General features: G+C 43.6%; 3 protein-coding genes, 1 long non-coding RNA gene and 1 other non-coding gene across 20 annotated transcripts; 3 read left to right on the top strand and 2 right to left on the bottom strand.

The window, feature by feature from the left end:
* Positions 1-10,489: 10,489 nt before the first annotated feature.
* Positions 10,490-19,810, top strand: LOC120020933 (calcium channel flower homolog). Its single transcript, XM_038964577.1, has 5 exons — positions 10,490-11,097; positions 14,705-14,777; positions 14,886-15,011; positions 15,368-15,475; positions 17,927-19,810. Exons 1-5 carry the CDS (start codon positions 10,992-10,994, stop codon positions 18,012-18,014), a joined length of 501 nt encoding a protein of 166 aa, XP_038820505.1. The 5' UTR covers positions 10,490-10,991; the 3' UTR covers positions 18,015-19,810.
* A 64-nt stretch (positions 19,811-19,874) lies between these two features.
* Positions 19,875-23,281, bottom strand: LOC120020932 (RNA exonuclease 4-like). Its single transcript, XM_038964576.1, has 9 exons — positions 23,202-23,281; positions 22,540-22,772; positions 22,015-22,379; positions 21,608-21,760; positions 21,164-21,357; positions 20,895-20,983; positions 20,723-20,797; positions 20,545-20,619; positions 19,875-20,448 (listed from the first exon to the last, which is right to left on the bottom strand). The coding sequence occupies exons 2-9, from the start codon at positions 22,753-22,755 to the stop codon at positions 20,305-20,307; spliced, it is 1,311 nt and encodes a 436-aa protein (XP_038820504.1). The 5' UTR covers positions 22,756-22,772; positions 23,202-23,281; the 3' UTR covers positions 19,875-20,304.
* Positions 23,282-28,935: 5,654 nt separating this feature from the next.
* On the top strand, positions 28,936-123,695 carry LOC120020955 (formin-binding protein 1-like). Of its 15 annotated transcripts, XM_038964610.1 has the most exons (18): positions 62,777-63,233; positions 69,680-69,795; positions 76,905-76,961; positions 77,112-77,259; positions 94,147-94,209; positions 96,201-96,305; positions 101,729-101,857; positions 103,023-103,169; positions 104,775-104,978; positions 107,546-107,734; positions 115,592-115,606; positions 115,907-115,942; positions 119,884-119,993; positions 120,375-120,507; positions 120,845-120,975; positions 121,088-121,242; positions 121,469-121,627; positions 123,573-123,695. In XM_038964610.1, the coding sequence occupies exons 1-18, from the start codon at positions 63,204-63,206 to the stop codon at positions 123,578-123,580; spliced, it is 1,935 nt and encodes a 644-aa protein (XP_038820538.1). In that variant the 5' UTR covers positions 62,777-63,203; the 3' UTR covers positions 123,581-123,695. The 15 variants fall into 15 exon arrangements, with proteins under 15 accessions (XP_038820537.1, XP_038820538.1, XP_038820545.1 ...); XM_038964609.1 differs by lacking the exons at positions 62,777-63,233; positions 123,573-123,695 and adding an exon at positions 28,936-29,193 and having other exon boundaries at positions 121,469-122,539; XM_038964617.1 differs by lacking the exon at positions 123,573-123,695 and having other exon boundaries at positions 107,639-107,734; positions 121,469-122,539.
* A 3,265-nt stretch (positions 123,696-126,960) lies between these two features.
* Positions 126,961-129,229, bottom strand: LOC120021284. 2 transcript variants are annotated; one of them, XR_005472491.1, is made up of 3 exons: positions 128,896-129,229; positions 128,146-128,362; positions 126,961-127,422 (listed from the first exon to the last, which is right to left on the bottom strand). It is a non-coding gene; the product is annotated as an uncharacterized LOC120021284 (long non-coding RNA). The 2 variants fall into 2 exon arrangements; XR_005472490.1 differs by having other exon boundaries at positions 128,146-129,229.
* Positions 129,230-132,169: 2,940 nt separating this feature from the next.
* On the top strand, positions 132,170-132,297 carry LOC120021945. Its single transcript, XR_005472578.1, has one exon. It is a non-coding gene; the product is annotated as a U6atac minor spliceosomal RNA (small nuclear RNA).
* Positions 132,298-228,448: the final 96,151 nt, after the last annotated feature.

Genomic DNA, 228,448 nt, shown 5'->3' with positions numbered 1-228,448 from the left:
TTCTTTTGGAATGTAGTGAAGTATATGTAAAAGTTGTCAAAAATATAAATAGTGAAGTACAGATAGCCCCAGAAAACTACTTAAGTAGTACTTTAAAGTATTTTTACTTAAGTACTTTACACCACTGATTACATGATTGTATCTTGAATGCACCCACCCATTTAATATTGGCGCTGTAGAGGGCAACATCTGCAGGACCAGCAAAGATTGTTATAACTAAACCAAGATAAACCACAGCGTGTCGTTTCGGATGGGAACAAATTAGTCTTAGTGGGCAGAACAAGCACGAGCTAGTGAGATCATATTGGGATCCTATGCGTTCCAGCATATTTCAGTTAGGGAACGCCTACTCTGCCAAGTGTGCATGTGCAATACCGCAATTCGCGTTTGCACTCCTAAACGCTTCTTTTTTTTTTACTTTGGCAAAGGGTAAAGTCTACAAAACTTAGTCCACTCTGTTCGAAACATAATTGTAGTTTTAGGAACAGAAAACTTTATTGAGATGTTTCATCGATGAGAAAATTAGCAGAATGTCGGACAAAATCCATATCGGTCCATCTTCTCCCACTGCTGGCCACTGGGGTTTCTCTAACTACCCGCCAAGCGGATGCTTCTCATTTATACATCCGGTGAAATATCTGTCTCATTGTTCTATCTGTGGTACAAGCCTCTGCTGAGTCCAAAACAACCTGATGTTCCGGTTTTCAGGGGAAATGGGATGCCTGTGACGCACTATCGTCACTAGTTACCACAGCCACGAAGTCGTAAACACTGCCTATTAATACAATGTATTTAGTTAAAATGTGATTTTAAGCTAACATTAACCCTAAGCTTAACCACACTGCTAACCTTATACCTAACCCTAAGCTTAAGCTATGACCAAAATGCAAAATGTTTGTTTTCATTAGTTTTTACAATATAGCCAATTTTGACTTTGTGGCTGTGCTATCTAGTTGAAACTGAGATATAATAATAACAACGCTGTGACACAACTAACAAGGCGACAGTCCATCTTACCTCCTCCTCCGAATGTACTATATTGGTTGAACAATGCAGGAAGGAGAGCGTCCCCCTAAAGTGTTTTATCTTCTCATCAAAACCAGTATCAAAGACAGTACAGTATGGTTCTAGAAATTATGCGCCAGTATATAGGTAGTATAGACAAGATGCCGCCGACAGACATGGCAGCTCTGTTTCTAGCAACATTGCAGTATTTTGCTTTTTTGTGTGTTATTTCTTACATTATCAGCCCAGAACATATTTTGTGTTATTACATACAGCCGGAAATAACTTTTGGATATCAGCAACGGTAACTCACCAGTGTTACGACCAGGAATACGACTTTCCCGAATTGGATCCTTTGTTCATACCCCCCAGGACAATTGAGGCTGCTCCAAGACGCCGCCGGCGGAGAAGAGGTATTCGGAGTGGACTTCTAGTACAACTCAGGAGGCGTGCACAACATCCCATGCTTCCGAGTATATTACTTGCTAATGTTCAGTCTCTGGATAATAAAGTAGACGAGCTCAGGGCGAGGATCTCCTTCCAGAGAGACATCAGGGACTGTAACATACTCTATTTTACGGAATCATGGCTCTCTCCGGATATACTGTCCCCGTCCATACAGCCATCTGGGTTCTCAGTACATCGCTCAGAAAGGAATAAAGAACTCTTTGGGAAGAAGAAAGGCGGGGGTGTATGTTTCATGATTAACTATTCATTGTGTGATTGTGATTATGTACAGAAACTCAAGTCCTTTTGTTCATCCGACCTAGAATACCTCACAATCAAAAGCTGACCGTATTACCTCCCAAGATATTTATCTTCGGTTTTAGTCACAGCCGTGTATATTCCCCCTTAAGCTGATACCACAACTACATTGGATTTGTGCAAACTGGTAACCACATATTCTGAGGCCGTATTTATTGTAGCTGGGTATATTAACAAAGCAAATTTGAGAAAAACGCTACCGAAGTTCTACCAAGGAGGTCCTGGATTAGAGAGGTCCTGGATTAGTAGAGGTCCTGGATTAGCCCCAGTGATGTACTGGGCCGTACGCACTACCCTCTGTAGTGCCTTGCGGTCGAAGGCCGAGCAATTGCCGTACCAGGCAGTGATGTAACCAGTCAGGATGCTCTCGATGTTGCAGCTGTAGAACCTTTTGAGGATCTCAGGACCCATGCCAAATCTTTTTAGTTTCCTGAAGGGGAATAAGCTTTGTCGTTCCCTCTTCACAACCGTCTTGGTGTGTTTGGACCATTCTAGTTTGTTGGTGATGTGGACACCAAGGAACTTGAAGCTCTCAACCTGCTCCACTACGGCCCCGTCAATGAGAATGGGGGCGTGCTCGGTCCTCCTTTTCCTGTAGTCCACAATCATCTCCTTAGTCTTGGTTATGTTGAGGGATATGTTGTTATTCTGGGACCACCCGGCCAGGTCTCTGACCTCCTCCCTATAGGCTGTCTCGTCGTTGTCGGTGATCAGGCCTACCACTGTTGTGTCATCTGCAAACTTAATGATGGTGTTGGAGTTGTGCCTGGCCATGCAGTCGTGGGTGAACAGGGAGTACAGGAGGGGACTGAGCACGCACCCCTGGGGGGCTCCAGTGTTGAGGATCAGTATGGCAGATGTGTTGCTACCTACCCTCACCACCTGTGGGCGGCCCGTCAGGAAGTGCAGGATCCAGTTGCAGAGGGAGGTGTTTAGTCCCAGGATCCTTAGCTTAGTGATGTGCTTTGAGGGTATTATTGTGTTGAACGCTGAGCTGTAGTCAATGAATAGCATTCTCACATACAGTGGGGAGAACAAGTATTTGATACACTGCCGATTTTGCAGGTTTTCCTACTTACAAAGCATGTAGAGGTCTGTAATTTTTATCATAGGTACACTTCAACTGTGAGAGACGGAGTCTAAATCAAATTATGTCAATTAGCCTATCAGAATCTTATAAAGCCATGACATAATTTTCTGGAATTTTCCAAGCTGTTTAAAGGCACAGTCAACTTAGTGTATGTAAACTTCTGACCCACTGGAATTGTGATACAGTGAATTATAAGTGAAATAATCTGTCTGTAAACATTTGTTGGAAAAATTACTTGTGTCATGCACAAAGTAGATGTCCTAACCTACTTGCCAAAACGATAGTTTGTTTACAAGAAATTTGTGGAGTGGTTGAAAAACGAGTTTTAATGACTCCAACCTAAGTGCATTTAAACGTCAGACTTCAACTGTATATATATACAGTGGGAAGAACAAGTATTTGATAAACTGCCGATTTTGCAGGTATTCCTACTTACAAAGCATGTAGAGGTCTGTAATTGTTATCATAGGTACACTTCAACTGTGAGAGACGGAATCTAAAACAAAAATCCAGAAAATCACATTGTATGATTTTTAAGTAATTAATTTGCATTTTATTGCATGACATAAGTATTTGATACATCAGAAAAGCAGAACTTAATATTTGGTACAGAAGCCTTCGTTTTCAATTACAGAGATCATACGTTTCCTGTAGTTCTTGACCAGGTTTGCACACACTGCAGCAGGGATTTTGGCCCACTCCTCCATACAGACCTTCTCCAGATCCTTCAGGTTTCGGGGCTGTCGCTGGGCAATATGGTCTTTCAGCTCCCTCCAAAGATTTTCTGTTGGGTTCAGGTCTGGAGACTGGGTAGGCCACTCCAGGACCTTGAGATGCTTCTTACGGAGCCACTCCTTAGTTTCCCTGGCTGTGTGTTTCGGATCGTTGTCATGCTGGAAGACCCAGCCACGACCCATCTTCAATGCTCTTACTGAGGGAAGGAGGTTGTTGGCCAAGATCTCGCGATACATGGCCCCATCCATCCTCCCCTCAATACGGTGCAGTCGTCCTGTCCCCTTTGCAGAAAAGCATCCCCAAAGAATGATGTTTCCACCTCCATGCTTCACTGTTGGGATGGTGTTCTTGGGGTTGTACTCATCCTTCTTCTTCCTCCAAACACGGCGAGTGGAGTTTAGACCAAAAAGCTCTATTTTTGTCTCATCAGACCACATGACCTTCTCCCATTCCTCCTCTGGATCATCCAGATGGTCATTGGCAAACTTCAGACGGGCCTGGACATGCGCTGGCTTGAGCAGGGGGACCTTGCGTGCGCTGCAGGATTTTAATCCATGACGGCATAGTGTGTTACTAATGGTTTTCTTTGAGACTGTGGTCCCAGCTCTCTTCAGGTCATTGACCAGGTCCTGCCGTGTAGTTCTGGGCTGATCCCTCAGCTTCCTCATGATCATTGATGCCCCACGAGGTGAGATCTTGCATGTAGCCCCAGACCGAGGGTGATTGACCGTCATCTTGAACTTCTTCCATTTTCTAATAATTGCGCCAACAGTTGTTGCCTTCTCACCAAGCTGCTTGCCTATTGTCCTATAGCCCATCCCAGCCTTGTGCAGGTCTACATTTTTATCCCTGATGTCCTTACACAGCTCTCTGGTCTTGGCCATTGTGGAGTGTGTGGACAGGTGTCTTTTATACAGGTAACGAGTTCAAACAGGTGCAGTTAATACAGGTAATGAGTGGAGAACAGGAGGGCTTCTTAAAGAAAAACTAACAGGTCTGTGAGAGCCGGAATTCTTACTGGTTGGTAGGTGATCAAATACTTATGTCATGCAATAAAATGCAAATTAATTACTTAAAAATCATACAATGTGATTTTCTGGATTTTTGTTTCAGATTCTGTCTCTCACAGTTGAAGTGTACCTATGATAAAAATTACAGACCTCAACATGCTTTGTAAGTAGGAAAACCTGCAAAATCGGCAGTGTATCAAATACTTGTTCTCCCCACTGTACACATAGACTTGAAATGGAACACTGGTCACTTTAATGTTTACATACTGCCTTACTCATTTCATATGTATTTACTGTATTCTAGTCAATGCCACTCCGACATTGCTCATCCAAATATTTATATATTTCTTAATTCCATTCTTTTACTTTAGATTTGTGTGTATTGTTGTGAATTGTTAGATATTACTGCACTATTGGAGCTAGGAACACAAGCATTTCGCTACACCCGCAATAACATCTGCTAAATATGTATATGTGACCAATAAAATTTGATTTGATTTTGATCTAATATCAGGCGTTTATTTTACCCCTGCGACGTGCTGGCAGGCTACGTTAGGTTACTGCAGTACCACAGATAGGAACACACCCACATGTAAACAAATGGTGACGTACAATATTTTAATCAGTCCAGGGAGGTTCATAGTGGACAGAAGTGAGGGAGAGGCTGAAAGCTGTGGCTAGCGATCAATCGTTGATAAACAAACAATCAAACTTTACTCGGTGTGGGAGCGGGTCGGCACGGCTGTGCTGTGACTGGGTCAGAGATGGTAGGAGATAGTGATGGAGAAGAAAGTGAAGCAAGTATGGAGCATAGTTGTACAAATAAAGGGGGGAGTAAGAAAGAGAAAAAGAAAGCGGGAGAGAAAGGGAGTAGAGGTTTGATGGGGAGCGAGAGGTCTATGGAGGCAGAGAGGAGGCAGAAGAGGAAGTTTGAGGAGAGAAACGTAGTTTCCAACAGTTCAGAGGTAGAGAGTGCCGAGGAAGGGCGAGATAAGTCGCGAGGGGAGCATGGAGGTGAGGAGGAGCATAAAGTGATTCTGAAGTTTAGGGAGGAAAGGGAGAGTTGGGGCAATGAGTCCGATAAGGTTGACGGCTGTGATAAAATAGTTGATTGGGGAAGTTATCAATGCTCAAGTGTTAAGAGATGGGAGCTTGTTGGTGTTCTGTAAGGACATGGCGCAGAGAGAAAAAGCTCTCAGAGTGAAGCAAATAGGGAAGTATAAGGTGGTGTCGAGCAGCTGGACTGATCAAGCAGTGGATTAAAGGGATGATAACAGGAGTGAGTGTTAGCACTAAAGAAGTGAGTGAATGTTCAAAGATTGCAAGCAACAAGGGGTGGAGTTAGGGTAGATCAACATCAACTGTTCAGAGGAGACTGCGTGAATCAGGCCTTCATGGTCGAATTGCTGCAAAGAACCCACTACTAAAGGACAAAAATAATAAGAAGATACTTGCTTGGGCCAAGAAACACGAGCAATGGACATTAGACCAGTGGAAATCTGTCCTTTGGTCTGATGAGTCCAAATTAGAGATTTTGGTTCCAACCACCGTGTCTTTGTGAGACGCAGAGTAGCTGAAATGATGATCTTTGCATGTGTGGTTCCCACCGGGAAGCATGGAGGAGGTGTGATGGTGTGGGGGTGCTTTGCTGGTAACACTGTCTGTGATTTATTTAGAATTCAAGGCACACTTAACCAGCATGGCCACCACAGCATTCTGCAGCGAGACGCCATCACATCTGGTTTGCACTTAGTGGGACTATCATTTGTTTTTCAACAGGACAATGACCCAACACACCTCCAGGCTGTGTAAGGGATATTTGACCAAGAAGCAGAGCGATGTAGTGCTGCATCAGATAACCTGGCCTCCACAATCACCTGACTGACCTCAACCCAAGACTGTTGGAAAAGCATTCCTCATGAATCTAGTTGAGAGAATGTCAAGTGTGTGCAAAGCTGTCATCAAGGCAAAGGGTGGCTACTTTGAAGAATCTAACATATAAAATAGATTTTCATTTGTTTAACACTTTTTTGGTTACTACATGATTCCATATGTGTTATTCCATAGTTTTGATGTCTTCACTATTGTTCTACAATGTAGAAAATAGTAAAAAATAAAGAAAAGCCCTTGAATGAGTAGGTGTGTCCAAACTTTTGACTGGTACTGTATGAGTTACTATGTGAGGGCTTATGTACCGAACGCTTTAAGATTTTATAACTCCCAGAGGTTTGGGCATGTGGCAACAGCCTTTAAAGAGAAAAAGAGGTGTGCCGTGTATGGAGGGGAGCATGAGTATGGGAAGTGTGGGGATCGTATACAACCAAAGTGCTGCAGCTGTGAGGGTGCTCATAGTGTGGCATATAGTGGGTGTGAGGCTATGAAGCAGGCAGTGGAGGTGCAACAAGTGAGATTGGAGAGAATGGTGTTATATGCTGAGGCAGTGAGGGTGGTCCATGTCCAGGGAGATACAGGTTCAAGGGAGAGATGGTTAGGAGCATCTAGACTGGGGATTACGGGGCAGGTAGGCGGTGATATGGTATACATAGATAATAGAAAGCTGGTGACGTTCATAGCAGGAGCTATCAATAGCACTGCTAAAGTAGAGTCTGAAACAGAGAGGATTCAGCTAATAGTGAAAGCTGCTGGGAGACATCTGAGTATGACAGGGTGACATGGGAAGAGGTTTGAGATCACCTCAATCAGCCAAGGGTGGAGTCATGTATTACTGGATCTTAGTTATGGTGGTAGTACTACAATGGAATGGTCGAAGCCTGTTGGCTTATTGGCAGGAGTTCAAGCAGTTCATTGTAGATATGCCAGCTAAGCCTGATGTGATTTGTGTACAGTCTCAAACCGACTGTGGAGTTTATCAGTGAGGGACATGTAGTGGTTCGTAGGGACAGAGATGTAGGGGGGGATGTGCCACCTTCATAATGCAAGATAATCCTTATAGGATGCTAGGCAAAGGTATTGGACGGGAATATGTAGTGGTGGAGGTGTGGTTGAGAGGAGGGGTGCTACGCAGGTGGGTGTTTGGAAGGGCAAAGTGGGATACATTTCAGGAGCTGGGGGAGCAGGTGATGGCTCGGGTGGATATGAGAGGGGATGTGGATAGTATGAATAACAGGGTGAGAACAGCGTTTGTGGGGGCAGCTACTGAGGCTATACCTAACAGTTCAGGGAGGAGGAGGAGGAAAGCAGTCCAATGGTGGACGGAGGAGTGAGGGGAAATGGTGAGGAGTAGGAACAGGGCATTTAGAGTCCTGAAAAGGATGCATGACTTCCAACATCTGATTCAGTATATGCAGGCCCTGGTGAGGAGAACTATCTGTCAGGCAAAGAGGTCATGTTGGCATCGGTTCTGTGACACCATTGGAAGGGCGACACCTGTGGGAGAAGTGTGGGGGATGATTAAGAGGATGAGTGGGGTCAGAGGGGAGTGGGATTATCCAGTGTTGACGAGTGGGAAGGATGTGGCAGTAACAGATGAGGAGAAGGCAGAGATGATGGCCAAAACGTTTGTCGAAGTGCATAGCTCTGCAAATTTGTCAGAGGAGGGGCAGAGGGGGAGAGATAGAACGAGAGAGGAACATCCTGGAGTGCTGGATAAGAGGAAGGATGTAAATTATGTGTTGAATGCACCATTTACCATGGCAGAGGTAAAAAGGGAAATAGGTAAGGCTGGGTTAACCTCACCTGGGAAAGATGAGGTATGCTATGTTATGTTGGCCCATTTTAGTGATGAGGCACTGGATAAGGTTTTGGTGTTGTACAACACAGTGTGGGAGGAGGGGAAACTACCAGGCAGTTGGAAGGAAGCAGTAGTGGTACCAATCCGGAAGCCAGGGAAAGACCCAACGAGGCCAACAAGCTATCGGCCAATAGCTTTAACATCATATGCATGTAAGATTATGGAACGTATGATTACGGAGAGGCTAACTTACTTCCTGGAGAGTAGGGGGCTAGTATCGCCACATCAGACTGGGTTCAGGAAGGGAAGGGGAACTATGGACCCAGTGCTCTGCTTAGGAGCAGAGGTCAAGAAAGGTGAACAAAGTGAACAAGGAGACTGTTGTAGCTGTCTTTTTTGATGTGGATAAGGCGTATGATATGATGTGGAAGGAGGGGTTGTTAATCAAGCTTGATATTATGGGGATAGGAGGAAGAATGTACAACTGGACAAAGGATTTCCTGTTTGAAAGGTCTATCCAGGTGAGGGTGGGAAAGTCACTATCAAGCAGCTACCTGGTGGATAATGGTACACCATAGCGTGATTAGTCCTCTATTGTTCTCAATCATGATCAATGATGTTTACTCAGTTACAGACAGATATTGGGAGGTCGTTATGGTCGTTCCATGAGGCCCCAGATGATGGGGCCTCATGGAAGAGGGGAATAAATGTGCCATACATAATCAGGAAGGTAGAGGAAGCAATTGAGGAGGTAGAGCGGTGGGCATTAATGTGGGGATTCAGGTTCTCTGTAGAGAAAACTCAGTGGTGCTAAATGTGATGCGCTCTCTGACGGGGAAGGAGTGGGGGGCTGGGCGTTCCTCATTGAGGACCATGTATGTTGCATTGATCCGATCTCTAATAGACTATGGCAGTATAGCGTATGGTTCGGCAGCCCGGACCTCATTGGAAAGGCTAAATGTCATACAGGGGCAAGCACTCAGAATATGTAGTGGGGCATTTCGGACCTCCCCAGTGGCTGCACTACAGGTGGAGATGGGGAATATGCCATTGCAGATTAGGATACAGTAGCTGGCAATGAATTATTGGGTCAACCTACAGGGACATGGGGTGTCTAATCGTGCGAAAGGTATTTTACAGGAATGCTGGGAACATGAGCGAAGACAGAACACAAGCTTTGACTGGGTGGGTAATACCCAGGCGAAGGAGATGGGACTGTATTGAAGGGAGTTTAGTCCAACGGTAGCTATTCCTGTAAATCCACCATGACTACTCCAGCCTCCAGTAGTTCATCTAGAAGCGTTGGAGAGACTACAGAAAGATAGGGAGGGTGTTGATCCATCTGATTTGTTTAAGAGACGTCTGGATACTGTGTATCAGGATTTTATGGCCATTTACACAGATGGTTCAAAAGATCCAATGACAGGACGTTCTGGGTCAGCATTTGTATTGCAGGAATGTGGGTGGCAGCCAGGAAATGTGTTACAGATCATCTGACTGTATATACGGCGGAGCTGATGGCCATACTGTTGGCCTTGCAGTGGGTGGAGGAAGTCAAGCCAGACAGAGTAGTTATTTGCTCTGATCCATGTGCAATGTTAATGAGTCTCCAGTCCTTTAGGTCACGTAGCAGACAAGACCTGCTTTATGAGGTGCTACAAACCCATGGCAGGATTAAACTGATAAGATTTACTTGGGTCCCAGCCCATGTGGGGGTGGAGGGGAACGAGGCAGTTGATGTACTGGCTAAACAAGCACTTAGTAGTGGGGATGTTGATGTTGTAGTTTCAATGAGCATGGCAGAGACAAAAATCCTGATATGGACAGTGATGGTGCAGAGATGGCAGGAGCAGTGGAATAGAGATACTAAGGGCAGGCAAGGCTATTTTTAGGGACAGAAGAGACAAGGCAATTTTTACAAGATTAAGGGTGGAACACAGCAAGTTCAATAAATTCTTAAATGTGAAAGAGAGAGGCTGGAATCTAGTATGAGGGAGAATGGGATACAGGAAATTCGTTTAAAGAGTATATTAAGTAGAACGTCATTAGATATAGTTTCAAATATTTTGATATCTATTTTAAGGACAACCGGGCTGGCAGGTAGGATTTTGTTACTCCCCGTTTCTGGCCCACACTCCAGTACGTGGCGTGGCGGTACTGCACCATAACGTTGGATGCCAACCGCCGATAAACCCCACCGAAGAAGACAGGACAAGAAACAGCGGACAGAGCAGGTCGTAATAATCGTAATTTTTGAATGGTGTAAATTAATAATGGTAGCTGTCTAATTTGAAAGAAAAATTGATAACTGGCAAGTTTGTTGGATAGGAAAGTTGGTAGACATTGGCAGTGACACAAGCTAACAGGATTTGGCGACTGGCAGTGACACAAGCTAACAGGCTTTGGCGACAGAGGCAACTGTTAGCGTCTAAGCTAACCAGTCTGCTAGCTATGAGCTATCTTGAAGACAAAACCATTCTTAGTTGATAACCACATAGATTGTTATCTAGCTAGCCAGAGTAGAGACACGGTCAAAGCTATCGTTAACACGAAATATATGTTTTTGTCAACTGTTAGCAAGATCATTGACGTTGGCCAGGTAACGTTAGCTTTCGTTGTCCTAGTGAGTCCCAGCCAATGGCCATTGTTAAATTGACTAAGGCAAGTCACTGAATAATTAATTTATTGGGGCAAAATGAACTCCGACGAGGTAGCAGCTCCAAAACCTGTCACCGATGATGATGGCATGTCATGGTGGTATCGATGGCTCTGCAAAATCGCTGGGGTCCTGGGCGGAGTATGTAAGTAAAAGCTAACCATCCATTTTCTTATCTACTGTGGTTGCACCTGCTTACTGTATACACGACCGTCCGATTCTAATCGGTCCTGGCGCACCCCGCTTCCACGTCTACAGTCTCTAAATGTTCATAATGGGGTCTATGCCTTTCATGACAGTGACAGATCATGAAGCATGGTAAACGTTTTTCTCATGACCTATTCCTGGCATACTAGCCTATTCACAAAGAAGCATTTAGATAGTTTATTTATTTAACATGGACAAAAATCGAATAAAATAAAGTTGTATTTGTCACATGCGTAGACCTTACCATGAAATGCATACTTACAAGTCCTTAACCAACAATGCAGTTCAATAAGTAGTCATTTACTAAATAAGCAAAAGAAAAAAAGTAACACAATAAAATAACAATAATGATGCTATATACAGGGGGTACTGGTACCGAGTCAATGTGGGGGGGTACAGGTTAGTCGAAGTAATTTGTACGGTAGGGGTAAAGTGACTGCATAGATAATAAACAGCGAGTAGCAGAAGTGTAAAAACAAGGGGGGGGGTGTCAATGTAAATAGTCCGGGTGGCCATTTGATTAATTGTTTGGCAGTCTTATGGCTTGGGGGTAGAAGCCTTTTGGACCTAGACTTGGCGCTCCAGTACCGCTTGCCATGCGGTTATAGAGAGAACAATTTATATATAGGTCCTGAACGGCAGGAAGTTTGGCCCTATTGATGTACTGGGCTCTATGCACCAACCTCTGTAGTGCCTTAAGGTCGGATGCCAAGCAGTTGCCATACCAGGCAGTGATACGAGTATTGCTGATACACACACAGAATTGTGAGTATTGGGCTGTTGGAGAATGAGGCTATATTCTCTTTAGGAAGCTCTGTTGATGTGCTTTCTTTGAAATATTACAGTGTTTAGTCAAGGCCTTCAGTCTCCTCACTGAGCCCCTCTGTCTGCCCAGACAAAGCACTGGAACACCACTCTACCCCCACATCTCTCTGTACAGCGCTAAACCCATTGGTCACATGTTCCGCGGCAGGTAGCCTAGCGGTTAAGAGCGTTGAGCCAGTAACCGGCAAGGTGGAAAAAATATGCCGTTCTGCCCAAGGCAGCTAACCCCCGACAACTGCTCCTCGGGGGCTGATGATGTCGATTAAGGCAGCCCCCTGCACCTCTCTGATTCAGAGGGGTCGGGTTAAATGCATTCAGTTGTGCAACTGACTAGGTATCCCCTTTTCCCTTGTCCCCTCACTGCACCAGGAGGCTGGGAATGGGCACAATCATAGGCTGTCTGCTTGCCTGACTGGCACACATCATCTAAGTCATATCTATTCAGTGATAGCTTCTATTTTATAATGTTTGCTAGCGTATATCTTCCCTCAGGGACTCCGTGTGAGACCAGGGGGAGAAGACTGCCCTTCTTATTAAAGCCACGGAAGTTCAAGGCTGACTGCAGGCATTGTTAGCAGAAACAGGATCCCCCATTTTATAGTGAATGGAAAAATAGCAATCTTCGTGCTCAGGTTTCGTGTAAATAAATAGAAAATTCAATCAAGGTACCAATAATTGCTTCACTTCCTGGACTAGCTCAAACTGCACATGTTATGTCTCCATGAGACGCCATCATAACCGACTTCATTTGGCTTCAATGCGCCATTGAGTTTTCACATAGGAATGTATGGTGACACATGATCAAAGGCTTTGTGCATCCATATATACAGTCATTGTGTGAGACAGACAGAGTTGATGTTTGTACTTACGTTGCACTTCCCTAGCATTAGGCCTATTGCAGCCCTGCCCTCCCTTCCCACCTATCCCTTTCCTGCCTTGCTGTGGCTGTGATACCGGAGTATTGGCCGCTGTATCACATTCCCATGCAGGACCGTTGCATAGTCAATGGGCTCTGTATTATTCAGCATGCTGTAGAATCAGAGTGCAGGATAGGTCTTATATGCTTCCTCTGATGTTAGCTGCTGGAGAGTTACTGCATGTATGTGTGTCTTGTGTGTGGGTGTCTGTGGTTGTATGGCATGAGTGTGCTAGCTAGCCGAATGGTCTTGTCTGGTACTGTGGGATTTTGAAAAAAAAATCAGTGACATAACTTTTAATTTGATCACACTAGTATAAGATCTCCATCTAGAGCCTCCGGAGTGGCGCAGCGGTCTAAGGCACTGCATCGCAGTGCTTAAGGCGTTCACTACAGACCCGGGTTTGTTCCCGGGCTGTGTCACAGCTGGCCGCAACCTGGAGACCCATGAGGCGGCGCACAATTGGCCAAGCGTCATGAGGGTTTGGTCGGGATGTCCTTGTCTCATCGCGCTCTAGCGGCTCCTTGTGGCGGGCCGGTCGCATGCACATTGGTGCGGCTGGCTTCCGGGTTAAGCGAGCAGTGTGTCAAAAAGCAGTGCGGCTTAGCAGGGTCGTGTTTCGGAGGACGCATGGCTCTCGATCTTCGTCTCTCCCGAGTCCGTACGGGAGTTGCAGAATGGGACAGGACTGTAACTACCAATTGGATTTCACAAAATTGGGGAGAAAAAGGGAGTCAATTATTTTTTTTATTCCATCAATCAGTCACTAGTAGCGTAAGGTTTCTCTCCTGATAGAAATCCTGAGCCGTGTTTTCAAGATTTTTTTTATGCTGCAGTATGTAACTTTTTGGGTGACCTGACCAAATTCACATAGAAATAGGAGTTATAGATATGCCATTCTCATTGAAAGCATGAATAAGAAGTGGTAGATCTGTTTTAAGTGTGCTATTTCTATGCTTCATGTCTTTTATTTTCGGTTTTGTACCCCAGTTTCAAACAGCTGAAAATACAATATTGTCGGTTATGGAATATATTTCGCAGCGGTTTAGATGGTACAATGATTCTCTACACTTTACTTGCTTGTTTTGTCACAAACTGAAATTAGGCAAACTATTAGAATTTTAGCAACCAGGAAATGGCTTGAGCTATTTCTGCACACTGCATCTTTCAATGGTTTCAAACCCCACAAGTTAATAATTTTGCCAAAATCAAAGTTGGGTACAAAAGACAAGATGAGCTACTGTAGTGGGCTGTGTGAATTAATTTACTTAAGTCTGTACCAGCTTGTGTGTGTACACAGTACAATGGATATAATACGAGTAAGTAGCCCATCTGTTCATTGTCTGAGTCCCTAATCATGCTCACAGTGTGGCCACTGGACTGGTAGCACCCAGCAGAGCCAACCAGGCAGTGCATAGCAGGGGCCTTGTAGGATCTTAGCAGGGGGCCTGTAAACTCTGATTAATACCATCATCTGCCTCCTATTTGTCTCAAATATAGCTCTCTGAGAAGAGCTGAGCCTCTTGTGTTGGTTTCCCTGGTATCAAAACCACGTTTGTTTAAATGACAAATTCAGGCCCTTGTGGTTTCTAGTTAAGCTTTATTTGATTTGAGTTTGTATGAATAAGGTTTCCAGTCAGAGTAATACCACTCTTTCTCATCTCTCTAACTTGGAACAAAGCCTCCTTTTATTATAGTCTGTTGGTATTCATGGTATCCCTATTTGTGCCTGTATGTACTTGATCTGGTTGCATAATGAGAAATGTAACATTGCATGTAATATCATTTTCTCTCCCACTGAAGCATGTGCCATCTCAGGAGTGTGGATGTGTGTCACTGTCAACCCCTTAAACATCGCAGCTGGAGTATGGATGGTGTAAGTTTCAGTTTTCCACAATATGATCCTTATATGCCTACATACAGTAGTGTGTGTGTAAAAAAATATTCACCCAGCGCTGTGTTAACGTCCTCCTCCTGTTTCAAGGTTGAATGCCTTTGTGTTGTTCCTGTGTGAAGTCCCATTCTGCTGCCAGTTCATTGAGTTTGCGAATGCAGTGGCGGCTAGAGCTGACAAATTCAAGCCATGGCAGAAAGCCTTCTTCTACTGTGGGTAAGAACTGGACTGAGACCTGCTGGCTTCACAGGTCTCACCTGTCCATTTGTCTAGGCCCAGAATTTAAATGAACCTTTAACCAGTTGATAAACCCACTACAGGTTTAATGTGATCCAGTGTTTTCCAGACTCCTTCCTCGGGACCCTTAAGGGGTGCACGTCAGATGTGTAGTGCTAGGGCAAGAACCAAAAGGTGCACCCCTTGGGGTCCCGAGGACCGAGTTTGGGAAACGCTGATGCAATCAATCAATCCCCGTTTCTCTTATTTTTTAGGATGGCACTTTTTCCTATATCACAGTTGGAAAAACACACTTCATTTTCTCTGTAATCAATCCCTGTTTCTCTTATTTCCAGGATGGCACTGTTTCCCATATTCCTGAGCTTCTCCATCACCACGTTGTTTGGGAATGCCATTGCCTTCGCTACAGGTGTCCTCTATGGTCTCGCCTCCCTGGGCAAAAAGTACGACTTTCCTATTTATACTTTTAGTGATACGATTTTGGTTTGAATGTACTGTGTGTGTACATAGTGTATGTATTTTAGATTTCATTTGTTTCTTTCTCGCACTTTCTCCCCTTTCAGTTCAAATTTCTTAAATCAACTTTTAGATTTTCAGGTGTTATTAATCAGTAACAAGATTCCTTAAATGTAAAATAATGTAACGTCTTGTAACAGGAGAACTGCTTTGTTCATACTCCTTATAACCTTGAGTGACAAAAAAGTAACCCTGTGAATTTCTCATTCAACATCTCCCTGTTCTCTTTGGAAAATCTGACCATAATTCCATCCTCCTGATTCCTGCTTACAAGCAAAAACTAAAGCAGGAAGTACCAGTGACTCGCTCAATAAGGAAGTGGTCAGATGACGCTGTTTTGCTAGCACAGACTGGAATATGTTTTGGAATTCATCCAATGGCATTGAGGAGTACACCACCTCACTGGCTTTATCAATAAGTGCATCGACGACTTCGTCCCCATAGTGACCGTACATACATATCCCAACCAGAAGCCATGGATTACAGGCAACATCCACACTGAGCTAAAGGCTAGAGCTGCCACTTTCAAGGAGCGGGACACTAATCCGTACGCTTATAAGAAATCCCGCTATGCCCTCAGACGAACCATCAGTCAAAGCGTCAATACAGGATTAAAATTAAGTCCTACTACACCGGCTCTGATGCTCGTTGGATGTGGCAGGGCTTGCAAAATATTACAGACTACAAAGGGAAATCAAGCTGCCCAGTGAGCCTACCAGACGGGCTAAATGCCTTTTATTCTCACTTCGAGGCAAGCAACACTGAAGCATGCATGAGAGCACCAGCTGTTCCGGATGACTGTGTGATCACGCTCTCCGTAGCCAATGTGAGAAAGACCTTTAAACAGGTCAACATTCACAAGGCCAGATGGATTACCAGGACGTAACCTGCCTAAATGACTACCGCCGCGTAGCACTCATGTCAGTAGCCATGAAGTGCTTTGTGAGCCATGACCAGCCTTTCATCAACACCGTCATCCCGGAAAGCCTAGACCCACTCCAATTCGCATACCGACCCAACAGATCCACAGATGACGCAATCAAACTCTACACTGTCCTTTCCCACCTGGACAAAAGGAACACCTATGTGAGAATGCTGTTCATTGACTACAGCTCAGCGTTCAACACCATAGTGCCCTCAAAGCTCATTGCTAAGCTAAGAATCTTGGGACTAAACACCTCCCTCTTCAACTGGATCCTGGACTTCCTGACGGGCCGCACCCCAGGTGTTACGGGTAGGCAACAACACATCTGCCATGCTGATCCTCAACACAGGGCCCCCTCAGGGGTGGGTGCTTAGTCCCCTCCTGTACTCCCTGTTCACCCACAATTGTGTGGCCAAGCACGACTCCAACACCACCATTAGGTTTGCTGATGACACAACGGGGGTAGGCCTGATGACCGACAACGATGAAGACCGCCTATAGGGAGGAGGTCAGAGACCTGGAAGTGGTGCCAGGACATCAACCTCTCCCTCAACGTGAGCAAGACACAGGAGATGATTGTGGACTACAGGAAAAGGAGGGCCGAACACGCCCCCATTCACATCGACAGAGCGGGTCGAGAGTTAAGTTTCACATCACCAACAAACTATCATGGTCCAAACACACCAAGAAAGATGTGAAGAGGACACGACAATGCCGTTTCCCCCTCAAGAAGCTGAAGATTTTACATGGGTCCCCAGATCCTCAAAAAGTTATACAGCTGCACCATTGAGAGCATCCTGACCGGTTGCATCGCCTGGTATGGCAACTGCTCGGCATCCGACCGGAAGGCGCTACAGAAGGTAGTGTGTACAGCCCAGTACATCACTGGGGCCAAACTTCCTGCCATCCAGGACCTATATACTAGGTGGTGTCAGAGGAACGCCTCAAAAAAATCGGCAAAGACTCCAAACACCGAAGTCATAGACTGTTCTCTCTGCTACCGCACGGTAAGCGGTACCGGAGCGCCAAGTGTAGATCCAAAAGGCTCCTTAACAGCTTCTACCCCCAAGCCATAAGACTGCTGAACAATTAATCAAATGGCCACCCGGACTATTTACATTGACACCCCCCCCCCTCTTTGTTTTTACACTGCTGTTACTCGCTGTTTTATCTATGCATAGTCACTTCTACCTACATGTACAAATTACCTCGACTAACCTGTACCCCAGCACATTGATTCAGTACCAGTACCCCCTGTATATAGCCTCATTGTTATTTTAAATGTTTAACTTTAAGTTTATTTAGTAAATATTTTCTTAACTGCATTGTTGGTTAAGGGCTTGTAAGTAAGCATTTCATGGTAAGGTCTACACCTGTTGTATTCAGCGCATGTGACAAATAAGATTAGACTTATCATGCTTTCTTCCCTGCTTCTCTCTCCTCCCTCTTTCAGGGGCGATGCGGTGAGTTACGCCAGGCTGAATCACGAGAAACAGGGGGATGAGGAGAAGATGACCGGGACGACTGACGGGTCAATATAGTGAGATGGCTATCCCATCATCCCTTTATCTGTTCCCACAGAGGAGGAACACTATCCTTAACCAAGGGACAATGATGTCATCTCTGCTCCTCTCCTTTCCGCCCTCTCAGTTACTGAGTTTATTTATTTACCTAAATGGCTGCATCTTTGATGTCTTACTTGGTGTAATTTTTCCATATATATTTAATGTTGTTTGGTCCTTAGTGTGAATTTTGTTTTCCATGACATTTATTGTAAAGGTTCAGCTGCTGTGCTGTTTTTGTTTTCCTGGTTACTGGGGTTACCCTTTTTTGGCAAGTAGGAAAAGTTATGTACCCTCTTAGCCAATCCGCCTTTCAAGAAACCTGGGCGATAGTGAATGTGAAAAGCTTTGTTTTTGTGAAGTCATTTCCCCAAATCATGTTACTCTCATTGTGCCGCCGGAAATTAATCCATTGAGAGTTGTCCCAAACGTATATTCGTTCCATCCAGTAAACCCAAAGATGACAAGTCCTCTTTTTGTTTTATATCCGTTACTTGCGATATACAATGGATGCTTAGGTTTAATGTACCTAAAGAGGACCTCGGACACGGAACTATGATGTAACCGTGAATCCTAACAGCTTTCAGTGCATGTTCTAAGAAGAGCTACTTTCTCAGCGTTCTTAAAAATGTGCTTCTAATCAAACAGCTGCATGTTGCGTGTGTCTTGAGAAAATCAGATTTAAGAATGGGAGTTGAATAGCTATGCTGCTTTAGCACCTCTTAACCTTTCAAATGCTTTTGGCATTCTCCTCTAGAACCTGATTGATCTATGCCACCTCAGAATGTTTGCGACCCTACATACAGTAGTGTCATCTGCCCCATGGAAGCATGCTTTAAAGGACTGATGAGGGAATGTGTCTTGATTCAGGGACTATTTAGTGTGTAACACACAGAGCCATGATTTGCCTTTGTCCCTCAGTCAGGTGAAATATACAAAGTTATGTCCAACCTTTGATCACAGGTACTAATGTGTTGTTCAGCAACATGCTACTGTTGGGATTATTTCTCACGTTAGCTCTGGATTGGAAATAATTTAGTTACTCGTTGAAATGGTCACCCACAACCACTTCTCAGGTAGGCCTATTTTGTTTCCTAGATACAGTATACCGGATAACTAGCTAACATGCTATTGCAGGTCACTTTAACCAATGCAAAAGGTACTATCCACATGAACCAGCTTTTGTAAAAAAAAAAAAAAGAATGAAACACTGCAGGAACACCAGCGATAATCTATCACTAAGGCATATGATATAAAATGCTATTTAGGCTCAAGTTAATTAATGTGCAAGATAAGCATGTTAGCAGCTGTCTAATGTAGCTTCACTGTTATCTTCCCTGACACGGAAAGCAACTGGGGAAGAGCTAGAAATTGGGTTGACTGCATGTTTCATGCATTAAACCAGAGGTCTCTATTGCCCATATACAGGAGGGACACTAATCCTTAGTTTATCATCATCTCTAGGCACAGAAGTCCTTCATGGCTACACTATACAGCACAGCTACACAATAGTGTTATGGAACAATGGGCTCAAAGGGAAGCGGTAATCTTAAACGTTAACAGGTTGCCCGTGCAGTAGAAATGATAACTGACCTGTAGTTTGCTGTAAGGAGTGTGTGCATATGCTTCTGTGTATTGTTGGATTTGGTTTGTTGCTTATTTATGTCATGATGAACTGGAACTTCAAAAGGAGGCCACAAACTCAGTTGCTTATTATATGGTATTGTTCTCTCCCCATCTGACAAAAAAATTAAAATATTCTGCCTTTTAAACAATGCCCGTCTTTTCCCAGTTATTACATGATCCACGCACATAAGTGTAAAAACATTACATACTGCATGTGATTAAAGATATGAAACTTTTAATTCATGTTAAAGCCCTCAAATGCAACATCTTCTCTAAACCTAACTTGTGGATGTTAGAAGCTAAGAGATTACATTTTAAAACCCGATCTGAACAAAAAGAACACTGAAGAGGATGTACCAGACAATGAATGAAAGATCACTAAGATATGAGTGATTTGGGCTGAGTGGGATTTGAATAAAGTCAATATTCATTTGAACAAACTTTTGTGAAATCCTTATGGGTCACAGAACGAGATTCCTAAAAGGACTTCACTAAGGCCTCTATATGTGCGAGTCCACTCCACTTCCCAAAGACACACTTGTTATTAATTCACTCAAGCCACCTGTTCTGTGCCACCTAGTCAATGGTTAGTCCACAGTCCCATTACAGACTGATGCAGGTAAGACTTCAGAACCAGTCAGGTTCATTTGAGTTTTGCTGATTTGGGCTTCCTTGGTACTTTGGTCTTCTTGGTTAAGTCTGGGTTGTTATGACTAGCCTTGATCTCTGCTTCCCAATTCTTCTTCGCCATCGTGTACAACCTCATAGTCGCCTGGGCGTCTTGGACCTGCAAAACATTCTCAGACATTGGCTATGGCTCAGAGGACTACTGTATATTTGTGATCTAGAAAATAAAAGAAATATTGATAAAAAGCTGATTTACGGATGAATGTTCTCCCTGCTGTACGTTGACGTTAAGTATTTCTCTACACAGGAGTTTCAGAGAGGGCCGACCACTCTGAAAAGAAAATAACACGGTTCACATCTTCCTCTTATAGTGTTATTATAACCCCTCCTGTCACACAATACCCCCCCCCCCCCCAAAAAAAAACAGTCTTTACCTTCACAATTTTCTTGAAAGGTTTATACTTCTGTGTGTCTCGGATTCTCTTTTTTGGGTGATCCAAGAGCAAAATCTGAAAGATTTCAGCATGGAAAGTTGATGTAAATGTTGACAATGATCTCAAGTCAAGTCAGGTTTTAGTTAGTGTAGGTTATATCATAGAAGTGTACCTTAAGGTCATTGTGAATGGCGTGTCCCACTAGCGTTCTCCCCTGGAGGATCCCAGCCACCTCTTTCTGTACAGTCTTCACATTCTCACCTGCAGCATATAACAGCATTGATGACACAAAAGTCACATTTGAAAACAATGCGCAGAAAATCTAGTACAAAAATAAGACAACTGTTTTGGGGTTTAGTGAGCTTGTTGCCGTTTCCAACGCCATCATAAGAACATTAATATAGTGTTAAAAGAGGTCTGAGTTTGGCTCATGCTGGGCACCGTTTTTGATGTTCTCCGGCCGGATGCCGCTGACAGCTGTCCTGTAGTCTGTCACCTTCTCGGTGGGCTTGACGTGTTTGTCGTAGATGCACTTCCCAAACTGGTTGACAAGGGAGACCCGGGCTACAATGCTGTCCTCTCCATCTGGCCCCACACCCACCATCTCACAGTCCATAGCTACCGCCTTGGTTAGGCTGACAGGTGCCATGATGAACAGGGAGAGAAAAAGCCTTGGTCACACCAGAGAAATCATTTCATTCAAGTGACTGAAGACAGCCAACAACGTTCTGCTCTGTACTTATGGTGAAGTAAGCTCAGGGCCCGTATCCACAAAGTGTCTCAGAGTTGGACTGCTAATCTAGGATCCAACTCAGCTGCTGCTGTCATAGAGCACATGCAGATATACACCTTACTATTAGGAGCTGCTGGTGTCCTCTAACTTACCCCTCAAACCCCCTGTCCTTGACCAGCGCATTCTCTGTGGCCTGGGCATCTGTCTTCTGAGTGCCTTGCATCTTCCTCATGATATCTGCTGCCTCTGTCCCCACTGTGGCCTCAATGTCGTCAGGGTCCACGTCATCAAACCACATGTCCGATCTAGTAGAGGACAGATTATATGTATTAACCCCCACACACATTAACCAACACTGAGGTGCCAGTGGAAATAATGTGACAATTTGACCTTAGGTTTTGATGCAAGTTTGACAACTGACTATAGAAGTGACTGGACACAAACCGTGCACATGCTTTTCACAACAGTGAGAGGTTGTTGAAGTCAAAATCTCAATAGTTATACACACACGTCAGATATTTTGCTCACGAGCGATGTTGATAAAACTGGACGAACTTACTCAGTGGGTTTCTTTTCCTCCACTTCCTCCATTTTCATCTTCTTCTTCATCTGTGTGTTACCCTCCACCTGGGAATTGTTCTGTTTCTTCTTCTTGGCTTTGGGTTGTTCTGTCCCCGATGTTCCTGAACCTTTCCCATTCACCTGGGATTTATTGGGAACGGCACTGACCTTCCCTACTTTCCTACTCTTCACCTGCATGGGCTTGGCATCATTCACTGTCTTTGATAAGTTTTTAGCAGGCTTCTTATCCACCACCACCTCGTCCTTCTTTGAAATGTCTTTAGTGGGTTTCTTAGGGACTTCCTTCTTTGAGTTCCGCTGAACTGGTTTATTTTTTACTGGCAGGGGATTGGATTTGAACACCTGCAAGTAGAGAGTGAGCGATCTTTAATAGCATCATAACATCCAATTTTAGACAGTAATTACATTGCACCAATGCCTTCAGGTCTGTATCATCTATCCAAAATCTTTATCACAACATTTCTGACTTAGCTACTACTTAGCTACATAACCAAGTCCTTACCTCTAGTAACGTTTTCCAGTTGGCTGAAAACTGTTCGGCATTTTTCGGAGGAAGCAACACGTTGGTTTTACGTTGATCTTTTGCCACTGGTTGTTTCTTGGTGTGTTCAAAAAACTTTTTCTTTACAGGTTTCTTTTTCTTTTGGTCCTGACTGGATTCTGGCGTTTTAGAAGAAGCAGCAGAGTCCGTTTTCTCTGGCTTGACATTAGACATCATATCTCGAGGACTATGAGCTTTGATTTAGAAAATATGGCTGTCAATTCTCCTCTTCGGGAATTTGAGTGGAAGGCAAGTGCAAGCTAACGTTAACTAACTCTCGCTGCTAAAGACAAGTTGCAGTGTAATGGCAGCCTGCACTTTCATTATAACGTTAGGACTTCACGTCTCATTTTAAAAAGTAAACATTGCTAAGCGACTAGCCTTTGATTTAATATGTGACAGCCGACTATACTTCAAACGTCCTGTTGCTCAGTAAATTGGCTTCTTGGATGAAGTTAGCTTGCTAGCTAGTTTTGCTAACATGTGATCAGGAGATCAAGCATTAGTTAGTAAACTAGCTAGCCAATTACATTTGCTAAAGTAATGATAATGAAACAACTAATCCGTAATCACGGTTTGAACCGCAATAGTTCACCTCTACAAATACCTAAATGAATACTTACAAACTCGCCATACTCGTTATGCTTTACAAACAGATATCTACACGTTTTTCCGTACGTCGTGCTGAAATGTGTAAATCTGCAATGTGTCACAAATGTGAATGTCCGAAAGGAAACGAGGGTTGGTCTTGGTTCCTAGAAACAACTTCTTCTTCTTTCGTTTCTTCTATGCTATCATGGCGGTCCGCAAACAATCGCATGCCGCCACCTACTGTGCTTGAATGTACGACCAATCACGATCTGCTCAATTCAGCACTACCATGAAAAAATTAAATCTAAACCAAATAAATCCCTGACTTTTACCACACCCTCCCCAAACCCATTAAACGTTATCTATATCATGCTGAAACACTCCACCCTTACGATTGTTCTGCATGTAAACAACCATTTCAATCTGTTACCCCCAATATCTCTTTTGCTGTCTCCGCAATAACATTCAACCTGGCATTTCTGCTTTCCACATCCCGAGTCGTATTGACAACCTTACCAATAAAATCTATGAAGACAATTTTGTTCATTATCAAAGTGTCCTTTGACACCACACATTCATGAGCACAAGATTTCTGAACAGGCCTCAAAACCATGCCAGGATCATCAGAAGCACCAGCCCCGACAGTAGGTCCACTTACTACAGGTACATCCATGTAAGCTCCATCAGTCCGCACTGTAGTTCTACCAAACTGTTTGACGGCCTCTGCATACGATACATCATGACTGATCCTATATCTCTGAGCCTCTCTAGCCTCTCTGTACCTGGTATCCACCAAATGCTGCACCGTGTTCCCCCCCACAACTACAGCACTTAACCTTCACATTGCTTCGCCGTAATCATGTGCCCCTCCACACTTGGCACATCTTTTCTTTCCTTTACACTGAGCAGCGACATGTCACATTCTTTGTCATTTAAAACACTGCAGTGCATATGGGACAAGTTCTCTAACATTGAAACTAAGGAATCCTACCTGTACTTTTCCCGGGCAAGACTTTCTCAAACCTCAGCATCACTGATAAGCTTTCACTTCTTTGACCCTCTTTCCTACTGATCAACCTTTTGGCCTCAATCTCTCTGCCTCCCTTCACATTTTCTTTAATATCATCTGTGGACATAGATATTGGGACCCCAGTGATGACTCTCCCCTCAATCTAGCATAAGCACCAGGGACATGGCTTCTCTTGCAGAGCCAGGCTACCACACAATATGAACAATCTACCATTTCCAATGAACCAAGCTAATTTCACTTAACCTACCTCTTTCTGTACGGTATTAGTTAGTTGGATAGGGTGTAAGTGAGGCCCTGTGGTCTCATCAAACACTATCACCCCTTTCCACTCCAACACGTAAGTACTTTTGCTTCCTACCTTGGCCCTCTTCATGCTTTCTTTACTAGATGCTCCACTGCTTTCTGTATCATGATCTCTCTTTTTCCTATCTTTCCACTACCGACCATTCCGGTCCTTGTCCCTCATCCTCCTGCTCCATATCATCACAACTGACACCCATATTGTTTGAGTTCCAGCACAGCTGTTGCTTCACCAACTTTTTCTCAATTTCCTCCATTTCATCCGCACTACTCACCACCATTTCCCATTCCCCGAACTATGGATCAAATCTACACCGTGCTTAGACAATGCATACAGCAAGTCCGCTTCTTCAGTGGGGTTTATCGGTGATTGGAATCCAACGTTATGGTGCATTACCGCCACATACTGTACTGGAGTGTGGGCCAGAGACAGGGAGAAACGAAATCATACCTGCCAGCCCCGTTTCTCTTAAAAAAATATAACAAACTATTTGAGACTATATCTAAAGAAGTTCTACTCAATATATTCTTGAAACTAATTTCCCGTATCCCCTTCTCCCACATACTAGATCTCAGCCTCTCTCTTTCCCTCTGATACTGCCCACACTGTAGCAATACATGCTCCACGGTCTCTGTTAATCACACTTTCCCGTTGGATGCTTTCCTATCATATTTAAGGTCTTATTCAACTGGCTGTGTCCCAGCCTTAATCTTATATAAATAGCCTCCTCTCTTCTGTCTCTTCCTGCCATCCTCCCCTCCCCGACTTTCCTCTGTACTTGAAAAAAATGCCTGCCCTCCACTGCTCCTGACATCTTGGACTAATCACTGTCCATATCAGGATTTGTGTCTCTTCCTTGCTCATTGAAACTACAACTTCAACATCCCCACTACTAAGTGCTTGTTTAGCCAGTACATCAACTGCCTCGTTCCCCTCCACCCCATACGGGCTGGGACCCAGGAAAATCTTATCTACTCTATATACTAATTTGTCTAATCCTGCAATGGGTTTGTAGCACCTCATAAAGCAGGTCTTGTCTGCTACGTGACCTAAAAGACTGGAGACTCATCAACACTGCACATGAATCAGAGCAAATAACTACTCTGTGTGGCTTGACTTCCTCCACCCACTGCAAGGCCAACAGTATGGCCATCCGCTCCGCCGCATATACAGCCAGACGATCTGTAAAAGGTTTCCTGACTTCCACCCCACATTCCTGCACTACAAATGCTGACCCAGTACGTCCTGTCATTGGATCTTTTGAACCATCTGTGTAAATGGCCACAAAATCCTAATACACAGTATCCAGACATCTCTTAAACAAATCAGATGAATCAACACCCTCCCTATCTTTCTGTAGTCTCTCCAACATTTCTAGATCAACTACTGGAGGCTGGAGTAGCCATGGTGGATTTACAGGAATAGCTACCGTTGGACTAAACTCCCTTCAATACAGTCCCATCTCCTTCGCCTGGGTATTACCCACCCAGTCAAAGCTTGTGTTCTGTCTTCGCTCATGTTTCCAGCATGCCTGTAAAATCCATTTTTCAGGATGAGACACCCCATGTCCCTGTAGGTTGACCCAAAAATTAATTGCCAGCTGCTGTCTCCTAATCTGCAATGGCATATCCCCCGTCTCCACCTGTGGTGCAGCCACTGGGGAGGTCCGAAATGCCCCACTACATATTCTGAGTCCTTGCCCCTGTATGACATTTAGCCTTTCCAATGAGGTCTGGGCTGCCGAACCATACGCTATACTGCCATAGTCTATTAGAGATCAGATCAATGCAACATACATGGTCCTCAATGAGGAACGCCCAGCCCCCCACTCCTTCCCGTCAGACAGCGCATCACATTTAGCACCTTTTACACTTTCCCACCCTTCTCTCAATGTGTTCTGCCCAGGTCAGTCTACTGTAAAAGTATACCAAGGAACCCGAAGGCCCCCACCCTCTCCAAGTTTCTCTCATATAACATCAAGCATACCTCATCTCCCACCTTCCTCCTGGTAAAGAACACTGAGTTTTCTCTACAGAGAACCTGAATCCCCACATTAATGTCCACCGCTCTACCTCATCAATTGCTTCCTGTACCTTCCTGACTATGTCAGCTCACAGATCACTGCACCTGTACATAGCCCATCTGTAAACAGCCCATCTATCTACCTACCTCATCCCCATACTGTATTTATTTATTTATCTTGCTCCTTTGCACACCAGTATCTCTACTTGCACATTCATCTTCTGCACATCTACCATTCCAGTGTTTTAATTGCTATATTGTAACTACTTCGCCACCATGGCCTATTTATTGCCTTAACTCCCTTATCTTACCTCATTTGCACTCACTGTATATATACTTTTTGTCTTCTTTTTGTTCTACTGTATCATTGACTATGTTTTGTTTATTCCATGTGTAACTCTGTGTTGTTGTATGTGTCGAATTGCTATGCTTTATCTTGGCCAGGTCGCAGTTGCAAATGAGAACTTGTTCTCAACTAGCCTACCTGGTTAAATAAAGGTGAAATAAAAAAATTAAAAAAGTGTATGGCACATTTCTTCCCCTCTTCCATGAGGCCCCATCATCTGCAAATAACGACCTCCCAACATCTGGCTGTACCTGAGAGTAAACATCATTGATCATGATTGAGAACAACAGAGGACTAATCACGCTCCCCTGTGGTGTACCAATCCACCAGGTAGATGCCTGATAGAGACTTCCACACCATCACCTGGATAGACCTTCCAAACAGTAAATCCTTTATCCAGTTGTACGGTCTTCCTCCTATCCCCATAATATCAAACTTGATTAACAACCCCTCCTTCCACATCATATCATACGCCTTCTCCACATCAAAAAACGCAGCTACAACAGTCTCCTTGTTCACCTGAGCCTTCCTGACCTCTGCTTCTAAGCAGAGCACTGGGTCCATATTTCCCCTTCCCTTCCTGAACCCACCCTGATGTGGCCATACTAGCCCCCTGCTCTCCAGGAAGTAAGTTAGCCTCTCCATAATCATACATTCCATAGTGCTACATACATGTGATGTTAAAGCTATTGGCCAATAGCTTGTTGGCCTCGTTGGGTCCTTCCCTGGCTTCCGGATTGGTACCACTACTGCTTCCTTCCAACTGCCTGGTAGTTTCCCCTCCTCCCACACTGTGTTGTACAACACTAAAACCTTATCCAGTGCCTCATCGCTAAGATTGGCCAACATAACATAGCATACCTCATCTTGCCCAGGTGAAGTTAACCCGCCTTACCTATTGCCCTTTTCACCTCTGCCATGGTAAATGGTGCATTCAACGCATCATTTACATCCTCCCTCCTATCCAGCACTCCAGGACGCTCTTCTCTCGTTCTCTCTCCCTCTCTGCCCCTCCTCTGACACATTTGCAGAGCTATGCCTTGGACAAACGCTTTGTTTGTCCAAGGCTATGCCTTCTCCTCATCTGTCACTGCCACATCCTTCCCACTCGTCAACACAGGCTAATCCCACTCCCTTCTAACCCCACTCATCCTCTTAATCATCCCCCACACTTCTCCCACAGGTGTCGCCCTTCCAATGGTGTCACAGAACCGACGCCAACATGACCTCTTTGCCTGACAGATAGCTCTCCTCACCAGGGCCTGCTTACACTGAACCAGATGTTGAAAGTCATGCATCTTTTTCAGTACTCTAAATGCCCTGTTCCTACTCCTCACTATTGCCCCACACCCCTCTGTACCAGCATGGGACTGCTTTCTTCCTTGTCATTAGCATAATGTTTTTTTTATACGACTAAATTACAAGGTAGCATACTCTGCTGACACTGACACACAGATCAATAAAACGACTTTTGTGTTGTGTGATCCATATAGTAATGCAACACACCCTCCTCCATGCCCCAAATCCCCTCAACCTGCCTCTCTGAACAGATAACTTCTGATCCCCAGCAATAACCACGATAACCACTGCCAATAGGCGATTGCATAGAAAGATTTTTCACAGAAATACTTTAACACCAGAGAGCAGTGTTGTCTTAATGATTAATCACATTCGTCCTGTTTCAGAACAATACACCCGAATCACACTTCAACATACAAGACAATACATGTAGGTCTACATTTGAAGTATTCTTTATGCATCATAACCTTTATAACTTCGATAATGGCCATGATATTATATGGCCCATTAATAATATGATGATTTGTTATTAGCGTTACTCCATATGAGTATCATGGTTAATTCATTCAAAACACGGACGGTTTAGGAGCAAATCGGTGGCAGTCACCGCAGTGTAAAATACATATCACAATGTGATTATCAATTGTCACACGAAACAACCATCTGTGGCTCCAACGTCACCCCCCACTACGTAAACTCTCGTGCGTTTTCTGAGTGCACGCGCCTCCGCCGCTGTCATTGCGGTGCCCGCCCTCAGCACGGAACAGCAGCACCACATACTCCGTTTGAAGATTATGCTGCGGCTTCTGGCCATTTTGTAGAAGACAGAATGAGGAGGTGAAAAAAAAAAACGCACCAGGAGGGAAGGACAAATTTGGAGGGCGCTCACGAAGAGACAGTCAGTCTGAAAGGAAGATTTAAAAAAAATACCCGCCTCAGTGGTTTACCATCGATACACCCCGTCTGAATCGTGGATTATTACGAGGAAATCGCATTGGAACCATGAGCTGGGGGTCAGAGCTATGGGTAAGTACCAGCGCTTTATTTATTAGCCCAGATAACGGTCTATCAGTGGCTATCAATAGTTGGAAATATCCCGAAGACTCAACAGCTTGCAAACCAAGCCTGAATGTTTATTAGCTACATTGCAATAACTGCTATAAAAGCCATAACATCTTTCCCAGTAGTCAATCAGTTCATTCCAACGAAGGCGAATTCAAATTGATCATGTTCCCTGCCTTGACTGACATGTAGCCTAGGCTATTGTATTGATGTGGTCAATATGTCCAGTTCTAACTGGGGCAGTTCGGTTTTCCAGACCGCTGTGCATGTGGCTGTTGTAGATTGTACATCACAATGATGATATTCACTGAGCTATTTTACAATGCATTCAATTCAATACAATTCAACGTAACACTAACATGCGTATCTGAAACACACCCCTTTCTTCGGGTTTCCAGGCAGTGCTTGTGCTTCAGCTATTTCACTACTATTCCATCCCTGACCATATGAATTGGTCTCCCTTGTTATGAGAAAGCTGAACACATTGTAATAGCCTACACATTGACACTGACTACACATTATTTTATGTAAATTAACGCTTGGTGGTAGTGTGGTACCTGTAAACTCTGAAAATACCTAATATACTCAAATGCCTACATTGTATGAATATTTAACAAGAAAGAGCAGCAGGTATATGATGGATTCTTATCAGTGCTTATGGGTTTTGTTTTAGATTTAAGCGGCCTACACATTTCCTGTAGATGGTTTGTCTTGGCAACAGAGGAGAGTGTGAGTTGACAGTTGGAAGTTGAACAGGATATACCAGGGCTGCGGTTTCTCAGAACCTACTCCGACACAACTCACTCACTGTGCTGTATGACAGTCACTTCTCCTCCCATGTCTCACACATACTCGCACATAGAACCAACAATCAAGCGAGCACCATAATCAAAACTGGTTGTGCAATGCTGGATCGTCAAAACTCACTTGATTTAGCGGAAACCAAGCCGTGTGATGGCTGTCCGTCCAACTTTATATTAAATAAAGTGGAGGAGGAAGAGCGTTGAGGAAGTAAAATAGAAGTAGGGGGAAGAGCTGAATACCACTGCAAATCCCACAGCTATGATGCCACATTTCATCCACCCACTCATGTGCCCTGATACCAAAATGTGAAGAAAAACGTAAGCTAGTTAGTTGACCTACAACAGACACCGATCCCTGTATAATAGCCTCAATTAAAGGCTCTCATTTATTTTCAGCTTGTCTGCTTTTGGTGCCCAAAAGCAAGCAACTTAATTCTACATTCGAAGAGGGGCTTCAGATGTGATGGATTCCAAGATACAGGCCTACAACAGACCACACACACGAACCCCAAATCCCACGTAACGTGTCATAAACTCCGGCATGAGAATAAAGAAGATTACAGGACTGCCACAGCTATTTTTACGGAGCCCTAATAAGCAGCCTGTGGAATTCCTCTTGTTTGCCTTTTGTTTCAGAAGATGTTGTTGTGCTGTAAAATGAGCCACTGGTTCCAATTTTACCGGTGAAGTTACAGTGTGGGATGCCATTAGAACCTGCTTGATTGCCTGTTGCGTACTTCACATCGGAAACAGGCTTCAATCTCAGTGCTAGGCACACGGAAGTGGGACATCTTGTGGGTGTGCTTGTGCTAAATTCCCTGCCTCCTACAGATGAAGTCAGTTTTTAGCAGATTGACAAACAGCAGGGTCTGGAGATGGTTAAACCTGGTACGTGTTTCTCCTCATGAGAGAGACAGAGGTAGAGAGAGAGAGGTGGGGAGAAGAAGAGGGCAACAAAGGGGTCATTTCTCCTGAATTCTTCTCCACTCATTTCCCTGGTCCAAGTTTAGCTTCTGAGGCCTCGTATTTGTGCCATGACATCAGCCCTATTTTTCTTACTACAGTTTAGTCATTTAGCGGACAGACACTCTTATCCAGAGCAATTTACAGGAGAAATTAGGGTTAAGTAACTTGCTCAAGGGCACATCAACAGATTTCTCACCTAGTCGGCTCGGGGATTCGAACCAGCGACCTTCCGTTACAGGCCCAACGCTCTTAACCGCTAGCTTATTGCCTAACCAAGATGCAGTGCTCTGCTGGCCAGATAATGGTGATAGAGCATTGCCCCAGGGTGTTCCAAAACGCTTTCCTGTCTGCTTTCTTTCAGAAAAGCATACAGTGCTAGTGTTCACAGCGGAGACGGAGCGTTTGCAAATAATGTATTGCAACTAGATGCTCAGTGCTTTAATAGGGGCTGAATAAGAACCAGACACTCGTTGTTTTCTTTTTACAACCAAACAGACCTCTACAGGTGTGAGCTGGGGATGTACTGTAGCCTAGTAGTTGTAAAGCTGCTAGTGTGTTCGGTGTCCCTTGCTGTCATGCAAAACCCAATTTAAGATTGGGGCAGGCACTGTCTTCGCCCTTTGTCCTGTGGTGACATCTATGTGCTGTCATTTGTAGAACAAGTGAAGAGTTTATTTCCAAAACGCTATATCCACCCATTTTTCACCGTTTTTTTTCTTCTGAAATGATTGCTTATGGGTACCCTCATGTGTGTTTAAAATATTAGTGTTCTATGAATTTTCATTCATAGATTTTAGATACAAAACACTATGTCAATTGTTTAGCTGGAATGGAATGTTCATATCCTGTATATTTGATTGTGATATGTGGTTGTCTCACCTAGCTATTTTAAGATGAATTCACTTACTGTAAGTCGCTCTGGATAAGAGCGTCTGCTAAATGACTCAAATGTAAAATGTAAATAAATGTTTTACGTACATATCTCATATTACAGTAGTGAATAAAAACAATTTTTTCAAAATATTGATGTCACAAATGTATTATTTGTACATTTCGTTATAAAATGTTTTGTCATTTGTTACATTTGATTGTATAAAACCTAGCAGTACTACTTATTACATTTGATTGTATAAAACCTAGCAGTACTACTTATATCTCTGAGAGTGAGGCGGATATATAGCATTTTGCAAAAGAACGTTATTATTTGTCTCTCTGAAATTAAACCATCAAGTGATAGATTTTAAACATTGAACAACCCCTTGCCATGATTAGATAGTGGGAAAAATACACCAATCTATTTCATAATTTCTTTAAAACAATAAAAGTTAATTTATCAACATTTCTGAAAAGGATTATTAGCGTTTTGGAATGAAACTCTTCAAGTGCATCTTAACTTACTTTTGTAGGCCTATGTGTAGAACCAAGATGACACGAGCGGACTACCTTGAGTGGCAGATAAATGTTTCCAGTGTTACGTTATTTATTCCTATGTTATTACACCGATTGCTTTCTTCAAGGCCAGTTTTATAATTTTAAATTATATGTGACAGAAAGGGAAGGAGTGGTGTATTGCCACATGGGTCTTATCAAGCTCAGCTCATGGTGTTTTCGGCCTGAGCACACACCGAGTGAGGAAGTGATATTTCAGGAAGTGAAGTCAGTGTCACTGTTAAGCTGTGTTTCTCAACCACTCGAGAAGAACATCACTGGAGAGAGTTATAGACCTATTGGACAGACTTCTTGTGATGTGACGCTCTCAGATCTTTCTGCTGGTCTTGAAAAGAAAAGGCGGCGAAAGACCAGAATAAGCCTCTTTGCAGGCTAAATAATGTGGTTAGGTTACCCATCATTAGAGAGAGAATGTTCCATTTAGGTAGTAATGGTACAGCGCTGTTTTGGTTAGTTGCTCTTTCCTGTTTCATTTGAAATCGTTCTTAGTTACTATCTGTTTCCAACTCTGGCTTCATTGTAACAAAGCAGCAGCTCCCCAATGCTTTTTGGAGTCGTCGTGAGAGTGAATTTGACACACAACTGTGGTCAACAAGAGTTGCTGTAGGCCTATGTGGTCATTCAACTTATTTATGTTTCTCATTAAACAGATACCTTTGGTGAGGTACTTGTGTGTGTGTGTGTGTGTGGTGTGTCTGTTGGTCTGCGTGTGCGAGTCATTACGAGTGAATAATACCAGTAATAGGCTACCGATGGGCTGACATAACAGGTTTAGAGTTATTGCATTCCATATGACTAGAATCACAGTGGTAGATTATAGCCTTCCTCCACGTAATGATACTGGGGATGAATCTTGTCATGTCTTAATGAAAAGGAATAGATTCATGGCTAGTATGGCTCGGCCCATCGCCTCATTCCTTCAGCTAGTAGTGATGTCGTCCATAGGCTGCTCCTACACTGCACACAGCCTGACACTGAGGTAAAGGGAGTCTCAGTTAGACAGTTTATTGGAAAATCCATTCGGGTTCTCTCTCTCCTCTTGCATGAGGTTGACTTCAGAAATAATCTGATTTCTATTGACCTGCAAAACGGCATTTTCCACTTGACACAGAGAGCCGAAAGATTTGAACAGTGTAGACCGAACTCAGAAGTGACCCGGTAAATCTGACTCACATTCTATTGGTTCTTAGTTCTTTTGGACAAATCCTTTCTCTTGGCCTTGCAGCTCCGAATTCAGCGTTCTTATATAGTAGGCCGAGCTGTTGTTCCTCATTGTTATACTTGATGATGCAAAATGACATTCAAATAAATAGGCAGATTACTCCTACCTGTTCACTAGGTTTGTTTTGTTTTGAATACCTTTTCTCGGAGCTAGTACTGAATATAGGCCCACTGGTGCCATATTTAATATGTCATGTGTAGGCCTAATCTCTGTGGATCATTCTCTGGTCCAGAGGGCATGTAGTCTCTCCTGAGGTGGCTGTGTCCCTCTTGTACCAGCAGGAGGTATGAACACTGGATCTCTCTCTGTCTCTCTGTCTCTCTGTCTCTCTGTCTCTCTGTCTCTCTGTCTCTCTGTCTCTCTGTCTCTCTGTCTCTCTGTCTCTCTCTCTCTCTCTCTCTCTCTCTCTCTCTCTCTCTCTCTCTCTGTCTCTGTCTCTCTCTCTCTGTCTCTCTCTCTCTGTCTCTCTCTCTCTGTGTGTGTGTGTGCTGCCACAGATCTCTGAGACTACTCTGGGACACCCCGGTGGTGTAGGCAAAATTTTCCCTGGCTTAATTTCATCAGCCTCAGATAGGCCAATTGTTCTTCTTTTTCTGCGTAAGTAAAGGGTTGAGTAAGGAGACCAGTATCTTGTGTATGCACAGCTTTAGTCTCAGCCAGCACCCCCTCTCTCTTCCTTCTCTGAAGCTCTGCTGCGCACAAACGCTGCTATTGAAGGAGAAAGTCAAGGGTGGTGAACCGTGATTGGTTCGCAGTGGTACCGGGCCAGGAAAACATTTTGTAACTACAGAAGCACTGAACTCTACGCTGTAACACATTGCTGTAAAGTTACAGCAAATCTGTCACAGTTAGCGACTGTAATTCTATATTACAGTACAGTACTGTAAAAAGCAATGCATTATGGGGGCTCATTGGCGTTCAGTTACACTGCTGTAGAATTACAATGAAACCTTGATAGAGGCTATATTTGTTCCACCCTTACAGTACCATACTGTTTTTAAATTGTATTTTAGGAATCTATAAACCTTTTCCTGTAAATCTACAGTATTTTACTGGCTATTGTGCTGCCAGTAATTTACTGTAATTCAGTACCACCCCCACAGAATACAGTACCATACTGTAATTTTGGAGCACTTGGTAATGTTGTGGCTCATCAACACATTTTGAGGCGTGCCTTATAAGAGGCTATACTTGTTGCACCCGTTAGTGAGAGTGCTGTACCAATTGAAGTGATATGTGGTCGTAGTTATACCTCATTAATATTAGGACCCAAACAACATCTCATGACCATCTCTCCACATTTCTAAATGTAGGTGTGTAAGATCTTCACCGAATTAATTCTGCTTCGGCTTTGGGAGTGCTTCCTTTGTTTAGACTATATTTAATTATGTGTTACAGCATACCAGTTAATAGTTGGTGTTTCATATCACTTGCACTTGTAGAGGCCTTAACAAAGGCTTCTAAATTGGCAGTGAGTGCAGGGCAAAACAGATCAAAAGGACATGGCTAAACACTCAACCATTAAAGGTTTGATACTTGCTGCCACTCTGATCTATTCACTATATGCATTTCTTTATTTTTACTATTTTCTACATTGTAGAATAATAGCAAAGACCTGTTGAAGTGTTGTGACAATGTAGGGGTGGTATACAGAAGATAGCCCTATTTGGTAAAAGACCAAGTCCATATTATGTCAAGAACAGGTCAAATAAGTAAAGAGAAACGACAGTCCATCATTACTTTAAGACATAAAGGTCAGTCAATCTGGAAAATTTCAATAACTTCAAGTGCAGTCGCAAAAACCATCAATCGCTATGATGAAACTAGCCATAACATTTATCTAAAACAGGCTACAGGCTACATGTGCACCACCAAGTCAGAACAGTAGGCTAAGTTATGAGGGGGAAAGGGACCAAATTATTAGGGTGAGGCACATGGGCTACTAACAGCTTAGTACACAACATACACTTAGTATTACTTTCTTAGCTACAGTATACATATCTCCCTGGCATGTTACATCATTTATACAGCAGCATACAAGACATTTTTGGACTCATCGTTATGCTGTGCTCACTTGAACAGGAAGGTGGCGCGGCGGTCCTTCTTGTGGGCAAATTTTGTCATAAAACGTTGTCATCAAAGTCTGGCATTCTCTGGATTTATGGTGCTTTCAAGACAACTGGGAACAAGGTCGAATCATAACGTCAGTGATCTTCAGGTCGGAGCTCTGCCCCATCTGCCCTGAGCGACGGGTCGCCAGTCAGCATGGCAACATTCCATGACAGAGGAAAGCCTAATCATTTACGTTCCTATAATCCTAATAAGCTCTTAATTCAGTTACGCTAGAGGGATCATAGCAAGTAGACCATACACATACTACATAGTACACTGCTCAAATCCCGGCTCTGAAAGGGGAGAATGTTTTCGTGGTTATTACTTTAACAAGTTCAACACTCCTTTTAGTTTTTCACTTCTCATAGGAATTTGGCCAGGGTTAGCATGAGAAGGAGACAGACAAACACACACACAGACATACAGTACCAGTCAAAAGTTTTGACACACTTACTCATTCCAGGGTTTGCTTTGTTTTAACTATTTTCTACATTGTCGAATGACAGTGAACGACATCAAAATGACGAAATAACACATATGGAATCACGTAGTAACCAAAAAAAGTGTTGAAAAACTCAAAATATATTTGAGATTTGAGATTCTTCAAAGTAGCCACCCTTTGCCTTGGTGACAGCTTTGAGTAGGTGTGTCCAAACTTTTGACTGACACTGTAGGTACTCTCACTTATACTCACACATTCCCATACACACATTGAGGCAGCTCTCACTCTCTCATTGACCGGCCGATGGAATCAGGGAGGGCGACACTGCTCAAAGAGCAGCAACTGAAAGTGAGTTTTTTTTGGCTGAACCACAACTCCACAACAAGAAATTGAACACATTTCTGTGCCAGTCTTGGCCCTTAATAGCGGCATGTTTAGCTGACAGGTTCGATGGGGACTGCAGCAGCGGGGGAGCAGAGGGAGGAATGTTAGCCTGGGTCTAGTGGTTTAATTGTAGCCACATGCCTGTCTGTTGGCCTGACACCCGTTCGTTTAATAGAGAAGGGGAAAGTGGTTTGTCGGGGGACTTCGAGGAGGCCCTTTGAAAGTTCCTCAAGTTGCTTTTCTCTCACACTGTTTTAGTGGAGTGTAGTGGAGGGTTCCAGACTGCAGCCACAGGGCAAGGCTGGAGTCCCGGACTCACTGAGATGAATCTAAACCTCACGGGCTTTGTTTGTTTGACTGGCGCTCATGCGTCGATAGTTGTAATAGATACAGACAATGCCCGAGCTCTTGTCGGGTAAGTACTGAGTACAGTACTGAGCTGTGAATGGCCCAGGGTTTTAACGTTTGAGATGGGGCTTTCCTCTCTAGTTTCCTGAGTTCCTTCTCCTGCGCTGTTCCGATCCACACCCCTGGTCTGGCCCTGGATTCCCGCAGGGTCCCCGTCCCTTGCCATGTACCCCATGCTGTTCACTGGACATTCAGGGCACTTCCAGGGCTGAAACTCAAGCCTGCTTGTTTCCTCTCAGTGAGAGAGTCTTCATGGAAAAATCCACCCCCTTTCCTTTAATTTACAGTGTTGAATAACACCAATATTTGAGCAAAATATTTTTTGGTGAACAAATGTTTAATTTTGGCATTATAATAATGTTGGTAGCAACATGTAAACTCATTGTGGCTCAAGTTCACTACAAAATCCACAATGCAATGCTCTCTCTGTGGGCTGGATAGCTAGCTAGCTAGCAAACGTAGCTACACTACATGACCAAAAGTATGTGCTCGTCGAAAATCTCATTCCAAAATATTGGCCATTAATATGGACTTGGTCCCGCCTTTGCTGCTATAACAGCCTCCACTCTTCTGGGAAGGATTTCCACTAGATGTTGGAACATTGCTGCGGGGACTTCCTTCTATTCAGCCACAAGAGCATTAGTGAGGCCAGTCAAGTTCTTCCACAGTTACAGTTGACCGGGGCAGCTCTAGCAGGGCAGAAATTTGCCAAACTGACTTGTTGGAAAGGTGGCATCCTATGACGGTGCCACGTTGAAAGTCACTGAGTTCTTCAGTAAGGCCATTCTACTGCTGATGTTTCTATGGAGATTGGATGGCTGTGTGCACGCGATTGGTCGACAGTCTGCTGGGAGGGGGGAGGTGGGGTGTGATACGTTCCTTCATTCATTGGATTCCTATCTCCTTTCTATAATATCTCTGGCAACTGCACCATGATATACACCCTGGGCTAAAGAGGCAGACAAATAGGAGAAATGTGCTATAGCCTCCGTTAAATGAAACATGATCAATGGCTCATTCGAGAGCAATATTAACATTCATAATGGGTGAACCTTTAATGAAGTGGGAGGTCAGGGGGCTGGGACCCTAGTGGGGGAGATAGGCCCAACGTCCCTTTTCCCTGTTGGGACAGAGGGGGTTCCATACTCCCTCCTCCTCCTCCTCTTCCTCCCTCTTTTCACAACTCCTTCACCCACCTGCCGAGTGGCAGTGCTATTAATGTCTCCCCCTCCCCCTCCTCCCTAACTCCTTCTCTGACCCTCAAGGAGGCCTGAATAGGTTCACCGCCTGAATAGGTTCACCTCTAATTCTTCCACATGACTCCAAGGATGGAAGGAGGGACAAAGGAGAAAGAGCTCAGGAGCATTGAAAGAGATAAGGATAACCAATTTTCTCCACAGGGGAGGAGGAGAGAAGGAGAAGAGTGAAGGGTTAAGGGGAGAAGGAAAGAGCGAAGGCATTAAAGGGAGTGCCGTGTTTTAAGGAAATAAGGGACAGCGTGAGAAAGACAGGGAGAGAATGTGAGAGAGATGTAGGGATATGCAGATTTTTCCCCAGGCATGATAGCAGTAGCCTAATGATTTGCATGATATTATGTGTTGCTTTTCATATTACTTCTGCCTTTCTGTCATTGTGTGGTTTCACGGGAAATGTCCACCTCAGTTTCTCAGTCTCTTTCCCTAAAGGGAACTGCTCTCCTGAAACCGGTAGCCAACTCAACGACAGGCTACACTAAAAGTAAACTTTTATTTAACTAGGCAAGTCAGTTAAGAACAAATTGTTATTTACCAGCCAAACCCGGACGACGCTGGGCCAAATGTGCGCTGCCCTATGGGACTCCCAATCACGGCCAGTTGTGATACAGCCTGGATTCGAACCATAGTGTCTGTAGTGATGCTTCTAGCACTGAGATGCAGTGCCTGAGACCGCTGCGCCACTCGGGAGCTCCACAGGGGGGGGGGGGGGGGGGGGGGGGAGGAGGAGGAGGAGGAGGAGGAGGAGGAGGAGGAGGAGGAGGAGGAGGAGGAGGAGGAGGAGGAGGAGGAGGAGGAGGAGGAGGAGGAGGAGGAGGGTGAAGCGTTAAGGGGGAGAAGGAAACTTCTCAACCACATTTTCAATGACAAATAGGTTCTGTTTAATCTGGTTTAGTCTACCACACACACTGAGCTTGTTAAGGACAGGTGTCGGAGTGTCTGGTCTCCCCCCACTCTCCCCTACTACTGTTGGGGACATGTTTTTGTGTGGCCCCATCCCTGTGTTCCTATGGGAAGGACTCAGGTCTTCCTTCTCACTGTGCTGTAGGACCTGTAATCGGCAGGAGACGTCTCTGTCTTTGTAACCCTCTCATCAACACCGTGAGAGAACACGAGTGCAGCCTAATCACAGTAGCCCTGGCCACCTGTGTGAATCACCTGTGTGAATCAGTGTGTCACCTGAACCTGGTCTCCCCCCCACCCCTAATGCTGTCTGCTTATTTGTTTCCCAGTAAACAATAATGGGGAACAAATGACTGTCATTTGTCATGTCCTGTGTCGGCTCCCTGCATTCCTTGCTGTGACAGAAAAGACAAAACGCAATCATCTCTCTCTTCCTTAACTTGTCACACACATCTCAAGGCTCATGAGACAACAACTCAATGATACTGCTCAACAAGGAATCACCAGATTGTAAATGAGCTACTGTAAGTAGCCCAATCAAAACCTTAGATCCAGTCCAGTTAAGTTTTTGGCGAATGGTCTCCTTTAAATGCTTATCTTACGGTACTTTCAGTTGGGGATGAAAAGGAAACACGTCTTGATTAATGCATTAGATCTTGATATTTTCACTCGCAATTCATAGTTGGGGTGAGTTGAAAATATGTGTAGGCCGGACTACTTGCTTATTAATAGCTTGCACATCTCTCGAGTCAAGTGGGTGTGTTCTACAGTCAGTGTTTTGTCTGTGACTATTTGAAGCTACAGGCTCGTGTTGGAGGAAATAACCGATAGTTAAAATTGACTTGAAACATTCACCACAGGTTTCAACAGTATTAAATCGGCGATGTAGGCCTACACACGATGAGCCTGGATCACAAGCGTAGAGAGAGAAGTCAGAACAAGTGAGTGCCTCCAGTGTTTCTCTGAAGCAGAAGTTGACCCTGGGCCCCCCTCATGCAGATTATTGGCTCTTGCACCACACGTGTTGCTTAGCAACCTAAAACATGAACTGAATAAATATTTATCTGGTTTGAGATTGACTCTTGAGATGCAGGCAAGAAGAAAACACAAACAAACCACGATGTTGTTGACTTCACCGTTGATAGAAAGTTGAGACGAGCAGATGTTTGGGAACAATATAAAATATAAATCTAGCCATTTCTTCTTGCAAACTGTGTATGTTTGCTTGTCATATGAGAACAGGATTTCCTCCAATGTTCCAACTCATCTCTGCGTCAGACCACAGAATGTCCTCTCTCTCTCTCTCTCTCTCTCTCTCTCTCTCTCTCTCTCTCTCTCTCTCTCTCTCTCTCTCTCTCTCTCTCTCTCTCTCTCTCTCTCTCTCTCTCTCGGGTGGGGCGATGTGGAGGAACTAGCCCCAGCCCTATCCCCATGGGTAACGGTTTGTGACACGTGCCAGACGGGTCCCCTCTGTTCTCTCTGTCCCCTGTCTGACAATGATGATGTCACAGTGTGTGCCCCACTTGCCAGCTCCCGGGTTAAGCTCATCCATTTAGTGATGATGACCCAGGATATCTATGTTTCCCCCAGGCCTAATGTGTGGTCTGTGGTGGAGTCTATCTGCTGCTCTGGATCAAGATATCTGACATGATAGATCTATGCTCATGTTGGAAACATTCGATTGCTCTTGCCTTGAGTGATGAGGCAAAACAGGCCTTGACTTTTCACTCGAGATCTCATATCCAAAATGAACTTAACCTACACTGTATCTAGGCTATAATGATGCGTGGTTGTTTATAAAGAGCATGGGTTGCCAGGATTGATCTGTATCAAGTGCAGCCGTCATGGTTGATCACTCCCGGCTCGTCATTGATCCGGCTCTCTCTCAGGGCAAAGGCAAATGACTGGCTGATGATTGCGTCAGTCCGTTCTAGTGTGTCAGTGCATCCAACAAGGACGATCGCCGCAAGGTCGACCTATTCTTTCTCGTGCTGTCAGCTGTCGTGATGGAGGACTTCTTCTTTGGACGACAGAGAGACCGCATCACTGTCCTCTCGCTAATGTAGTCAAATGGTCATGTAAGTACCATACGTTTCAGTAATGTTTGCTTTTCGCCTGTCCAAATACTGAAAGGATGACGTGCCACTTCCATTTTTCGCTTCGCCTGGCTAACATGAAGAAGAAGACCGCCTCCCAGGTCCAGTAGGCCTAGTTCCATGTTTCGTCCTCGTAAAACTTTGCATTATTTCCTCTTTACTCTTAAACTCAGGTTTCACTACTGTTCTCCCTGTGACCTCAACGAGAGCCCCCAGTAGGGAGCTTTGGAATGTACTGACCGGCCAATGTCAACATTACGTCTGGTGAATTTAACATCTTTTCCTCCGTAAATTGAAAAGAGGCTGGTATAGAAGAAAGTGGTGGCTGTTGTAGCTCTGCTGATATAAACAGACTGCCAGTGCTGATCACAATCTTCTCATTAGAAACACCTTTTTGAGAGAAATCTTGGAAGAGGACTTACGAACGAGCTCATTCTAGTGTAACACATATGACATGAACAGTGTGCCTCTCGGCCTGTCTGTGTTCTTATATCTCCGCCATCAGGTATTTAAATCGTTCCTGGTTGTCAATCACCGTGGGACAGCAGTTCATTATGCCAGGTGTTGTGTGCATTTGTTTTCTTTTCAAAGGGAACAGGTCCATTGAATGGTCCCCTGGGTAGAAGTAACTGTTGTTCCTTTGGAGAGGAAACAGACCTTTGAAACAGGAAGTTGTTGCGATGCCCTGATAGTTCTCCCATCGTTTTGCACAGAGTTCTGCATTGAGTCCTACCTTGCAGTGTAGACTATGTGTCTATGAATGTATTGTGAAGGATGTTAGGAAAATGACAGAGAGAGAGAATCAAACTGGCCACAGTATGATATGACAAATCAGTCCACCACGTTGTCCTCCCTATCCAGTGATAAAGAATGCAGGGAAATGGTCCGAAATCTATTGACACACCTCCAGAAACAAATTTGTCTCGGGGATCAGATAGAGAGGCTATGCTACAAGTCACTCTCAATAGATGTGCTTGTAAAGGGCTCTACGGCTGGCAAGCATGTCCAGTGTTCCACTGATTTCACAGTAGAGATTTATTTCCCCCTTTTATTTTTTGTCGTTTCAGTTCCAACATACGGTTAGTTACTGCACTGATTGTTGTTGGAAAATATGACCCGTAACCTAAAGCAGCAAATACATACAAGAAAGTTTAAATAGAAAAATAGAATTCAAAACAACAACAACAATAAAACGTACGATTTTTTTGAGATAATATGCAGACCAGATGTGCTTACAGAATATGAAAGAGCGAGGGCTCTGTGCTTTGGAAGGCAGGTGCATTTAATGGCCGTTTGATGTCAAGTGATTCCGAGATTCAAGTGATTGGCCCAGGCCTATCTCTTGTCAGTTAAATGAATATGTATCTCACTGGCTGCCTAAGTAGCTGAGTAAGAATGAACTATAGCCTACATTGCTTCCCCCACACACACACTCTCTCTGTGTGTGTGGCTCAGGGGGTTCACTAACAGCTAGTCAGGGATTATTTTTTGTGAGGTGAGTCTGAATGTTGATGAGGACATTCTAAAGCTTGTCTCCTCAAATCTGTAAATCCATCACATGAACTTTCAATTGTTGAATCGAAACTAATAGCCAGATGTCTGTCCATGTTAGATTGTACAGCAGTGTAGAACCCACCCCATCGCCCCAAAGTGCAGTCTCTGTAACCCTATGTGGCCCGACGCGTTCATGTCTCATGTTCTCACCACTGCAGAAGATCTTTGCTCCTCCGTCCATAGCAGACTAATTAACCAATATGTCCCTGACAACATCCATTCCCCCAGAAGGACCATCTACAAGGGCATGCCATTTCATCCCCATCCACAGGCACATTCTCAGTCTGGGTGATAGATCTGTGAAGTGTCATACCTTCTATTTTCGGTTTGAAATGAGAGGAAGGTGCATAAGTAGTCTGACGTGTCTCTCTCTCTTACGTAAGACCTGGTTCTCATTTCCACAATGGCCTACTTTGATACATACTCATGCATGCAGCTGGTCTCCAACGAGCCCCAAGGAGGTACAGTAAAGTTTGACCACACAAACATATTGCAATCTTATCCCTCACTCCACATACCTACCATGTCTCAAACCATATATGGATAGACACGGTGTACTGCCAGAGCATCCAAAGGAACTTGCCAGTGACAGCCAGGAGCCAAAGCAGTAGACGCAACCAAAACAGCATTCCTTTATTTGGTGGTTTAGGAAACATCTCTAATCACAACTGACTAAATGACTAATAAACAGAAATGTCTCCAGCCCAGACTGCATGAAACCCTCTCTGATGGTTGGAGAGTGAGAAAGGGTCAGTTCACAAAAGGCTTGAGGGTTGTTTCCTACTTCACATGGTTGTCCTGGTCTAAATCCGATGACAGGCCTATTTACTGCAAGCAGAAAGAAAGCAGCTGTGGAAGTATCTGAGCATTAAGATGTGTCCTATGAACATTAGAAACGCAGAGATGGAGAAGCCTAATTCACGTTGTCGCGGTCACTGCACAGAGTAGGTCTACGCTGCCCCATCTCGACACTTTGACCTTTACGGCCACATGTTTGCCCGTGCCATTTCAGTCTGTGTTTAGGTCTGTACAGACCATGAGGTCACGGCCTTTCCCGGGCCTCTACGTGATGTAGAGCGAGGTACTATGTCATTAGTCAAAGATGTATGTACGGTGTTGGAGTGTTGACTAAAGGAAAACACGGGAACAGACACCGTACACTGTCGTGTTTACCTGGAGAGTGCGTGCCTGCTTAAAAGACATGCGGTGCAGGCTATCTGAGCCCCCCAAAATAGAGCGTTGGGTGTATAGTGGCTGGCAGGAGGTTGTGTTGAGGTGGATTCCTACTAGGGGGTGATTTGATCCTCCCCCTTGTGGTGTGAAATGACCCTGGTGGTCTTCCTGGACTGTGATATGAAGCAGTGGTAACTAAGATTGGGAGGGCCATGGTAAGACGAGAAGCCCTTCGACTAGAGTTACTCCACCCTCCTTCCTTTAGCCTTCAATGAAAGGCTATGGGCTATTTATGAACAGGGGTCTTTGGTGAGTCGTTCCGTGTCATTTCAGCAAGCCATGACACCCACCATCTCAGATTGTTCTGAAATTGTTTCTGTAGTTAGAAACAGGTACGATTGGCATTCCTGAACAATTGTTTTGTTTCAAATGTAATTGTATCTCAGATAAATGAATTGATTGCAGACAAATTGGTCATTTTAATTTGTAGAATTCAGATCAAATTCAATAAATATGGTTTCCAACATCCGATTTGGACCAAACGTCTTCCTACCAATGAGAAAGACATGAGGAGTCTTTCTTTTTTAAGCCACCCACGGAACCCACGCCCATGCCAATCCCACCCGAACAACCAGTATACAGTATCATCAGTTCTCTATGTTTGACAAGAAGTAGGAAGCTGCAGCCTGAAGTATTGCTTACACAGCCCATACTATGTAATGTATTCCCTGTGAATCTAGTGATGTTTTTTTCTCCCTGTTCAGAGCAATTAGTTATTAAAGCTGGTTGCATTATTTACCGTAAAGTAGTGTGAAAGTAACAGGTGTTGACCAATAGATACCAACACACTCGTTTATTCATTTTGCTGGTCTCTTGTGTTTGTTAAATAGATCACAACATTTCCTTTGCCACTTTGGGTAGAAACCAATAGATTTGGCTCATGATGACAATAAATTGTGTGGTCATACTCACAATTCTAGTCAGTCCTCCATGAAAGCAAATGTTTTGTTTCATGTTTTTCTGTAATACTAATATTTGGAAAAAGTCACAGGATGGTTTTTCAATACCGTCAATACCGTATAAACACATTTTTTAAATTTTCTTTATACATTTGAATATTTGTAGCTACTTTTTAAGTAAATACCTGCAGTCACCTTGTGCAGTACGTTAGGAGGTGAAGAACATTGCGTTCTTCATTTCATCTGTCACGTTATTATGTAGCTTATGGTAGTCCCCAGTCACGTGGCATTTGTTTACACGCACACAACGAAAAGAGACCAACGAAAAGAGACCGGAGCCTTTTGAGTCACTCACTGTCATGCAGAGTGTGCCAGGTAATCTAATCACACTATGGAATGCCAAAATAAATGTTTGCCAGCTAGATATCTTATAACTATTAAGTTAACTGTCTGAAATGTGCTAGATGCTCTGCAATTGTGCATTTGGTTTTCTAATTTAGTAGCTAGTTAGCTATCTAGCTAAGTGGTGAGCATCTTCAAAATGTTCGCAATACACTCGTTAGCATTTAGTTAGCATTCTCTATGAGGATTCCTTAGTACACTATATATACACACGAGTATGTGGACACCCCTTCAAATGAGTGGATTTGGTTATTTCAGGTGTATGAAATCGAGCACACAGCCATGCAATATCCATAGCAAAAACATTGGCAGTTGAATGGCTTTACTGAAGAGCTCAAGTGACTTTCAATGTAGCACCCTCAGGATGCCACCTTTCCAACAGGTCAGTTCGTCCAATTTCTGCCCTGCTAGAACTGCTCCGGTAGAGCTGCCCCGGTCAACTGTAAGTCGTGTTAATGTGAAGTGGAAACGTCCAGGAGCAACAACAGCTCAGCCGCGCAGTGGTCGGCCACACAAGCTCACAGAATGGGATCGCCAAGTGTTGAAGCGCGTAGCGCCCACTACCGAGTTCCAAACTGCCTCTGGAGGCAACGTCCGCACAATAACTGTTTTCGTCGGGAGCTTCATGAAATGGGTTTCCATGGCCGAGCAGCCACACACAAGCCTAAGTGCAATGCCAAGTGTCAGCTGGAGTGGTGTAAAGCTCGCTGCCATTGAACTCTGGAGCAGTGGAAACGCGTTCTCTGGAGTGATGAATCACGCTTCACCATCTAGCAGTCCGACGGATGCAGGAGAATGTTACCTTCTTGAATGCATAGTGCCAACTGTAAAAGTTAGTTGGAGGAGGAATATTGGTCAGGGGCTGTTTTTCATAGTTTGCGCTATGCCCCTTAGTTCCAGTGAAGGGAAATATTAACGCTACAGCATTCAACGACATTCTAGAAGATTCTGTGCTTCCAACTTTGTGGCGACAGTTTGGGGAAGGCCCTGTCCTGTTTCAGCATGACAATGCCCCCGTGCACAAAGCGAGGTCCATACAGAAATGGTTTGTCGAGATCGGTGTGGAAGAACTTGACAGGCCTGCACAGAGCCCTGACCTCAACCAAATCGAACACCTTTGGTATGAATTGGAACTACTAGCCAGGCCTAATCGACTACTAGCCAGGCCTAATTGCCCAACATCAGTGCCCAACCTCATTAATGTTCTTTTGGCTGCAAGTCCCCACAGCAATGTTACAAAATCTAAAGCCTTCCCAGAAGAGTGGAGGCTGTTATAGCAACAAAGGGGGGACCAACTCCATATTAATGTCCATGATTTTGGAATGAGATGTTCGACAAGCAGTTGTCCACATACTTTTGGTCATGTAGTGTACTTGTTAGCATTTTGTTAGCATTCTGGTAAGTAACTTTTTGGGGGCTTTGAATATTAGTTTATTTTAAAATAAATACCTGCAGTCAACTTGTGCACTAGGTAATAGATAAAGCAGATCGCATTCATAATTTCGCCCCTTAGATAATTTTTCATTATGAAGCTTTTTCATTATGAAGCTTTTCCGGTACTACTTTCCCAAAACAGAGGTTTGAGCCAGTCACTTGTGTTTGTTTACAAAGAAGCACAACAGGCAAAATGGGAGCTTCGTGAGGTGAGTCACTCCTGCAGCTCAATTTAAGTGAGGTGATCAAGTTACACTTGTATGAAGTTCACTACTGTTTGCCAGCTATATATCTTAGAACTATTCAATTATAACTATACATTCTCTCCAGCTTGGTTTTGCAAACTAAGTGACTAACAAGAGCTTGCAAGATCAAGCTTCTTGGTAACAGCAGCAGAGACCTACCCCCCTGGATTAAATGATTGTTAATCTAACTGCAGTGTCCAATTTACAGTAGCTATTACAGTGAAAAAATACTATGCTATTGTTTGAGGAGAGTGCACAACAACAACAAAAACTTTTATCACGCAACTGGTTTGATACCTTCACCTCTGAAGGTAAATAATGTATTTACATTCAGTAATCTTGCTCTGATTTGTCATCCTGAGGGTCCCAGATGTAGCATAGTTTTGTTTGATAAAATCATTTTTTTTTATATTCAAATGTAGAAACTGGGTTCTACAGTTTGAACCCCTGCGGTCTCCGGCCATCTAGATGTGTGAAGGTTAGTGTCTTTTCTGTAGGGAAGCTAATTATCCATCATGTATGACATTCCTGGGTTGTGTAAAATTTTATATTTTTTATTACCATAGCAATTTTGTATGTTCTCTATAGTTATGTACTTGAAATTTTTGTTTGTATTATTTTTTACCAGATCTAATGTGTTATATTCTCCTACATTGATTTCACATTAACACAAACTTCAAAGTGTTTCCTTTCAAATGGTATCAAGAATATGCATATCCTTGCTTCAGGTCCTGAGCTACAGGCAGTTAGATTTGGGTATGTCATTTTAGGCGGAAATTGAAAAAAGGGGTCCGATCCTTTTTAACAGAATAACCACCAGTCAGGAGGATACAGACAGATCAAGGTGCTATCTCGAACCTAAAAGGGTTCTTCAGCTGTCCCCATAGGAGAACTCGTTGAAAAACCCTTTTTAGTTCCAGGTAGAGGGTTCTACATGTAACCCAAAAGGGTTCTACCTGAAGCCAAAAAGGGTTCTCTTATGGGAACAGCTGAATGACCCTTTAGGAACCCTTTTTTCTAAGAGTGTATGCTTAGATATGCAGAAAAATAAACATATTTTTGACATAGAACTAAGCATAATGATTATGGCTCTAGATTGCAGGAAATAGCCATCCTCACATCCTTTATGCCCCCTCAGATTTTGGGGGTGCATGACACCCCTGCACGTTACGATAGCTTATAACTGAAATGCTCTGAAGAGTTTCCCTTGCTGACTGTGGTCTGGGTCTGCATGAGCCTAGTGTTGGTGGCCTTGGAGAGGGATTGAGTCTTGCGTCTGAAATGGCAGCCTATTACCTACTGTATTAGTGCACTACTTTTGACCACTACTATGGTCCGAAGTAGTGCACTACATAGGGAATATGGTGCCAATTTGGATTTAACCACAGTGTTATCTCTGGACAGCTGGTCCTCTGGGCAGGGGTGCCATTGTTGTGACATTACATTCACTGTTAACTGCTCGCCCTTGCCCATTAAACACGCCTATGCTCAGCGTGAATGCTAGTCTGCAGCAGGGCAGGGCATGGAGGCTGCCAGTTGGCTGTATGTTTGGGGCTTAAGGTTGATTCGTTGATGTAAAGTAGTAGGACCACTAGCTAGCATTGTAAGGCCTACAGTAACAACAACACAGGTCTGTGCAGCTGGGAAGATGTGGACTAATCTGAACCCATATCACCCAGCCACCCAATGTTATCAAGGTCTAGCACAGGGTTGGGCAACTTCTATCCTCGTGGGCCGGAGTGGTGTCACACTTTTCCCCCATCCCTAGCAAACACAGCTGTTAAGCTAATTGCGTTCTAAACTGAAGATCCTGATTCGATTATTGGAGTCGGGTGTGTTTGCTGGGGCTGGGGAAAATGTGTGACACCAATCAGGCCCCGAGGAGTTGCCCATCCCTGGTCGCGCAGACCAGATCAGATCCTGAACAGAGACCCTCTAGAGCAGAGGTATTCAACTCTTACCCTACAAGGTCCAGAGCCTGCTGATTTTCTGTTCTACCTGATAATGAATTGCACCCACCGGGTGTCCCAGATCTAAATCAGAGGTCCATAGTTGAGTTTGAGGGCTCTAGAGTATTGGAAAACTGGATGGGTTCCAATCCCCTAATATATTATACCAGCAAGAGCCTATAAGCCTATAGTTCAGTATGCTTTAGGCTATATGTTTTTCCACCCACTCTTCATCTGCATAGCTCTATCACATGTTTGGTTAAATCCTAGAAATATCTCTTTATTTTCACCGTTTGCCTTTTATTCCAGACAAAATGCGATTATGTAAGAAATAAGACTTTGATCTCTTTCAAACTCTGAAAAAAACAGCTCTAAGAACAATGGCTGACATGTGTTCATTGGCCCGATGTAGTAATCTCAGAGAGAACGGTGACATTTGATTGGGCGGTGGGGAAGCGGAGGGGTCGGGGTGAGGCGAAAGGGTTTGTAATCCGATTAATAACCACGTCAAAACCAGATTTCTACTGAGTCATGTCATGAGTCCTGGGCATTCTGGGTAAAGGCTGGTAAAGTTCTAGACTGGTTAGATTGGTTCTGGAAGTCTCTCTTCATCCTTGGTTTCTATCTTTGTCCCTTTTGGTTCTTTCATTCTTTTTTGTTAGAATCTTCGTTCTGTGGGACTTATTGTTGTGATCTACAAAGGACATTTTGCTCAAAACGTGTATTATCTTCCACCATTGTGTTTTTCACCTTCTGAAATGGATTAAAGTCCTTGGCTGCTCTATAACATTCTCCTAAATTGGTGTGCAATGACCATGAGCATGTTGCGCAGGCGGAGTGAGTTCTTTGGACTCCTGGACACTGTGTGCTCGCCCAAAACAGACATGATGAAAACGGATGTGCTGAGAAGGGCCTCGGCGCCGAACCCGGGGATGGGTGCAGGGACGGGGTTGAGCCGTGAGAGCCAGCAGCTGACCCCGTTTGAGGTGTATCTGCAGACCCTACTGCAGATGAAGATTACCAGCTCTGTGAGTGTGTATCAGTAACTGGTGATTCTCTCCTCATTTTCAACATCTCTGTCTTAGTTAGGAGACAGTTACACACCTGAGCTCCACAGTCTGTACAATACCTTTAGTAGCAATTTAATCTGCAATGCATTACTTGAAGAAATACATGATACAGTATCTGAAGGAACCTTACTTGGCTTAAATTAAATGTAGGCTATGTACACTAGCACAAATCTACTGTCATTTGGTGTTAGTTGAACTTCTGAGCTCAGAGACAGCGCATGTATTTGTCACATGGCGGCAGTTAGCCTAGTGGTTCGAGTGATGGGCCAGTAACCAGAAGGTTGCTGGATCGAATCCCCGAGCTGACAAGGTATGTTGTTCTGAGCAAGGCAATGAACCCACTTTTCCCTGGGTGCCGTGAACCCACTTTTCCCTGCGTGCCGTGGATGTTGATTAAGGCAGCACCCCCGCACCTCTCTGATTCAGAGGGGTTGGGTTAAATGTGGATGACACATTTCAGTTGAACACATGCAGTTGGACAACTGACAAGGACTTTCCCTGATGAGCAAAGCCCAAATGATTTCTGCTGTAAAGGCCTCAATGAATGAGTCATTTACCACCCTTCCAGTTAGTGTGACTCACAGCCAGGGATCTAAATGAACATGTTTTAATTGGTAGCACTGGTGCTCCCAACTTAAACAAGGCAACAGTAAACATGTTGTCTCCCACGATTGAGACAGCACCCCCCCCTCCCAATTTGTGACAATTATTCAAACAATTAAGTATTTTTTCCCTCGCCGGAAATGCGCACTGATAGCTCACAATGGATGGGACGTCAGAGAACGGACTTGACTGCTTGATAGAGAGATGCATTGAAGTTTTCAGTTATTTCTATAGCGCCTCCCTTTCGCCAATCAGTGTAATTTTGTGAATGTCGGATCTCCATGGCAAGACACATCATTCACCCAAGTTTCGTCAAAATAGGGCCAGTGGTGTCTGAGATATCGTGTGTAACTAACGCACGGAGATAGATTCATAGTCCCACCCATTGCCAACATTAATACATTGTTAACTGTATCTGTATAGAATTACAGTGCCTGTAGATAGTCGACACGCCCTTTCAAAATGTTCAAAAACATTTCTCATGAGGAGATGCATATATGTACAGTGGCTTGCGAAAGTATTCACCCCCTTGGTATTTTTCCTATTTTGTTGCCTTACAATCTGGAATTACAATAGATTTTTTGGGGGGTTTGTATCATTTGAGTTACACAACATGCCTACCACTTTGAAGATGCAAAATATTTTCTATTGTGAAACAAACAAGAAATAAGACAAAAAAAACTGAAAACATGAGCGTGTATAACTATTCACCCCCCCAAAGTCAACACTTTGTAGAGACACCTTTTGCAGCAATTACAGCTGCAAGTCTCTTGGGGTATGTCTCTTTAAGCTTGGCACATCTAGCCACTGGGATTTTTGCCCATTCTTCAGGGCAAAACTGCTCCAGCTCCTTCAAGTTGGATCGGTTCCGCTGGTGTACAGCAATCTTTAAGTCATACCACAGATTCTCAATTGGATTGAGGTCTGGGCTTTGACTAGCCAATTCCAAGACATTTAAGTGTTTCCCCTTAAACCACTCGAGTGTTGTTTTAGCAGTATGCTTAGGGTCATTGTCCTGCTGGAAGGTGAACCTCCGTCCCAGTCTCAAATCTCTGGAAGACTGAAACAGGTTTCCCTCAAGAATTTCCCTGTATTCAGCGCCATCCATCAATCCTTCTATTCTGACCAGTTTCCCAGTCCCTGCCGATGAAAAACATCCCCATAGCATGATGCTGCTACCCCCATGCTTTACTCTGGGGATGGTGTTATCGGGGTGATTAGAGGTGTTGGGTTTGCAACAGACATAGCCTTTTCCTTGATGGCCAAAAAGATACATATTAGTCTCATCTGACCAGAGTACCTTCTTCCATATGTTTTGGGAGTCTCCCACATGCCTTTTGGCGAACACCAAACGTGTTTGCTTATTTTTTCTTTTTTTTCTGGCCACTCTTCCGTAAAGGTCAGCTCTGTGGAGTGTACAACTTAAAGTGGTCCTATGGACAGATACTCCAATCTCTGCTGTGGAGCTTTGCAGCTCCTTCAGGGTTATCATTGGTCTCTTTGTTGCCTCTCTGGTTAATGCCCTACTTGCCTGGTCCGTGAGTTTTGGGGGGCGGCCCTCTCTTGGCAGGTTTGTTGTGGTGCCATATTCTTAAAAAAGATTTATAATGGATTTAATATTTTTTATAACCCAACCCTGATCTGTACTTCTCCACATCTTTGTCCCGACCTGTTTGGAGAGCTCCTTGGTCTTCATGGTGCCGCTAGCTTGGTGGTGCCCCTTGCTTAGTGGTGTTGCAGACCCTGGTGCCTTAAAGAACAGCTGTATATATACTGAGATCATGTGACACTTAGATTGCACACTGGTGGACTTTATTTAACTAATTATGTGACTTCTGAAGGTAATTGGTTGCACCAGATCTTATTTAGGGGCTTCATATCAAAGGGGGTGAATACATATGCATGGTCACTTATAATTCTTTCTTTTTTTCATTTCACTTCACTAATTTGGACTATTTTGTGTATGTCCATTACATGAAATCCAAATATAAATCCATTTAAATTACAGGTTGTAATGCAACAAAATATGAAAAACGCGAAGGGGGATGAATACTTTTGCAAGGCACTGTACAAAATTTCATGACTGTAGCTCAAAAGGGACAGGAGATATGCTTGTTCAAAGTTTGGTGGGGGACAAAAAAAATGCAGGAAATGTAATGCGCCGAGCTTAAAAGTCCTTATGAGGGTTGAATGTTTTTCCAGTATTTTACAAATGTTCCATGCCAAGAATAAATCACTGTTCTCTCGGGAAACCTGGTATTTCCCACCAAAACCGGAAGTGTCATTCAAAAGCATTATAAAGCATATACAGTATATTCAGAAAGTATTCAGACCCCTTGACTCTTTCCACATTGTGTTACGTTACAGACTTATCCTAAAATTGATGCAATAGTTTGTCTTCCTCATCAATCTACACACAATACCCCATAATGACAAAGTGTAAACAAGTTTTTAGAAATGTTTTCAAATGTATAAAAAATGTAAAACAGAAATACCTTACTTGCTATGAGATTCGAAAATGAGCTCAGGTGCATCCTGTTTTCATTGATCATCCTTGAGATGTTTCTACAACTTGACTGAGTCCACCTGTGCTAAATTCAGTCGATTGGACATGATTTGGAAAGGCACACATCTGTCTATATAAGGTCCCACAGTTGACAGTGCATGTCAGAGCAAAAACCAAGCCAGACGGAAGCCACTCCTCAGTGAAAGGTCCGCTTGGAGTTTGCCAAAAGGCGCCTAAAGGACTTTCAGCCCTAGTCCTTATGGGGAACGTGTTGCTTAAGAGGAGATGCAAATACTGTATGTACAAAATGTCATGACTGTAGCTTGTTTAAAGTCTGGAATTTTAGTTGATTACTATAGCCTATAGGAAGGAGGTGAAATCTAGTTTTTAGTTTATTATAAAAAGCTAAAATGTTGATACAAATACCTGCAAGCTGAGATCTACTGATCAGATTAATTTAAAAAATGACTTAAAAATCTTAAGCCCATGCAACAATAACCTATTAAAAACAGTCTGTAGCAATGAGGTTTGTGCATATTGGCTCTGCTTGAATTGCCTTGCTGGTGTTGTTCTTCTCAGACCATTTCCAAATGATATTTCAAAAGGTTTATGATCACACCGGTAATAGATCAGTTGTTGTATTGCTTGTGAGGCACAGCTGAGTGGGCATAAACGTTTTTTTAAATTTCAATTTACTGACGCTGCCTGCATCTGATGATCAGTTTCAGCGGGAGGGAGGGAGGGAGGGAGCAGCCCTCTGCTCTCTCACCGTCCGCTGAGACTGACCATGACCAAAGAGGGGACACCGTCTTCCAGCTGATGGCGAAACTCGAGTCACGCCGCATTATTTTGTCCTCATCCACAAATTCATGTTACTCCTATGACCAGAGAAAGTGAAATATTTCCACTAATAATAACAATGCGAGCCTTTTGATACACTCATTCATTGCAGCTGCAGTGCTGGTTGAAGTGGACGAAGGGAGAAGCTCATTTTCTGGCTTATAAAAGTGTTGAATAAAAAGGTTTGACAGAGCTGAATGTAAACATGAATTCGCTCATTAAAAACAGCAGCTCTTTGCTGTATTCGTTGACAGTCTCTCTTTTAGACATTTGGAACTCGCACAGTATCAATTTTGCTGTCCACTCGAGGAAGCTGCAGACACTGTAATCTAAGCAATCTGATTGACGAGCCTTAGGCCTATAGGTGCACTTGATATAGGTGCCCGCGGGGGTATGGCACTCGGAGGCAGCGGTACAGCAAAGCCTGATCATAACAACGGTTATTCCTGGTGATTTATTCCTAGTCGTATTGGTGCTCCCAAAATAAAATTCCAAGTAGCACAGCTAAATATTTAGGAGAATATGCGACCACAATGGCCTCACTTTAGAGCCCTGCTAACAGCAGAACAGTAGCAACTTCCTGTTTCTCCACTAGAGAGAGGAGATTGGCGAAGGGGCCAGTGAGGTGATGCACAGCTCAGACTCAACCCTAACCAACATTGGTGAAGGGTTTGACTGACTAAACAGTGGTGTGATTTTGACAGTATAATCTCTATGAGAAATGGGGAAAAGCGTAGCCTTTTACAGGACCCACTCTGTTGAGTATACACACACAGAAGGACACATGCAAAGCAAGCCCGCACGTGTGCACGCACGTGTGGACAGACACACCATGACTAGCCATGGTCATGTTTCTATAAATATGTGCACGGCATGCAAACAACAGCGCTAACACACATGCTGATGTCAGCACACTCAGCCAGCTGCGTTTATGCAAAAAAAAAGGATGTGTGTGTGTGTGTACATATTTTTAGAGGACCGCTTTGAATACTTTAATCAACAGCTCAACTGGCTGGAGTAAAAGTCTCCGACAGCTGAAACAAAAGTATGCTTATAGGAGGCTAAGTATTAAGGGCGAACTTACATTCTAATCGCCATATAGGCTTTTTTTATAATGCATGGGGAAGATCAGAGATGGTTTTAGTCAGGGTGATGAGGAGTCACTGCTTGTGGTTCAGAACAGGCTGAAACGGCCACATCAAGTGAAGGGAAGGAAGGGAGAGGTACAGTCTAGGTAAATGATTACAGTCTTGTGTGAAGTCATTGTTTAGGGGGAGTAGGGCGGGGGGCGATGGGGTTGAAGGGGGCACTTAAAGTGCTTTTGTGCCTTTTTAGTTCAGCAAGGCAAATGTTTGTGGTGATACTCACTGTCCAGTGGAGCCCTGTGTGTGTGTGTGTGTGTGTGTGTGTGTGTGTGTGTGTGTGTGTGTGTGTGTGTGTGTGTGTGTGTGTGTGTGTGTGTGTGTGTGTGTGTGTGTGTGTGTGTGTGTGTGTGTGTGTGTGTGTGTGTGTTTTGTGTGTGTTGTTTGTGTCCCTTTGTGTGTGTGTGTGTGTCCCTCCGCCTAGGGGTTACTGAGTCCTCCAGTGGAGATTATTATTCCTACCCAGTCCACTGGACAAAGCCTCTGTGTGCTCGGGACCCAGGTCGGCATCTCCCACTAAATATTTGCCCTGGTGGTCGGACGCCCAATACTTGTGAGACACGCTGGAGTAGCCTAATGCATTGATAGGGCAGGGAGGAAACAAAACAACTATTTTGCAGAGTACAACTCTCCTCTCTGCCCTACTGTGCCTTTGTGTTAGAGAGAGAGAGAGTGTTATATGTCATGACTAGACATTTGTTGGTTGTTTAGAATAGGAAAACTACTGAGCAATCACATTTCCCTCTATACTGCTGTAGTTTATTAGACAGGCAAGGACCAGAAGTTCTGTCGGTGCATGTAGACTTGTTAGCACCAATGGGGTATTCATCACAACGAGCTAATGACCGATGGGGGGGGGGGGGGGGGGGCTTTTACACAACCAACCAACCAACCAACCAATCAGGGATTTATTGTTCATCAGAGTTTCTCGTTGAGAGATATTCTTAAAAACACCTAAACCCCCCCCCCTTTCACCTCCCACTCTTGTGAAATAGATATGACATTTAGGCTATAAGAGATCAAAGATAATGCCGTATTAGGAAAGTACTTTGTCCCTGTTAGCAAAACAATGATGAAACTGACACTGGTATACTGACCTGTGGCGCTCACTGTTTGCGCTGTATGTTTAGTTTAGATAATGAGTTGTAAGGACCACAAGTCCTAAGGACTTTAGGCTACATGATAAAGACTTGGTACATAGGTCCAGTAGTTCAGTATCTCAGCAACAAAGACCCGGGGAGCTTTCCTCAAGATGCTAAGATCAGGATCGAATTCCTTATTATTATCCTGGTCTATTATTTAGAAGAAACCAAATCACCCTAATCAGCCTAGTGTTAATACTTTGTGATAATTTTCAGTGGAATTACTTATTCCTCGTAACAAGGGCCGGGAGTTTGTCTCTGACCATGTGAACTGACCAGGAAAACCTCTGGGCTGTAGTTAGGCCTATAGCCAATACATTTTTCCTTGTCAGGTCATACGGTCAGGAAAGTCTCCTCTTAGCCCTACTCATAACATCTGGTCCACACTTCTATTCTACTACATACTTCTATTCTATTCTACTATGATGTGAAGGATCTCTGACTGAGACAATGACTTTTAAGCCCTCGTTAGTTATAGTCCCATTGTCCTCCTGTCTATCCGACCCAGCAGAACATCTGTCCCCTCTGTCTCTCTGTTTCACCTCTGTTGGGACATCTGGTGTCCCCCTCTCTCTCTCCACGTGTGTCCTGTGGTATGACTATTATTTCTGGAGGAACAGTGGGAGACGATGCTACTTCTGGTTGTTAATGTTTTCTGTCTGCATGATATTATTGGGCTCCCGAGTGGCGCAGCGGTCTGAGGCACTGCATCTCAGTGCTAGAGGCGTCACTACAGACACCCTGGTTTGATTCCAGGCTGTATCACAACTTGCCGTGATTGGGAGTCCCATAGGGTGGTGCATAATTGGCCCAGCGTCATCCGGGTTTGGCTGGTGTAGGCCTTCATTGTAAATTGTAAAATAAGAATTTGTTCTTAATTAACTGACTTGCCGAGTTAAATAAAATAAAAATACATTATTACTGGTGGTATTCATATTTTTTTAATTTAACTATGTAAGTCAGTTAAGAACAAATTCTTATTTACAATGACGGCCTATATATATATATATATATATATATATACAGTATACACACACACACAGTACCAGTCAAAAGTTTGGACACACCTGCTCATTCAAGGGTTTTTCTTTATTTTTACTATTTTCTACATTGTAGAATAATAGTGAAGACATCAAAACTATGAAATAACATCAAAACTAAGAAATACAAACAAACCATAATATATTTTATATTTGAGATTCTTCAAAGTAGCCACCCTTTGCCTTGATGACAGCTTTGCACACTCTTGGCATTCTCTCCACCAGCTTCATGAGGTAGTCACCGTGAGGTAGTCACCTGCGATGCAGTGCCTTCGACCGCTGGGCCACTCGGGAGGCCCTACAGCCTACACCATAGGAAAAAACACAAATAACTTGATACATGTGAATAACAGTTTTATAGAGGCTAGATTTTGACTCCAGAGTGCAGATGATGTGTTTGAAAGCACAGTGTTTTGTAGACTCACTCCCATCTATGACATTTCTGTGACTATGCGATAATAAGCTAACTATGTGTAGGCCTATCTTTAGTACCTGATTGGTATGTGTGTGTCTCTCTCTATCTCTCTCTGTGTGTGTGTGTGTGTGTGTGTGTGTGTGTGTGTGTGTGTGTGTGTGTGTGCGTGCATGTTTCCTTAAGATTTTGTGACCCACAGAAACATGTAGGTCCATGACTCTTGCTCACTTAACAGGCTATTAGATAGCGTTCCCTTATTTCAGCTGCCCTGTTCAACCTTAAACCCTGACCCCTCCCCTCTCTCTGTCTAATGGCCTATTGAATGCCTCTTCCCACTGGGCACAGCTTTCCATTTATTGAAAACACTGACCTGTAAAGAAGGGTTGGAGGTAGTTGGTTGTGGATGGGCAGGCTATAACATTTGGATTGTAACGTATGGTAAGGTATGAGACAGACTAGTCCTAGCCTGTAATGATCAGCAGGGTTTGTGAGTCTGCCTGGTCTACTACAGTCTTTCATTGGTATGAAAGGAAAACAGCAAACCACCAACCTGGAGTTAGGTGCCAATAAAATAATCGGAATCGCAATCTAAAAAGCTTATAGAGGAGGTTTCTCTAGATCTGGCTTCATTTATTTTGCGCTCCCTCTTTTGGAAGGTTCTGGATGGATGATTTCATTATTTTTCCTCGTGTCCTCTCTCCCGTCAAAAAGAGAGGTCGCCGTGTCAAACGTTTCATCCGAAGTTGTTGTCTTTCTTCTTCCAAGGCCTGTCGTGGTGGATCATCCTATGTCGGAGCTTACAGGGCCGTTATTATACACGTCTTGTCTCTGGGAGATTGCGGCTCTTTGGCGTTCTGTTCTGAACAGAGATTAAACAGAAGCAACAACAGCAGTCTCTCTGGAGAGTTGAGATGTCAAGGGAGGGAGGGAGGGAGAGGGGTAGAGAGAGAGAGAGCTTTCCAAAATACTTGGCAGTAGTCAATGATTTGCAGACCCTATCTAAATGTTGCTGGCCACCTTCAGGGGCCAGCATAATGGGGGCATTGTTACCCTCTACCACCCTCTGTGGTTGAAAAACAAGTGTAGAAACTAGCCAGGTTGTTGCCTTGGGGGCTTTATGCAAAGTCATTGCATTATTTTTCAGTGCCAACAGAAGTTATATTTTACCTTTCATTCCATGTTAGATTACAGTAAGGGGCTAAGGAGAGAGGAGAAGGAAGAGGAGGAGAAGAAGGAAGAGAGAGAGAGAGAGAGGAGGAACAAGAAGAATAGTGGTTTGGGATGCAGCCAGAAAGTCCATTCTCATGCACAGCAGCAGCAGTCTAGTGGTGGATAGCTAATGTATGTTATGGAAGCTGGCTGCTGTCCACACTCTGTCTGATATAAAAGGCAGAGCAGCGTGGATAATACCAGGAGTGATACAGTATTGTGAGCGAAGAGAGAGAAACAGACAGACAGACAGACAGACAGAGATCAGCCTGGATAATACCAAGAGTGATACAGAAGGGTAGCAGAGAGAGAGAGATCAGCCTGGATAATACCAAGAGTGATACAGAAGGGTAGCAGAGAGAGAGAGAGCAGCCTGGATAATACCAAGAGTGATACAGAAGGGTAGCAGAGAGAGAGAGAGAGATCAGCCTGGATAATACCAGGAGTAACACAGAAGGGTAGCAGAGAGAGAGAGAGAGAGAGAGAGATCAGCCTGGATAATACCAGGAGTGACACAGAAGGGTAGCAGAGAGAGAGAGATCAGCCTGGATAATACCAGGAGTGACACAGAAGGGTAGCAGAGAGAGAGAGATCAGCCTGGATAATACCAGGAGTGACACAGAAGGGTAGCAGAGAGAGAGAGAGAAAGAGAGAGATCAGCCTGGATAATACCAGGAGTGACACAGAAGGGTAGCAGAGAGAGAGAGAGATCAGCCTGGATAATACCAGGAGTGACACAGAAGGGTAGCAGAGAGAGAGAGATCAGCCTGGATAATACCAGGAGTGACACAGAAGGTTAGCAGAGAGAGAGATAGAGAGATCAGCCTGGATAATACCAGGAGTGACACAGAAGGGTAGCAGAGAGAGAGAGAGAGAGAGATCAGCCTGGATAATACCAGGAGTGACACAGAAGGGTAGCAGAGAGAGAGAGGGAGAGAGAGATCAGCCTGGATAATACCAGGAGTGACACAGAAGGGTAGCAGAGAGAGAGAGATCAGCCTGGATAATACCAGGAGTGACACAGAAGGGTAGCAGAGAGAGAGAGAGAGAGAGATCAGCCTGGATAATACCAGGAGTGACACAGAAGGGTAGCAGAGAGAGAGAGAGAGAGAGAGAGATCAGCCTGGATAATACCAGGAGTGACACAGAAGGGTAGCAGAGAGAGATCGATCAGCCTGGATAATACCAGGAGTGACACAGAAGGGTAGCAGAGAGAGAGAGAGATCAGCCTGGATAATACCAGGAGTGACACAGAAGGGTAGCGGAGAGAGAGAGAGAGAGAGAGAGAGAGAGAGAGAGAGAGAGAGAGAGAGAGAGAGAGAGAGAGAGAGAGAGAGAGAGAGAGAGAGAGAGAGAGAGAGAGAGAGAGAGAGAGAGAGAGAGAGAGAGAGAGAGAGAGAGAGAGAGAGAGATCAGCCTGGATAATACCAGGAGTGACACAGAAGGGTAGCAGAGAGAGAGAGATCAGCCTGGATAATACCAGGAGTGACACAGAAGGGTAGCAGAGAGAGAGAGATCAGCCTGGATAATACCAGGAGTGACACAGAAGGGTAGCAGAGAGAGAGAGATCAGCCTGGATAATACCAGGAGTGACACAGAAGGGTAGCAGAGAGAGAGAGATCAGCCTGGATAATACCAGGAGTGACACAGAAGGGTAGCAGAGAGAGAGAGATCAGCCTGGATAATACCAGGAGTGACACAGAAGGGTAGCAGAGAGAGAGAGAGAGAGAGAGAGAGATCAGCCTGGATAATACCAGGAGTGACACAGAAGGGTAGCAGAGAGAGAGATAGAGAGATCAGCCTGGATAATACCAGGAGTGACACAGAAGGTTAGCAGAGAGAGAGAGAGATCAGCCTGGATAATACCAGGAGTGACACAGAAGGGTAGCAGAGAGAGAGATAGAGAGATCAGCCTGGATAATACCAGGAGTGACACAGAAGGGTAGCAGAGAGAGAGAGAGAGAGATCAGCCTGGATAATACCAGGAGTGACACAGAAGGTTAGCAGAGAGAGAGAGAGATCAGCCTGGATAATACCAGGAGTGACACAGAAGGGTAGCAGAGAGAGAGATAGAGAGATCAGCCTGGATAATACCAGGAGTGACACAGAAGGGTAGCAGAGAGAGAGATAGAGAGATCAGCCTGGATAATACCAGGAGTGACACAGAAGGGTAGCAGAGAGAGAGATAGAGAGATCAGCCTGGATAATACCAGGAGTGACACAGAAGGGTAGCAGAGAGAGAGAGAGAGAGATCAGCCTGGATAATACCAGGAGTGACACAGAAGGGTAGCAGAGAGAGAGAGATCAGCCTGGATAATACCAGGAGTGACACAGAAGGGTAGCAGAGAGAGAGAGAGATCAGCCTGGATAATACCAGGAGTGACACAGAAGGGTAGCAGAGAGAGAGAGAGATCAGCCTGGATAATACCAGGAGTGATACAGAAGGGTAGCACAGAGGTCAGGCTGAGGAACACTCAGAAGCTAAATCATGTATGTTTTAATAGCAGCCCCGGAGAGATGACCAAACCAAACTATGGGATTAAATATAAAATCAGATTGCTTGTCAATAGGCATGACCGTACATAGGCCTACCTACACAGAGCCAAATAGTAGTATAGAGATGTATAGGTAGGCATAAGCCTTCAAAAAATCCTTTGCTAAGCTACTTTACCACAAACAAGCACATCTTTGTGCGTTTTTGTAACATGTAGCATTAGCCTTCTTAGTGCCTCCTTTGTTGTTCATTTCAAGCCTTCTCACATCTCATGGAGGAGTGGGGTGATATAGCCTACGGTACGGTATGTTGATTTGACTAAATATAATTAAATGGGCCGATCCGATGTGCAGTACAATAGTGGATCGGACAAGGCCTGAAACAACAAGTGTAGGAACGGCTGTGCCTGTCCCAGACCGCTGTGGAAATGAGGTCAGAGGTTACAGCTGATACAGAAGTGGGGCACGAGCAGGGGGCCATGGGATAGGAGGGGGTGAGAGGAAAGAATGAGAGGAGGGGTTGAGAGGAGAGCGAGGGACTGCGTCCCATAGTCAGGATGTTTTCCTCGGGAATGAAACAATGGGACAGCGCGAGGGGTTTTGAACACGAAGGCAGATGCTGACAGGGAATTTCTATAGATTTCAGATTCAGAAATAGATTGAAACAATGAAGATGGAGTGTCTCATGAAGCCGAGCGCCCAGTTTCTGATGAGCGAGACTACATATGCTGTGACTGTCTGCCCCCTGCCTCTTCTGGATTGTCTAAACACGTTGTTTTGATGTGTCAAGGCAATAGAGAATTGCAGTGATGGTTTTCTGTGATGTTGGAGTGCACCTTTGACACAGATTCCTATACTCTCTGTAGTTTTCCTTGATATTTTGTTCTGATATGCAGTATTACTCATAATTTATTAGCACTTTTTTCCGCCTGTAGGAATCGCCTGGCCAAGGTGTTTTTTCCCCCCTTTCTAGTGGAAAGCCATTCGCTCCCTTTCTTCTCTCTCCTCTTTCTGAGATCGCTCTCTTTCGCGCGTGTCTTTCTGACCTCTCTCTTAGACGGTAGAAAGTGTCCTCTTAGTCATGTATTCAGACCACATGTGTCACAATTGTGACACATCTTTTCCCAGAAGTGTCCCCCATAGTCCTGCCTTGTGTTGTCCAGGTAATGAATGAGGGGATGTCGGTCATCTGTCATCAAAGTGAACCCTCCCTCTTTCTCCACTCCAGTCCCCTCCCTTTAAACCCCTCCTTCTCTTTCTTCTCCACCTCTTTTACGCCCCTCTATCCTCCTTTTTTTCCCCCCTCTCTCTGAATCATTCCTCCTCTGACATCCCACTGAGTTCACCTCACGCCTGACGGAGTATTTAGCTTGCATGCTCCCAGGCTACGGCTGGCCGCAGATACAGAGTGCGTGTAGGAGTGTGTGTGTGTCTCAGTACTGCATCTCTCTCTCTTGTTCCGGGACCCTCGTTCTCTCAGACACCACCAGGGTAGATTTTGTTCTCCTCGGTGGGAATAGGGACAAGGAATAGTGCGCTTGACCCTTCGAATGGTCACTGGACTTCCTTGGTAACCCTTTCTGTGTACTTTCAATGGACTGGATACCGTCAGTATTTTCTGGAGAATGATACCGTTTCCAACCTAACCACAGTGAGGCTTGACTGGCTGTTCCACTTTGGGCAGAGGAGAGTTGGACCGTGGTTGGATTTTGACGTTGGACAAGGGTGGATTTCCCCCCCCCCTGCGACTATAGGATACCATGCTGCCTCAACTGCCTCAACTAAGAAGGGTAATGTGACTTAGCCTATGTATTTTGTGTCAAATAATACATTGACAAGATATGCATTCGATCCCAGAGGGTAGAACTTGAAACATTAATTTCCAAAAGTGGTCCTCCTACTTTTGTGGAGGGATGCATGTGTGAGTGAGGGGGATGTTTGTGCGTGTTAGTGCGTGGTGTGTTTGGATGCAGTGGGGTGTGGAGAAGTTCTGTATTATAGCCCGTTTTCATTCGGAGGAAGCTCATTATGTGTTCGTATGGTGAGATCCTGTTGAGCGGCCGCTGTTCAGTGTTTTAATGAACCAAACACCGTGAGGAGATCCGCTGCATCTATTTGGCACAGAGGCTGGCAACGAGTGGCGCGCACCGCTTCAGGGATGAAGGGATGAAGAAGGGAGCAGAGAGAGGCGGAGAGAGAGAGAGAAAGAGGAGAGCATGCTGCAGAGAGTGCGTGAGAGAGGGGGGGGTGAGGGCTAAAGACAAAGAAAGAAAAAAATATGACATGAGAGGAAGCTACACGGGCATGTCTTTTCATTTCAATAGAATAGCCAAATGTTTTACAACTCTCTTCACGTGAGTGGGTCCACTGAGGGATGTTCGTGTGTAAACCTTCAACCGTACACGTATATGCTGCTGTTGTCCTTGTTTTCCTCAGATAGGGATCATAGTATGTTTTATGCTACATACTGTACATGCAGTAGCTATCTAGCCTGCGATCACAGGTTTTTTATGCGGTTATTCATTCCCTTCCATTGATATCATGTCGCCTACCTATGTAAAAACACGTTTGGCCTCATGCTGGCTATAACAATGGTAGCTAGTGCTGAGCAATAAACCAAACTGTTGGTTAATTGAATTCCATTTTGTTCATTTTATTTCTGGGCTCAATGCGCACATTGTGCAGTTAAAAAAAAAATAGATAAATCAGATCAAGCCCGGACTGTGCGATGTAGTAGGGAGTTGTAGTTTCCAACAGGCCAATATTCAATGTAGTTCAGTGCAGAAAACATGGTATTTACTACAATGACCATAATCAATTGCACGCCTATTTGTCTGGTCTATGTGTTTCTTTTATGCCTGCTACATCAGGTTAGTGTGGGGCAGGGAGAGAAGACAGCACGATGGAGAGGGATAGAGAGCAGTTGTTTCGCGAGCTATCTCTACCTGGAAATACATGATCTCAGTGATTGATAGTTGGTATTCAGCAGTCATAATAGTATGCCTTATTTACTTTGAAGAACTACTAAAATAGTGATTTAGGCAGACAGCGTAGGCAGCAGCTCTATAGAGATGAGATGACTTGAAATTAAATAATAAAGTCATCAAATTAACACATTTTGATATACACTTCAACTGAAATATTTTATTAAAGTAAAGCAATGTGAATAAATAAGCAGTAATGAGAAGTCACTACCATCATGGGACTTTTATTAATTGTTTTATTCAGTTTTTTGTTTTTTACAGCATTTTACAACCCACATAATGCATAGCGTTTACAAAAATAATGAAGACTGAACTCGAAACTTGATTATTTGTTAATAATTTAACCGAAACTGAACCGACCTAAAAAAGCACTATTCGCTCAGCACTAATGATAGCCTACAGAAAAAAATAACTGTCCCCCAAAAAGTATATATTTTTTGGCATCAAACCCATATACTAAACTGCAGAACCCACATCCACTTCCTGTGTCAATGAGCTAATAACTGTAGCAGGCTAACTGTAGCAGGCTAGCTGTAGCAGGCTAACTGTAGCAGGCTGGCTGTGTAAAACGACAGATTAAAGCACCACAAAAGACACCCCCACTAAGAACCCTGTCATGCTGACTGGGACAGTAGCTCGGTCGACAGTTGGGGAATATCCTGCACCGGGGGATTCTGCTTTGGTTGGGTTGAGAAGGAGAGACATTTTCATTTTGTTTGGTTGAGGTGGACTACAGATGATGGGGGACTGTTGGAGCTATACCAAGGTGAATTTGTTACTGTGAATACTGTAAGTGGATGGTAGCTGTAGAGAAGCATGATTGCGTGATGTTTTGTGGTGCGCTGGAGTGTGTTATCCTCTACTACAGTAGTGATGTTTTTGTAAGCGACACACAAACATTTCAAACATCCTAAATACTACCAGATAGGGGTTATTTGGCTTATAACTGTTGTTGAACCCTTTTTGGTGACACAGTAGAACCCTTTTTTGAAGGTTCAGTGAAGAACCATCCTCATAAGGTTCTAAATGGTGCTATAAGGAACCCTTTCCTAAGGTTCTATAAAGCGCCATTAAAAAAGGTTATACACTGCTCAAAAAAATTAAGGGAACACTAAAATAACACATCCTAGAAATGAATGAATGAAATATTCTTATTAAATACTTTTTTCTTTACATAGTTGAATGTGCTGACAACAAAATCACACAAAAATGATCAATGGAAATCAAATTTATCAACCCATGGAGGTCTGAATTTGGAGTCACACTCAAAATTAAAGTGGAAAACCACACTACAGGCTGATCCAACTTTGATGTAATGTCCTTAAAACAAGTCAAAATGAGGCTCAGTAGTGTGTGTGGCCTCCACGTGCCTGTATGACCTCCCTACAACGCCTGGGCATGCTCCTGATGAGGTGGCGGATGGTCTCCTGAGGGATCTCCTCCCAGACCTGGACTAAAGCATCCGCCAACTCCTGGACAGTCTGTGGTGCAGCGTGGTGTCGGTGGATGGAGCGAGACATGATGTCCCAGATGTGCTCAATTGGATTCAGGTCTGGGGAACGGGCGGGCCAGTCCATAGCATCAATGCCTTCCTCTTGCAGGAACTGCTGACACACTCCAGCCACATGAGGTCTAGCATTGTCTTGCATTAGGAGGAACCCAGGGCCAACCGCACCAGCATATGGTCTCACAAGGGGTCTGAGGATCTCATCTCGGTACCTAATGGCAGTCAGGCTACCTCTGGCGAGCACATGGAGGGCTGTGCGGCCCCCCAAAGAAATGCCACCCCACACCATGGCTGACCCACCGCCAAACCGGTCATGCTGGAGGATGTTGCAGGCAGCAGAACGTTCTCCACGGCGTCTCCAGACTCTGTCACGTCTGTCACATGTGCTCAGTGTGAACCTGCTTTCATCTGTGAAGAGCACAGGGCGCCAGTGGCGAATTTGCCAATCTTGGTGTTCTCTGGCAAATGTCAAACGTCCTGCACGGTGTTGGGCTGTAAGCACAACCCCCACCTGTGGACGTCGGGCCCTCATACCACCCTCATGGAGTCTGTTTCTGACCGTTTGAGCAGACACATGCACATTTGTGGCCTGCTGGAGGTCATTTTGCAGGGCTCTGGCAGTGCTCCTCCTGCTCCTCCTTGCACAAAGGCGGAGTTAGCGGTCCTGCTGCTGGGTTGTTGCCCTCCTACGGCCTCCTCCACGTCTCCTGATGTACTGGCCTGTCTTCTGGTAGCGCCTCCATGCTCTGGACACTACGCTGACAGGCACAGCAAACCTTCTTGCCACAGCTCGCATTGATGTGCCATCCTGGATGAGCTGCACTACCTGAGCCACTTGTGTGGGTTGTAGACTCCGTCTCATGCTACCACTAGAGTGAAAGCACCGCCAGCATTCAAAAGTGACCAAAACATCAGCCAGGAAGCATAGGAACTGAGAAGTGGTCTGTGGTCACCACCTGCAGAACCACTCCTTTATTGGGGGTGTCTTGCTATTTGCCTATAATTTCCACCTGTTGTCTATTCCATTTGCACAACAGCATGTGAAATGTATTGTCAATCAGTGTTGCTTCCTAAGTGGACAGTTTGATTTCACAGAAGTGTGATTGACTTGGAGTTACATTGTGTTGTTTAAGTGTTCCCTTTATTTTTTTGAGCAGTGTATATAGTGGCCTCCCGAGTGGCGCAGTGGTCTAAGGCAGTGCTAGCTGTGCCACTAGAGATCCTGGTTCGAGTCCAGGCTCTGCAGGTGGCCATGACCGGGAAACCCATTGCGTGGTGCACAATTGGCCCAGCGTCGTCCGGGTTAGGGGAGGGTTTGGCTGGCCGGTTAGTCCTTGTCCTATTGCGCTCTAGCGACTCCTGTGGTGGGCCGGGGTGTACGGTGTTTTCTCTGACACATTGGTGCGGCTGGCTTCCGGGTTAAGCTGGGTTGTGTTTTGGAGGACACATGGCTCTTGACCTTTGCCTCTCCTGAGTCCGTACTAAAGGTTCTATATAGCACCAAAAAAGGGTTCCGCTATGGGTACAAACCTTTTTGGGGCTATATAGAACCATTTTTTTGTGTTCTTTATAGAACCTTTATGGAGAATCAGAAAGCGTCTTTGGAAATCATTTTGAAGAACCATACAGGTTTTTTTTATCCTGGATCCGCACCATATTTTATTGTTAAAATTCCATAGGTGTTGGGCCTCCCGAGTGGCGCAGCGGTCTAAGGCACTGGATCGCAGTGATTGATGCGTCACTGCTACAGACCCGGGTTTGATCCCAGGCTGTCACAACCAACCGTGATCGGGAGTCCCATAGGGCGGCGCACAATTGGCCCAGTGTGGTTAGGGGAAGTTTTGGCCGGGGGGGCTTTACTTGGCTCATTGCGCTCTTGCGACTCCTTGTGGCGGGCCGGGTGCCTGCAGGGTGACTTCGGTCGTCAGTTGAACAGTGTTTCCTCCGACACATGGGTGCAGCTGGCTTCCAGCTTAAGCGGGCGGTTTTAAGAAGTGAGGTTTGGCGGGTCATGTTTCAGAGGACGCATGACTCAACATTTGCCTCTTGAGCCCGTTGGGGAGTTGCAGCGATGAGACAAGACTGAAATTGGGGAGAAAAAGGGGGTAAAATACTAAATATATATATATATCTATATAATAATTCCATAGGTGTTATTATTGTGTTAATTGACAAGTCTAATCCAGTGAGCTACCTCTGGAACAGCTGGGGGCCCATGATGAAAAAATTGAGAACCACTGACTGATTTAGTCAACCGTTTTCAATTGAAACAAGGCCATACGTGAGTCTTACACAAGACACCATCACTGGCCATAGACACATATAATATGTGATGGCAATACACAACACATTAGATAAACTGGAAAGACACTCTCACTCACTGTTGCACAAAAAGAACGATGAGCAAACCACGCCCCAAAATATTTGAATGAGCTGCCTCCCCAGCATTTTAATTATCACTAAAAGAGCGGAGGATCATTTTGTGAACTGCAAAGAACCATTGAAGAGCTCAAATGGTTCTTTGAGTCATTATGGTTCCACGTAGAACCATCACCCTTCCAATGGACTCTTGAGGAACTCCCATTTTTGGGGTGTGTATGTTCCTCTTGTATAGGGGCTACCCTGTTTGTATGGTATTTATATATTTCCTGCCACCTGGTGATTTTTGCTGATTTAGCTTTAATAACATTATGCAGCATCATCAAGTTTTTCTCTATTCTACACATAGTTAGGCTATATGACAGAGGAGAGACGATGCGTGAAAAGGATTTGTGTGACTATCATGTACCTCGTGCTTCCTGTTCAACTCCAAGGTACAGATGAGTACGGTTAGGTTGAATAACTGAATGAAACTATGAATAACACCGTCACTGGCCATAGTCATACATTCCACTGTCGGCTAAAAGTAGCCTACAGTGGAAGTCTTTGACTTGGAAGTGAAGAGGAGGCTGAATGTGTTTGTGTAAATGGTGGGGTCAAGGAGTTCATCAGTGGAGGTGTTTCTGCATGTAACCAGTAGTGTACAGCAATACTACAGGGCGCCAGTATCTCATTTTAGAGACTATTAGCTGTTTAGAAGAAACCCCAAAACCTCACAATGGCATCCAATACATGAATTACACATATCAGACAGTCTATAAAGTAAGTCAAGCGTTTCTGTCTGATTGGTGGCTTTGGCTGGTAAAAAACAGTCTCTTTGGAATCGGTACAGCTAGCTCCAAGAAGTACCAGGCCCATAAGACTTTTACTAACAAACAAACAGCACTAAGTTAGAAAGGCTGGCTAGACCCACTGTTAAATTCAATTACCTCAACCTGTTCTGTTTTACCCTATTACCTTATTAGAAGGCTGGTGTGCCAAATAGACTTGGATGATAAGTTAAGCGGCGGCAGCAACGCGAGAGAGTAGGTCTAATTGTTGACTGTAAAACCCTTGGCCTTTGAGAAGGGAAAATATTAGCACAAACAGTGTTGCTGTGGGTAATTTGTGTAGGCAATGTGCAGCCATTATAATGGCTATCTGGAACTGTTAAACCTCCTGACATTTCAAAGCTGTTGCCACGTTATCAACACACATGGGAAAAGGTCATGTAGTCAACTTTTGGTCCTGGCAACTACTGTGGTGAGGTTTGATGGCAAGATGGCTGCCCCGACCAAATCTCAGAATGCAGCATCAAAAACGTTAGAACTGTATTGGGATGTTATATTCATTCTTGCATTGTTCTCTCTCGCTCCTCTGTTTACAGGATCAGTTTGATAACTTGGAGAAGCATACACAGTCGGGCATCGAGTTTGTGGAGAGGTACACCAAATTCGTCAAAGAGCGATCGGAGATTGAATTCAACTATGCAAAGCAGATTAGGTGAGTTCTGTTTCTTTTTGGCCCAGTTATGACCTTAGTCTCGGCCTCTGTCTAGATATTTCACGAGTGATTGAAATGGATAGTACTCTTTAATAATTTAATAATTTCAGTCTCAGCCTTCTTCAGCGTACAGAGTATAACATACTTATAAGATATTTCACTGCCATTAAAAACAAGCATGTCATGCTTCCACACAGGCAAAGTCAATGACAGTTTGACAATGTTCATCTCATTCAGCCGGCAGTGAGCACATCACTACTGTGTTGGTTTTAGTGAGGTCGTATTAGAGCGCCTGGCAGACTCAGCGGTGTTAGCTTTAGTCAGGTGGAGGGTATACATAAACAGAACAATGATGCCTGGAGCGGTAGTCTGTCTCTCTTTCTTTCCATCTCTCGAGAGGAAGTAAGGTTGGTGGCAAGGTGGGGGTCAGGTTGTGGGCATGTGTTGCCATAGTAACGATGCATCATCATTGTCATCCCCAGCCAGCGCTGACCCACATTTATTTTTTTCCAATCACGGGGGAAGTGTCAGTCGTTTAGTCCCGCCCCCCTTTTAAACCTGCGCTCTTCCTCCCCTCAAATTCCATCAACCCACATTTTGGGATTTGGTTCCCCAGGAAGGAGGGTAGGGGTGAGGGGATATTCTTCCTAAGTCCTCTTACACCCCAACAACAAGCAGCAGGGATCTTCCCCCAAATCCCTTATCTCGTTCCCTAGAGAGGGCCCATAAGAGGGCTAAGCACTCTAAGTACTGACTACTGACCAACCCCCATCCAGCACCCCTCCTCTGCACCCCTAACCCCTAACCCCACCTCCTTCTCTTTCTAGATAAATCTTCCTTTACCAATGAGATAATAGAACTAGTAGTTCCTCACTCTCTGTTTGCATGCATAGCGCACACACACGCATGTTCGTACACACACATACACACACACACACCACATGACCTAATTAGTTTCCGTATGTGTCTGACTTTGGTATCTGTAACACAGAGATAGTATTTTATGGAGCGATTTCAGTGCCAACCAGCCTCACAACCGCAGACTGTGTATGGCGTCGTGTGGACGAGCGGTTTGCTGATGTCCACGTTGTGAACAGAGTGCCCCATGGCGGCGGTGGGGTTATGATATGAGCAGGCATAAGCTACGAACAATGAACACAATTGCATTTTATCGATGGCAATTTGAATGCACAGAGATACCGTGGCGAGATCCTGAGGCCCATTGTCGTGCCATTCATCCGCCGCCATCACCTCATTTTTCAGCATGGTGGTTCTGTGACCATGCTCGTGTGATAAGAAAGTTGCATTTTCTAGTGCACAGGAGACCTGTGTTAGAACCCAGTCGGTCAAACTAACACACGTCTTCATGTCTCAGCCAAGGTTGTTCATTACATAGCCTCACGGGCAGTCTGATCCCACGAGCTTACATGGATGGATCGCTACACGCGGTAATCAGTCTGGTAATTGTGAGGTTGCTCACATGGATGGATCACCAAACCGCCTCTGTTGCACTCTACTTAAATGGAGTGCACCGATCCTTCTGCTTCTGTTTGCCACAGAAATTGTTGTTGTTGTGCAGTAGGCCTGATTTCGAACCCAGTCACTTACGTTGGTGCCGTGATCTCTGAGTATGAGGTCAAAAGAGGGGGCGAAATGTAACCGAGACTTGAAGACTTCCGTTCGCTTCCTGATCGAATCCCTTTGGGCTTCTTCTAAGTGGGCTAACACAGTCTTGTGACATGCAGGAGACCTGGTTCGAACCTAGTCAGTCACAAGAGCAAGATTAAATAGGGAGTGGAAAGGCTGTCAGGCTATGACAGGGCTATTCAACTACATGTTCATAGAAGGCAACAACAAGCACATCCATGCTCCAGAGATTCTTAGCTTTCAGGAATGGGGGGGGGGTCATAGCTTATAGCTGAAGTGGTTCAAACGTTAGAGCCAAATTGGCTTCAGAAACGGCTAGAAACCGTATATTTACCACAGAGAGCGTTTTGATTTCATCTGTGTTCCCCTCTACCATTCCTAGCTGGTAGCAGGATGTTGTCTCTGGTTTTGAATCTGAATTTGGAGAGCTGAATCTGAATGCTTCTGAGAAGTTGAATACATGAAACGTTGATTAACTTGAAATTATAGTTTGTAAACTTGATACACGGACAATGCATGCAATAGCTACCATATTCCAACTGAATATATACATATTGAATTGTCATTTTAAAACTGAATGCGGCGTTCATTCAATTCAGTTTCAAATCATGAAATACAAGTTCAATTTATAAATTCAATTTTTTTAATTTGTGCATTAAACATTCAAATATTCAAATTCAAATGTATTCAATTCAGGTAAAAATTTCTGTTGACACTGAAATCGCTCCATAGATGTGTTTTTTGCATTTTGCATTTGCGGCGGTCGGATGTTTTCATTCACTCTGCTTACACAAACCCATTTGTTTCTCACCCAGACGACCTACTGCTATCACAGACAAATATGATTTACAAATTACAGAATGGGTAGCCCTGTTTCTAAAGCTTCAGCAAGGTTGCTCTGTTTTTTTGACACAGTGTGCATCTTTGTATGTGTATTATCTTTGGACTAATTGTTCTCCCACCAATCAATTTAGCCCGTTGAAGCAGATTGAATCTACCTGGATCACTCCTAGCCCTTTGAGATCTAATAAACGCTAATGCAATTGGCCCTTTGATCATCCGCCCCTCGTCACACCTCTATGCTGGAGGAAGTTAGATTCATTGATTATTTATTTGTCTCTCTCTTTCTTCTCCTCCCTCTCTTTCCTGCCTCTCGTCTCCCCTGTGTTTGTCTCTCTTTCTTCTCCTCCCTCTCTTCCCTGCCTCTCTTCTCCTCTGTGTTTGTCTCTTTTTCCTCTCCTCCCTCTCTTGAACCTTGTTGAGCTTTTTCTCCTCACTGCTGTAATACTGCTGTAGCTTGACCTTGTCCGTGTGAGTTCTGATAGAGCTGTCGTTTCTGTTAGATCTCTGATAGATCTGTCATATGGTCTCTGGGCCTGAACATGGCGACAGCTCTCTGCTGTGTATGAAATATCTCACAGATGGTTAGCACCTCTGCATCAGCCATTAGAACGGACTGCTCAACAAGACAAAACACGTCGATCTGCTCTGCAGATAACATGGCACTACAATGCATCAAGAGAATTATCAGAAGAGAAATGGTCGAAAATGAGACCAGATGCATACAGTGAGCTCAAAGTATTGGGGACAGTGACTCATTTTTGGCTGTTTTGGCTCTGTACTCTAGCACTTTGGATTTGAAATGATACAATGACTATGAATGGATCGTGAATAAGGATGAGCGAGAAAGTTAGACCCACAAATATCATACCCCCAAGACATGCTAACCTCTCACCATTACATTAACAGGGGAGGTTAGCATTTTGGGGGGGGGGGGGGGGGGGGGGGGGGGGGGTGATGTTTGTGCGGACAGTCTGTGCGTTAACCTTATAGTCATTGTATAATTTCAAGAGCCAAAACAACAACAAAATTGTCACTGTCCCAATACTTTTGGAGGTCACTGTATTTAAAACCGTGCATGATATAGTGTGTAGACAGGCGGCATGGCTGGCTGCACAATACACAGTGCACAGTACCATTAGGCCTACCATTTCACCAAACCAAACAGCATGCGCTGGTATAATCTAGGTTAAATCCTCCTCCACTGTACCGAATGGATAAACACGCACAATGTTTCAATATAGTACAGAAGGCTACAGTGCATTACGTTTCCTCCCCCAAGCACAGTAACACACATTGGCATAATCCACAGTACAGTAGAGTACAGTAGGCTAAGGACTATCATTGTGCATACTACTAAGAAGAATGGGGGTGTGGGTGTTACAAACACACTGTCTAGGGAAAATGACACAGTATCACCCAATATGGGGCACACACACACACACACACACACACACACACACACACACACACACACACACACACACACACACACACACACACACACACACACACACACACACACACACACACACACACACACACACACACACACACACACACACACACACACACACACACACACACACACTGGTCTAATCCTTGTTAATTCCTATGAGCATCCCCTGTCTGTCTGTGTGTTGGTTAAAGACTCTATGGAGGAGGAGGAGGAAAGCCAAATGCATTTTGAAATGACATCTGGCCACGAGAGACAGCCAGGGTAAAAGCAAGAGAGAAAATGAAGAAGAGCGGGGGAAGAGGTAGATCTGCCTGGCAACAGAGCAGACACCAGAGGAGACTAGTAGGGGGTTGTGGTGAAGAGAGCGAGAGAGAGCGAGAGAGAGCGAGAGCGAACGAGCAGATATGCTGTAGTGTTTTTACCACATCCATGATTCGTTCATTGATTTTTTTAAACACATCCCATGCGTGGCATTTAAATGCTGGTACTGTCGAGGAGAAACACGTAGGCCTATGCATGTCTCAATGGCAGAGTTAGGCCTACACGGTAGTCTAATAATGACCTTTGCTACTGTCAATGGCCATTACAGTTGTTGTACCAGTATTATTAATATTGCCCCTATTATATTGCTGCAGTAGCTTAGTCGTTGAAGAGGCAGCAGTCGTTCCGTGTCTTTTTTTCCCCCATTGACCATTAATATTAATGACCACGATGTCGCAGGGGTTCTGTTGATATTCTACTGTTCCTATTGACCTTCATTGTGCTCACCCTGTGCGACCTGACCTCTATTCCCAATGAGGGGGTTAATGGTCCAAACATCAGCATAGTAAACAACACACCATGCATGAGTGAGAAGACCTAGCGACAGTATGCAGGGTCCAAACACACCAAGAAAGTCGTGAAGAGGGCACGACAAGAGAGCATCCTGACCGGTTGCATCACCGCCTGGTATGGCAACTGCTCGGCATCCGACCGGAAGGCGCTACAGAGGGTAGTGTGTACAGCCCAGTACATCACTGGGGCCAAGCTTCCTGCCATCCAAGACCTATATACTAGGCGGTGTCAGAGGAAGGCCCAAAAAATTGTCAAAGACCCAAGTCATAGACTGTTCTCTCTGCTACCGCACGCCAAGCGCTATCAGAGTGCCAAGTCTAGGTCCAAAAGGCCCTTTAACAGCTTCTACCCCCAAGCCATAAGACTGCTGAACAATTAATCAAATGGCCACCCGGACTATTTACATTGACCCCCTCTTTGTTTTTACACTGCTGCTAATCGCTGTTTCTTATCTATGCATAGTCACTTTACACCTACCTACATATTACCTCGACTAACCTGTACTCCTGCACATTGACTCGGTACCGGTACCCCCTGTATATAGCCTCGCTATTGTTATTTTATTGTGTTAGTTTTTATGAAAAAATGTACTTTAGTTTATTTAGTAAATATTTTCTTAACTCTGTTTCTTCAACTGCATTGTTGGTTTCGGGCTTGTAAGTAAGCATTTCACGGTATGTTCTACACCTGTTGTATTCGGCGCATGTGACAAATAACATTTGATTTGATCTACGCTCTTTACAAGGAGCACATGTGCTCCCCGAAGTTGAAAAATGTAGGTGCACACAAATACATTTAGGAGCACAATGAAAAAATATTTGAAGAAATAAAGCTAGAATCCTTCATTTTTCAAGGTGTACTGGTGCTCCTAGATAAAAAGTTCCAGGTTGCACAGCAAAATATTTAGGTGCATATGCGAGTAAAATGGTGGCATAGTGGAGCCCTGATGTGACTCACCATTCGCTGCCTGGCTGCCGTGCAGCATGCCTCATTGCTTCCTGATTCGCTCTGCATCTGTCTGCTGAAGTCTAATTGGCTTGTGTGGTGTGTCGCCGTTTCTAGGTGGATTCTTCTAATTGGTTTACCTGTTTTTATTGGCTGTCTGGTAGAGTCTACTGTACATACACTGAGTGTACAAAACACCTGCCCTTTCCATGACAATGACTGACCAGATGAATCCAGGTGAAATCTAGGATCTCATATTGATGTCACTTGTTACGCCCACTTCAATCATTGTAGATGAAGGGGAAGAGACAGGTTAAAGAATATTTTTTAGGCCTTGAGACAAGTGAGACATGGATTGTGTATGTGTGCCATTCTGGGGGGGAATGGGCAAGACAAAATATTTAAGTGCCTTTGAACAGGGTATGGTAGTAGGTGCCAGGCGCACCGGTTTGAGTGTGTCAAGAATTATTGCAACACTGCTGGGTTTTTCACGCTCCACAGTTTCCCGTGTGTATCAAGAATGGTCCACCAACCAAAGGACATCCAGAAAACTTGAAACAACTGTGGGAAGTATTGGAGGCCACGTGGGCCATCATCCCTGTGAAAACTTGTGGAGTCCAAGCCGTGATGAATTGAGGCTGTTCTGAGGGCAAAGGGGCTGCAACTCAATATTAGGAAGGTGTTCCTAATGTTTTGTACACTCAGTGTAGATTGAGTAACCTACTGTGTGTACATGTGCGGAGTGTGTGCATGTGACTGTTATTAAACTGTGTGACATATAGTAGGTACAGAGCGATAACCAGAAATAGGTGAGGCGTTGAGCCGACTATCGCTAGCAAACAAACACACAGCAACAGAGAGCGAGAGCGAGAGAGAGGCTGACAGAGAGAAAGAGACAGGGGAAATGAAGGAGACAGAGTGAGGGTTAACGAGAGAAAGGAAGGAAGGAAGGAAGGAAGCGAGAGAGACAGAGATTTTGTCCTGGCCAGGTCACGTGGTCTGGAAAATCTTCTGGCCCTAACCATAAACCCCCTTTTCAGCATTCTACTGCATCTTCTTAGTGACTGATTGTGTATTCACGCTCCCGAGGCCAAAAGCATTATTACTGGAACAGGGGGATGGAGGATGGGTGTGGGGAGGGGAGGGGGGCGATGGCATAAAGCACTCTGGCAGATTGAACAGCAGTGGATGATCCATTGGCACAGTGACATGGACATCAGTAATGGAGGAGGCATACAGTGGAGTTAGGGTATGTTCAGCCGCCTGCTGTCCTTTTGTATCAACCCAATGGGATAATATGCACATACTTAAAATAGTAGAAACTAGCCAACATATTGTTTCTCAGTACTGAAATAACAGAGCTATGGTTCTTCTCTCCTCACAGGAATCTATCAAAGAAGTATCAACCCAAGAAGAACTCAAAAGAGGAGGAGGAGAACAAGTGAGTTTGAGACTTTGCGATGCGACCATTGCAAATCATTGATCGTTTTTGTTTCTTCAATGAATGACACTATTTGAGCATGTTGTCATGACACATCAATTGCTCTGTCAGCCCCTCTGACATCACTTTCTGTGACCCCTGACCTGTCAGGTACACGTCATGCCAGGCCTTCCTGTCGACACTGAATGAGCTGAACGACTACGCAGGTCAGCACGAAGTCATCGCTGAGAACCTGACCTCTCAGATCATCACAGAACTCTTGCGGTACCTCACGGAACTCAAGGCCGAGAGGAAATCGGTGAGACCACACTTCCTGTCTATATTCTGATGCCCTCCATGTACTGTATGTTATTTTCTATTCTGTTCGACTCTATTATTTTATACAGTATGTGATATCTATCTTCTATTTATTTGTACCCATCCATTGATCCATCCATCCATCTCTCTGGTCTGTCTCTCAGTAGACTGGTCTGTCTCTCAGTAGACTGTCGGTCAGTGAAGAGGCGACTCCGGGATGCTGGCCTTCTAGGCAGAGTTGCAAAGAAAAAGCCATATCTCAGACTGGCCAATAAAAATAAAAGATTAAGATGGGCAAAAGAACACAGACACTGGACAGATATATGGCTTTTTCCAGCATCCCGGAGTCGCCTCTTCACTGTTGACGTTGAGACTGGTGTTTTGCGGGTACTATTTAATGAAGCTGCCAGTTGAGGACTTGTGAGGCATCTGTTTCTCAAACTAAACACTCTTAATGTACTTGACCTCTTGCTCAGTTGTACACCAGGGCCTCCCACTCCTCTTTCTATTCTGGTTAGAGCCAGTTTGTGCTGTTCTGTGAAGGGAGTAATACACAGCGTTGTACGAGATCTTCAGTTTCTTGGCAATTATTGCATGGAATAGGCTTCATTTTTCAGAACAAGAATAGACTGACGAATTTCAGAAGAAAGTTCTTTGTTTCTGGCCATTTTGAGCCTGTAATCGAACCCACAAATGCTGATGCTCCAGATACTCAACTAGTCTAAAGAAGGCCAGTTTTATTGCTTCTTTAATCAGGACAACAGTTTTCAGCTGTGCTAACATAATAGCAAAAGGGTTTTGTAATGATCGATTAGCCATTTAAAATGATAAACTTGGATTAGCTAACACAATGTGCCATTGGAACACAGGAGTGATGGTTGCTGATAATGGGCCTCTGTACACCTGTGTAGATATTCCATAAAAAATCTGCCGTTTCCAGCTACAATAGTCATTTACAACATTAACAATGTCTACACTATTTTAATGGACCAAAAATGAGCTTTTCTTTCAAAAACAAGGACATTTCTAAGTGACCCCAAACTTTTGAACAGTAGTGTACATATGAAATTAGTAAAGCAGTATGTAAACATTATTAAAGTGACTTGTGTTCCATTATTAAAGTGACCAGTGATGTATATAAGGCAGCAGCCTCTAAGGTGCCTGGTTGAGTAACCGGGTGGTAGCCGGCTAGTGATGGCTATTTAACAGTCTGATGGCCTTGAGATAGAAGCTGTTTTTCAGATGTCCTTGATTATCTTTTTGGCCTTCCTGTGACATCGGGTGCTGTAGGTGTCCTGGAGGGCAGTCAGTGTGCCCCCGTGATGGGTTGGGCAGACCGCACCACCCTCTGGAGAGCCCTGCGGTTGCGGGTTGTGCAGTTGCCGTACCATGCGGTGATACATCCCGACAGGATGCTCTCAAAAAGTTTGTGAGGGTCTTAGGGGCCAAGACAAATTTCTTCAGCCTACTGAGGTTGATGAGGCGCTGTTGCGCCTTCTTCACCACACTATCTGTGTGGGTGGACCATTTCAGATTGTCAGTGATATGTAGGCCGAGGACCTAGAAGCTTTTTACCTTCTCCACTGCGGTCCCGTCGATGTGGATAGGGGAATGCTGCCTCTGCTGTTTCCTGAAGTCCACGATCAGCTCCTTGGTTTTGTTGACGTTGAGTGAGAGGTTATTTGCCTGGCACCACTCCGCCAAGGCCCTCACCTCCTCCCTGTAGGCTGTCTCGTCATTGTTGGTAATCAGGCCTACTACTGTTGTGTCGTCTGCAAACTTGATGATTGAGTTGGAGGAGTGCGTGGCCATGCACTCCCTGATCATGGGTGAACAGGGAGTACAGGAGAGGGCTGAGCACGCACCCTTGTGGGGCCCCTATGTTGAGGATCAGCGAAGTGGAGGTGTTGTTTCCTACCTTCACCCATGAAGGTAGGAAACAATGGCAACGGCAATGGCAACGGTTCACCATCTATGCATGGTTTCTGGTTTGGGTAGGTTTTAATAGTCAGAGCGGGAACAACATCCCCTATACACTTCCTGTTGAACTCAGTCACCGTGTCCATGTATATGTCAATGTTAATCTCAGAGGCTACCCGGAACATATCCCAGTCAGCGTGATCATAACAAACTTGAAGCATGGATTCCGATTGGTCTGATCAATGTTGAGTAGACCTTAGCACAGGTACTTCCTGTTCGAGTTTCTGCCTATAGGAAGGGAGGAGCAAAATGGAGTCGTGGTCTGATTTGCCGAAGTGAAGGCGGTGGAGGGCCTTGTAAGCATCCCGGAAGGGGGAGTTACAGTTGTCGAGTGTTTTAGCAGCGCAGGTACTACAGTCAATGTGTGATAGAACTTCGGTAGCATTTTCCTCAAATTTGAGTTGTTAAAATCCCCAGCTACAATAAATTCGGCCTCAGGATATGTGGCTTCCAGTTTGCAAAAAGTCCAGTGTATTTCCTTGAGGGCCGTCTTGGTATCGGCTTGACGGGGAATATACACTGCTGTGACTATAACCGAAGAGAATTCTCTTGGGAGGTAATATGGTCAGCATTTGATCGTGAGGTATTCTAGGTCAGGTGAACAAAAGTACTTGAGTTTCTGTATGTTATCACAATCACACCATGATTAGTTAATCATGAAACATACACCACAGCCTTTCTTCTTCTCGGAGAGTTCTTTATTCCTGTCTGCGCGATGTACTGAGAACCCAGCTGACAGTTTTTCCGGAGAGAGCCATGATTCCGTGAAATAGAGTATGTTACAGATGTCTCTCTGGAAGGAGATCCTCGCCCTGAGCTCGTCTACTTTATTGTCCAGAGACTGAACATTACGGAATATTATACTCGGAAGTGGTGGATGGTGTGCACGCCTCCTGAGTCGGACTAGAAGTCCACTCCGAATACCTCTTCTCCGCCGCCGGCGTCTTGGAGCAGCCTCCGGGATAAGTTAAATTGCCCTGGGGGGTATGAACAAAGGATCCAATATGGGAAAGTTGTATTCCTGGCCGTAATGCTGGTGAGTTACCGCCGCTCTGATATCCAAACGTTATTTCCGGCTGTATGTAATAACACAAAAAAACCTTCTGGGCTAATAATGTAAGATATAACACACAAACAAACGAAATCTGCAAAGTTGCTTTGTAGCTAGAAGCAGGGCTGTTGGCGCCATCTTATCTGGTTGTCTATTGGTCTATGTTTGCGGTCAGTCTTGCTCTTCTACACTACTTACCCTTAAACATACAGTTTATTTTATAGACAGTAAAACGTTCAAGCTTTATCCAGAAACCCAGACACACTTGCCCACAGGAAAGAGAGAGAGCGAGGCCTATCCTGTCCGCTTGCCCTATCCTGTACACTGAGGTCATAGTTGTGTCAAGATACTGTAGATACACAGCCAGCCGCCCAAAGACTGGCCATTGGGCCAACACATGACTCTATGTGTGTGTCCCAAATGGCACCCTATTCCCTATATAGTGCACTACTTTTGACCAAAGAGAATAGGTACCATTAGGGTTGCAGCCAATGACTCCTTTATATGGAACAAATCTTAGACTTCTCTATCATTTAGAGGTTATATTTCTCTTATAAACCCCCTTTAAACACATTTGTCCTTCCCATTGTAAACATGCATTAACACAGTAGTAATATCTTAGTTAGGGTTCAAGGAAAACAGAATTGAGGCCACCTTTTAGACATTAGTTTTGGTCAGAGGCAAGGGGAAACTACTCAACTAGAAAAAGAGCAGTTTTTCAGAAAAACTGTCACGGCCCATCATGTCACAGAAGCTCTGCTAGGGAATACATCAGAGTTGAAAACTGTAAAGAGCTGCAGGTCGTCAGCTGGCTGACATGACCTTTCCCACTGACCTCTCTAAGCATGTGTCTACACACCACACTGTCAAGGACAAGGCACTGTATGCCCTCCCTCTTGAGCTTCCCTTAAAAGACCACAGCAGTAAAACAGGGAACCCTGAAGGACTATTGATTCAGCCATTTTTTTCCTAAAGCTCAGTTAGAACAACATAGAGATTGCGAACACCGAGAGGGGGATTTCCAGGGAGCTCTTCTAACTGTCTCTAAGTTTGTTTGAAGAAGAATCCTCAGGCCCTCAGGGTTTGCCCTGGTCTGTAGGCTTTGGGTCTGGTTTGATCTAGCCGGGCTCGGCTCGGCCTGGGTCTGGCCTCAGGTCTGGGTCTCTGTCTATCTATTGTCTTGTCTTGTGTTTGGCCCCGCTCCCAAAAGATTGGCCCTCATGCACTAGAAATGTTCCCCTCAGACTGCCTGCAGGATGCTATTGCGACCGACCTACACACTCGCGCACACCCTCCTTTTTTCCGCCTCCTCCGTCTCTCTGCTTTCCCCAGGGCAGTTAGCTCTCTTTTTTTTATTCACCTCTCTTTTTACCAGTCTTTAATTACATTTCTTACACATACACACTCGTCACCTGGTAGTCCGTCATCCATCTTCCTGCTCAATTGAATAACATTTGGCTACAATCACAATGTTGCCTTGAGGACTGCCAGTTAGCCTCGTATCTAACTCTAAACCAACAAATGCCCACATCCAGAGATAGTAGCCTCTCTGTAAGCCAACATTGAAGGGGATTTTCCCTCCCTCATTCCATCCCATAGCTTTTGTCAGTTTATTGGTTTTAAGGACAGTAAATTGTTTTTATCTGCATGATAGAGATGACTGATGTAATGTCTGCTTCCAAGTCACACTCTCAAACACATAGATCCCCTGAACGCAGCTCACTTTCCAGCCCACTTTCCAGCTCACACTCTCAAATAAATACAGTTGAAGTCGGAAGTTTACATACACTTAGGTTGGAGTCGTTAATACTTGTTTTTTAACCACTCCACAAATTTCTTGTTAACAAACTATAGTTTTGGCAAGTCGATTAGGACATCTACTTTGTGCATGACACATTTCCAACAATTGTTTACAGAGATTATTTAACTTATAATTCACTGTATCACAATTCCAGTGGGTCAGAAGTTTACATACACTAAGTTGACTGTGCCTTTAAACAGCTTGGAAAATTCCAGAAAATGATGTCATGGCTTTAGAAGTTTCTGATAGGCTAATTGACATAATTTGAGTCAATTGGAGGTGTACCTGTGGATGTATTTCAAGGCCTACCTTCAAACTCAGTGCCTCTTTGCTTGACATCATGGGAAAATCAAAAGAAATTAGCCAAGACCTCAGGAAGAAATGGTAGACATCCACAAGTCTGGTTCATCCTTGGGAGCAATTTCCAAACACCTGAAGGTACCATGTTCATCTGTACAAACAGTACGCAAGTATAAACACCATGGGACCACACAGCCATCATACCGCTAAGGAAGGAGACGTGTTCTGTCTCCTAGAAATGAACGTACTTTGGTGCGAAAAGTGAAAATCAATCCCAGAACAACAGCAAAGGACCTTGTGAAGATGCTGGAGGAAACAGGCACAAAAGTATCTATATCCACAGTAAAACAAGTCCTGCGTAACCTGAAAGGCCGCTCAGCAAGGAAGAAGCTACTGCTCCAAAACCGCCATAAAAAAGCCAGACTACGGTTTGCAAGTGCACATGGGGACAAAGATTGTACTTTTTGGAGAAATGTCCTCTGGTCTGATGAAACAAAAATATAACTGTTTGGCCATAATGACCATCGCTATGTTTGGAGGAAAAAGGGGGAGGCTTGCAAACCGAAGAACACCATCCCAACCGTGATGCACGGGGGTGGCAGCATCATGTTGTGGGGGTGTTTTGCTGCAGGAGGGACTGGTGCACTTCACAAAATAGATGGCATTATGAGGTAGAACAATTATGTGGATATATTGAAGCAAAATCTGAAGACATCAAATCAAATGTATTTATATAGCCCTTCTTACATCAGCTGATATCTCAAAGTGCTGTACAGAAACCCAGCCTAAAACCCCAAACAGCAAGCAATGCAGGTGTAGAAGCACGGTGGCTAGGAAAAACTCCCTAGAAAGGCCAAAACCTAATGAGAAACCTAGAGAGGAACCAGGCTATGAGGGGTGGCCAGTCCTCTTCTGGCTGTGCCGGGTGGAGATTATAACAGAACATGGCCAAGATGTTCAAATGTTCATAAATGACCAGCATGGTAAAATAATAATAATCACAGTAGTTGTCGAGGGTGCAGCAAGTCAGCACCTCAGGAGTAAATGTCAGTTGGATTTTCGTAGCCGATCATTGAGAGTATCTCTACCGCTCCTGCTGTCTCTAGAGAGTTGAAACAGCAGGTCTGGGACAGGTAGCACGTCCGGTGAACAGGTCAGGGTTCCATAGCCGCAGGCAGAACAGTTGAAACTGGAGCAGCAGCATGGCCAGGTGGACTGGAGACAGCAAGGAGTCATCATGCCAGGTAGTCCTGAGGCATGGTCCTAGGGCTCAGGTCCTCCGAGAGAGAGAAAGAAAGAGAGAGAGAAAGAGAGAATTAGCGAGAGCATACTTAAATTCACACAGGACACCAGATAAGACAGGAGAAGTACTCCTGATATAACAAACTGACCCTAGCCCCCCGACACATAAACTACTGCAGCATAAATACTGGAGGCTGAGACAGGAGGGGTCAGGAGACACTGTGGCCCCATCAGATGATACCCCCGGACAGGGCCAAACAGGAAGGATATAACCCCACCCACTTTGCCAAAGCACAGCCCCCACACCACTAGAGGGATATCTTCAACCACCAACTTACCATCCTGAGACAAGGCCGAGTATAGCCCACAAAGATCTCCGCCACGGCACAACCCAAGGGGGGGCGCCAACCCAGACAGGAAGATCACGTCAGTGACTCAACCCATTCAAGTGACGCACCCCTCCTAGTCAGGAAGTTAAAGCTTGGTCGCAAAAGGGTCTTCCAAGTGGACAATGACCCCAAGCATACTTCCAAAATTGTTGGCAAAATGGCTTAAGGACAACAAAGTCAATGTATTAGAGTCGCCATCACAAAGCCCTGACCTCAATCATATAGAATATTTCTGGGCAGAACTGAAAAAGCGTGTGCGAGCAAGGATCCTACAAGGATCCTACACCAGCTCTGTCAGGAGGAATGGGCCAAAATTCACCCAACTTATTGTGGGAAGCTTGTGGAAGGCTACCTGAAACGTTTGACCCAAGTTAAACAATGTAAAGGCAATGCTACCAAATCCTAAGTGTATGTAAACTTCTGACCCACTGGAAATTTGATGAAAGAAATAAAAGCTGAAATAAATCATTCTCTCAACTATTATTCTGACATTTCACATTTCACAGCTACAGTTTCCTATTATTCCCTCTGTAACTAACCCTAAGTCAGTCATACCCTGGTTTATTGGCCCATAGAGACACTGTCTGGGGCTCAATTTTGGCTCTTTGTTCAATGTAGTCATTATTTCCTTATTGGTAAGAATAGTACAGCATTTGGAAGTGGCTGTTTGTTGTGCTAATCAGGTTGTTCGCTTGCTTGTGGAGTGCCGTAACCTGGCGGTCAGTCTGTTTTTAGCTCTGTCCAGCAGCCAACTTCCTAGTTGTTGTCATGCCAAACACGCAGCAGAAACTGACTGGAACAGGTTGTTGTACAGAGCACCTGTGTTGCGACGGTGTTGTTGAAAATAGAACGTTATGTCTGTGCCTGTCGATAGTACGCGAAGCCCGAGAGCTACACATGCTTATTCATGATTCATGAGCGTATCTGTGTCTGTTTACTAGTTTGCTTGTAGTAACATAGTATTGGCTATATGAAGCATCAGAAGAAGCAGTCTAGAATAGAAATAGGTGGCCTTCTTCGGAGAGACCCTCTATGCTAAGCGTTTGGCCCAGAGTAAGTAGCCTAATATGTATAGATACGGGACTGTTATTTAGCTGTGAGAAAACAGGAATAAGCTCTGCCTCTCTCTTAATATTTGTGACACATGCAATCATCAACACAGTCATCAGTATCTCCTGTAGCCATTTGTTTTGCTATAGAAACAGACTGATATCTGCAGACATAGACAGACAGAGTGATTATAGGATGGTTGAGTCACTCTTGTCTACGACTGGCCCTCCTGGGGGCTTACAGTGGCCTACTGGCCTTTCAGTGGGACAGCACAGCACAGAATGATGGGAGCATTAAATTAATACCCTAACCTCCATTAATTCCACAGTTATGGAGCTGGGTTTTGGACTGGAACCCCCTGCCTCCCTCCCACTCCTCTTCATCCTCCTTCTCCTCCCATTTCTCAGTGTTTGAACCCTCAGAAAGCCCAGCTCTGGGGGACAGAGGGAGGTGGGGAAGGGGGCAGACGAGGTGAGAGGGGGGTCAGTCCTCCTCCTTCCCAGATGCTTCTGAGCTTACGGTATACAGCAGCCTCTCCACTGGGAGTCAGGCCAGGTGGGTCTGGTTTATGTAAGTGGCTATATCCATCTTTATGGTCTTAGTGCTGTAGTAGGCCCCTAGAGGTAAGAAGAGTCACTGCCGCCTCAAAGTAGGTGCCGCACACGTACACCCTTTTACATTCAATTAGGCTAAATACATACATTGAAATATGTGTACACAGAGTTCATTGAGTCATGTAGAGTGGGAGATTTGAGCGACAAAATTTGAGTGAAGCATGCTGGTCTAGAACATTAATGCTGCCATAAAAGTCCATATCCAAGGGTGGATGCTGCTAGCCAGATGACAACACATGGTGTGTATAGAGCAGGCAGGGTTAATATGGGATGAGACGGCTAAGTCTCTGAGGCCTTAGTAGAGCTGCTGAGTTTATGCTGAGGAATCATTAAGATGGTCACTCAGCAACAACACACAGCCGGCCCTGAGTAGCAGACCTGGGTTCAAATACTATTTCAGGTATTTCAATTACTCTTCAATACATTTCAAAACAGGTTTATTCAGATAGCTTTTATTTGAGAAAAAGAAGTAGTTGACTATTAGAATGCATTTGGAAAAACACTTGGAAAGTATTTTAAAATAGTAAAATACACCGACTCAAATATACTCCCATACTTTTAACCCAGGTATTTGAAAATAGTATTTTAAACCGTTTTGAAAAATACGTTCAAGTATAATTTGGTTGACTATTTGTTTTTTAAAATAAATAACCATTCAAAGACTCAAATAAAAGTACTTGTTTTGGGCTGTGTATTTGAAAATACTCAATACACAGAACAAAGTATTTAAATAACAAATACTCAAATACACATGTATTTGAACACAGGTCCTCTATGGACCTCCATGCCCTGCCCAGCTCAGAAGGCTTTAGCTGCATGCTGTAGCCTAATAAGGGCCTGGAAAGACCTTGTAACGACTGTTAAACGCTGTCGAGAGCATCTGGAATTGCTGATTAGTTGGACTACTTGTAGATGTCCTGATGGGCTTCTGATGGTATTTTAATGTATTTCTATGTTGTTATATGAAGGAAACATCCTGGCAGTAGGGCTGGGACTAGATGATTAGTAAGCACACTTGTAGAGGTCTTGATGATGGGTCTCTGATGATTTTATCAAATTAATTGCCTGATCTGTTTAGGCCTATTTTGGAGAAAAAAAACCTCGCTCTAGCAGTGCGTTTGGGGATTAGGAGGTTGCCCAGAAATTCTAACCAGACCACAATGGGACAACTGTCCACATAGGCCATAACATTTAAACAAAACCAACTGTTAGAGATGTGAAAAAAATATTTAAAAAATCTGTTGAAAAACTAAAAGGGAAAAACAAAAGGGTCATAAATGTCCTTGGCTAGCTTGGCGAGGGATTACAGCTCTCATTCATCATTGGAAGACAGTGCAGCTAAGTCGTTGAGAGTGTTTTGTATCTGGAGCTGGTCTGGAGGCTGGGGCGGTCTGCTTTGCTCTGCCTGTTACATTCCTCTCCTGTTGTGTGGAAAGATAAATAAAAGCCAAAGAGAGGAGGTGGAAGAGGAGGGGAGCAGAAGGACGTGGATGAGGAGAGGCGAGGGGAGGGGTGGAGGACGTGGATGAGGAGAGGGGAGGGGAGGAGGAAGAGGAGGAGGGCCGAGGTCTCCTGTTGTCTCCCCCCAGACAGACCCAGACCCCAGTCATAAACGACTGCTCCTCACTGTAACTCTATACTGTCTGAAGTGTCCTTCAATGAGCTAAACACGAGGGGTAGTGTTTCGCTATGTTTTCATAGCGTCTGATATGTCTGTGTCTGTGCAGACACACTGGTGGATAAATTGTGGGTCTTTATATCCGCCAGTCAGAGTTAGTGTGTGTGTGTCTTCGATAAGGTTAGCTGCGCTCGGGTCACTAATTCTCCAGACCTGACAGTGAAAAATGTGCACCTGCGCACTGATCATAATAGCTGATGCCAGAGACACAGAGAACCCAATAATACACATCTGATCCTCTTGCCCGGTCCATCTATTCCACTCCAGTCCCACAGCTCCCACCATAATACATATCACTCAGAGAGAATGATGATTGGACTAATGAGCCTGGCATGGTGTGTGTGCATGTGTACACGTGAGAGAGAACCAGGGAGAGAGTGTGTGTGTGTGCGTGTGTGAGAGAGAGACTTATTAATCATTTTTAAACCCCCTTTATCGGGTCAAGACCGTACAGTACAGGAATATTCAATCTGAAATCATGCACCACCGCGCTCATGTGTACCAGCGTGTGAGAAAAACAGAAGTTTGAGAGGGTTTAAGAGAACAACTTCAGATCCCACTCATTGTCAATGCCCCCCCCCCCCCCGAAGCCCCCATGTATGGATGAAACGGTTCCCAACCGATCTGTAGTAGGGAAAACTCCACCTTCAGTCTTGCTGCCACTAACCCCTTGAGCATATCCACCACATCCACAGACCCCTGTCTCTGTAAACATTTCTACTTGGTCTTCCAGATGGCTAGCTTCGCTACTGCTGACCGAAAGTTGAGTAGGACTACTACAACCCTGTGCCTGAAACTGTCCTAGAATGAACAGCCTGGAAGAGAAAAGCTCCCCCCGTGGCCGAAGACCAGCTGGTTAGCAGGGTAAACATCCCTATCATTCTTGGACACTGTATGAAGAGATGAGCTAACGACTCGGGCTCAGAACAAAATGGACAAGCCTCTCCAACGCTTGGTTTTCGGTACACCAGATGTCTATTGGTGGCTTTTGTCCAATGTATGATCCTCCATTGGAGGTCAGCTGTCCATTTGTCGATTGGCCGCTTGTATAGTGATCACCAACAGCCTTTTGGGGAAGTGCCTGAACCAAACAACTCAGCCCACCTCATTGACTTCACCCCTCCCAGAGAACGTGCATTTACACATGTTGTGTACATCGCATTCTTTCCAACTGCCTTGAACTCCCCAGTTCTGGGGTCATGAATGACAGCAGCAGACCCTCACCCTCCTGCACTGCCCACGCAACAGCAGCAGTGACATTCAGGGTGGGGAGGACTCACTCTTGGCCCTCAGTCCACTGGTCAGAATGTGTGTTGTGGGACGCAAAACCTTGATAGATTGCTGGAAATGATCGGCTTAGATATGAGATATGATCTTGTATTCTGCACACAACAATGCTACAGGTGTACCGTTTTTTTTCAAAAGATCCAAATGAAGAAAACACAAACAAACCAAGATGTTGTTGACTTCACCGTTGATAGAAAGTTGAGACGAACAGATGTTTGGGAACAATATAAAATATAAATCTAGCCATTTCTTCTTGCAAACTGTGTATGTTTGCTTGTCATATGAGAACAGGATTTCCTCCAATGTTCCAACTCATCTCTGCGTCAGACAACAGAATGTCCTCTCTCGCTCTCGCTCTCTCAAACTGGCATGGATCTAACCCTCTGAAGAACTAAAGAGATTGTGTGTGTGTGGTTCAGGGGGTTCACTAACAGCTATGCAGGGAGTATTTTTTGTAAGGTGAGTCTAAAATGTTGGTGTGTGAAAGAGGGAGAGAGAGTCTTTTCTTTTCTGTACCAGGAGCATAGTGGACAATTCCTTTGTCTGGGAGAAGAACACGTGTCCAAGTAAAGGGCTACCAACTGAACCCGGCATCACATGAGACACTTCATCTTACTGATCTTTTCAAAATCTCTTCTACCTGACTTGGACTCAACCCGCATTCTTAATCATTATCCCAAAATCTAGGCAACCAGCACAGATTTTGGAGAAAGTCAAGAACATGGTAATTTAGCCTGAGGGGAATACAAGCCAAAGTGCATATTTAGAACATTAATCAGCCTATCCATAATGCATGTTTCTCTGCCAGTCTCCCCTCCTCTGAATGTGAGAGCCTTCAGAGCTTCAGGTCATTGACCTGTTGAAATGCCAGCGGGCTCCTTGGCAGCCCCAAGCCCCGGCAGTCACATGTTGCTGTTCTGAAGAGGATAGGAGAAGGGGAGGCTATGTGGTCGGGGAGATAAGAGGGGTGTTCCCCTCCCCTGGTGTGGACCATACGTTCTGGATGGACCGGGGCCAAGTGGATCACTGCAAGGCAGTCCAGTCATTTTAAATGGCCAGATAGACTGGCAGACACTGAGAAGCACTGTCTGTAGACTATGTTGCCCATACAGATGCACATGTACAATCTTAGGGAAAAAAGGTGCTATCTAGAACCTAAAAGGGTTCTTTGGCTGTCCCCATAGGAGAACCCTTTGAAGACCTCCTTTTGGTTCCAGGTAGAACCCTTTTGGTTCCTTGTAGAACTCTTCCCACAGAGGAACCCTTGGAACCTTTGTGTTTTTGTTTTAAGAGTGTAGTCTATGTTCTCATCAGACTAGACCTGCAGCATCTTTATTGCAGATGGGTCTGAATCAGAAACACGAGGCAGACTCTTTTTTGTTTTAGATGGTGCCTATGCCTCGTTAAGCTGTCCAGGTCAGAATCATACACTTAGAAAACTCGTTTTACTTTAGACTCGTTAATGTTTTCATATGGCGACTGTGCATCGTATAGCCATACATCTCTGCCACATACTGTAGGACTATATATTCCATCACAGCCCTGTGTACAACAGTACTCAAGCATTGGTTGATCTCAAGAGTAGCTTGTTTGGGGAGGAGTGTTAGTGTCTCAGCCTGTGTCCCATATGGCACCCTATTCCCTATGAGCCCTGGTCAAAAGAAGTGCACTATATAAATGGAATAGTGCGCAATTTGGAACACAGCCTCGGTGTGGTTTGTTTATCTTTGATGTGATGGAAGAAGTGTTGATTTGAAACGACATGGAGAGTTGGCTGCCTTCCCCCTAAAACTCAGTCTCCGTTGCCTTTGCTTTCGTAAACTTCCCTCAGAAATGTTGTCATGGAGAAGCAAATATTTGCTTGACGGGAGAGAGTTGGACATTAACAATGTCACTTGATCCGGTCTTTTCAGTGTCTTGTGTCTTGTGAAATGACTTGCCGCCTGCCTCTCTGTGTGGCGACCTGAGGAAGTAAATATTATTCTGTCAGTTATGATAAATGTACAAACCTGTTTAAAGGGGAGTTTGGGGAGCGACCCTTTAGTATATTTTCAGTTGAAGAGCTGAGACACTTGACTACACCACTGGACTCCCCAATGCATTTTAAAGGGTAGGAAGCATGAGTTATTACTCACCAATGTAACACCACAGTGTGGTCAAAGATGTATTATCTTAGTTGTAGTCACGATCTGGTTACCTATAAGTACAAACATAGTTATGTTTTTGGTTTGTTACACATTTATACAACGTGTGGCTCTAATCCAGAATGCTGATTGGTTAAAACTGCATTCCAGCCAGTGTCTATTCCACAAGTTACCACCGGATAAATCTATGAAGTTAAAATGCCTATTTACTCTGTTCCATCTGACTGCGCAATCTACTGTCCGATCAGCCCAGCCAGGCAATTTATAAACTTGATCTCCACTATAAAAAGCATCTTGTTACGTCTACTCCCGCTCCCCCTCTCCAGCCCTCGATATTGCCAGTTTACTAATTATTACACACACCTGCCACCATCGTTACGCGCACCTACGCCTCATGAGACTCACCTGGAATCCATCACCTTCCTGATTAAATGTCACTCCCTTTGGTTCTTTCCCCAAGCATTATTGATTCTGTTTCTTTTTTTTCATGTCTGTACGCTCCTCGTGTTTCTTGTTTTGTTCCGGTATTTATTAAATTCACTCTCTGTACTTGTTTCCCCATTCTTAGCGTACACTTTACACATCAAGACATTTTCTCACATTTCTTTTAGACTAAGATTTAGTTTTCAACAGCGGAGATTTGTATAAACATTGCTGTCTGTCTCTCCGACATTTGCAACATTGTTTCAATATTCAAGTTCGAGCTCCAGCTGTCCCATAGTCATGAACGTGTCGGGAGTCGGGACGAGACAGACAGACAGACAGACAGACAGGCAGGCAGGCAGGCAGGCAGGCAGCGTCTCTCAACCAGTTGAAATCATGAATCAGTTGGCCACATTTTTATGGATATATAGAAAGAAATGTCAATTTAAAAAAGGTCAAACGAAACGAAGTGCAGCTAGTTTGCAGTCTTTCCAGCTTCAGTTTGAAGTGATTGTGTTGCTGTGTTGTTGGCTAGCTCCTCTGAACAACAGTGTCCTGATGAGAGAGCACATTTTCTATGCCAGGTGAAGTCGCCCCTCATTAGCTCATTGTTATGGATGTCTCCAAATAAATGTCACCTGAAAACAGCTTAAACGATCGCAAGTGCAACTACTGTTGTTATTCTGGCTGCGTTGTTTGACGTGACTGTAAGTTAGCCGTAGTTGGCTAGCTAGCAAGAAAGAGATAAGAACGCTCCCAGCCAGTATGGCAATGGAACATTTAGAACGAACGACTGGGTCGCATCCATAGATACAGAACTAAAAAACTGCATTGGGACTTTTGACGTGTATACTAATACAAATCCATATGTTACACGTGGTTACATTTATGCTACATACCCTTTAAAGTGGCTCACACCATTGTGTGGGTGAGCCATTCCCTTTAAGAACTAAAGGACTTCCTCTGAAACAGTTTGAGGACTTCTTCCTTTGACAGCTTCCCCAAAGATAGTCATGGCTTTACCAGTGAGATAGGGAAGTGAGAAGTGAGATTCCCAAGGTCAACCCAGTTCATTCATAAAGCCTAGACATTGATAGACATGTACTGTAAATAATTAATTGGGGAGACGTTAATTCCTTGTTAAGCTCTTCTCGTGTGTGTGTGTGTGTGTGTGTGTGTGTGTGTGTGTGTGTGTGTGTGTGTGTGTGTGTGTGTGTGCTGAATACAAGAGTTACTGGCAGAGGCCATTTAGATTAGAAGCACTGACACGTCACTGAAATACAATCGCTGGGATTTTCATTCTGTGTAATAGCCTGTGTCCTTTATTGAACGCCTGGGGAAGATATTCAACACAGCTACACAGCTACTGAGGCTGAGACCAGCACAGACTGGTGCCTGCTGGGTATAGCTCCCTTTCATTCGTTGTTGATATCAACTGCTTCAATTAAATGTTTTTTCCAGGTCTTATAAGAGGAGTGATATATTATTAGGCCTTTATAACTGATGACACAGATTTTTATGTCCGTTTATTAGTCTTTCTTTTTAACATGTTCAATGACAATCCAGAGAAGAAGTACTCGCTTTTTTATATGCCAGTATTTTTTTTTCACTAAGAGGGCTGCAGAGAAACGTGCTCTGTCTTTTGGCCAAGTGTGGTCTCAGTCATCTCCTTCTCTCATTCTTTCCCTGGAGGGGGGGAAGGCCAAGTTAGAAAAACACCCAGCGTGTTTACTGAGCGTGCCCAGACCAACAGCTGCCATGTCCTCCGTGTGCAATATGCCACGCTTGGCAAAGCTGGCACTGGCAGCCATCTTAGAATATCTCTCTCTGTATCAATCTCTATCTGTGTTTGTCTGGGTATGTCTATGTCCTTTCCTCTCCTGCTGCCCTTTATATATCCCTGTCTTTCCTGTCTATTCCAACACTTTCTTTCTCACTATCTTTCCTTTCCCCCTCCATTTCTCTCTCACTCTTTTCTCTCTCGCTCTCTTTCTCTCTCTCCCCCCCTTCTAAATCCCTCTTCCCCTGTCTCTGTCTCTCTCGCACTCTCTCACACAGACACACACACATACATACATACACACACACACACACACACACACACACACACACACACACACACACACACACACACACACACACACACACACACACACACACACACACACACACACACACACAAACACAGAGCCACACACACCGTCCATGGTCATGCCTCAGTACAGCCTAATTGTTTTCTGGCCCTCTGGGCTTTGGCCACCCGTGTTACATTGGGGGGTGGGAGAATGAAGATGGGTGTCCTATCACCAGGCATGGTAATCATCAGTAGCTTGCTCTCACCTTCCTGTAATATGTCACTAGTGTCAGAGCATGTGACTATGCAGTGCTACACTCGAATCCCCAGTGTCTCCCTACCCTGGTCCTCGAGTACTCCCAGAAGTACACATTTTTTGTTGTGGCCCTGGACAAACACACCTCGTTCAACTCATTGAGGGCTCGATGATTGGTTGACAAGTTGAATCAGGTGTGCTTGTTGTCCATGGTTACAATACAAAATGTGTACTGTTGGGTGTACAGGAGGACCAGGGTTGGGAAACACTGCTCTAACTTACCAACCAGCTTCTGTTTTGTTCTGCTTTATTTTTTATTTTTAAGTACATTATGTTGGATGTTGTAATTAGAATCTCCTGGTGTTTCACGGCATGAGTCATGCGTCCTGACAGAAACATCAGCCACCCCTCATTTCATCTGCCTTCCTTCTCTTTCATCAAGGGCAAACTCCACGTTTCTCTCCCTCTATTTCTTTATCCCCCCCCCGTTTCTCGCTGTTTCTCTATCACTCTATCCTTTGTAGGTATGATTTATGAGCAGACATTGTAATAATCTCTCTTTCTCCCTCTCTCGCTCTCTCTTTCTCTCTTTCTCTCAGCATTTCCATGATGGACGTAAAGCACAGCAACACATTGAATGCTCGTGGAAACAGCTGGAGGCGGTGAGTACTGTGTGCAGTGTAGTATTGCTGACTAGAGTATTATAGTACCCTGTAGTCAGAGTACTACTACAGTTATGACGACCCGAGTGCGCATGCAGTTGCTACATTGCAGTATAGTAGGTGGACAAACCGATGCCCATTACCTGGCAGTGAGAACGGCAGCTAGTCAAGTTTAGTGGGTATTGAATGTATTGAACTGTTGAATAAAAGTCACGAGGCAGGAATTTACACAGGATTATACTCATAAAATACAGCCGTAATACAGCCTTCCTCCCGAAGCCATTCCATCCCGATGAGAAACTAAACCGAGACGATGGTCCCTTTCTTGTGAATGAGAGAGATTGTCGAGACTAGAACAGCAGAGCTCAAAGTTTATCAATTTATCAACACAATTTATTAACTGCTTCTCAGATTGAGATTGAAATTAGATCAAATTAAGAAGTGAAGTGGAGGTGGTGAAATTGTGGTGCCCTATGCTTCCTGGACAAGTAGATTTGTATCTGTAACGATCGTCTGTTGAAGAAGGTGTGGACCAAAGCGCAGCGTGGTAAGTGTCCATGCTTTTTATTTCAACTGAACACTAAATACAAAATAACAAAGAGAATGAACGAAAACCGTGCAAAAAAAGGTGCAGAAACACAAAACAGAAAATAACTACCCACAAAGCATCAGTGGGGAAAAGCTACCTAAGTATGATTATCAATCAGAGACAACGATAGACAGCTGCCTCTGATTGAGAACCACACCCGGCCAAACACAAAGAAATACAGAACATAGAAAATGAACATAGAATGCCCACCCAAATCACACCCTGACCAAACCAAAATAGAGACATAAAAAGCTCTCTACGGTCAGGGCGTGACAGTATCAAAGGTTTAATTCATCATAACATTTGACCATTAGCCTTGATAAATGCACTGCCAGAGACTGGTCAGAATGCATGGAAGCAGATTAAGATATTCCCTCATTAACCGGTTAACAGGTTAACAATTCAGACTGAGGTTCTCATAAACACTGAAGCTTGTTATCGAGAACCTCTGATCTCAGAACAGCTTTGTCGAGTAGAATTTCAAGGACACTGCAGCGAATGATTGTGCATTCCTCAAGCATTTTTCCTGGACAAGCCTGGAATAAAGGGTTCTCTCCAAGCTGATCACAAGTAGTGAAGCAGGAGAGGCCAACAAATGAAGGAGTGGATGAAAGGAGTGGAAGGAGTGTCAATGTGTTTCTTTTCTCTGTAAAGGAGAGCCTATCCCTGTGATTTTTTTGGAGTCTGCAGGGCATTCCCTATCACGGTGCGGTTGTCCTTTTTGAGGGAGTGAGAGAAAACAGGAAAACAGAGAGAGAGAAAAAAAACAGAGAGAGAGAGAGGAAAACAGATGGAGAGAGAAGGAGTGAGGGAGAGAGAGAGGGAGGGAGAAAACATAGAGAGAGGAAAACATATACTGTATATAGAGAGAGAGAACATGGCAGCTCTCCTCCCTCTCTCTATCCTCAATGTTCCCATTGTGCTTGGAGCAGCTAGGCGGGGATCAGAGGTCACCCTCATAGAACAAGCACTAATTGTTCAGAGCGAATGGATGGAGGGAGGGATGGAAGAAGGGATGGTTTTGCGCACAAACGGCCTCCGTGAACATTTATTTAATCTTCAGACCGACTTGACTTTGAGAGAGAGACCCTCTGGCTGTGTCAGAAGCTGCATGTCCAATGTAGGATAACTGACGTCTATGGCATATAATTTGAAACTATATGACGTCCACTCTGTGTGACGTCAATCCCTCTCCGTTCTCCCAAGTTTCCAAAGGGCAAATGTATATTAGCCTATATTATTAGTGAGCATGTCTAGGCCATACTGTATCTGAGTGAAGTCTGTAGCATAATATACTACAGTAGATATATTGCACCGACTGAGGTAATGTTGTATTAGTGAGCATATCTAGGCTATAATATGTATAAGTGACATCTAAATGAACTGTGACTTCTCCCCTCAGAGTAAACGGCGGTTCGAGAGGGACTGTAAAGAGGCGGACAGGGCGCAGCAGTACTTTGAGAGAATGGACGCCGACATCAATGTGACGAAGGCAGACGTGGAGAAGGTATGTGCTGTCACTGCTCTCCCGCTTACCACAAACCAATCACAAACTCTCCTGTTTAACACCAACCAACCAAATGCAGATGCTCACCACTCTCCTGCTCACCACCCGACCAATCCCTCTCTTTGTACTGTAGCACACCCACTCTCTCTCTCTCTCTCTCCCTCTCTCACCCACCCCATGAGGGTGATGCATCAGTAACAGTTTGTTTCGCTGCAGGGCTTTCTGTACAGGCTGGCATTGTCTCTCTCAGTCAGCAGCAGCACAGTAACAGTGATCTCCCACTTCTCACCACGGCTGATAGCAGGACTGACTGAGTCCTCATTATCACTGCTGGCCAGGCCAGAAGCAGAGTAGCCAGTCACTGTGGCCTGCCTGTCTACCGTGTTGCTTGGCAGCACAACCAGCTTTGTGTCCGTGTGTGGGTTGGGGGGGGTTGTGTGTGTGTGTACATTGTTATCTCTATCCAACCCTCCCTCCATGCGTGCTGGGAAAAGTAGTATTTGAGTCGTGTGAATGTGTTGTCTGTTTATCTGTATATTTGTGTTTCTGCTCTCCCTGGCAAATCTCACCAGTCACCACACTTTGTGGCCTTTTATAAAAAAGCCTTTGGGGCCTTGTGTCGACGCCACCTCCTGTGTCCCGAATCATCGGTCGGGAATCGGGATAGCCTCTGACGTCCTTGCCTTTAACCCACACAGTGCCGCACGCCATGCTGCTAGGCATCATGGGTCCCCACCGCCACCATCCCGGCGTGTTGCTTCATCAGCAGTCCGCCCAGCAGCGACCCAGGCTCAGAGCTGACATGGCTCAGATCCGATTAGGATGCTAATACAGGCCTGAACAAGAAGCCTCTATGTCCCCACTGAGACTGACTCACAGCCAAACAGCCACGATGGATGGGCTCAGACCATTGGCTCGGACCAGAGGAGCACTGTACAGAACTGGACTGACAGGAACTGAACTGAGATACAACATCAGCCCGGATTCTCCCTCAACAACAAAAACAGACACATAACCAAGTCTGGGAAACAAGAGGGGCACTGTATGTTTTTGGAAATGATCTCTCAAGTTATTTCCTGCTTGGTTACGAGAAACCAACAAGTCTTTAGTAATAACAAGGATTTTTTTACTGCATGTAAGGATTGATGTTAGTCTACGTAAAATTGGTGACACTCTATATAATGTTATGGTAAGGGAAGGCAACATAGCTCTTGGGAGTCTTGTATGTAGAGCGTATCATTGCCAGTGGATTTTCTGATACATTAACATTCCACTTGTGGTAAACAGGCCCGGTCATAGATAAGCATGATTCTGTAAGTACTCACACTCTACCCCCACACACAGTACACACACTTTCCTGTGTTCTCCAGTTGTGTGTTTTTCTATCTAATGGAACACTGCAGCAGTGTTAACAGCTCCTAAATTATTCAGACTTAGTATCTGTTGTGTGGGTGTTTTGTCTGACTCTGACCTTACTCTCCTCCTTTAACATACTCCGATTCACTTTCTCTCTGAAGACATGGAGAGAAATGAAACGCATAAATAAGTTATGCTTTCATTTCCTCTTTTATAATATACCCAGCTGACATTGGGACGTTCATTTATATATTTCCCTTTTTATTTTTTCTAACATCATTTCCGGCATCTGCTCTTCTACTCTGTTGCTTTATTCTTTCCAACAGTTACTCAACGTTTGTTCTCGTTGCTGTTGTCGTGGCAGATCATAAACGGCCAGCTATCATTCTGATCATAGTATCAGATGGAAAATGTGTGTTTTTCTGTTTCGGTCTGGGAATCGGAGAGCTGAGGTGGACGGCGCCTTACTATTTGAATGTGACCTGTTTTTCCTCAACTCTCTCTATCACACTGGCACATAATATCATGGACACAAGATTGCGAACACGCTGAGTTCAATTAGTACAAAATCATGTACTAAAATCCATCACTTTCTATCGATCACACACAGAGCGATTCTTGGTATTCTATCGACTCTGAAACAAAGGTATACCTCTCACACACGTGGTTATGGGTTTAAAAAGGAGAGGACACCTGTACCATGTCAGATTGAAATGTATTCCGTTTTAAGTTTTAAGTCACTGAAGACTGAAATGTAACGACACTGTTTGACATAGAAACACTGGATTTTCATCAGGTTTTTATTATGAAACATTAATAACGCTCCACCCACGAGGCCAAAGAGGGCGCTTTTGGTCATTGACTTAGGAAAGGGCTACCCAGGCCACGTAAGAGGCTGCTAGATGATCCTGGCAGACAGTTCAGCCATGTGAAACCAAACGCCTCCATGTGTTCTTGCTCTACTCTGTCTGAAGAGACAGATTCCCTCTCAGGTCATTTCGAAGACCTTGGAGTATTACATCATTGGAAGGCACGACATGTCACCACCCCAACCATGAATATGTTGATTTGAGTTATGGTGATGGTTGGATCACTAAGTGTTGGATTGTGTTTTTATGTGTTTATCTTGTGGTATGTTATCTCAAGCACTGCTGAGAGAATTCCGTAATGGGGAAACTGTTGTAAATCTTAACTTAAGATAATAGCAGCATTCCACATGGGATATATTTGGACTAGGGAAGTCCAAGGCTGTGTAGTCTCAGTAAGGACCATGTCACAGAGCAGTCGGTATAATCAGAGAGACTGGAGTTTGTTGAGCTGGGGGATCTTGTGGTTTAGTAAGCAGCTGGTGCAAACCTCACAGCTTCCTGTCTTCCACTGATGGGAAAAATACCACAATTACGGTTTGGCTGCTTCGCCGCATAGATTTAGACAGGTCCCCGTATGGCTCTGTGTGGACCCCAGCCTTTCACTGAGTCTCCTATGGAGTGTTGTCTTCGTTGGAAAGCACTGAAGATGGTAGAAAAGAAGGTCTACTGCTCGGTGCCCCTCACGTCTCAGTTGTAAAGTACTCTAAAAAGGCACGATAGGCCTACCACTTGGTTTGGAGCCCCTTAAAACAACCACTTTCTCTATTGAGGAATGGCCCCACGTCCCCACTACAGATGTAGGATCTTAATTTGAGCCAGTTTGCTACTGAAGGAAAATAATCCTGTGAATTATTATGTGGATTATAAATTATGGACATTTCAGTGGGAATTACAAACATTAGAAGCGTTTTTAAAACTCCAATACACTGCTTTGCAGGAAAATTCTCAGCAACAAAAGAGTGATTCTGTATTTGTTTAGCTACTGTGGTTAACAATGCCAGTGTTAAAGTAGCCCTAACATGATGTTGTTACCCTGTTCTGGCACAGCTTCTCTGGATGAACTCATCCTCATTGGTCCAGGACATGTAGCTATGACTCAGTGGTGGAAAAAGTTGCCAATTGTCATACTTGAGTAAAAGTAAAGATATCTTAATAGAAAATGACTCAGGGAAAAGTTAGTCACCCAGTAAAATACTACTTGAGTAAAAGTTTTAAAGTATTTGATTTTAAATATACTTAAGTATCAAAAGTAAATGTAATTGCTAAAATATACTTTATATACTATAAATTTCAAATTCCTTTTCTTTCAAGTATTAAGCAAACCAGACGGCAGCCTTTTCTTGTTTTTTAAATTTACGGATAGCCAGGGGCACACTCCAACGCTCGCGCAACACAAGTGAAGCATTTGTGTTTAGTGAGTAGGGATGACCAGGGATGTTCTCTTGATAAGTGCATGAATTTGACCATTTTAATGTCTTGCTAAGCATTCAAAATGTAACGAGTACTTTTGGGTGTCAGGGAAAATGTATGGAGTAAAAAGTACATAATTGTCTTTAGGGATGTAGTGAAGTAAAAATTCAAGTTGTCAAAAAAAATATAGTAAAGTACAGACACCCCAAAAAAACTACTTAAGTAGTACTTTAAAGTATTTTTACTTCAGTTTTTTACTCCTCTGCTACGACTAAACTGGGTCCTGTTCAGCAGGAAGTGGCTAACACTTTTGTGTGTGTGTTTTTGTCGTTGTTATGTATTTTTCTGCCATACCTTGAAGCGAAGTTCCCACAAGGTAGGTCCACACTGGGCAGAGCATGTGTTTTATCTGTGGGAACACACACACACACACACACCGTCTCGAGTCTCGACCTTGTTTCTCAACATACACACAGGTCACCCCCAAAAAACACAATCACCTGTTCAAGCCTTGCTAGTGACCACACCGACTCTCATTGAGCAGTGTTCTATATCTGTACTCTGTCCAGTACTGGACAATGTCCATATGTCCTCTCAGGTATATCTGTATAGCTATGTATTGTAGTTTATAATTTTTTTTAACCTTTAATAACTTATCTTTGGTGTCTTTGTACCTGTTTTCTTTTTTTTCCTGTGTGAGAACAGAGAATTGATATCTCAGTCACTCGATGTGTGTAAACCTCTGCTTTGCTTTATCCTCATACCGTTCACATGAATCAACATCTTGCTTGGCTTATGGAACTATGCAAGCAAAAGCATCTTAAGTTATCTCTGTCCATTCTCTTCTTTTCCCAAAACACTCACACTACCATTACCACATTTTCGTCTGTAAGGTACATTGATGTGTGTAAGACATTTTCAGTCTCGGAATAGCTTTGAGCTTTCAGATTTGTTTTAGAGATTGAAGCGTCTTCTACAGAAGGGGCGGGAGTGGCGTGCGTGTGTATCACAGAGATACGTAGGTTAGCTGCTGTTTACTTCCTTGAGCGTCGACAGGATGTGAAAGGGGCTGAGAGGTTTTGTCATCAGTCGTGTTGCCATGGTGGTGTGTGTCTATCCTTCCGCACGCCTGCCTCTCTCTTACACGCATTCACGGGCCTTCTGGATAGGTGTGGTAGCGAAGAGGTTGTGTCCTTCCCCATTAGCTGGCTGCGTGTGTAACTTTGGTTAATGTGTGGGTGGAGAAGTCTGGGCTAGACTGTGCCTCTGTCCTCCAAGATGTGTAAGAGGAGGAATGGGGAGATGAAACCTCTCCCACCTGTCTGTCCCTCTGTCTCTGTGTCGGGGGGGGGTGAAACTGGACCCTGTCCTTCTAATGCTCCTGCTAGGACTGAGATATAGGAGACTTTGGCCATTGTTTTGTCGATGTTGATGGTTTATCAATATGACAGATGGCATGATAATCAACATGACAGATGATATGAAATAGAACTTGTTAGTCTGTGGTGAATTCCATTCCTCCCATTCAAGGGTTAAGTTGGGGGTATTTGACGCTCCTACGGTTCTTTCCTGTTCACGTGTGTGTTTCTCACTCATCACCAATGGCTGCTGCTGCTACTGATACTCCCTCCACAGACCTGCACCTGTGATAGTGTGTGTGCGTTTATGCTTGTGCGTGTGTTTGAGTAATCTCTCTGTATGTGTGTGTGTGTGTGTGTGTGTGTGTGTCATGAGGCCCCCAAGTTCATTAAGTGTGTGTGATGTGTTTGTGTTTGTTGTCCTCCTCAGGCGCGGCAGCAGGCTCAGATGAAACACCAGATGGCTGCTGACAGTAAGAGTGAATACTCCAACTTCCTGACCAAGTTCAACCAGGAGCAGAACGAGCATTACTACACTCTCATCCCCAATATATTCCAGGTAATTCATTACTACACTCTCATCCCCAATATATTCCAGGTAATTCATTACTACACTCTCATCCCCAATATGTTCCAGGTAATTCATTACTACACTCTCATCCCCAATATATTCCAGGTAATTCATTACTACACTCTCATCCCCAATATATTCCAGGTAATTCATTACTACACTCTCATCCCCAATATGTTCCAGGTAATTCATTACTACACTCTCATCCCCAATATATTCCAGGTAATTCATTACTACACTCTCATCCCCAATATGTTCCAGGTAATTCATTACTACACTCTCATCCCCAATATATTCCAGGTAATTCATTACTACACTCTCATCCCCAATATATTCCAGGTAATTCATTACTACACTCTCATCCCCAATATATTCCAGGTAATTCATTACTACACTCTCATCCCCAATATATTCCAGGTAATACATTACTACACTCTCATCCCCAATATATTCCAGGTAATTCATTACTACACTCTCATCCCCAATATATTCCAGGTAATTCATTACTACACTCTCATCCCCAATATATTCCAGGTAATTCATTACTACACTCTCATCCCCAATATTTTCCAGGTAATTCATTACTACACTCTCATCCCCAATATATTCCAGGTAATTCATTACTACACTCTCATCCCCAATATATTCCAGGTAATACATTACTTCACTCTCAACCCCAATATATTGCACGAACCCACACACACACACACACACACACACACACACACACACACACACACACACACACACACACACACACACACACACACACACACACACACACACACACACACGTCCAGAGAGTAGCTCCGAGTGGAAGAAGAAAGTATTCCAATTCTCGTATGTCTCCCCGAGAGCCAATGAGAAACGTGGAGCACCTCTGAATCCACAGTCCTTTTCACTGGATAGAGAACAATAGAGAGACAGAGTGAACATTTTCAGACCTATGGAAAGTTCTTGAAACCACTGCGCTCGGAACTTTTGGTGGGGCATTGACCTGACTTCTTCTGACCTATCATGTCTTTATATATCAGTCTGTTTAGTCCTACCCCCTCAGCAGCGTCGTGTGGGACAACTTCAGGGCTACTGTGGCAGGTGTGTGTAATAGTATTGTTATGCGTACTGAACATGACGTGCTTGTGTGGGTGTGTAGAAACTCCAGGAGATGGAGGAGAGGCGGATCGAGAGGGTGGGTGTGTCCATGAAGACGTACGCGGAGGTGGACCGCGAGGTGCTGCCTATCGTAGGGAAATGTCTAGACGGAATGACTAAGGCTGCCGAGTCCATTGAGCCTAAGACGGTGAGTACACACACACACACACACACACACACACACACACACACACACACACACACACACACACACACACACACACACACACACGATTGTGAGTTTAGTACTGTACCAAGTCACAACCATGTGGGTGCTATGTGTTGTTGACGGTATTTGCTCCTCACCAGAGTCCAGGCTCTTTGTATGACTAAATTCAAAAATACTGGAGGTATGTGCCTCTCCCATCTGCCTCAAATGCTCATCTGCTCGGTCGTAATAGAACCTGGGATTCCAACTGGTGTGACTCCTTTCCCTGGAGCCCTGTCACTCACTCACTCAGCCACCTGACTCAACCAATCACCACTGGGCTAATTTAGACCCCGTCTCCTGACACTCCTAAAGTTAATGTTTTCAGAGAGCGAGCTGGGAAAACAGCAGGGTAGCAGGAGCAATAATGAGAGAAAGTGGGAAGCGAGAGTAAGGGAGCGAGAGAGAAGAGAGATGTGTCTACAGAGAGGGAGAGGGAGAGACAGGCAGGCAGTGTGGGAGAGAAAGAGATGTGGGGAGATGTGAAGGAGAGAGAGGTACAGAGATAGAGAAGGAGAGTGGAAGAGAGAGAGAGAGCGATAAGGTTCGCTTTGAGAGCGGAAATTCACAATTACACTCACAATTTAACAACTGTCTTTGCCAACCTCCTGTCTTCGCCAAGAGGCTCTCTCTCTCCTCTGCCTGATGGAGAATGTTGCTAAGTTAAGTATCACACTACATCATGGCAGGAGGGAGCAGCTTTTCTGGATCTGGCCAGTTTATTGTCTGCACACTCAAAGTTAACTAGCAGTTCCCTACAAAACTGGGAGAAGAGGAACTGATGCACTTAACCAGATAACAAACACCCATGTTGTTATTTTATCTCAAGTCATTGATGCATGAGTCATTGATTTTGGCCAAAACAATTAGATTTTTCAAGCATTCAATCCAGTATGCTAAGATGGCGGACCATATCTTAGTGCAAGCAATAGAAAATCATCCGCTTTTGATGTGTTTGTGTGTGGGTTAGAGAAGGAAGGGGGATGACTAAGCTAAGGCCTGTGCTTTTGCCTGTTCCAGGAAACAAAATAGGAATAACAGAGGCTGATGACCTCTAACCTTTGACCTTATCAGTATAGATAGGATAGAGATCCAAGACCTCGCAGCCTGCTGATTAATGAGCTGCTTCCTGACTGTCAGTCCCTGACGTCTGGTGTTTTCACCATAGCTCCCGTGTGACAGTTCCAGGTCGTTCCCCTCTTCCTCAGTTCAGGCTGTGGAGCCTCCCGACCTCCGGTCACCCTCTGCATCCATCTTGATTGAGCTGAAGTAATGAACTGACAACAACAACTGGAAATAGTACAATAACAAATCAAGTCTTCCTGGTCTAGAACATTTCTGTCCTATGCTATTTCTGGACTTGGTTGAGGAAAACACAATCAGGTTTTAGAAATAGAAATAGAGTGAACAGAATAGTTTCTTTTAGATCAGTGTTTCAATCCTGTCTCTATCTTTTCTCCATCCGGTCATATCCAAATGTTTGTTTAGCCATACGATCTGAATTTCCCCTACTATCTCTCTCCCCACCTAACCCCACCCCACCAGGACTCGAAGCAGGTGGTGGAGTCGTATAAGTCTGGGTTCGAGCCCCCGGGGGACGTAGAATTTGAGGACTATGGGGCAGGCCAGTCCATGAAGAGGACGGTCTCTGAAACCAGCCTGTCCAACTCACGAGGAGAGGCCAAGGAACGACCCAGCGGGGGCAAGAGCAAGGGCAAACTGTGGCCTTTCATTAAGAACAAGAACAAGGTAACACACACACACACACACACACTCTCTCACACACATACTCGAAGGTCAAGCCTAGATTTGGGGGGAGGTTTTGTGACCTCCCTTCATTCTCCCTGTACAAGAATAAAGGACAAGAATGTGCATTGTTTTTGGCCATGCTGTCGTTAACAGGGATTCGATAATTGTCAGAGACTTCAGGGGACATTGTTGTAGGTCTTGGTGTTACTGTGTCAGTAAAATGTGACTTTAATGTTTCATTTGGGTTGTCATTATAGTTCTGTTGGGTTGTTATTTATTGTTCTGGTAATTTTGCAGTGATTTTGTGATTACAGTACGTTAGTAGTGTTGTCAGTGTTATTATTTGCCACCCTTTACCCCCCCCCCCCCCCCCCCCCCCTGCTGGTTACTCACCGGTCATCATCCTCACTGTCGTTGAGCCACCAACCAACACTTAACTTTAACGTGTTAACCTAACAACAACAACCACCAACTAATGCATCCTCCATAACCGAGTCCCACCACTCCTCCCACTCCTCCCTTCCACTCCCTCTCTCTGGGCCGGACAGATTAACTCACTCCCCTGCACACTGACTTGTCTGTCCTGTAGCCTAATAACAGTCTCCTTCATTGATCCTCCTCTTACACCGGGGGGGGGGGTCTGTCTGGAATGGCCTCTTCTCCCACAGCACGGCCCCTTGGTTCTGTATGGCTAGGCTGTCTAACACGGGGACATTTGGGATGAGGGTCGAAGGTTGGAAGTGGCACCATTCGTACCTAATGGTGTCACTTCATGATAGAGCTAGGGTGTGTGTGTGAGCGTGTGTGGCGTGTGGGTGTGCATGTCACTCACTAGCGCCGACTCCCTGCGGTTTGAGCATGATGTATGTTGTTTGTTTGGTGTTCGTCCTGTTATAATGTAAGTGTGTTATATTTATGAGACTCTAAAGCGTAAGGGACAACTAATGGCAGGGTGTTTGTCCTCACCTTTTTTGTGAGGCCACGCACATACTGTACCCTGAGAGTGTTAAGGCGTCCGGATGCTTCCCTTTCAAAACAGTTTGAGCGTACATTATGATAACATTTTGTGACGTTTTTGTTTGTTTTGGTCTTCGGCAAGGTATGTTTTTCTGCTGTTCGTGCACACAATATTTTTTCTTGAGGCAAGCCCAAGTTTGTTAGCCGAAGTCTACGCCCCTTCGCCGGTGATTGGTCAACAGTAGGGATTCTTCAATTAAGTCATTCAAGGAGAGACAACTCGTTTTCGTGCACATTTTTTCACTTGCGAAATACTACACCAAACATCTTAGATGTAAAATTGCGCGACCAGGAGCTCCTCTGCAAAAACGTCAAAATTAATGACAGATTTCTTTCAGTTATCTTAGATTAATTCGGACTATTTTGAGAAAGTGTATACTGGCTACGGCATCCCAAGAGGGACAAACAGTACTATTGTTTTTCAAGCCAAGGTCTTAAAAGGGAGTATACGAGCACATTCGTTCAAACCAAAGCATTCTGACGCCTTTAGGGGAACAGAATGTTCTGGAAGGACACAGACACACACATACAGGGAATCAGAGAGGTGCGGGTGGCTGTTATAATCGACCTCCACGTCTTTGGCGCCCGGGGAACAGTGGGTTAACTGCCTTGCTCAGGGGCAGAACAACATATTTTTACCTTGTCAGCTCGCGGATTCGATCCAGCAACTTTCCAGTTACTGGCCCAACGCTCTAACAAGTAGGCTACCTGCACAGTGAAAACATGTGAGACTTGTATCAGAGCAGAGCCGATACGGAAGACACGTGTTAGATCCTAGCCTTTGCTATATATAGAATATATATGTCCAACTAGAACTCCTCTCTGAATTAAAAGAGCAGCAAACCATTTATTTGATTGATTTACGTTTCATTAACTTTGGTTTTAAAAGATGGGTATCCAAAGCGCTTTCATGCATGTTCTCTCACTGAGTAGCAAAGCAATGTCAGTACAAATTGCAGATCTCTCTCTAGCTCCCAAAGGGCTGATAGCTCATTAATTGAGCGTCAAGTGGTTTGGGATTGCAGGAGTTAGGTTTCTGTGATTGAAATTCAGCCGCTGTCACATCTCGGAGGATATGGTGAATTTCTAGTCCAAGAGCTCGCATGTGATGACGTTTCCACAGAAAAAAACACTTGCTACAAAATGGAAGCTTGCATGTGCTTCCTGTAAAGCTGTCTGTGTAAATGTGTGGCAGCTGCAGCACCTTGTAATAACACTCTATTAACACTTCTGACTCACTCTGTTTAGAAATGTTACGACCGTCGCTTGACAAGTTGTTTTTACTTCACGTTTGTTTGTCTGACAAGATTATACCACATAACAGCTGGTTACTTATGACACTGGGTTTGTTTGTGTTTGATATCTCTTTTGGTTGTCTTTGTTCCCGTTGGGTTTTTCTGTTACCTGTTTTTAACATTATTTGGGCCCTTATTTATCTCGTTTTGTGTTCCTCCCTCTTTCCTTTTTTGTCCTCTCGTTTTGATTCTGCCCCTTTTCCTCCTCCTCCTCTTCTTCTTGTCCTCCGTCATGGCTCCCTCTCATACTGGTAGCTTATGTCCCTGTTAACGTCCCCGCACCAGCCCCCCCCTGCCCCCCCAGCCTCCAGCCCCCCCTCACCCTCTGCTGTTCCCAACGACCCCCAGTCTCCCAAGCAGAACAAGGAGCCCCTCTCCAATCGCTTCAATGAGTTCATGGCCTCCAAACCCAAAATGACTTGCCTCCGGAGCCTGAGGCGAGGGGTAAGTGTGTGTGTCGTGCTGTGAGTGTTTGTGGTTGTGTGTCTGTGAGAGTGTGGTGAGTGTGTGCGTGTGCATGCGTGCATGTGTGTGTGCTCGCCTGTCTCTGAGCTCTGTGGCGTCGCTGTATGGGGGAGGTTATATTCCAGTATATTCTTCAGGTATCTCTTAATAATCTTTAACTGGCTATCGATTAGCTCTTCGTGATTTCCCAGTATGCCAGAGATAACATCTCAACCTTACAATGAAATGTGCTGGTCCAAATCTATTTAGGATAACTCTGTCTATCCTCCAGCCTCCTCCATACGGCGTTCTGCCTGTGTCTGTGTCTGTGTTCCGCTTCACTAGCATGCGTCCATAGTTCTGCGCTAGCGGAATCACATATTCAGTCGTCTGTCTGTCTGCCTTTCCAGACAAAAACCCATGAACTCTCCAACCCGTTTCCTCAATCTCCACTTTGACCTCTGAATCTGCTTCACACACAATGACAGTGTCATCAGAGCTCCCTCCCAGTGACAGACATGAGTAGGTATCCTACTACACTGTAGCTCTCCTTGGAGAGTTGCCATGATGGTGCAATGAAAGACAGCACAAGTAATACATTGCTAGGCGTAGCAATAGGGAGAGTATAAGCAACTGGATGAAGTTTTGTTCTTTAGTCAAGAATGACTTCCTTCCTTCCGCCTATCTGGGTCGAACTGAAAGTCAGTAACGGTATAACGTCTTAAGGTTATGCATAAAGTCAAAAGTCCCAGTGTATTGATGAGGACGTTGCGCTGGCGCTATAGGCTGGTTGAGTCACTGAGTCTGTCGGGCCGGGCCTGGCTTGCAGCAGGGATTTTTTTTAGACGGCCCTGGGGTTCAACACACCCTCTTTATCTGCAGGCACACACACACACACACGCTGCAGCTATCTGGTGTCATGTCGAGTTTCTATTCCTAAATCAGCCAGAACCATGATCCCTGTCCAGATCACGCCCACGGGGCCGACAGAGCTCCCTCTTGACGACAAGAACGTGCTAAGCTGCTCACGTGTTCCTTCCGGCCTCAACTAATAAAGTGTTTTTTTATGTTCGTAACTTTTGAAGGGCAACAGTTAGAATGCACTAGAGCCATATATTTCTCATAGCTCGACCCACAACGTATGATGTCTGTGAAAGCAAAGGAACAATAGTAGTAGTAGTAGTAAAAACAATGTTAAATTATTGAAGGTCAGGAGAAGGAGGATGTGGGGCAAATCTAGCAGGAAGTGAACATCTCCCGAGCAGGAAGTGGGCTAATGGCCGTCTTCTAAACTGGCAGGCCAGGGTAGTTCTATATCTGAAGCATTGTTTTCTGTTAATGTTGCAGATTCATATTAGTTCATTCCTGTATGACCTTTCTGTAACATTTGAATGAAGGGAAAGAAAGGGAAAAGGTCAGGTTTTTGTTTTGGTCGGGCAGGGCCACGTATTGAGCACGACATTGCCTATGTTTTAAGATTTATAGGGCTAAATATGAATCTCTCAACATCCTCTTCACTCCTTTTCATTATCCATATTGATGAAGTATTTCTGTTGTTTTTGTATATGTGTATATTAACGTTGTTAAGAACACTCGTAGACATCAGTTTTGTGTTAAACTTTCTTTTCTTTTAGGAACTAATTTTAAAAGCAGTAGAGAAGTCAGTTCAAACATGAGCCGTCTGCTCTGCCCAAGCTGGAACGGGCGGCCATATTGCCTGCCCTGCTTTTAAACAGCTGCTCAGTTGCACAGCACCTCAGTGTCATAGTAATCCACAAGGCCTCTTAAAGAAGCCCTCTATCACTGTGGTCACGCGCATAGAGATCCTATTAAATTACTAGAGGTGCTATGTCAAACCCCTCAAAGTTCCAGCATGGTATGACAATGGCAGCCATTCATGCGGTAAAGAGGTGAATCGAACTCGACCAAAACAATGGAAATGCCATGGTAATGCATGGGGGAAGATCCTGAATCTCCTCATTGCGTCACAGGAAAATGAACCTACATTTCGGCTATTGTTTACATGTGTATTTCATACTATGTTGAGGTAAAAATTGGGGTAAATTGCTTGTATGGATGTCAACCCCAACACATGTTCATGCCATCGTCACCAATCAACTGCATTACAGTTAAAAACTACCACCACCGGTTTCTGTAGGGAAAGGATACCTAGTCAGTTGTACAACTGAATGCATTCAACCGAAATGTGTCTTCCGCATTTAACCCAACCCCTCTGAATCAGAGAGGTGGGGGGGGGGGGGGCTGCCTTAGTCAACATCATCAGCGCCCGAGGAACAGTTGTTATTGGGGGTTAACTGCCTTGCTCAAAGGGCAGATGGGCACATTTTCCCACCTTGCCGGCTCAGGGAATCGAACCAGCAACCTTTTGGTTACTGACCCAACATTTTTAACCGCCGGGCTACCTGCCGCTCAGGTATGCTAGCTATGCTACCAGCTTATACGAACGGGAGTTAGCATTTAAACAGTCACGTCTTCTAAACCTGAAAAGGGACAGCTTCTAAATGTCATGAAGCGAAAACAGCCCAAAATATCAAAATCTAACTGAAGTAAGCACATTGTGGGCCTGTTACAACACATCAATCCTGACGGATTTGACCAATATCCACTTTGTTAGATCAGATTTGTTGAATGTGCGCCAATCCGGCGTCCTTTTTCTACTCCCCATTGACCTCTTTATCGCATCCATTGTGGTCAGGGAGAAATCCAAACCAGTCTAATTGGAATGAATGGCACTAGCGGGATAGGTGATGCATTTCCTGCTTTTATATATTATTAATTGTGCAATAGAATTATTGTCAACCTAAAATATTGTCATATAATTAGAAATACAATTTACACAGGTTTCTAAAAAAATTGCCTGTATAAATAGCCTCTAAAATATATATGTAGATAGACCGTAAATGTCCCAATGTTTGTTTTCTTGGAAAGCTGTGTTCATAATATGATACAGTACTTGTTGCATTTACAACTTGTCTATGTCCTATCATCAAATGATTTCAGCCTGGGTATGGCTGTAGGTTGACTGCATTGTTAGTATGGAATGTTATATTGGCAGGTAACTTGAAACATTATTCAAATCATTCCACTTGAACTGGCTGGCTGGCTAGCTAACACACATACTGGGCAGATACTCTTCAAATGCATTGTTTTACACAATATCTCATCACAGCATTGGCTGACCCAACTCCCTTACCAAATTGGCTGACCTTTTATACCGTCGTAAGAAGATTCATGTCCGTTGTAGTATTCTAATTCCGAATTCTATGGTCACACGAACCAAGTTATTAGTCGATATTGTAGTGCAGGACTACACTGTACAGGTGCTATTAGTGAGTGAAAATATGAACACTTTAATAAACCTCAGTATTGACTGAGCAAAATATTTGTTATGAAATGTGATATCTTTGAGAGGGCCAATGGCTTTGAGATAGCCAATGTCAGTTTTCTTTCCTTATGACAGGTTATATAACATGTGATATGAGTGTGTGTTTTAATATCATGCTAGTTGTGTCTGTAGGTCGGGTTCTGGGTTCAGTCTTTGGCCAACAGCTGCACGGCAGAGGGATGCTTTACCCAGCATCCCCCAGTGGGAGGGCCTGTCATTCCTCAGCCCTCTGGGGCCAGCCCTCTGATCCAACGCCAGATATACAGCGCGAGAGAGAGAGAGAGAGAGTGTGTGTGTGTGTGTGTGATATAGCAAGGATAAATGATAACAGCATCATCAGAGTGAGTCAGAGAGTGTTTCTGTGAGGAAACACAGAAAGAAAGAGATGGATGATGTAAGTCACTGAATGAGTGAGTGTGTGTGTGTGTGTGCGGGAGAGAGAGAGAGAGTGAACCCATTAGCCTCATTAGTAGCCCTGTGCTAATTGATGAAGCTGTGTTGTTCTCTCTCATAACCATGGCAGCAGCCTCCTACTCGCCCTCTCTCGCTCTGTTATCACAAAGACTGGAGGACTCAGGGCATACCCACGTACGCTTTCGAGGCCAGACAATATGTCGTAAGTGTGTATGTTGGCCATTGCGTGCGTGCGTGCCTTAATTAGGAAATATGTGTTTGTGTCTCAGCCATGTGCAGCACAGACAGTAGTCTCATATCATGATGATACACTGACAGTATATATCCTACCGTTCAAAAGTTTGGGGTCACTTTGAAATGTCCTTGTTTTTGAAAGAAAAACACATTTTTTGTCCATTAAAATAACATCAAATTGACCCGAAATACAGTGTAGACATTGTTAATGTTGTAAATGACTATTGTAGCTGGAAATGGCCCCAAATTTTTTTTATGGAATATCTACATAGGCGTTCAGAGGCCCATTATCAGCAACCCATCACTCCTGTGTGTTCTAATGGCACATTGTGTTAGCTAATCCAAGTTGATCATTTTAAAAGGCTAATTGATCATTACAAAACCCTTTTGCAATTATGTTAGCACAGCTGAAAACTGTTGTGCTGATTTAAAGAAGCAATAAAACTGGCCTTCTTTAGACTAGTTGAGTATTTGGAGCATCAGTATTTGCGGGTTCAATTACAGACTCAAAATGGCCAGAAACAAATAACTTTCTTCTGAAACGCATCAGTCTATTCTTGTTCTGAGAAATGAAGGCTATTTCATGCGAGAAATTTGACAAGATACTGAAGCTCTCGTACAAAGCTGTGAACTACTCCCTTCACAGAACAGCGCAAACTGGCTGAGTGGGAGGCCCCGGTGCACAACTGAGCAAGAGGACAAGTACATTAGAGTGTCTAGTTTGAGAAACAGACGCCTCACAAGTCTTCAACTGGCAGCTTCATTAAATAGTACCCGCAAAACACCAGTCTCAATGTCAACAGTGAAGAGGCGACTCTGGGATGCTGGCCTTCTTGTGAGGACTTGTGAGGCGTCTGTTTTTCAAACTAGACACTCTAATGTACTTGTCCGTTTGCTCAGTTGTGCACCGGGCCCTCCCACTCCTCTTTCTACTCTGGTTAGAGCCAGTTTGCGCATGGAACAGTTTCTCGCATGGAACAGTTTCTCGCATGGAACAGTTTCTCGCATGGAATAGCCTTCATTTCTCAGAACAAGAATAGACTGACGAGTTTCAGAAGACATTTCTTTGTTTCTGGCCATTTTGAGTCTGTAATCGAATCCGCAAATGCTGATTGCCCAGATACTCAACTAGTCTAAAGAAGGCCAGTTGTATTGCTTCTTTAATCAGCACGACAGTTTTCAGCTGTGCTAACATAATTGCAAAAGGGTTTTCTAATGATCAATTAGCCTTTTAAAATGATCAACTTGGATTAGCTAACACAATGTGCCATTGGAACACAGGCGTGATGGTTGCTGATAATGGGCCTCTGTACGCCTATGTAGATATTCCATAAAATAATTGTCCGTTTACAGCTACAATAGTCATTTACAACATAAAAAATGACTACACTGCATTTCTGATCAATTTGATGGTCATTTAATGGACAAAAAATGTGCTTTTCTTTCAAAAACAAGGACAATACATAGAAATAATAATTTATTTCCAGTCAGACACAGTTGCCATTTTAGATATTTTCATTTCCTTCTAAATGAGGCTAGTGTCTGTGACTGCCTCTCTGTATTTCACATGGCCCTTCTGCCCTGTCATAAGACCACACTATGCAAATGATCAGAACCAGGGATGACCTCATTTCCTGTCCCACATCTCAGCTTGCGGCGCTTTCTGTTGCAACACCACCAACCCCAGAATCGCCTTGGACTCCTGCTGCAGTGCACATTTTTTAGGGGGTCAATTCTCAAAGTGTCACAAGCACTACCCTGAAACTAAGGAAGTGGGATTGGAGCATGGTGAATGATGGTCTCCCCCACCATTTGCTCCTTCATCTTATTTTCTGGGGTTCACAACATTGGGTTGTGGTGCTCATAACACTTTTGGGGGGTATAGTCTACCCAGAATTCACCCCTCCAGCGCTTCCTTCTGTGTGCTGGCACCATGGCACCATAGCCTATCTGTATACCATGTACCTGTATATACCCATCTGTCTGACAAGTCACATTGTGGCCCTATACACTACACTCAGCTACAACAGATACTGGTGAACAACAGACCTCCCCTGTCTATTACACCAGCAGTTCTTAACGGAAATAGCACAGTGAGAACGATTTTCAACGTCGAGAGGTGTAGAGAGGGATAATTAGGCACGATGGGGAGGCTGATCGAAGGCCCTTCCAGGTGAATGACTTGATTACAGGACCAAAGGGAGTATAGCCTGGCCTCATCATGGCCCCCGAGTGCAGCCTTTGAGCTGTTAACTGGATTACAGGTCATTCACTGTAGCTGGAGCGGCCCAGTGTGTGTTAAAGTATCTCTTTCCTTTGTTTCCCCACAAACTACGTCCTCATAATAAGTCATTACAAGGATTAAAGCTGGAGCAACCCAGTGGGTGTTAAAAGTATCTCTCCTCTCTATAACCATGGAGCTCACAATAAGCTCTAACGATCTTTAAGAGTGCAATCACTATATGTGCAATTCAACCGAAGCAACCTCTTACATTTTTCCAGTTCTCATTTTTCTTCTTCCATCATTTGCCTTAATTGTCCTTTCAATCAAACAATTATCATTAATCATGAATCTTTGATGAACCAAGTGGTTGTGGTTGTAGTTTGATCTCACTGAACTCATTGATAAAGAAGGTTGCTACTAGCTCCTGATTTACTTGTGCTCATGGGCATGTATCCTGCCTGGTATAGCGTTGAATCTATGAGCAACTTCTCCCTAGCCTGAGTGCCAGTCTGTTTGTGCTTTCTTGACAACTCAGACTGGCACTCAGGCTCACCTCTCCCATGAGCGAATGTCACTGTTTGAAACATATTGTCTCTATGTGAACATGTGAACTGTCATCGTGCTTTACTGTGACACACGTAGCCACCGCCCCCTGCTGTTAAATGCTGTCATTGTGTGTGTGTGTGTGTGTGGGGTGGGGTGGGGGGGGGGGGGGGGGGGTACAGGGAGAACAGAGAGGGGTGTGTTATCACCCATCCTCTGTCCTCCTGTTTTCCTGCAGTGGGTGTCTCGACTCACCTCTCTCTCTCTCTCCTTCTCTCACTTTGCTCGCTCTCATTCGCCGTCCTGTGCAGTCTAGACTTGTGAGTTGGCTTCCTTGTCATCACCTCAAGTCATTTTAAAACCCAACTCTTATTTTGTCATTCATCCCTGAAACCTGACGTTGAACTTCACCAGATGAGAAAAGAGTTAACTAGAGCCATACGTTATATAGGGAGATAGATATAGGGAGATAGATAGAGAGATAGCCCTGAGAATGACCGGGTATTGTCTTGGAATAGCGTCTCGCTGAGGTATTGCAGATTTTGTTTTCCATTGTAATCAGAACAAACTGTGGGAGAGTCCAAACGAACCAGCATCTGCAAAGAGCCTCAGACCTGTTGCGCCTCACATATCTGATCTGTCGTTTTTCACAACTGCTCTCATACCTGATGGGTCTATGCATTCGCTGTTCAGTTGTGAAAGCTCTGGTTATCACCTTGGTCAAGACGAACATCTTCGAATCCAATGACCGCAGCAATCTATCATATACAAGGCATCCAAGACTTCTACCTTCCCCTTTCCAGGTTTTAAAACACCCAATTATTTTCCTCATATGGTGAAGTTTGACTAAGGAACTGCTTTTTCTTCTCAATATCCATGTCAACAACTGACGACATGCTGTACATGTGCATGCAGTACCAGGAGGAACCGCGATGGCCAATTGCTATGTGTTATTCTGCTGTTGTCTGACTTTTATCTGTTCTCTTTCTCTCCTGCTCCTCCTGCCGTTTCTCTCGCCTCTCTTCTACCCATGAAGCTTTCTCTCAAGCTGGTAAGCATGACCGTAACACTGCATGACCGTAGTGGCGTGAACCGTATTCTGAGCGTCGCGTGCACGTCCACCTAGTACCACAACGTGGTTGAGAATTCTGTGTGACCGCTGTTTCTGTTTGTTAGCGTTTGGTTCCTTTTCGTCCGGTGTCTTTTATTGATTTAGTCATTTTGTTGTGACATGAGGATGTATTTTGCAGATGCAGACCCTTGTTGTTGTCTCAATTGTTGTTTTTGTGTGTATGTGTGTGTTATTTTTTGTTTGTTGTGTCTCTCCCCACTGCCTGTGTGCTCTGTGCAGATCACACTCAATTCCCACGTCCGGAATCTTATTGAGGTGATCAGAATTACAGTTAATGTTTTGTTTGTCCACCAGACCTGGGTTTTCGAATACTATTTGAAATCGTTGAAATCAATTTCTTTTCATTTCATCGCAACAGACAAGCTCAGTCAAGTACTGGAAAGGATTTCAAGTAGTATTTGAACTTAGGTCTGTCTGTCTGTCTGCTAGTTCCATCCCCTTTGGTTTGTCCTCATACCCGTTAGAAGCCAAGACGGATGATTCCAATAGATACATCATAATCATAGCTGATATCAAAGATATAGGGTAGATACTGTAAAATCAAAGACGTGATACATGCTGATTTTGATAAATAGTCATTTAACAGTGTTCTTAGTATGCACTGTGCAAGCCTCTAAAGATGATGTTTCTCAGCATTAGCTGCCAAGCTCAGAGTGGTTCTGATGTAGAAATTAATGGCCCAAAAAGAGCTAAACTGAAACGGCCAGACGATGCCGAGCCTTCCAGGAATACCAAGTATTTTCCACTGGAATGCAGAACAGATGGGAACAAATGAAATTGAGCTTTTTGTGTCTCAGTCAGGTAGAAACTCAGAGATCCTATTACATTACTAGAGGGGCTATGTCATAAACCCTCAACGTTCCAGAATGGGGTGAAAAATGGCATCCATATTGGTCAGGGAGAAATGATCAAAACCGGTCTTATTGGAACGAATGGCAGGAGAGGCATAATCCTGGAAAATAAAAGTAAGGCATATATCAGTAATTGTGTACTAGAATTATTATCAACCTAAAATATTGTCATATAATTATAAATACAGTTTATACAGGTTTTATACCAATTGTATGTATAAAATATATGTAAACAGGCCATAAATGTCTGAATTCTGTTTTTCTTGGAAATCTGTGAGTGCTGTTATATGATACAATATCAATACTTGTTCCATTTACAACTTGTCAAAGTCTTATCATCAACTGACTTCAGCCAGTGTACTGTATTGGCTGTGGGTTGACCGCATTGTTAGAATGGGATGTTGGCAAATTGCCTGTTAATTTGGAAACATTTATGGAATCATTCCTCTCAAAGATCAATTCTTGTAAGTGCATTATTTTACACAATATCTTATCACAGCACTGGCAAACCATGGTTGACCAACTCCTTGACCACCATAAGAAGGTTCATGTCCATTCTAATATTCAAATTCCTAATTCTATGTAGAAACTAACCTATTCCCCAGGCTCAATTGCTGCAGAGAGTGAGTTGGTGGTGGATGAGATTAGGTAGAAACTTATTTCAAGTTCCATCTATGGCAGTACTCAAGTCCTCTGCATCAGACATTGAGCCCTGCGGGGAATTTTGATTTGATAAATCATAAACTACACAATCAACTGCCTTGAAATAATTGTTGTAGATCTCCTTAGTCAACCACAATAACATAAGCCACATGATAATCATTAGGTCATAACTTTGTGTGTAGTAATAATTATTGAGTGGTCAACATTGACAAATGCATGTCAAACAAATCCTTTGGCAAGAGATTAGAAATGATCAAGATCAGTTACCAGTGATTAAATGTAATCAAGGAGATATACAAATGTATATCTGAGTGTGAAATGTATGTTGAACAGGTAAGTTACTGGGTAAAGATACACAACATGACCAAAGGTATGTGGACACCTACTTGTCGAACATCTCATTCCAAAGTCAATGGCATTAATATGAAGTTGGTCCCCCCCTTTGCTATAACAGCCTCCACTCTTCTGGGAAGGCTTTCCACTAGATGTTGGAACATTGCTGCGGGGACTTGCTTCCATTCAGCCACAAGAGCATTAGTGAGGTCGGGCATTGATGTTGGGCGATTAAGCCTGGCTCGCAGTCAGCGTTTCAATTCATCCCAAAGGTGTTCGATGGGGTTGAGGTCAAGGCTTTGTGCAGGCAGTCAAGTTCTTCCACACCGATCTTGACAAACCATTTCTGTATGGAACTTGCTTTGTGTACGGGGGCATTCCCCAAACTTTTGCCACAAAGTTGGAAGCACAGAATCATCTAGAATGTCATTGTATGCTGTAGCATTAAGATTTGCCTTCACTGGAACCAAGGGGCCTTGCCCGAACTATGAAAAACAGCCCCAGAGCATTATTCCTCCTCACCAAACTTTACAGTTGGCACTATGCATTGGGGCAGGTAGCATTCTCCTGGCATCCGCCAAACCCAGATGGTGAAGCGTGATTCATCACTCCAGAGAACGTGTTTCCACTGCTCCAGAGTCCAATGGCGGCTAGCTTTACCACTCCAGCCGACGCTTGGCATTAGGTTTGTGTGCGGCTGCAACAGTTCTTGTGCTGACATTGCCTCCAGAGGCAGTTTGGAACTCAGGAATGAGTGTTGCAACCGAGGACAGACGATTTTACGGGCTACGCGCTTCAGCACTCGGCGGTCCCGTTCTGTGGGCTTGTGTGGCCTACCACTTCGCAGCTGAGCCGTTGTTGCTCCTTGATGTTTCCACTTCACAATAACAGAACTTACAGACGACTGGGGCAGCTCTAGCAGGGCAGACATTTGACGAACTGACTTGTTGGAAATGGAGATTGCATGGCTGTGTGCTCAATTTTATACACATGTCAGCAACGGGTGTGGCTGAAATAACCGAATCCACTAATTTGAAGGGGTGTCCACATACTTTTGTATATATTGTGTATCACCTGTATAGCACCTTGTCTCATGAAAGAATTATCACCTGTGTGGAGTATTTGGTTTTTACATCAATCAACAGCAAGCAGGGTGCTTTATTCTAGTGATCAACCATTTGTATAAATCATGTAAGTATGAATTTGAGCATGAACCAGACCATGTTGCATGTTATCTGGTTGGTAAGTGTTGCACACAGTGCAGCTAGATGAGGTAAGGAAGGTCATCGCCATGGTAGCCTGGCCTGCTGCTGTGTTTATATTGGCTTTCTCACCAGTAGACCCCAGTGACCTCTGACCCTTGACCCCTGGTGAAGTAGGACATTGACCTTTGTCCCTTTTTATGTTACAAGTATTGTTGTCTGAGCCTTAACATATCCAGTCCAAGCACATGATCAGATAAATACCATGAATACTATGGCTAGTCAAAGAAGCCAATCTGAAAGCAATATATCAAAATGTGAGGAAAGCAACAATGAATCCCATTTTAATTGCTAACAATACAATGACAGTTCATTTATGTATAATTATCCATTGTATTGTATTGCTGTACAGTGATTTGTAACACAATAATTACCTTGGGTATGTAAGAAATCTAACCAAATAGTACCACCAAGTGGTGTATCTCTGAACTGCAGTACATACAGGACATATACAGGCAGCTTCTTTGGAAAGTGGAGCAGGCCCAATTGAACACAGAAAACAGAGAGAATGACTCACCATCATCAGAGATGATCGATATTTATTCTATCCAGGAAGCTCCTTCAATAGGAAATGCAATCCTGTCTGCCCTTAAATGGCCCCACCGTTTCCATTTCAGAAACACTACCTCCTTTTACACTTCTCTCGTGACAGTTATGGTGACACTGAAATATGAACACCGAAATGTGATTTGACTGGATATGAAGTAATGTGATACATCCTAATATATTTTTAGGCTTGGGACTGAATAGGGGAAAGGTGGTTGAATGGCTCACAAGTACGGTAGAGGCTAGAGCTGCAGTATCTAATTCAGACACACAACCCTCAACGGTGGGAAATTAATTCATCCCAATGGCTTTACTGTAAGAGGGGGGGGGGGGGGGGGGGGGGTACTGCACCTGAAGGATTCTGGTGTTACATAGAGATACTGAACATCTGAGAGGGGTGTTAGAATACGTTATACTGTATATTCATCCGTTTAGAGACACGATGTAGAATGCTCCTGAAACTCACTTTGTCTACAACTTTTCTTCCTCTCTTCCACTATCTCTCTCTTTTTTTAATTTTGAATGTATCTCTCTCCATAAGGGCTCTGGACCAGAGGACTTCAGCCACCTGCCCCCAGAGCAGAGGAGAAAGAAGCTTCAGGCCAAGATAGACGACTTAAACAAGGACATCCAGAAAGAGATGGACCAGAAGTAAGTGTGTGTGTGTGTGTGTGTGTGTGTGTGTGTGTGTGTGTGTGTGTGTGTGTGTGTGTGTGTGTGTGTGTGTGTGTGTGTGTGTGTGTGTGTGTGTGTGTGTGTGTGTGTGTGTGTGTGTGTGTGTCTGTATCTGCAACGTAAGCCTCAGCCATATTTGTATGGAAATTATGTCTTAACTACTCCCTAAAAGCTCCACCAAGTCCTTACTGTCAGCCTTTTTATGGACCAAAATTTGCCTAGTAAAACTTCGGGATAGATACTCGGGTAGATTTAGGGGAAATGTGGTTGGCTTGGTCAGCTTTAGACTGGGCTATCTATTTGTCGGGAGTATGTCTCGAGTATTCATGTGTCACTCTCTCTTCCTCTGGCCGTCAGAGATGCCCTAACTAAGATGAAGGGGGTGTATGAGAAGAACCCTCAGATGGGTGACCCTGCCAGTGTGGACCCCCGCCTAGTAGAGATAGCAATGAACATCGAGAAACTGCAGTACGAGGTGCAGAAATTCGAGGTGAGTCATGAAAAACCCCTCTCGACCTATCCCAGACAGGAATGTACTGTATTTCTAGATGCTGGACGGACTCAGTGTTGTGAGTAGCATAGTTATCTTGTTTGGCTTTGCTAAGACGGTACCTCATTATTAGATCAAACAGTAGAGTGCTCCTGAGTCCTGACTTCTCTTCCTTATTTGTAAATGATGCACTGCCTTGGAGGCCGCTATTTGTTCTGGCTTTGTGTAAGTGAAAGGAGCCTTAGTAACAAGGCTATATCTGACTCTGGACTGCACTACTCTAGCAAATCTCATCTCACAATCCTAACGTATGCGTGTGTGTGCACGCGTGTACCAGGGATGGCTAGCTGAGGTGGAGGGGAGGTTACCATCGAAGAGCGATCCTCCCAGGAGACAGAGTGGTCTGTACGAGACGCAGAACAGCAACAGCAGCACGGTTGCCAACAACTGTGCACAGGACAGAGAGAGGTACAGTAAACACACACACTCACTCCATTACTCAACACTTTGTGGTTTGTTACTGTACTGTTGTGTTGTGAGGTTGCTATAGTTACCGTGTGTGTGTGTGTTGGTCCTTGAGCAGCCCGGATGGCAGTTACACAGAGGAGCAGAGTTCAGAGACTCAGGACAAGGTGGCCATAGCCAACACTCCAGAGTTTGATGATGAGTTTGACGATGGGGATGAGGAGACGCTGCCCACCATCGGCACCTGTAAAGCCATCTACCAATTTGAAGGTAATACACCTTTAACAGGTAATACGCCAATCAGAGACAACAACACGGGTAATGTGGGCTGGAACATCTATTTGACTATTTGAGAGATATGCAACAATAACACTCGTCCACCTTGTTTTGACACTATACTGGCTTTCTTTCTCTCTTCCTTTTCTCTTCCCCCCTCTCCTTCTCACTTTCTCTCTTTCTTATTCCATCTCTTTTCCTCCTTCCCCCCCTCCACTAGGTCATAATGAGGGGACTATATCAGTGACGGAGGGAGAGCTGTTGTATGTGATAGAGGAGGATAAAGGTGACGGCTGGACGAGGGTCCGCAGGAACGAAGAGGAGGAAGGCTACGTGCCCACATCTTATGTCGAGGTCTCTTTGGAAACAACCGCCAAAGGTGCTATGACATACATTTAACTGAAGGGGTTTTCTTTTGGGGCCGAGGGCATTTTTTTCATTTTCAGGGGGTGGGGGGGCTCGGGGAGTCGAGTACACTCCTTACACTCTGAATGATGGACCAACCAGAAGTCTCCATGTGCCTCTGTCATGATTACCATGTAGCTGAGACCGGCCCCATGCACTGTGGTGTTGTATGTGATGGGTATCTCGATGTATTTGGGAGACAGGATAGTTTTAAAAGAGGTATTGGTTGTTTTTGGTGTAGGGCGACGTTATCCCTAGACACTGATCTTGGGTCGGTTTCACATTTCCCACAATAATGGTTAAGGTCATGATTGGGGGTGGGGAAGCTGATCCTAGATCTGTACCAAGGGGAAACTTGACCCCGGAGTGTTTGGTTTCCCACTGGTTCTGAGAGAATTCTCTCCTCGTTTCCTCTTGTTTGCCAGGAGAACTGTCTGTCGTTACTTCCAGTCAACTCAATGGGAATCAGGGCCGGTTGTAAGGACGATTTCAATGAGTGCTTTTTTTTTCTTGATATGCATGCAGTCATATTTCCCCCATGTTCTTATCACCTGACAAAGGTATATTTTATCAGATAGCAACTGGCCTCAAAGGTAGATCAGGATGAAAACAAAAAGGCAAAATGTAAGTGTGTGTGTATGTTCGACTACATATGTTTATGGTCTTAACCACTGAATCATATTCCCACAGAGGCCAGTATCGAGGTGATATTTGCAGAGAATAAAATAATATAATACACAATTCTTTGGGGTTAAACCATGGGATCGTGTGTGGGGGGAAAAAACTGCTTGCTGTCCCCAGTAGTAAAGCATGCTAGGTTGTACAATGTAGAAATATGCAAATTATTATTTGATTCTGCTGTAAAAAAAAAAAAAAAAAAAAAAAACATACGCAATCATATTTTTTTGTTGTACTGTGACAAATGAATGTACCCAATCACAACGCTTCACCCCTATACATAGGACTGCATTCTGTAACGAGGCTATTAGCGCTCAGTGAATATCAACTCCTCTATCCTGGATTGTCTCACTCCTCTACTGTTAAGATGCACCAATGTCACAGACTAAAAGGTCCAAGGAAGGGGCTATTTCTTTTTCTGGGCCTTTATTTTCCAGAACGGTTGTAGAGGAATTCAGGATTGAGAATGAGCTGTATGTACCATTATTCTCAGTGAGAACGTTGTGAGAAGGGAATTTTTGTCGTGTGGCTGATTGTAACATTGGTGCTTGGTTGCCAGATCAAGCATGGGTTTTAATTAGCACCTCGGTGCAGATGAGTCCATTTGAGAAGCATGGTCTGTGCTACAGTATGGTGTTGAAACTGTTTTATGCCTCTAAAATATCCAGCCATTTCTCTTTTGAAGATTACTGAATTGTGCAAACATAGGCCCAAAAGGCATCTCGGAAGAGACTCCAACTTTGTTGTCAAATCTCAAAAAGCTCAACAAATACGCTTCCACAACTCTTTCTCCTATAGCGGTGAAAGTAATCCCGTCTCTGACAGTGCTATTAACACAACCATTTCATCCCCCTGCTAAACGGGGGTCCAAATGAAATGTGAGGCATGTTATGTTGGTAGTCATTTTCTCTCTTATTTTATTATTATTATTTTTTACATAACATGTTTTGGTGCATGTTTGACATTGTTACCAGCTTAAGTGTCTCTTTTCGTTTTTGGAAATGATAGATTCCCACACCAGGCTAACATTTAGAAACGGTATCATAAAAAATATGACTTTTAAGGTACAGCAACTGATATTAACGCCAGAGAACAATATTATTTCCTTTCAAAGGCAATTGCAAAGAATAGTTCTTCTTCCACCTCATTTAGTATGTGAACTACATTTTATTTCCCTGAGATCTCACTCTAACGTGTTCTTTTTTCATTTTTTGTTTGTTTTTTTTTCTTTCAAATTGCAGATTCCTAAAAGTGTGAGAGGCTGGCTCAGAAATGGCAGGGCAAGCAGCCTCGGAGACAGAGCAACCACATTCACGTTCCTTTTATTGTCATAGAGTCAGAAAGAGAGAAAGACATGACCGAGATACATCCTAATCGGTCTCCCGTTTTTATCTCAATTTCCAACCCGATACATACGTAGAGTTCTCTTCTTTTGCAACAGTTTCTGACCAGAAGCAACAATAATAAGCATCCCAATTTTGCACCCGTAAATCTTTTAATAGTCCATTACACATTTATAATTTTGCTTCCGTTGTCCCTGCAAAGCTTTGCTTCTCGATGTACTAACTCAGCTTCCGCTACGCGGCGTTATCATGGCGGCTGTTAGCTCTCTCGCCTCAAATCCCAACCCGCTACCATGCCGCCCCTCCCCAACCCCCTTCCTAAAGCACGGCAGGGTGTGGTCAGAGACAAGACCAGCTCCCCCCTCATGGAAGGGGGGAAGAAGCAACACAATCTCCCCCCACACCCACATCCCCGCCCACACCCCACCCATACCATCTCACCTAACCAGACCATCAGACAGGAAGGCTGGACAGGAAGCCAAACCGTGTCCCTCCAGTCCACCCTAGCATCCAAACCAATCAGGTGGATACAGTTGCAGTATCTCTCTCTCTCACTCATTCATTGACTCAGAGCCATCATCACAGAAGGAACCGTCCAGATTCAGCATCACTTGGAGTGCCGTGGAGTTCCCATGGAAACAACGCAGTCATTCCACTCTCAGACCGCAGCTCCATATTTTGCAGTTTTCAAATGGACTAAAACATGGACCGATTGGTCATCTTACTGTATGTGTGTATGAAAAAGCTTCATTTATAGTGTGTGTCTTCTGTGTTGTCTGTCAGTATCATGTACATCCTCCATACGTGACTGGGGAGTGGACAGGACTAGGAGCTCCAGGACCGAGAGGGGTTGGGGTGGGAAAGGGGACAGGTTCACTTTACTTCATTACTTCACCTCACCTGCACTCTCTCCCTACCATACCATCATGTGTTGTTACTGGCATCCCATCCAGTGGTGGAAAAAGTATCCAATTGTCATACTTGAGTAAAAGTAAAGATACCTTAATAGAAAATTACTAAATTCAAAGTTAAAGTCACCCAGTAAAATACTACTTGAGTAAAAGTATAAAAGTATTTGGTTTTAAATATACTTAAGAATCAAAAGTAAATGTCATTGCTAAAATATACTTAAGTATCAAAAGTAAAAGTACAAATTATTTCACATTCCTTATATTAAGCAAACTAGGGGGCACTATTTTCTTGTTTTTGTAATTAACAGATAGCCAGGGGCACACTCCAACACTCCAACAATTATCAAACGAAGCATTCGTTGTTTAATGAGTCCGCCAGATCAGAGGCAGTAGGGATGACCAGGGACGGTCTCTTGATAAGTGAGTGAATTGCAACATTTTCCTGTCCTGCTAATTATTCAAAATGTAACGAGTACTTTTGGGTGTCAGGAAAAATGTATGGAGTAAAAAGTACATTCTTTTCTTCAGGAATGTAGTGAAGTCAAAGTAAAAGTTGCCCAAAATATGAATAGTAAAGTAAAATACAGATACCCCCAAAAATGACTTAAGTAGTACTTCAAAATATTTTTACTTAAGTGCTTTACACCACTGATCCCGTCTGCTCCTCTCTCTGGCCACACCCCTCCCCTCCTCAAACCCCTCCACCACAGGTGGCAGACGCTGGTCATTGGCTGCGTTGATGGCCATGTCACAGCTTAGGATGGGGCTTCTCTCGGACAGTGCATGCCCTGTCTCCGCTTTGACTCGCTACCCTACCGCTCGCCTCCGGGGGGGGGGGGAGGTTGCCCATGTCGCTTTTTATTTCAGTTAACTCACATTGCCTGTTACACTTCTTAACCTGTTTGTCACCTTTTGGGTTCTGTGCCTGGGGATCCTCTACTAGCGCTTCCTTATTTTGTTTTGTTGCTGTTTGACTGTTCGTCGTCTCTGAAAGCACGCTCACCTACCGGTGTTTTTTTAACAGTGAGTGTGTGCTCTCCCTCACAGTAACTCCTCCTGCTCAAAATCTCAGCTAAGAAAGTTTTGGATTCCGAAACTTCTGTTTCTGAATGATTTTATGCATACAGTACATGGTTATAAAATGTAATTTGTCAATTTGTTATACTGTATGTAATGTTGTTGGCTGACATTGTACTTGTTTGAGAAGTTTGTCGAAGGCAAGTGGTCGTTAGCTTCCACTAGCCTCATCCTGTGGATACATACCGTGCTGTTTAACGTCTCCACTGTATATCCTACCCAACAGACAGAATGACCCCGGAAGAGAACTTGAGGATTAGTTACATTTCTCATGTAATTTGCATGGTCCACTTACTACTGTATATGGAAGTATTGTAATACTGTGATCCACACACACACTTTCTTTCCCACAAGGTTGTGTGTGACAGAATATGAGACGAGACAGACTTCATTTTGGGCCTTAACTAGTTTAATCCATAGACTTAGTTAGACATCGCATCATTGTATCTGTCCCATTATGGCGTCTGTGAGGGCATGGGCAGCCCACTGAGGCCATCTCCATTTTGAAGTAGTCAATTTTCTTCTACTACGAGTTGGCAAACAAACTGAAAGGGTGCATATTGCCAGCTGGAGTGTGTATGTACAGGTTTAGAGCCAAGGTTGGCGATTTACTGCCACCTGCAGTTATGGAATGTTTGCTCATGAGTATACTTCATTGGCTGATCCCTCCTGGTGACCTGGATGGAATTATGTGATCCTTCCTTAACCCATAGGAAGTCCCACCCAGTTGACTACTTCAAAATGGTGAAAGTCCTCAATGGCACTGCCCATGATAAAATGGACTTTAAGGCACTAAAGTCCTCTATCTCTCTCTATGGATTTGTCCTACCACTTAGTGTAAAGACAGATGTCATTCTATTATCTGTGGTATGTTGAATAGGTCAAGACATCTCTTGTTTTTTTTAATAAAGGTTTGGGGGGGGGTTATTATTTTGTATGTGGTGGTCGAGGTAGATTACCCATAACATCTACAGAGATGATGATGTCCACTGTTTCCCCCTCTCAAAGGCACATACATTTTACATTTTTTATTTTGTTCATTTTATTTGTCATTATTTTTTTACCAATTTTGGGTCGAAGAGATTTTAGCTTTTTATTTTGTAGCTAGTTGTTTCTTTAGCTGGAAAACTGTTGCACCTGAATTACAAACCACCTATGATGATGAAACCAGTTGTCTGATCTGCCTGAAGTCACTGCAGATGAAGTAATGAATAACAAATATTTGTTTTGTCTAATGAAACAGTTAGTGATGGCACCCTATTCCCTATTTAGTGCACTACTTTGACCAGGCTCAAGAGTGTCTTGAAACTTTTTTTTTATTACAATATTACTACTCAAGCAACATTTCAAAGAGCAGCAACTGAAATTGTATCAATGCAAACCATGTATATTATCATTAGAACAACACACGAACAGTGATCCAATCATCATTTGGAGTCCCAGTTACTTGTCATAATATAAAAGTGGCGCAAATCTAGAAGTTCTTTGGCCCGAGACTCAGGTCAGGTCAAAGTCTCCTTTTGCTATTCCCATCCGTCCATCTCTTATTTTGATTATTGTAGATATTGATTTGGCAGTTGTTTTGTTTGTGAGAAGTGAAAAGACAAAACTGGTTTCCCATGCAGACCATCAGAAGGTGCATATCTGTAGTGCGCTGACCCACTCAGAAGCGAGCCAGTATAGAGGGGAATCTGCTTATCTCCTCTCCTGCTAATGCTGGATTCAGATCATCCTAGACCTTCAGCCTGGCCCCAGCGCACCTGTACAGAAGAAATGGCTTGTTGGAATTTAGAGAGAATATATATAAATATATAAATAAATATTGATTCAACTAAGACAAAAAAAGGAAATAAACAGTCTATTTTTAAGGTTTTAACGATTAAAAGGACCTACCGTTACTTCTTCTCTCTCGCTTTGCTAAGACTTTGTTTTATTGTTTTTGTTTTGTAAAGTCTGCCAAATGGTGTGTTTCGCACTTTTTTTCTGTTTGTGTTCCATTTGGTATATGCTTGCGTTTCGGAGCACTGAATTATTTGTATTGTGTAAACTGTGCCAATTAAATACATGTTGAAAATAACTAGTCTTCGCTGTGGTCCGGAGAACAACACTGCCACATTGTGCAAGGACAATTTGAGGGGGGAAATTCCATTATCCATCATTTTTGGAACTTCTGATGCTCTCCAAGTCTAAGACTGGCATTCGTTCTGCTGTCAAATAGCCCCACAAATACTCCTCTTTCCATCATGTTTGGAAATGCTGATGGTCCCTGACTGTCTACCTTTTGTTTCAGTGATTATTAGCAGGCTAATGTTGACACTTTTTGTCATTTCTGCCCAGTTTAGTAGTTTAGTCATTCAAGTAGGTTTTTCCCAAGAACAAACAACCTGGGTAATAGGTTAAAATGGAATAAACTTGACTAGAACTGAATACAATTGTGACAATACCAGGTGAATCACCAGAGAATGGGGAGGGTGTTAGCATACCTGAGCGAGGTCCAGTATAACCACAGGTTGCACAAGTCCACGATCCACCACAGACGACTGAATAAACTCAAGTCACACACTGTCCACTGGGGGAGAACGGGGAAGGTGGGAAAGGTGAGGAATGTGTTGGTCAGAAGAAAAGTTCAACTATTGACAGTGAAATCGTCAGATGCCTGTCGTATTACTTGCCTGATATCACCTGTTGTAGTGAAACCATCTGAAAAAACAGAACCCTACCAGTGAGAAAGATTAGATAACCAATACATGCAGTATAAAGACTTGCGTACAATCAAATGTATTTATAAAGCCCTTTTACATCAGTTGTCGGGCACACTTTCAAATACTTGCGTATCAGTGAAGATAAACATGAGAGAAAAAGGAGATGACAACAATGCCGTTACACAAACAGCATCCATACACCTACTACATGAAGTAGTAGCTGTTCAGAGCGAGAATAAAACAAGACTACAAGCAAGAAACAGATAGCGACAGGGAGAGAGTTGAAGGAGTCGCTGTTCAGGCCTCTGACTGTACCTCCACCTGCCAGCGGTCTAAGCACAGGCCCCAGCCTCTCCAGGGTGAAGTAGGGATGGTTGGACAACTTAGGGTTGGAGAGGCTCTGTCTTGGGGCTTGTCTAAACATCAGACTGTTATCATGGTTACTCCATGGATTTTCTGTCTGACCGAAGTCGCACCTAGAAAAGAGTCTCTACAAGCCAGAATGTTGAATAAAATGATATTTACACTTACTTTACCGGTTGTACATGCTGCTGGTCCTTTTGGTGGTAAGAGTTGGAGATATCCACAGGAAAGTGTTGCTAGGTTCTGTCGCTTGGATTTTCATTCTCTTGGCCCATTGAACATGATGCACAATATGTAAACAATAGTAGAATGTAACCGAATGTAGTATGAGGCGTTATATTTGAGGCGTTACACGTGTCTGTTATGAGGAGTTGTAGTGTCTTCCAATAATTACTCTATTGCGGCATTCTAGACCTCTGCTGAATCTGGTAATGACTGGTGTGGCTGTTGAACAAGTTGAGGCGACTAAATTACTTGGTGTTACCTTAGATTGTAAACTGTAATGGTCAAAACATATAGATTCAATGGTTGTAAAGATTTGGGAGAGGTCTGCTTTTTTGACACCACACTCCACAAAGCAAGTTCTGCAGGCTCTAGTCTTGTCTTATCTTGATTATTGTCCAGCCGTGTGGTTGAGAGCTGCAAGGAAAGACCTAGTTAAGCTGCAGCTGGCCCAGAACAGAGCGGCATGTCTTGCTCTTCATTGTAGTCAGAGGGCTTTTATACAGTTGAAGTCGGAAGTTCACATACACCTTAGCCAAATACATTTAAACTCATTTTTTTCACAATTCCTGACATTTATTCAGAGTAAAAATTCCCTGTCTTAGGTCAGTTAGGATCACCATTTTATTTTAAGAATGTGAAATGTCAGAATAATAGTAGAGAGAACGATTTATTTCAGCTTTTATTTCTTTCATCACGTTCCCAGTGGGTCAGAAGTTTACATACACTCAATTATTATTTGGTAGCATTGCCTTTAAGTTGTTTAACTTGGGTCAAACGTTTTGGGTAGCCTTCCACAAGCTTCCCAAAATACATTGGGTGAATTTTGGCCCATTCCTCCTGACAGAGCTGGTGTAACTGAGTCAGGTTTGTAGGCCTCTTTGCTCACACACACGCTTTTTCAGTTCTGCCACACATTTTCTATAGGTTTGAGGTCAGGGCTTTGTGATGGCCACTCCAATACCTTGACTTTGTTGTCCTTATTAAGCCATTTTGCTACAACTTTGGAAGTATGCTTGGTGTCATTGTCTATTTGGAAGACCCATTTGCGACAAAGCTTTAACTTCCTGACTGATGTCTTGAGATGTTGCTAAAATACATCCACATAATTTTCCTCCCTCATGATGCCATCTATTTTGTGATGTGCACCAGTCCCTCCTGCAGCAAAGCACCCCCACAACATGATGCTGCCACCCCCGTGCTTCACGGTTGGGAGCGACCCTCTTTTTCCTCCAAACATAACGATGGTCATTATGGCCAAACAGTTCTATTTTTGTTTCATCAGACCAGAGGACATTTCTCCAAAGAGTACGATCTTTGTCCCCATGTGCAGTTGCAAACCATAGTCTGGCTTTTTTATGGCGGTTTTGGAGCAGCGGCTTCTTCCTTGCTGAGCGGCCTTTCAGGTTATGTCGATATATGACTCGTTTTACTGTGGATATAGATACTTTTGTACCAGTTTTCTCCAGCATCTTCACACGGTCCTTTGCTCTTGTTCTGGGATTGATTTGCCCTTTTCACACCAAAGTACGTTCATCTCTAGGAGACAGAGCGCGTCTCCTTCCTGAGCGGTATGACGGCTGCGTGGTCCCATGGTGTTTATACTTACTTACTATTGTTTGTACAGATGAACGTGGTACCATCAGGCGTTTGGAAATTGCTCCCAAGGATAAACCAGACTTGTGGATGTCTACAATTTTTGTATGACGTCTTGGCTGATTTCTTTTGATTTTCCCATGATGTCAAGCAAAGAGGCACTGAGATTGAAGGTAGGCCTTGAAATACATCCACAAGGACACCTCCAATTGACTCAAATGATGTCAAATAGCCTATCAGAAGCTTCTAAAGCCATGACATCATTTTCTGGAATTTTCCGAGCTGTTTAAAGGCACAGTCAACTTCTGACCCACTGGAATTGTGATACAGTGAATTATAAGTGAAATAATCTGTCTGTAAACAATTGTTGGGAAAATGACTTGTGTCATGCACAAAGTTAGACGTCCTAACCGACTTGCCAAAACTATGGTTTGTTAACAAGAAATTTGTGGAGTGGTTGAAAAATGAGTTTTAATGACTCCAACCTTAGTGTATGTAAACTTCCGACTTCAACTGTAAATACTATGCATGCCAGTCTCTCTTGGCTAAGAGTTGAGGAGAGACTGACTGCATCACTTCTTATTTTTTATAAGAAACAATGTGTTGAAAATCCCAAATTGTTTGCACAGTCAATTTACACACAGGTCTGACACACACACTTACCCCACCAGACATGCTACCAGGGGTCTTATCACAGTCCCCAAATCCAGAATAATGGCAAAAAAGCGTACAGTATTATATAGGGACATTATTGCATGGAACTCCATTCCATCTCATATTGCTCAAATAAACAGCAAACCTGGTTTAAACAACAGATAAAGCAACACGTCTCGGCACAACGCCTCTCTCCTATTTGACCTAGATAGTTTCTGTATGTATTGATATGTAGGCTACGTGTGCCTTTATAAAATATGTATGCAGTTCTGTCCTTGTCTATTAATGTTCTGTATTATGTCATGTTTCATGTTTTGTGTGGACCACAGGAAGAGTAGCTGATGCTTTTGCTACAGCTAATGGGGATCCTAATAAAATACAAAAAGTACAAAAAAATACCAGTTGTTAGTTGAATATTACATTTTACAATCGAGGTATAGACACGTATAACGCCTCACATACCAACGTCTCATATGTAACGCTTCATACTGTACACATCATTGGCATCAGCTGATAGAGGCTGGAGGGGGGAAAACCGCAGCGAACTACTACCAAACAACATTATTAGTCTTCGAGACAAGGACGAAAGTAGGTAGACAACTAACGAAAAGCAGACACCTAGTTGTTTCTTAGCGTATCGTTTTGTTTTCAAACGAGCTGGTTCCATTTCGAAAATATTTTGTTGACTTCCTGGATTGAAAAACGTCGTATCGAAACTCAATGTCATTGGCCCACACGAATAATATGTAAATAAAATACAATTGCATTCTGGGAATATATATTAATACAAAGAATAAAACGTTTATAACCATTGATTTGGATGTTAGAAAATATTGCACGTATGGGGAAGTAGTATGTTTTACTGTTATTGTATATTTTCTCAAAAGGGTAGATAAAATTTTACCAACCGTGGTCGAGAAGTTTATATGCTAGCAGTGGTTTATATAGCGATAATTTACCCCATGTCGTTGTGTTGTATGAAAGGAGAGAAGGTTAGCACTCCCCTTGACAAGGATGGAAGAGGCCCTAGTGGCCTTCAACACATATATGGTTAAGGCATTGCCACTTACTTCGTGGCATCTTCAACCAAGTTTTTAATTGATACAAATCCTTGAAATTAATTTAATACTGACAGTATTATGTACATCACACACACAAAAAAAGCATGATAACAATTATGAACCATTATCCTCACTAGGACAGTTATTTCATTGGCTGCTTTAGGTTTGAAGAATGATCAATTTGCATTAATATTCACAAAATTAAGTTGCTACTCATGCCCCAAAACAGATAACAGCATGTAACACTGTAATGCAGATGAGAATGCTTCTTAATAACATACTGAAATCTTTGTGTATGTTTTTTCAATGACCAAAAGAGTGCAGTCATGTTCTACCAAAGACAGAACAAGATCAATTCCTTCCTCAATCCATATCCCTCAAAAAGGTATGCCTGGCCTGCGGGTGAAGTGTCTGTAATAAAGATTGCTAAAATATTTGTCTCTGTCTCTGTGTAAGACATCAGGGCCCTCTGCCCAGACCACAGCAGGATACCTCGGTATGTGTGTCTGTGGCTCCTACATCAGGCAGGCAGACTGGTGGGATAGGTATTGCAGCAGTGTATGACTGAGTTTCTCTACTGCTATAGCTCTATCTAATATATCCCCCCCCCCGCTGAAACCAGCATCAAACCTTTCTCATCAATGACTTTGATAAGATTTTGATGTTGTAGCCGGCAGACCTGGAGGTGGGTAGTAGCCTGGACTGAACTGAGAGAGTTCCGGCTACTGAGATATTAAAGTCTGTGCCAGTATAGAGGTGAACAAGTTCTTTAGGCTTTGTTATATTAGGTTTTTGTCATGTTCAATTCCAGCTCTAGAGGAAGACATGAGGGGCCGTAACTCTAACACCCTGCACTGCAGAGCTCAACCCTGTTGTGTGTCATCAGTTCCATTCCCTCCTCGGTAATTCTCGATCATGGGAGCCTTTTTCACAGCCAAGACGGTTTGCATGTTTTCCATTGAAATGAGTATGTGTACTTCATGAGAACTGAATGAAAGGATAAGCAGTCAAAACACAGACAGCATCAGTGAAGAGTCAGGAGTCAAGACTCCCTGGACCACTGACAGCAAAACCCACGCTGTCAGGTAGGCTAGCCTAAACAAAATAACAAATGTGGATAGACACAAGTATCCACATTAGGAAATCAAATTAAGCCCACTTCAGGGGGATTAATTTTGAAAAGCAGGGGGCGAAAAGGGAAAGATGTGAGAGTAAAACGTAGGTCAGCAGCAGCTGGGTCTGTTGGTTGGTCGGTCCTCTTCTCCATCTGGAATAAATATGTTGTCACCGCCGCTCTGCTCGCCTCCACACAGCTAGCTGAGGCTGAACTGAGCGCTGAGGTACTCTTTGGACCGGGGCTGTCTGCAGCCCAGTGGAGCTCCATGGCTTATTCAGTGCTGCGCTGGTCCCAACAAAAAGCCCCAAATGCTGTCCAACTCCCCTACATCAACATCATGACCATGGTCAACTGCCAGCTGGCTTTAAGCCCTTTACATTGTCAACAACAGTCTATTAAAAAAGGTTATTGGGGATAAGGCCTACAATATTAACTATTAAAAAAAGGTTATTGGGGTAAGGCCTACAAGGTTACAGAGAAGCAGTATAGAATAATAGACTCATTATTTAGATGAATTATATCTGTCTCCACTTGCATCCATTTGTAGATAGATAGGCCTACAGTATGTGTGTGGACTATACATGAACACGCCCTTTTAGCACTTTCAAAGCTACAGTAGCCTAGCTGGTGGTCGTAAGACATCTCTTGATGGTGTTATCCATTTACAATGCAGGCCTGCCTATGTTATAGGACCTGAAGTTTAGGACCGACTTTTCACTTTCCTGCAGGCAGTGGGCAGTCACTCTGCTGACTAGCCTATAATTTTGCCTCTCTCATTTGCTGGGTGCTAATTAGTAGGGGAAGGAAAGGTGGAAGCAGAGTTGATCTGGGGAGAAGGAGACTGAGATCTGTGTGTCACAAACCTTAAACCCCAAGCAACCAGAGAGATACCGCATCTCTCTCTCTCTCTCTCTCTCTCTCTCTCTCTCTCTCTCTCTCTCTCTCTCTCTCTCTCTCTCTCTCTCTCTCTCTCTCTCTCTCTCTCTCTCTCTCTCTCTCTCTCTCTCTCTCTCTCTCTCTCTCTCTCTCTCTCTCTCTCTCTGCTGCAAAGCATTCTTGTGGGATCGAATGAACTTTGCGGGTGTAAAGAGTAGAGTTTCCTGTCACAGTATTTAAACTAGCAATTCAAATGGTGTATGTTGGCGCTCTACATCTTATGAGACATAGGATACATGGGTGCATGTTTGGTTGCGCAGCCTAGCCATGCAAAGCCAGCTCCTTGTCTGAACAGTTTCCTCATAATTGTTTTCCTTCACAAAAACATTTCTGTATAGATTCACTGGAAGTTCATTGATAAACATTTGAAAAATCCTGTCTTAAGAGAGAGAGAGGGAAAGACTTGCAGAGGTGCAGTGTTAGAATTTGGTGATCTAATTTTGTCCAACTATACTGAACAAATATATAAACGCAACATGTGAAGTGTCGGTCCCATGTTTCATGAGCTGAAATAAAAGATCCCAGAAATGTTCCATATGGACAAAAAGCGTATTTCTGTCAAATATTTTGCACAAATTTGTTTACATCCCTGTTAGTAAGAATTTCTCTTTTGCTAAAATAATCCATCCACCTGACAGGTGTGGCATATCAAGAAGCTGATTAAACAGCATGATTATTACACAGTGTTAGGGACAATAAAAGGCCACTCTACATTGCGCACAGATGTCTCAAGTTTTGCTAACTGCCGGAATGGCCATCAAAGCTGTTGCCAGAGAATTGAATGTTCATATCTCTACCATAAGCCTCCTCCAACGTCATTTTAGAGAATTTGGCAGTACGTCCAACCGGCCTCACTACCGCAGACCCCTTGTATGGCGTCATGTAGTCAAGCAGTTTGCTGATGTCTACGCTGTCAACAGAGTGCCTCATGGTGGCTGTGGTGTTATGGTATGGGTAGGCATAAACTATGGACAACAAATGCAATTGCATTTTATCGATGGCAATTTGAATGCACAGAAATACTGTGATGAGCTCCTTAGGCCCATTGTGAGGCCCAATTCCTAGTCATGTGAAATCCATAGATTAGGGCTTAATGAATTCATTTAAATTGACTGATTTTCTCACAGTAAAATATTAGAAATTGTTGCATGTAGCATTTATATTTTTGTTCAGTATATTTGAAAATTTCCCCAATGTTAAACCAGTTGGGGAACGTTCCTAGAACATTACCAAATTTGAATTGAAACGTAACTATGTTAGAACTTTTAGAAAACGTTCTGTTCCATAGGGCCTCACACAATTGGCCCAGCGTTATCCGGGTTAGGGGAGGGTTTGGCCTGGGGGGCTTTACTTGGCTCATTGCACTCTAGCGACTCCTTGTGGCAGGCCGGGCGCCTGCAGGCTGACCCTGGTTGTCAGTTGAACAGTGTTTCCTCAGACACATTGGTGCAGCTGGCTTCCGGGTTAAGCGGGCGGGTGTTAGGGAGTGTGGTTTGGCAGGTCATGTTTCGGAGGACGCATGACTCAACCTTCGCCTCTCCCGAGCCCGTTGGGGAGTTGCAGCGATGAGGCAAGATCGTAATTGAAATTGGGAGAAAAAAATGGGGTAAAATAATAAAAAAACATCCTGTTAAAGTAATGAAATACTAAGAATATTACTTTTTTTTGTTTGTTCCTTAAATGTGCTGAAAATGTTCCAAATCCAACCAACTTTCCTGCACCATTCCCAGAAAGTTGTGGGAAAGTTGTATGCAAAATAACCATAGGACAACCACATTCTCACCAAGCTCTAAGAAACATATGGTTCTCGGGGCGCTATGTGCTAGCAGTGGAGAGCTATGTCCTGCCAAGAAATGTGTTTATTTCCTGAGAAACATCTGGAAATGCTAAGAAAAATATATTGATGAAAAAATAGAAAAGGGTACAATATAGAAATTATTCATTTTGATTTAATTCTTCTCAAAAATCACCTCTTGCTGGGCCAAGGATGAGCTGCTGGCATTTGGCTTGTGGTGAGAGGGGCAGGATTATTGACTGAAAGTGACCATGGGGTTATGGCCCAGACAGACTGATCCAAGAGAACTGAGGCCAACTCATCCCCTCTCCTTTCTTTATCTTTCTTGATCACTTTTCATTTTCTAGTCTCCTTTCTCCTAGTGTTGTAATCATTACCCAGCTAGCACATTTGGTTCCTTGGAAGTTGTGGGAACGTATGTTTTTGGTTTCACAATGATTGTGGGAACAACGCCATATATTTCCTGAGTGGTAAAAATGACTGTTTTTTAAACATTCTGAGAACAGAAGTGAAAATTTTGTCTGTTCTGGGAATGTTTTACTCTGGTTCCTTTAATGTTTTCCTGGCTGGAAGGTTTTATTAACGCTCTGAGAACTGGAAATTATAAGTTATTTTAATGTTTTTAATAACTTTAAAACTTTCATTGAATGCCTCTTGGGTGTGCCACCAGAGATTCTGAGTTTGAGTCCAGCCTCTGTCGAAGCCGGACTGGGAGGCCCATGGGGTGGCGCACAATTGGCCCAGCGTCGTCCGGGTTAGGGAGGGTTTGGCTGTGTTTTTTTACCCATACAAAGCTGCTCCCAATTGAAAGGAAACAAGCACTCATTAAGATCAGGCGTGGCCAATTAGTGGGCGTGGCCAACACACCTGAACACACTTAACAAGATAGTTTTGTTGATGCTGAGAATGGAATGTATGTTTTTAAATAGCATTCTTAGAACATTCTCTGAATGTTATTAAAGTTTTATTGTGGTTTTTATGTAAAGCTTTCCCAATGTTCTAGGTACAATTTGAGAACATGACTAAATAAAACCATGAGGAAACTTGTAGGAAACGTTATGCTGAAGTACTGAAATTCCCACAGAATAAGGTTGCTTTTTAACATTCTCTGAACTATTGAGAACATTCCCAATGTCAAACCAGTTGGAGAACGTTCCTAGAACATTACTCATTTTTTAAAGAAATGTAACCATTTTTCCAAATCAAATGTTATTTGTCACATTACAAATTACCTTTAAATGCTTACTTACAAGCCCTTAACCAACAATGCAGTTTTAAGAAAAATAAGAGTGAAGAAAAATATTTACTAAATAAACTGAAGTTAAAAATAAAAGAGCAATAATAAAATAACAATAACGAAGCTATATACAGGGGGTACTGGTACAGAGTCAATGTGCGGGGGTCAAGGTTAGTTGAGGTAATTGAGGTCATATGTACATGTAGGTAGGGGTAAAGTGATTATGTGTAGACAATAGATAATAAACAGCGAGTAGCAGCAGCGTAAAAAAGGTGGGGGGGGGGTTCAATGCAAATAGTCCGTGTAGCCATTTGATTAGCTGTTCAGCAGTCTTATGGCTTGGGGATAGAAGCTGTTAAGAAGCCTTTTGGACCTAGACTTGGAGCTCCGGTACCACTTGCGTGGCAGATCTGATGTTACTTACCCTTACCACCTTGATGAAGTCGGTGATTGATGTGGTATACTCCTCAATGCCATTGGATGAGTCCCGGGAACATATTCCAGTCTGTGCTAGCAAAACCGTCCTGTAACTTAGCATCTGCGTCATCTGACCACTTCATTATTGAGCGAGTCACTGGTACTCCCTGCTTTAGTTTTTACTTGTAAGCAGGAATTAGGAGGATAGAAGTATGGTCAGATTGTTTTCCTCTTGTTGCACATAGAAATTAGGTAAAACGGATTTAAGTTTCCCTGCATTAAAGTCCCCGGCCACTAGGAGCGCAGCCCCTGGATGAGCATTCTCTTATGGCTTTTTTACAGCTCGTTGAGTGCGATTTTAGTGCCAGCATTGGTTTGTGGTGGTAAATAGACAGCTACGAAAAATATAGATGAAAACTCTCTTGGTAAATAGTGGTAAACAGCTTATCATTAGATACTCTACCTCAGATGAGCAAAACCTTGAGATTTCCTTAATATTTGATTACGTTATTGACAAAGACACAGACCGCTACCCCTTGTCTTACCAGAGGCAGCTGTTCTGTCTTGCCGATGCACGGAAAAAGCTGCCAACTGTATATTTTCCATGTTGTCGTTCAGCCACGACTAGGTGAAACATAAGATATTACAGTTTTTAATGTTCCTTTGGTAGGAGAATCTTGAACAGAACTCATCCAGTTTATTCTCCAATGATTGCACGTTGGCCAATAGGACGGATGGTAGAGGCGGGTTACCCACTCACTGACTAATTCTCATAAGGCACCCCAACCTAAGTCCCCTGTATTGGCATCTTCTCTTCATGCGAATGACGGGGATTTGGGCCTGGTCGGGTATCTGGAGTAAATCCTTCGCATCCGAATTGTTAAAGAAAAACCTTTGTCCAGTTCGAGGTGAATAATCGCTGTTCTGATATCCAGAAGCTCTTTTCGGTCATAAGAGATGGTGGCAGAAACATTATGTACAAAAAACGTTACAAACAACACGACAAAACACACAAAATAGCACAATTGGTTAGGAGCCCGCTAAACGGCAGCCTTCTCCTCCGGCGCCATTCTTATATAAAGTATTTTAGGAAACTTTCTGTTAAAGTAATGAAATACATTTTTTTGTCAAGTTCCTTAAATGTGCTGAGAATATACCAAAGCCAAGTAACTATCCTGCACCATTCCCAGAAAGGTGCAGGAAGGTTGTATGCAAAATAGCCGTAGGACAACCACGCTCTCACCAAACTCTAAGAAACATATGGTTCTCAGAACGTTATGTGCTAGCTGGGTAAGTAGTGCTTTCTTATTATGGTTTTCCCATGTTCCTATTACAATTAATACGTTCTCTATCAGGCCAAACATGGGCTGGCTAACCCTTTTGAGTTTGGGGTTGCATTCAAGCCATCGAACTGTCTCATTTTTTGCAATGTAATGATACTTATTGAATAGAAAGACATTTAATTTGTCTCAATCAAATCAGTGTCATATGTCATGATTTGACTTACAACATTAATCTGAAGACTGTTATTTATCTAATCGACTAAATATGTTTAATTGTTACCCAATTAACCTTTCTAGGACACACGGTCCGCTAGCGGAACCCCCCCCAACATTCCGCTGAAAAGGCAGCGCGGGAAATTCAAAAATATTTTTTAGAAGTATTTAACTTTCACACATTAACAAGTCCAATACAGCAAATAAAAGATAAACATCTTGTTAATCTACCCATCGTGTCCGATTTTTTAAATGTTTTACAGCGAAAACACAACATATATTTATGTTAGATCACCACCAAATCCAAAAAACACACAGCCATTTTTCCCAGCCAAAGATAGAGTCACAAAAGCAGAAATAGAGATAAAATTAATCACTAACCTTTGATAATCTTCATCAGATGACACTCATAGGACATCATGTTACACAATACATTTATGTTTTGTTCGATAATGTGCATTTTATATCCACAAATCTCGGTTTACATTGGCACCATGTTCAGAAATGCCTCCAAAATATCCGGAGTAATTACAGAGAGCCACGTCAAATAACAGAAATACTCATCATAAACTTTGATGAAAGATACATGTGTTACATATAATTAAAGATACACGTGTTCTTAATGCAACCGCTGTGTCAGATTTTTTTTAAACTTTAGGAAAAAGCATACCATGCAATAATCTGAGACGGCGCTCAGAAATACACAACATTTCTCCGCCATGTTGGAGTCAACAGAAATACAAAATTACATCATAAATATTCCCTTACCTTTGATGATCTTTCATCAGAATGCAGTGCCAGGAATCCTAGTTCCACAATAAATTGTTGTTTTGTTCGATAATGTCCATTACTAGTGTCCAATTAGCAACTTTTGCTAGCACGTTTAGTTCACATGTCCAAACGCTGGCGCCGGTCCAGGCGAACTTGGACGAAAACTTCAAAAGTTATATTCCAGGTCGAATAAACTGGTCGAATTAAGTAGAGAATCAATCTTCAGGATGTTGTTATCATATATATCCAATAACGTTCCAACCGGAGCATACGTTTTTGTCTACAGAGTAATGGAACACATGGCCATATCATGACTAGCGCGCGTGACCAGGAACTAGCATTCTGCCAGACCACTGACTCAAATAGCTGCCATCCGGCCCCACATCACACTAGAGCCTTCGCTTCATTCCACGCTCTACTGACTGTTGACATCTAGTGGAAGGCGTAGGAAGTGTGAACAGATCCATATCTTACTGGGAATTGAATAGGCAATGACTTTTTTAACATCAACCAGCCCCAGAATTTCCACTTCCTGTTTGGAAGTTTGCCTGCCATATGAGTTCTGTTATACTCACAGACATAATTCAAACAGTTTTAAAAACTTCAGAGTGTTTCTATCCAATAGTAATAATAATATGCATATATTAGCATCTGGGACAGAGTAGGAGGCAGTTCACTATGGGCACCAATTCATCAAAAAGTAAAAATGCTGCCCCCTATCCCTAAAAAGTTTAATTAATCATGTAACAATTAACTCATTAGGATCTGGGGCACCAAGAGAGCGGTTCTATAAAGAGTTACCATCTCCCAAATTAAACTCTAACGGTATTTACCTATCACATCTATAAACAGTCAATTAATCATAACCATAACCAATTAATCATAACCATAACTTATTAATCATAACCTTGTATCATATCATCATTCTGAACAGTCGTGACCTCCTTGCATCTGCAAAAACCTGGGCCTTACTTATTATTCAGTACTACACAAATTGATTTCATTATTTGTTTACTAGCTAACTAAATGGTAACACAGGATAGACATACACACTTAATACGTTAAAAACAGGTCCCTAGCGGACTGACAACCTATATGGCTGCTTGTTACAAAAGACATGGAGAAGGGGGCAAAGAGGTAGGGAGACACTTGAAAGGAAACACTTTGAAGTTTGTGGAAATGTGAAAGGAATGTAGGAGAATATAACACAATAGATCTGGTAAAAGATAATACAAAGAAAAACCAACCGTTCTTTTGTATTTTTTTGTACCATCATCTTTGAAATGCAAGAGAAAGGCCATAATGTATTATTCCAGCCCAGTTGCAATTTAGATTTTGGCCACTAGATGGCAGCAGTGTATGTGCAATGTTTTACACTGATCCAATGAACCATTGCATTTCTGTTCAAAATGTTGTATCAAGACTGCCCAAATGTGCCTAATTTGTTCATTAATAACTTTTCATGTTCAAAATTGTGCACTCTCCTCAAACAATAGCATGGTATCATTTCACTGTAATAGCTACTGCAAATTGGACAGTGCAGTTAGATTAACAAGAATTTAAGCTTTCTGCCAATATCAGATATGTCTATGTCCTGGGAAATTTTCTTGTTACTTACAACCTCATGCTAATCCCATTAGCCTACGTTAGCTCAACCATCCCATGGAAGGGACACCTATGCCGAAGAATTTTTAAAACACACTGTTTTGCAATGAAGGTCTACAGTAGCCTTACCTGCACTCTGTAGGGTAGCACCATGCCGTAGCCGGAAGACAGCTAGTTTCCATCCTCCTCTGGGTACAATGACTTCAATACAAAACCTAGGAGGCTAGTGGTTCTCAACCCTTTCCATAGACTTACAGAGTAATTATGACAACTTCAGACAGCTGATGTGTTATTCACTAAAGTCCACAAGCGAAGGGAAAACGTGAGAGGAGAGCGAGTAGATGCAAGAAGGAATTATACAACGATCAAAGGGATCATGCTGTTTGTACTGTATGTGGCTGCTATGAAAGTAAACTGTGTTTGCGTGTGATCAGGGGTGTATTCATTCCATCGATTCTGTTGAAAAATGTTTCTTAATCGGAAGCAAACGGAATGAAACTGGGATAAACATACCTGAATTTGTCCAATAGAAACTCTCATTTGCAACTGTTTGACTAATGATTACACATTAGATCAGCTAGATGCAGGTAAGAGTGTGCAAGGCGGTATTGAACGTGTCAATGCCTGTCACCTTGATTACTCAAATTTCTCTCGACCTGTGCACCTATGCTGTAAACTTTCGTTCATAGGCTAGGTTGTACTGTAGCAACCTCATGATGGGTATAGGGAATTTTGAGTATCATGTAGGAGCCTAAACCTATCTATGTTACATTGAGCTTTGGTGAATGGAATATGAAAGTCATCCAATATGCTTTAATAAGAAATAAGGCCATGCTGATAAAAAATAATAATCTTCCTCCCTCATCTTAAACGGCACCGACCGCCACTGGTACGTACGCTCAAATGCAATAACACATGGGCACACACACACTTATTCCATTCCGTAAGCCATACAGTGCATGTGCCAGTATGTAACATGACATTGGGGAAATAAATGCCTGCTGCGTTTTCCGTCAGGTTACAACGAATGCCAGGACGTTGAGTGAAAGGAATATGTTTGCCACAGCACAAAGGAACCCTTGTTTGCCTAACCACTCTTTGTGGTCTTAATGGACATTTTTGGAAGGGCCTGTTTTTTTTGCTCCCCATAATCTGTGAGTTTCTACCATGTGTGACTGCAGCAAGATGGACCGAGAGGACGGACGCTTCGGATCATTTGACTATCTCTGACTCTTCAACAGCCAGACCACCCCACAGGACTCTCATACTGGGAACACCAGAGATGGGTAAACCAATCACGTGGAGCCAGTACGACCAATGCTGAACCTAGGATGACATAGTGCCTAACCTACCAAAATCCCCAAAATATACACACAGCCACACTCACACACAAATTTGCGCGTACATACACAGACACATGCACACTCGCATACACGCACACATATATAAAGCAAAACTATGATACAAATACTGTATGTGCCCCCAAAGCAGCACTTCGTACAAATCAAGATATATTGCTTCCTGTTCCCTAACGCTCCCCATATATGTACTGTCTTTACCCACTCTTCATTCTGTCCCTTTCTCGCTCCCCTCTCTACCATCAACTATTTTATGTTCTATATGTTCTCTCACTTTCTCTATTTCGCTCTCACTCAAGGGAAGATCGCCAAAGATCACAATTGGCTTTAAGAAAAACCTCTTCTTTTCACGATGTCTCCTTTTCTTTCTTTCTGTCTTTCCCTTGTGTGTTCTGTTCCTGGCATGAATCCTAGTTGACCCCTGACAAGGCCCTGATTGGCCAAATAAACTTTGTGTCCAGGATGTGTCCTCCAACCAGATCACCCCAGCCCTGACCATACGGTGATGGGGGAGCCAGGAACCGCTGATCCTCATTGGTTAGATCCCAAATGGAAGTTCAGATAGAACTTTGGACTCCAAATGTGTTGTCTTGGCTGTGTTTTTGAATGTAATACTATAGCAATGCAAATATACTGTAGGCCTGAACTCTATCAATCATCTTTGCACTCATCAAAGGAAACTGGGATGGCCGACAGCCTGTTTGACTTGACTATTGCATTATTAACAGTGTAACAGATGTCGTTTTTATTATGAAGCCATCATATTGATTGCTTCATCTGACATTGAATTATATCAACATTTCCTCCCTTCAGCACTAGAGACCGAAAAGTAATGTTGGACATAGTTCGGTTACTGTCCGTTTTCCAGGAGGGCGGAGGCTAGGGTGGAGAGTGGAGGGAGGCTGTGCATGCTGTGTAGTTGTGCATAGTGGATCCTAGTTCTGGCTAGTGGAGGTCCTATGGGAAATCATGGTTTAGAGCCAAGCCAAATGGGTCAGCATTACAAAAAAAGCAGGCTGTTTATGAAAGGCAGCTGCTAAGGGCGGTTTCTTTATTAGCATCACAGACATGGATGGAGAAACAGCTAGCATCCTCAGTGGACATTCCTCCCCTGAGCTGATGCTGGAACTGTAAACGTATAATATACATCTTACTGTCCAGGGGAGGATGCTGCATTCCCGTGTTCTTAAGGGCCATGTAGGGCCTAAAAACCGCTAGGCTACACAGCAAATTTACAAGCGTTAGAATCTTGGTGTTTAAGGTACCAAGTGTTGTGAGTGTTATATCTGAGTGTTGATTCTAGTGGGGTTAACACTAGAACACTAACATTAACACTAAATTTGACACCACATGCAGTGAATAAATGAAGTGCTATTTTAATCACAGCGGCATCAACACTGCATGGTGTTGTTGTTAATCGACTGTGTTGACTTAATTTTGGTTAACCTGCTGAGTGAAAATGATGTGGGAGGGACCTCATTATCATTCTTCCCAGAAGGCTCGGTTGAAGGTTGATTTTTAGAAGTTTGTTTAATATCTATGTTTCCGCATTCACATCGGTTGATTCATTGATCTTATACTACACAAAAATAATTTACATTTTTCTAACCTAATCCAATCTGTAAGGGGTTGGATTTATTGCACCCGTAACTGAGATAGTTGTTCCAGTTTAGATGGTTTAGGTAGTCTAATATTGCAATTATTTTGCCATAGTAGTCATTCTGAACACAGGTTGTGGGTAATGGACTATTTCAATTGTTGGATTCTGATAGGAATTACGATCAAATTGTATTTGTCATATGTGCTGAATACAGTAGGTGTTGGTTTTACCATGAAATGCTTACTTACAGGCCCTTTCCCAACAATGCAGAGTTAAAAAGTAAGAAAATATTAAAGTACAAATAAAAAAGGACATAGTAACACAATAAAATAACAATAACGAGGCTATATCCAGGAAGTACCGGTACCAAGCCAATGTCAAGGGGTACGAGTGCCTTCAGAAAGTATTCATACCCTTTAACTTTTTTGACATTTTGTTGTGCTACAGCCTGAATTTAAAATTGATTAAATGTTTTTTTTTATTCACTGGCCTACACACAATACCATATAATGTTAAAGTGGACCTATGTATTTCTACATTTTTACAAATGAATTAATAATGAAAAGCTGAAATGCATTGAGTCAATAAGTACTCAACCCCTTTCTTATGGCAAGCCTAAATAAGCTCAGGAGTAAATATTTGCTTAACTTCTTTGGGGTAGGGGGCAGTATTTTCACGTCCTGATGAAAAGCGTGCCCAGAGTAAACTGCCTGCTACCCAGGACCAGATGCTAGGATATGCATATTATTAGTAGATTTGGATAGAAAACACTCTGACGTTTCTAAAACTGTTTGAATGATGTCTGTGAGTAAACAGAACTCATATGGCAGGCAAAAACCTGAGAAATTCCAACCAGGAAGTGGGAAATCTGAAGTTTGTAGTTTTTCAACTCTTCGCTTATCCAAGAGACAGTGGAAATGGGGTCATATTGCACTTCCTAAGGCTTCCACTAGATGTCAACAGTCGTTAGAACCTTGTTTGATGCTTCTACTGTGAGGTGGGGGCGAATGAGAGGGGATTGAGTAAGGTCTCTCACAGAGTGCCATGAGCTGACCACGCGTGTTCACGTGATAGTTAGCTTGAGTTCCATTGCATTTCTGAAGACAAAGGAATTCTCCCGTTGGAACATTATTGAAGATTTATGTTAAAAACATCCTAAAGATTGATTCTATACATCGTTTGACATGTTTCTACGGACTGTAACGGAACTTTTTGACTTTTCGTCTGGACCTAGTGTCGCGCCTCATGAATTTGGATTACTGGGCGAACAAAAAGGAGGTATTTGGACATAAATTATGGACTTCATCGAACAAAACAAACATTTATTGTGGAACTGGGATTCCTGGGAGTGCATTCTGATGATCATCAAAGGTAAGTGAATATTTATAATGTTATTTCTGATTTCTGTTGACTACACAACATGGCGGATATCTGTATGGCTTGGTTTTGTGTGTGAGCGCCATACTCAGATTATTGCATGGTGTGCTTTTTCCGTAAAGTTTTTTTGAAATCTGACACAGCGGTTGCATTAAGGAGAAGTGGATCTAAAATTCCATGCATAACAGTTGTATCTTTTAGCAATGTTTGTTAAGAGTATTTCTGTAAATTGATGTGGCTCTCTGCAAAATCACCGGATGTTTTGGAACTACTGAACATGACGCGCCAATGTAAACTGAGATTTTGGGATATAAATATGAACTTTATCGAACAAAACATACATGTATTGTGTAACATGAAGTCCTATGAGTGTCATCTGATGAAGATCATCAAAGATTAGTGATTAATTTTATCTCTATTTCTGCTTTTTGTGACTCCACTCTTTGGCTGGAAAAAATGGCTGTGTTTTTCTGTGACTTGGCTCTGACCTAACATAATCGTTTGGTGTGCTTTCGTCGTAAAGCCTTTTTGAAATCTGACACTGTGGCTGGATTTACAACAAGTGTATCTTTAAAATGGTGTATAATACATGTATGTTTGAGGAATTTTAATTATGAGATTTCTGTTGTTTGAATTTGGCGCCCTGCACTTTCACTGGATGTTGGTCAGGTGGGACGTTAGCGTCCCACGTACCCTAGAGAGGTTTTAACAGGTCATAAATTGCATGGACTCACTCTGTGTACAATAACAATGTTTAACATGAATTCGAAGTTATTGACCGTCTCCACAGTGGCCCCGTTGATGAGGATGGGTGCGTGTCCAGCCTGGTTCCTTCTGAAGTCCAAAATCAGCTCCTTTGTTTTGCTAACGTTTTGGGAGAGGTTGTTTACCTGGCACCATGCTGTCAAAGTGCCTACCTCCTCCCTGTAGGCTGTCTCGTCATTTTTGGTAATCAGGCCTAATACTGTTGTGTCGTCAGCTAACTTGATGATGGAGTTGGAACTGTGTGAGGCCATGCAGTCGTGGGTATACAGGGAATACAGGAAGGGACTGAGCACGCACCCTTGTGGGGCCCCTGTGTTGAGAATCATTGTCGAGGAGGTAATTTTGCCTACCTTCACCACCTGGGGTGGATTAACTGTTCAGCAGTCTTATGGCTTGGGGGTAGAAGCTGTTCAGTGGCCTTTTGGTTCCAGACTTGGCGCTCCGGTACCGCTTACCGTGAGGTAGCAGAGACAACGGTATGAATTGGGTGGCTGGAGTCCTTGACGATTTTTAGAGCCTTCCTTTGACAACGCCTAGTAAAGAGGTCCTGGATGACAGGGAGCTCAGCCCCAGTGATGTATTGGGCCGTTAACACTACTCTCTGTTGTGTCTTGCGGTTGGATGCTGAGCAGTTGCCATACCAAGCGGTGATGCAGCCAGTTAAGATGCTCTTCATGGTGCAGCTGTATAACTTTTTGAGGATCTGAGGGCCCATGCCAAATCTTTCAGCCTCCTGAGAGGGAAGAGGCGTTGTCGTGCCATCTTTCACAACTGTGTTGGTGTGTCTGGATCATGATAGGTCCTTAGTGATGTGTACACCTAGGAACTTGAAACTCTTGACCCGCTCCACTACAGCCCCGTTGATGTGAATGGGGGTATGCTCGGCCCTCCGTGTCCTGTAGTCCACGATCAGCTCCTTTGTCTTGCTCACCTTGCAGGAGAGGTTGATGTCCCGGCACCACACTGCCAGGTCTCTGACCTCCTCCCTATAGGCTGTCGCATTGTTATTGGTGATCAGGCCTACCACCATTGTGTCTTCGGCAAACTTAATGATGGTGTTGGAGTCGTGCGCAGCCATGCATACTTGGGTGAACAGGGAGTACAGGATTGGACTAAGCGTGCACCCCTGAGGGGCCACCGTTTTAAGGATCAGCGTGGCGGATATGTTGTTGCCTACCCTCACCACCTGGGGGCGACCTGTCAGGAAGTCCAGGATCCAGTTGCAGAGGGAAGTGTTCAGTCCCAGGGTCCTTAGCTTCATGATGCACTTGAAGGGGACTATGGTGTTCAACGCTGGATCTGGGTTGAGATGGTTTTTTGGGGGGGAGGTTGGTCTAGTGGAGTGCTTGATGGTCTGTCTGTGTCCTTCTGTTGGGGGAGGGGTCTAGGCTGGCAGCAATTGGATGGAGTGGCAGTTTTGGTGGCCGCTGCTGTATCCAATGTTGGCGAAGGGGTTGGTGCTAGGACTGGAAACTGGGAACTGTGCTGGGACTGGAAGCCATGGGTTGGTGCTGGGTCTGGTGTTGGAGTTGCTGGTTCAGGATCTGGGTCGGGTTGGTGCTGAGTCTGGTGCTTGGACTGAGGAGTGGGAACCAGGAACCGGGAACCAGGAGCCGGGAACCAGGAACTGGGGATGGTACAGGTGCTGGGTCTGCAGATGGGAGGAAGAACAACCTGAGGAGCATGCAGACCCACCAGCGACCCCTAGACCCAGAGGTCAAAGGTAGTACTCGCCTGTGGCCTGTTCGCTCCGGGTGAAGGTCGTGCTGGATCTGCAGAGGGGAGGAAGGACAACCTGAGGAGCGGACAGACACAGAAGGAAGCCCTAGACCCGGAGGTAGGTGGTGGCACTCCCCTATGGACTGCTTTCTCCGGGTGAAGGTTACATTTTTGGTCCCTCCTCTGTGCCTCTTCTTATGGTGTTAAAACCGGTCTTAACTGAAGCTGCCATTTTCGTGCCCCAATCCAGACGTTGTCTTCGTCCAGGACCTAGCAGCTGACTTGAGGGTGGTGAACCTACTTAACCAAACTTGTGTCATAGTCCTGGATGCATTCATTGTGAAGCTGTACTGTAACTACCTTTGATTCTGTGTCTGAAAGTGGAAATGCTCTAAATCTACTAAACAAGGCCAAATCTTGGAAATTTCTGAATTGTGACCAAAACTGTTCTACTAACTGGGTTGTCTTGACTTTCAATGATTCTTGTGGCCTTGGGTGTTTCACCAGGCAGTTAAGGTCAGACGGCACAAAGCCCATAACTCTCTGGAGAACTGCCTTGCTGCCTTGCTGAGGACAAGGGGGCAGAGGGAGTAAAGGCTAGTCACGGCAGTGCTTCTACTCACCTCAAGGCCTGCAGTCCATTGTCTCATCCTTCGGCAGCTGGTCCTGTTCTGGATGCTGGGGGTGGTCCGGAGTGGTCCGTGGATATGGGTGTCAGGTATGGCCGCGGTCAAAACACTGTTACCTTTCCTTATTACGCAGCCCTTCAGGTGTTGTGGTGGTCCGTGCACTAGAGGAACAGCACCAACTGCAATCAAGTCACTCTTACAAGCACTGTCCGCTAGTCCATCGAGATAAAATAAAATAGAAGAGAGTAGAGAAAGGGACGCAACCTCAGATCATCTCCACCGCACATGCTTGTGCATAAAGAAGAGGAACCAGAGTCATCAGTGCTGAACCTTAACATGTGTTGTTACAATACAACAGAACAGATTAACCGGAATGATATTTACTCTCACGTGTGGCCAAAAACAACTATCTGCAAGCCATGCCCCTACACAGCCACGCCTCCAGTCTTCTGATCTGACCCGGTGGATCATAGCTCAATAACCCAGCATCAACAACCCATTGTTTTCAATAACCCAACTGGCTGGGTCAAAATAATCCAATGTGTGTTCTGTCCAATATTTACCCAAATTGGGTTGTTTTACCCCAGCATTTTTTTTTGAGTGAAGGCTGTAGTCACACGCCATGCATACACTCAATGACAAACACTATGGGACCAGTCCTTTGGATGTGTTTTTAATTAGCTCAGCGTTTGGTGTAAATCATGCACTGATTTCAATGGTACATTAGCAAGAAATAAGTGAGAAACGTGAGTGCTTGCAACTTTGTGTAAATGAGAAATCATCCCTACAGTATGTTTGCGTTATGTTTCGATTTACTGTTGTCCTCATCAATGCTAGTTTCTAGTTAGGCCTCTTTCTCAGTTTTAGAACTGCGATCTGTTTCCCTCATCTTAGTTCACATGAGGCTGGAGAAGTCTACAGGCTAACTTCCAGCCCTTAGCTACTAGACATTGCCTTTCAGGGCTGTGTCCTGTATGCTATTTTAAAGTCCAAGCAGCTAACATACGGCAAAATATGCCGTAATTAAAACGTCAACACACTACAGGCGGCACCACATACTCCTCCTCGCATACACAATTAAAACGACCAGCCATATCTCTGTTGTTGAAGTTATTGCGAGGTAAGGCATTTCCTTTGGAGATTGTGTTGGGTATTCACCAGACTCAGGGAGGGACAGGCAGCTACAGTACCTCATGCTGTTCCTCCCCAGTCAGGCAGTCACATTCACATTCCCCTGGAGTCATCAGACAGGTCCGCCACACGCTCTGACACAACCGCTTTTTCTCTCCATCATTTATTTATGCAAAAGGTCGCCTAGCAACCTCTACAACACCAGACCCCCACCTCACCTCCCTCTCCCATCATACATCTCCTTCTCTCTGACCAGTTCCTTGCCCCCCTCTCTCTCTCTCCTACCCGCTGTCTTTCTCTTTCTCTCCCTCTATCTCACTCTCTCTCCCTCTTTCCCTCTCTCTCCCCCCACCTCTGTAATAAATGTGCCATTTTGCAGTTGACCTATTTAAACAGACCAACATCTGGTGCAGCCTGACTGTTGCCTTTGGGATATCCAGGTACCATTGGTAGTCTGGGGAACTACCAATTGTCTGAGTCACAGACTCTTGCTCATGGAACAGACGAGGCAGACACACTCACACACACACACACACACACACACATATAACTTCTTATTTTTTTTACACACACACACACACGCACGCACGCACGCACGCACGCACGCACACGCACACGCACACGCACACATTTCTCCAACAACATGTTTTTCATCTCTCTCCCTGTACTTCAGGGTCAGATGGAGGATAACCCGACAGTGTGTGCGTGCGTGCGCTTGTGCGTGTGTGCGTGTGTGTGTCAGCCTCGTCTGTGTAAATGTAAATGTCTGTTCCATGAGCAAGTGTCCGTGACTCAGACAGTCCTATCCAGCGTACTAATCAGAGCAAGATAGCTCTCTCTCTCTGAATTCATCATTGTTCAAGCAGCCGCTTGGCTCTTTTGGAACCTATCTACTCTTGACTCTTCCCCCTCTTCCTCTCCGTCTGAAACCAAATGTTTTCAGTTGAAAAATAACAGGATCAGAGCGCACTGCCTCCGGTCTGCCTTCCTGACATCATCCAGCAGAGCACACATCTGGAACCGTTACACTCTTAGTGTGTGTGTGTGTGTGTGTGTGTGTGTGTGTGTGGTGGGGGGGGGGGGGGGGGGAGATGTGGGAACTGGGGGAGAGGAAGGGGGGTCTGTGACACATCGGCAGCTAGAAAGAGTGGGGGAGAAAAAGAGAGAGAGAGGAAAGAGCGAAGAATGAGAGACGGAGGGGAGAGAGGAGATGTGTTTAGCTGAAAACATAGACAACGAAGAATGTAGCCTAAGCAAGAGAAAAAAAAACTGGGCAAACACATTCTTGGCTAAAACACTCATGTATTTAGAGCTTTCGATCTTTAAACAATACATTTGACATTTTGACATTTTAGTCATTGAGCAGACGCTCTTGTCCAGAGCGACAGTAGTGAGTGCATACATTTTCATACTCAGTTTATCATGTACCCCTGCTCAGCCTTATCATTCCAGCTGAGAAACGTGATGTTAGATCTGTTCTTAAAGGGTATGTTCTTAAAGGAATGCAGGGAATTGAAGTGTCGGTGTGGTGGAAGAAGGTATCCCAGTAAACATGACCCCATTGGCCCCATGTGGGTATTCGTGGGCAAGGTGGGAACAGGCTAGCCTACACCAAGCCCACATCAGCCCAACACGGGCCAGCACAGACCAACCTGACCCAGGCTAGCCCACAACAAGCACAACACAGGCTAGCCTACACCAAACCCACAACAAGTCCAATACAGGCTAAACCACACTAATCCCACATCAGACCAAGACAGGCCAGACCACACCAAGCCAAACACGAGATAGCCCATACCAAGCCGAGCTAGAGCCGGGGGCTCATTAGAATATTTGGGTGTGTGGTTTTCACACAATTATTCTTCTGCAACCGTTACTGAGACTGTTGTTCCAGTTTAAATGTCCTGTTATGGGATGTCCATATTAACTTGTATTTGTATATGGCCAATAATAAAGTATTATTCTCCACCCCAAAAATGGTTGTCTAACTTGGTTGTCTTTCTAATACCATGTTTCTTAAATCCCTTTAAGATTTAACAATTATGCAGTTCATGCATTTAATTTATTCCTATTCAATTGCGAAGGTGTTTTCGGCCCAATGTGGGCATTCTACATGGGCCAATATTTTTTCCCGCATTGGGCCTACATCGTGCCAATGTGGGCATGTTTGCTGAGAAAATATGGGATTATTTCTGGCAAAGTGAAGGCTGCCCTCACCAGATATGGGCTGCCTGCTTTGGGGCCACATCGTTCCAATGAGGGCATGTTTGCTGTATCCCATTTATGTCTGTTTCTTCACTCTCTTCCTGAGTGTAACATTCTCCACTATAGCCTCGCCTCCTCCATTCGGAATGCATTAGGGTGATATGGCAACAGTGAAAAGGTATACACCTAGCTGTGTGTTCCCACAGCCTCCCAGACTGCTTGGTTCCAGGTCCAATCTGATAATAACCCATCCACCCTTAGACCTTTTCTGTTTTATTTGTTTGCTTTCTCCTATATTTCCTGTATTAGTTTTAGTGGAACCCAGAGCAGGTTAAGTTGTTTATAGAATACGAGCATCTCCAGCTGGCCTGTCTGGAGAGGGTAAAGGTGTTGTGGTGATGATGCGTAGGGAGGGAGCTGGCTAGTTCCTATTTTCACCACTAGAGGGCACTCTAGTTTCCTTACAGCCTTCGGATCAAACTGATGGCATATGAATGCTTATTAGGGGCAAACGGTATAATGTACAGTCACAGAGTTTCTAAACCCAGAGGCGCAACAATGCAAACATTTCCGGGAACGCTTACGAAACAGACCGAGCAGACCAGGCTGGGGTTTGATTTGACGGCCTGCCCATGCGGAGTTCGGCATGAGACCGTTAGACCCGATGACGTGTTTCTACGCATGAGCTTAGCTAGCCAATGTCACCATGAATGTGATCGGGGATTTCTATTGCAGAAGCAGTTGGTGCCTATCTTCATACTATATTATCTTTGGTACAGTCTTCGGCGAGGGTGTTGGATCAGCAACGGCTTTAATGAAAGCCAGAAGGACATGACGTTGGATAGAAGTGAGCAAATAGACAACCTGTACCAATACACAGGTTGACATTGAAAGACAGGAAATGACAGAGCACTGAAAGATGTGAGTGGCACAGATGAAAGAGCGAGAGAGAGATGTTTGCCAGATGTCTCTGTTCGGGTGACTACAGTATTACCAAAGATATGAGAGAGAGAGAGAGAGAGAGAGAGAGAGAGAGAGAGAGAGAGAGAGAGAGAGAGAGAGAGAGAGAGAGATGTTTGCCAGATGTCTCTGTTCGGGTGACTGCAGTACTACCAGAGATTCTATACACCGTAAAAAAATTACTCTTTGGATCAACCTAAAAAAAAATACTTCAACTGGTTACAAGTAAATGAGTTAGGTTTTCTCAATTGGAAAATATTACGTTGTTGAAACCAAATATATGATTGAACTGTTTGATTTGATTATTACCAAACCTAGCGTAGCACCCCGTATTATCTGCATATTCAACAGTATTTAAGAAATATATTACCTTCGACAGTGTTATTTTGTGATGAAGCCATCAATGTTTTGTGATTATTGGTGTCGTAAAAATGTTAGCTAACGGGTTAGCAATTAGCATGTTTGACAACGTGTCCCGTATTATCGGCAATCGGTCCCCAGTTATCGGCCACCTTACCATATATCTGTTTAATTTTGTTCAAAACACAGATACCAACCTCGTATCCAAAGTTTTTAATAGATAGTTGACTAGTTGGCTAGCCTTCCAGTAAAAAATAAAATTACTTGCCTGCCAACTTTTCATTGCGTAGCCTGGTGCGCCCTCCTGTAGACTTTAAAATGTTTTTTCACCAACATCTTCTTCAGTGTTGTGACCAAATAATGTGTCATTATTTGTTTTACAGACTAATCTTATGTTTTGAGAAAGTAGATCAAAGTTTAATGCTAACATATAAATGAGTATGAATAGTTTAGGCAAAAAGTTGGATATTAAATGATGTGTGGTGTGTCGTGCAGTCGAATTTTACATTATACAGCGTCTCCCACAAGATGTGTATATATATAACTTTTTTGAAAACTCTCAAAACCTAACTTACATAAACTGCAATGATTCATTGCAGTTTATGTAAGTTAGGTTTCGAGAGTTTAAAAAAAGGATTATATATACACATTTTGTGGGACACGCTGTTTTGCAATTGCCATTTGTACATACACATTTGTATTTAGTTCATTTAGCAGACAACTTTTAACAAAGCATAGTACCATTGCAGGGTGAAAGGGGGCCAAAAAATGGCGAACTATTTAAAAAATGGTAAAGAAAACTATTTAGCATTTTGAAAATACAAATTACAGCTCTCGAAAGTAGCTTGTTACAAAATACATCGGAATGTAGTTCAGCCCAGTGTAATGCAAATGACAGAATACTCAGAAGTAGTTGAAATACACATTTCAAATACATGTAACAGAAATACTGCCCCTCTCTGTCTGTGGTATTACTCAGTTAGGGGAGTTCCTTTCTCAACGTTGCTTTATCTCTCAAGAACTACCTAGACTAAACCACATCTCCTCTCTCCTCATTTTTCATGTGATTCATCCTTTTTTTCCCTCCCCATCTCGTTTGCTCTTTACCTTTTCCCTCCATTCTTCTCAGCTCTTATATTTTTTACCTCTTCTCTGCCATTTTCTCCTCTCTTTACTCATCCATTCCTCTTCCATCCACACAGCTCTTACACTCAAATTTCTACTTCCATTTTCTCACCATCCTTCCTCCCTCTTTTCCATGATGCTGTCTGTCCTATGGGCTGGTTTGGGGCCAATTTAAATGACTGCAATAATTAATCTACACAGATTTCAAAGAAAGAGGGCGGAGAGTGAGGTACGAGTGAAGTTGGGAGAGACGTTAATTAGAAAAGAGAAAGATGGATGAGAGAGGAGGGATAAAACAGCAAGACGGAGAGTTTAAGAAAGAAGGGGGGAGGGACAAAGTGCAAGAGAAAATGAAATGGTGGGAGAGAGGGAGAGTGTATGGAATGCAGTCTCTCCAGAGAGCACACATGTGTAAGGTTAGAGATCCGTGGAGTCAAGCCTCTCTCTCTCTCTCTCTCTCTCTCTCTCTCTCTCTCTCTCTCTCTCTCTCTCTCTCTCTCTCTCTCTCTCTCTCTCTCTCTCACACACATCTCTGTTGGAACAGAGAGGCCTGCAGCACAGCCAGGCTGCAGCACAGTCATCTCCAGCAGGGCCTGTAGAACACACTGGACCCTACAGTATGTTAGAACAATACCACAACTTGCTCCTCCTGCAGCACTGAGCCAGGGAGCACAGACACTGCAGACCCTGACACTGGAGAGGACACTCACTGTCTAGCCACTTTATCCAATGGAGTTCTTCTTTCCCTCTTTTAACTTTTATTTTCCTCCTTTCGGCTCCACAGTTTTCTCTCTAACTCCCTCGTACTCGGAGTGGAACTGAACTGTCATCATGGAGTCTCAGTCAGTCTCTCTCTCTCTACCCCATCATTCCGTATGAGAATGTCCCAGAATGTTTGGGTTTCGTTTCAGTCTCTGAACCTCTGGAGTTTGTTCAGCCCCCTTCCATGTCCCTTCTCCTCCCACCCCTCCTCTCTACCCCCCTGTGCTCTGGGTCACTCTGACCATCCCTGAGCCCTCCTGGGGAGACAGGGGCGCCAGCCTCACCCCCCTCCGAATGTCAGTCAGAACCCCAGACGGTTTTCCCTTCACAGCAGAAAAGTGAGTCACAGTGATAAATTCCTTTCTTATGTTGAAGGGGATTCTCAAGGGAAGCCATTAGTATGTTTTACTGTGTGTACTACAGTATAAGCTCAGTGGAACTGGATTCACATTTGATAAATGTAACAGCGCCAGAATATAATTTGATATAAAATGCATACATTTTTACCGCACTACAGAAGTTGAGATTAGGCCTATAGCCTGCTGTTTTTAGGGAAAACCATTAGCTGACAATAGCTGACTTTACCGATCCCCTTATCTGTCCTCATACGGCGATAGCCAGGGGAAAGCCCAGCTTGAACACGACTACTGGTCCATATGAGCGCGAACGTTTTTTGATTTGGCACCGAAGCAGATCCAATCCTGCTTCTCCTCTTTCTGTGCCAAGATCTCCGTCTGTTTCTTCCTTCCGGTGTTTTGTGTGTCTCACATTTTCCACGTTATTGTGTTTTCTTCCTGGGGAGTAATGACTCTTCAGTCACATTGCAGCTGGGCTGTGCTGTGGTCGTTCAAACGCTTCAGTCAGAGTGTGGCTCCCGAGGGGTAGATATGATTTTGCGTCACGCCACTTTCTGGGCTAAGCAACAATCGTTCTCCGTGCTCATGCTGGTTGTCTTGGATTTGGTTGTTCTTCATCGTAGCTAAAGAGAACACGTTGTATGTACACGGTTACTCCATGGTATTAGTATTTGTATGTGTGCACAGCTGGTCGGGCAATTTCACGTTCAATTTCTTCCCACTGGGCAAAAACTGGTTGAATCAACGTTGCTTCCACGTCATTTCAACCCCAAAAATCAATGTGATGACGGTGAATCAACGTGGGAAACTAATTGGATTTGCAAAAAGTCATTAACGTGAGGGCATTTCGTCTTTTTTTCCACCCAACTTTTAACATAAGACCCTTTTCACAGCCCCCATACTCAACTGGTGGACCACGGTCCGGACCCGGACCCAGAACGGGTCAATATGGACAGCGGGTTTTGGGGAATTTGATCGGGCTTCGACCCCTGGTATCGTATAAGCACACATAAGACATTTGTAGAATTGCAGGAATGAGCTTTAGAATGGCTACATTTACTTCCGCCAACAAGAGGGGTGTGAACAGTTTGGGGGTCGCATGGGTTGGAAGGTGAGTTGTTACGACACCGATAAATTTCAATATCTTTGCCACCTAGAAAATGTGTGTGACTGGACCTTCTCAAATTGTTCTTGAGTACCCCTGCTCTAGAGGTTTCAAGAGAACACCCTCGGCTATACCTTTTTTTGAGAATTTCAGGAACAGCCTGTTACTGTTCTGCAGTGAGCCAATGGAAGCCCATCCTCACCACCAAAAGAAATGTACAATGTGGATCGTTGATTATACAAAAAGGATACTTTTTTCTCATTTCTAACATGGCACCCAGAGTGGTGTTTTTTTTTCTCTTTTCCCTGGGGCCCTGAGTTTTTCCTGCTCTGGTAGACTAACCTAACCAACTCTGGACCCTAGTTGTAGTATGATATAGTAATTAATCAGCTGTAAAAAAAATGGTTGTATTTGGGTGATGATCTGACCAGATCATTTTTCTAATCAGGGTCATATGGGTTAAAATTCCTGGCCCCAGGGAGGATGAGGATGTCAAACTGCAGCAACCTTGTACTTGTTCATATAAATTATATTTAAAAACTAACATGGGGTGGGGGGGGGGGGGGGGGGGGGGGGGGGGGGGGGGGGGTTGTGTAGGCCTTTGCATCTGTAATTAAAAAGTTATTCATAATGTATGTCATCGCTATTGTGTTTATTGATTAATTCCAGTCAATAATTAAAAAAAAAAGGCCTAGGTCCACCCAAAGTTTGAATATAAACCAAATTTGATCAAATTCACATTTTCCCAGAACACAAAAAAGTGGGCCCATAATAAGCTATTAATAATTGACGTTATTGCTTCATTTCCCCTGGCCAGGCTCAGATGGAATCAGAAGGGATCTAGGTTACCTGCCTAGGTGTTATAGAAAATTAGCTTTCTAGTATATCTCCAGCAGTGTTCCTGAAGGTGAAAGCGTCCACTTCTATGTGAAAGATAATACAGAACACTATAGGAAATGTTACAGTATACTTCAGTCATGTCTGCAAAAACGCTACAGTAAATACTATAGTCTGCAAAAACACTACAGTAATTACTACAGTATAGTCCAGTCTGCAAAAACATACTACAGCAAATACTACAGTATACTACATTCTGCAAAAGCACTACATTCATTGCTTTTCTTTCACTGCAGAATTTATACAATAGTTAACCTTAACTAAAGTACACTGCAGCGAATACTACAGTAAAGTCCACAAAAACACTGAATACAGTGAATACTATAGTATTTATACCATAGTATACTATAATATTTTTTTATGTGGGTGTGGTCGCTTGTCACAAACCAGTGAATTCACTTATTATACCCATGTTTTCAGTCGCTATTTGCTTTTACCACATGTAGGCCAAATGATTTGCATGATATTGATAATAATTAAGCTTGTTTTTTTACTTGTTGTAAGGTAAGCCTACTATACATTTATATTCGTATGAGAGGGGTAGTAGGCCTAATCATTCATTGTGTATATGCTAACGTTTCTCAATGAAGACATACTGTGCTTTTGTCTTGAAGCTAAAAAAGTAATGAATGTAGCCTACAGATGAGAAAATAAACCCTTTATTGTCTGCACATATTTATGAATTGTTACATTATTCAAGAGTGTAATGTGTTTCTAGACTCTAGGCTAACTTTAGCTACTCTGGAGACCTTCAGATGCTAGCTAGCTAACGTTACAAGGCGGGAAAGCATAGCTAACTGATTTGCTAATTAACTAACTTGCTGTACGGGTTAGCTGGCTGTCTAACTAGCTGTCATAGCCAGAGAGAGGGGCATAAATAAGCCGCTAAGAAGGGGGGATGAGGACAATGAGTTGGCCAAATGTAGCTACCTAGCTAGAAACACATCATACTGACTACATGGCGTCGGAGGACCTGGCTGCCATTTTACGGTCCCCTAACCAATTGTGCTATTGTGTGTGTTTTTTCATGTTATTTGTAACTTATTTTGTAAATAATGTTTCTACCACCGTCTCTTATGACCGAAAGAGCTTCTACTGTAGATATCTGGACAGCGATTACTCACCCCGTACTGGAAAAATATATTTTCTTTAACGAGTCGGACGCAAAAGATTTACTCCAGACACCCGACAAGGCCGTCATCCCCGTCATTCGCAGTAGAAAGAGATGGAGATATCGGGGACATAGGTCTGGGTGCCTTGTAAGGATCCGATGGCGAGTGGGTAATCTGCCTTTACCATTGGTCCTATTAGCCAACGTACAATCGTTGGATAATAAAATAGACAAACTAGGAGCACGAATATATCCTACCAACGGGACATTAAAAACTGTAATATCTTATGTTTCACCAAGAACGACAACATGCATAGCATACAGTTGGCAGGTTTTACACATTTTCGGCAGGATAGAACAGCTACTTCTGGTAAGACAAGGGGTGACGGTCTATGTATATTTGTAAACAACAGCTGGTGAACGAAATCTGAGGAAGTCTCAAGGTTTTGCTCGCCTTAAGCAGAGTATCTCATGATAAGCTGTAGACCACACTATTTACCAAGAGAGTTTTCATCTATATTCTTCGTAGCTGTCTATTTACCACCACAAACCAATGCTAGCACTAAGACCGCACTCAATGAGCTGTATACGGCCATAAGGAAGTCGCTCACCAGAGGCGGCGCTCCTCGTGGCCTGGGACTTTAATGCAGGGAAACTTACATTGATTTTACCTCATTTCTACCAGCATGCTAAATGTGCAACCAGAGGGAGAAAAAAAATCTATAAAAAAAGTGGTCAGATGAAGCAGATGCTAAGCTACAGGACTGTTTTGCCACTGTAGCACAGACTTTTCCGGGATGTTCCGGGATTCTTCCGGTGGCATTGAGTACACCACATCAGTCACTGGCTTCATCAATAAGTACGTCAATGACATCGTCCCCACAGTGACTGTACGTACATACCCCAACCAGAAGCCATGGATTACAGGCAACATCCTCACTGAGCTAAAAGTCAGAGCTGCCGATTTCAAGGAGTGGAACTCTAACCCAAAAGCTAATAAGAAATCCCGCTATGCCCTTCGACGAACCATCAAACAGGCAAAGCGTCAATACAGGACGAAGATGGAATTGTACTACACAGGCTCCGAAGCTCGTCGGATGTGGCAGGGCTTGCAAACTATTACAGACTAAATCAAATCAAATCAAATGTATTTATATAGCCCTTCTTACATCAGCTGATATCTCAAAGTGCTGTATAGAAACCCAGCCTAAAACCCCAAACAGCAAGCAATGCAGGTGTAGAAGCACGGTGGCTAGGAAAAACTCCCTAGAAAGGCCAAAACCTAGGAAGAAACCTAGAGAGCAACCAGGCTGAGGGGTGGCCAGTCCTCTTCTGGCTGTGCTGGGTGGAGATTATTACAGAACATGGCTAAGATGTTCAAATGTTCATAAATGACCAGCATGGTCAAATAATAATAATCACAGTAGTTGTCGAGGGTGCAACAAGTCAGCACCTCAAGAGTAAATGTCAGTTGGCTTTTCATAGCCGATCATTGAGAGTATCTCTACCGCTCCTGCTGTCTCTAGAGAGTTGAAAACAGCAGGTCTGGGACAGGTAGCACGTCCGGTGAACAGGTCAGGGTTCCATAGCCGCAGGCAGAACAGTTGAAACTGGAGCAACAGCACGGCCAGGTGGACTGGGGACAGCAAGGAGTCATCATGCCAGGTAGTCCTGAGGCATGGTCCTAGGGCGCAGGTCCTCCGAGAGAGAGAAAGAAAGAAAGAAAGAGAGAATTAGAGAGAGCATACTTAAATTCACACAGGACACCGGATAAGACAGGAGACTGACCCTAGCCCCCGACACATAAACTACTGCAGCATAAATACTGGAGGCTGAGACAGGAGGGGTCAGGAGACACTGTGGCCCCATCCGATGATACCCCCGGACAGGGCCAAACAGGCAGGATATAACCCCACCCACTTTGCCAAAGCACAGCCCCCACGCCACTAGAGGAATATCTTCAACCACCAACTTACCATCCTGAGACAAGGCCGAGTATAGCCCACAAAGATCTCCGCCACGGCACAACACAAGGGGGCGACAACCCAGACAGGAAGATCACGTCAGTGAATAAACCCACTCAAGTGACACACACCTCCTAGGGATGGCATGGAAGAGCACCAGTAAAGCCAGTGACTCAGCCCCTGTAATAGGGTTAGAGGCAGAGAATCCCAGTGGAGAGAGGGGAACCGGCCAGGCAGAGACAGCAAGGGCGGTTCGTTGCTCCAGCGCCTTTCCGTTCACTTTCACACTCCTGGGCCAGACTACACTCAATCATATGACCTACTGAAGAGATGAGTCTTCAGTAAAGACTTAAAGGTTAAGACTTTAAGAGTCTGCGTCTCTCACATGGGTAGGCAGACCATTCCATAAAAATGGAGCTCTATAGGAGAAAGCCCTGCCTCCAGCTGTTTGCTTAGAAATTCTAGGGACAATTAGGAGGCCTGCGTCTTGTGACCGTAGCGCACGTGTAGGTATGTTTACAATTGGCTCCTTCATCCCCCTCCTCTCCCCTGTAACTATTCCCCAGGTTGTTGCTGTAAATGAGAACATGTTCTCAGTCAATTTACCTAGTAAAATAACGGATAAATAAAAATAAAATACAAAATGTACCGCAGGACCAAATCAGAAAGATAGGTAGGAGCAAGCCCATGTAATGCTTTGTAGGTTAGCAGTAAAACCTTGAAATCAGCCCTTGCCTTAACAGGAAGCCAGTGTAGGGGGGCTAGCACTGGAGTAATATGATACATTTTTTGGGTTCTAGTCAGGATTCTAGCAGCCGTATTTAGCACTAACTGAAGTTTATTTAGTGCTTTATCCGGGTAGCCGGAAAGTAGAGCATTGCAGTAGTCTAACCTAGAAGTAACAAAAGCATGGATTAATTTTTCTGTATCATTTTTGGACAGAAAGTTTCAGATTTTTGCAATGTTACAGGAAGCACAGCCACGAGCATACCAGATTTGAGGCAAGTAGCCGATGTAAGACCTTTAAACAGGTCAACATTGACGTTTTCAACCTGTCCCTGACTGAGTCTGTAATACCAATATGTTTCAAGCAGACCACCATAGTCCCTGTGCCCAAGAACACTAAGGTAACCTGCTTAAATGACTTCCGACCCGTAGCACTCACGTTTGTAACCAAGAAGTGCCTTGAAAAGCTGGTCATGGCTCACATCAACACCATTATCCCAGAAACCCCAGACCCACTCTAATTTGCATACTGCCCCAACAGATCCACAGATGATGCAATCTCTATTACACTTCACACTGCACTTTCCCACCTGGACAAAAGGAACACATATGTGAGAAAGGTATTCATTGACTACAGCTCAGCATTCAGCCACTTTAAACTATGCCACTTTATGTTTACATACCCTACATTACTCATCTCATATGTATAGACTGTACACTATACCATCTACTGCATCTTGCCTATGCCGTTCTGTACCATCACTCATTCATATATCTTTATGTACATATTCTTTATCCCTTTACACTTGTGTGTAGTTGTGGAATTGTTAGGTTAGATTACTTGTTGGTTATTACTGCATTGTCGGAACTAGAAGCACAAGCATTTCGCTACACTTGCATTAACATCTGCTAGCCATGTGTATGTGACAAATAAAATTTGATTTGATTTGATTTGAACACCATAGTGCCCTCAAAGCTCATCACTAAGCAAAGGACCCTGGGACTAACACCTCCCTCTGCAACTGGATCCTGGACTGCCTGACGGGCCGCCCCCATGTGGTAAGGGTAGGTAACAACACTTACACCACGCTTATCCTCAACACTGGGGTCGCTCAGGGGTGCGTGCTCAGTCCCCTCCTGTACTCACTGTTGACTCATGACTGCACGGCCAGGCACGATTCCAACACCATCATTAAGTTTACCGATGACACAACAGTGGTAGGCCTGAATACCGACAGCCTATAGAGAGAAGGTCAGAGACAACAATCTCTCTCTCCCTCAACGTGATCAAGACAAAGGAGAGGATTGTGGACTACAGGAAAAGGAGGACCGAGCATGCCCCCATTCTCATCGACAGGGCTGTAGTGGAGCAGGTCGAGAGCTTTTAGTTCCTTGGTGTCCACATCACCAACAAAATATCATGGTCCGAACACACCAAGACAGTCGTGAAGAGGGCACGACAAAGCCTATTCCTCCTCAGGAGAAGATTTGGCATGGGTCCTCAGATCCTCAAAAAGTTCAAAAGCTGCACCATTAAGAGCATCCTGACTGGTTGCATCATTGCCTGATATGGCAACTGCTCGGCCTCCGACCGCAAGGCACTACAGAGGGTAGTGTGTATGGTCCAGTACAACACTAGGGCCAAGCTTCCTGCCATCCAGGACCTCTATACCAGGGGGTGTCAGAGGAAGGCCCTAAAAATTGTCAAAGACTCCAGACACCCTAGTCATTGACTGTTCTCTATGCTGCCGCACTGCAAGCGGTTCCCGGTGCGCCAAGTCTAGGTCCAAAAGACTTCTTAACAGCCTCTACCCCCAAGCCATAAGGCTCCAGAACAGCTAATCAAATAGTTACCCAGACTATTAGCATTGCCCCCCCCCCCCCCGCCCTCTTTTACGCTGCTGCTACTCTCTGTTTATTATCGTATATGCATAGTAACTTTAACTCTACCTACACGTACATATTACCTCAATTACCTCGACTAAGCGATGTCTCCAAAACATTGACTCTGTACCGGTATCCCCTGTATATAGCCTCGCTATTGTTATTTTACTGCTGGTCTCTAAATATTTGTTACTTTTATTTCTCAATATATAAATATATATATTTTTTATTTATCTATTTTTTACTTGACACTTATTTTTTCTTAAAACTGCATTGTTGGTTGAGGGCTTGTAAGTAAGCATTTCACTGTAAGGTCTACACAAATGCAATTTGATTTGATTTGATTTGGTGGTTAGCTAATCATTAGTGTATGTGTGCATGTAGCTAGCTAACATTAGTTATGTATTTAGCTAGCTAACGTTAGCAAACAATTTTTTTTCTCTAGCAGCTAACTCCGAGTAAGATTACCTGCAGTCAGATGCTACCTAGTTAGCAAGGCGGGAAAGCATAGCTAGCGGATTTTCTAACTAACTAGCTTGCTGTAGCCATCCTGATATCTTCGCCAGAAAATGTTTGCTTGTAACGGCCCTTGTAAGAGTGGTGCGCCAGCACAAACTTTTTCTGCCGTGATACATTTGATTACTGCACCATTTGTATTAGCTACACTCTTAGAAAAAAGGGTTCCAAAAGAGTTCTTTGCAGAGGGATAGAGTTCTACCAATAACCGTTTTTGATCAGAAGAACTGTTTTTGGAAGAAAGGGTTCTTTGATGATTCTTTGGAAGGAAAGAAGATTTGTTTGGAAGGAAAGAAGGGTTCTACATAGAACTGTATATAATATTCCCCAGCATGCTCTATTGCAGCAAGATTTTCAGAATTTTTTTGTTTTACTGTAATATCTGTATTTTTGAATGTGAATTGATTGGTTGATTAATTTGTGCTACACAAAGATAAATATCATACAGTTTTCTAAACTAATCCAATTTATTTAACCGCTCAGGCCAGGGAGAGGTCACTAATTATACAGGTGAGTGTACAACAAAAGTCTTTAGTGTTGTAATGATATACAGTGTATGTGTACTTATGACAATGTTGTTGACTCTGTGTGTGTGTGTGTGTGTGTGTGTGTGTGTGTGTGTGTGTGTGTGTGTGTGTGTGTGTGTGTGTGTGTGTGTGTGTGTGTGTGTGTGTGCCCAGGTGCTACAGTTGCTGTGCCAGGCCTGGACAAACCCCAGTGCCAACCCTCTCTGGAGCTACGCTCAGGTATCACCCCCCAATCGTGGATTTCAGGAGACAGCAGAGGTAGCATGCCCCTATCCACATCGACGGGACCACAGTGGAGAAGGTGAAAGATTCAAGTTCCTCGGTGTACACATCACTGACAATCTAAAATGGTCCACCCACACAGACAGTGTGGTGAAGAAGGCGCCTCAATAGCGCCTCTTCAACCTTAGGAGGCTGAAGAAATTTGGCTTGGCCCCTAAGACCCTCACAAACTTTTACAGATGCCCAATTGAGAGCATCCTGTCGGGCTTTATCATCGCCTGGTACGGCAACTGCATCACCTGCAACCGCAGGGCTCTCCAGAGGGTGGTGCGGTCTGCCCAACGCATCACTGGGGGCTCATTGCCTGCCCTCCAGGACACCTACAGCACCTGATATCACAGGAAGGCCAAAAAGATCATCAAGAACATCATCTACCCGAGCCTGTTCACCCCACCCTCATCCGGAAGGCGAGGTCAGTACAGGTGCATCAAAGCTGGGACCGAGAGACTGAAAAATAGCTTATATCTCAAGGCCATCAGACTGTTAAATAGCCATCATTAGCCGGATACTCAACCTTAGAGGCTGCCGCCGTATGTACATAGACATGGACTCACTGGTCACTTTAATAATGGAACACTGGTCACTTTAATAATGGAACACTAGTCACTTTAATAATCTTTACATACTGCTTTACTCATTTCATATGTATGTACTGTATACAACTGTATTTTAGTCAATGCCAATCCGACATTGCTCGTCCTAATATTTATATATTTCTTATATCCATTGTTTTACTTTTAGATTTGTGTGTATTGTTGTGATTTGCTAGATACTACTGCACTGTTGGAGCTAGAAACACAAGCATTTCGCTTCACCCGCAATAACATCTGCCAAATATGTGTAAGTGACCAATAAAATGTGATTTGAACACTACATCACAGTATTATGTCAAACGATCAGAGCTGTTCACACTACTTTCTGACCTGTCCGCCTCTGGGTTGTTTTCATTTGAGAAATGGAAAACATTTCCCTACGTAAAACGTCAATGAGCGTTTTGTTATGGCCAAATGAACACGACCCTGATGTCCTTCCATCTTTTCAGAGCTGCTGTAGCGCATGCCGGTAGGGATGCAGAGCCACCTGGACTGCGGCTTAGTGTGTGTGAGTCGAATGGGCATGGTGGTGAGGGAGCGTCTCCGCTCCTGCATGGACATCAACGGAGCCAAGCTCAAATTCGAGGGACAGTACAGTATGGCACCTCCCCCAAGGTTTTGGGTGCATCAATAGTCTGAAGTGGCTCAATGTCAATATTTTCTGTTCTCTGCTCATTCTGATCTGAAAAAACTGGACGGGTGAAAACAAGTAAGAAAGTGTTCTCACATATCTGCTGTTCAGATTTGTAACGTCAGGAGAATGATGGGTGTAGAGTCAGGCGCAGAGAGAGCAGAAGTTTACGGGAACAAAAACGCTTTAATGTCCACAGTGAAAACAGGAACAGGTACAAAAGGGGTGACGCCAAAACACAGGCGCAAACACAACCCACAGACCAACTGTTTAAAATAAACTGGACAGCGAAAAACCCACAATCAAATAATCCACTCCTGACGTAACATGAACACACAATAAGCCCGCACAAACACTAGCGGGCGAAACTAACCTAAATAGTACACCTCCCAAAACCCCAACAAGAAACAGGTGAAAACAATTAGACAGACATAAACGAAAAGGAAAAAGGGATCGGTGGCAGCTAGTAGACCGTAGACCGTAGACCGTAGGACCGATCAGCTAGTAGACTGTCTGATGAAGAAACAGAACCATTTGATGACAGATTGGATCTTCCTCAAGAGGTCAATGGGCAGACTGTACTCTCTCAGGCAGTACCATCCCAGGCTGCTTCAGGTAAGAGATAGCAATATCATAATCAAACCCATAACACTCTGTGGCACCTCTCCTTATATACTACATTCATGAACATAATGTTGTTTGTGAGACTGAAGTTTTGTATTTCATTCAAATCATTACAACTTAATGAATCTTCCCACGGGCAGTTAAGAAGGTATGGTATAGAGCTCGCCAGCTTATAGTCCCAAAAAACTGAAATTTGTTACCTCTGGTTTGTTCAGTCATTCCTGTGGGGAAAATGAATGGTGAAAGAATAGGGTTTTGTATTAAACAACAAAAATAAGGGCTAAGGTTAACGTAGATTTAGGAGATCTAATACGTTTTGGTCTATGAGATAATATCAGTCAGTTAACATGAACTTTGTGAATTATGAAGCCTTTATGTGCTTTTTTGACTACATAAATTCTATAAAATACACAGAACATGACGTTAGCTGATGAAGATTATCTCATAGAAACAAAACACATAAGATATCCTAAGCTTGTGCATACTACTGACCTCATTATCAGTGTTTATCCAAAAACTCTACAAAAATGCCATTCATTTCCCCATACAGTGCCGTGCAAAAGTTTTCATCCCCCATTGCATTACAACCTGTAATTTAAATGGTAGACTTCGATCTTAGTCCTGTATTGCCTGTTTGATGGTTCGTCGGAGTGCGTAGCAGGATTTCTTATTAGCGTCCGGACTATGTCCTGCTCCTTGAAAGCGGCAGCTCTAGCCTTTAGCTCAGTGTGGATGTTGCCTGTAATCCATGGCTTCTGGTTGGGATATGTACAGTGCCTTGCAAAAGTATTCACCCCCTTAGCGTTTTTCCTATTTTGTTGCATTACAACCTGTAATTTAAATTGATTTTTATTTGGATTTCATGTAATGGACATACACAAAATAGTACAAATTGGTGAAGTGAAATGAAAAAAAATACTTGTTTCAAAAGCTTCTAAAATAATAAAAACGGAAAAGTTGTGCGTGCATATGTATTTATCCCCTTTGCTATGAAGCCCCTAGATAAGATCTGGTGCAACCAATTACATTCAGAAGTCACATAATTAGTTAAATAAAGTTCACCTGTGTGCAATCTAAGTGTCACATGATCTCAGTATATATACACCTGCTCTGAAAGGCCCCAGAGTCTGCAACACCACTAAGCAAGGGGTACCACCAAGCAAGAGGCACCATTAAGACCAAGGAGCTCTCCAAACAGGTCAGGGACAAAGTTGTGGAGAAGTACAGATCAGAGTTGGGTTATTAAAACAATCGAAAACTTTTAACCTCCCACGGAGCACCATTAAATCCATTATTAAAAAATGGAAAGAATATGGCACCACAACAAACCTGCCAAGAGAGGGCCTCCCACCAAAACTCATGGATCAGGCAAGGAGGGCATTAATCAAAGAAGCAACAAAGAGACCAAAGATAACCCTGAAGGAGCTGCAAAGCTCCACAGCAGAGATTGGAGTATCTGTCCATTGGACCACTTTAAGCCGTACACTCCAGCTGGGCTTTACGGACGACTGGCCAGAAAAGAATAAGCAAACATGTTTGGTGTTCGCCAAAAGGCATTTGGGAGACTCCCCAAACATATGGAAGAAGGTACTCTGGTCAGATGAGACTAAAATTGAGCTTTTTGGCCATCAAGGAAAACTCTGTCTGGCGCAAACCCAACACCTCTCATCAACCAGAGAACACCATCCCCACAGTGAAGCATGGCGGTGGCAGCATCATGCTGTTGGGATGTTTTTCATCTGCAGGGACTGGGAAACTGGTCAGAATTTAAGGAATGATGGATGGCGCTAAATACAGGGAAATTCTTGAGGGAAAAATGTTTCAGTCTTCCAGAGATTGGAGACTGGGACAGAGGTTGAACCTCCAGCAGGACAATGACCCTAAGCATACTGATGAAGCAACACTCGAGCGGTTTAAGGGGAAACATTTAAATGTCTTGGAATGGCCTAGTCAAAGCCCAGTACTCAATCTAATTGAGAATCTATGGTTAGATTGCGACACACCAGCGGAACCCATCCAGTTTGAAGGAGCTGGAGCAGTTTTGCCCTGAAGAATGGGCAAAAATCCCAGTGGCTAGATGTACCAAGCTTTTAAAGACATACCCCAAGAAACGTGCAGCTGTAATTGCTGCAAAAGGTGGCTCTACAAAGTATTGACTTTGGGGGGGGGGTGTATAGTTATGCACACTCAAGCTTTCTATTTTTATTGTTTCACAATAGAAAATATTTTGGGAGGAGCGCGCTTCTCAAATCGAACAGTAATATACACTGCTGAATTAAGTTAGCATGGTGTCCAGAAACAACTCTTTTCTATTAGCGTCTTTTCCATTAGCGTCAGACAGCGTGGTGAAGGCGCAACAGCGCCTCTTTAACCTCAGGAGGCTGAAAAAATGTGGCTTGTCACCAAAAACACACAAACTTTTACAGATGCAGATCGATAGCATCCTGTTGGTACGGCAACTGCTCCGCCCACAACCGTAAGGCTCTCCAGAGGGTAGTGAGTTCTGCGCAACGCATCACCGGGCGCAAACTACCTGCTCTCCAGGACACCTACACCACCCAATGTCACAGGAAGGCCAAAAAGATCATCAAAGACAACAACCACCCGAGCCACTGCCTGTTCACACCGCTATCATCCAGAAGGTCAGTACAGGTGCATCAAAGCAGGGACCGAGAGACTGAAAAACAGCTCCTATCTCAAGGCCATCAGACTGTTAAACAGCCATCACTAACATTGAGTGGCTGCTGCCAACATACTGACTCAAATCTCTAGCCACTTTAATAATTACAAATTGGATGTGATCACTGTATCACTAGTCACTTTAAACAATGCCACATTACATACCCTACATTGCTCATCTCATATGTATATACTGTACTCTATACCATCTACTGCATCTTGCCTATGCTGTTCGGCCATTGCTCATCCATATATTTATATGTACATATTCTTATTCATTCGTTTACACTTGTGTGTGTATAAGGTAGTTGTTGTTGTGAAATTGTTAGATTACTTGTCAGATATTACTGCACGGCCAGATCTAGAAGCACAAGCATTTCGCTACACTCGCATTAACATCTGCTAACCATATGTATGTGACCAATTTAATCATATGTATTCATTTTTAAACTAGTTCATTTGGAAGGCAGTTAAAGCATTTTTATCAAAAGCAATCCCTTTTGCATGTGAAAACAGAATCCTACTCATCACTTACGTCACTTTTCTTTTGAGCCAATTTCACAGTGGGCTTTGAAGGGCCACCTGGCTCATGCCCAGGAGGCAGTCCGGTTCCAAAACGAATGCAATCAACTTTCACCTGGAGCAAAACACGCCTGACTGGGTGCCCGGGCCAGATTAATCGAATCCCCTCACTGAGTGTGGTTACATGAATAGTCAGATTAATTTAATAGTTCGATTAAAACTTTTACATGCTTCACAAGAAGAACGATTTCCATAGCAATCCTGTTTACATGGACACATCTGAAATCATGCTACCTGATTGGCAGAAAATCTGCAATCTAAATAAACAACTTATTTTGGTTCGGACATATAACGTTTGTGTGTGAGAACTACTTCGAAGATACATTCAGTTGTTGCGAACACACTTGCGCTAAAGAGGGAGGCTTGCTCGGCTTGTGCTAACACGATGTGTCAATGAATAAAAAGATTGATAAACAAACTTAGATTTTGACTTTCCGCCGATTTTAAGATAAGCAGAGTAAGGTGTTTACATGATTATTGTGTAATCTGCCTACTCCCATAATGAGTTTAATATCAAATTATTGGTGTGCATGTAAATGTACACACTGACTGTTCTGTTGACAACATGCACATTGCTTACTGATTGGAAGCACACTGTACAGTGGCAGCCTATCAGAAGATTGCAGGTGTGGCTTGTTCTAGGCGTGGCTTTCAGTTAGCTGTTTTTGGTCTCCTATAAGAGGGAATGTCATCCCAGTTAATAAAGTCTGTTCATAAACAGTGAGCGTATGCACTGTCAGTTCTGCAGCTTTGTTTTAGGGCTGACATGAGTATTTATTACAGCGTCGCTTCCTTTTGGCTAAGAGCAAGTGTAGTGTAGTACCTTTAACAGTTGCTGCATTTTGATCGGAGAGGCGATCGTAGGCCGGAGAGTACCCGGGAAATTGTGCTTGAGTTAGTTTTCTTTAGTGTATTATTGTTGTTCTGTTTCAGCATTGTTTATTTATTTATTTTTTGTCCTGGTTTTGGTGGTGGACTACAGGTGTAATAGAACCTGTAGGGTTAGTTAAGGCCCTCTGGTCTTTTTTGCTTTATTCATTTATTTCTTGTATTTCGGTTTGCTTGTCCTTTTTGTTGTATTTCACCTCCCCCGTGTATCTATAGTCTTCCCTTAACTCCTCCCACTGTTTTGAGTTTTGTGTTGTGTCTGCTAGCTAGGGTGGCTTTCTGGCTTGCCGGCCTACTAGCTTTAGTTTGGCTTGGCCTGTTAGCCTCCTGGCCCCCTAGGCCTGGCAGACATAGTTTGATAGTTGTTGTTATACCCTTTTGTCCCCATCCATCTTGTATCCTGAGTTTATCCCCCAAATTGCCCATTGTTTCAGTTTCTTGTTTTTTTTCTTGTCAGCTGAGGGACCTTTTTGCTGGCCGGCCTGCTAGCTGGTTAGCCTAGCCTGGTCTGCTGTTGAGGCCTGCTAGCTTTCTCGTCCCTTAGTTTTGGCAGGTATTGTTGGTTAAGTGTTGTTGTCCCTTATTCCCCTTTACCCTATCCATCTTGTTTCTTTAGTTTTATCCCCTAGTGTGTCCCCCTTTTGGTTTGTGTGTTTTGTTTGTTGTTTTTGTGAGGCCTCTTGGCTGGCCGGCCTGCTAGCTGGTCAGCTTAGCCTGGCCCGCTGGTGTGGCTTGCTAGCCCCCTAGCCTTTTGTCATTTTGTTTTGTTTGGTGTACTTTTGTCCTTCCCCTTTGTGGATAGTTTAAATTCCCCTCCTAGTGTCTCTTCCCATTGTTGATAAGATTAGTTTGGTGCTGTGTTAGATAGCTTGTTGTGTGTCCCGTGGTGCTGGTAGGTCCTGTTAGACTAGCCTAACTCGGCCTGCTAGCTTCCTCGGTTGTTTGCACTCCTCCCAACCTCCTTTCCCCTCCCCCTCTTTCAATTTCCCCTTTCCCCTCCCCCCTTTTTACACTGGTTTTGGGTTTTTAAGGGAGTGGGAGGAAAATTTGTTATCCCGATTGGTTTTCTCCGAGCTCTTTCTGGAGGAATTTTCTGGTTTCAAACCTGTGCATGTGAACTGCATCGCAGCCCTCCCCTATGGGAAAGGCTTCGGTGTTAGTTTCACCTGTGCCAGCTTCCTGAGGGAGTTCTGGGGGAAACTCCAGAACGCCCTGAACACCCAGGGGTCCCTCACAGCGATGTTTGAGGTGACTAAGCTGATAGATAATAGCATCAAAACTGTTATTTTTTGTATGTACAATGACACTGTACAACCAGAGGAATGTGCAGTATGGTTGGGCAGGTACTGCAACGTGAGGGGGCTCCTGGTCCAGGTGATGGTTCCTGATGGGATCTGGACAGGGGCCTGGAGGGTCACTGTCCAGCAGAGGGAGGACCCCGGAGGCTATGGTGGGTTGAAAGCCATCCCATCTACCATAGTCCAGCCCAAGCTGTGCCGTAAGTGTGGTGAACATGGCCACCTAGCAGACGCCTGTGAAAAGGTGGTCTGCATGAGGTGCCGCGAGGTGGGCCACTGCTACAAGGAGTCGTGGAACGGAAGGTCGTGGAACCTCTGTGGCGAGCGGACCCACCTCATCCGCGGCTGAAAAAAGGGTAAGTTGGAATGGGAGAGCTCCCAGGGGGAGGAAGAATCCAGAACCTTCCCCACCAACTCCCGCAACCAAATCTCCTTTTTAAATCTCGTTTTAACCCCTTCTCCCTGCCACCCTTTACCCTGGAGGGAGGGAGAGAAGGTACCCGATAAGTAACCCCTTTTAACTGTTCCAAATGTCTTCTTTCTTTTTAGCACTGTTTTTACTCACCCTTTTTCAGCTATTAACATCACCGCTATTATTGTAAGGAGTGTGAAAACAGACACGGGGAAGTCGGTTTTATTCTTTTTAGAAAGGTTCAATTCAGATGTGTTTTATTACAGGGTGTGGTCTACCCTTTTTATCCTTTTACAGCAAATGGGAGGATAAGTTGCAGCACGGGCCTTCCTTTTGGAGTGGATCCACATGCTAGGGAGGGATCCTCTAGTGGTGGGTGGGGATTTCAACTGTGTTTTAAGTAGAGCAGACAGGAGAGGGGCCGGAGAGGATTTTAAGGTAGATGGGTCAAGTGTTTTATTGCAAGGGTTGTGCAGGGATTTTAAACGGACTGTTTTAAAACCCTGCATCCAAGAGAGGAGGGCTTCACCTGGACCAGTGGTGAAGGCACCAGAGCCTCTTGCATTGACTATCTGTTTACCCGTAACTGTCCCCCAACTGGTACTAGAATAACCCCTGCTTTCTTCTCAGATCACGTAATGCTGACGTGCGCCCTTTCACTAACTTCGGGAGTGACTGTGGGAAGAGGGCCTTGGAAACCGAACTGCTCCCTTTTAGAAGATGATAGAGTAGTTAGTCAGTACAGAGAGCAGTTCAGCCAGTGGCAGACGCTACAGGACTTCTTTGACACGTGCAGAGTGGTGGGAAATGGGTAGGACGAGGACCTTCTTTAGAGAGATTGACGCATGGTGGGACTGCAGAGGTGACTGGAAAGGTATTTTAATCTAGGTCAACAGGGCTTTGATTTTAACCATTAAATTAAAGAAGTAATCGACCTCCCGGGTGGCACAGTGGTCTAGGGCACTGCATCGCAGTCTCTGGGTTCGCGCCCAGGCTGGGCTGGGTTCGCGCCCAGGCTGGGCTGGGTTCGCGCCCAGGCTCTGTCGCAGCCGGCCGCAACCGGGAGGTCCGTGGGGCGACGCACAATTGGCATAGCGTCGTCCGGGTTAGGGAGGGTTTGGCCGGTAGGGATATCCTTGTCTCAGTATGTAAAATGTAATAAAATGTATGCACTCTACTGTAAGTCGCTCTGGATAAGAGCGTCTGCTAAATGACTAAAATGTAAATGTATGTAAATGTAAGTAAAGAAGGAAATGGCATTTTTAGTAGAACAGAAAAGTAAGGGGGTTATTTTAAGAAGTAAAGAAGGGGAGAAGCGTACGAGGTACTTTTTAAAGAAAATAGTTAGTAAGGGTAGGACAAAGACAGGTTTAAAAAACAAAGATGGGTTTTTAAAAACAGATACAGAGGGAATAAAGGAAGTAGTCGAGGATTTTTATGTGGAACTGTTTGGAGTAAAAGATGTGTGTGAGGAAACCATGGGGGACGTTTTAACATACATTGACAGGACCCAACACCGACGACCTAACAAAAGATCTGACGATGACAGAAATTGACAAGGGACTGAAGCATTTTAAGAGGGGTAAGTCACCGGGGGAGGACGAATGTCTGACTGTTTAACTTACTGACTTTGAACAACTCGACAAACTACCTGACAGTTTTAGAGTAGGTATCATGACCCATTTACACAAGAAAAATGACAGGCCTGACCAGAAACTGGAGACCGATTACCCTTAAAAATTTTGACTGTAAACTTTTCCTTAAGGTTTTAACACTCAGAATGTCTTCTGTTTTAGGGGAGGTGATCCACCCGGACCAAACCTTCCTTCCGGGAATGGCACAGATCACAGACAGCCTGGTACTGATCAGAGATGCCATCTGTTATGCGAGAGACAGAAACATGCAGCTTGTAGTCCTTCATTTAAATTTTGAAAAAGCTTTTGATCGGGTCTTGCACCAGTACCTCTTCCAGGTATTGCAAAAAAAAAGGGGGTTCCCTGAAAGGTTTCTAGCTTGGGTGGGATTGCTGTATGGTGACATTACCAGCAAAATCCTTGTAAATAGGCATATGTCAAAAGCAGTGGGAGTACACTGCCACTACACAGCGTTGCATCTCAATCTTGCCACCTCCCCGGTCAACAACAAGACCCAGGCCCTCGCACGGTTCTGGCTGGGATCTTACCTCAGGACCCTGAGGCTGATCCCAGTCGACCTGCGAGCCCCACTCTCTTTCCTGCTCCCCACACATTACGTCCAGCTCCAAAAGTTAAAACAATTTAAACTGGAAAAGAGGCAATCACGGTTTTAACTAAACACCGCTCTATTTTCTCTCTTGTGCAGGAGCAGGAACCAGTGTGTCCAGTGCGTGGTTGTGCTACAGGCGAGCCCAAAATGGATTGGAGCAACGTGGCCCATCCTGCTCTGCTAAACCAGCACCGGGACCTGTCCTGGAATGGTCGCCCATAGGATCTTCCTGGTCAGGACTGTTATGCACTCCCGGGGCATGGCGAGGACACCCGCGTGCCCCCGACCAGGCTGTGGCCAAGATGAGTCGGTGAGGCACTTGCTCTGGGATTGCAGAACCGCCAGGGACCTGTGGAAGGAAGCAGGGCCCCTAATCTCCCTGTGTCTGCCAGCAGGGGAAGACCTAACGCCCCAGCTTGCGCTGTATGGGGTGGGGCCGAAGGCCTATTCCACCGAAGGCCTATTCCACCGAAGGCCTTCACCAAGCTCTGGCCCCCTCTCACGTGTCTGAAGGATGCACTGTGGTCCTCCCGCAACCTGCTGGTAGCGAAACGAGTAGAGACCACCCCCCAGGCAGTGGCCACAGAAGCCCTGGGGTGGTACGGAAGAAAGGGGGCCTCAACCTCAGGTGAAGGGTCCCCCACAACACCCAAGGTCCTGGTGGCCACGGCCTGACAGTGCTGCAGCGCCTACCTGTACAAAGGACCGAAGACAGATTTTTTTAACAAAGTGACTTTTTAACATGTTTTCATGTCTTAAAATTGTTTTACCTTTGTAAAATCAATTGTACACATTTGAAATGGCTTTTCAGATGGGATGTTTTACAAGAAAAAGTACTTTTATTCATGGTTGTTTCTATTGTTTTTAACAAGTGTAACTGTATTCAGATGCTGTTTTTATGTGTATAAAATGATGTACAAAAATATATATGAGCTGTTTTTAAAGGAAATGCAACTAACACTTTCCCCGACTTCGGGGCGCGTAGGCTCCCCGAAGTCCTCTACACCGCAGAGGAACCATCTCCCCCTCCTAAGCCTTTCCCCATACCCCCCCCCCCACACACACACACTTTTTACCACCCCTAATCCCTCCACCCTAGAAACTGGCTCCCCCTCCTAGATCCCTCAGCGTCCACCCTTGCCGCCGCATCGCTCCTTCTCCAGCACCAGCCCAGGCCGATGGACATACTCTCCACCCACCCCCCACCATCCTTCACCATCTCTCTTCTTCTTCCTCCCTCTACACATATCCCTCTCACAGAACCAGCTCAGAACCAGGAACTATGGATATAGCAACTACAGATTGCCCCTTTAAGTCTATCAAAAGTGTACGAGTTTGAGCATGTACCCATTAGGCCTATGGATTTATTAATTTTATCATCATGAATTAGATTGAGAAATAAAAGCCTTACTTTTATTCCATAGGCTGGGATCTGCACTATGCAGCTTTTGCAAGAGCTCATTTTTCACTGGCTATCCATTGGTTTCAAAAACAATGATTGATAGGCAGCTTAAACTTCAGTGTTGGAAGTGTTGGAGAGGTGGTAACAATTATTGTTGTCCGTTAATATTGAGAAGACTCCTGGTATTGACAACCTAGATGGAAAGCTACTGAGGATGGTAGCAGAAAGTGTTGCCACTCATATTTGCCACATCTTTAATCTGAGTCTAGAGAAAAGTGTTTGTACACAGACCTGGAGGGAAGCCAAAGTGATACCGCTACCCAAGGATGGTAAAGCGCCCTTTACTGTCTCTAACCAATCAGCTTGCTGCCAGTTCGTAGTAATTTAGTCAAAAATGGTCTTTGACCAAATACAATGCTATTTCTTTGCGAATAATTTAACAAATGACTTTCAGAACGCTTTTAGGATGGGAACTCAACATGTACTGCACTGACACATGACAGATGTGTGGCGGAAACAAATGATAAAATAAAGATTGTAGAAGCTGTATTGTTCGATTTCAGTGCAGCCTTTGATATTTTTGACCATCATTAGCTATTGAAAAAACAAATGTGTTATGGCTTTACATAATCTGCCACGGATAGAGAACTAGCTATCTAAAAGAACACAGATGGCTTTCTTTAATGGTAGATTCTCTGATGTTGAACATGTATAGTGGTATTCTACAAGGGAGCTGTCTTGGCCCTTTACTATTCTCTATTCTTACTTATGATCTACCACTAGCCTTAAACAAAGCCTGTGTGTCTATGTATGCAAATGATTCAACATTATACATGTCAGCACCCACAGCTAGTGAAATCACTGCAACCCTAAACAAGGAGTTGCAGTCAGTTTAAGAATGAGTGGGTAGGAATAATCCTTAACATATCTAAAACTAAAAGCATTGTATATGGTACAAATCATTCCCTAAGTTCTAGACCTCAGCTGAATCTGATAATGAATGAAGAGGAGACTAAACTTATTAATGTTACATTAGATTCTAAACTGTCACGGTCAAGGCATATTGATTCTATTGTTGTGAAGATGGGGAGTGGTCTGTGTGTTATAAAGAGATGCTCTGCATTTTTAACCCCACATTCAACCAAACAAGTCCTGCAGACTCTGGTTTTAACACATCTTGACTATTGCATGGTTATATGGTCAGGTGCTGTGAAAAAAGGACCTAGGAAAGCTGCAGCTGTCACAGAACAGAGCAGCACATCTTTCACTGTAAACAGAGTGTTAATATCAACAAGATGCCTGCCAGTCTCACTTGGCTTAAAGTAGAAGAAAGAGTGACTGCATCACTTCTTGTTTTGATGAGAAATATAGCTATGATGAAAATTACACATTGTCTGTATAACCAAATAACATACAGTTCTGACAGATATACATACTTACCCAGCTAGACATGCCACCAGGAGTCTCTTCACAATCCCCACATCCAAAACAAATTTAAGGCAACGCACAGTATTGCGTAGAGCCATGTTTACATGGTGCGCCCTTCCATCTCAAATTACACAAGCAAACCGCAAAATCAGTTCTCCCAGTATGTATTTGAAATGTACGTACTGTAGCTCTAACCTTGCGCTGTTCTTGTCTTTTTATTGTTCTGTTTTATTTGTCCCACCAGAAACAGTATTCAGAAAATTCAAAATTTGTACTTGTTCGGAGGCAGAGCTCATTAGAATAATACCCAGCTTGCTTTGCAAGCGTTTGACCAAAAACGGAAATGGAAAAACAATCAGCAGACACCCTTATCCAGAGTGACTTACAGTCAGTGCATTCAACTAAGGTAGATAAACAAGAACATATCACAGACGCAGCAAGATTTTTTTTTTCCTGATAATGTTATTGTAAGTGGTCTGTTGGTGGTCTGTTTATACTCTAGGTTGCTCTTTTTTGGTCATCATTGTGGCCACTTTTTAAGCGTGTGAAAAAGTGCATGTGACAGGTGGGAGCAATAATGCATCATCTGTTGTGATGCTCTTTCTTATATTATTAAGAGGCTTTAAATATTTTTACAGTGATATAATGTTTAGTTCATTGAAAATGTATGTGAAAAATATTTATTTTCAATGTCAATACACAATGTAATTTCAACATCTGGAAAACACGTCTTTCTGACTTCCGAACAAGTTATCTTTTCACCTTTCATTCGGCACCTAAAATGCACCTAATTTCAACATCCGGAAAATCCGTATATTTTTTCGATGTCCGGAAAAGACGTCTTTCAACAACCTGAAAATACGTACAGTATTTTCACCTTTCATTTAGCACCTAAAATGCTTTGGGAAAATACATCTAAAACGTGCATTTTCTATTAAATTTTGCCTAATGGGGAGCCATTGTTTTGGACCATTCATGGGGCTGTTTCACAGAGGCCTTTCTTTTGGGATGTGATTACCTTTAAAAAGAAACAAAGCCCCGGTACCTATTCTTAATTAAAGTACCTGTCGTTTGTGTTTTCTTCTCCTTTTCCCACAATCGCTGCTCCTGTCTGGTCAATGAACTAACTCAAAACAGGGAAAACAGTGAACAGTTAGACACATGCCATTTGGCAGTCACATATCAGAGGGATAGAGGGAATTAATCAGTGCGTGTATTCAGGTATGTGTTCATGTGTGTGGAGGTTTGAGTTTGACCATAGAAATAGCTGTTGTCATCGACTACAATTTCAAAGAGAGGGAGAGAAATAGAGAGTTGGTAGAAAGAGAAGAAAGGAGAGAAGAAACCTCTCTCTTCATTAACTGATGATCATGGTAAATGGCTGTCATTTACTCTCCTCCCTTTTTCCCTTTTCCCCTCCCTCAGACATCCCCTCTCTTCCACTTGACACTGTAACCTCTGACCCCTTACCATCCCAAGCCTCCAGGAGGAAAAACGTGACCTCACGTTCTTCCCTTCCTGTCAGCTTTGGTCTCTGTAAGGGGTGGTTTAAATTACCTCAGCTATCATCCAGGGGATCTACACAACCCTACACCTCAACAACCCCCCTCTTCCCTAGCCATAGCACGGAAAAACACAGTCACCTCCAGTCCCCCCCCACATCCCTCCTAACCTCCCACCTCCCTCTCACAATGTATCCCCCTGTCTCTGATTCCTCTCTTGCACCACTGAATCCACTCTCTAGCCCCCCTAGTCTGTAGCCCCCTTCCTCCTACCCCCCAACCCTGCCCCCTGGTACTGCTACACACCAATAAAATCCCTGGAGACAACAGACTCTTCCCCAATGTTGATGTATCAGTTCATGTGGGGTCGTGACCTCAGTGGGCTTCTGTCACCTTCATACAGATCATTATTATTCACTATTATTGCATGTACATCGTCTCTGGCTCTCTGCTTCTCCTGGCCTACTGCAGCTGCCCCTTGTTCTCTAATAGACCTGGGTCCAAATAGTGTACATTTTCTTTACAGTTTTGATTAGGCCTGCATGGATTGCCAGATTGACAGTTTTTGCACTTATTCTGTTTGATCCCTTTGCATCAGGCGAGCTCAGGCAAAGTATCTAGGCTCAGTGTTAGTGATGGTAGGATAGGGAGTGATAGATAGACACACATAGTCTGGGAAATATCTCCCTCCCTCGCAGCTCGTGACTCAGTAAGCTTGGTCTCTCTCTCTGTGTGTCTCTGTGTGTGTGTCTCTGTGTGTGTGTCTCTGTGTGTGTCTCTCTCTGTGTGTGTATCTCTCTGTGTATCTCTCTCTCTCTCTAATTCAATTCAATGGGCTTTATTGGTGTCACGTTCGTCGTATGGAGGAAGAGAGAAGGACCAAGGCGCAGCGTGATACGAATACATTCTTCTATTTAATGAAACGAAGAACACTTAAACAAACTAAACAAAACGTACGTGAAGCTATATATATAAAGTGCAGACACAAGCAACCAATACATAGACAATAACCCACGAAATCCCTAAAGAATATGGCTGCCTAAATATGGTTCCCAATCAGAGACAATGATAAACAGCTGCCTCTAATTGAGAACCAATCTAGGCAACCATAGACATACAAACACCTAGACTAGAAAACACCCCATAAACATACAAAACCCCTAGACAAGACAAAACACATAAATCCCCCATGTCACACCCTGACCTAACCAAAATAGTAAAGAAAACAAAGATAACTAAGGCCAGGGCGTGACAATTGGCATGGAAAACATATGTTACCATTGCCAAAGCAAGTGAAATAGATAATAAACAAATGTGAAATAAACAATACAAATTAACAGTAAAAATTACACTCACAGAAGTTCCAAAAGAATAAACACATTTCAAATGTCATATTATGTCTATAAAGTATGTAAACTTCTGACCCACTGTTAATGTGATGAAAGAAATAAAAGCTGAAATAAATAATTCTCTCTACTATTATTCTGACATTTCACATTCTTAAAATAATTCTGACCTAAGACAGGGAATTTTTACCAGGATGAAATATCTCCATATCCCTTTCGATCTCGTCTCTTCCCATTTCCGTCAATTTCGCTCTCGATTTACACTGGCCCATTTCCTCATCTGGAGACAGAAAGAGCAATTGAGAGGGTGCGAGAGGTGAGGGATCAGTGTCAACTCTCCTACAGAGAGTGTCATCTTAAGCTGAGCATGTTTACCTGACATCAGATCATATGAATGTGTTAGTTCCTCTCCTGTAAGGGCTGGATGCTCATTGATGTCATTACATGAATTTGTATATAGTTGAAACGCAACGTTGTATACAGTAGAAGCACAGTGGAAATAGAGTGTTGTTCCATGGAATTCAGATCAAAATGGGTACCCTACATCTCTTGCCTAAGTGTGTGTAAGTTTATGCTGCATGTGTATGTTTGTGTGTCTGTTTACAGTGCATTCGGAAAGTATTCAGACCCCTTGACTTTTTCTACATTTTGTTACGTTATAGCATTATTCTAAAATGGATTAAATTGTTCCCCCCCCCCTCATCGAACTACACACAATACACCATGATGGCAAAGCAAAAACAGGTTTTTAGAAATGTCTGCAAATGTAATGGCCTTCTGGGCAGAGTTGCAAAGAAAAAGCCATATCTCAGACTGGCTAATAAAAAGAAAAGATTAAGATGGGCAAAAGAACACAGACACTGGACAGAGGAACTCTGCCTAGAAGGCCAGCATCCCAGAGTCGCCTCTTCACTGTTGACGTTGAGACTGGTGTTCTGCGGGTACTATTTAATGAAGCTGCCAGTTGAGGACTTGTGATAGAACCCACAAATGCTGATGCTCCAGATACTTAACTAGTCTAAATAAAGCCAGTTTTATTGCTTCTTTAATCAGGACAACAGTTTTCAGCTGTGCTAACATAATTGCAAAAGGGTTTTCTAATGATCAATTAGCCGGGAGTGATGGTTGCTGATAGTGAGCCTCGGTACACCTACAGTATGTAGATATTTCATAAAAAATCCATCCTTTTTTAAATTTGATTTTTTACTTCTTCTCAGAAAAAAAGAAGTAAAGATCACCTGGAGAACACTGAGGGGGAAACTGGAAAGTGTGATTCAACTGCAAATGTCTGGTAGGCATCCTCCAGGGTCCCTCCCTCCATCAGTGAGTCCCACACCAAGCAGAGCAGAGCCCAGTAAGCAGCATCAGTTCTTTGCGTAAACCAGAGGGAAGAGGAGATGTGACCCGTGAGGCCGACAGAGGTGGAAAGAATGTGCTCTCCAGCCGGTTAACACGTTAACATGGAAGAGAAAAAAAAACCTTGTTCAAGCAGCCGGCTGGTGTTTTTTCCCACCATTCCAAACACCTCATCCGGCATCTAGAGACAGGGAATTGGAGGTAGAGAGAGAGAGAGGAGAGAGAGAGAGGTGGAGAGAGAGGTAGAGAGAGAGAGAGGTAGAGAGGTGGAGAGAGAGAGAGAGAGAGAGAGAGAGAGAGAGAGAGAGAGAGAGAGAGAGAGAGAGAGAGAGAGAGAGAGAGAGAGAGAACTGAGCCATCACTTTTTCCACATTCCAGTGGTGTGACCTAACCCCTTGCAGAGCAGAGGGGAATCATTCCTGCCTCACTCTCTGTGGGGGAGCCCCATGCTGTGTGGCTCTGAGGGGGAGAGCTGCTGCCACACGGCCAGGCAGGGGCCTCCCTCCCCGGGTACAGGGGCTGGGGATACCCCTACCTCTCTGGGTCATCCTACAGTGTGTTTCACAGTAATTTAGGTCATCATTTGACTATATCTTGATACAGGATGCATTTTATGTTATATGTGCAGTATAGTTTGCGGCAGCAGGTAGCTTAGTGGTTAGAGTGTTGGGACAGTAACTGAAACGTTGCTGGATCGAATCCCCGAGCTGACAAGGTATAAATCTGTCATTCTGCCCCTGAACAAGGCAGTTAACCCGCTGTTCCTCGGCCGTCATTGTAAATAAGAATGTGTTCTTAACTGACTTGCCTAGTTAAATAAATTAAAATATTCTCATCCTTAATTGGGAAAATAAATTAAGCACGCCCTGTTGCCATATCTCTCAAAGAGGAAAATTACATTCATTTATCATACCAGCCGTTAAGTTAAAGTATGGGAGATTCTAGAGGAGATATGTACCAGTATGTCTGTCTGTGGAATTTCAGGGGTCTTTAGAGTAGGAAAACACTCCTCTCACGCTTACCCCTCCCCTTCATCTGCTAATGCCATTAAGGCCAGGAGTATTGGGGCCTTCGTGGAAAATTGAAAGAATAAAGGAAGAAATAAACATCCAAAACAACAGAAATGCAGACAGCAATGAGGGCTCCTGTTGTTTGAGTAAACAAGCCCAACTAACTGGTGTGGGTGCACGGTGCGCGGGTCAGCTGTTTGTTGACCTGCACCCGCCTGCAATTGCAAATAACCCATCCGCAACCGCCAGACTATATGTGATAAAGTGAAAATCTAAGGCCCGCAACGGACACTAACCCGCTAATATAGAAAATGCGCTGTTTAGACAGTGGGTGCCTAATTTTTGGGGGCCTGATTTAGATATGTTTATGCTTAAAAGTTCCCAACATTTTTGTTGGCTATTTGTCTATAATTAGATAGATGCAGCTTCTCTTCTGTCATTATATGTTGCCCTGAAAGACTAAACAAACCCTTACTCACCAGAGTAATGTCATAAATTGATTGAATGAATACATCAATTTAGTTGACATAGGTCAAGTTTTCTCTTTTATCTCTGCTTCTTTCGAGGAGCAAAGACGTTTAGGGACCAGGGATTCAATTCAATAACGGGAAAAAAATGGGGGAAGATTTTTCTTTGAAAAATATCCAACTGACATCAGTTTGACTAGTTATATGGAAATAGAAAGCTATGACAATGACCCAACGTGTTTTCAATTGGGCTTGGATGCATATTTTATATTATTATATTGTATGTGGTTGAAATACTGTAGGCTACAATCGGCTTTTATGATGCTGATAAAGATAATTCCGACATTTGTTATTTTTGCCTCCATGGATTGACGTTAACTTTTTCTGCCAGTTCCCAAAGCATTTGGTGATTAGCATGGAGGCTATTTGGCGCAAGTGCAGTTAGGTCCTAATGTTTAGGCTTACGCACTAATGCCAGATAGCCTAAAAGAATGAAAGAAAAACCTCAATGTAGCCTGTAGATATAAATTGCAGGTATTTTTTTCTCTAATTCAACCCGGCCACCACCCACCTGCCATTCATCCACACACTATTTCATGACCCTTAACCTTTCAGTGATACCCATCCCGGATCCGGGAGCATCCTCATCAAAAAAGCTGACTAGCATAGCCTAGCCTAACTCGACAGGGATATCATATAATATAATTTCATGAAATCACAAGTCCAATACAGCAAATGAAAGATAAACATCTTGTGAATCCAGCCATCATTTCCGATTTTTAAAATGTTTTACAGCAAAAACACAATATGTATTTATATTAGCTAACCACAATAGCCAAACACACAACGGCATGTTTTCACCATGTTTCCACCGCATAGGTAGCTTTCACAAAACCCAGAAATAGAGATAAAATTAATCACTAACCTTTGGACAACTTCATCAGATGACAGTCTTATAACATCATGTTATACAATACATTTATGTTTTGTTCGAAAATGGGCATATTTAGAGCTGCAAATCGTGGTTATACATTGTGAATACGTAGCAACAATTCACCAAAATCTCCGGAGATATTTTGGACAGTCACCTAATCTAATCAAAGAACTCATCATAAACTTTACATAAAAATACTTGTTGTATGGTAAATGAAAGATACACTGGTTCTTAATGCAACTGCTGTGTTAGATTTTTTAAAATAACTTTAGTACAACATACAGCATGCAGTATTGTGAGACAGTGCCCTACAATTCTCCGCCTTGTTGGAGCCAACATATTCCACCAAAATACGAAATAACATCATAAATATTCTCTTACTTTTGCTGATCTTCCATCAGAATGTTGTGCAAGGAGTCCTAGGTCCAGAATAAATCGTTGTTTGGTTTTAGAATGTCCATTTCTTCTGTCGAATTAGCAACTTTGGCTAGCATTGTGGAGCGTACGTGTCCATCATCTCTTGGCGCAAAGAACGAAAAATTCCAAAATTCCCAATAAACATCGAATAAACTGGTCAAACTCGGTTGAAAATCCTACTTTATGATGTTCTTCTCATATGTATCCAATAAAATGAGAACCGGAGCAATTCGTAGTGTATACCGAACGCTTTTCAGAAGACAATGTGAGGTTCCCCTGCGCACCGTCGAAAACTGACAAAAGACCGGACCTGCCACTCCAAAAGCTCTTATTCGGCCTCACATCAAGCTAGACACCCCATTCAACCTTCTACTGCCTGTTGACATCTAGTGGAAGGCGTATGAAGTGCATACAGATCCATAAATAAAAGCCAGTTGAATAGGCAGGCCCTGACACAGAGCCTCATTTTCAGAATTTTCACTTCCTGTATGGAAGTTTGCTGCCAAATGAGTTCTGTTTTACTCACAGATATAATTCAAACAGTTTTAGAAACTTCAGAGAGTTTTCTATCCAATAGTAATAATAATATGCATATTGTATGATCTAGAACAGAGTACGAGGCCGTTTAATTTGGGCACGATTTTTTCCAAAGTGAAAACAGCGCCCCCCTATTCACAATAAGTTTTTAACCTGCCCACCCCGCAGTGACTGCGAGTCATGAGTCAACACGCGCATCACTAGTGTGCTTGGAGGCAGAGATAGGCAGTATTTCTGTTACATGTATTTGAAATACATATTTTCATTACATCAGAGTATTTTGTAATTTGAGTAACACTGGGCTGAACTACACTCCAATGTATTTTGTATTTTCAAAATACACAATACTTTTCAACATAATTTTTTATAGTGGTTCACATTTTGTGGCCCCACTTTCACCCTGCATTGGTATCAGATGTCTGATAGCACTATGGTGTGATAAGAGCGTCTGATAAATTAACTCAATATAAATGTATGTGTAAAAATTTTGATAAATACTTTCTTGAGGGAAAATGTACTTGATCACAGTTATAGCAAGAAAAGCAATTTTGTAACCTTTACTGAGAATGTTGTTTGGGCTGGCTACTTGTAACAACAACACAAATATTTTTGTATTTTAAAATACAAAATACATGTATTTTAATTAAATACATAAAAAATACAAGTATTTAGAAGTTTATGTTGATACATTGATCTTCATGGTATTTTGTATCTGTATTTTCTAATCGTATTGCCAAGATTTTGCCCATCTCTGTGTGTAGTAGGTGTCAGACCTCCAGGGGGGTCTCGGTCCATGTTGTGGTTAGTTTACAGAGAAAGACCCCCACTTGTTGGTTGGACTGTCTGCTGTCCCATGTACGAGCCAATGGGAAGACCCGATCACCAATCACCCAGAGAGGGAGTGGATTCTAATGTTCCACGTCGAGCCAACTTCCTGCTAGGGGCCAAACCACCACCTCCTCCCCCCTGACCCTCCCCATGTTCCCATCGTTGGGGGCCGACCCCCCAGGAGAGATGACATGTCATCCAGCGTGTCAGCAAGGTCCCCCAGGATCCACAGTGTAAATCAGACAGACAGAGAGAGAGAGAGAGAGAGAGAGAGAGAGAGAGAGAGAGAGAGAGAGCTGTTTGCCAGATGTCTCTGTTCGGGTGGCTACAAAGATTGTACACACTGTAAAAAATGACTCTTTGGATCAACCCCCCAAAAATACTTAAACTGGTCACATGTAAATGAGGTTTTGTCAATTGAAAAATACAGCAGTTGTGTGTGTGTGTGTGTGTGTGTGTGTGTGTGTGTGTGTGTGTGTGTGTGTGTGTGTGTGTGTGTGTGTGTGTGTGTGTGTGTGTGTGAGAGGGAGAGAGAGAGAGAGAGAAAAAAGAAGAGAGAGGGAGAGAGAGCGCAAGAAAGAGGGTTAGAGAGGGAGAGAGAGATGACACCCAAGGGAAAGGGAGGGAGAAGGGGTTGAGGGGCTATGACTGTCCAGGGTACGGCTCACCCTGGCTGGGATGACTCAACAGCAAAGCAACCCCTTGCCAGAGATCCTCCACGTCAGCACTACTCCCCCAGCAACCCAGTGGACCCTTCAGCTAGATTTGTGAGACGCTCGTCTGAAGGGAGGGGCTTACATAGGTCATTGTCAATAAAGGGTTGACCAGACTAACCTTGCTTATGTATCATGTAGCATATTTTTTCCGTCTTCCTGCGTATCTGTATGAAATTCCATGACTTTGTGTGCGCAAGCATGCGTGTGTGTAGACGTGTGTGTAGCGCCGTGTTTTCCCCAGCCATGCGAGAGGCTGCATGTGTGTTTATTTAAAACAGTGATGAATGAGAGGAGGGGGACTCTAATGTCTTGAGCAGACAGGCTTCTCTGTAAGTAGGCAGGCAGCACAACAGCCCCCTGACCCAGTCAGCACTGGACCCCTCTATCTCTTTCTTTCTGTCTCTCTTTTTCCTTCTCTGATTCACAACCAATTTTGAAACCCCTCTTTTCCTTCGTCTCTCTCCCCCTTCTCTCCATCTCTCTCTTTCTCCGATCTTGATCTGACTTTGTTCTCTGTACATAGCCAGTTGAACACCAATGGAAGCGTCTCCCGTCTCACTCCTGTTGCACCATCCGGGTTCTTCCTTCCTGGCTGTAGTTTCCATTCGCCTAGTTGGCTCCTCAAGGGGATCTAGAGAAGAAGATTGGAGGTCCTCCTTAGCTCATAGGGCTCTGGTCAAAAGTAGAGCACTACATAGGGAATAGGATGCTCTTTGGGATGCACCCTCAGAGAGAGGAGGAATAACAACATGGCTGAACAAACACAGCAGAATAATAAGGGTTCAGAAAATGTAACTTCAAGAACCTAGAAGATGTCTAGTATTGTCGTAGAAAACATGTTTTTGTAATTACTTAGTTCTAGGCATGGCCGGATACATTGAGTATACTTGGCATCATATATTAATCCATCCCACTTGAAACGAACAGCAACATGCTCTATAGGCCATATAAACGGTTAATTACTTAATTAAGCTCTATTTCCTTTCAAGTGTGACGAATCTATCCATCTACCTGTCTAATATATCCCATGGAATACAGTGGCTGGTGGTGTCTCCCATAACTGACGAGTTAACAGTCGTTAATGGCAAACACAAAAATGATCTGCTCTGGTAAAAGGATTACTAAGGAGTCTGGTTTTCTCAGAGCATCCATTTTTCAAAGCTTTGGGACATGTGCGCTTTATTCCGTATTCCATCGATTTGAGGGGAAACAGGACAGACAGACCAATATTCAAGAAGCCTCAAAGCTGAGGATATGAGGGCAACTGATCTTTTGTCTTTGCTCAAGCTTTGAGGAGTTGGACGTGGTCCATGGTTCTTTTCGCTCAATCACCTGCCTCATGTATCCCAGGGTTTGGCAGCCGAATGGGGAAGGGCAGACGTGTATGGGAGGGGGGGACATATGTGAAAACCTGTCCCCACAGACACACCACTAGTCCAGGAAGATGAGTTCATCAGAGACCAATGATAGAGCAAGGAGGTAGAGGACAGGTAACAGATGTGGGGGGTGAGGGGGAGTGAGCTGATGTTAGAGTTTAGACTATTGAGATGTGGGTAGAGGTTACGTTAGAATTTCATCTATTGAGATGTGGAGTGAGGATACATTAGAGTTTAGAATGCTGAGATGTGGGTAGAGGTTACGTTAGAATTTCATCTATTGAGATGTGGAGTGAGGATACATTAGAGTTTAGAATGCTGAGATGTGGGTAGAGGTTACCATAGCCATGGGAAGTAGGGGTGCTGAGGGTGCTGCAGCACCCCCTGAAAAAAACATTCAAAAGCTTGGGGTCACTTAGAAATGTTCTTGTTTTCCATGAAAACATACATAAAATGAGTTGGAAAATGAATAAGAAATATAGTCAAGACATTGACAAGGTTATAAATAATGTTTTTTTTTATTTTAATTTGTAATTTATTTTTTATATTTTTTGTTATTGGACATATAAAGAAATACAAAATACAAATTGAACAGATACATACCTTTACCCCCTATACTTATTGAACCACCTCCTTCCCTTTAACAACAAAAGTGGCATACATACACAAATCCAATACATTTACGATTGGAAATAATATATAAATATGCACACAAGTACACATACACAAAAATAAAAAAGACATCACAACATACTATCCCTACCTTCCCACAACGTATCCCGTTGGCCAAAATTCTTACTCCTGATCCATAGAAGGCAACTGTCCAGAAAAGGAAATTAAAGGCTGCCATCTCAAGAAGAAGTTATCAGTACATCATCTCAGTGTATTACATTTTTTCTAAGTGTAGAAAAGCCATTACATCTTTCAACCAGGATGATGCAGTGGGAGGTTTGAAGGATTTCCAGTGAAGCAAGATCTGCCGGCGGGCTATAAGGGAGGCAAATGCTACAATGTCCGCTTCACTTTTAGCAAGACTATGCAACAAAGATGGAACTCCAAATATAGCTATTAGTGGACAAGGCTGCAGGTCAATATCTAGAATTTTTGAGAGAGTATTAAAAAAGGATGATCAATACTCATGCAGCTTAGAACACAAATAAAACATATGGGTATGGTCTGCCGGAGTGAATGAACATCTATCACGTTTCATTCGTGTCTAGGAGGAATTTACTACGTTTTTCTTTGGTGTAGTAAATTCTGTGCAAGACTTTGAACTGAATTAACTTCTAGTTCCTCCCAAACCCGGATCCGGGAGCATCCCCACCAGTAAAAAAGCTGACTAGCATAGCCTAGCATAGCGTCACAAGTAAATACTAGCATCTAAATATCATTAAATCACAAGTCCAAGACACCAGATGAAAGATACACATCTTGTGAATCCAGACATCATTTCTGATTTTTAAAATGTTTTACAGGGAAGACACAATATGTACATCTATTAGCTAACCACGTTAGCAAAAGACACCATTTTTTTTACTCCACCAGTTTTTTACTCCATCAGTAGCTATCACAAATTCGACCAAATAAAGATATAAATAGCCACTAACCAAGAAACAAATTCATCAGATGACAGTCTGATAACATATTTATTGTATAGCATATGTTTTGTTAGAAAAATGTGCATATTTCAGGTATAAATCATAGTTTACCATTGCAGCCACCATCACAACTCGACTAGAATAACTACAGAGAGCAACGTGTATTACCATTATCATAAAACATTTCTTAAAAATACACAGCGTACAGCAATTGAAAGACACAGATCTTGTGAATCCAGACAATATTCCAGAAGTGTTTTACAGCGAAAACACAATATAGCGTTATATTAGCTTAGCACATGTGCAAACATCACCCCAGCATTGATTCAAGGCAAAAAGAGCGATAACGTATAAACCACCAAAAGATATTAATTTTTTCACTAACCTTCTCAGAATTCTTCAGATGACAGTCCTATAACATCATATTACACAATGCAAAATGTGCATATTTAGCGGCACAAATCGTGGTTATACAATGAGAAAAGTAGCAAAGCTGCCCAGAAAATGGCAGGAGAAATCTTTGAAGAGGCACCTAATCTAATCAGTAACTATTCCAAAACTTGACTAAAAAATACAGGTTGGACAGCAATTGAAAGACAAATTAGTTCTTAATGCAATCGCTGAATTACATTTTTAAAATTAACGTTACTTCAAGCATACAGCGTGCGCTAAAGCGAGACCGCACCATAATTCATGGCGGAATTATTATCTGACATTTGTCAACATAAGTACGAATTAACAGCATAAAGACTGCTTACTATTAGCTGAGCTTCCATCAGAATCTTGGGCAAGGTGTCCTTTCTCCAGAACAATCGTCTTTGGGTTGAAAGATGTCCTCTTGTCCGGTCGAAATAGCCGCTAATGTTAGCCGCCAACTGGAGTGGTGTCCAACTCGTGAAAGCGCATGGCAAAGAAATCCCAGAAAATCGCAATAAACTGCTATAAGTCGGTTTAAATTAACTACCTTATGATGTCTTTAACACCTATAACGAATAAAAACATGACCGGAGATATAGAACTACTAAAACGAAAGCGTTTGCAGGACGCCATTGTGATGTCTTCATGCGTCAAGCGCACTGTTGAAAAGGACGGTCCTTCCGTTCCACGGTCCTATATAAGGTCCCAGATTGCGCAATCGACTCCATTCAAATTCTCACCGCTTACTGACATCTAGAGGAAGGCGTATGCAGTGCATGTAGCCCCATAGCTTGCATGGGGACTTATAAACTGACCCTAGAACAGGGACCTCGATTTCTGAAATCTCACTCCCTGACAGGAAATGTGCTGCAGAATGAGTTCTGTTTCACTCAGAGAAATAATTCAAACGGTTTTAGAAACTAGAGAGTGTTTTCTATCCAATAGTAATAATAATATGCATATTGTACGAGCAAGAATTGAGTACGAGGCAGTTTAATTTGGGAACTCATTTTTCCAAGATCGAAATAGCACATAGGCTCAAGAGGTTAAACTCAACAGAGCATATGAGGATGTGGTGTTAACCCTAAGAAGGGCCTCCTCCCACTAGTCATCTGCAAGGTCAAGTTCACTGCCCCAGTCGGTCTTGATTTTGTTTATTGGAGAGGGTTCAGAGGACAGCATAATGTCATATAATCTAGAAATCAGACCTTGACAATTCCGCAGGAGGGACAAAATCTCCTCTAGCAACGTCTTGGGAGGTAGTTGAGGAGTGTTGGGAAAATGAGAGTGAACAAAGTTACGGGCTTGAAAATAGCGAAAAGATTAGAATGAGCCAGATTGGATTTAGCTGCGAGATCAATAAAACGGACAAACTTCCCATCTAAAAATAAATATTTGAAACAAACCAAACCTCTCTCACGCCACAAAACAAAAGCCTGGTCGAGTTTGGAGGGTACAAATAGGTGGTTTTTACAGATAGGGCTTAGAAGAGAAGGGGCAGAAAGTCTAAAATGTTGGCGAAATTGTCTCCAGATCTTCAAAGTAGAGCGCACAATGGGGTTTCCCATATACTTTGAAGGACACAAGGACAGTGGGCACAAGCAAGTGCAGAAAGGGAGGATGATTGGCAGGAGTGTGCCTCTAATGAGCACCGTACCTGGAGCAATACACCAGACCATAATCTTTTGAATATTGATTGCCCAATAGTAAAGATTTTTTTTTTAGTGCCAATCCTCCATCTTGTCTCCTTCTCTGAAGTATTGCTCTAAGTATCCTAGGTGATTTGCCTGCCCAGATAAAATGACTGATGAGCCTATCCAACTTCAGACATTGAAAATGGTATAGAAAGGTGTAGAAAATATTTATTTTAACAGATTGGATTTTAAGTCTGCTTTAACTCGTGTGACTAGGCTTGCAAAGTTCGTTTTATGGAGGGTAACCAGGGAGTGTGTTATATTCACACCCAAATAGGAAAAACCAGAGGGCGACAGACGGAAAGGCAGGGCTCCAAGGGGAATTTGCTTGGTAGCAGGGTTGATCGGAAAACATTCACTTTTCTGAATGTTCAACTTGTAACCTGAAAATGATCCAAACGTGTTTAAAACATGCATTGTGTTATCAACAGAGTTCACAGGGTTAGTCACATATAATAGTTGATCATCTGCATACAGTGACACTTTGTGCTCTTCACCAGCTCGGTGGATTCCAGTGAATAATGGTGATAATTTTAAGGCCAAGGAAAGCGGTTCTATTGCAAGAGCAAAAAGGAGCGGGGACATAGGGCACCCTTGACGGGTTCCTCTGGAGAGGGTGAAGTATTTTGAATTTTGAGAGTTGGTGTGTACGCTAGCCGTAGGAATAGAGCAGACGTATCCATGAGATGAAATTGGACCCAAAACCAAATCTTCCCAAAATCTTAAATAAATAATCCCACTCCACCCGGTCGAAGCCTTCTCTGCATCAAGAGAAACAACAATTTCGGTGTCTGGAGAGACAGGAGGAGAGAGTATAATGTTCAAAAGCAGCCGTACATTGGAAAACAGTTGTCACCCTTAGATGAAACCCGTTTGATCATCAGATATGACATCCTGAAGGCAGCGTTCCAACCGGCATGCTAGAACCTTAGCTAATAATTTAACATCAGCGTTCAAAAGTGAAATGGGCCGATATCCACCACATTCCGCCGGATCTTTATCTTTCTTAAGTATAAGTGAGATAGAGGCTTGGGTTAGCATCGGAGGAGAGAGCCCTGTGATAACGAGTCGGTGAACATGTCTTATAGTATGGGGCGAGTTGATCTGAGATTGTTTTGTAAAAATCGACGACGAAGCCATCAGGGCCTGGGGCCTTGCCACTTTGCATTAACTTTAGACCCTTTGTTATCTCATCAAGATGCAGAGGGTTGTACAGAACTTTACTCATGTCCATATCAGTGGATGGGATATCCAAGTTATCTAAAAAGTCGTCCATAGCCGTATTATCTGATGGGGGTTCGGATTTGTAGAGGTTAGAATAAAATGACACGAAGGTTGAATTTATATTAGAGGGATCACTTGTAAGCGGAGATATATACGTGAGAGATAAGATGAGATGCTGACTGGCGTTTAAGTTGGTGTGCCAAAAAGCGGTCCGCTTTGTTCGTTGCAACAGAAACTCTGCTTTCAGTGGAAAGCAGATTCATTTGAGTTTGAAGTTTCAGCCTCTCTGCGTATAATTCAGGGGATGGGGAAGTTGAATTTTGCCCGTCTATTGCCAGGGTTGAGTTTAAAGTGTGAGGATCCTCACACTTTAAACAACAAATATAACCTTCAGTTTCAGTTATTGAAAAATGTTAACAGCGATTGGTGGCATTTCAATGGGCATAAAATGATTGTAGTCCAGGGCTGAGTAATGAGAAACGTTTGACATTAACCAGTAGGTATTGGTAAATTGTTAAACGTCGTTAGGGGGGAACAATTCAATGAAAGTATACAAACGGACAATTAGCATTTTGGATATGTACAATTAAGCAAACGAACCGTGGGTCTAAACTCTTCAGCTAGTGCAACAATTAAACAAGAGCACAATTGAAAGAGAGGAGTGATAGTATTAGACTCCAATGTCGTAGTTGAGTCCAAGATAAAGTCAATGTAACTGAGAACCATCAGGGATCAACCTCACTAATCACGGCCAACGTAAACCACGGTAGTTCAGTGTCCATAAAAATAAAGAGCAAAAAATACAATTAAAAAATGGTATATATCAAGCAGACCCCAATGAAAAATGTACATAGACAAATATTGGTGGACAGGATCGGTGTCTAACTAGCTAGTAACATTGGTATCCAAAATGACCTAAAGGCTGCCAAACGGCAATGTAGGCTATAGATTGCCATTATTAGTGGAGCAGCAAGTTCAAAGCCTTAGTAAAATGAAAGAAATCAAAATGCTACCAGCGATTGTCTTTGATTAAGAAACTAAACAAGATCAAATGGAAGTTTAAAGAGCAGTGAGATGGTATAGTATGTCATTGTCAACAACAGAAACGAGTTATATGCTGCTTCAAACTTACCTATTGTATCCAGCAAGCTTTAGCATAGGATTGTTTCACAAGAAATAGATCGATAGACGGCCATAGATATACAGTATGTAGCCTAGTGTTCACCCGGTCACTAGAACTAACGTTACTCACATAATACAGGCAGGTGAGATGTATGCGCTGTCGGTAGAAGGACTCAGCTTCTTCAGGATTTTGGAAAAAATGGACCTCGCCGTTAAAGGTGACACGGAGCCGAGCAGGAATGCGGTCCGTTTCTTCGCCAGGCTAGAACTGAAATCCTGGTAGAACTTGATCTTGTGGCCTTGGAAAGTGATGTCGCCATGTTCCCTTGACCACCAAAGGACAAGCTCCTTTTTTTTGCATCGATGAAACAGCACTATGATGGGACGCAGTTGGCCGCCTGGGCAAGGTTTCGGTGCAAGGCTGTGGTGGGCTCTATCAGGCCAGGGAGATTGGGAAAAGCCTCATTGCCCAAAACTTCCTTGAATAGCTCCGCCATAAACTGAGTTGGATATCCTGTCTCAGAATCCTCTGGCAGTCAAATCATGCGGATATTCTGGCATTTTGAACGTGAAATCAAATCTTCCACTTGTCGGAAGTTTACATACACCTTAGCCAAATACATTTAAACTCAGTTTTTCCCAATTCCTGACATTTAATCCTAGTAAAAAAATGCCCTGTCTTAGGTCAGGTCGGATCACCACTTCATTTTAAGAATGTGAAATTTCACAATAATAGTAGAGAGAAAGATTTATTTCAGCTCTTATTTCTTTCATCACATTCCCAGTGGGTCAGAAGTTTACATACACTCAATTAGTATTTGTTAGCATTGCCTTTAAAATGTTTAACTTGGGTCAAACGTTTCGGGTAGCCTTCCACAAGCTTCCCACAATAAGTTGGGTGAATTTTGGCCCATTCCTCCTGACAGAGCTGGTGTAACTGAGTCAGGTTTGTAGGCCTCCTTGCTCTCACACGCTTTTTCAGTTCTGCCCACAAATTACTAAGTGTTTAACACTGGGGAGGGGACCAGTAACTTTATAATCAAACTTGTTCAATTTAGAAGCAGCAGTCATTTTTCAGACTTTGGTCATCATACTGTACTTTGATCTGATTTTATCCAAATGTCATTCAATTTCATGAAAAACATAATTTTGACTGTTCATGACCTGTAATATTTTTTGGTGATACCTAAAGGGATCCTGAAATTCAAAATCAAATAGCTAAATTATCCTTGGAATTACCATCCTCAAACAATTCCCCGGATTAATAGCCAACAGCCAGCAAGCAACAGCTCCCTGTCGAGATGAGGACCCCCGTCTCCCCCCTCCATCCCTCCCTCTCTGCCTTTCCCCTTTATCCCTCTCTCAATCTCCCTCTCAGACCCTCAGTCTCTCTCTCTCACACTCTATATCTCTCCCCAGAGATAGGCAGAATTTCTGTTACATGTATTTGAAATACATATTTGTATTACTTCTGACTATTATGTCATTTGAATTACACTATATTTTGGAAATACAATATAATTTTCCTTACCGTTTTTTTTTTATAGCAATTCCACTTTCTGACCCCCATTTCCCCCTGCATTGGTATCAGAAGTGTAACAGCACTATGGCGTGATAAGAGATTCTGATAAATAAAGATAATGTAAAAATGTACAGTACCAGTCAAAAGTTTGGACACACATACTCATCCAGGGGTTTTTCTTTATGTTTTACTATTTTCTACATTGTAGAATAATCGTGAAGACATCAAAACTATGAAATAACACATATGGAATCATCTAATACCCGCAAAAAGTGTAAAACAAATCAAAATATATTTTAGATTTTAGATTCTTCAAAGTAGCCACCCTTTGCCATGATGACAGCTTTGCAAACTCTTGGCAGTCTGTCAACCAGCTTCACCTGGAATGCTTTTCCAACAGTCTTGAAGGAGTACCCACATATGTTGAGCGCTTGTTGGCTGCTTTTCCTTCATTCTGTGGTCCAACTTCTCCCAAACCATCTCAATTGGATTGAGGTCGGGTGATTGTGGAGGCCAGGTCATCTATTGCAGCACTCCATCACTCTCCTTCTTGGTCAAATAGCCCTTACACAGCCTGTAGGTGTGTTGGGTCATCGTCCTGTTGAAAAACAAATGATAGTCCCACTAAGCGCAAACCAGATGGGATGGTGTATCGCTGCATAATGCTAAATCACAGACCATGTCACCAGCAAAGCAACCCCACGCCATCACACCTCCTCCTCCATGCTTCAAAATGGGAACCACACATGCGGAGATCATCCGTTCACCTACTCTGCGTCTCACAAAGACACAGTGGTTGGAACCAAAAATCTCAAATTTGGACTCATCAGAACAAAGGACAGATTTCCACCGGTCTAATGTCCATTGTTCCTGTTTCTTGGCCCAAGCAAGTTTCTTCTTATTATTGGTGTCCTTTAGTGGTGGTTTCTTTGCAGCAATTCGACCATGAAGGCCTGATTCACGCAGTCTCCTCTGAACAGTTGATGTTGGGAGTTGTGTCTTGTACTTGAACTCTGTGAAGCATTTATTTGGGCCGCAATCTGAGGTGCAGTTAACTCTAATGAACTTATCCTCTGCAGCAGAGTTAACTCTGGGTCATCCTTTCCTGTGGCAGTCTTCATGAGAGCCAGTTTCATCATAGCGCTTTATGGTTTTTGCGACTGCACTTGAAGTTCTTGAAATTTTACGGATTGACTGACCTTCATGTCTTCAAGTAATGATGGACTGTCGTTTCCCTTATTTGAGCTGTTCTTGCCATAATATGGACTTGGTCTTTTACCAAATAGGGCTATTTTCTTTCACAACACAACTGATTGGCTCAAATGCATTTGTCACGCCCTGACTTTAGTTATATTTGTTTTCTTTCTTTTTTGGTTAGGTCAGGGTGTGACAAGGGTGGTTTGTTTAGTTTTTGTATTGTCTAGGGGTTCTTGTCTTGTCTAGGGTTTTTGTTTATCTATGGGGATTTTGTATGGTCTAGGGGTATGTAGGTTTATGGTGGCCTGAATTGGTTCCCAATCAGAGACAGCTGTTTCTCGTTGTCTCTGATTGGGGAGCCTATTTAGGTTGCCATTTTCCATGTTGGTTTTGTGGGTAGTTGTTTTCTGTTTTGTGTGAGTACCTGACAGAACTGTTGCGTTTTGTTCCACTTTTGTTTTTGTTTCAGTGTTCTGGTTATAATAAACATCATGAACACATACAACGCTGCGCTTTGGTCTACTCCTTCTTCCTCAGATGAACATCGTTACAGGATTAAGAAGGAAAGAAATTCCACAAATTAACTTTTAACAAGTAACACCTGTTAATTGAAATGCATTACAGGTGAAGCTGGTTGAGAGAATGCCAAGAGTGTGCAAAGCTGTCATCAAGGCAAAGTGTGGTTACTTTGAAGAATCTCAAATATAAAATATATTTGGTTTATTTAACACATTTTTAGTTATTACATGATTCCATATGTGTTATTTCATAGTTTTGATGTCTTCACTATTATTCTACAATGTAGAAAATTGTAAAAACAATGAAAAACCCTGGAATGAGTAGGTGTGTCCAAACTGTATACTAAACAAAAATATAAACACTACATGTAAAGTGTTGGTCCCATGTTTCATGAGCTGAAATATAAGATCCCAGACATTGTCCATGCGCATGAAAAGCTTATTTCTCTGAAATTTTGTGCACAAATTTGTTTACATTCCTGTTATATCCTGTCTGTTTGGCCCTGTCCGGGGGTTTAGCCAGACAGGGCCACAGTGTCTCCCGACCCCTCCTGTCTCAGCCTCCAGTATTTATGCTGCAATAATTTATGTGTCGGGGGGCTAGGGTCAGTCTGTTATATCTGGACTATTTTCCTGTCTTATCCAGTGTCCTGTGTGAATTTAAGTATGTTCCCTCTAATTCTCTCTCTCTTTCTCTATTTCTCTTTCTCTTTCTCTCTCTTCTCTCGGAGGACCTGAGCCCTAGGACCATGCCTCAGGTCCCCAGTCCACCTATTCATGCTGCTGCTCCAGTTTCAACTGTTCTGTCTGCGGCTATGTAACCCTGACCTGTTCACTGGACGTGCTACCTTGTCTCGGACCTGCTGTTTTGGACTCTCTCTCTACCGCACCTGCTGTATCTAACTCTGAATGATCGGCTATGCAAAGCCAACTGACATTTACTCCTGAGGTGCTGACCTTTTGCAAACTCTACAACCGCTGTGATTATTATTATCTGACCCTGCTGGTCATCTATGAACGTTTGAACATCTTAGCCATGTTCTGTTATAATCTCCACCCGGCACAGCCAGAAGAGGACTGGCCACCCCTCAGAGCCTGGTTCCTCTCTAGGTTTCTTCCTAAGATTCAGCCTTTCTAGGAAGTTTTTCCTAGCCACCGTGCTTCTACATCTGCATTGCTTGCCAGTTTTAGACTGGGTTTCTGTACAGCACTTTGTGACATCGGCTGATGTTAAAAGGGCTTAATAAATATATTGAATTCAAATTTGATTGTTAGTGAGCATTTCTCCTTTGCCTAGATTATCCATCCAGCTGACAGTTGTGCATATCAAGAAGCTGATTAAACAGCATGATCATTACACAGGTGCACCTTGTGCTGGGGACAATAAAAGGCTATTTTTAAATGTGCAGTTTAACAGATGTCTCAAGTTTTGAGGGAGGGTGCAATTGGCATGCTGATTGCAGAAATTTCCACCAGAAATATTGCCAGAGATATAAATTCATTCATTACCAAAAGCTGCCTCCAACGTTGTTTACGAGAATTTAGCAGTACGCACAACTGGCCTCACAATCGCCGAACACATGTAACCACGTCAGCTCGGAACCTTCACATCTGGCAAATACCTCCCCACCCACCCGTGGTAGAAAGAAATTGCAGCGTTCCTACCCCCAAACGAATTCCCACAGCAATGGAGGTTACATTTGAATGGCCTCACACACCAGTACAGTGGTTAGATTTGAGACTATGGAGATGTGGGCAGAGGTTATGTTATAATTTAGTCTATTGAGATGTGGGTCGAGGTTATATTAGAGTTTAGACTAGTATCGTATCAAAGAAAGGAATGTAGGTAGGCCGTGAATGGCGTCACACACCAGTACAGTAGGTGGCGATGTATGCACCTAAAAGTTGGATTCGATCCAAATCAAACTATTTTGTCACATGCGCCGAATTCAACAGGTGTAGACCTAACCATGAAATGCTTACTTACAAGCCCTTACCCAACAATGCAGTTCAAGAAAGAGCTAAGAAAATATTATTTAAAAAATGTATAAAAAGTAACACAATAAAATAACAATAATGAGGCTATATACAGGGGGTACCGGTACCGAGTCAGTGTGCGGGGGTACAGGTTAGTCTAGGTAGTTTGTGCATGTATGTAGGAGTAAAGTGACTATGCAGAGATACTTTACTAGAGTAGCAGCAGTGTAAAAACAAATGGGGGAGTGTCAATGTAAATAGTCTGGGTGGCCATTTAATTAATTGTTCAGCAGTCTTATGGCTTGTGGGTAGAAACTGTTAACCTCTTAAGGAGCCTTTTGGTACTAGACTTGTTGCTCCGGTACCACTTGCCGTGTGGTAGCAGAGAGAACAGTCTATGACTTGGGTGACTGGAGTCTTTCACCATTTTTTGGGGCTTTCCTCTGACACCGCATAGTGTATATAGGTCCTGGTGGCAGGACGATTGGCCCCAGTGATGTACTTGGCCATACGCACTACCCTCTGTAGCGCCTTACGGTCAGATGCCGAGCAGTTGCCATACCAGGTGGTGATACAACCGGTCAGGATGTTCTCGATGCAGCTGTGTAACTTTTTGAGAATCTGGGGACCCATGCCAAATCCCTCAAGTCTCCTGAGGGGGAAAATGTGTTGTTGTGCCCTCTCCATGACTGTCTTAGTGTGTTTGGACCATGATAGTTTGTTGGACATCAAGGAACTTGAAACGCTGGACCTGCTCCACTTCAGCCCCGTTGATGTGAAGTGGGCGTGTTCGGCCCTCCTTTTCCTGTAGTCCACAATCAGCTCCTTTGTCTTGATCACGTTGAGGGAGAGGTTGTTGTCCTGGCACAACACTGCCAGGTCTCTGACCTCCTCCCTATAGGCTGTCTCATCATTGTCGGTAATCAGGCCTACCACTGTTTTGTCGTCAGCAAACTTAATGATGGTGTTGGAGTCATGTTTGGCCACGCAGTCATGGGTAAACAGGGAGTACAGGAGGGGTCTAAGCACACACCCCTGAGGGGCCCCAGTGTTGAGGATCAGATGTGATGTTGCATACCCTTACCACCTGGGGTCAGCCCATCAGGAAGTCCAGGATCCAGTTGCAGGTGTTTAGTCCCAGGGTCCTTAGCTTAGTGATGAGCTTTGTGGGCACTATGGTGTTGAATACTGAGCTGTAGTCAATGAACAGCATTCTCACATAGATGTTCCTTTTGTCCAGTTAGGAAAGAGCAGTGTGGATTGCGATTGAGATTGCGTCATCTGTGGATCTCATCCACCAACCAAATCCTAAAAGAAGACGCAACGAATCCAAACATTCACTGTGGCCACAGCCTGGTGTCAGAGCTTAAGTAACCAAAAAGACAGCAGGAGCAGTCAGAGAGAAAGTTCAGCTATAGATTTGCTGTCATATCAAAGCTAAAAATATGGATGGAATCTTCAGCCTATGATTTTGTGAAATGTGAGAGAGTGATTTTGTAAGGTTATATTTTTTTTAAGCGACGGCAGATGTAAGGGTGTATAAAATGTGCTTGTCTGTTACGTACCCTCTTCCTAAATCAAACTTAATGTCACATCACCTGACACCTTAATTCATTGTAACCTACCAAGAGGCGTTGACCCAAAACAAAACAACCAACACACCACCCACACTAAAGATGCATTTATATCCGGACAAAAATGTAATCACAGCTTCAAAGATGGACTAGAGCGCCTCCATGCCCATTTAAGTCATGATTTAAAGCCGTGTTGTATGATTCCAGACCAGGAAAGTAGCAGTTTGAATAGAAACCCAAACCAAACCCACACGTTCTCTCCTCTCCTCCATAGACTACTGCACTGTCCTGCTTTTCTCCTGGAGCGGTCAGACAGAGAGTCAGGACCACAGGGAAAGATAATTACTAGGTTGGACCTCAGATATGAAACCAGAAAAGGATGAGATTTTCCGAACCACTGACTGCACAACTTTTCAATTGCATGCCTTCATGTGCCGTGGTGTGCTATAGTTTAGACTTCTCACTAGCATTGGTCTGAATTTTGAACCATGAGTCATGGTATCTCACTTTGTTATGGAAGTGGAACGAAGATAGAGATAAGTGACCATTGCTGAGTATATTTTTTAGTATCCTTACACGTTTGGTACGAGGGTCTTATTGTGTTCATCAAATCCTGTTCTGCCTTCCTCATCAAAGCCCTGTTCCGACATCGACTTGATGGATGTGTGCTTCTCTTTACCACCTCTAGAGATAGTGGATGGATGTACCACAGAGATGGTAAGCTCAGTTATGGCCCTTAGATTGGAACATCGCTTGACAGATAGATCCCGCTGAGCTGGAAGCTTGTCATTGGGGCCCCCACTTAGCCTCACTAAGAGAAAGTCATTAAGAGGAAATATTGCTGCTTGTTTCCAGGAAGACTGTTCTTTATATTTCCCATGGATGGACAGGGGGATCTCTGCCTGCCTGCCTCTCTGCCTGCTTGCCTCTCTGCCTGCCTGCCTCTCTGCCTGCCTGCCATCCTCCCTCTCTCATAGCAGTTGTCTGGCTCTACTCATCCCAAAGTCCAGAGACGTCCTCCCCTCTTTCTTCTCTTCCCTAAGCCTCCGCCTCCCGTTGCCTTCCCCAAGCCATCACCATTTCCCCCTCCTCCTCCGCCCCCATTTCCCCACACTACATCCATGAGACAGAACTTCAAAGAAAATGTCCTTTAAAATATATTTTTTGTTCCAAGGTGTTAAGGCTATGGCCTGGACAAGAATGCCGCTTGTAGTAATTGTATGGTTATTCCATTAAGTTGATGTAATAATCTCTCCTTCACTCTCTCTCTCTCTCGACAGATAGATAGATGTTGTTAAACATCTCTGTCTGTCTCTCTCGCTTTCTCTGGACGCTACCTAGCTTGAGATTGGCTTTGGCCAAACCACACCCTCAGCGCACCTGATTGGCTTAAAGAAATTGTAAGCAGTGGACAATTGGACGCTTATTGTGAATTATATTTTTCTACTTCAATGTAAAATGGAAGGGGACTATAGCCAGCCCCTTAAAGGTGTGTGGGAGTGAGAACGGAAGGATGGTAAGAAGAAGGATGACATTTATTGTCATGGATCTTGCAAAAATGGGGTATTATGTGTAAATTGATGAGGGACATGTTTTTGTTTAATCCATTTTAGAATAAGACTGCGACATTTCCAAATGTACTGTACATACGTATCCACACCATTGAGTCAATACTTTGTAGAAGCACATTTGGCAGTGATTACAGCTTTGAGTCTTTATGGGTAAGTCTCTAAGAGCTTTCCACACCTTAATTGTGCAACATTTCAAGTCAAATCAAATCGCATCAAATTGTATTTGCCACGTGCGCCGAATACAACAGGTATTTACAATGAAATGCTTACTTACAAGCCCTTAATCAACAATGCAGTTGGAAGAAAATACTCAAAAAAAGGTAAGAGATAAGAATAGCAAATAATTAAAGAGCAGCAGTAAATAACAATAGCGGGGCTTTATACCGGTACAGAGTCAATGTGCAGGGGCACCGGTGTCGAGGTAATTGAAGTAATATGTACATGTAGGTAGAGTTATTAAAGTGACTATGCATAGATAATAACAGAGAGTAGAAGGGGGGGGGGGGGGGGGGGGCAATGCAAATAGTCTGTGTAGCCATTGATTAGCTGTTCAGGAGTCTTATGGCTTGGGGGTAGAAGCTGTTAAGAAACCTCTTGGACCTAGACTTGGCGCTCCGGGACCGCTTGCCGTGCGGCAGCAGAGAGAACAGTCTATGACTAGGGTGGCTGGAGTCTTTGACAATTTATAGGGCCTTCCTCTGGCACCTCCTGGTATAGAGGTCCTGGATGGCAGGAAGCTCGGACCCAGTGATGTACTGGGTCGTACGCACTACCCTCTGTGGTGCCTTGCGGTCAGAGGCCGAGCAGTTGCCATACTAGGCAGTGATGCAACCCATCAGGATGCTCTCGATGGTGCAGCTGTAAAACCTTTTGAGAATCTGATTACGAATGACAAATCTTTTCAGTGTCCTGAGGGGGAGTAGGTTTTGTCGTGCTCTCTTCACGACTGTCTTGGAGTGCTTGGACCATGTTAGTTTGTTGCTGACCTCCTCCCTATAGGCTGTCTCATCGTTGTCGGTGTTCAAGCCTACCACTGTTGTGTCATCAGCAAACTTAATGATGGTGTTGGAGTCGTGCCTGGCCATGCAGTCATGAGTGAACAAGGAGTACAGGAGGGGACTGAGCACGCACCCCTGAGGGGCCCCCGTGTTGAGGATCAGCGCAGCGGATGTGTTGTTACCTACCCTCACCACCTGGGGGTGGCCCGTCAGGAAGTCAAGGATCCAGTTGCAGAGGGAGGTGTTTAGTCCCAGGGTTCTTTGCTTATTGATGAGCTTTGAGGGCACTATGTTGAGCTGAGCTGGAGTCAATGAACAGCATTCTCACATAGGTGTTCCTTTTGTCCAGGTGGGAAAGGGCAGTGTGGAGTGCAATAGAGATTGCATCATCTGTGGATCTGTTGGTGCGGTATGCAAATTGGAGTGGGTATAGGGTTTCTGGGATAATGGTGTTGATGTGAGCCATGACCAGCCTTTCAAAGCATTTCATGGCTACAGACGTGAGTAGTCATCTAGGCAGGTTACCTTGATGTTCTTGGTCACAGGGTCTATGGTGGTCTGCTATGGTGGTCTGCTTGACTATGGTGGTCTACTTGAAACATGTTGGTATTACAGACTCAGACAGGGAGAGATTGAAAATGTCAGTGAAGAAACTTGCCATTTGCCCATTATTCTTAAAATAATTATTCAAGATTTGTGAAATTGGTTGTTGATCATTGCAAGAAAACCATTATCAGGTCTTGCCATAGTCACTCAAGGTACCGTAGAGATGGCGCCCGGTTTCCTCCAGAAGTGACGCTTGGCATTCAGACCAAAGAGTTCAATCAGACCAGAGACTGTTGTTTCTCAGGGTCTGAGAGTCTTTAGGTGACTTTTGGCAAACTCCAAGTGGGCTGTAATGTGCCTTTTACTGAGGAGTGGCTTCCATCTGGCCACTCTACCATAAAGTCCTGATTGGTGGAATGCAACAGAGATGGTGGTCCTTCTGTAAGGTTCTCCCATTTGCAGAGAAACTCTGGACCTCTGTCAGAGTGACCATCAGGTTCTTGGTCACCTCCCTGACCAAGGCCCTTCTCCCCGGATTGTGCCGTTTGGCCGGGCGGCCAGCTCTAGGAAGAGTCTTGGTGGTTCCATTTAAGAATGATGAAGGCGACTGTGTTCTTGGGGACCTTGAATGCTGCAGAAATGTTCTGGTGTCCTTCCCCAGATCTGTGCCTCGACACAATCCTGTCTCAGAACTCTGCAGACAATTCCTTCAACCTCACGGCTTAGTTTTTGCTCTGACATGCACGGTCAACTGTGGGACCCTATATAGACAGGTGGGTGCCTTTCCAAATAATGTCTAATCAATTTAATTTACCACAGGTGGACTCCAATCACGTTGTAGAAACATCTCAAGGATGATCAGTGGAAACAGGATGCACCTGAGCTCAATTTTGAGTCTCATTGCAAAGGGTTCTGAATGCTTATGTAAGTAAGGTATTTCTGTTTTTTTATGTTTAATACATTTGAAAATAAATAAATAAATGTTTTTTGCTTCATCATTATGGGTTATTGTGTACAGATTAATGAGAACATTTAATTATTTAATCAATTGTAGAATAAGGCTATAATGTAACAAAATGTGGAAAAAGTCAAGGGGTCTGAATACTTTCCAAATGCACTGTATAGCATAGGCTATGTTAGAGTATAGGATAACGGCACAATCATTTTGGCTTATTTGGGCTTGGCTCATAAAATTTCTGCATATTCTGTATGTCTCATCAGGTTTAGGTAGCATCAGTCTTAAATGGTCATGCCAATCAAAGCTTTAATCTAATCCAGACATATTAATATGCTTTATATGCTACAGAATGACACCGGTTTGGATGGGAAATACTGGGTTGCCCGGGAGAAAAGTGATTATTCTCAGGATGGAACATTTGTAAAATACCTGGAAAATGTTCAACCCTAGTCTGTAGCTTATTCTTTAGATGTTTGGGGCTACTGGTGAAACATGATGTGCAGGCATAATTAAGCGCACAGTCTTTAGGGTGTTTATAGCCTTCCATCCAATTGGCGACAGATATTGAAAAATCTGCATAAAAACAATATGCACATTTCAGGGTATCCTTTAGGACAATTTGGCACCGAACAACATGACCAGGATTTTTTAAATTTACCAGACAATTGAGTAATTTACCGGACATCCATATGCATTCAGATCCAACTTGTCTGAGCCAGCGCCATCAATTAACAAGGGATATTGACCAAATGAGCCGCATTTACGTGTCCTTAAAAACAGCCTATGACAAATTACAAAACACTATTCCTTGTGTTTCGATGTGTACCATATACACACCTTCATAGCAAATGTTTTTATTTTGGTTTTAGGCTACTTTCCTAAAACAATAATTGTCCACCTAATGGTTCATCTGTCAGAGATTTGAGCACTAAATGCATCAGGGTATTGCATGCATACGCCTATAGGCTTACATGTCCACTATATGATGTTAATATTAAAAGAATTAGCCTATATAAAGGAAGAGAAGCTTAGGCCCTTCCCCAGAGAGATAGAGAGAGAGATAGAGATATACCGGCAGCATTTTACAACACCGCCACGCATTTCTTAATGTCAGATGGCTACTGCATCTGCTATACATATAGATGTACAGAAGTAGGCTAATTCATACATTTTCAATCTGCATATTTTGTATAGAGAGAAGTTTTATATATATATTAGATTATAGGAGTAACTCTGGTAGGCCTGAAACATTCTTCCTGAAGTCAGTTAGAGCGGCGGTGCACACTGCCTTCATATTATACTATTGCAGTAGCTTAAGCTTAGTAATAGCCACACCAAACCTTCACAAAAGTTTCTAAACATTATTAGGACAATATAAAAAGTCATTCAAGCCCTTTTTTATTAGGAAAATATGAGCAGGCTATTATATTGCGGCAAACACAGCATTGCAGTTGGAACTTCATTTGGCCAAAGAAAATGGCTCAACAAAATTAATGAAAACACTTTTGAACTTCACAAAAGTTTTGAGCCATGCTGTATTGCAGCAATTACCAACAAAGGCAAGTACCTACCGTACCCAAGAAATGACAGAAATAGGTTGTCATTTATTTTGCAACAGACCAACTTATAAACTGCATTAAACTAAATATGGAGCACACAATTAAAAAGACAGATTGAATTTAATTTAGCCAATGAAAATGTCTCAACAGAATTACACAAAACAGGTTTTGCATATTTAAAGAACTGGTTTTGGTTAATACATAGGATTACAATAATAACAATGATATACAATAATAATAATAAACATAATACAAATGATTATAAATAAATGTAAGTTCCAAAATTGCATCCTACCTGAATAGGGAGTAGCATAGTAGCCTTCTTCTTAGTCCACTACAATATTAAAACTTATATTCAATTCCCCCGTAGGCTTTTCACTATAGGCATACCCTTTTTCCTCTATTTTTTTTTTACTTCAATGAAAAAGGCCTCCATCTTCACAATCAGCAGTAGCCTAGGCCAAGGCTCCTCTTGCGCTCTCTTTCTCCTCAGCAGCAGGCACGCAAGGTGTGAGAGAATGGAGCTGAAGCGTGAATTCTGGGTGTAGGCTATGATAGACAGCCTCTTCTGGACAATTTGGCCTGCTGCAATTTCATTTTCTTTTTTTTATTGGCCTATTAACAGCTAAGGGAAACCCTGGGGCATTTTCCCAGAGTACACCCCTTATCACATGCAAACACAGTTCACTTTCATAGCAGCCACATACAAACAGCTCTTTGTTAATATAATTCCTTCTCGCATCTATTTAGGTGCCCTCCTCCTCTCATCTTTTCCCTTCGCTTGTGGACTTCAGTTCACAACTATGAACGTCTGTGACCAGGCAAAAAAAACTTTCTAAGCCTAACCTTCATATCATGACTGCTAACCGCACACAGCCTACACCGTTGTCACGTCATAGTCAACATACTGTAGCTAAGGCATTTGTAAACCCGCTACAATCATGCAATACAGTGTACAGTCAGTAACAAGCAGTTTAGCAGCTACACACGTGGGCCTCGGTGGCAATAAATGAATAAAACCAAATGCTTATCTTGACTTGAAATAGTTCCAGTGTTGGATAGCAATAGCCAGCTAGCTAATATAGCATCCTACTCTGTTTGAGTAGGCTAAACTAGCTAGCTGAATTCAATGTTAGCTATGTAATATAGCCAGCTCTCTATTTCTCTCTCTCTCTCGCTTCTTCTTCATTCTGTAAGAAATGTATTTGTTCAACACTGTTGAACTATTGCCTTTCTCTCCCCGAGTCAACTTTTCACCACATTTTATGCAATGCAGTGCTAGCTAACTAGAATGTTGTATTCACTTGAAAACAATCATGCAAATATGCATTGCATTGTGGTGTTGTAGGCTACCATAGTCTAGGTATTGTAATTGTATTGTCCCTAAACACGATCAATAGGGGAGCTTTTTTGAGCTGTGTGTCTCATGTCTTCACTGTTCTTTCATGTATAACGACGCACCTGGCCTCTCAACTGCCTTTGAGCTATTCCTATTTGTTCTTGTCGATTCATATTAAAAACTGATGCAGCTTGTAATGTTTTTTATGTGTGGTATTATTCCTCGTTAGTCTATTGCAGATCTGGACAAACGATCCACCTAGCACCATTGTCACTATGAATGGTGGATAGAGGGCAGGATGGACCGTTAGACTGGTAGACTACACTGACCTGTGGCATAGTAAAATATAGCACACGGAAAAGCATAGTGCATAAGGGAAGTATTAAAACACCTTGATATAGGGGAGGCGCATGGAAGCAGATGAGGATATTTGGCTAGGATGAAAGAATTTATATAGTAACATCTGCAAAAGAGCGAATGTAAACCAGGGGAAAAAAACACACTTCCCTCCCCTGTGCCCAATAAAAAACCACACAACCCTCCCCAAAGCAAGAAAATAAGTTTAACAGCCCTCCCCTATTTTGGACCACCCCCAGTAAATTGCTATCTTTCCCTAATGCCTAACTCTAACCTTAAATTAAGACAAAAAGGCTCATTTTTGTTTTCATTAAAACCTCGTGAATGTAACAAAATGTAATTGAAAATGTAATCTACGTAATCCCCAAAAGTAATTATTTATCATGAGAGGGCCTTAAACAATAACTAGTAATGCTGCATACTCCAAGAAAGGTTAAAAACTCACCTTTCTGGAAAAACATGTTTGTTGCTGAGGTGTAGTCACGTTTGAGGACTCAAGCTCAGGTACACAGTACAAATATGATACAAATAGGAAAATATGAAATATTTATGATGTATTTCCTATTCAACAAAACTGTATGAATGAGGCTTCAATTGACTTATATTTTTCGAAATATAGTATAATCAATGTATAAAACGACTAACTATAATATTTCACCTTCCTTATAACTGTAAAATACATATTTGTATATTTAGTGTTGGAGAAAATGGGCATATTTTCTAAAAGTCTATCTTGATCAAAATGTCTGTCTGCCTCCACCGCTGTAAACATCTCACAGAGCTCTAGCTTGGCTTTCTGAACTCTTTAGGAACTCACCTTTCATCTCATATTAATATTGTCCATCTATGACAAACAGAAAGTGTTTTTTGTTTGTTTAAAATCTATTATGTATTTTAGATACTGGCTTTAAATCGATCTCTGAATGTGCTACAAGGACAAAACAACTCTCTCCTGCTGCATTATGATGTAAGGATTCCAGGCATTGTTAGTGGCTGTGAAGTAGGGTTCAGCCAGGAGTTGATGGACAGTCGGAAGAGCGAATGAAATGGTAGGAGCGACATTCCAGCTTCAAGTGGTGTCAGATTTCACATCCTGCTTCATACAGGCATACTCTTGTGTCTGTGAGAATCAGGGCTACTGCTCAATGCAAGCCAGTTCGATATACGGTGTCCACAGATCCATTTATAAGCAAAAATGTCAGTCAGAACCAGTACCAGAACCACACAGTTCCCTAAACAGGGGACTTTATGTCGAAGAGGTTTATTTTACAATGTAGCCAATTTTGTCTTTGCAGCTGGCCAATCTAGCAGGAATCACTCAGTTCTGCCTCCAGGGCTAGATTCATGACAATAAATATCACCCTGCTGGTAAGAAAGGAGAGCGATAAGCGGATAGGAGAGCAAGGGAGACAAGGGTGGTAGAGAGAGAAAATTAGCTATTTGAGAGAGGAAATGGGGAAATAAAGATAAAAGTGAGAAGGGGGCAGAGAATAGAGGGAATAAGAAGAGAATGGGTCGAGAAAGAGAGAAAAGAGGTGGGAGGGAGATAGCTGAGAAAGGAGTAAAAAAAGTGAGTGAGCGATAGTGAGAATGGGAGAGATAATGAGAGAGAGAGAGCGAAATAGGGAGAAAGTCGAGAGAGGGAGAAAAGGCTGAGTGAGAGAGATAATTGGAACGTGAGGGAGTGAGAAAGAGAGGCAGAGAAGCGAGTGATGCAGAGGGGTGGGATGGAATTCTTTCAAAAGTGGATGCCAAGACAAATGTGCAGCTGTCAGGTACTTTTGTTAAAAACATGTTGGAGCTGCAATACAGAGCTGCTATCCAGACAAGTACTTGTTTCAACACCACTGACAACACGCAGCAGAGAGAAATGATAGTAGAGGAAAAAGAGAGAAAATGAGAGTGCAGATAAAAATGGTAAGAGAGAGAGATAAGTAAGGAAGACAGAGAAACAGTGAGATATTGGTAGAGAGGGAGGGAAAGAGAAGGAGGGTGACAGCGAGAGGAGAAGTAGAATCAGGCAAAGAACTCGACCAACAGTAAAACAGGAGAGGGAACTGGAAGCATTAGGAAAAAAGAGAAGGAGCAAAGAAAAGAAAGAAAGTTAATTAATAGAACTTTTTCAGTTCACCATGATTCCCCCACCCTCCCTGTGGACCGCTGAGCCTGTGAGCATTGTGGCAGCAGCAGTAGCAGCGAGAGAGAGAGTGCATATGTTTCTGCTATTACCCGATAGGCTCTGGAGGAACTATAGGAAAAGCTTATCTGTGCCTGCGTGGGGAGGGAGGAAGGGATGGAGGGAGGGAGGGAGGGATGGATGGAGGGAGGGAGGGGGGGGGGAAGGGGGGGGGGATGGAGGGAGGGAGGGGAAAGAGCGAGAGAAAGAGGTGGAGTAACAGACTGACAGGGCGGTCTCTCCCAACAACTCTCTCTCACTGCCTCGTTCCTATAGGATAGATATGCACACACTCCTTCTCTCACATACACACCCTTTTACATAAACTGTACAATGCGGGGATGAGGTCAGGATGGAGAATGGGAAACATGAGCAATACTTCTATCCGAGTTCCATTTCCTATCTCTGCGATTGAAGAATGTGAGAGTAGCACTAGTCCCCCTACGGACTCACATTGCTTCTCGAGTTTCGTGGACACTGAAACATGGGAGTGATGTTACCATGGGAACACAGTGTCCATAAAGCTGCCTGTTGTGTCCACCTGGAGTTGTGTTTCAACGTGAACGGAATGTGAGACCCCCTGGGCTACCTGGGACTTTTGTGGCCCCAATTCATGATGGAATGGGGCCAGTAGAGCACACAGCATTCAACTCTACGATGAGTCTTATCATTTAGCACTATGTGTGAAGCCCACGGATACTACGAGTTTCCAGAGTAGTCCATGGCTGGTCTGAGGCTACGTATTACAAGACAATGGGTCACAATGCTAGCTCTTGCACTCCCGTTCAGGCTTCTTGCCTCTAGCCTGGTTAAACTTAAATGAATGAGTGCCGTGTTCAGTCTGGTTTTACCATACTACCTTATCCCCTGCCACATGCTGTAAAACACTGGTGCAAGAAAGACCCTGTCGACTGCATAGCAACTGTCCTCTCCAATGTATAGTGATGCGTTACAGTAACATTGACGCGTACACATGTCGTTGGGATCTTCTCAGATTCAATTATAAAGTCGTTAAACACGTTGCTTCTGGATCGAGGACAGGGACCTGATTTCACCAGCCCCGCCCGCCTGCTGCGTGTAGCCTGCTGTCTGGTTGCTGTCGCCATGGTCACTGGTGAGTTCCAGACGACTGGGAACTCTGAAAAAGATGAGGTCATATCATGACCCAAGTGATGTTCAGGTCGGAAAGTCTGAGCTCTAGAAAGAAGCCGAGATCAAGAGTTGGAATTCTAGGTTGGATGACCGTCCAAAACTATTTTGCTCAGTTGGAGCTAGTTTCCCCCCCCCCCCCGAGTTCACAGTCGTCTTGAACGCACTGAAGTTGGAAGTGAGATTTATGAGTTCACAGTTTTTTTGATCGCAGTATTAGTCCCGTGTGCCTGACGTGTCGCAAAGCCCCGTTTGCAGCAGGTGTTTGGGTCACCGTGTTCTGGTTGTTATGGTTATAGAGCGGAGCTCAGGGGCTCATGGAGGTGACGCCTATGATGTCATCAGATGAGGTAGTCAGGTCTCCAGGTTTATGGTTTTCCTCAGGATAATGATTGACAGCAGGACAGATCCAATAGGGAATCCTAGACTCATTGTTATAGTTTTAATTCATGTATTATTATTACTTAATTTCCCAAAGGAAAATTACAGCAAGATTGGCTCTCCAAGTGTCCTTTGTTTCTGTAACCTGCTGCCCAGATAGACAATTACATCAGAAGAGATGGCTTCTGCTTTAGCTGCTGCTGTGAAATGATAATCTCCTGCCTATCCTCCCTGGTGGGATCGAGGGTGGCTAATGGCTGGAAATAGGGTCTCTGAATATACGGGACAGATAATGTGTGTGAACATCCCAGAGAGAGAGAGAAAGTGAGAGCGAGCTGAAACAGTTAGCTACATCCACACACAGCTGCCCTCTACAACATGCTGGGTAAATAGTGGACAGAACACACGTTGGGTTATTTTTAACACAGCCATTTGGGTCAGATCAGAACACAGGAGGCATGGCTTAGTAGGGGAATGGCTTTCAGATTGTTGTTTTTGGCCACCCGTGAGAGTAAATGTAATTCGGGTTAATCTGTTCTGTTGTATTGTCAACACTTTACAGTTGAGCGTTGACAATTTTGTAATTTAGTTAGGTTTACACAAATTGAGTCACTCAAGTACCTATGCGTAGGTTGATATTGGTGTAGTTACCACTGATATAAAAAATCTATTTTGGGAAAGTTGTTATTGATCCGTTTCCTTTGTTTTTTGTTTACATCGTTTATACATCTAAAAATGGCATCAAAGCATGAAACAGCATTCGAGTATTACATTTAAATTTGTTAAAAAGTACAAAAGTACAGAAACAACCATGAATAATAGTACTTTTCTTGTAAAAACCTCAAATTCTGTAAAAAACATTTAAAATGTGTACAATGATTTAATAAGGTAAAACATTTTTAAGACATGAAAATAAGGCTGTCTTTGGTCCGTTGTACAGGAACGAGATGAGTCCTTATCAAACTCGCCTCCTCCTGCTCCTCCAAATCAATTACCGTCCTGTCAGTCGGGGCCCAGAGGAGATCCCTCCCCTTGGGGCATCGCCCTAGGCACTGCAGCGCTGTCAGGCCGTGGACGCTGGGACCTTGGGTGTTGTGGGGGACCCTTTGTCTGGGGTCGAGGCCCCCTTTCTTCTGTACCACCCCAGGACTTCCGTGGCTACCATGGCCACTGCCTGGGGGGTGGTCTCTAATCGTTTCACTACCAGCAGGTTGCGGGAGGACCACAGTGCTTCCTTCAGACATGTGAGGGTGGGCCAGAGCTTGGTGAAGGCCTTCGGTGGAATAGACCTTCGGCCCACCCCATACAGCACGAGCTGGGGCGTTAGGTCTTCCCCTGCTGGCAGACACGGGGAGATCAGGGGGGCTGCTTCCTTCCACAGGTCCCTGGCGGCTTTGCACTCCCAGAGCAAGTGCCCCACTGACTCATCTTGGCCGCAGCCTGGTCGGGGGCACGTGGGTGTCCTCGCCATGCCCCGGGAGTGCATAACGGCCCTGACCAGGGGGATCTCGTATGTGACCATCCAGGACAGATCCCGGTGCCGGTTCAGCAGAGCAGGATGGGCCACGTTGCACCAAACCATTGTGGGATCGCCTGTAGCAAGCCCGCGCACTGGACACACTGGTTCCCGCTCCTGCACAAGAGAGAGAAGAGAGCTGTGTTTAGTTAAAACTGTGATTTCCTCTTTTACAGATTAAAATGTCTTAAAAACATTGGGAGCTGGACGTAGTGTGTGGGGAGCAGGAAAGAGACTGGGGCTCGCAGTTCGACTGGGATCAGCCTCAAGGTCCTGAGGTAAGAACCCAGCCAGAACCGTGCGAGGGCCTGGGTTTTGTTGTTGACTGGGTAGGTGGCAAGTGAGAGATGTAACGCTCCGTAGCGGCTTCCCAGGAACAAGTAGAGGTCAGGCAAGCCTTTCCCCCCCTTGGACCTGGGTCTCTTGACTACCTCCCTCTTCAGTCTCTCCCACTTGCTTCCCCACAGGAAGTAAAACAGCATCCGTTCCAGAGCTAAAGGAGTTGTTTGTGTGGGGATAATTAATTAATGATTAATTAATGATTAAAACCTTGCCTTCAGAAGTTAGCTGTCGAAATCCCCAACAACCCAGTCTCTGTCTTACTGGCCCCAGGATCCCACTCCGCTTCCTCCTCCCTCCCGGTCAAATAATTTTAACTGTCAGTGGTAGTCTGGTCAAGTCTGGGTCTGCCCATGGTCTGAAGAATTGGGCTTCTGTCTTGTCTCTGTTCAGTCTTGCCCCAGAGGCTCGTCCGTGCCAGTCAGTCCTGTCCAGGGTCCTGTTGACAGATAAAAGGTCGGTGCATAAAATGTTGACGTCGTCCATGTAAAAAACGCACTTGGCGGTCATCCCCCCATACCCACCCCACTGATCCATTGGTCCCTTCGCAAGACCTGTGCCAGTTCTCAATCTTATTTCTATATTAATATGTGAAATGGGGAAAAAAACTAAACATGAATTAACCCATGTTTGGGTAATCCAAAGGCATGGCCTATTGGGGGCATGGCTTTCAGATAGTACTTTTTGACCACCTGTGAGAGTAAAAGTCATTCATGTAGCCCAAACGGTTCAGTTCTCTGAACAGGAAGTTAACAGAAACCCCTCTTCAATAAATGAGGTAAGCGTCTATATACATTTATATTTGCTTAACCTTAACATTTTGATAGTTAAATAGGATCACATGATAGCTGTAAGTTTTGATCAGTATATACATGATTAGAATGAGTATTATACCTGGCACCATAAAAGAAGAGGTTTTGCCCACACAAACCAACTGTTGGCTGTATGACCATAAAGTCTAACATTTTTCTTCTCTTTTTCACAGATGATCGTCAATCAAAAAGGCATTGCTACCTGCACAAATAAATTTACTTTATTTATTAAAAAGCCTGGCTTTAGTTTAGGTGACAGAGATTATAGGACGATCGTCACAGTATGTGTGTCCTCCCTCTCGTCCTCCATTCTTACTGTTCAGGGCTGGGTTTCCCAAAAACATCGTAGCACTAAGATCATCCTTCGTTCATTTAGTTTCAATGAAATTAAGATGATCTTAGTGCTACGACGCTTTTGGGAAACCCAGCCCTGTCAAGGACAAACAATCACATCTGTCTAGCTCTCAGAGCACAGAGCTATTTGGCATGGGCGGCCAGCACCACAGAGACAGAGGTCGGAGTTGGGGTCAATTCCACTTAAATTCCAGTGAGATTCCACTTTCCAGTGCGTTTCTCCATAGGGAGTGGAAGTCGATTCCAGCATTGGCTGGAAATGTATATGGAATTAACTGCAGCTGTGTCAGTGTATCTATGAAAGGGGATGGCAGAATCTCCTTTAACACGACTGTTCCATAAGGTGTTGCAGACCAGTGGTTTCTAAACTTTTTCACTCGGGCCCCCCCTTCCAGCATCGGGAACACACAACGTGCACGTGTGTGTGCACCACGTCTATTTCTATGGGCACAAGCACTGTTCATGACACAAACTGTTCAAACCCCCCTTGTTGGTATAGAAAATTGTGCAGGTTTAAAGCTTATTGGGGTGCAAAGTAGATTTTGCAGTTTTAATGCTTTTTAAAACTGTAGGGGGCGGGGGGGGGCACTGATGTAGCAAGCACACAGTGGTCTCTACTTCAGTAACTTGGGGGGGGATTTGGATACAGAACGTTATGCTCCTCCATCAGAAGGACTTTATCAGTCATATAACATGGACTATAACGGGAATGAAACCAACCCCTATTTTGTCTGCCTAGTTTACTTTCCCTTTTCTGTGCCTCCAAAAAACAGAGGGAACTGCAGTGAGGAGTTTCATCAGAACGAGAGAGAGAGAGAGAGAGAGAGAGAGAGAGAGAGAGAGAGAGAGAGAGAGAGAGAGAGAGAGAGAGAGAGCAAAAGCAAAAAGGAGTAATAATAATAAAGAGTGCCTTTATTGGGACTCTCTAATAAAGAGTGCCTGGGACTCACTCATATCTTCATTTTTTCATTTTCGCCACCTCTTCATTTTTATTATCACCAAACAGCATAAAAAAACTTTTGTGAACTGTAAAGACCCAATGAAGGGCTCAAAGGGCCCTTCCCAAAGTACCCTAGAGTGTACTCATCCTCCGATACCAGGGGTGGGCAAACCTTTTGGCTCGATGGCCACATTGGGATTTTGAAATTCAACAAAGGGCTGAATTTTTTGGGGGGACCAATTGTTTGTTAAAATCAATTCGCAGGGGCCTCCCGAGTGGCGCAGCATTCTAAGGCACTGCATCGCAGTACTTGAGGCGTCACTACAGACCTGGGTTCAATCCCAGGCTGTGTCACAGCTGGCCATGACTGGGAGAACCATGAGGCGGAGCACAATTGGCCCAGTATTGTCCAGGTTAGGAGAGGGTTTGGCAGGCCGAGATTTCCTTGTCCCATCGCAATCTAGCGACTCCTGTGATGGGCCGGGTGCATGCACTCTGACACGGTCGTCAGGTGTAAGGTGTTTTTTCTGACACATTGGTGCGTGCGTGCGGCTGGCTTCTGGCTTAAGCAGGCATTGTGTCAAGAAGCTGTGTGGCTTGGCTTGGTTGCATTTCAGAGGATGCACAGTTCTTGACCTTTGCCTCTCCCGAGTCCATATGGGAGTTGTAGTGGGACAAGACTGTAACTACCAATTGGATACCACAAAATTGGGGAGACATTTTCTTAAATTATTTTTTATTTTTTAAACACTTTATTTGTACCTACGGTTCAGTAGATCAAGGGAAAACCAGGTCATCCACATTAATCGGTGGAAATGTATTCGTGTTTAACCATTGGCATGTTCTCTCCCCCCACAACTCAGTCAGAATGTTGAATGTGATCTCAATGTCTTTACAGGAACCTTTTTTCAAAGAATGTTCATAATCAATCAATAATATTCTTTACTATAGGATGTCATATTTAGCCAGAATTATATGAGTGTTCAGTTAATCTTAGGTGTTCTGTAATAGAAGTGGTTCAGTGAACCATTATCTCAGCGGGATGGCACCTAGGAGACCTGGGTTCGAGTCCAATCCTTAGCCCAAGCTCTAGGGAGCCGTTGCTCTTCATGAGTGCGAATCATGGCTGTAATACAGGTCATCATTAGCAATGCCATCTGCTGTCCAGAGGATGTGAATAGGTTACACCAGCTCTCCATTTTACCACAGGACTCTGCTGTGACCTCAGAAACTTACTTTCTTGGCCACCATGTTGAAAAAGCAGTGCATGTTAGCTTGACACTCACTGCCCTCCTCATCAAGTATATCAGCCTGGCCACATTAAACAGACATTACTTAATTTTTTGTACCTCCATTAAGTATGATATGTTATTTTATGTTACAAAAGAATGTTTGATTACTTAGAGAAGTTTTATTTTTTACTACCAAATCTACATTTTGTATATAAATGGCATGTTAAAGAAGGGTCAATAAACTAACCCCAAACAGCGAATCACTTCCTCATCCTCATTGTGCAGTATGTGGTCCCTGAAAAAACATGAACCAAGGCTGCAAAAACACATAAATGTGTTCTTTTAGAAATGGCAAAGCTCTCAGTATAGTGGTGCAGGTCTTTAGATGTTGTACACATGAAATTGTGTCATTCCGAACTTTAACCCAGATAGTGGTTCTTTGGCTTGTAACCATAGTGGAACCCTTTTTGGTGGAAGTCATCCAATGGTCCTTATGGCTGGCTGCATTTTGCTATCACTGGAAACTTCGGGAAGATTGCCCAATATTTCATGTTTCTAAGGACCCAGAAAACGGAGGCTGTGGGAGAACCTATGCAAATAAGTAAATATATTTTGAAAATTATAGCTACAGGAACTTTGTGTGCAGGCTATCTCAAATGATCTGCTAACGTAATGTTCGCTAGTTAGCGAACATTACATACTGTATAGCTAGCCAGGTGAATTAAATATCACCAGCTAGCTAAATTCATATTAGCTAGTTAACTACCTATCTTGCTGTATTTATTGTTGTAACTCTAATTGCATTTGTAGCTAGGTAGCTAGCTAGCTAACAGCCAAGGAAGAGGGTGAAAGTATTAGCTAGCAGTTCCAGCTGTCAGAGAAGGGAGAGTAGGCTATTCTGGATAGGGCAGGTACCTTTGTGGGAGGACATTATGAAAAGATTCTCCAGTTCCTGTGCCTAGCGAGAATAAAATATAAGGACAGAGAGATATAGCAACATAATATTCAGTGCTGTCTAATTTGAGTATAATGCAGCCTGCCACTCTACACGGTGTGCAGGCTTCTTTTCCAGCCCAGTACTAACACACCTGATTCAATTGGTGCTTCCTGAAAGGGAAATTGATATATTTTTCAACTTCATATTCATCCTCTCCAGCACCAACCCAACATCAACATACAGTATGTGAAAATGGCGCTTTTCTGTTTTGTAGTAAAAAAGATAAGCGTTTCCAATGACATCATCAACCAATTAGTAGACAATTAGTAGGAAATTAGTAGGCAATGCCTACTCATAATTGGTTAAAATCATGCATACCGATGCATACCGATGACGTCATTATAAACACTTATCTTCCTCTGTCTTTTTTACTACAAAACATAGAAATTCACCAATTTCACATATGTTGATGTTGGGGTGGTGCTGGAGAAGATGAATTACGAAGTCGATTTTTTGGTAACATTTCTGTCAACTCAAAGGTTATTTTCTAGATCCGTTTGAAGAACCATACATGGTTTTTAATTCTGGTTAGCTATATTATTTTAGTACAAACTCTTAGGAGTCATTGTTGTTTTAATTGACAAGTTGAATTAGCTATGGTACAGTTGGGGGTCCCTGAGGAGAGAATTGGAAACTACTGAGTTAGTCAACTCTTCTCAAGTGACACAAGGCAGCATATGAATCATTCACAAAACACCATCACTGGCCATATAACTTATTATTCATCTTCTTCTTCGTCTTCGATGAGGTTTAACAGCGATTGGCATCCAATAAATGTTGCATTACCGCCACCTACTAGACTGGACTATAACTCCCTTACACTTTGCTTGATTTTTTTTTTTTTAAATGAACAAATTAATTACGATCTAACACTACACTCGCTAAATAAAAAAAATACATAAATAAACACGATTTAGTCTTACATCAGGCCAACAGCTTGAAAGGATGGGACACCACCACCTAACACACCCTGTAACTCTTCTGACGTCAAGTCTCGCACACCCAAATACCTCTCTGCAGCTGCAACCACAACCACAATTTTCTGCGACATCCCTGCAGTACAATTGATAACCATTGTTATAAATGCTACAAATCCAATCTTACTGCAACATATATTACTTGTTGGTTTATCCCTCTGTACTGGTACAATTCTACTACTCACACCACTCCTCTCAGGATCCCTCCCCCTTGACCCATCTTCCTCTACTTTCTACACTGCCTCAGCATATGACAACTTCTGCACTACTCTAACCCTGGAGAACTCAACCCTGCCTCTCTCACACCTGACATTTCTGATCCCCAGCCCCATGGGCACCCCTACAATTAACACATACTTTCCTCAATGCTACACATTCCTTTGTCTCATGCCCTTCTGCACACTTCTCACACCTAGGAACTTCCCTCCTAGACACTGCTGCCACATGCCCATAAGCTTGACACCTGTAACAACGTAATATATTTGGCACAAAAGCTTGTACAAGATAACTTATATATCCTAACATCACTTTGTCGGACAAAGTCAACATCAAATCTCAAAAGAACAGACAACGACTCTTCTGTTTCACCACTCACGCCACCCTGTCCCTTTCAGTTGGTCAGCTTGCACATTACCCCAGTAATCAGGCCTTTCAATGGCACCCTTTTCTTGGGAATTCAAATTTCTTTCCCCCATTTGTTTAACACGGAGCCCCTGCTCACTCTGACCAGCAGAAACACAAGCAATTATCACAAGACCACTTCTGGTTACCCTCACTGATTCCACAGCACCCGTCTCTGTTTTCACCCACCCTGAAACCACAAATTGATCAGCCAAAAGGCAAGGCTCCACTTTTCCCCCAAACTTCAAACCTACTGTCACAGACGAATCTTTATCCTGACCCTCGGTGCAAGCCTCGGGCTCTGAGAACTTCACCACACCTTACCACCTCCGATACCTCATTCCCTTCTAGTTCTCCTGTCCTCAGTTCACTCTGCTTACACTTTCTACCATTCTTCTTTAACAAACCATCTCCCTTTTTCCCCGCCATTTTTAACAGACTCAAACTCACCCTCTTCCTCCCTCTCTCTCTTAGACCTCCTCTGCCTCTCTTTTCCCCTCCATTCCTCCTCCGTATTCCAAGTATACGTCTGCACTTCTCCTGACATACATCTTGCTCTTGCTTTCTTAAGGGACACCAATTAACCGGCTGTCACAATCTCCACAGCACTCAATAGTGCATTCCACTTGTAGAGCAACTGCTTCTTCTTTATCAATAGCTACCGTGACACTTTCCCATTTCAAACGTGCACACGCTTCCAACCACATCCACTGTGTCCCAGATTTCTACTTCATGCAGCCAACTTCCATATCTAGCACATATAAACAGAACGGCATGACATAACACATTAGATCAACTGGAATGACATTCTTACTCACGGTTGCAAAATAATAGCTGTAAGCAAGCCACACCCCAAAATATTCTAGCGAGCCGCCACCTCTACGTTTTAATTATCACAAAAAGAAGGAAAATTGTTTTTCTTCTGAACTGCAAGTAACCATTGAAGCGCTCAAAGGGTTCTTTGAGTCATTATGGTACCACATAGAACCATCACCCTTCCCAAAGAACCCTTGAGGAATCCTCTTTTCTTAGTTTTCCATGTAACCTGCTGCTACAGGTAACTGCCAACATAAAGGAAACACCAACATCAAGCATCTAAATAGGGCAATGCTCCTTGGCATCACTAACATTGAGTGGCTGCTGCCAACATACAGACTCAAATAAATATATCACTAGCCACTTTAAACAATGGCACGTTATATAATGTGCACATACCTTTCATTACTCATCTCATATGTATATACTGTACTCTATAGCATCTACTGCATCTTGCCTATGCCGTTCGGCCATAGATTTTTATGTACATATTCTTATTCATTCCTTACACTTGTGTGTATAAGGTAGTTGTTCTGAAATTGTTAGATTACTTGTTAGATATTACTGCATGATCGGAACTAGAAGCACAAGCATTTCGCTACACTCGCATTAACATCTGCTAACCATGTGTATGTGACAAATAAAATGTGATTTGATTTGTATTAGGGGACTTTACATCTGACATTAAAGTAGGGAGGTTGGTCTAGGAGGATGGGTGGGTGAGTGTATACCGCAACTGTCTTGTAATCCAAAGTTGTAGCATCGGGGACAAGTGTAGCATTTTAGCTAACACTTCCCCTTGTGTTTTTCCTAACCTTAACCTAATCCACCCCTTCCAAACCCCTGGGCAAAGGGGAGCCAGTTTCGAGAGAGGTCACACAACCGGAAAAGCCCCTCACCACACAACTCCAATTCTTAGATGACAATGATGACCCAAACTGGACGAAAATTACCAAACGGAAAAGACCAGACAAACAATGGGCCAACAAGAAACCAGACCAGAGACTTCCCCAGAACCAAAACTTAGATGCCAGCAAACACGAGCCGCCAAACCCTCCAAGAAACCGTCTCCCCCTCCCAGTCCATTACTTCCTCTGATCGCTCCATCCTACCCCTTACTGTCCCTGATTCCCCACTCCCACCACCAATGGCCCCTGAAGCCTCCTATGATACCGCCTACTGCCCCTGACTCCTTCCCCCTGCTCCTTAGCAACCCAGATCCACACACGTTAGCCCTCTCTGCCGCTGCTCCCGCACAGCAGCAAACCAGCCAGTCTCACACATCCCGTCATCCCCCTTTCCATCACCAAGACAGTACAGGGTTTCACCAGGCAGTCGGCTGGGGGGGTTGAACAGTGAACAGCCAAGAACCATCCAACACAAACAACCCGCTAAAGGCCCTCATCCAAATCTGCAAAGACATGGCCAACACCAGACCTGGACCCCCCACCCCAAATAACCCATCATCATGAGACTGGCAACACACCGAACAGGACTTTCCCCAGACGACTGTTCATGGTTGCCTCCCCACTAGGGAATCCATCTATAGATGGCACAAGGTACATAGAGAGACCTGCCCCCACGGAGGCACTCGCACTGAACACACCTACCAACTGCTTGTGAGTGCTCTGTGGCCAGGTGGGTCTTAGCCCTGCTTGCTCCCTCTGTCTTCCAGCGTCCACCCTTGCCGCAGCATCGCTCCTCCTCCAACACTAGCCCAGGCCAATGGACATACCCTCCACCACCCCCTGCTCCCTCTCCATCCCTGTCCCCCTTCCTCCCTCTACACTTATTCCTCTCACAGAACCAGGAACCACTCATCACCACACCAAAAGAGGGGCGGTGTGAGGACTAAAGTTCCAGACCTACACCTGGGGCGAGCAGGCCACAGGGGAGTACCATCACTGACCTGCGGATCTTGTGATTCAAGGTATGTCTGCTCGCTCCTCAGGTTGTCCTTCCTCCCCTCTGCAGATCCAACACCAGTCCTGGTTCCAGCACCAAACCCAGTCACCGGACCAGAACACTGGAAGAGGTGCAGAGGAGGGACCAATCACCAGACCTTCACCCTGAGCAAGTGGACCACAGGGGATTGCAGGGCTCCCTCGTGTGTCTGATTGTTCCTCAGGTTGTCCTTCCTCTCCCCTGCAGATCCAGCCCAAGCACCAATCCAGATCCTATTGGCCAGGCCCAGCACCAGACGAGGCGTGGAGGAGGGACCAAAGATCACACCTTCACCTAGAGCAAGCAGGCCACAGGGAAGTACCACCATTGACCTCTGAGTCTAAGGCACCATTGACCTCTGGGTCTAAGGCTCCCTTGTGATTGCTTGTTCGAGATGCATCGGGGACAACTGTACCATTTTAGTTAACCCTTTTCCTAACCTTAACTTAATTCTCCTAACCTTTGTCGTCAGTTCTCCTAATCAGCAACGTAAATTATACCTTTGTCATTAACAGAGATGAGCACAAGTACAAAATAACATAAAGATCAATGTATCAAAATAAACTGTAAACTACTTGTATTTTGTAATACATTTAATGAAAATACTTGTATTTTAGTATTTTACAAAACAAATATGCATTTGCAACTACACGGCTCAAACAGCAACAACATTCTCAATAACGTTTACAAAAACATTTTCTTGCTATGACTGTGATATGTTGTTGCTTATCCACCTTAGTTGAACAAGTCACTCTGGATAACAGTGTCTGCTAAAGGATCAAAATGTAAATGTTGATGGGAAAATTAACATACCAAAAGGAACTGCATAGCAGACCGGATATTATTGGTTTGTAATGTGGCCGAGCTCATTAGCATAATACTCAGCATGCTTTGCGTTTGTTCATTTTTACATTTTACTCAAATATCATGTTATCATTAGTGTATTGAAATGAGAGATTTAGAGGGATGTCACCCTAGCCCCTTAATAATCCTGCCTCCTGAGTCCAAGTGTTTAACACGGGTGAGGGGACCATTAACTTTACGATCAAACTTGTTCAATTTAGAAGCAGCAGTCGTTTTTCAGACTTTGGTCATCATACTGTACTTTGATCCAGTTTTATCCAAATATCATACAATTTCATGAAAGACATGATTTTGACTGTTCATGACCTGTAAAATTTTTGGGGGATACCAAAAGGGATCCTGAAATTCAAAATCAAGTAGCTGAATGATCCTTGGAATGACCATCTTCAAACAATTCCCCGGATTACAGTTTTTTCTGAACGCTTAAACACTAACAGTGATTCCTGAAGCACCATGTCTGAAACCATTAACACTTGTAGCCAATGCATTTACCAAGTGTGCCAAACTGAATGCACAGTCTCTGCTTTACACTCAGTTTGCAATTTAATAACACACTTCTAGCAAAACTGTAAGCATAGGTCTCTACATTGGTACGCTATATCACCGATTGTCTTTCCACATTGACACATTTGGGGTGCCAGGTAGCCTAGTGGTTAGAGCGTTGGGCCAGTAACTGAAAGGTTGTTCGATCGAATCCCAGAGCTGATGCGGTAAAAATCTGTCGTTCTGCCCCTGAACAAGGCAGGTAACCCACTCTTCCTAGGCCGTCATTGTAAATAAGAATTTGTTCTTAACTGACTTGCCTAGTTAAATAAATGTGAAAACACCTTTAGATAAGGAGTTCACTTACAAATCAGAGCTTGAGCACTATAAATAGGCCACAGGTAAACATTTTGGACAACAATGGAGGCCAATATTGGACAGAGAGTAAGAGGGGTGATAACTAGAGGAGGAGGACAAGGATGAGGAGATGAAGAAGGAGGAGGAGGAGAATTAAGAGGTGAAGTAGGACGGGGGTAAAGGAGAGGATGGGGAAGGGGAAGAGGAAGGGGAGTCAGGAACACAATAACTGGTGAAATCAGAGCGACTGTGGTTGACCATGTTGTCAACCACGGGATGAGCATGAGGGAGGCTGGGCAACGGGTTCAACCAAATCTGAGCCGCTACACTGTTGCAGGTATCATCCGGATATTTCGAAATGAGAACCGGTAAGTAACTAAGTGCTGTAGTCTTACTGGTACAGTAATATGTACTGTACTTTCACAATGAGAAGGATCTATCACTAAAACCATTCAAATATTTTTACAAAAATGCAAGAAAAACAGTATCTGGTGGAAGAGGTTGACTGTTCCCCCCAGTGCAGGAGACCCACATTGTAAATACGCTCATTGCAAATAACTGCATCACTGACGTGATCTTCCTGTCCGGGTTGGCACCCCCACCTTGGGTTGTGCCGTGGTGGAGATCTTCGTGGGCTATACCCGGCCTCAGGATGGTAAGTTGGTGGTTAAAGATATCCCTCTAGTGGTGTGGGGGCTGTGCTTTGGCAAAGTGAGTGGGGTTATATCCTGCCTGTTTGGCCCTGTCCGAGGGTATCGTCGAATGGGGCCACAGTGTCTCCCGACCCCTCCTGTCTCAGCCTCCAGTATTTATGCTGCAGTACTTTATGTGTCCGGGGGCTAGGGTCAGTCTGTTATATCTGGAGTATTTCTCCCAGTGTCCTGTGTGAATTTAAGTATGCTCTCTCTAATTCTCTCTTTCTTTCTCTCTCTCGGAGGACCTGAGCCCAAGGACCATGCCTCAGGACTACCTGGTCTGATGACTCCTTGGTGTCCCCAGTCCACCTGGCCGTGCTGCTGCTCCAGTTTCAACTGTTCTGCCTGCGGCTATGGAACCCTGACCTGTTCACCGGACGTGCTGCCTGTCCCAGACCTGCTGTTTTCAACTCTCTAGAGACAGCAGGAGCGGTAGAGATATTCTGAATGATCGGCTATGAAAAGCCAACTGACATTTACTCCTGAGGTGCTGACCTGTTGCACCTTCGACAACCACTGTGATTATTATTATTTGACCCTGCTGGTCATCTATGAACATTTGAACATCTTAACCATGTTCTGTTATAATCTCCACCCGGCACAGCCAGAAGAGGACTGGCTACCCATCATAGCCTGGTTCCTCTCTAGGTTTCTTCCTAGGTTCTGGCCTTTCTAGGGAGTTTTTCCTAGCCACCGTGCTTCTACACCTGTATTGCTTGCTGTTTGGGGTTTAGGCTGGGTTTCTGTACAGCACTTTGTGACATCAGCTGATGTAAGAAGGGCTTTATAAATACATTTGATTGATTGATCAGACTCAGAGAACTGCAGGACCACATAATGGCAGATGACACCAAATTCTAAAACATCAACAGAGTGAGTCTCTCTGCACTGTCTCGTCTACTGAAATGCAATAGAATTAAGATGAAGCAGCTGTACAGAGTCCATTTCGGGGACCGTGTAAAACAACTGAGATATGAATATATGCAGGTAAGCTATACTATCCTATCATTGGTACTGGATCTGGAAGTGTATGGTGCTACATCATATTGACTGGTCCCTGTCTTTTGCTACTGTGCCACATTGTTTTGTCTTGTCTCTTTCAGAGAGTCATGGAGCTAGAAGCAGATGCAGTGCATCATGAGCTAATATATGTGGACGAGGCAGGTTTCAACCTTGCAAAAACAAGGGGCCGTGGCAGAAATATCATCGGACACCGTGCCATCATCAACGTCCCGGGACAACGTGGTGGCAACATAACAATGTGTGTGGCTATTAGTCAAAACGGCATCCTTCACCATCATGCAATCCTAGGTCCATACAACACTGCACACGTTATCACATTTCTGGACACCCTCCACAACAGACTAATCCCTAATGACCAGGGGCCAGAGCAGCCCAGGTACGTTATCATCTGGGACAATGTTAGTTTCCACCGGGCTGCTGTGGTCCGCAATTGGTTCACAGGTCACCCACTTTTCTTCGCACTCAATCTCCCCCCCATACTCTCCGTTCTTGAATCCTATTAAAGAATTCTTCTCTGCGTGGCGTTGGAAGGTGTATGATTGCCAGCCCCACCAACACATACCCCTTCTATAGGCAATGGAGGAGGCTTGTGGAGACGTCGATCAGGGGTCATGCCAGTCCTGGATACGGCACTCCAGGCCATACTTTCCATGCTGCCTAGCTCAAGACAAAATCGCATGTGATGTGGATGAAGTCTTCTGGCCAGACCCATAAAGAAGGCATTTTTTTTCTGTTCTTTTTTTCTAGCACAAATGTTTTTGTTTTCTTCTACTGCGCTTTTGTTGTTTGAGGAGTGTTAGAAAAATGTTTGTATTGATAGTGTGTTATGTTCGCAATACACATCCATACTTTCCACATTTGGATACCTGTGTGTATGTGTGTTTACTACATGTATGACAAAACTTTATTGCAAACTGCTATGCCCTGCACACAGAAAAAGCAAAAGCTACAAGTGTTTTTCATTTCTACTATCAGTGAGTAGCTGGTGCTTCGTGTGCTTCTTCAAATGATGGTTTGTGTGTACTGTATTGACTCAAAAACACAATTTCTTAAAAGAGTTTGAAGAGTTTTGCAAGAATTGTTTACTTTTGCAAGAGATGTATAATGTTTTCTGGTTTGGCGTAAGGTTTTGTGGTTGGTGTGTAGAGTTTTGCAAAAATAGCGTATAGTTTCAAAGATAGTGCCAAAGCAATCAGAAAAAAATGTAGTAGCAGCAGCTCCCTGTCGAGATGAGGACCCCCGTCTCCTCCATCCCTCCCTCTCTGCCTTTCCCCTTTATCCCTCTCTCAATCTCCCTCTCAGACCCTCAGTCTCTCTCTCACACTCTATATCTCTCTCCCCAGAGATGGGCAGTATTTGTATTACTTTTGAGTATTTTGTCATTTGAATTACACTGTATTTTGTATTTTCAAAATAAAATTTCAAAAATTTCAAAAGCTTCTTGAACTGAGATGCAGCCACTCAGGAGACCTCATGAAGCTGGTTGTGAGAATGCCAAGAGTGTGCAAAGCTGTCATCAAGGCAAAGGGTGGCTACTTTGAAGAATCTCAAATATAAAATGTATTTTGATATGTTTAACACTTTTTTGGTTATTACATGATTCCATATGTGTTATTTCATAGTTTTGATGTCTTCACTAATATTCTACAATGTAGAAAATAGTAAAAATAAAGAAAACCCCTTGAATGAGTAGGTGTGTACAAACTTTTGACTGGTACTGTATAATGTGAACATGTTGATAAATACTTTGAGGGAAAATCTACTTGATACAATTGTGATATGTTGTTGTCTCACCTAGCTATCTTAAGATTAATGCACTGTTAGTCTTTCTGGATAAGAGTGTCTGTTAAATGACTAAAATGTAAATGTAAATATTAACAATTGCAAAGCATGCTGAGTTTTTTTTCTTATGAGCTCCACCCTGAAACAAGGCCAATAATAATACCCAGTGTGCTTTGCAGTTCATTTTGGTATGTTCATTTTCACATATACGTTTCCATTTTGGTCATTTAGCAGACACTCTTATCCAGAGTGACTTCTTCAACTAAGGTAGATAAACAAGAACATACTGTATCACAGTCAGAGCAAAGAAAACGTTTTTGCAATCGTTAACCATTGTTGCTGTTCGGGCCGGGTACTTGGAAATAATATACAAAATGCATATAGTTTATCAATAATTTATATTGATAAATTGATCTTTGTGGTATTATGTAGTTGTATTTTTTCCCATCCATGTCCTTCTTGTCCTCTTCCCTTGCTCCCTCCTTCCTCCCCCTCTTTATACCTTTCTCTCACTGCCAACCTCCTTGTCATTTTCTGGAGATTCTGGAAAGTGCCA

The sequence above is a fragment of the Salvelinus namaycush genome, chromosome 26 (assembly GCF_016432855.1).
Source record: "Salvelinus namaycush isolate Seneca chromosome 26, SaNama_1.0, whole genome shotgun sequence".
NCBI classification, from domain to species: domain Eukaryota; kingdom Metazoa; phylum Chordata; class Actinopteri; order Salmoniformes; family Salmonidae; genus Salvelinus; species Salvelinus namaycush.
Note: the sequence above shows the minus strand (reverse complement) of the source record. Positions and strands in the feature narration are given on the sequence as shown.

What these genes read in the sequence shown, in the direction of transcription:
- LOC120020955 (XM_038964607.1), top strand. Translation starts at nt 63,204, where the DNA reads ATGCTGCCTCAACTGCCTCAACTAAGAAGG. An exon ending in TCATTAAGAACAAGAACAAG is followed by an intron (nt 104,979 to 107,545) that starts GTAACACACACA and finishes TCATACTGGTAG; the next exon opens with CTTATGTCCCTGTTAACGTC. An exon ending in CAGAAAGAGATGGACCAGAA is followed by an intron (nt 119,994 to 120,374) that starts GTAAGTGTGTGT and finishes TCTGGCCGTCAG; the next exon opens with AGATGCCCTAACTAAGATGA.
- LOC120020933 (XM_038964577.1), top strand. Translation starts at nt 10,992, where the DNA reads ATGAACTCCGACGAGGTAGCAGCTCCAAAACCTGTCACCGATGATGAT. An exon ending in GCAGCTGGAGTATGGATGGT is followed by an intron (nt 14,778 to 14,885) that starts GTAAGTTTCAGT and finishes TCCTGTTTCAAG; the next exon opens with GTTGAATGCCTTTGTGTTGT. An exon ending in CTCGCCTCCCTGGGCAAAAA is followed by an intron (nt 15,476 to 17,926) that starts GTACGACTTTCC and finishes TCCCTCTTTCAG; the next exon opens with GGGCGATGCGGTGAGTTACG.
- LOC120020932 (XM_038964576.1), bottom strand. Translation starts at nt 22,755, where the DNA reads ATGATGTCTAATGTCAAGCCAGAGAAAACGGACTCTGCTGCTTCTTCT. An exon ending in ACTGGAAAACGTTACTAGAG is followed by an intron (nt 22,380 to 22,539) that starts GTAAGGACTTGG and finishes CTCTACTTGCAG; the next exon opens with GTGTTCAAATCCAATCCCCT. An exon ending in AAGGACAGGGGGTTTGAGGG is followed by an intron (nt 21,358 to 21,607) that starts GTAAGTTAGAGG and finishes GGCACCTGTCAG; the next exon opens with CCTAACCAAGGCGGTAGCTA.